The 251,231-nt window shown below is 34.3% G+C and overlaps 15 protein-coding genes and 3 non-coding genes across 29 annotated transcripts; 6 read left to right on the top strand and 12 right to left on the bottom strand.

Moving 5' to 3' along the window:
• The first annotated feature begins 10,568 nt into the window (after positions 1-10,568).
• LOC109810993 (E3 ubiquitin-protein ligase UPL6) lies at positions 10,569-44,540 on the top strand. 4 transcript variants are annotated; one of them, XM_083075826.1, is made up of 26 exons: positions 10,570-11,126; positions 12,732-12,818; positions 12,980-13,107; positions 14,717-14,828; positions 15,886-16,066; positions 16,799-16,981; positions 22,988-23,170; positions 23,493-23,568; positions 24,551-24,669; positions 24,780-25,063; positions 25,235-25,331; positions 25,584-25,727; positions 34,780-34,863; positions 34,942-35,028; positions 35,196-35,336; positions 35,454-35,579; positions 35,817-35,915; positions 36,006-36,073; positions 41,056-41,122; positions 41,573-41,743; positions 41,830-41,919; positions 42,292-42,372; positions 42,631-42,704; positions 42,788-42,859; positions 43,007-43,096; positions 44,189-44,540. In XM_083075826.1, exons 1-26 carry the CDS (start codon positions 10,933-10,935, stop codon positions 44,253-44,255), a joined length of 3,105 nt encoding a protein of 1,034 aa, XP_082931952.1. In that variant the 5' UTR covers positions 10,570-10,932; the 3' UTR covers positions 44,256-44,540. The 4 variants fall into 4 exon arrangements, 3 of the variants coding, with proteins under 3 accessions (XP_082931954.1, XP_082931952.1, XP_082931953.1); XM_083075827.1 differs by having other exon boundaries at positions 12,721-12,818; XM_083075828.1 differs by lacking the exon at positions 34,942-35,028 and having other exon boundaries at positions 10,569-11,126.
• On the top strand, positions 17,579-22,917 carry LOC109810994 (retrovirus-related Pol polyprotein from transposon RE1). The gene has a single exon (XM_020374618.3). The coding sequence runs from the start codon at positions 18,092-18,094 to the stop codon at positions 22,223-22,225; it is 4,134 nt and encodes a 1,377-aa protein (XP_020230207.2). The 5' UTR covers positions 17,579-18,091; the 3' UTR covers positions 22,226-22,917.
• A 928-nt stretch (positions 44,541-45,468) lies between the features above and the next one.
• On the bottom strand, positions 45,469-49,082 carry RPS1 (ribosomal protein S1). Its single transcript, XM_020374623.3, has 7 exons — positions 48,752-49,082; positions 47,746-48,021; positions 47,567-47,647; positions 46,746-47,027; positions 46,563-46,673; positions 46,225-46,311; positions 45,469-45,724 (listed from the first exon to the last, which is right to left on the bottom strand). Exons 1-7 carry the CDS (start codon positions 49,043-49,045, stop codon positions 45,623-45,625), a joined length of 1,233 nt encoding a protein of 410 aa, XP_020230212.1. The 5' UTR covers positions 49,046-49,082; the 3' UTR covers positions 45,469-45,622.
• A 431-nt stretch (positions 49,083-49,513) lies between these two features.
• LOC109811012 (craniofacial development-like protein) lies at positions 49,514-51,974 on the top strand. 2 transcript variants are annotated; one of them, XM_020374639.3, is made up of 5 exons: positions 49,514-49,646; positions 50,145-50,225; positions 50,355-50,479; positions 50,588-50,773; positions 51,196-51,974. In XM_020374639.3, the coding sequence occupies exons 1-5, from the start codon at positions 49,634-49,636 to the stop codon at positions 51,562-51,564; spliced, it is 774 nt and encodes a 257-aa protein (XP_020230228.1). In that variant the 5' UTR covers positions 49,514-49,633; the 3' UTR covers positions 51,565-51,974. The 2 variants fall into 2 exon arrangements, with proteins under 2 accessions (XP_020230228.1, XP_020230227.1); XM_020374638.3 differs by lacking the exon at positions 49,514-49,646 and adding an exon at positions 49,654-49,934.
• A 1,029-nt stretch (positions 51,975-53,003) lies between these two features.
• LOC109811008 (leghemoglobin reductase) lies at positions 53,004-55,380 on the bottom strand. Its single transcript, XM_020374634.3, has 2 exons — positions 55,062-55,380; positions 53,004-54,547 (listed from the first exon to the last, which is right to left on the bottom strand). Exons 1-2 carry the CDS (start codon positions 55,311-55,313, stop codon positions 53,297-53,299), a joined length of 1,503 nt encoding a protein of 500 aa, XP_020230223.2. The 5' UTR covers positions 55,314-55,380; the 3' UTR covers positions 53,004-53,296.
• A 1,604-nt stretch (positions 55,381-56,984) lies between these two features.
• LOC109811020 (putative protein phosphatase 2C 13) lies at positions 56,985-59,415 on the bottom strand. The gene is made up of 2 exons (XM_020374649.3): positions 59,061-59,415; positions 56,985-58,305 (listed from the first exon to the last, which is right to left on the bottom strand). Exons 1-2 carry the CDS (start codon positions 59,220-59,222, stop codon positions 57,307-57,309), a joined length of 1,161 nt encoding a protein of 386 aa, XP_020230238.1. The 5' UTR covers positions 59,223-59,415; the 3' UTR covers positions 56,985-57,306.
• Positions 59,416-63,188: 3,773 nt separating this feature from the next.
• On the bottom strand, positions 63,189-70,159 carry LOC109810987 (Galactosyltransferase family protein). The gene is made up of 8 exons (XM_020374602.3): positions 69,847-70,159; positions 67,781-68,594; positions 67,339-67,574; positions 66,969-67,247; positions 65,706-65,834; positions 64,163-64,339; positions 63,969-64,076; positions 63,189-63,541 (listed from the first exon to the last, which is right to left on the bottom strand). The coding sequence occupies exons 1-8, from the start codon at positions 69,862-69,864 to the stop codon at positions 63,335-63,337; spliced, it is 1,968 nt and encodes a 655-aa protein (XP_020230191.1). The 5' UTR covers positions 69,865-70,159; the 3' UTR covers positions 63,189-63,334.
• Positions 70,160-74,192: 4,033 nt separating this feature from the next.
• On the top strand, positions 74,193-74,915 carry LOC109811040 (uncharacterized). The gene has a single exon (XM_083074187.1). The coding sequence runs from the start codon at positions 74,280-74,282 to the stop codon at positions 74,613-74,615; it is 336 nt and encodes a 111-aa protein (XP_082930313.1). The 5' UTR covers positions 74,193-74,279; the 3' UTR covers positions 74,616-74,915.
• Positions 74,916-80,826: 5,911 nt separating this feature from the next.
• On the bottom strand, positions 80,827-158,779 carry LOC109811015 (calcium-dependent lipid-binding family protein). The gene is made up of 63 exons (XM_020374645.3): positions 158,591-158,779; positions 158,024-158,105; positions 157,094-157,197; positions 156,620-156,715; positions 156,216-156,263; positions 154,159-154,209; positions 153,240-153,343; positions 152,981-153,098; positions 151,960-152,061; positions 151,624-151,824; positions 148,357-148,514; positions 146,792-146,950; positions 146,036-146,128; positions 145,536-145,866; positions 145,198-145,311; positions 144,555-144,650; positions 142,597-142,664; positions 142,110-142,230; positions 141,806-142,027; positions 141,472-141,699; positions 141,260-141,369; positions 132,132-132,228; positions 131,147-131,245; positions 130,927-131,058; positions 130,247-130,315; positions 119,876-120,316; positions 119,458-119,775; positions 119,238-119,369; positions 118,510-118,623; positions 118,116-118,300; positions 117,179-117,287; positions 116,965-117,108; positions 113,967-114,242; positions 113,102-113,773; positions 112,613-112,816; positions 104,103-104,206; positions 103,468-103,763; positions 103,239-103,323; positions 101,838-102,533; positions 101,403-101,721; positions 100,457-100,615; positions 100,162-100,325; positions 99,836-100,016; positions 99,488-99,757; positions 99,197-99,403; positions 98,775-98,829; positions 98,410-98,540; positions 97,801-98,304; positions 96,902-97,705; positions 96,705-96,781; positions 90,027-90,477; positions 89,834-89,920; positions 89,292-89,447; positions 89,020-89,204; positions 87,304-87,816; positions 86,901-87,078; positions 86,661-86,806; positions 86,453-86,579; positions 84,696-84,917; positions 82,782-83,138; positions 81,852-82,010; positions 81,482-81,769; positions 80,827-81,297 (listed from the first exon to the last, which is right to left on the bottom strand). Exons 1-63 carry the CDS (start codon positions 158,603-158,605, stop codon positions 81,166-81,168), a joined length of 12,666 nt encoding a protein of 4,221 aa, XP_020230234.2. The 5' UTR covers positions 158,606-158,779; the 3' UTR covers positions 80,827-81,165.
• A 7,907-nt stretch (positions 158,780-166,686) lies between these two features.
• DRM3 (S-adenosyl-L-methionine-dependent methyltransferases superfamily protein) lies at positions 166,687-182,998 on the bottom strand. Of its 3 annotated transcripts, none has more exons than XM_020374619.3 (12): positions 182,840-182,972; positions 182,161-182,174; positions 181,919-182,031; positions 179,618-179,714; positions 179,434-179,480; positions 177,991-178,095; positions 173,517-173,615; positions 172,254-172,353; positions 171,558-171,667; positions 169,813-169,912; positions 169,497-169,576; positions 166,687-168,194 (listed from the first exon to the last, which is right to left on the bottom strand). In XM_020374619.3, exons 3-12 carry the CDS (start codon positions 182,024-182,026, stop codon positions 166,860-166,862), a joined length of 2,181 nt encoding a protein of 726 aa, XP_020230208.1. In that variant the 5' UTR covers positions 182,027-182,031; positions 182,161-182,174; positions 182,840-182,972; the 3' UTR covers positions 166,687-166,859. The 3 variants fall into 3 exon arrangements, with proteins under 3 accessions (XP_020230208.1, XP_029129729.1, XP_029129730.1); XM_029273897.2 differs by lacking the exon at positions 182,161-182,174 and having other exon boundaries at positions 167,480-167,655; positions 167,744-168,194; positions 182,840-182,998; XM_029273896.2 differs by lacking the exon at positions 182,161-182,174 and having other exon boundaries at positions 182,840-182,996.
• Positions 182,999-185,015: 2,017 nt separating this feature from the next.
• On the bottom strand, positions 185,016-190,034 carry LOC109810991 (YTH domain-containing protein ECT4). Of its 4 annotated transcripts, none has more exons than XM_020374610.3 (9): positions 189,742-190,034; positions 189,012-189,113; positions 188,696-188,759; positions 188,443-188,587; positions 188,276-188,349; positions 187,732-188,202; positions 186,638-187,186; positions 186,293-186,505; positions 185,016-185,823 (listed from the first exon to the last, which is right to left on the bottom strand). In XM_020374610.3, exons 3-9 carry the CDS (start codon positions 188,741-188,743, stop codon positions 185,239-185,241), a joined length of 2,085 nt encoding a protein of 694 aa, XP_020230199.1. In that variant the 5' UTR covers positions 188,744-188,759; positions 189,012-189,113; positions 189,742-190,034; the 3' UTR covers positions 185,016-185,238. The 4 variants fall into 4 exon arrangements, with proteins under 4 accessions (XP_020230199.1, XP_082931949.1, XP_020230198.1 ...); XM_083075823.1 differs by lacking the exon at positions 189,742-190,034 and adding an exon at positions 189,203-189,289; XM_020374609.3 differs by lacking the exon at positions 189,012-189,113.
• Positions 190,035-206,294: 16,260 nt separating this feature from the next.
• TRNAA-UGC (transfer RNA alanine (anticodon UGC)) lies at positions 206,295-206,367 on the bottom strand. Its single transcript has one exon. It is a non-coding gene; the product is annotated as a tRNA-Ala (tRNA).
• A 1,690-nt stretch (positions 206,368-208,057) lies between these two features.
• On the top strand, positions 208,058-209,758 carry LOC109809296 (wall-associated receptor kinase carboxy-terminal protein). Its single transcript, XM_020372557.3, has 2 exons — positions 208,058-209,062; positions 209,454-209,758. Exons 1-2 carry the CDS (start codon positions 208,309-208,311, stop codon positions 209,558-209,560), a joined length of 861 nt encoding a protein of 286 aa, XP_020228146.1. The 5' UTR covers positions 208,058-208,308; the 3' UTR covers positions 209,561-209,758.
• A 1,022-nt stretch (positions 209,759-210,780) lies between these two features.
• LOC109808337 (ARM repeat superfamily protein) lies at positions 210,781-220,335 on the bottom strand. The gene is made up of 21 exons (XM_020371291.3): positions 220,094-220,335; positions 219,833-220,011; positions 219,555-219,722; positions 218,873-218,983; positions 218,719-218,796; positions 217,777-217,973; positions 217,629-217,689; positions 217,247-217,321; positions 217,021-217,098; positions 216,835-216,897; positions 216,678-216,761; positions 216,424-216,602; positions 215,366-215,405; positions 215,131-215,274; positions 214,867-214,986; positions 214,555-214,782; positions 213,791-213,967; positions 212,552-213,233; positions 211,887-212,104; positions 211,587-211,725; positions 210,781-211,247 (listed from the first exon to the last, which is right to left on the bottom strand). The coding sequence occupies exons 1-21, from the start codon at positions 220,236-220,238 to the stop codon at positions 211,090-211,092; spliced, it is 3,324 nt and encodes a 1,107-aa protein (XP_020226880.1). The 5' UTR covers positions 220,239-220,335; the 3' UTR covers positions 210,781-211,089.
• An 80-nt stretch (positions 220,336-220,415) lies between these two features.
• Positions 220,416-220,488, bottom strand: TRNAA-UGC (transfer RNA alanine (anticodon UGC)). Its single transcript has one exon. It is a non-coding gene; the product is annotated as a tRNA-Ala (tRNA).
• Positions 220,489-220,671: 183 nt separating this feature from the next.
• On the bottom strand, positions 220,672-220,744 carry TRNAA-UGC (transfer RNA alanine (anticodon UGC)). The gene has a single exon. It is a non-coding gene; the product is annotated as a tRNA-Ala (tRNA).
• Positions 220,745-226,339: 5,595 nt separating this feature from the next.
• On the top strand, positions 226,340-239,294 carry POK1 (phragmoplast orienting kinesin 1). Of its 2 annotated transcripts, none has more exons than XM_020370790.3 (33): positions 226,340-226,843; positions 226,934-227,089; positions 227,802-227,885; positions 227,990-228,109; positions 228,233-228,346; positions 228,450-228,542; positions 228,623-228,783; positions 228,867-228,941; positions 229,066-229,153; positions 229,266-229,324; positions 229,428-229,491; positions 229,598-229,663; positions 229,761-229,922; positions 230,113-230,348; positions 230,433-230,502; positions 230,606-230,659; positions 230,745-230,803; positions 231,256-231,307; positions 231,412-231,471; positions 232,154-233,942; positions 234,070-234,143; positions 234,293-235,594; positions 235,690-235,797; positions 235,977-236,137; positions 236,436-236,520; positions 236,638-236,712; positions 236,878-237,117; positions 237,514-237,612; positions 237,698-237,772; positions 237,848-237,906; positions 238,414-238,525; positions 238,612-238,722; positions 238,817-239,294. In XM_020370790.3, exons 1-33 carry the CDS (start codon positions 226,451-226,453, stop codon positions 238,952-238,954), a joined length of 6,594 nt encoding a protein of 2,197 aa, XP_020226379.1. In that variant the 5' UTR covers positions 226,340-226,450; the 3' UTR covers positions 238,955-239,294. The 2 variants fall into 2 exon arrangements, with proteins under 2 accessions (XP_020226379.1, XP_020226378.1); XM_020370789.3 differs by having other exon boundaries at positions 231,256-231,322.
• Positions 239,295-240,392: 1,098 nt separating this feature from the next.
• LOC109807816 (calmodulin-binding transcription activator 2) lies at positions 240,393-249,061 on the bottom strand. Of its 2 annotated transcripts, XM_020370461.3 has the most exons (12): positions 248,845-249,061; positions 248,223-248,342; positions 247,635-247,750; positions 246,437-246,525; positions 245,755-245,800; positions 245,182-245,431; positions 244,313-244,614; positions 243,602-244,006; positions 242,809-243,497; positions 241,852-242,422; positions 240,961-241,269; positions 240,393-240,768 (listed from the first exon to the last, which is right to left on the bottom strand). In XM_020370461.3, the coding sequence occupies exons 1-12, from the start codon at positions 248,882-248,884 to the stop codon at positions 240,721-240,723; spliced, it is 2,985 nt and encodes a 994-aa protein (XP_020226050.1). In that variant the 5' UTR covers positions 248,885-249,061; the 3' UTR covers positions 240,393-240,720. The 2 variants fall into 2 exon arrangements, with proteins under 2 accessions (XP_020226050.1, XP_020226052.1); XM_020370463.3 differs by lacking the exon at positions 248,845-249,061 and having other exon boundaries at positions 247,612-247,750; positions 248,223-248,250.
• Between the last annotated feature and the right edge of the window lie 2,170 nt (positions 249,062-251,231).

Here is a 251,231-nt window from a genome sequence, read left to right as displayed (position 1 = left end):
AATGGAAAGGATGAAGATAGATGATAAAGATAAAGAGGAAAAAGATTAAGATTATGACGAGGTGGCTATGGAACAACACAAGTTGTGACAAGAGAAAGCTTGAGAAAGTGATGTATGAAGAGTCTTTAAATTTGTGGAAAAATATAAGCATAAGATTTGGAGAAAGATATATAGCTAGTCCAGATTCAATGACACTTGATAATTAAGTCCATGGTGTAAAAACGACATTTCTTCTGGAGCACAGAATTTTTCTACTTCTGCATATGCTTTACTTTCTTATAATGCTAATTATTCCACCATTGTAACTGTAAGCCATCATTGCTCTCCTTTCTAGTTTTTCTCTTTTCATGGCTCTAGCTAGGCACAAACTTATTCTTTTTTCACTTTTTTAATTTCATAATCATCTATTCCCATTTAAATGAAAGTTTTTTGGCTGCATGTGTTTTTATTTTGTCATTTTGTATGATGTGTTACTTTTCTCACTGCTATTTCTTCTTGGTCCATCTCTTGTTATTGCTTGTTTGAGAAATAGTACTATATAGTGACTTATCAAGGATTTTGTTAACAAGTGTGTTAACGTCGCATTCTTCAACATTTTTTTATCACCTCTTATCTATTAAATATAAATTTATATCTTATATAAAAAAAGTTTTTAGAGACTTTTCTTTAACGATAAAATTTTTATAAATTTTTTTATCTAATTCGAGAAAAAAAAAATAAATTCTAAAATAAGTATCATTTTAATTTTTTAAATATAAAATCAATTATTTTAATTTATACCTTTAATAATATTTTTAAAAATATATTATTGTATTACTATCAGGATAAGATCAGTTTGTTTAGAGTTTGTTATATCAGGATAAGATCAGTTTGTTACTTTTATATTCAAATTTGTTGCTGTTTTGCGTTTCAGTTGTAACAATGACTAATATATATATGACCCTTAATTCATCAATAAAACAAGATGCTGATTGAAAGCATTTTCTCACATGGTATCAGAAGAGTAACGATTCCAAACCTTCTTTTTTTTCACCATGTCTTCCGCACCAACATCAGTCAAAGTCACTGATCCTAAATCACCATTTTATCTCCATCCTTTAGATAATCCTGGAGTCATTCTCACTACGGTCCCCCTTCGTGGCCAATCTAACTATGATAATTGGGCAAAGCTTATGAAAAATGCCTTAAGAGCCAAAAATAAACTTGGTTTCATCAATGGATCAATTGTGATTCCTGATGATAATGCTTCTGACGAAGCTTACGCTTGGATTCTATGCAATTCCATGATTAACAGTTGGATCCATAACACCATCGATCCACAATTACAACCTCTCATCAACTGTTTTGAAACAGCCAAAAGTCTTTGGGATGATCTCCGAGAACGATTTTCCGTGCTCAACATTCCTCGTATATTTCATCTCAAGGCCAATCTTTCCACTATGAAGCAACAGGGCTCATCTGTTATGGACTATTACACCAAGCTTCGTTCAATATGGGATGAACTTGAGTCCACTCGTCCTTTAGATGCTTGCACTGCTGGAGACACTTGTGCTTTCACCAAATCCATCCGTCTTGAAGCAGAAAACGATCGCGTCTACCAATTTCTCATGGGCCTTGATCACACCATTTACGGTAGTCTTATTACTCAGATTCTCAACACTACACCTTTGCCCACTATCAACCGTGTTTTCTCTATGGTTACTCAAGAAGAGACACACAAAGCCATTGCTCGTTCTCATGATGCTCCTATTGACGCGTTGGGCTGTGCAGTTTCGAGTGCTACTTCCAAGGATCATGGTGATACTTCTAAGCCTAAGGTTACATGTACATATTGTCACAAACCCTACCATGATGTGTCCAAGTGCTATCAGCTAATTGGCTATCCCGAACGTCCCAACACTGGACGTGGCCGAGGACGTGGACGCTCTTCAAACAGTCGTACACAATCTGCACATGCTCGTGCTGCCCACACTACCAATACACATGCCACTCCATCTTCCACTGCATCACCTTTGGAATCCCTTACTATTGCATATTTTACTCCTGAAATCCTTCAACACCTCATGTCGTTGGTTGTCCCCTCTACACCTTCAGTTGAAAAACTTACGGGTAAGATCTGTAATCCATCTTGGATCATCGATAGCGGTGCGTCCCAACACATGACAAGCACTCTCTCATATCTCTCCAATGTGCAAACCATTCCTCCTTGTTCCGTTGGCCTACCAAATGGCACTGGCACTTTTGCTACACAGTGTGGCACTGTTACTTTGGGCTCATTTCTTCATCTCTCTAACGTTCTTTATGTTCCATCTTTAACATGCAACTTGATCTCTGTCTCTCAATTGCTCCAACAATCTTGCATGGCTTTATTTGTCAACTCTATTTGTATATTGCAGGACCTAAAGAGGAAGAGGACGATTGGAATGGGTGTTGAACGTGAAGGGGTGTACATCTTATGCTCATCATCTGCATCTGTCCAAACCACTAGTTCATCGGCATCTCCTACCATATGGCATCGTCGTTTGGGACACCCATCTCCTCGTTATTTGTCCTTGTTACCTTTTATTTCTCATGCAAATAAATTACCTCCTTGTGATGTATGCTGTCAAGCCAAACAATCAAGAAGTCCTTTTACCATTAATAATAAAAGATGTTTGCATCCTTTTGAGTTAATTCATTGTGATTTATGGGGCCCATATCGCACGGCTTCCACTACTGGTGCTCGGTATTTCTTAACAATTGTCGATGACTTTAGTAGACATATATGGGTTTTTCTGTTACGCGATAAACATGAAACCTCTACTTCTTTACTTTGGTTTCTCAATATGGTACGTACTCAATATAATGCATCAGTTAAACGAATTCAGACTGACAATGGGACTGAATTTAAGTCATCTTTGGTCCAAGAGGCTATCTCCTCCCAGGGAATTCTTCATCAATTGTCTTGCACATACACCCCACAGCAAAACGGTCGTGTAGAACATCGTCATCGCCATATTCTCAACGTTGCTAGGGCCTTACGTTTTGATGGTCATCTACCCTTTGCTCTTTGGGGAGAATGTATTTTATCTGCTGCTCACCTTATTAACAGGATGCCTACACCACTGCTTGGTGGTAAATCTCCTTATGAGGTTTTACATGGCACCTCACCTTCCTATGACCACTTAAAGATCTTGGGTTGTTTATGTTATTCTACTATTGTACCTAAACCAAGTGACAAATTTGAATCTCGCTCCCGCCGATGTGTCTTTATTGGTTATCCTTTCAACAAAAAAGGATGGAAAGTAATGGACATTGTTACTAAGGAAATCTTTGTCTCTCGCGATGTACTGTTTCATGAGAATATTTTTCCTTTTACAGAGTCACCACCTACTTCACCAACTCGTAGTCTCCCAACCCAAGCCGCCATATTTGACTATGATGAATTGCCTATATTAGAACCTACTGTCCTCACACCAGTGCTTGACGAAAGAGGGAGTATTTCTCCACCACATGAACCTTGTCCTATGCCTATGACAGTTACTCGTGAGCCTCGCATACGACGTCCACCTGCTTATCTACAGGACTTCGTCTGCAATACAACTTTCACACCCCTTCCACGCGTTCTCACTCCTCCGATTGCGTCTGGTACTCCGTATCCTCTACACCACTTTATTACTAATGCCATTTTTTCTTCAAAACATCAGTTATTTCTTGCAGCTGTTGATAGTCATTTGGAACCTAAATCCTTTAAGGAAGCTATGAAATCCTCTCAATGGCAGAAAGCTATGCAACTCGAAATCACTGCACTTGAAGAAAATCACACTTGGCACGTTACACCACTTCCTCCTGGAAAGAAGGCCATACCCTGCAAATGGGTATATCGAATCAAATACAATGCTGATGGGTCTATTGAGAGATATAAAGCGCGTTTAGTGGTTGCTGGAAATAATCAAATTGAAGGAGATGATTACACTGAAACTTTCGCTCCTGTAGCAAAAATGGTTAGTGTCCGTATTTTTCTGTCTGTTGCTGTGGCTAAGCAGTGGCACATCTTTCAATTAGACGTTCAAAATGCTTTTCTTCACGGTGATTTGGATGAAGAAGTCTATATGAGGTTCCCTCCTGGTTTCTCAAATAATAAACCTGGGCATGCATGCAAACTTCAACGGTCCCTTTACGGTCTTAAACAATCTTCAAGAAATTGGTTTGCCAAACTACGCACGTCTCTCCTTACTTTCGGCTTTACCCAGTCTCGGGCAGATTATACCTTATTTACTTACTCTCACGGCTCACGCTCAGTTGCTATTCTTATCTATGTTGACGATATCTTGTTGGCAGGAAATGATTTACCTCTTTGTGATCAAGTCAAGGCTCATCTACATACCTGGTTCAAAATTAAAGACCTCGGTAATCTCAAATATTTTCTCGGTATTGAGTTCGCCAGGAGCAAGTCTGGTTTGTTTCTTACCCAAAGAAAATTTGCCTTGGATATTCTCCAAGAATGTGGCCTTCACGGATGTAAACCAGCTGCTTATCCTATGGACCCCAATCATAAACTAGCTCTTGCGGAGGGTCCCCCATTTGACGATCCTACACGATATCGTCGCATTGTTGGACGATTGGTATATCTTACCATTACTCGTCCAGAATTAAGTTATGCTGTTCACACGTTATCCTAATTTCTGCAGAAACCCATGCAAATTCACTTTGATGCCGCAATTCGAGTGCTTCGATATATCAAGGCCAATCCTGGTCAAGGTCTTCTTCTTCGTTCTGACTCTGACCTTCTTATTCGAGCTTATTGTGATTCGGATTGGGCTAGTTGTCCCATTACACGAAAATCCATCACTGGGTACTTCGTTACTCTAGGACATTCTCCCATCTCTTGGAAAACAAAGAAGCAGAACACCATCTCTCGCTCCTCAGCTGAAGCAGAATATCGAGCCATGGCAGCAGCTACTTCTGAACTTATTTGGATCAAATCACTCCTTAGCTCCCTTGGTCTCCCTCACACAATCCCCATGCAACTCTTCTGCGATAGCCAATCAGCCATCCATATTGCCACTAACCCAGTTTTTCATGAGCGTACAAAACATATCGAATTGGATTGTCATTTTGTTCGTGACCATATTCTAGATAAAACAATCTCCACACAACATATTCGGACAAATTCCCAACCTGCTGACATCATGACAAAGGCTCTGCCTTCCAAACAGTTTGATTTTCTAATCACCAAGTTAGGCATCTCCTCCCTCCATGCTCCAACTTGAGGGGGAGTATCAAGATAAGATCAGTTTGTTTAGAGTTTGTTATATCAGGATAAGATCAGTTTGTTACTTTTATATTCAAATTTGTTGCTGTTTTGCGTTTCAGTTGTAACAATAACTAATATATATATGACCCTTAATTCATCAATAAAACAAGATGCTGATTGAAAGCATTTTCTCACAATTACATTGTTTTTAATTAAAAATAATAATAAAATTAATTTTATAAAATTATTAATCCGCTAAAATCATATAAATAAATGAATTAAAATTGAATAACTTTTTTTTTGAAAGGTCAAGCTTAACTTAAAGTGCCTTGGAGTTTGAACGCAACAATAATAGAAGTGATGCTGATTAAATTTGGAGAAGGAAAGAAAACATTGATCAAATTAATTATATTAAATTAAATTTGTAAAGTAGTTAGTTCAATTAATCTTACTCGCGCGAGTAATTCTATAGTGAAAAGTTTGTGTTGGACCATGTCACGTCACGTTATCATATTTGTATGCATTTTATTTCTAAAAAAATACAAATTGGTTGTATATTAAAAGAAAGTATGTTTTCCATTGCTTATATTTATCCCTTTTAATGATAAAACCGTAAATATATTAACTAAAATATATAATATCTCAAATTTAGTAGGTACATTAATATGATCGAAATAAATTTGTTAAAATTTAAGGATGTATTATTATTATTATTATATATTATTTATACTAATATATAAAGAAAATATTTCTTTTAAAATCATATTTTGCAAATTATTATATTATTTTATTATTAAAAAATAATAAATTAATTTTTTTAGTAATTACCATTCTCTTTTAATAATTATTCACTTTATTATTTTTATTATTTAATTACTTTTATTACTCAATAATCTTAATTTTTTATTTTATTTTCATTTTTTAAATAAAATATATAGCTATGGACGACTCCATTAGTGTTACTGATTGGGTTACACTGTTTTTTTAAATCGAATTTAACTATTCCAACTTAATTAGTTGAAATTTTATTTATCAATCCGCGTGGTGGAATTGGCAAGTTAATGAATTGAATCCATGATGCTTAGTACAATAAACTCCCCCAAAAGTGGAAAAAATATAAGTTGCAGGGTTTATATATATATATATATATATATATATATATATATATTTTTTTTTTTTTTTTTTCCTTCTTTTTTTTAAGAAACCCCTAGACGTACTTGTAGACATGTGGTTTGGTAAAGCTCAATAACATGAATATTCAACAAATAGAGTCAAAGTTGCTTATTATATGGCCAGCATTTCCCTATTAATTATAGCAACAAAAAAAAAAAAAAACCCTTGCAAGTTGCAACTATTTTTTTCTTTAAAAAATTAAATTCAATTGTCGTAGTTAATGAAAAGCCTTAAGAATTGAATGCATATCGTGGAGTTAAAGTGACATACGAAGCTTTTTTTAATAGTTTGTGTTTTGGATAGAAGTGCTGCATGTATATATGAAGTTTTAAAGTCTTGAAATAAGTATGTTTTTTATCATTAAAACATTAACAAATGATAATGGTCGTCTTAAGTGTTGTTTATTTTAACACCAAGGGGGCAAATACATTAACGAAACTATATTGGAGTTTCTAAAAGGCATCTAGCAAAGTCCATCAAGCCAATGCACACCATTGTATTTATGGCGTTTGATCACTCTCAACAAATAGAAGGTTCTCACATTAAAATATAATGTCCAAATGATGATTTCAGTCAAATTAAGAATATGCATGTTTCGTTGTGGTGATATTACTAACAGAGTTATTTTTAAGATGGAACTTTCATTTGGATCATTATGTGGGAGTAATATGCAATTTTTTTTCTTCATTAATGGCCAGGTATATGCAAGGTATCTTAATCAAATTTGTATATTTTCACATTCAACTTGCCAAAGCTCCTTTCTGAGCAACTCGACAATGTTTGATAAGTCAAAAGTGGAATTCTTTTGGTCGTGTGTGTTGCTCGTTGAATTGGAATGAAGCACTCAAACTAAATTAATTTCCACATGTTTTTTCAATAACATACCCTTTGAAATTAAATAGTTTACCTAGCTAATTTATTCGATGCCAATTATTTTTCTATCAACTTATTGGAAGTCTGATCAATTTATTGGTCAACTAATTTGAATCCCTCTCGACCATTCCTAGATAAATAAAGCCCAAAAACACATGAAAAGGGGAAAAAAATTCCACAAATTACTACATTAATTCTCTCATAAATGTATGCTAAATACTTATTCTCGCATTCGAGTGTTACAAATATTTCTCCACTTATTTGGGAGATCTTGAAGACCCAAAGCTATAAGGAAAATGAGAAAGATAGCTCAATCTCATTACAAACATGCTATTTATTCTTAATTAAAATTTACGCGGAATTTAATAAAAAAATTATGATCATTATTCTTTATTTAATTAATTTCGTTTATGATTACTAGTAGAAGGAAAAGACACTATAAAAATTGATACCAAATAGAGACATATACATTTCATATCTCTAATAGTTATACAAATAAAATATTAAATAATTGTGAATGATTACTTAAAAAGATATACTTTTTTTTAACATCTAAAAAATATAATAATCTACTAAAAATAGAGATAAAATAATTATATATCCTAATATCTCTTTATAATAGGTATAATTATTAATTATTTCAATAATTTTTGAGTGTGTAGTATGCCGAAAACAATTTCAACTGAATTGGGCTTTTGGGCCCATTAGTTCTTATTTTGTTTTTTTAGCCCGTGCTCTTATCCGAAAACTAATAGTGTCATAAACTTATTTTTGGACTCATGATATATACACCTCATTTTTTTTATAAGTACACCTCCTTTTTAAAATTTTTTTATAAAATATTATATTTAAAAAAAAAAAAATTAATTTTACACTTTCAACTTTTAATTTGTTATTTTCTTCTTCTTATTCACATACTTTTTTTCTCTTTCAATTTTCACATGTTACCAAAATAGGTGGGGTGAAGGAAAAATAAGGGAGTGCATGTAAAAATTGAAAAAGGAGGAAAGATGTGTGAAAAAAGTATTAAATTAAATGTTGTGAATGTAAAATTAAAAAATTTAAAACAAAATTAAGAATATTTTAAAATTTTAATTATTTTTTTTAAAATAAGGTGTACTTGTAGATAAAAGGAGGTGTATATATCATGAACCTATTTTTTGTTTGTATCTCTGTGCAGCCCATCTTCTTTTTTGGTATTTTTTTCCATAAATATTATTTCTAGAAATTATTTTTCGGGATATACTTTTTTAATAACATGTAAATATTATGGAAATTATTTTATTGAAATATATCAAATAAATTTTCAAAATAAAATCAGAATGCATTATAAGTTTGACACATTTAAAAAATTAGTTTTTTTTTTAAGAATATTAAAACTTTAACACTTTCAACAACTAATTTCTGAAAAAAAAAACAACACGTCATCGGTACGCTTCTTCAGAACACATTATCAGTACATTGTTGTGGACATCACTTTTAAAACGTGCTATGACAATATGTTTTATAGGAAGATTGAAAAAAAATGATTTTCAAAAAATTTCTGCAAGATATCATTTTCATGTAATTTCATTTTTTAAAATAATAAAATCAAAACAGAAAAGTATTATCAAAATTTAAAGTTAATTTTTTTTTTAAAGAGAACTGAGGAAACTTCTTAAAAGATAGAGAGATGAAGAAGCAGGTAGAGTGCTAAGAAAACCCCGAAAGATTAATTAGAATATCTCGAGTCGTGACTGAGCGTTTTTGGGTCTTGTGTTGTTTTTTCTCTGATCTTTTGGACCAAAAACTAAACCAAGATACATAACTCTATAAATGAAAAAAGCATAATGCAATTTCTGTTAGTGTTTTTTTTAATTGATTTAAATATTTTTGAATATTTTAAATTTTAGGAATATATTTCATTTTTTTAAATTAAAAATTATTATTTTTAATCTTTATAATTTTTAAAACTCTTATTTTAATTTTATAGATTACTAATAATATATTTAAAAATAACGGATTGAGACAATTACGTAGTATCATCTCACAAAGATAAGATAAAGGTTGTTCCTTCACTTATATATTATTTAATTATTTTATCTCTAATTGATGTAAAACTTGAATTTTTTCTTTCAATATATCTTCTCATGTCCAATATTATTAGACTTGGTATATGGATAAATGGTGAATAACCCTTTTTTATGATATATGATAGGTATGATTCAAGTTTTGTTTTTTTTTTCCTAATACACTCCTTCATATTCAACATTATTAAATTTGGTGTGTATATCAAATGGTAGATAACATTTTTTATAGTGGATCTAGATATCTTCTTAAACTGTGAGTTATGAACTTAACTAAATTTTATAAAATTGACTTGTAAAATTAAAATTATCTCTTACTTATATAATTTTAATTATTTTATTTTTAATTAACGTGAAACTTAAATTTTTTATAATACATATCCAAATTCTCTTATTTAAAATGTTATACCACTTTGAATCAACAATAGAATGATAGTAGATTAAAGAAAACAGAGTTTAAGGAAAAATTATAAAGACAAAAAAAAAATCAAAGGTAATTTTAAAAAATTATAGTGAGGAATAATCAAGTAATATAGTGCTATTTGACCATCTGTCATTTTCATTCGAAACTGAAATATGAATTTTTATTATTCTAATGTAAACCAAATTTAAAATATTAAAAATATATTTAATTATATAAATACATTGCAAGTTTTGTTAATAAATATATACTCTTTAAATTGTCGATGAGTATATTAAAAAAACATTATATCAATGTGTGATTTGAGTGAGAGAGGAGTTTAATATATGAAATCATAAGTTGAATATATGCTAAATGATAGCGATACACACAAAATCCTAAATCTAATTCAGATATTATTATTGTTATAATTTTTATAGATAAAAAAGTTAAATAATAATATTTAAGTTAACCTTAACACTATTTTAAGAAAAAATCTAAAACTAACTTATTGAATTCAGTTTTTAATTAAAGTTTAATTTGCAACAATATATTACTTAATTTAGGAATTTCTCATGGAGTTTTTTATTTTTAAATCATATATATCATTTATACTAATAAATGACAAAGAAAATAGAAAGAAGAGAAATTTTGTACAAGTAAACGAGAGAAGAAAAAGAATGTCGAGACTAGTATATATATATTTTTTAACTTTAACAGTTTTCACTTTTCAGTTGAATAATAATAATAAAAAAATAGGTATGTTAGTGAGGTATGTTGTTAACTGAAGTGTATTTCCTACTTTAATAATTGTGACTGGCCAGTGGCCACTGCTTTCAATTTCATTCGGAAAAACTTGCTTAGACTTTTCTCCTACACAGTACACAGTGTTCACAGCAAAAGCACGAGAAAGCTTGCGAAATTTTCAACTCCTTCTTCTATTCGCAAACACTGAATTCCCATTTCCATTTCCATTCAATTACTACCATTATTTTCCTCTCATCAAATTGCTTTATCGTTTCACAATTCTCCCTATCACTGTTAACACTTTCCTCTCGTTTCGCACCAAACAACACGCTTCCCAGTTTCCTCCAATTCTAGGGCAACTTTTTCGGAAGCCAACTCCCATTGCAGATTAAACGCGCTTCGCGTGCTGCGATCCTCCCTGTGATGGGACCCAGGGCATGAATTGGCCGCCGGGAAGAAGCTACCATTCAAAATGTTCTTCTCCGGCGATCCTTCTACGCGGAAGCGCGTCGATTTGGGAGGTCGCAGTTCGAAGGAAAGGGACCGGAAGAACCTTCTGGAACAGACGCGAGTTGAACGCAACCGCCGATTGTGGCTGCGCCAGCAGAACTCTGCTGCACTCAAAATTCAGGTTTAAGTGCATTTCGTTGCCTTTTCAATCTCGCAGTTAATCTGGTTGTGCATCATTGTTTCTTTATTATAGAATGTCGGCTTCGGTTGTGAGTGAAAATGCTTTATGGTGTGAAATGCTTTGTTGTTGTGTTAGCTGGCTCCGGCAATTTAACTTGCTTTTGCCAAGTATTGCTCTGCTGTTTCAAATCCCATCATGTTGGAAAATACAACTTTAGAAGCTCAAACGTGTGTTTACGACCAAGTGTTGCAGCAATATGAAATGCCTCCTTTTATTAGGAATGAATATGACACGAGAAGTGGTGATGGGTGTTCCGGCACAGAGTCTTTTACTTTGTCCTTCCACGAGTATCTCAGCCCATTTGGCTAGAGACTAATTTATCTTGTGGTACTGTGGCTGTTGCTGGCCTGACAAGTTTTCGCACATAGCGGAGATTGAACATAAGTTCTCTGCTTAATAGATTGTCCCTGAAAAGTAGGGCGCGTAACGTAACCACTACGCCAACCTATTTCTGGCTCAGAGTCTAGATATACAATTTAGGAACATGCATATTATTAAGGAAGTAAATAAATAAGGATTCAAGCTTCTTTGATATTGTTATTAATTATTATTATTCTTGATCTTGATAAAAGACGAAGAATATTACCAGGGAATAAAAGGAGATATTATATCTGAGAGCAGGGGGTAAAACCTTCTGGAAAGGAAAGCAAGCTAAAATGAATATGAAATCAGTGAAGTGAAGTTGTCGAATATATTTGCATAAATATGTATTCCTTCCCTCGAAACAACTATGAGTGGAGCACCAGAGAAAATCCACAAAACATGATCCTGTCCCATAATAGATGTATGGACAAAAAAAGGGACAACCTTGAATGTCTGGGCATTCATTTCCAACTTGTTGCACACAAAGAACTGCAAAAACAGCATACTGCTATACAATCAATGTCTTCTTATTCCTGCCAAAACATTAAAAATGTATAAGTAAAAGAAAAAAGGACCTTGCTTCTCTAGTTTTAGAGGAAGAGAAAGTTCCATGAGAAATCAGGACACCAATATATATATATATATATATATATATATATATATATATATATTATGGGGAAATTATGGTTGAATTATTTGATGTTTCGTGGTTACAATTTAATGAGTCACAGAAAATTATCTGAATCCACGATATACTGTTTGTTTGCTTGAGATTTCAATATTAAAAGTTTTGATTCCACTAATTTATTAACACATTACTTTCATTTTTTTGTTGTATTATGCCATACATCACAGTAGTGTATTAAATCTTAATGAAAGTGCGTTGCTAGCTTTAAATGGTTGGTGCTCCTCAATTTGTATGGGTTCATGATATTTTTATTTTAAATTTATGAAATATTTTGAATACTCATTGTTACATGATAATTGAAAGCAAGATTGCAGAGTTGTGCAATTCCTTAATTTTAGCTGCCTAGGCTGTAGTTTGATGTGTCCTGTTTGCTGTGTGATAATTTAATGCAATGCATGCCTACTGCCGAGAAGGCACACTGATGTTGGTGGGAATCAACATCTTTCATTTGTCATGCAAATTGTTGACTGATTCTAGCTACAGAAATGCTTCAGAGGGCGAAAAGCTGTCAGAACTGAACAGTCTTTGTTGCGAGAGCAGTTCTATAAAGCCTATGGGAAGTATTGCCAGAATGTGGACAGGTGAAAGTTGATCATTGTAAATTATAATTGTTGAATACTGTTCATTTTATTTTATTATATAAGCTTTAGTAGCAATTAATGATACAGCCTATTTTGATATTATCTTACTTGAAAATTGCACCATTACTAATCAAAATTAATGTCATCTCGTGTGCATTCAGGAATTCTTTTGGTCCAGATTCTGATTTCCTCTGTCAGTTCCTCTATTTCTTTAAGGCAGACAATATTGATGACTTTTTAATTCTTGTTCAAATATGCCGGTTGCTTTGGTGGTTTGTTCAGGATAATGGTAATTCTTTATAAGCCTTCTATTTCCTATGGATTTTACAGTTCTTTTTAGGAGTGTAAGTGGGTTAGGTTGGGTCGGATTTGGATGAATCCATTACCCGACCTAATCAAAATTTAACAGGTTGGGTTGGGTCAAGTTTATGATTTTTTTTTTTAAACCCAACCCAACTCAACCCGACCACGAACGGGTTGGATTGAGTTGGGTTAATATAATTAAATTTATTTATTTTTTGTGAAAATTTGAGTATTTTAAAATATACGTAAATCATTGGATATATTGCTGCAAATACAATGTTATCAACCTATAGAGCAAACAATGATACAAATTAAATTCTAAAATAAATTTATTAATTTGTTACATTATTATCAACTCAAAAAATCAACATTAATTAATACAAAATAAAATTTAAAATAAATATATTATGTTGTTACAATACTATCAACCTAAAACACAAAACTCGTTACTAATTAAGAGTGATAGTGAGTATTGTACTGAACAAATGATCATTCAAACACTATAATTATTATTATTATAAATATTATTATTATTATTATTATATATGGCTGGATTGGGTCGGGTAACGAGTTGAAAACACAACCTGTTACCTGACCCGTATAGTGCCAGATTTTGATCGGGTTGAGTTGGGTTTGACTCGAACACTGAAAAAATCCGATCCAAACTTATTGGGTCAGTTCGGGTCGGTTCGAGTTCGCGGGTTATCCGTATCTGCTTACACTCCTAGTTCTTTTTCAGTTTTTATACTTGGATTTTAAAGCATTTAGGGGAAAAATGTGAACTGGAACCTATATTTTTATTTTACATTTAATCTTTTCACCTACCAGGAAAGAGATTTCTAGTGCAACACTGCAACCAACTGATTTTATGGTGCTTGTTTTGCCTCTAGTTAGTTTGCATATTTTCTTTCCAAGTGACAATGTGGATGTGGATGATCATTAGGTTATCGTTTTCCTTATTAGTGATTACATTTCACCATAAAAGAAAAATGAAGGCTATGGATTTCACCGAATTATTTGTTACTGGCCCCATGAATTGTACTTTTTGCTATTGAAAAATATTGAGATAGTCACAAGCTTTTTATTTTTGCTACTATTAGTGACCTCTGCTGAAGATGTTAAAGAATTTACTTTTCTCTGCATCTTTTATATTTTTTGTGTTTACCTTCCTTCTCTTAATAAGTTTTTCTTTTATGGGGAAACCACCAGTTAATATAGTGAGCTGACTATGATTGAGGTTTTGGTCCCCAAACTTCTTTATAAATTTTATTTTTAATTTTATTAGTGTTGTTTGCAATCCACATGATAAATTTTATTTTGAATTTTATGTGTTTTTTGCCATCCTTATGGTTGTGTTATTTGACAAAGATTGTATTCTTGTTGCTAGATATCTCTATATGATCTCTTAAAGACGCATGTATTGAAGGGTTTAGAATCTTAGCTTTACTACATGCCACTGATGCTAGTATTGTTATCTCTGGTGCTTGTTAGAAGAAAAGCAATTTGAAATATTGTAGATTCTTGCCTTCCTTTTTTGTCTATTTTCCCCCTAAGTGTTTGCCACTAAACTTGTAGAGCTAAAATATTTGCGACAGGGGATGTTGTGAAACTTTTTGCAGGGGTGGATTACTCTTCTACATGTGCTTTGGCGAACTACCGAGTGAAACAATTTACACATGCTTGTATTCATGCACTGCATCAAAATAGGTTGGTTTCTTGGCTGTATTTTAATTCCATTACGAGCCTGGGTCTCGTTAAAATTTCTCTAGTTTGCTTTTACTGCTCTCTTTCTTGTTTGACTCTAAAATTGATGTCCTCTTAAGACATTGATTATGCTGCTGAGAGTTTTCTCCTGTATATGTTGCATTGGTTTTGATTTGTATTTTGAATCTAATTTATTCATTTTGTTAGCGTTGTGAGTTGTGACTTAAAGCATCAACTACAACTTGATTAATATTAACAAAAGCAGCAGTTTTATCTCTTAAAACATTATTGTTTGGCTACTTTGAGCTTATTTTCATGTTATAGAGGCTCTAATATTATGTTATGAGTCATCTCTTAAAAACTTATGATGTTAAATGAAAGTCAGAAATAGTTTTATATTACATTTCTTTTACTAATAATTGCAAATGTTTCAAAATATGATGTTTGCATCTACTGTTGAGTTATAGGGGAACATTAGACTTCAAATTCAAAATGGGCTTACCAAAGAGTATAATATCTAAAGATTACGTTACTAAGTTAGAAAAAAGAAAAAGAGAAAATGAATTTTAAAAAAAACTATGGCTGAAGAATTCAAAATTCAAATGCTAATATTTGGGTTGGAGGAGAGACTTTGATACCATATTAGAAATGAGCTTAAGCCTAAAATAGCCCCAGTTGGGGGGGGGGGGGGGGGGGTGGGGGGTGGGGTTGTATTTCTCAAGGCTGATATGGATAATTTGGCCATGTTCCTAGCCAATGTTATGTGGGACATCTTAACATTCCATTTCTATTTGTCTTTAATGATGAGAAATACAAGTCACCAAAAATGGTATATATGATTGTCACTAGATAAATAGTGCCATGGTCCTCCTGTTCATATATGTTGCCTATTTGATATGCAAGTATTTCATAACTTAACCTAGAAAGTTGTAATCTCCATGGACTGTATTCTGCATTTGATTTTGATGTTGCTCTACTATATATTTTTAATTACCCAAAACTGTCCTTGTATTTTTGGGTTTATTTTGCTAGCTTGCTTATTTAATTTTTAACTTGACAGATATCAGTTAAAAGATCAGCTTCTATTGACTCCTGAGGAATTGAATGTGTCAGCTATTCCTTTATTGGAGGTTTTAGTATTGTTAATTAATCGCAAATTGCCATGGAGCTGTAGGATAGTAGAATATCTTTTTCAAAACAATGCAGTCGGCCTACTCAGAGAGATCATTCTCACAGGAAAGGTAATATCTTTCAGAATCATGTTATTTCATAATTTTATAGATTATCAGGTGAACAATGGAAAATAATTAGTGTAGTTTAATTCTTGCTTCCTCCTTTTTTGTGTGGGTGAAAAAGAATCCTTGTTTTGTAAATGCATGATGTGACAAATATATATTTATCTTGAGATAAATTTCTTCAGAATGTCTGCTTCAGTGAGTTTTTTGCATTTACAGATACATGTTTTATAGAAGAAAGTAGTATTAGAAAGCAAATAAAGCTGGGGTTGCCTGAGATAGTCTCATAGAAGAAACAAAACCAAGGAAATTACTCAGCCAAATTGCTACAATATGCAGCAAAGCTGTCCATATTTCTTTGCATATATCACCATCAGTTACAGTTTCTTGCTTCCTTTATTTCTCTTGTGTCTTTTTGTAGTATTCTTAACATCTACTCAACTAACATTTATTAATTATTACCAAAAGCCATTTTTGAGTTTGAAGAAAGTCTCATTCAAACTATGCCAAAAGTCATTATTTAACTTTTGAATCTATATTATTCTTTTAACTGCTCACAACCAATTTCCCTATTCCCCGCCTAGATGCCTATTAAACATGCTATTTAAGTTGTTTACTCCATTCATGTCCTATGATTTATATTATACTTTCTAGTTTGGTTATTTCAGATCATGTTCGTTTCATGTATTATATCATTCACCAGCCAAATTCTTAAACTACCAAAGTGATCCCCTGTAGGATAATGCAGAAAATTATTTTTCCATCGGCAAGGGATCATCATTAGAGCGTGTGCTTACAGCTGTAATATGTCATGTTGGTCAAAGGCCATGTATCTGTTCAAATATTAATCCAAGAAATAGCCTTGCATCACAGATCATCACAATTCCTTTCTTGTGGCATCTTTTCCCAAATTTACAACAGGTATGTTTTGCACTTATTCTATTTGATGGGGTTTCTTTTCTTTGTGATAAGTGGAAGCTTAAATGATGTATTAGTCATCGACGATGTCTATTCTTTTCATAAATGTAAATGGAAAACTAAAAGTGGGAGAACTCTCTTTGTATATACTCTATGTATAAATTAGAATAACATCTTGAACAAGAACTTTTTTAGGAGTTATTTTTTGACGAGAACGTTTTTAGGAGTTTTTCTTTAATGAAAATGCTTTTAGGGATTTTTTTAAACCTTTTATCTCTTCCAATATATCATTTTCATCTTTATTTCTAAATTTTATTGCAATATTTTTTAAATAATATATCAATATATCATAATATAAATTATTAATCATAAATCTAAAATATAATTTACATGTTCAAAAATATTTATTTAATTATAACAATTTATATTTCAAAAATATTTATTTATTATATAAATTATGGTTATATAAAATAAACAGTTATCCTATGCACTGTGTTAGATATAATTTAGTCTTATGGGCCTAGGCCCACTACTTTGTATTTAAACACATCTCTAGAGCACAATATACACAAGGGAATATGTTCTCTTCATTCACCATCACTCTCAATATGGTATCAGAGCCTAATCCTTGACCTCCCGGTGGTCCCACTGTTCTTCGGTGCCCGGAAAACGTGTCTCATTCCGTTTTCCGGCAACCACCTCGCCGTGACTCTTTCCGGCCGTTTTTCCCTCTATTTTCCGGCGTTTTTCTTCGCTGCCGCCGCCGTCCACCGCCACCACCGTCATCTTTCCGGCCGGCGACCCACCCACCCGGCTCGCCTTCCTCCGGCGAACCCAACGCCACCGGTCGCGCGGCGAACGGAGATCGCACGCGCCCTCACGCGCCGATCTCCTCCTCGCGCGTTTTCTCTCTCCTCCACGCCGGCCGTCGCGCGTGGCGGCGCGTCCGGCCACCTTTCCGGCAGCGACCACCGGCGCCGGACTCGCCCAGACCCCCTCTACCCCGATCTGTGATTTGTTTTGTGATCGGTCATCGTTTGTCACGGGTCTCTTCCTTCTCGGGCCGCTTCTTTCTCTCTCCTGTTGCTGTTTCTCTCTCCTATTACAGCATCTATGGCTTCCTCTTCCGCTGCTCGGCCTGACTCTGCTATTTTCACTAATTATGTCAATGTCCCTCTTTCCATTGACAAGTTAGATGGCACCAATTATGATACTTGGGCTTCGGATATCAAGCTCTGGCTTAAGGGACAGGATTATGTTACTCACCTTACCCAGACAGCTGCTTCTATTGATGAGAAGGATCGTCCTCGTTGGTTGAAAATTGACGCTCAAATTTGTAGTGTCCTTAAGTCGACCATTCATCCCTCCTTAAAGCAAATTTTTCGTGCCCATGAGACATGTGTTGATTTATGGGAACAAGCCCGAGTGTTATACACCAATGATACTCAACGGCTCTATGGTGTGTGTCAACATCTCCAGAATATCATCTCTCCCCGACGCCTTGATGGTTCCATGGCTGAGTATTTGGGCAAAGTTCATGGCCTCCTACATGACTTCAATGAACTTTTGCCTCCTGCTGACACTCCTGCCAAGGAACTAGAGCAACGCCAAACATTCTTTATGTTGATGGCACTGTATGGGCTTCCTGATGAGTACTCTTCCATTCGTGATCAGATTTTGGGATCTCCGACCGTGCCTACCTTGAACTCGGCTTGGTCCACTCTGTTGCGTGTGCCCTGCAAGTCTTCCCCTGACATCTCTTCTTCCGCTACCACTGGCGACTCCTCTGCTTTGGTGTCTCAACGTGATGATCGTCAGCGTTCTCGCAAACCGGGCAAAGGTCGTCCTAAGTGTGATCACTGTCACAAACTGGGTCACACAATTGACCGTTGCTATGTCTTACATGGTCGTCCCCCTCGCCCTGCTAGTGCCGTTGCCCACACTGCGTCTCCTGTCTCGACTACATCTGGTGCTACCCTCTCTGCCGGTTCTGGCTCTGGGCCCCCAGCTCTCTTCAATGACTTCCTTACATGGTATGAAGAACGTCAAGCTTCCAATTCCACTGCTTCTGTTGCGCACACAGGTCCTTCCTTTGTTGGTCTCACTCACTCCACCTCTCTTGGCCCTTGGGTCCTAGATTCTGGTGCTACCGATCATATTTCTGGTAATCGGTCTCTTTTCTCATCTCTTTCTACCTCTGCTTATTTACCCTCTATCACTATGGCTAATGGTTCTCGCGCCACATCTCATGGTGTTGGTACTGTCCATCTTTCTCCTTCTCTCTCCATTGACAATGTCCTTTATGTCCCAGAGTCTCCCTTTAATTTATTATCCCTTAGTCGTCTTACTCGTTCTCTTGATTGCCTTATTTCTTTTACTAAAGATTCTGTTTTCTTACAGGACCGGAGTTCGGGACGGATGATTGGCACCGGATGTGAGTCTCATGGCCTTTATCACCTACGCACCTCTGCTCCTGTTGGTTTGGTGGCGGATTCCCCTACCCTCATCCATGCTCAATTAGGTCATCCTAGCCTTGCCAAGCTTCAACACCTTGTACCACGTCTGTCTAAGTTGTCTCAGTTGTCGTGTGAGTCGTGTCAGTTAGGCAAACATAGTCGTAGTTCTTTTTCTCCGAGTGTCCACAAACAAGCATCGTCTCCTTTTGCTTTAGTTCATTCTGATATTTGGGGGCCGAGTCGGGTCCCGTCCACTTTAGGATTTCAGTATTTTGTCACTTTTATTGATGATTACTCTCGATGTACTTGGTTATTTTTAATGAAATCTCGTTCTGAATTATTTTCCATATTTCAATCCTTTTATAATGAAATTCAAACTCAATTTGGTGTTTCTATTCGTACTTTTCGTAGTGATAATGCTCGTGAATACCTTTCTCACTCCTTTAAAGCCTTCATGGCTTCCCATGGCATTCTTCATCAGACTTCTTGTGCATATACCCCTCAACAAAATGGGGTGGCTGAGCGCAAAAATAGACACCTTATTGAGACCACTCGCACCCTTTTACTTCATGGTCACGTTCCTCAAACATTTTGGGGTGATGCTCTTCTCACTGCTTGTTATCTCATCAATCGAATGCCATCTTCTGTCCTTAACAACCAAATACCTCACTCTATTTTATTTCCCTCTCAACCTCTCCACCCCCTACCTCCTCGCGTCTTTGGATCTACGTGTTTTGTCCATAATCACAGTCCTGGCCTTGACAAACTCTCCGCTCGGTCTCATAAATGTATCTTTTTAGGGTATCCTAGGTCTCAAAAAGGGTATAAATGTTTCTCACCCTCACTTCGTCGCTACTTAATCTCAGCCGATGTCACCTTTCTTGAGTCTTCTCTCTACTTTTCATCTACTTCCTCTTCTCCTACACCTGTCCTTGCCCCTTCACCCTCACCTCTTGTCTTTGATACTCCTCCTGTGTCTGCTGTGTCACCCGATCCACCACCTCCGCCTCCACTTCAAGTTTATCATCGTCGGCAACGCTCCAACCTTCCCATTGGACCCTCACCCGACTCTACTTCGGTGCCACCTCCTCCGTCTCCTCCGGCCCAACCACTTGAGTCTGACCTCCCTATTGCCCTTCGGAAAGGTAATCGTTCTACTCGTAATCCTTCCCCTCATTATATTACTCTGAGTTATCACCGGTTATCCCCATCCCAATATACTTGTCTTTCTTCTCTTTCTTCTGTGTCTATTCCTAAAAATGTAGGTGATGCCTTGGCCCACCCTGGTTGGAAACAAGCCTTACTTGATGAACTGTGTGCTCTTCAGAACAATGGTACTTGGGATCTTGTTTCTCTGCCTCCTGGGAAGTCTGTGGTTGGATGTCGATGGATCTTCACAATCAAGGTTGGTCCTGATGGCACCATTGATCGACTCAAAGCTCGTTTGGTCGCCAAAGGTTATACTCAAATTTTTGGATTAGACTATAGTGACACTTTCTCTCCTGTTGCCAAGATGGCCTCTGTCAGATTATTCTTAGCCATGGCTGCTCTTCGTCGTTGGCCTCTCTATCAACTGGATGTTAAAAATGCCTTTCTTCATGGGGATTTGCTTGAGGAAATTTATATGGAGCAACCTCCTGGGTTTGTTGCTCAGGGGGAGTCTTCCGGTTTTGTATGTCGTCTCCGCAAATCACTTTATGGTCTTAAACAGTCTCCAAGGGCATGGTTTGGTAGATTCAGTACTGTAGTCCAACAGTTTGGTATGACTCGAAGCGAAACTGATCATTCGGTCTTTTATCGACATTCCACTGCTGGGTGCATCTACTTGATAGTGTATGTTGATGATATTGTTCTCACTGGTAGTGATCATCATGGCATTTCTCAGATAAAACAACATCTTTGCCATCACTTTCAGACAAAAGACCTTGGTAAACTTAGGTATTTCTTGGGGATTGAGGTAGCGCAGTCTACAAATGGAATTGTAATATCTCAAAGAAAGTATGCATTGGATATTTTAGAGGAAACTGGGCTAATGAATTCCAAGCCCGTTGATACACCTATGGATCCTAATGCTAAACTTCTACCAAGTCAGGGGGAGCCTTTCTCAGATCCTGAGAGATATAGAAGACTGGTTGGGAAATTGAATTATCTCACGGTAACTCGTCCCGACATCTCTTTTGCAGTTAGTGTGGTGAGTCAATTTCTCAATTCTCCATGTGCAGGACATTGGAATGCAGTCATCCGCATTCTGAAGTATATCAAAGGTGCTCCAGGAAAAGGTTTATTATATGGCTACAACAATCATACCCAGGTTGTGGGATACTCAGATGCAGATTGGGCAGGCTCTCCCTCTGACAGGAGATCCACCTCAGGCTATTGTGTCTTTATTGGCAATAACTTGATTTCGTGGAAAAGTAAGAAGCAGAATGTAGTGGCAAGATCTAGTGCAGAAGCAGAATACCGTGCCATGGCCTCTGCTACGTGTGAGCTTATTTGGCTCAAACAGTTGCTTAAAGAGCTGAGATTTGGCGAAGTTTCACAGATGACTCTCATATGTGATAACCAAGCTGCCCTGCATATTGCCTCAAATCCAGTATTTCACGAGAGGACCAAACACATTGAAATAGATTGTCACTTCATTCGTGAGAAGATTTTATCTGGGGACATTACTACTCAGTTTGTTAACTCTACTGATCAGTTGGCAGATGTCTTCACCAAATCATTACGGGGTCCTAGGATTGATTATATTTGTAACAAGCTTGGTGCATATGATCTATATACACCAGCTTGAGGGGGAGTGTTAGATATAATTTAGTCTTATGGGCCTAGGCCCACTACTTTGTATTTAAACACATCTCTAGAGCACAATATACACAAGGGAATATGTTCTCTTCATTCACCATCACTCTCAATACACTGCATAGACTAAAATACTAGTTTAGAGAATTTTGAAAATTATAAAAGACACCTTGGTTTATAAAATACATGACAAACTATTGAAAGGAAAGTCTTCATGTATCAGTACTGCATCTGCAATTTACTTTGTGAATTAAGTTTGCTTGAATTTCCTTGTGTGCTTTTGTTGAAATAGACAAATTGAATAATCTGGCACATAAATCAAGTCTTCTAATCTCTGTTTGCTCAATTGCATAGCACTTCTATGGCAATCAACTGTTATCACCCAGACTTGGTAAATCCCAACTGAATGAAGACAGAAAACCAACATGCAAAGCATTACTCATAAGAAACTGGACTGGACAATGTGAACTAGATTATTTACTCCATCATTCAATGTGATAAGGGTCCTATTCTGGACTTGATAATTTTACTTTTAGTTACAGTTTAATTGGAATTTACATGGGGGAGGGGCTTGAGCTGATTAAGAGGATAGATTATTTTACTCCTTTTATTGCTTTTTATAATAGTAATTTCTTTATATCTTCAGCCTTAATGCTGGAGGATCCTTTGTATGTTTGCCAGCATTCCAGATCTTATATATATAACTGTTGATGAGTCTTCTAAATTTTTTGAACATCATTGCTTTGGTACACAGATTTTTGCAGCAGAGGACCTGAGCCAATGTTACATTCATCAAATGGCAAAATTTGGGCAAAACCTGATCAATTTGCTACCTAAGGATATATCAAATGAATTTCCTAGCTATGCGTGTATGCTTGGAAATATATTAGAAATTGCTGGAATTGCTTTGTCTCATCCTCACTGTTCATTTGATATGGTAAGGAGCTTATTCGCTGCAGTATGCCATCTGCTATAACTTGCCTCATTCATCTCACTTGCTGACTTATCTAGGTGAAGAGATTGATCTATGATGGATATACAGTTGATGCGGTAGAATTTTTGATTTTTTACTTCTATTAAAACAGATTTGATGATGCCCTAGAGTTTTCTTTAGGTTCTTTACATAAAATTGATCTTATTACGGAGGAGAAGAGAGTTTCATGAAGCCATGAAGTAAAACTTAATAAAAGCATAAAATAAAACTTGTGTTCAACAACTCAACTCAATTTTGAAGTTGATTAATGCTTGTTCCCTTACAGGCCATAGACCTTGCAGCTGTCACTACATTTTTGCTGGAGGCACTCCCATCTGTAAAAACTTCTCATAGTAGAGAAAGTATGTTTTCCTATCATATGCTCAATTTTTGGAATTGAAGATTTTTCTTCTTTTATCAAAGAATAGCATTGTGTTTTTTTTGTTGATAAAATAATATATTATTTAAAAGAAAATCAGGGAAATCCATCTATGGGAGGATGAGTAATCCTACTAGCAACATTTTCATTTTCAAAGAAAACAGCAAGCCTATGTGGGCCAGAAATGCAACAAAGAGTCCAGTCTCTTTTCGTATCAGCTGTAAAAGCCCCATTGAGACAACCATGGGTAGAGCACCGAATAGGAAACCAAAAACCTAATATTGTCTGAGAATGAATTTCACGGGACTCTTTGTACTTGCAGGCACCCTTCTCCAAAATACATTAGAAAACTGTTAACATTGTGCAGTGCCATAATAGTCTCCTGATTCATGACAATTTTTAAGTGAATGATGAGAATCTGCTTCGATGATCAATGTGGAAGAACAGACCCATTTTTCACTGTGAACCTTAAACAAATATTTCTAGAAGTATCCACCTTACGTTGGAAAACTAGGCTAGCTATTATTACTGAATTATACCTGCACACAACACATTAGCCTGCGTAGTTACTTCATCAAATCAAATTTTGAAATATATTTCAGTGGTTTAAAGTTCATCTTTTTTATTTTTCAAGTAAAAGTGACCACATTAGCTAGGTAATAGTCAAAGTATTCCTTATAAGGACATGGACAATCCTCTCCCTTGAGCTAGCTTTTTTGGTTAAGTCAGCTTCATTATCAAATTTAGTATTAGAATCTTCTTGTTGGGCTACTCTATATGTTCAGTCTGACAAACTTGTGCCTAGTCTTGGGTGAGGGGCTGAGGGGTGTGTTGAGATCCACATTGGCTAGGTATATGGGTGAAGTACTCCTTATAATAAATTTGCACATCTTGAGTATGCTTTTGGGAACGAGATAGGTCCAATCCGTTCTCAATTATATTAAGTTCTTGAATGGATATGTCAGGTTCTATGATTGCTGAGGATGATATGACTGGAGATGATGAAGTCATGGAAATAGCTTTGGATAGGAAATTGGAGCAGCAAATTTATTATGCCATAAATCCTCGCATCCTTCTGCAACTGGTATGCCACCTTTCAAATGACATTTGTATCTAAAATTTCATTTTGTTGGAAATTTTCATTGTCATTTATTTCGAAATTTGATTGAGATTTTTACTTTTTGAAATGTGCAGACAAATATATTATTTAAAGGGATTTCATCTGTCAATGGTTCAGATTATGGACCCAATGATAGAGATGCTACAGCTCTTGATGCGATTTGTGGGTTTTTGTATGTTACCTTCAACAAGCTGCCACTTGAACGGATCATGACTGTACTTGCTTACAGAACTGAACTTGTTCCATCGCTTTGGAATTTTATGAAGCAGTGTCATGAGAACCAAAAATGGTCATCATACCTCTCAAATGATGCACCTGGTTGGCTGTTACCTCTGGCTGTATTTTGTCCTGTCTACAAGTAAGACTTTTTTGTACCATTGTCTTTTTTAATAAATGCTTGTATGGGGGCATGAAATGTTTCTCCCTGGTCACCATAGCCTTTTTTTTTTTAATTTAATTTTTCATTCGGAATAAATTCTATGTGATCTAGAGGACTTAAGTATACCATAATCTATTTTTCTTTTATCAGGCACATGCTTATGATTGTTGATAATGAAGAATTTTATGAGCAGGAGAAACCGCTATCACTGAAGGATATTAGAAGCCTCATCATTATATTGAGACAGGTAAAGGTTTTTATATATATTTTTTTTGCTGGAAAAATTCTTGGATGTTTTGTGGTTGAACTCTTTAGGGCAAAATGATTTCATTAATGGATCAAGTAGTTGAGTAAAACCTATATTAAATCTTTGCAAGGTTGTATGCATGAGTCCAAAGAACTAGAGTATGTTACATTTTTTGTAACATTGGTGGCGTTGACCAAGAATATATTGCAAACATAGTTTTTGTGAAAGCTCTGAATACAAATGTTTCCGCAGGTTCTGTGGCAGCTACTGTGGGTGAATCATACCACATCTGCTAATTCGGTAAAATCTGTTCCAGTTAGTTCAGCTAGTAAGGGGCAGTCTGTTCAGGCCATACAAGACAGAGTTAGCATTGTAGTCTATGAGCTTCTCTCCCAGGTAGAAACACTTTATATAGTGTATCTTATTTCATATTTCCTGTTACATTCCTCATTGGAAACTTAATGATATTCTAATTGTATCCCTAATCATGGTCAGTTTTATCCAGGGCCTGTTTGGTTTCACCATTTTTTATTATCATTTTTGAAGAAAGTAGAAAATAAGCACGAAAATGTGTTTACTTTTACTTTTAGAAAATGTTTTTCTTTGAAAATATTTCCAAAAGAAGCCCAAAATTGAAAATGAAAAAATGTCATTTTCACTATTTTTTGCACTTTCGAAAATGTGGCGGCATGTGATGATAATTATTAAATAATTTTACGAACTTGCTTCTAAGCTTGCAGCTTTGCACACATAATTCAATAGACTTAATTTTTTTATACATATAATTCATTCGACCTGTGTCGTATAAGTAGTAAATTTAAGTTGTATCCACATGGACTAGTTAGGTAAAATAAGCATTTAATGACTATTCGTGACTAAAGAATAATTCCAATTTTTCTTATAGGTTGTCATGCAATTAAAACAAAGATTATGATTCATTGGAATTTTAAATCTATAAAACTATTTGTGTGTGTGGAAGGGATAGAAATGATATTGTGAATTTGTGAGATTGTGGGATCAGATATCACCGAACTTCACTTTGATGAATCATTGTTCTCTTATTGCATTCATTGCCTAGTCAACCCATAAGTCTACTCAAACCTAATCCCTTAGAGCAAGAGCCTAGGTGCATATATTGAGTATCAATTCCTTGAATATCCAATATATGTACCTGCATTACGGGTTAGGGTTTAAGACTACTAATGGGCCAAGTTCCATTCCTAGATACATTTCTCACTAGGTATTTTGTTTCAGAGCTAGTTTCAAAGGCTATTTTCCAATACCCAATGGACTTTTGTTTCAGAGCTAATTTCAAAGGCTATTTTTCAATACCCAATGGGCTCTATGTCAAGCAAAGGAGAATCGATCCAAAGCAAGCATTAATAATAGAAACATAACACAACAATGAATGAAACGAACATATATTATTGATAAGGTGAAGATTACACAAGAGTTAAGTTGGTTACATCTAACCCCACAAAATAATGGGTAGAACCGCTCAAAACAATGAGGGTAAAACAAAAATAGAGATAGAAGAACCGAAGGAAAGACCCACACACAGCACGGTTCCAAGCACCGGGAATCCCTTCCACATCTCCTAGAAGTCGCCCTACGTGTGAATGAGGAAGGAAACCTCGAAGATTTGATCAAATATGAGTTGGGTGAGTCAGGATAGGGTTTACATGCCCGACGCGTTATACTTCGTGCCCGACGCAGAGTCTTCTAGAAAAGAAATTACTCTCTGTCTCAAGTCACACCTGGCACGGACACTCTTGCGCCCGACGCGATGTCTTCCAGAGAGTTTAAATGCTCTCTGTCTCGAGGCACACTCGGCACGGAGACTCTAACACCCGGCACAATGCTGAGTGCAGAGTGTGTTGCTCTCTGTCTTGAGCAAGCCTGGCGCGGGTAGTCTTGCGCCCGACGTGATATTACTCTCCTGCTCCTTAGCTCTTTTAAATTCCAATCCAATAGGTCTTCAACCTCAACTCAATACCTGCACAAAAAATAAGGTGTATCAGGGTATTGTCAGATGATTTTTGGGTTAGCTATATCTGCACAAATTTGAATCAAAAGAGAACAATTATATTGCAAGAGTGCATGGGGTGAGTGGAATTGTTTAATAATTCCTATCCAAAAACAAGTATAAATGAGACTTAACAACTCCCCCAAACTTAGAACCTTGCTTGCCCTCAAGCAACAGATAATTGATCTTACAGACACCAAGCAATGCATGTAGGTCAAATTCATAAATTCTAGCCTACTTGAATTTTCTTTTCAAAAGCACGAACCTTGGATGAACTTTCAATCACAATTATTGCAATGAAACATGACAAGGTGCAAACAAAAGTTTCAAAAGAGATCAAAGAACTGAGGAGAGTTGATGATCATCTATGAATGCATCCTTACTAGGAAGGTGTTTCTCTTTGTGCACACTAGTGTATCAAGGTGAGTGTTTCTCTCAAATCTACTACCCAAGCCACACAATTCAACTTTGCTCTCCGTTTTCAAATTGAGCCAATAGTCAAATAGATGCATGCACTCATCACAAGGTCTTTATTAGGGCAATTTGGGTCAAGCAATAACAATCTTATGGTTTTCCAGGGATTAAAAGTGGTATAGCTTAAGAGAGCAATTGAGATTTTTACAATGATATCCCTCTCCATAACCCTATACAATATTTTAGAACATGCCCTTAACCAGACCCAAGTCACTAGCCTTTATGCGATGCATATTCACATTTTTGCATCGTTATGTTTTTGTTTTGTTTTGCTTTGTTCTCTTCTCTTTTTTTTTTTTTAATGAAATAAATGACCATACACTTTCCTTTTCACAGAAGCCTTCATTTTTCAACTCCCCCAAACTTGTTTCATGTTATCAATTACTCTCTTAACCAAAAGCAAGGGTTGTGGTTAATTTTTCACAGTTTGAAATAAGTAAAAGATATGATGTTTATGCTTACGAAGTTATGGGTCAAGTGAGATGTGGGGATGACTTTTTGGCTCAGACGATTAGCAAAACAAAGAAATATGAATGCCTTGATCATATGAATGCACAACATTAGCAAACCACCAGTGAAACTCAAGCAAAGTCTATCATGTAACTTAAGCGTAATTTACTCATCAACATTCAGGGGCTCCAACCTCACCTGGCTATACATCCAAAGTTTATCAAACTTGGCTCAACACTATGATCAACATTGAAACCCGTATGCAACTAGTCATGAACTAAAGTTTTAACGTGAATTAAAAATATCTAAAGTACATACACAACAAGTATCAAACAAACCACAATTCAGAAATGACCACAAACACACCAAGTATCAACAAGATCAATAACCGTGCTATCAGCAGAGTAGTCACAAAAAGTAAACCAACCAAAATAATCACAAAAATACCAAACCTAACCAGAGTTTTGAAACATGAACAGATAAATCAAAGCTAAATCAATGAAAATAAAAGACATGAAAATAAAATGCGATGAACAAAAAAGGTAAACTAAGGTAAACTCCATCTGCAGCGGTCTATGGAGCCTGGTCATCAACTGCTCCACCATCGTCAGCTCCATCAGCATCATCAACTCCACCTCCCCAAAAGAAAGTGGCCTGGTCCCCGGGCCAACCAGTGTATGCATGGAAGTCCGTAGCAGAGGGGAACTGGTAGCCGGGAGTGGTCGTGAAGTGTAAGGTGAAACTCCGAAAGTTATCAAGAATGAAGAGCTGGCCACGGTGAAGAGACTACTGGCGCTGCATGAAAGTATCCATCCGACCCTTAAGAGCGCCAAAACGCTGATGAAAAGTGAGTGGAGGGTCTTGTGGCAGAGCATCATCCATAGGAATGTCTTCCTGGGGTCCAGCAACATGAATAAGCTCCGGCATAGCAACAGGCGGCTGACGATCCTGGTAGTAGGCAGAGATGTAGCGGCTATCGATCGCACGGCCAGGACCCTTGAAGGGTGGTGAGTGGACATCCACACCAGCAAGCTGACATAATTGTGTGATCAAAGAGGGATGTCCAAGAGCTGAGGAGGGTGGTGCATTGGTGCAGTCAGAAATCTCCACACAGATGATGGAGCCAATGTCCACAGTCTGCCCTGTCATGATGCAATACATGAGCATGGCACGGCTCTAGTGCAGGTCAGAAACATGAGAGCATGGGAGGATGTTGGCATGAATCAAGGTTGACCAAATCCTAGCCACCTGTGACGCTTCACATGAAGTGGTTGTTGAGCCCGGTTCCTGTAAAAGCTGGCCCCAGACATACACATCACAGCCTCAACCTCCTTAGTTGCTATCGTCCCACCTTCAAAATCCCTGTACTCACACTACTCAGGGAGTTGTAACGCAGTCCCCAAGAACTCATTAATAGTGTGGGCATCAAAGGGAACTCGAACACCCCTCACATAGTTGCTGTAGGGTACGATGCCCTCCTCTGGACGTAAAGCATTTGCATAGAACTCCTTCACCACAACAATGTTGGCTGGAAGAGGGTACGATCCTAGCTTGTCCCATTGCCGCCTGGTGAGCTCATTCTAGAATTCAGGAGCCTCGTCGTCCTCTAACTCCACTCGCCTCTCCAGTATAAATTTTTTGCCGCTCATAGTAGTAAAATGAGTCTCGTTGCGCTTGGTGAGGAACTGGCGAGAGTAGGGTCGGCTGGGTTTTCGTGTAGGTGGAGGAGATTGGCCGGAACGGGGTCGCTTGCTCGAAAATGCCATCTGTACAAAACAACGCAAGAGACCCATGAAAGAAATGGTGAGCACAAAAATATACACAGTGATGACTAAGGGCCATATTTTAATTAGTCATCACTGTGTATATTTTTGTGCTCACCATTTCTTTCATGGGTCTCTTGCGTTGTTTTGTACAGATGACATCTTCCAGTAAGCGATCCCGTTACGGACAATCAACTCCACCTACCCGAAAACCCAGCCGACCCTACTCCCGCCAGTTCCTCACCAAGCGCAACGAGACTCATTTTGCTACTATGAGTGGCAGAAAATTTATACTAGAGAAGCGAGTGGAGTTAGAGGACGACGAGGCCCCTGAATTCTAGAAAGAGCTCACTAGGCGGCGATGGGACAAGCTAGGATCGTACCCTCTTCCAGCCAATATTGTTGTGGTGAAGGAGTTCTATGCAAATGCTTTACGTCCAGAGGAGGGCATCGTACACAACAACTATGTGAGGCGTGTTCAAGTTCCCTTTGATGCCCACACTATTAATGAGTTCTTGGGGACTGCGTTACAACCCCCTGAGCAGTATAAGTACGGGGATTTTGAAGGTGGGACGATAGCTGCTGAGGAGGTTGAGGCTGTGATGTGTATGCCTGGGGCCAGCTTTCACAGGAACCGGGCTCAACAACCACTTCATGTGAAGCGTCGTGACTTGCTACCGGTGGCTAGGATTTGGTCAGCCTTGATTCATGCCAACATCCTCCCATGCTCTCATGTTTTTGACCTGCACTAGAGTCGTGCCATGCTTATGTACTGCATCATGACAGGGCGGACTGTGGACATTGGCTCCATCATCTATATGGAGATTTCTGACTGCGCCAATGCACCACCCTCCTTAGCTCTTGGACATCCCTCTTTGATCACACAATTATGTCAGCTTGCTGGTGTGGATGTCCACTCACCACCCTTCGAGCGTCCTAGCCGTGCGATTGATAGCTGCTACATCTCTGCCTACTGCCAGGATCGTCAGTCGCCTGCTGCTACGCGGAGTCTATTCATGTTGCTGGGCCCCAGGAAGACATTCCTATGGATGATGCTCCTCCACAGGACCCTCGACTCACTTTTCATCAGCGTTTTGATGCTCTTGAGGGTCTGATGGATACTTGCATGCAGCACCAGGAGTCTCTTCACCGTGGCCAACTCTTCATTCTTGATGCCTTCCGAAGTTTCACCTTACACTCCGCGACCACTCCTGACTACCAGTTCCCCTTTGTTGCGAACTTTCATGCATACACTGGTTGGCCCGGGGACCAGGCCCCTTTCTTTGGGGGGGGTGGAGCTGACGATGGTGGAGCAGTTGATGACGAGGCTCCATAGACCGCTGCAGATGGAGTTTACCTTTTATGTTCATCGGATTTTATTTTCAGTGATTTAGCTGTTCATGTTTCAAAACACTGTGGTTAGGTTTGGTATTTTTGTGATTACTTTGGTTGGTTTACTTTTTGTGACTACTCTGTTGATAGCACGATTATTGATCTTGTTGATACTTGGTGTGTTTGTAGTCATTTTTGAATTGTGGTTTGCTTGATACTTGTTGTGTACGTACTTTAGATATTTTTAATTCACTTTAGAACTTTAGTTCATGACTAGTTGCATACGGGTTTCAATGTTGATCATAGTGCTGAGCCAAGTTTGATAAACTTTGGATGTATAGCCAGGTGAGGTTGGAGCTCCTAAATGTTGATGAGTGAATTACGCTTAAGTTGCATGATAGACTTTGCTTGAGTTTCACTGGTGGTTTGCTAATGTTGTGCATTCATATGATCAAGGCATTCATATTTCTTTGTTTTGCTAACCGTCTGAGCCAAAAAGCCATACATCTCACTTGACCCATAACTTCGTAAGCATAAACATCATATCTTTACTTATTCCAAACTGTGAAAAATTAACCACAACCCTTGCTTTTGGTTAAGAGAGTAATTGATAACATGAAACAAGTTTGGGAGAGTTGAAGAATGAAGGCTTCTGTGAAAAGGAAAGTGTATGGCCATTTATTTCATTCAAAAAAAAAAAGAGAGAAGAGAACAAAGCAAAACAAAAACATAACGATGCAAAAATGTGAATATGCATTGCGTAAAGGCTAGTGACTTGGTTCCGGTTAAGGGCATGTTCTAAAATGTTGTATTGGGTTATGGAGAGGGATATCATTGTAAAAATCTTAATTGCTCTCTTAAGCCATAGTACTTTTAATCCCTGAAAAACCATAAGATTGTTATTGCTTGACCCAAATTGCCCTAATAAAGACCTTGTGATGAGTGCCTGCATCTATTTGAATATTGGTTCAATTTGAAAATGGAGAGCAAAGTTGAATTGTGTGGCTTGGGTAGTAGATTTGAGAGAAACACTCACCTTGATACACTAGTGTGCACAAAAAGAAACACCTTCCTAGTAAGGATGCATTCATAGATGATCATGAACTCTCCTCAGTTCTTTGATCTCTTTTGAAACTTTTGTTTGCACCTTGTCATGTTCCATTGCAATAATTGTGATTGAAAGTTCATCCAAGGTTCGTGTTTTTGAAAAGAAAATTCAAGTAGGCTAGAATTTATGAATTTGACCTACATGCATTGCTTGGTGTCTGTAAGATCAATTACCTGTTGCTTTAGGGCAAGCAAGGTTCTAAGTTTGGGGGAGTTGTTAAGTCTCATTTATACTTGTTTTTGGATAGGAATTATTGAACAATTCCACTCACCCCATGCACTCTTGCAATATAATTGTTCTCTTTTGATTCAAATTTGTGCAGATATAGCTAACCCAAAAATCATTTGACAATACCCTGATACACCTTATTTTTTGTGCAGGTATTGAGTTGAGGTTGAAGACCCATTGGATTGTAATATCACGCCGGGCGCAAGATTACCCGCGCCAGGCTTGCTCAAGACAGAGAGCAACACACTCTGCACTCAGCACTGCGCCAGGCGCAAGAGTCTTTGTGTCAGGCGTGCCTCGAGACAGAGAGCATTTAAACTCTCTGGAAGACTTCGCGCCGAGCGCAAGAGTGTCCGCGCCGAGCGTGACTTGAGACGGAGAGTAATTTCTTTTCTGGAAGACTCTGCGTCGGGTGCGAAGTATAATGCGTGTAAACCCTATCATGACTCACCCAGCTCGTATTCGATCAAATCTTCGAGGTTTCCTTCCTCATTCACACATAGGACGACTTCTAGGAGCTGTGGAAGGGATTTTCGGTGCTTGGGACCGTGCTGTGTGTGGGTTTTTCCTTTGGTTCTTCCATCTCTATTTTTGTTTTACCCTCATTGTTTTGAGCGGTTCTACCCATTATTTTGTGGGGTTAGATGTAATCAACTTAACTCTTGTGTAATCTTCACCTTATCAATGATATATGTTCGTTTCATTCATTATTGTGTTATGTTTCTATTATAAATACTTGCTTTAGATTGATTCTCCTTTGCTTGACATAGAGTCCATTGGGTATTGGAAAATAGTCTTTGAAACTAGCTCTGAAACAAAATATCTAGTGAGAAATGTATCTAGGAATGAAGCTTGGCCCATTAGTAGTCTTAAACCCTAACCCGTAATGCAGGTACATATATTGGATATTTAAGGAATTGATATTGAATATATGCACCTAGGCTCTTGCTCTAAGGGATTAAGTTTGAGTAGACATATGGGTTGACTAGGCAATGAATGCAATAAGAGAACAATGATTCATCAAAGTGAAGTTTGGTGATATCTGACCCCACAATTTCACAAATTCACAATATCATTTCTATCCCTTCCATTCACACACAAATAGTTTTATAGATTTAAAATTCCAATGAATCTTAATCTTTGTTTTAATTGCATGACAACCTATAAGAAAAATTGGAATTGTTCTTTAGTCACGAATAGTCATTAAATGCTTATTTTACCTAACTAGTCCCTGTGGATACGATTTAAATTTACTACTCGTACGACCGGTACACTTGCCGTGTTTGAGTCCGTTCTTAGAATTAAAATGATTTATAACAAAATCAAAAGTTAATTTCAACGAAATTCTCAACAAGTTTTTGTTCATTTGAGACAAAAACAAGAGTGCATGGGGTGAGTGGAATTGTTCAATAATTCCTATCAAAAAATAAGTATAAATGAGACTTAACAATAATAAATTGTTCATTTGATACAAAAAATATAAGGGACATTTACACGTTTTTAGAGTAAAATTCACCTATTATGAAATGAGAGTATTCAAATGAGAATAAATATAAGATAGAATAGAAAGAATGAAATATTCACAAAATAAAATATTATTCTAATTCATATATAGAGAGTAATTTTGATTGTAAATTTTATACCAAAAACATTTTATGAACTTTTATTGAAAATAGTCAAACCAAACATGTTGTCTAAATTTTAAAATTAGAAAATGAAAATTATTTTCTGAAAAGGAAAATAGAAAATGTTTTCTGAAACCAAACACCCTTATTTTCTTTCTGTTTTCCCTATTTCTTAAATAAAATCTTTGGAAGTCAGAAATAAAGCAAAAACAAGGTGACATTTTTATGAAAATAAGAGATGGAAATACAATGTTTTCTTAAACTAAACAAGGCAGCCATTATACCAAAAAAAAAAGCCATTTCTGTTCTACTGTGTGTTGAAAATCCTTCTTATCTGTTCTTTGAAGTGGCATGCCACATGCATATGATTTCCACCAGTAGCTAAATGATATGAATTGTCTTTGCTATATCTCTAACTTGCATTCTAAATTTCTGCCCATAGCTGCAAGATTGGAACAATAGGCGGCAGTTTACATCCCCTAGTAACTTCCATGCCGATGGAGTGAATGACCTATTTATCTCTCAGGTATTATTGCTTTCATTTGTTTTTAAAGTTATATGGATGGAAACTTGATTAGCTATTTGTATAATCCTTTTTAATCAGGCTGTAATAGAAAATGCACGAGCAAATGAAATTTTGAAACAGGCCCCATTCTTGATACCATTTACAAGCAGGGTTAAAATATTATCTGTAAGAATCTATCTTTTTTGACTTTGATTTTTTTGCTAAATATCTTTGTATTATGTATTTACAATAGATAGCTGGAACTGAAAGTAAGGTTTTGGACTTTCTGCACATCATATTTCAGTGGTCCATTAATATGTCTACAGTGACTATTTTATTTATTGTTTCATCAGTCTCAACTAGCTGCTGTTAGGCAAAGGCATGGATCTGAGGCTGTATTTACTAGAAACCAGTTCAGAATAAAACGAGAACGTATTTTGGAAGACGCTTATGATCAAATGAGCCAGTTGTCAGAATTAAACCTTCAGGGATTGGTAAAATCCTTTTCTAGGGAAAATTTCCATATTTATTATTCATTCCCCATTTTCTGGTCTTTAAGGGAACTAGTAAGTTCTTTTACATGAGAGTGATTACCTTTTGCTGCATTGCAGATTCGTGTGACTTTTGTCAATGAATTTGGAGTTGAAGAGCCTGGAATTGATGGAGGTGGAATATTCAAAGATTTCATGGAGAACATCACACGTGCTGCCTTTGATGTGCAGTATGGATTATTTAAGGTCTTAGTAATATTTTGCTGTTGTTTATATTTCACATGAAGGTTATTTTCAACAATATATAATTTTACCACATTCAAGAATGAAGGTTATTTAAGTATTAGTGAGTGTGAATATGGATGCAATTGGATTGGTGGAGTGATCGGAAGTTACTTCCTTTTATAATGCTTCCCTTGTTATCCTTAAATTTGTTCCTTGCGATTTGCTGATTCTCGCCATATTGAATGTCAATGCATCTAGGAGACAGCAGATCACCTGCTTTATCCTAATCCTGGATCTGGAATGATACATGAACAACATTTCCAATTTTTCCACTTCCTTGGCACTCTTCTTGCAAAGGTATTCCCTCTCCTTCCCCATTCCCTTTTTAATTTGTCTTCTAATAAAGTGGGCCTTTGCTTTGTATTCTTATACTGCTTGCATTTGCAGGCCATGTTTGAAGGGATTCTGGTTGATATACCATTTGCTACATTCTTCTTGAGCAAATTGAAACAAAAGTAAGACACATGGAGTTTCTTGCTCTGCTTTAGGTAGTTTGTTCATTTAAATTGAATTAGTTCAATTCTCAAATCTTGAATTTTCATGCATTATTTTTCTTGCTTACAACTGCTTTTTTTACTAATGAGATTCACAAATGACTTCATAACATTTATAGTTGGAGGTGGATAAATTGTATCACTGTATCTTACATCTCAAAAATTGAAACAAACTTGCAAAAAGTTATAAATTTTAATTCAGATTATAGCATTTAAATTATTTGTATGATATAGACTCTAGTAAGCAAGGTATTCTTCCTTTTCCACTTTATTGAAAAAAAATTCTGATGGAATAAATAGATATTGTTGTAATTAGAGGAAAAATCTTCCTAATTAGAGAAAATATCTATAGAATCTTCTAGGATATTTTTCAGAATATTTTTCCTTATTTCCTTATTTTAGAAGATTAGATTGTTACAAATAGGTATAAGGAAAATGTAATATGTATGAATAATAATAATAAAATTATTCTCCTTTTCAAGTTGGTATCAGAGCTCCCGATCTTGGGAGCTCCGTTTCCGCTACAAACAGTAGCCACCGCTGCCGCTGTCCGGCCACTGCGGCTGCCGCCGTAGCCATTGGGGTCGTTGATAGGGCAGAAAGGTGCGCCCAACTCCGGCGAACACAACGCCGGAATTCGCTCCGGGAAATACGCCGCCACGCGCCGCCACCGTCACCGGCGCGTGTAGCCCACACGCCTAGCTCCGGCGAGACCCACTCGCCGCCGCCGCCACAGAAAGAGTCGCCAGAGCCTCCTGAGTCCATTCCACGGGTTGGTGACGTCCCATTTGGCGCATATTTGAGTAGATCTGAGTTTTTGAGTTTTGTTCCTTTTCCGGTGACGTCCCACGCGCCTAGCTCCGACGAGACCCACTCGCCGCTGCTGTCACAGAACTGGTTGCCGGAGTCTCCTAAGTCCGTTCCACGGCCCACTCATCGTTGTTGCCATAGACAAAGTCGCCGAATCAATCCATTAAGTTACTACCATCAGATTTTTTGAGATGGAAGCTTTTAAAGAGGAACTAGATCGTTTGAAAGGAATGATTGAATCAATAAGTAAGCCCTCTGGACCATGTACTTTGTCCATGAAAGGTAAGAGTTCTCTCCATACTGTGGGTCCTCTGTCTCAAGGTATTTGGATTCTTGATTCAGGAGCAACTGATCATATGACACCTTTTCGTATGATCTTCAAATCATATATTCAAAGGAATAGAGAACAACTTATTACAGTTGCGAATGGTCAAGGTGTACCCATATGCAGCTCTGGGAATATAATTTTGGAATCATCTATTGTATTAAAGGATATTTTACATGTTCCACAATTAGCCAATAATCTTATCTCTGTGCAAAAGCTCACAAAAGATTTAAATTGTTCAGTAACATTTTTTTCAACTCATTGTGTTTTTCAAGACCTTGCTACGGGGAAGACAATTTTAACTGCTAAAGAGCAGAGTGGGTTGTATTTGTTGGAATCTGATGATCAAAACAAAACAAAAATCATGAGTCAACAAGCTACATCTAAAACGTGGGCAAATTCCCAAATATGGCTACATCATAAAAGGCTTGGGCATCCTTCATTCAACCTTCTTAAATCCTTATTTCCTTATTTGTTTACTAAGGAGTCTATTGAGTCTTTTAATTGTGATATTTGTCAATTGTCAAAACACCATCGTGCATCCTATCCTATTAGTAATAAAAAGAGTACTTCTCCATTTGATTTAATTCACTCTGATGTTTGGGGACCTGTCGTAGAATCTATTTCCGGAGCTAGATGGTTTGTTACCTTTATTGACGATTGTACCCGTGTCACATGGACATACCTTATGAAAAATAAATCAGAAGTTTTCCAAATCTTTGTTAATTTTTTCCGTCTGGTCCAAAATCAATTTGGAAAAAATATCAAAAGAATCAGGTCTGATAATGGTACTGAATATGTGAATCATGAATTTCTTAATTTTTTGTCTCATAATGGTATTGTTCATGAACTAACATGTGTAAACACCCCTCAACAAAACGGGGTTGCAGAAAGAAAGAATCGTCATCTTCTAGAAGTAACTAGAGCTCTTCTTTTTCAAATGTCTGTTCCAAAAAATTACTGGGGAGAAGCTGTGTTAACCGCCACATATCTCATCAATAGGTTACCCACCCGTATCTTAAATGGCATTAGTCCTATAGAGTCTCTATTGTCTTTTGTTCCCTCTTGCCCTCTAATATCGAGTCTACCTAGTCGAGTCTTTGGATGTACTGTTTTTGTTCACTCTCATCATCCTAATCGTAGTAAATTAGATCCCAAAGCTCTTAAATGTGTCTTTATTGGGTATCCTTCTAATAAAAAAGGGTACAAATGTTATCATCCTCAGAGTCGTCGCGTCTTTATCACCATGGATGTCACCTTTCAGGAAACACAATCCTTTTATGCCAGTCCACCACTTCAGGGGGAGAAAGCACTTGAAGTGGAGGAGCTCTCCTTCTTGTCATTACCATATTTGTCTTTGCAAGATGCCCAAGATCTAAGCAATGAAGCTACCATGGTTCACAATGAGGAAGAAGCGGAAGAAGAGGAAGACAATTTTTTTGGCAAAAAATATGAAAGAAGAAAACAACCCACTTCGACTCTCGAGCAAGAAAAATTGTCTAATCCGGAGGTGAGGATCCCTGAAGATAACAGTGAGGAGGTAAGTATTACTGAGGACTTACCCATTGCATTGAGAAAGGAAAGAAGATCATGTGCTAAATATCCTATTTCTCAGAATGTTTGCACTAACAATTCTCTGATAAGCACAGAAGCTTTATTGCTGCCATTGATGCCACAAAAATTCCTACCTCAATCCAGGAGGCCATGAAACTTGAACATTGGACTCAAGCCATGAAAGAAGAGATGAATGCATTAGAAAGAAATTCAACTTGGGAGATTGTTGATAAGCCAAGAGACAAGAAGGCAGTAGGGTGTAGATGGATATTCACAGTGAAACATAAGGCAGATGGGACAATAGAAAGATATAAAGCTAGATTGGTGGCAAAAGGCTATACCCAAACTTATGGGATTGACTATGAGGAGACGTTTGCCCCAGTGGCAAAGATGAATACAGTTCGAGTTGTTCTCGCTTTGGCTGCTCATTTTGGTTGGGACTTACACCAGTTGGATGTGAAGAATGCCTTTCTTCATGGAAATCTAGAAGAGGAAGTGTACATGGAGATTCCCCCAGGTTTTGAAGTGAAAAATGAAAGAAACAAGGTATGCCTCCTAAAGAAAGCATTGTATGGTCTTAAGCAATCCCCTAGAGCATGGTTTGGAAGATTTACAAAAGTAATGGTTTCCTTGGGATACAGACAATGCCAAGGAGATCATACTCTATTCATAAAACACTCTTCTACAGGTAAACTCACTCTATTGCTTGTCTATGTGGATGATATGATTATTGCAGGAGATGATGAAACAGAGAAATTGGCATTAAAAGAAAAATTGGCAGCCCAATTTGAAATGAAAGACCTAGGAAAACTCAAGTATTTTCTTGGAATAGAGGTTGCTTATTCCAAAAATGGAATTTTCGTCTCCCAAAGGAAATATGTACTTGATCTCCTCAAAGAAACAGGGAAGCTGGGATGTAGAACCTCAACAGTTCCTATAGAACAAAATCACAGAATTGGAAGTGAAGAAAGTGCTCCTGTAGAGAAGGCCCAATTTCAGAGATTGGTAGGGAAATTGATTTATCTATCTCACACAAGACCAGACATTGCTTATGCAGTTAGTGTTGTGAGCCAATTTATGCATGATCCAAGAGAGAGACACATGCAAGCAGTTGACAAAATTCTCCAGTACTTGAAGTCAAGTCCAGGAAAGGGGTTATTGTTCAAAAGGGAAGATACATTGACTATGAAAATATATACTGATGCTGACTATGCAGGTTCTATTACTGACAGAAAATCTACTTCTGGGTATTGTATGTTTCTTGGAGATAGTCTCGTAACGTGGAGGAGCAAAAAGCAAGATAGAGTATCTCGTTTTAGTGCAGAAGCTGAATTCCGAGCCCTTGCTCAAGGAATGTGTGAAGGACTCTGGATGAAAATCATTTTGGATGACCTTAAAAATCAAGGTGGACAACCCCGTGCAACTATACTGTGACAATAAGTCTGCCATGAGCATTGCCCATAATCCAGTACAACATGATAGGACCAAACATATTGAGATTGACAGACATTTCATCAAAGATAATCTAGACAAAGGCTTTGTGATTACAACTCATGTTCCTACAGAACTTCAGATAGCAGATATTTTTACAAAAGGGCTCCCTCCGGGTAGATTTCAAGATCTTGTAGGCAAGTTGGGAATGATTGATATTCATTTACCAACTTGAGGGGGAGTGTTGTAATTAGAGGAAAAATCTTCCTAATTAGAGAAAATATCTATAGAATCTTCTAGGATATTTTTCAGAATATTTTTCCTTATTTCCTTATTTTAGAAGATTAGATTGTTACAAATAGGTATAAGGAAAATGTAATATGTATGAATAATAATAATAAAATTATTCTCCTTTTCAAGTGATATTTTAGGTCAAAATATTTATATATAAAATTGCCAAGGTGTGGTGTTAGTAGCAAATGAGTTGTTTCTGAAAATTTACTGAAGTCCTTTTACTAATTCTAATTATTTTATGCATTTATCATTAATACTAATTATTATTTTGTTAATTATACACTTACTTTCACCTAACTACTAATTATTTTATGCATTTCTCATGAAATTAAAGAGAATAAACAACAGAGGAAAAACATAGATGGGTATGATAGGAAATCAGATAATTTTAATAAAAATGAGAACATTATTATACTTATTAATTCACGTGCCACAACCTTAAAAGAAACTTGACTTTGAACGGACTGGCTTGCTATAATAGGTTTCTCTATTTCTTGCTTTCTTACTCCTTTAGTTTCTCTTATACCAGGCACAACTATTTGAATGACTTACCTTCCTTGGACCCAGAATTATATCGTCATCTCATGTTTCTCAAGGTAATGTTGCGTCTGTCTTTGTGGCTTCCATCTATTTGCATCTGCCTCAGTCTTAAAGCAACTCTTTAATTTCAATATAATATTGACAAACAATAAATTTGCAACTTAAATGTCTCCTTAAATATTCTGACTTTATTTACTCATAATTCCTTCTGAATATTGATTTCTTGATTCTGTAATCTTTCCTTGAAAAATCTATTATGAGCTCGTAGTTTTTTTTTTTCCCTCTTGTTTTGTTTTTTTCCTAGTTACCATTTTTTGTCTGTACTGCATTTAAATGCTGTGGTAGTCATGTGAAATATATCCCGTGCTTTTGCATTACAGTTAATAGTATTCATGCATGGCTGGGGTTGATGTGTAGTTTGTAAAGATGGTATATTTCTTTGTGGTACATCTGCTTTTTTCCTTATTGGCTCAATTTTTGCCCCTCCAATCTGTTTTGACTTACAGCATTATAAAGGTGACATTTCGGAGTTGGAACTATACTTTGTTATAGTAAATAATGAATATGGAGAACAAACAGAGGAGGAATTGCTTCCTGGAGGAAGGAACCTACGTGTCACTAATGAGAATGTCATTACTTTTATTCATCTTGTAGCTAATCACCGCCTGAATTTTCAGGTGAAGTTTTTTTTTTTAATGGACTGCATCTTGTACTACAAATCAATCCATGTTTCAATTACATAATAAAATAATTATGCTTTCAGATACGCCAACAAAGTTCACATTTCTTGAGGGGATTTCAGCAACTTATTCAGCAGGATTGGATAGATATGTTTAATGAACATGAACTTCAGGTTTGTTTTTCCTCTAATAATCTTATCCACTTTTGGGTCTTGAAAGCTATGCTGTCCTCTTTTTTCCATTGTATATGGTTTTGATATCTGCTCGTGTGGTGGTGTATTTAACAACAGGACAAAATCTAATCTAGCCTTGCAAAAGATAGAAAGGCACATAAATGAATTTTATCTTCGGTTGTAACTTTTGTTCCTAATGATCCTTATTTATTACAACTTCAACCAAATCTTATCCTACACTTTTGTATTTATTGTTGTCAATTTGTTTTAGGGTGTGATCTTCAAATATTTTCCCCAAAAAAGAGAATGTTTACACCTGCAATTGTGTCTATACGTGATTCTGAACTTGCTTGACGTAATTGTTTTCCACAGCTTCTGATATCAGGTTCACTTGACAGCCTAGATATTGATGATCTGCGGCTGCACACCAACTATGCAGGAGGCTATCAGAGTGTAAGCCCTCTGGCATTTATGTGTATTGAGTCAGTGAGGAGCAAATAGCGTGTTTGCTGCTTCATGTTCTATCCACATGAGAATTTGGGGATCATGTAGCATCCATTTTTGCCTTTTTCCATTCACTTTAAATACGTTCCTGAGTCTTACCTCTCAATCAATAATTTTCTGATGACAGGGTCCCACACCCCATTGGGCTTAAAAAAGCTTTATTCTTGTTGTCACTATTGAATTCTAACATGTTATTTCTTCTGATAGGAGCATCATGTTATTGAGACGTTTTGGGAAGTTCTCAAAGGCTTTTCATTGGAAAACAGGAAGAAATTTTTGAAGTAAGATATACATAACTACATGAATCCAGAGCCCTTTTATTTGACAGATCTTAATATGGATAATAAATTTATCATCTCTACAGGTTTGTGACAGGTTGCTCTCGTGGGCCATTGCTTGGTTTCCGATATCTTGAACCTTTGTTTTGCATACAAAGGTGAATGCTGCCACAGCAGTTTTCTGATATTTAATTCCAGCATTAATTTTACACTATTACTCAAGTGGTTTTCTTTTCCTTCTATTACAATTTATATCTAAAAGACAAGAATGACACATTGGAATTGTCTGATGTCTCTTCTTGTAGGGCTTCTAGTAATGCATCTGATGAATCACTTGACCGATTGCCAACATCGGCTACTTGTATGAATCTACTAAAGCTTCCGCCTTATACAAGGTTTGTCCTAGGCTAGGTTACCTTTGCAGTTTGACATAGAATTCTTTTTCTAGTTTTTGTTATTAGAACTTGAGAATGGCCATAATTAGAGATATCTGAACTGATAGTGCTGACATGAAAATTGAGAAATTCTGTTTAGTCAGTGAAGACTAAATGAAATAACGAGCATTAATTGGTTGGATTCTGTTTGAAACCAAAATTATTCTGAGAAAGACCAGTGCATAGGTCGAGACTTTTTAAATGTGCCATTAGTGCTAGAGCCTAGAGGCAGTATGCTTTATATACTTGGTAGATCAATGCGTTTAAAAAGATAAAAATAAAAAAACTGCATTTGAGGTGTTGGCTCACGAAAAAATGTTTAGAAGTTGGTTTTGCTCAAATTGTCTTCTCAACGTAAAAAAAAAAAAAAAAAAAAAAAAAAAAAAAAAAACAGTATTTTCTTACATAATGTTTCTTGGGCAGTAAAAAAAATGAAATATTAATTTTTTTAATAAATTTAAAACAAATGATGGTGCTTATACACTCATGCTGGAGATATTGGATTATCGTAACAAAATTTTCTTACTTTTAATCGAAGCAATCTTAATAGGGCATCTTGGGTGATCATTTGTGAGTATATACTAGTATTTGTTAAATGTGCTTAATGATTATTGTGTTTAAGAAATTGACTAGGAAAATATTATTACTGTGAGTGAGCTATGGCTCGTTAGCTACATTTCTTTATATTTTATGTCAATTTTAGTTCATACATCGTCCATTTCACGTTTTTCTGCTTTTTTTTTTCTAGAAAAAGGAACAAGTCTTTGCTTTATAATTTCAGTATTACTATTTCGCCTTGAATGATCTGGATCTCAAGTCTTTGATTATGATCGTGAAAACTGACAGTTTTTTAACTGTCTTTCTTTTACTTGGTCTTATGTATGCATCTTAAATTATTGATTTGGATTTGAAACTATCAGGTTCGGATGTTATTTTAACTTATATTATCATCTCGTCTCTTTTGATGGTCGTCTTTCTTCGTTTTATTTATTGTTGAATTAGTTATTGCTCATTCTTTTGAACTATTTTCCCTGACAAACGTGTTGCTTGCAGTAAGGAGCAATTGGAAACCAAATTACTGTATGCCATAAATGCCGATGCTGGCTTTGATTTAAGTTAAAACGAGGCAGTGGAATTTACGATGCCTTTAGGTTTCAAGCTGGTAGAGAATGACGATCGCCAGTGGATTCGGAAACGACAAATAATCGGATGGATACAACTGAATAAAATTATCTCATGTGCGAGTTTTTGTATATATATATTCTTATTCAATCTTTATTGTCAATTTGTGTCTTTATCTAAATTTACATATCTAAAATATCAATTATTTTGTAAAGTTCACTCTGGCAGGGTTTTTTTCCATGATCATTGAAACAAAAATCCACAGGGTTGTTGTTATTTTGCATCTGATGGTGAGTTTGGAAATTGGGTTTTGAAAACCTTTTTCATTTCTGACCAATATTCTTTAATTTGATATGTATATTTTTTAAAATGGAAGAAATAAAATGATGAATGACACTGTTATAATCTCTTGTTTATATTTGTGTGAGCCATACACGATTCTCTTAATTTAAAAAATAATAAAATTTCCCTTTTCTTTATCTTTAAAATCTTACTATGTTATGCCAATTTCATCAATCTGACTTGACCGAAGAAAAAAAGACTAGGTTTGGATTTACGAATTTCATTGGTATAAATTTGTTTGTTTCGAGTCGGGATTTAGTTTTAACAATTTCACACTCGACTGTCTTGGCCTGATTATATATATGTAAAAAAATTAATGTAGTATCTAATAAAATAAAATATCAATGTGATCGAGGGATGTGATCGAATTGATTTGATTGGGATTGATATTTTAAATTGAAAAATAACTAATATTTACCCAATCGAAATTTTTTTACTGGTTTGGATTCAAAATTTTCCGAACCTGACTCGATTTAAACCGTGTTCACCACCTTCTAATCCTGACTTACGGATTTTGTTCAGGAATAATGGATAAGTATTTAACAAAATGAAATTAAAATTAAGATATATATTCAAATATTGCTTGAAAGATTTAAGTTTATCAATTCAAACATTTAGATGCTTCGACTTGCAAAATATCCAAGTTCACATGGATGTCCTGAAGATTTTTGAAAATGCTAATAGTTGTATTGCTTTAACATTGTTACATTGCTCACCGTAAAGTTTATTTGATGGAGACAAATTTATAATGAATGCTCACTGTATACATCCACATGAACACTGGCTTCAACTGCAGTAGTGGAACTATATAAACATGTTACGATGCATAGCAATAAATATAGTCTTCCAAGTTTATTGGACGATGAATATATTCCAGCCAAATATTGATAGTTTTACTTTTATCTATTAACTCGAGCAAAAAAATGTAAGCAACTTAGATAAATATTTGATGGTTACAAGCAATATTATATAAAAAAAAATAAAAAAAAGTAAGGAAAAAAAAGACCTCGAAATTGTGAATCATCATTCTTCAGCTGGTGGCACCTCACTCAGATCCAGTCCCTCTTCAGGCAAGTCTGAAGTAAATGGTCCCAGGATCCCATCACTGCTGAGAGTCAATCCACTCTGCCAACATAAAATTATTTGGGTGACAATGGTCGCAAATATCATACCTCTAGAATCTATATATTGATGTTATAGGTGATCCAAGTAAAATATCAAACCCTAAGATAAATTGCTAATCAATGTAAGCATAAATGTATTCTTATCTTAAGTCATGTAATTAAATGAGTCAGATGTCTAAAATACCAAGTGCAACTTTCATTCAAATGTATGTCCATTTAAGTCATTTTATTCTTTTTCATTTCAGAAGCTCCAATACTCTGCTGCGGCAGTGTTACCCTATTGCAAGATATGAGACTTCAGTCTCCCATTGGATTTATAAGGTCTTGGACTCTCGAACTAAAATGGCTAGCTTTTGCTGCATTGTTCTTCCTAGATTCTTATCGAGCAGCAACAACCTGACTTTCTGATAGTCTTTGTATCTTAGTCTTACTTCAATCCCTTGCTGTTTCTCCATTTTTATTGGATTCGGAATTTTGAACAAATAATAAACCAATAGATACCTCAGGCTGGAACCTAAGCATGTCTGCACGAGCCATAGCTTCTGCTTGGGCTATTCTCTGTCTGAATGTCTGAGCCATCTCCTCCGCCTATAAGGAAAAAAAAAACCCAGAAATATGGGAGTGAATTCTCCTTCAGAAATGCCAAAGCTAATGAAAAGGGTTGAGTAAAAATTTAAAACAACTAAAAGGGAATAGAACAAAAAAAGGAGACATCGTTTTTATGATGTCAAACTGTGGCATTAGATAGCTAAAAAAGCAGGAAGTGGAAATAAATTTTGTCTAATGAAGCCATTGACATGTAACAAGTAAAAGGTTCAAGAAGCTTGCATGTAAAATACCTTCTCAAAGACAAGCTTTGGATTGCGGATCATGTCTCCAGGTGTGGGCTCTAACTTCTTAGTGGAGAGACTTACTCGACCTCTCTCTCGATCATGACTTAAGATCATCACCTAAACAAATAAAAAACTTGACATTTTTATGTCCTATAAAAACATCCACATGAATTCTTGATATATGTTTACCTTTAGTATGTCACCAGGCTGAAGTACAGTTGAAATATCCGTTACACGGTCATGACTTATCTGACTAACATGAAGGAGACCATTAATTCCACCAATGTCAATGAAGGCACCATATGGCTTCAGGCTTTGAACAGAGCCAGTAACTACTGATCCAATTCCTAGCTGTGCCTGGTTGCCAGCTATGGCCTTGCGGTTACTCAGAACAAGTCTAGATTGTTCCTCATCTACCTCCACAAACTTAAGAGGAAGCTCCTTTTCAAGAAGCTCTTCTACATTTGTGTTCTGAGATGATAATAACCAAAATGAGAAGAATTTGAGCTATTTGTTAAAAGTATAAAAAATTGTAAACCCGGTATATTAGGATGCTACATGAAAGACATAAATGACCGACCATGAGAAGTTTTTGTTATTGTTTTCTGCAAAATGATCTAATTTATAACTCGTAGAAGCATAAAAGTTATGTTAAGAAAATTGCATGACTCAATTTCAACTTAAATGAGAATATAAGAAGATATTTTTTAACACTTTACATGATATGTTAGTAAATGTTATACTAATAATTTGCAGTTATTGATTAATACAACACCCAACGTGATCTAATTTATAACTTGTAGAAGCATACAAGAACTGTTAAGAAAATTGTATGATTCAATTTCATCTCCAGTTAGAATATTATATATATTTTTGAACTGTTACATGGTATGTTAGTAAATGTCACACTAACAGTAATTTGCAGTTTTTTGATTGGTAAAACACAACTAGTTTCCTACCCCATAATTTCAAACTCTTGACATGAATTTCAATATGGCTCAAGAGCTAACCGTTGATATTTGTGACAATGGAACAAACCCTCTAAGCCCTTCCACCTCAGCCACCACTCCACCTTTGTTTGCCCCCACAATCTGTTAACACAATAACGTAAGATCAAATTAACCTTATTGAAGGGCTAATAACAGAAATAAGTGAATTAAACACAGTTCCATAGTACGACAAAACCCACCTTACCCTTGACAATAACATCTTCTGCCTGAAGCTGTCGACAACGTTCCCATGCAAGATCAAACTGGATAGACCTCAAACTCAAGATCAAGCTATCATCTGCTTCATTCTCACCAATGATCAAAAACTCCTCTCTCAACCCAGCAACTATGCCAGCTTCTTCCACGTGCTTAACCCTACGGATGCTCGCCTCTTGAAGTGGCAAATATGCTGAAGACTTTGCAGTGATATCAACAACTGCTCCATTGGCATCTGTGTAGAACACAGTGCCTTTAACCTGAGTGAAACATGCACCCATAATTAATTAGACCGTGTTTAAATAAATATATCATATTATGGACCTACACGAGAAGAGAATAAAAAGATAAAAATGAATTGAAGTTTTTAAAATCAAATTTAATGTACTTAGCTTTTGAATAATTATATTCATTTATCCCAACTTCTTTTTCTCATCTTACTTTCACTCAATTTTAGTTTCTGTCTTCCTTTCCAATCACCTTATTTGTTGCATTTTTCTTTTCTCTATTTATCTCTTCCTTTCACCTATACTCTTTAAAAATGGGGTGTACACCGAACATTTTCCTTAACTTTTAGACTAACTTCTATAGAAGTTGAGATGCATGAGTTGATTTTAACTTTCTTTCCGATCACATTTATCCATTTTTCTGTCTTCCACCAGTACACCTCAAACATGGTGTGTACATTGAACATTTTTCTTAACTTGTATAGGATCACTCTCTTTTAAATTCTTCAAAATGCACAAGTAGATTTTATCTTACGAAGTTCTTATCTTCTTTTTTTTTTCCCTATAAGTACTCACGAAGAAGTTTATAGGAATTAGTTTTATGATAACACGATGTTAAGAAAGTGATACATGAACCTAATTAAACTTTATAAAACTGGTTCTTAAGTTGAAGATTATATTTTACTTATATACATCGTATTAGTCATCTGAGATCTCTAACACGCAATTAGCAATTGAATGGAAGAGTGAGTGAGGGAGTGACCTTGGTGCCAACTTCAGAATCGAAGTCGTACTTGTCGAGAGCGGCAGTGAAGTCTTCGATGGTGAAGGAAACTCCCTCCATGGGAGCAGTGCGGCATCTCTCGTAGGCTTCATGGAAGAGTTGTTTGAGTTTGACTCTCTCTTTGTTCTGAGCATTGGATATTGCTATGGAGTTGAGTATGGGAATTGAAAGGCGCTTATGGGATTGTTGAGTGAAAAGAGAGGGTTTGGAGAAGATGGAAGAGGAGAGTGGAGAACACCTGAGGCCGCTGAATTGCAGAGACAGAGACGCCATGTCATGTCATGTGATGTGTGGTGCCATTGCCACAGATAAGGTGCACTCTTATTATTAGTCACTCCTTTCACTTTCACTTTGGATGGATAACGTATTTTTAACCGTTTTCTTTTTCTTTTTCGCAATTCAGTTCTTTTTTTTTTTTTTTACTTTATTTATGTATTTGATATTTGATTTAGGAAAGGAAGGGAAAAAATTATAAAAAACATTTTTATTTCTTAAATATTTTTAAATAAATTATATGAAAACATTAATAAATACTTTACAAAATAATTCTTAAATATTTTTAAATAAATATGGAGACATGAAGTAACTCAGTCGCATTAATTTTAAGTAAGAAATTTTTAAATTTTTTTTTAACTTTTTATTTCTTTCTGTATATCATTTTTATTTCTAAATTAAAATTTAATATTTAAAGAAATTAACAATCATCGAAAATTTAAACATCTTAATATTATTTATTATACACTTACTGTTAATTAAATAAGAAATTGTAAGAAGGAAAAAGACGAGTTAAGCTTTGGAAAAGAAAGGAGAGAGGGCAAAGGCGAAGGGAGTTAGGTTGTGTTGTGTTCCTCCGCCGTACAGATGAGTTCCGCCGGTAACAAACCATTTCGATTTCAATCAATCTTGACTCCTACAATTCCATTTCTCTCAAATACATATATCTATTCCTCGTTTACGCACTTCATTATGCATATTTTTAATAAAAAAATCAGTATTTGTCTTTTCACTATGCCACTGATTACTGTCAAAACCCTAATTCACTACATTCTCCTCTTCCTTTATTTGTTTTAACGTTTGATTCATTCCATTGCCTCTTGTTGGAGATCACCCTTCACATTTAGGTCCAATCTAGTTTGCGCGTTAGGCATGGGGAAAGTTAATGGTAAATAAAGTTTCATTTTTTCTTCATGGGTCTTGATGGTTCAATACACTTATTTCTTCAATCATATACATGGTGTCCAGCAAGTGTTGCCGGTGAAACTCTGGTCATTTTTTGTTTTAAGTGGTTTTATTACCATAGTTTGTCCAATTCTTTATTTTGTGGATATAAGATGGGGTTGCTTTGACTCACAATTTAGGTTTTATGTTTCAGATACTGTCAATGCGAATTCTACCGACTCTGTCAAAGAACCTGTCCCAGGGTCAAGCCTGGAAGCAAAACAGGAGGATACTGGTGAGGTTTTGGTTTCAATATGCATGTCAAAACTTTTGTTTTTCTTCTGTAATCATTGGTGTATTGTGGAGATTAATGTTTTTTGTTGGGAATAAATTTGCTCACGTCACATGCTCCTTCTCTTGGTAGAAATCAAAGCTCAAGTTGATGCCATGTGGGAACAAATGAATAAAGGAGTATCTAATAAAATCCTCAACAGATTTACAAGCAAGCCTATTTCCGCTCCGAAAAAAGCTGCAAAGAAGTCATCTTCTGTAAGGCCTTGCTGTTGCTCTCTTCTTAAAGTCATTTGTTTAAAGTAAAATAACACTCTTTCCACAGTTAGAGTTTAATTTCCTTCAACCCAAAAACTTTGAACATAGAACTGGATGTCTTATTTGGGCTTGGAACCAAAGACAACAGAATCACTTGGGCAAGGTGCTTCCAAGAATGGACCTGGCATGCTTCAAAGCAGTACCAGTGATGAAGCCAAGAAGATTGCTGCTGCTGCTCTTGCAGCAGCGAAAGATGATGCTGCCATGGCTGCCTCAAGCAGGGGGAAACTTGTGGTAAGCATATTGCTATCCATTGCACCTATTTTTGGTCATATGCTAATCTGGCTGTAGTGGGAAGGTTTTATGCAATTAGCCAAATGGAAAAGGAAAATATATATAAAGGCTTAAAAGAGTAGAGAATTTGTGCTTTGGAATTTTATTTTATTTTCAAATTCAATATATAGACATGGCTGAATTATATCAAAGAAAGCTTAGACATAAGACTGGCTTTAGCTTGTGTCTCGCTGTGTCAATATTTAATGTACTAGGGGTGCCTATTTTTAAGCCCATCACAATTTGAGAATACCATACACAGAGAATTTTCCAGTTGAAAATATGAAATGCTCTGGATTCCAACTTGGTTTATGACCTATCATTCCCAGCACCCATGTGGGGCATTTGAGTGTCAATGTTTGTTCATTTGCTTTCTTTTTCAGATTACTGAGGTTCGGGATTTTGCTGGTCAAGACATTGAAGTTAAAAAGCTTGTAGATTCTGACTCGAAGGAGGCAATGGAAAGATCCAAAGCTCCTGCACCTTCTGCGGTGGATGCTGTCCTCGAGCAGATCAAGAAGAAACAGAGGCTTAGTGTACTTGATAAGACGAAAAAGGACTGGGGAGAATTTAAGGAAGAAAACAAGGGACTGGAAGTAGAGCTTGATGCTTACAAGAAGAGTTCTAATCAGTATTTGGACAAGGTTTCTTTCTTGCAGCGAGCAGATTACCGTGAGTTTGAGCGGGAGAGAGATGCACGATTGGCTTTGCAAGCCAGGAAGCGACCAGATAATATGCAAGAGGATGACTGAAGGTAGTTGAAAACTGGCGTTATTGGAGCATTATGTATGGTTTTGTAGTGAATTGATGGTCCAGGTGCTATAGTTCCTGTGTAGGTCTTGGTCTCTCAAGAGGTAAAACTTAGAAGACCTTTGATCACATTAATGAGGTTAGGGTATGTTGCATTTAGAGGATCGAGATTTGAGATTTGAAATGCTTCTCAATGATGTAGTACTCCATGTGGGAGGGGAAAATTGGGGGCTAGGGAGCGACAGTTGTAAATTTTAGACTGACAATTGTTCATTACATTCCTTGAGAGCCTCAAAGAAGACATTTACTAATCGCGAAAGGTAGTTTCAAAGAACTCATTTTGTGTCCTGATCATTATTTGGTTGTTTGAATTCCTCTAAAGTAATTCAATCTTCTTAGTTTCAAGACAGAAGAGATCGTGTGCATATACGAATCCTAAAAGAAGTATGATGTTATTTACAAGTTTTTTATGATATTTCTTTCTCCGTCACTAAATAGTTTATTTTATTGTCTTAAAAAATCATCTTCCGCATAGCTTAAACTTTGATCTTTTTGTATTGTGATGTGGCTTGTTCAATTGGTTATGTAATTCATTAAAAGAACATAGAATATATATATATATTAATAAAGCTTACCTTGACGATCTGTAGACCATTATGTATTTTGTGAAATAAGCTTAAAAATGTTATATTTTGGGTCTATTTGAGATCTGAACTTAAAGGAAAAACATCGTTAATCATTACTTACAATGATCATGCCTAAAGGTTCACGACTAAACACTAAACTCTGAAACAACTCGTAATTGTGGCATAATATAATTAACGTATATGAAATTTATGAAGGGAAATTTATTTCTTCAGTGACATTCCACTTGTGTTCCTCTATTTTTGTTTAACAAATTACAATGGTCTACCTAACTAGGTCTAATGACACGACTAAACTTAAAATATCATTGAGTTGTAACAACACCATGCACAATAGCACCGATGAGAAGCCTATGAATCCACGTCACGTGAACAATGGAATGGATAAGGAAGCATAATTTATGGCAGCCGTTCGTCTGGGTTTGGGTCGCTGCCTCTCCTGTCCTTAAATCACTAACTTTTGTGCATTGTTCAATCGCTCCAATTTTTGTGCCCGTGCTACCTCTAGGGAGAATTCTCTGTTAGGTAGGTTGTAGTGTGTCTCCACGGAGTTTCAAACCAGAAGATATTGTAATAACATACCAGTCCTCAACTTAGCACAACTCAATTTTGCTATTGCAGATTCCTTAAAGCAATTCTATCACTCTTGTCCAATGTTGATGGCTTCCTCCTTTGCACTGAAGTTTACCCAGTGACACATTCCATGTATAACTTGGAGACTTGGCAATCCTTGTGCAGTACAAATTACTTAAAGTGAGCAGCTCGTGCAAGTATTACAGCTAATGAGAAGAAATGGGTAGATAAAAAATAATTTATAATACACAACAATGTGTTGATTAGAACCGTACCACACTCCCATTGTCTTCACCCCGTCAGAATTACAATGTTGTTCCAGAGAGAAGGGGAGATATATATTATTTAACAAAGGATAAAAACAACAGTCATTCCTCTTATTATGCAAACAAGTAAACAAGCGGCTAATTTGCATTTAAAAACCTGAATCTAAATTTAACAGAGGTGGTATCAACTCCAAGTCATTGTAAAATTCTTGGACAAAAATGAAGACAATAATAAAGAAGCAACTGGCTCCTCATATGTGAATGGGCTTGTCATAAGTGGCCATTGCGGCTTCTTTCACGGCCTCACTCATTGTTGGATGTGCATGGCAAACACGTGCTATGTCCTCACTGGATGCATCATACTGCAATGCTATTGCTGCTTCATGAATGAGCTCTCCTGCATTGGGTGCCATAATATGCACTCCCAATATCTTGTCTGTCTCCTTTTCAGCCAAAATCTTCACCAGACCTTCAGCATTATCAATTGCCTTGGCTCTGCTATTAGCCAGGAACGGGAACTTGCCAACACGGTATTCAACTCCGAGCGCCTTCACCTGCTCCTCTGTCTTTCCAACAGATGCAACCTCGGGGGTTGTATAGACAACACCAGGGACTTTGTCATAGTCCACATGACCAACCTTACCAGCTATGTACTCCACGCAAGCGACACCATCTTCCTCTGCCTTGTGTGCCAACATTGGGCCTGGAATTACATCTCCAATCGCATAAACACCAGAGACATTTGTGGCAAATCTTTCATTCACCAAAATCCGTCCTACCTTGTCAGTTTCAACTCCTATCTTGTCTAACCCAAGTCCAGCAGTGAAAGGAGTCCTACCAGCAGATACAAGGACAACATCTGCTTCTAATGTAGTCTGATCACCACCAGCTGAAGGTTCAACAGTCAGCTTCACACCATCCCCGGAAGTATCAACTCCAACCACCTTCGTCTTCAGCTTGAATTTCATGCCTTGCTTCTCAAGAGAACGCTGAAACTGCTTACGGACCTCCGAATCCATGGTTGGAACAATATCCGGTGCAAACTCAACAACTGTTATCTCGGAGCCAAGTCTGCCCCATACTGACCCCATTTCTAGCCCAATGTAGCCTGCCCCGATGACTATGAGTCTCTTAGGGATTTCAGTCAAAGCAAGAGCCCCTGTTGATGATACAATTTTCTTTTCATCAATGGTGACGCCAGGTAGAGATTTCACATCCGAACCAGTGGCAATTATAATATGCTTGCCTTTGACAACAGTATTTCCACCATCAATGGTGTCCACAGAGACTTCAGATGGCGAAGCAAATTTGCCGTATCCTTTGACATAGTTTACCTTGTTTTTCTTGAATAGACCTTCAATACCCTTGGTAAGATTAGAAACAGCTTTATCTTTTTGGGCCATCATAGCCGGCAAATCAACCTCAACAGATGAAAGCTTGACCCCATGGTTGGCAAATGAATGTTTAGCCTCATGGTACATGTGGGAAGAATGCAAAAGCGCCTGAACCAAAAATATGGAGTACCATAAAATGAGTACATGGATCACTATCCATTATTCCTTTCAAACTATTTACATGGAAACACAACAACAACAACATCAACAACAACAAAAATATAGCCTTTTCCCACTAAATAAATAGGTGGATCAAATGACGCCATTGAATAAAAAATACACAACGAAGGAGATCATATCGGTGATTAATACAGTAAATTTACAGACAAGATAGAAGTACAATCTGAAGCAGAATATGAAATGACTTCATCTTAACAAAACAACCTCTTATCACAGTTCAGAGACATCGGAAACATCAAAAACACACATCCCTTAGGAAAATTAAGCATATCACTTGGAAAATTTAAAATTCCACTGTCTTTCTTTTTTAATCCTTTTCCAAAAAAAGACAGCCACCAAAAACGACATAATTTAAACCAACCAGAGAACAAATTCCCTATCTCACAAAAAAAACGATTTTTTTTTTTAAAAAAGGGAAAAATAAAAGTGCGAAGGAGTGAACCTTGGAAGGGATGCATCCGACGTTGAGACAGGTGCCGCCGAGAGTTCCACGCTTTTCGATGCAAGTCGTTTTGAGACCTAACTGCGCCGCTTTAATGGCGGCGACGTAGCCGCCGGGACCGCCGCCGATGACGACAACGTCGTTTTCGTCAGATCCGGACGCGAATCCCCTCCACCTCGTGAGGCAAAACGACGACCTCGATGACAAAACGACAGCGTAACCCTTCCGTCGAGCCAAATTTGCCATCGCCATCTTTATTCCTTCGATTGGAGTTCTTCTTCTTCTTCTTCTTCACCTAAACGCACTCTTTTCTCACGACCTAGTGCAACGCATGCTCTTTTCTTTAATATATATAAATAAATAACAGTTATGTGGTAATAATAATAATATTAAAAATAATTACAGAAAAATAGTGTTTCCTCTTGCTCTTACGTCTCGATCCCGTCTCAGCCCTTGGATAATCTTTGATTCATTTTTAGCCCTTCATTATTGTTTATTGCAGGTTTTTTTTTATTATTCTCTTTGGTTTTTGGTTTTCACACCTGCAATGCAAATTCAATCTTTACTTTGGACCGTTGATCTTGTTTGTGATAACGTTTGCTTTTATTTATTTATTGCTGGCATGGCTGTGCTTTTTGGACGAACAAGTTGGATTCAAATCAAGCACGCACATTTATTTAATAAGAGAAAAACAAGTGAGACATCATTATTCTGTAAATTTATATTTCTTCGCTTTAATTAACACAAAATTTCTATAATTTAATTAATACTCGATTGGATTTATTAAAGTGAAGAAATATAGATTAAAAATTATATTTTAAAGATATTTACTATAATTTTTTTTAATATGTTTACCTCTCATTTTCCCATTTGCTATTCAAAATATGAAAAATTAAGATAAAAATATCATGGAAAGTTGGATGTGAAGATTGACAAATTAAACTTGTTATCTTACTAAATATCAATCACTTGAGTTTATCATCTAAACAAATAATCTATTAGTCCTCAGACAATATTTTATACGCATACAAACAAGACCGAACAGTAAAAACATGTTTAAGGTGTTACTTGTAGATGTAACGTTGTATCTTTAGTTTTTGAAGACGAATTCATTGGAGGGCCATATACTTGATCGAATAAATAGATGTAGAAAGAGTAAAACCATTTGCGAAACATGCTCAAGTCTAAATTCATTAAACGCTGCGGTGAAAGCTCAATTAAAAGTTAAGAAATGTTAACTGAATGGCTTTTTGTTTCGGATATACTATTGTTTATTCTAAGTAAAAATTCATTGCCAATAGAAAACTATACATTCTACCGCGTTAAACTAGATGTTTTATAAGGACACTTTATACAACTGTGTTATGAAATACATGTTTAGTGGTTACAATCAGTAGGGAATAAATAGTTACAGACAGTGGAAATTTTTACAAATCATGTTCGAATAGAAACAGGTGGCACTTATTTAGGATCTGAAAAACAAGGCACCTCAGAGCATGGATGCCACGCAGGAAAATTTCCTAGTCATACGTTTGCGAGTTTTAGATAACGAAATAACGGCCTTACACACCTTACCAAAGCCCGAGTATTTGGTTGGACAAGGGGAACTCGGGCTCCATTCCCCTCCTTCCAAAAAGACAATTAATAACTCTCATTGAAAATAATATTTCTTTAGACTCGTTTTTATTGAAGGATAAAATAAATGACCAAGAAAATATCATCACATACGATAAGAGATTAGTTTATATGATGCCAAACGATGATATTGCTCCATGACATAGGCCCTACAGTTTGATAAGATAAGCCAAGCATATCCATCCATAAAACTGGAGGATCCAAGAACCATAAACAAGGCTCAACCATGCATTTGGCTATCCAATGTCATTCAAGTAAATATGCAAAACAATTTGAATTGTCTAGCCATGGTGGTAATGGTATGCTCCATAAAATTGATGATAAAGCCTAAACCAATTCTATTTACAGAAGCAGCAACAATGTAAAATGGGACTGAATCTACTCCGCCAAAATTAACTACGTTTGTCTCTACATATAACGACATAAAATCCAGAAAAAACACCTCCCAATTAAATAGGTCTAAACCCCTCTCTACCTCTCTCATCGAATACAAATATCCCTTCTAACCCTACAAAACTGCGGGCTGCTTTTGAGCTCTCTGAAACAGCCTAAAAAACAGATTTTTTTTTAAGTAAGGAACATTTGTGAATATAAAAAATGGCATTTACAGTCAATTTCCCTCTATCAAACTCTTCAATCTATTACGGGCCTCCTCAGACAGACTACAAGCTTTGAATCTCCGCCTTTGGGGCGGACATGATTCCACAATGCTTTCAACGGGTGACAAACATATAATAATCACAGTGAGATTATCTGATGTATTTAGGCGCAATGCTTCCTTGACTAGTTCTCTGGCACATTGCTGTGGGTCATCATGCCTTCTTAATCCCCGGCGAACAAGACTTACTGCAACCTGGCTAGACATTACATCCCAAATCCCATCACAACCAACGATCAAAAACTCATCAGCCTCAGTCAATGTAACCAGTCGGACATCCGGCTCAGCAATAAGAGGAGATGCAGCACCAAGTGGAAATTTCAAGTCCCAATCTCCAAGGGCACGGGTCACTGAAAGATAACCATTGAGGTATCCATCATCAATGAATCCACCTAACTCCTCCACCCTCTTTCGCTCTGGTAAATAAGTTGGCCTGTGATCATTGGACATCTCAACAGCCACACCTCTCCGGCAAAGAACTGCTCGACAGTCCCCAGCATTAGCAACAAGCAAATGCCTCCCAAGCACAAGGGCAGTCAATGCAGTAGTCCCACATGAACTGCTGACAGTTTGTTCATCAGCCAAGGCAAGATCTGCCCGTATAAAAGCTCTCCGATGGGAATCCTCCAACTTCTTTAGAAAAAGTGCATCAGTATCATATGCCTGCAGCATGTTCACATCTTCAAAAAATAATCTCATAGCATTCCTCTTAACAAAAGCAGCTGCATCAGGTCCTCCATGACCATCAAAAATTGCATAAAATGCACTCGGTATGGGGCACTTGAACACAAATCCAAGATGCTCCCCTAGATCATCAATACAAATGTGTTCATCATCCATAGAAACCCGCGGTCCAATCTCAGCATAGCTCCCAGAACGCACAATTGGGATAAAATTCATTGCAGGAGTCTCCAGAATGGAATCTTTAATGATCTCAGTGCAACTCACTGCCTAAAACACATGTAACACAAAAGTCAGCACATCAAGACTAAAAGTGATCAGCTCAAAAGTGTTAAAGAGAAAACTAACAGAAAAAACATGATGCCGACTATCAAACTCACAAGGCCTAAGAGCACGAAATTACTAAAGGCAATAGATAAATTTTTACTAATTCGATCTACATAATAAAATAAGGATAAAACTTGCATGTAGCACTATGGTATTGTTCTTCAATCAAAATTAGTTTTATTATGATAATATGCTTAATAAAAGATTCCATTAAATGTGCATATTGTCGGGATAAAACTCTAATTCTAATTAGAAATCAACACCAACAATAACTATGCTATTATATCAGGTACCGTATCTATGTGTTGTCCATAAAATAAAATTCCACCCCCTTTCTCTTTCATGGTGTTGTGCTTTAGGAGAGGTGATAATACAGTACAGAGTAAGTAACCTAGGTTAAAGACAACGAATAAATAAAACACCCAATCCCAAATTCCACTTCCAAAATTCAGATTCATAAACTCAGCAAACACTTAAGGATTATCGGATCTTCCCCACACTTATCAATGAAAGAAAAAAATAAAATTCACAAGCCCGATTCAGATTTGACAATTAACTAACATAAAAGGACGCATGAAAAACCAATTCTTCCAACAAAATAAAACCAGTAACAATAACCTGATGAAAGCAAACCCAAAAGGGGACAAAAAAAATACAAAGCGAGATGTTACAGTAAAGAGGAAAACGAAAAACCATACTTGGCCAAAGATCGGAGCAGAAGGTGAAGGTGAGGTGGGAGAAACCTCAACCTTCACGTTGTGTTCTTGGGCCACGCAAATATGATACTTGACATCCAACATCGGAATACTCTGCTGACAGATAATTTCCGCTTCCGCTACCATGTTCTGGCTCACGATCATCTTCAATTAATGGGTAGGGTTTCAAATTGCTGAATTGAATTGAATTGAATTTGGGGGTTTTCTTTTCAGAAGAAGAGTGACAAAATTAGGGTTTCTCTTATTCTATTTGTTTCTGTATGCTGTGAATTCTGAGCGCATACTTAAAGGGTGCTTAATTACGACGCGCTTGTAAGCACGTGGTGGATGCGCGTGGAGTTGAAATCTCAATAATGCCCCTCATACGTGGTTTCGTATCGCATCATACATTTTCTTTCGAGACGCTTCGAACAAAAGGGTATATATGTGACGCGAGAAAAAGAGCGTGTGGAATCGTCACGTCTCTTCCTGAATGTTCTAAATGACGGAAGTGCCCCTGCGTTAATTCATACAATTTTTTAAGCTAAACTTTGCGGCTAAGCTCGTGCTAATCCATGGTATTGGGTTGAGGTTGCGTCTAAGTAATTACTCCCTCAAATCTACCTTTGCGTTGACTAATCAGAATTCATAAGTAAATAACTAACACCCACGTCAAAAGAAAAAAAAAAAAAAAAAAAAAAAACCAAAAGTAGTAGTGGCTACGGTTATCAATGCTTATAAAATATTCCAATCATTATTATATTGTATGATACTTAATTTTATGTGGTGTGCTTTAAATGGAAAATAAGACCCATTGAATAAGTATCATTTAATCATTTCATATGAACTTCATCTAATATTGACATTTCTTAAATTTATAATGCTTTTCTCACTCAAATTCATACCAAGTATTAGTTGTTTCCTGTTTACTTATTGATTAAATTTAATTCAGAAAAAGGTTCTTTTAAAATAAGTGAAAGGAAATTTATTAATACGTCATCGCTTAATAAAAAAAATCTTTGTATAAAATACTTAAATAGTTTTTATGACACGTCAGAAGAATAAATCGAAATTAGTGTGCGCAAAAAACTCGATTAAAAGTGTCCAATAAAACATGTAGGGACGGTTTAAAGAAATTTTATACTTTTATTTAATTATAAATCGTATAATTTTGTTTATTTTTTTTATAATAATTATCTTTAAAATATATAAAATAAACATAATTTTAATTGATTCAGGATATAAAAAATATTATAGAAATAAATTTCTCCATGATTTAAAAATTAAATTATACATGTATAAAAATAAATTTTAACAAATTAGTATAAAATCATTTTTAAAATTTTTTTCTTATAAAATCTATATAAGAAATAACTTTTATTTGAGACAATATTTTTTGAACATAACAAAATTATTATACTAACAAATCATTTGTCATTCAAGTCTCCATAAATAAGATTTTAGGATTGAGTCATTGAAAAAGTCAGTAAATACTTCGATTAAAAAGATAATAAAACGAATATTGATAACAAAATTTTTACTCTGATAATTAGTGTATAAGTTAATTGTAAATTAATTTTATCTTTTTTCTATCTTCTTATTCAATGAGTTTTTGGAGTTTATCCAAAAGCCCTTGCACCCACAGAATTGTGGAAAGAAGCGCAAATATGTTGGACTTATCATAAACGAATTCCAAATTCTATTCTATACGTATTGAATTGACTAATCCAAGGACAAGGAATTGCTTCCCGTTTTCCAACACCGTTCAAATTCAATGCATGGTAATGGTTGCTCAAAAAGTCCAGCCTTTAGAAAAGTGCTACACTTAGTCATTATCTGGTTCCATTTCATTAATCCTTCTCTAATTCTATATTATTATTATCCATAAAATATCTTTCCTTCAGTGCTACGCTTAGTCATTATCTGGTTGCGTACCATTTTGCTACTCACTCTACCCACTAATTACCAACTGTTAAAAGCCTAAACATGTCCCTCAACTTTTCTTTTCTTTTTTTATAAATAAACATCTACACTTTCTTTAATTCGAGGCCACACGATTTGGCCACAGGCAGCTTGGAGTTACCTTCTAAGCACCCTCTTCTGTTCTTTTGAGATCCCATTAAAATAAATAATATATATATACACACAGAAATTTAAGGTGAAGGAATACATGATCTTCTGGTCCAGAGTAAAAACAATAACCCCGGTGAATGCTACCCTTTATAAATTCTTGGTACATGTTAAACAACAAATTAATAAGGAGTTGTTTTAACTCTTACATGCATGTTTGGGAAAAGCGTGAAATCCCATTTGCATTGGCACAAATAAGCTCCCAAACATACACTATATTGCCCATAATTTGCTTACATAGCTTGATTTGCTAACTAAGCCTCACCTTGTAAAACTCAATTTGATACAATCTAAAGGGTGCAAAATATATAATTAACCTTTATTTTGCGGCAAAGTGCATTTTAACATACATTAATAATCAGTTTAAATGCAAATTAAAAATGTTTTCGAGAATTTTTCTTTATTTTCAATAAAATAACCTTTATAAGTTTTTCTAAATTTATATTCAAACAAACTCTACATATCTTTGATGAATAATATAGTAGCATTTGAACATGCTACAGAAGCATTATAATCCATAATGTAGTACAATTATATATATTGTCCAAATAGCTAACTGGAAAAACCAGTCATTTAAAACCCAGATCGAACCGTTCTGTCGAACCGGGAACCGGTGGTCCAGCCGGTCTGAATCTTAAGTTAGATCGGTTATGCAGTCGACCCGTTTCAAACCGGATTGAACTGGTCAATTTTCCGGTTCAACCACTTTTTTTTCTTATTTTTTTTAAAAAAAAATTTAAGGGACCATAAACCACAAAAACAATAATGAAAATTGAATCTCTTAATGAAAGAGCAAAGAGTTTTATTAAATATAATAATGACTACTTGTTCTAATGTATTTGTTTGTAATATATACAACTTAAATAACTTTTATAGTATATTATTAATTTTAAATTATATATTTAATAATATAATATCTATGTAGATATTACATATATTATTTTGTGATATCAATTGCAATCATATTATATATGTACATATTATTTATATTTTTAATTTGTATTAGTATATAGTTTAACATGTATTTTTTTATGTATTTTTTTACAAAATAAAAATAAAAATAATTTTAAATAAGATAGAAAAATTAAAATTTAAAATAAGATATGAATTTATTAAAATTTATAAGTATAAAATATATTTAATATGAATATCTTTTAATAAAAATAAATAAAAATCGAGTCATGCGGTTCAACTAGTGTCCCACCAGTTCAATCTTTGACTCATTGACCAAGTACCTTAACCAATTCGATGACCGGTCCGGTTTTTAAAACTATGGAAAAAAAACAACCTCATTGATGGTAGAAGCATAAATATATGTGAACTGGGATTGAAACATCAAATAGACTGTCTCATTGAAATTCAGCAACTCCACTTCTGCATTTGGCTATTGTTTTAAGTATACAACAAACGAAAAATGTGTTTCTGCTGGCATATTTCTGCCTAGGATGGATTAGTATTTTGTGTTATAAAAGTTAGGCTAAATTATGTTTTAAGTTCCTTAAAATATTAAAATTTTCTTATTTGGTCCTCCAGCAATTTTACTTGGTCCTATTTTTTCCCCCGTTCCTATATATGTATTCCCTCTGTTAGGCTTCCATTTGTTTCATCCGTCATGTACTTATGCACCGAATGATAAACTTGTGTCATTTAGAAGGACCAAGTAGAAAAGTAGCGGTATTTAGAGAGGGACCAGAAAGTAAACAAAAAACAACACTTGTAGGACAAACAAAGGGGCTGCATGGGATATGGGAAAAAAATCACAAGACTAAATTACAACTTCATAAAAATGGGAGACTGAGGAAAATTCGTAACACTTTTGAGGGACCTAAAACATCAATTACCCTACAATTTAGAAAAACACAGTTTTTATCTTATTTTTTGAGTGATCAAGAATTTCAATGTTCATTGTTCAGCAACAGAAGGGCACCAAAAGCTAGCAGAAAATATATTATAGGTATTTTCAAGCAAAACAATTTTAAGCATTAAACTATTTCATTCTACTGAAAAGATAATAATGAATGAATAAATCAATGAACAATATGATACAAAATACGTGTAAGATGATTAGTGATAACTAACATAGAACCTAAACATTTAAAAGTTCTCAAACCTCGTAATCATCAGTGTTACAACTAAAACATGGATATCTACTCACAGCATACTGGCTGATGTTCTTTCTGCAATTTCTCCCAAAGGCATAGCACCATCCTTGGGCTTTGATAATGGGCAAGTACATAATTTGATTCACATCCAGCATTGTAAAACCTCTCATCATTCACATAATGCACTTCTTTACCACCATTCTTGAACTGTTCAATCCATATGCCCATGGCAACATCTTCTAATTTAAAGAGCTAAGCAATTAAAAAAAGGCAGTCAAATAAAGCTGATCTTACACTAAAAGAAATTGAAAAAAATAATATAAAAAAAACAGTTCTATTTTGTATTCAATGAAGACATACATAGCAGGGTGAACATAGGAATAATGCAATGGCCTTTTTACAAATACATCTGCCTCTAGTTTATGATAATAGTACTAGTTTATTATGCCTATTTAATTTCCAATTGATTTTACAGAAGTCCCATTGAAATTGTTGATACAAGCGTGGGGTTCTATTACCGACCCCAATAATCCAGTATAGGATGTACAACCACTTAACACCTTTGATACACACAAGAAAAAAAATAAACTTAAGAAGCATATCCTTGAATTATCCAAAAGATTCTAAAATAAGCAAAGTTTTTTTATCCCCGATCCCATAATGGTAAATAAATTCTTACCTTGAGTTTTCTTTCTTGGTGGCCATGAACAACGAATTTTGCTATGTCTCGAGAAATAATATAGCCAGGACCATGTGCCCATGGTGGGTATGTATCATATGGCCATTCCTAAAATAATAATAATAATTAATAACAAAATAAATTTTGAAGGGGGGATGCTAATGTAATAGCAATATACAGGTATCAATTAATACCTCCTCACTGATGTACCACTTGCTGTCTTCGTCTCTCTGAGGAGATGATTTAGAAGATATGAGACCGTACAAGAGGCCTTCAGATGGCTTTCCTTTAAGACCAGAAAGTACCTCATCAATCCTAACAAAGGCATCATCATCTGTTTTCATGATGTATTTAGAAGGAATGATTTTTGTCTGCAATTTTAATAAATAATAGCTTATTAAGTAACTCGTAGAGAGTAAAGGCCAAATGAAGAGAGAGAACCCAGTACCACCACCATTTTAAATGCTATATTTGAATAGATAAATACATAAACATTTTTGTATATTTTGGTCTTGAAAAATTAAACTAGTTACAACCAACTTACTGATTAAATAAATATTAAGAAAAACTCAAGTCTCACTTTGACTAGAAGTAGTTCCTGGAAAGTGTACACGAGTGAGGGACAAACTTCACCCTTTGAGCTAACTTTAAGGATAGAGTTAGACTCAAATCCAATTTTTAAAACGACATCAAATCTATCATAGTATTCCTATTCCTCCTTCATACCTAAGCCCTATAACTTTAACATAGTACATAAGAGCAATACCGTAGTACCATCCTTAGGAGTGGTTTCAGTGTTTCATTACATTTTGTGATTATTTTCCTGGTTGAAATAGGGCTACAAGTTTACTATTGATATAAATAGGAAAAGTGCTCTGTATTTTGTATCACATTCTTCACAAGAATATCAATATGATTTTATTGTGAGCACTCCTTTTCTTCCTTCTACGGTCTATGCCAAAACCTTGTAATTTCAACAACAATAATAAAGGCAACATAGCATTTTTGAGACCAAATCAGTGTCCATACTGTTCCATATATAGATTAGGTCGCAACGTATATTTCTTCTAAAGCACATATGTAAGGCACAGCTGTGAAATTCATGCAAAAGTATGCATCTATAGTGGCATCATATGAGATGCAACTGCTTCAACACGACTGAAATGAGAAGTTGATCATTGGTCCCAACTATGTGTATCTAATAAGACCGCACAGTATTGATATTAAGTTATTAATGTGGTATTAATTACAATCAACATTACTGGAATAATTAAATCTAAAAAAGCTCTTAAGTTAGAGCTTCAACTGAATGTACATATATGATGTGTACACATGTCTAAGATATTTTCTAACAGCAACCATAAAAAAAGTGCTACCGGATTTTCTTTCTCCTCATTAATATTATCCAGAATTGAAAGTAAAATTTCTCTTTTACTGAAATCAAGTCACAATAAGGGAATAGAACAGTAAGACCAACGTAGAACCACAACTTATGCAGATCAAAATTTTCAATCATATTATGATATGAAAACTATTTCCATGTTTTGCTACTTTTTTTATTATTATTTTTTTTATTTCTTTATAGTGATATATTTTAAAATATTGGTTGCTACAAAAGACTAATAGAACTTTATGCCATTATATCCTAGACTGTAAGCAGTTGACCCAAAAATTTGACTAGCAAATAAACAATAGCAATCCCAGTATATTCTTAGCATAACATCTTAGTCGACTTACCCCCATAATGCAAATCGCAATTGTCTTCAAAGAAATCAAACTATAATAATCTACGAAAGGCATTAATTGAATATCTCCATATGCTTGAGCTTCAGTCCATAACTCAAAATTAACCCTACTGTTCTTGTGCTGCAATCAAATAAAATAAAATGTCACCCATCAATTTTTGATAAAAGAGGAAATTTAAAAAAATAATAATAATAAAAAAAAAAAGAAACTGCTATGGTGCAGAATGTTTGGTGGAGTTCACAATACAGAAATTGGTGAAATAAATTATATGACTCATTTTAATAATGAATCCAACTTCAGCTCAAGTATTGCAATTAAAATCCCAACCACTTCATATCTCATTCCACATAATGTAACTTCTTGAGCATATTTCTTAATTAATATGGCACTAGCACTCTAGTCCCTTGTTAGGATACAGACAAAATCCTACATCGATAGAACAAGAGGGGAAACAATAGTTTATAAAGCATATACATACTCCATTGGTTGGGATTATGATCAAAAGCAAAACTGTGAGGATTTAACCCCAAAATAGACAATTTCTAAACCAAGTAGAGATGTGTGTGAAATAATCCGACAAAAACAACAAAGATATATCCCTCTCTTCTTGATAAATATTTCTTCTCAAACAAGTTCAAAAAACACCCATAACATCCCCCCACCAATCCACCTACCTTAGAGGGAGAAGAAAAGTTGAAGAAAGATGCCTTTTAAGTGAGATCAAAAGCAAAACTATGAGGGTTTAACCCCAAAACAGACAATTTCTAAACCAATGTAGAGATGTGTGTGAAATAACCCGATAAAAACAACAAAGATATATCCCTCTCTTCTTGATGAATATGTCTTCTCAAACAAGTTCAAAAAACACCTATAACATCCCCTCCACCAATCCACCTACCTTAGAGGGAGAAGAAAAGTTGAAGAAAGATGTCCTCCGTTGTACTAGACTATTTTAAAAATCGATTTAACTAGACCTATAAAATGATGCCAAGAGCTTGACTTAGAGAACAATTGACTGATTATACATATAACCATGATGGACTGTAAATTCAGAAATTAAACTTCATCAAATTCATTTATATACCAGCCAACTTCATCTATATTTCTTTCAAGCAAAGAGATGCGAATAAATAACCAGGAAAGCAGAATTAAAGCTATAATAAAATTCTTTGAGGCAGAAATTGTGCATAAACTAGAACAAGAATTATACTAATGCATAGTTTCACTTAATCAAGTCGGAAATGCATCACTTACAAGCCCAATGAAAAATCGGACAGCAACTTCTCCAGAACGTACAGCCTCATATTGCATCCAAGACCTCCTCAAAGCCATGCGACGCTCAAAGTTGTTTCCGGTAGAGAATACTCCAATCAACAAAACAAGCCTTTTTCTGGAGATAGAAGGAGCCTTCAGATTCTCAACATCGACAACTATATCATTATCTTCAGTAACAGGTAAACCTTTAGCTAGGATTGATAAGAGACTTAAACTGCCTGCTACCTTAATACTGCTGACTAACCATGGTTCAAGCTTCTGCATCCACAAAAACTGTACAAGGTTAAAATGACTATTCCTATTTTAAAAAAGTTTTGTTTTTAGCAGTATTTCTCTTCCCATACCATACCTCCCTGTATGCAAAAGATGTTTCATGCCTTCCATTGACAGTCATATGAAAGCCCTCTAAACCAACCCACAATGTGGAAGTGAAAGGATTACCCTCAGCAAAGGGGAAATTCGCAGTTCTATGTGCACTTTCTGAGGAAATATTAGAAGGTATATCACTAGCAGGTTGACTGACATTTACATTCCCTTCGTTGTTACTTCTGACAGCTTGTACATTGCAGGGAACAAGTCCATCAACTACAACAAACAGTTAGATAATTTAGAAGTTGCAGCAAGCCACACTCTAACAACTGCACTCGAGAATAATAAAGAGAGCATAATAACACAAAATAAGAGTTTTTCTGTCATTATTATATGATTACAGTCTCACAAATGTCTATAACTGATCATCAATTTAAACAATGAAAACCTCTTGATATAAATGAAATTTTTACTAAATATACCTTTCTGAATATTGGCAGAAGCACGAGCAGGACACGTTTCCTCTTTTCCCCACCCTAAATCACTAGTCCATGTATTTTGAACAATATACGGCTCCTCTGTTATGTTTTCTCCAGGAAGACTCACATTATAATGCAAAATAATTGGAGGATTTGGCTCCCCTTCTAGCTCCTGCCCGGCAAGGTCAATCTGGAAGCTTCTGTTTTGTCCATTAGGGATTCCAATCAGTGTAATAGAAGAATCTACAACCAGACCACAAGGGAGATCAAGAGAGATTCCTCTATCTGGTACAGCCTTACCAGTTGTGGTCACAGAGAATGGGCAGTTTTGATTTTCTGGGCCATCCATCTTAGATGTTTGGTGCTGTTCAACAGTGGATAGCAATTCTTTCCATGCCACAGAAGCCTCTTTAACTCCTTGAGCTGTTTCAGCCAAAGCATCTGACCTTGACAACAGGGAACGCAAGGAATCCCAAATAAGGACAGCATTCATCTCTCCTTTAGATAATTTTTTCATGTCATACAGATCATCAAGCCCTGCAACATGTACCAAAAATGGCCTTTTTGTTGGTGTTAGTACCCTTTTTATTTCCACCTTGGAAGAGTTTACTGGAGGATTGCTGTTTCCGTTAATATAATCATCCAGTAGTGTATGGTTATTGAAGAAACTGTATGCTGACTGTTTTGCTGACTGCTTCTCTGGCTGAATTCCTTTGAGGTTGTAGAGGAAAAACAACATCATACCCAGAGCCATTATCAACAGGCCTCCATACCACTTCTTCATTTTCAGTAAACCTTGAGTTAAATGTAGCCGTTTCTGCAAGCACATAAGTCAAATAAATTTCAATACAAAATGAATAACAACAATTGCACCACCAATTGAATAAACAAAGAATGGTAGTTAATTGAAAGAGTACAACTGACATGATCTAGTCTGTTGAGAAGATCCAATTATTGTGCTGAACTATCATTAGCACTTGTTTTAAGCCTTTTTGCAACAGATAATGGGGGAAGGAGCATATCTAGGTTTTTAACACCAGACATAGGGGACTCCCATAGTCCCATACCATAATAAGACATAGTATATGAGCTGATGAACAATAGAGTAACCAGTTGAAATACTAAAAATGAATTACGAGCATGAGTACTTGACTTTGCAACGTAGTTTTCACTTTACAAAATAGAAAAAAAATCAAAGTGAATAGAGTTCAAATTATTGAATCTTAATTGAAATGCTTTGAGCCTTTGACAACCAACTTCCATTTTTTCCAACAAAAATTAACTTTAGCAAGTATTATATAATTATTCCTTGAAATTATAACTCGAGTCAATTTAGTCAATCAAAATTTAGCTCCTAAAATTGGTTCCACCAGTCCATTTGGTCCCTAACATTACATAATCAATTTAGTTCATGTATGTGATAACCATTGTCAATTTGGTCCCTGACATTACGAACTAAATTAATTGATGCACAACAAAGTTAAGGATTAAATTAACTGACGTGAACCAAAGTCAAGCACCAAAATGATTATAGTTGTCAAAATATGAGATCAAATTAACAGATCCTCAACATTAGGAACTAAAATGACTAACAGTTGCTAGTTTCAATGACTAAAATTCTTTTTCATAATTTCAAGGACTAAAATGACTAGTGACTATAATTTCAACACCAATTCGACGGTTTTATCAATCTGTAACCGTAGAGCTATTTAGTTGAGTAAACTTAATTGTTTCAAAAAGGTTAAAGTCAAGTCAAGTCAAGTAAAGGCTACCAGCATTTGAGTTACAGTTATTACTTCTTAACTCTTTAAGTTCAGCATAGCAAAAATCAAACAACACTCGAGAATAACATAATTTTCTGCTCAGCGTGTTACCATACAATAAATAATAGACCTAATTCAAATATAAAGCCCCCATTTTGTTCCATTAACTTCTTTCCCACAAGAGTCTAGAAAAATGCAGGATCCGCATCTATGATTATATACAATACGACACAGAAATGATCTTTTTTTTTTATATTCTAAAAACAGTTGACAAAATGGAAGGTAAAAGAGGTAAGACTCACTCACCATTGAAGGCTGCGACATGGTTCAGAGAGTTTAAGTCACACTGGTATTCCTCCATAGGCATACAAAAGCGTACTCATTTTCTCACTGCTACTATACTACTGTAGTACAATATTATATTATTATTTAATAAAGAAATGTAGGTTTCGTTGGTTGAGATTTGGGAAGCTGAGCTAACAGCAACATCGTAACCAGAGACGACGTCGTTTGGTGTTTGGGACAGTGCACCGATGTTACAGCGATCCGTGTGTCGGATCTACCCTTTCGTTATGTCAACTCAACCTGCACTTCTCACTTCTCAGTCTCACAACAAATTTTATAAAGAAATGTTCCAATTTAATATATAATTAGTATTTTTAACTGTTTTTCAAACAAAATTTGTCTTATAAAAAACATGTAGAGGCAACCTGTTTTCACTCTTAAGTCCTAACTCGGCATTAATGTGTTTGTCGGTTTATGAAAGAAAAGAAAGTGATAAAAAGAATAAATTAAGTAGAAAATGAATTAATTGTTTAAATATTTAGTAGAAGAGAAAAAAAATGAAATAATGAAAAAAAGATAAAAGCATATTTTTTAAAAGACAAATAATTATAATAAAACACAAGATATAGTAAATTTGTTTGTAGGTAGGGATCACAAAATATACTCAAATTTTATAAAGGTATGGATGGATGTATATCTATAAAATTGTGTAGGTATGGATTTGGGTTTGGATACTATAGTACCCACCTCTTCTTGCACCTATTATATATTAATATAATTAAATAAATTATATATATTACTTATATTATATATGTGTGTATATATATATATATATATGAAAATTAATTATAATTTTTTTAAAATTTTAAAATTAATACTACAAGTCTCTAATAGTATAGAAAATTTTTAATTCTAATCTTATTTTCTTCATGAGTCGTGATTATGTAATAATTATATATAAATAAAGTGCGGGTCGTGAAATTGGATATAGATATCTAATAATTATAAATTGAAATTATTGTTCATGTAAATGTAAGAACGAGTCTAAATATTATTTTTAAATATAGATAAAAGGATGAGTTCTAAATATTTCAAATCTTATCATTCTCGTTTCTATTCTTATTTTTAAATGATATAATAGTAATTTTAGATGGGCGAAAGTTTTTTCTCTTTCCTTTCTCATTTTTATGTGTTAATGGAAGGGATTTTATTTATTTATTTTTTTGAAAAATATGTTTTTGTTTCTTCTATTCATTCTTTCGTCCCTCCCTCATTTCCAAGCAATCATTTCTCTTTATGAAATAGCAAAAGGTTGTTGTTTATTTTTTTAAAATGATTACAGAATTGAAATTTCTTATTTTAAAATAATTTATATTAAGAAAATTAATATGATAAAATATTTAGATTTTAACCTAATTTAATTTTATGTTTAGAATAAAATAATTTATATAATTTACCTTTTAGCACGTTAGCACCCAAATAAACAAAATATCTCTATTTTTTATGCTTATTCATCTAAATAATATTTTATTTTATATTTCTCCTGTTTATTTTTATCTTTTTAATTTCACTCTTCGTCTATATATATTATAAACTAAATAAGTAACGTAATACGAGTTTAATTCATGATTCATTATATTATTAATTAATTAAAAATATATAAATATGACTTATGATGTTTTATTCATGAATCATTTATTTATTAATATTTATTTGTAAATGTATTGAATGTTTATTTTAATATTGTGAGTGAATTTGTTTTACAATTGTTGATGGACTTATTTAGTATAAGTCTTTATTAAACATTTGAATCTTTACTAGTTTTATAGTAATTTCTTTTATTATACTTGATCATAAAATTTGAAGGAAATTTTAAAGATATCAAATAAAAAATAATTTATAATTTTTTTAATGAATTGATAGACTGACTCAACCTAATCCCTCAACTCATCATGAGTTGGAAACAATTTGCTCTTACTCCCATCTTTTTCTCACATGCATCCAACCCCAATATTTTATTAAAATGTCTAAATTATAAGAAATTTGTTGAATACAACAATTTAGGAAAGTTTAAAAAATGATTTATATTTTAGTATATTTGAAATGATAACATTTCTGTATGATTTTTTAGATATGATTGATGTTATTTTTCAATTAAAATTAAAATTTTATCTTAATAATATACATAAATGTGTATTAATAAAATTTATATTAAATACAAATATATAATACAAAGATAAATTTTCAATTTTAATTGAAAAATAACATCAACGGTATCATAACCATAAAAGTGTTATTAAATTTTTTACTATTTGTAAATATTGGACCACTTTACACACCAATTGGATACAACCATTTGAAAATTTAGGATTGCAAGCAACTAAGCATATATATACATACTCAATCTTCTTTTTATATAATCAAACTTTTAATTTAAATATATGAGACATATTTATAACACTTGACAAATTTAAATGGTTACAATGACAATGATGTTTAAGTGTGTGTTTGGAAAAACGTTAGGTTGAATGTAACTCACATTTTTTCTAATCTATAGGTATAATTGTATTGTCATTTAGACCATCAGAATGTGTGAAAGTCTATTTTGAAATATCTTAACGTAAAATCAATCATGCTCTACATCACTTAACAAAGTATCGTGCCATATCCAACCCACATAGACATAGTGAACATGCCATTTTTAAATTTTTGACACGATTTTCAAAGTCACATTCATCTGACAATTCACTACATGACTTCATGCATCCATCACTTGGTCCTATGCAGGCTTCAGATGGATTCTAACATGAAGTAGTACAAAATATGTCTCATGGATGAGGCACTAAAATGATAGGGAATAAGAGGTTTTTAATCGAAAAAATATAAATAAAAAAAATCACAAAAATATTTGAGAGGCACGATGATGCTACGGGTGCGGTGCGGCGACGTCAGTGATAGGGATGGCAAAACGGGCCAGCCCGGCCTGTTTTGGCCCGGCCCGCCATTGGCCCGCCAAAAACGGGGCGGGCCGGCCCGGCCCGCCAATGTAAAACGGGCTGGAGATGCTGGCCCGCCCCGCCTAAGGGTGGGCTGGCGGGCTGGCGGGCCAGCCCGCTTACAAAAATAAAAAATAAAAAAAAATGGAAAAAAAAATTTATTTTATGGTTAAATAAATTTTTTTTTGCTACAAATAAATAAATATAATCATATGAAATTAAAAATGCATACATATTGTACTTAATATATGTTCAACAAAAACAAATTACAAACTTAAAACAAAATCAAATAGAAATTAGTCCATTTACACCAAAATCAAAACTAAATTATAAACTTACAAATTATTTATACACTAAATTTTTTGATAGTCCACAAACAAGTTTAAATACAATTAATTAACTTTAAATTTTTATTCTAAGAATATTAGAAGCTCTCTTGAAAGAAGATGTCTCTACTTTTTTTCTTAATCATCTTCATCCTCATCTTCTACATCGAAATAAAATAAACATAAAAATAATTAAATTAAAAAATATATATATGCGGGCCGGCGGGTTGTGGCGGGCCGGCCCGCTATTTGGCCCGGCGGGTTGGCGGGCTTGGCGGGTTGGCGGGTTGAAATGCTTGGCCCGGCCCGCCAATTTTTGGTGGGCCAACGGGCCGGCCCGCGGGCCATGGCCCACTTTGCCATCTCTAGTCAGTGACGCTATGGGTGACGCTAAGGGTGCAGTGCGGCGACGATGACGAGACGGGTGCAGTCGTGCGACCATGGTGACACTACGAGTGCAGCGACGGTACGGTGCAGTGCGACAACGATGACACTACGATGACGCTATGGGTAATGCTACGGGTGCGGTCGTGCGACCATGGTGACGCCAGCCACAGTGACGTCGCTGCGTGTTCAACGGGGATGAGTTTACTAGTTATGTGGGTTGCCTTCCTTCAATTTCCTTCAATCCCGTACATTTATTTTTTTATTAATATATCAAATGGCTAAAACTAATGATTCATCCATGAGGCATATTTTGTACTATTTCATATTAGAATCCATCGGTGCAATATATCTAACCTCTCGCTTTTACATTTTTATTCTAGGCGTTGTCTACGGACAAATAATATGGTTCTTTGGATGCTTTCTACCGTGCACCCCCATTTAAGTGCTTCATGCGTGAACTACTTTATTTTTGTTTTTTAGCATGTGGTTCATGTGAAACTCGAACACCATTTAGCATGATTAATTATTAAGATTATTGCTGCTTTTTTGACAAAAATTCTAACATGAAGTACCAAAGAATGTGGTACATGGATGAAACACTGTTTTTAACAATTAGATATAATATTATAATAATCAATGGTTTAGATTTGTTACCTGTAACTTGGAAAAAAATAATTTTTGTATTTTACAAATTAGTCCCTATGTTTAGTACCCCACGTAGGAACTCACCCACGAGTCGTTACCCATGGCGGTGCCCAACACATCGCCCGTGACTGTGATAGAACTCATGACAGAGAAAGAGATAGAGAACAAAGACGAGACAAGGATAACTGTGACCGAGACCGTGACCATGATCGAGCGCATAACAAGAGATCCTGTTCGCGTTCGCCTAACCGTAGCCGCTCCCGCCACGCACGCTCTCCCTCGCCCACCGACCGCTCCCACTGCCACGCCACAACTGGACTCCCTCCCTGACCCACCGCAGAAGCGCCACCGGAGAGACTCAGCGGATGAGGAGCACAAGGAGATGAAGAAGGTAGTGTCAGATTTCGTGGACAACATCGTGAAGAAGCAGCAGTAGAAGCAGAAGGAGAACGGAGGCGCAAAAGAAGACAAGGGGAACAAGGACGAGGTGGAGATGATGAAGATACTCGGAATTCCCATTGGATTTGACTCCACCAAGAGGAAACCGATCGTCGGTGCTGATGTCAGCAACGTCAGAGCTGTCACCAAGCGCCAACCGTGCCAGTACAACGCGACAGATTTAACGTCCATTGCCTGCTAAGAGAAATCACTAGATTTTTTTAGTCGCCACCCAGGCAGCGCCCAGCACCACCATCGCCACCGTCGCCACCATCACTTCCACCACTCGGTTCCCACCCCCTGCCCCCGTATCGCCTCCCTCATCCACTACCACTTTACAGTCCTCCACGACATAAAATTATTTAACATAAGAACTATTTTGCAATTATAAACAAGTTGAAAAACTTGCAATTATGAATGAGACATTGGTTTGATTGCTTCATGTTAAAAGCACTCCTTTTTCGATAAAACAGAAGGTTGAACATCTCAACCAATTAGTGTTGGTAAAGAATGTTGGGAAAAATTAGGAAGTTTTGAATGAGCAAAAAGGGGGAAAATTGATACATTGCGGAAAAAGTGAAATTTTCTTTCCAATGGGATTTCTGAGGAGTGTGTTTAGAAAGAGAAGAGGAGTAGGGACTATGACACGCAATAGTTCAACAAAACGACATTAGCGTTTCGCTCCTCTTTAACGATGAATCTCCGGCTGATTGACCATTGTGGTGTTGTTTTAAAAACATTTTATGCAAATGGGGCTGTTTTGTAACTAATTACACCTTTGGAGCTGTTTACAACGGTGTCGCTATGGGCCATAGCGACACCCGTGACACGTGGATTTTTTTAACTCCAGGGAAGCCATGAAAGCCATATTGATAATGTCGCTACAGCCTATGACGACACAAAACAGTTTCAATGAAGTCGCTATAGTCTACAGCGCCACATTTTTAATATAATTTTTTAAAAAAAAAATATAAGTAAATAGTTTAAAAAAAAAACAAATTTGTAAAAGTGACGTTATGGCCTATAGCGACATATAGGCCATAGTGCCACTTTTATAAATATTTAAATACATAAAAAGGAAAAAAAATATAAAATAAAAAAAGTGAAGAAAAGATAAATATATAAATATAGATTTATATTAAATTCATAATATAAATTAAAATGTGGTAAAAAGAAATAAAGTAAATAATTAAAAAAAGTGTAAAAAATAGTGGCGCTATAGCCTATAGCGATACAAAGTCGCTATAGGCCATAGTGCCACTTTCATAAATACTTAAATATATAAAAAGGAAAAAAAAAATATACAAAATAAAAAAATTACAAAAAAGATAAATATATAAATATAGATTTATATTAAATCTATAATATCAATTAAAATGTAGAAAAAAGAAATAAAGTAAATAATTAAAAAAAAACGTAAAAAATAGTGGTACTATGACCTATAGCGATACAAAGTCGCTATAGGCCATAGCGTCACTTTCATAAATATTTAAATAAAATATTTACTTAAAATGTTTTCAATTGGGGAATTAGGGTTTTTGGTGAGGTGGAGAGGAAGAGGAGTGGGTATTTATTTATTTGGAGCGGGAAGAGTTATGAGTGGCCGTTGGAGGGGATGGGAATCGACGGCTTTCGTTTGCGATCCGTGGCGAGGTGTGTGGGGCATTCTTGAGCGTTGATTGTGATTTTTTGGACGGTTAGACTGAATTGTGGGAAGAAGCCACGGATCGCGGTTTCTTTTGTTTGCTTTTTGTGTCTCGTGAGGGGTAGGGATGGCAACGGGGCGGGGCGGGTACGAGTTTCATGATACCCGTCCCCGTCCCCGCGAGCCAAACTCATCCCCGTCCCCGTCCCCGTCCCCGTCGGGTATCGAATATACCCATACCCGTACCCTTACCCGTCAAATTTTTTATTTTTTATTTTTTTTAAATATAATATTTTTAAATTATTTTTAAATTATATTATAATTATAAATCAGGTTATTTCTTTATCTCATATTATAATAAATAATCACACATAAAATATTAAAATTCTTTAATAAAATTAAATTGAAAGTGGGTATTAAATTAAAAATGGGAACGGGACGGGTACGGGTACGGGTACGGGGCAGGTAAGTACATACCCGTACCCGTACCCGTACCCGATTTAATATATCAGGTTTTACCGTACCCGTACCCGTACCCGGTCAAACGGGGTATTTCCCGTCAAAGTCGGGACGGGTTCGGGTATTACCTGCGGATACGAGTATATTTGCCATCCCTAGTGAGGGGCACATGCTTGCTTTATCGTTTTTGTTTCGTAGTAGACTTTCCAAAAATAAAGACTAGAATAATAATGTACTTTCACACTTTTTTTTAAATTATTTTATTTTTAAGTAAACATTTTTTAAAATAAACTTAATTAAAAATATAAAAAACAAGTTTTTAAAATAAAATGTTAATATTTACAAAATAAATAATATACGAGAATGGTGTCGCTGCCCATAGCAACACCTAATTTTTAAATTTTTTCTTTTTTATTTTATTTACCTATTTTTTCCCAAATTCTTTTAAATTAATATATAATAATATAAATTTAATTAAATTCTTTAATTTGTATAATTTTAATTAAAAACATAAAAACCAAAATTTTAAAATAAAACGTCAATATTTGCAAAAAAAAATAAAATACAAAAATCTTGGCGCTATGGCCCATAGCGACACCAAGTCGTTATGGCCCATAGCACCTCTTTTAAAAAAATTATATAATTTAATTTAAAAAATTATATAATTTAATTTTAAAATACATTTTTAAAAAACATAATTTTTTTTACAAATATAAAATTAATATTTCAGCTTTTTATTTTTATTTTATATTTCTTTTATTTTCTTTTTTTCTTAATTTTTTTCTTACACAGTGTCGCTATGGGCCACATTACTTTTAGTAATCCATCAAATATGGTGACCGAGCCTATACAACTTTAGTGTGGCTCATTCTAGCCCAACCCAATAACTAAAAAAAACTCCACGTGTCATAAGTATTGCTATAACTCATAACGACATCGTTGTAAACAGACCCAAAAATATAATTAGTTATAAAACAATTCCATTTACGTAAAATATTTTTAAAACAACTGAATCAGCCTGAATCTCCTTTGCGCAATAGTTGAGATAACCTTGAACAATTTTCTGCACACGATGTCACGGGCAGCAGTAGAGGAGGATGTCACTTCAGGGTTTAGACCCACCGAAGAAAAAGATTGCTTAAAAGTCTCGAGGACTTAATTGTAATTTACTATTTCAAAATAAATTATTAAATAAATAATTTTATTACTGTAACACATATTCTAATGGTCAACTGATGAACCATATATTAAATATCCTTTTTGCCGCTAAATTCTCAATTTGTTGCTTTTGCACTGTTCCTCTTCACATGTTCACATGACCATATCACATGATCTTCTTCTTTGATTGTTTTTTTTTATGTACAGTATCACACCATTTGTCTTCGGAGTAGTCACGACAGCACATATTTAGCAACATCAAGTTATCGTTTTACGACATCAACTCGGACGATGACATATTTTCCATTCATCCTTTATAAATGTTACTGCCGCCGATGACGAGTAATCTGAAAGCGGTGCAGGAATTCGTTCGCGTAGTGTGGGACTGGGATTTCAAGGCTCCTTCCCACCAAATAAGATGTTTCGGGTTTTCGATTTCGCACCAAACCCTAAACATCCTTATGAAAACCTCAAGAACTTCGAAAACCTTCTGCTATGGCAGAACAACTTGGTTGGCATCATCCCACCAAAGATTGGTAACTGCCAACAGGATCACTGTTTCGGTCATTTGACAGAACGATTGAAAAATTATAATAAAAAAAATTACATTTTTATAATAAAAGATTATTTAAAACAAATTGAGTACTATAGCTAGTTTTTAGATGGACAAAATTAAAACTACCGATTTTTTAAGGTATTAATTTGAATTTGAACAAAATAATCTTAGCTCAATAATTTAAATATTTAAAATTTTAAATTATCTTTAATTAGGTCAATTTTTAGAATATTTTATTAAATTTTTTTATTAAATATTTGACTAATTTTTTTATTTATTTAATATCTAACGTTAGTCCTCTCTTTTAAGTAATGACGTGGTTAACAAACTGTTATATTATTATCTAATAGTGTTTGTTACATCATTTAAATATTTGTTATCATCTACTTGTATCTGCCACGTCATACAAGATACATGAAGTTCTTTAGCCAGCTCACGAGTAAAGGTTATTCGAGCTCAAATCAAGAAAATGAAATCTCTTGCAGCTACTAATCTAATTAGGAAAATCTCCATTGAAATCATTCTAAGCCAAATTGAGCATCTCCAAGTTATCACACGTCCCCCAACTGCTCATTAAACTACCTTCTATATTTGCCCTGCTCATCCAACACCTCAAGCTTCCTAAGCTTCCCAAGCTCACCCGAAATAACATCTTCCAACACATTGAAATACAACAAAATCGTCCTCAACTCACTATAATCTCCCAAACTCTCGGAATCTCCCCAATAAGAAAATTATCAAAGAAATCAAAATACTCCAACCTTCCACCACAATGTTCTCCAATGAATAACTCTACCCAACAAGTTAAAAGATAAATACACCACTTTTAACCTTCTCACAAAACCTATAATAGACTTGTTAATTCCATTCCCAACCAAATTCAAAACCTCCAAACTCTTAACACTAGACCATGAACTCGAAACTCGCTAATAACCCCCCTAAATTAAAGGTTTTTCAACTTCACATGGAGAACCCCACTTATCAAATTCCCCTCGAGATCAGGCACCTCCAACTTCTCCATGGCCCAAATTTCCTTCGAAACCTCGCCCTTGAGGTCATTGAAGGGAAGGTACAAAACTCCTAAGCTCTGTGAGTGAGTTTACGAAAAGAGGTTCCTTCCTGAACAATGCGCCACCCAAACCCTTGCAACTCCTCCTGATTTTGAACAATGAAGTTTCTCTCTTTATCCACGCGACAAACACTATTAAATGATGATGTGACAGTCCATCAGTCATGTCAAGGAGAACTAATGTTAAGTACTAAATTAAAAAAAATCAAGTATCTAAAACAAATTTTTTTAATAAATAATCTAAAAACTAACCAAATTGAAGATAGTTTGAACATATTTAAACTTAATTTAAATAATAATTTAAAAATTTAGGATCATAATGCTTTTGATTTTTTTATTATGGTCTTCACATTGTACATTTTAGAATAATTTTAAAAAATAAAAAAGAATAAAAACAAATAAAAAATAATGAAAAAGAAAGAGTAATTTAAAAAGTAATTATAGGAAGTTTTGTCCAAAAAAATATATACAAACAAAAGGACAATTCCTTAAGTATTTTAATTTTAATTTTTCAATCAACACTTACACTAAACCTTAAATCTTAAATTCCTTAACACTAGATCGATGGATTTGATCAGTCAAATCGGGAATCAGGATCTGAAAAAACATAAGAATGATATATAAAAGAATTCATTAAAACTAGATGAACTAGCTTAAAGCTAGTAAAAATCAATCCTAAAGACCAGATTGAATCGTTCTTTTTAATATTTTTTTTTATAATTTTTTAAAATACTTTTATGATAAAAATATAATTTAGTCATTTATATTAATAATGTTTATATCATAATGTTTTATATTATTAATTTAAGATTTTTTACCCTTATATTATTATATTTCATTAAAAATTAAACTTGAATATTATATTTACTTTTTACATACACTATAAAAAATAGAAAATTTATTATATAAAATTATAATATTATGTTTTTATAATATTATTTTATGTATTATTTAAATATTACACGATTAAATCTTGAACCACTGCTCGACTAGTTCGTTCCAATTTTAAATTAAAAACATTGGTATTTACCTTTGTTATTAACTGTAGTTAATAATTTAAATACATTAAAATATTTTTAAATACACGATATTATTGAATCAATAATTATTTAAAACTAAATATAATGAATATTAGTGGAATCGTGTTAATGAATACTAATATTCAGTCTTATACTATGTATGCAATATGCATTATGAATATGAGCATCTTATTTTCTTGCTTAGTCGAACATGGGAATAAATCATGAAGGTTTTCAAGGTCAATCACTGTGAGAAGCATTCCACTTTATAAAAAAATGCTTCCTCAAGTGGAGGACCAAACATTGAGATCGTAAGCCGTTGGCTTTTTCATTATGAAACTTGAAAAGGGCAAGAGGGTCCTATCCGAGCTGGGTGATTTTATATATGTACAAGTACAACAAACACTATTTCAATCAAACAAATATTATACAAAAACTATTGAATATGATATTCTAAGAAAAAATGGGAGTTATGAGCCTTCTCCAAGATTCATAGATTTTGAACCAATTCCCTCCAACTAACCGTTATCATTGGGTAAATATACGGTTCCAGAAACCAACATTACCATCTCAATCCCCGAGAAGAAAATGCTAACAATGCTACCTTTCAAATTGAATGTGAAGAACAATGAATGTATAGTCCTAGCGACTCGCATTGCTTCCAAAAGTTGAGGAGAGAGGGGCCGATCCAGGCATCTGTTGGGGGGATAGGTCAACACTAGTGGCATCAACATGGGGTGAATATGGCTTTGTTACTTTATTTTTCAGAAGTCCCTGAATAACAATGCAAAATAGTTTCACCCAGAAGTCAGAACTCTGCGTTAAAATTGGGATCAAATATATGGATGCGTAAAAGCATGTTTTGTTTAGACATGGCCAATAGTTAATCGATTGTTGGAATGACTAAAAAATATAGAAATGAGTGTTAATGGAAACACATGAAGAAACAAAAACATACCTTCGATACTCCCGGGCCATAAGTGTGCAATGCATGGTCAATTGAAGAGTAAACTTGAAGAGCTTGACGGGTGTCAGAGATGCATTTTATAATGCGAAAATTTTCTTTGGTATCCAATGACTTAGACTGCAAATATAAAATGAGCCGGGAAGGGGGACCCTTTGGGTTGTCTTTTTTGCCGTGAGTCAGTTCCATCGTCCCAAGGTCATCCCACAGAATATCCCAAATTATTGAACATGGATCCCTTGCAGGGCTGAACTTCCTCTGAGCAATAATATTGGATGGTTGCTGACAGTGACAAATGAGCGATAAGTAACAATTGATTCAAGAAAATAGGTTTTATTCATTGTTCTCAATCATGAATACGTACTTGCAATAGTATGACTCTTCTATGTGTCACCGTGAGGATTTTCCCTTTTGGAAGCATGAAGTGATCTTCATAAGCATCTGATAAGGCAAACTTTCCACGAACTTTGAACAGATCAACCTGACCAAAAAATGAACCTGATTCTGCCAACTGCAGTATGACCTTCATGACAGAAGTATGGCAATTGTTTAGAATTTGATCCCCAAAAGAAAGAAATTCAGAATACTACACAATAACCGAAAGTAAGAAAGGAAATTAGGCAAATTCCATTGATCAGACAATTTGGTAATGCAGTATATCCAGTAAATTACACAGAAAAATAATTTCATAACAATGGCCATCCACATAATTTAAGTTCACTCTCATTAGCTACACAAGATTTCCTGGAAATACAGATTGACAATTCAAGGATATCCACCAGGCAATGAAACTCAAAATTGGAAATATTAAAATTGTTTTAGATGTCGTTACTAGGTTTATATGAATTAATAGAATTTAGTTGAATGAAGAGCAAACATTATGTTAGTGAAGGTGATTGTTTAGCAAGAAATATTATCATCAGAAATGATCGGTAAAATAAAAAGTAAGATAGATGAATTGAACCTTAAAACTATTTAGTAAACAAAAGTCCTACACTAAAGCAGGATCCTCAATGACATTAATTGAATTCTAATTTTCAACTTTAAGCCTATAATCACAATATCTGTCAAATTAAATAGTACATCTTAAAATTAAACAGTATATAATTCAAACAATTGAAAGGGAACTGAAGGTATTATCTACTCTTCAATCTTCCCAAACATGGGTCTAAATCAACAACACTGCCCAGAACTCAAAAATAATTAGCTTAGTTTCAAAATATCATTTCTAATTTAAAGCTCAAATGATTAAATAACAAATGAACTTTAAGTCAGCAAGTTGAACCCATGGTACCTGTCCTTGAGCTTTGTACTCATCATATAGTTGAAGCAAATTATCACCACTTATAACACGAGGCAGCCTCCTCCGGAGAAGCTGTTCATCAGATGTTATAGCAGATGCAATTTTCATTCTCATAGCATTAGCACCTTCAGTTGTTTTTGACAGAAGATCCAAAACTCCACTCACTGGTTGTGCAGCTGCACCAATAATTCCCTTCCCAACACCCTGAACAAAACCTTCAACACCAGAAGATTTTGCTCCTTCAAGAGGCTTTGTTAAAATACCAGTCACCCCTCTGAATAAACCTTTAGCAAATGCTCCACCTCCCTCTCTTATAACATCACCAAAATCCTCCACACCTTTGTTTTCCTGTCACACAAAGTTAAATTAAACACATGTATTAGCATCCTATCAAACCACTGCAAATGATCCAAATTTTCTCAAAATTGAAATATTAAGAATGACATAAAAATTAAAGAGGGGAAAGTGCTAGCTTAGAGAAGCAAGACCATATTCCTTGGCTGTTGTTCAATTGCATAAACTTTTTGGTTGTGGTTGGAGCTCATACTTATATATATATATATATATATATATATATATATAGATAGATAGATAGATAGATAGGTTCAAACGACACTGGTATAACTTTTACCGACTATTACACCGCTCAATAACTTTCAATGAATTTTTCAAAAGTTTCTTACTCCTAAATCATATATAAATTTTTTTATATTAATCTAAGATGATTTGCTATATCATTCTTATAGAACAAAATTGACATTACACATACATTCAAAATATACTAAAATATGAAAACTTTTAATGTTAATCATTCAAATATAATCCAATGGTTTATAATATTGTTTGGATTTCTCAAAATAACTAAGAATTCTTCCTGGTGTGCTTTGTGTGTGGTTTGTGGTGTATATATATATATATATATATATATATATATATATATATATATATATATATATATATATATATATATATATTGGAGATCTCACAATAGTCGGATAAGACCAACAAAGTGTATATAAATGGGAAGCAATCCTCACATCACAAGTCAATTTTGTAAGGTTGAGTTAGGCTCAATCCCACTTGCTTAAAATGGTAGCAAAGCGTATCCTAAAGATTTTTGTTGTTGAGTTCATCAAGCCACTCGCTAACGAACCGTTATTGAACCACTCACAAATGTCCAGTCTTGCAAATTTCACGCTCAAGATGTCCAGTTCCCAGTGTAAGGGGAGTGTGTTCGAGACCAAATTGATTAGTTATAAGATCAACAAAGTGTATATAATGGAGAATAATTCTCACCTTATAAAACAGTTTTGTAAGGTTAAATTAAACCTAATATCACTTTTTTTAAAATATATATATATATATATATATATATATCTAAAATTCCGCATACAAGATCAGCATGATAGTCCCAGATTAAAGTGATAAATTTCTTTTAAGTATGTCAATCCAGCCCACTATCGATGCCTGAGATAGTGGAAGGATTTGGCTTCTACTTTTATATTTTGGGCAGATTCAATGAGCATTCATTACTGTTAACTGCTATTTTCTACAAGAAACTAATAGATACTGCAAGTGTTTCATATCTCATGTTGGATGGTATCAATGAATTCTATACCTGCATAAAAACTCCTGCAGTCTAGTTATTTTGCTTTTCAAGGGGTTTGACAATACTGGATTATAAACAAATCATAAATGATATGCATGGACAGTTAAGTTCATTTCAGTATAAGGTAAACAATCATGTAGAACAGGGCATCTATGTAAAATTGCATGTTAAAAGAATAGTAGCCAGATCGCAGTTAACATGCTTATATTTAAAGCTTAATATTCTAAGGATAATGTCTATCAGATTAAAAGCATGAGAATGAAGGAAAATATTGCAGAAGAATATACAATACAAACCTGTCTCTGTCGACTTTGAATGAATTTTTTATCCATAGACAATGCAGCTACACCTTTACTCATGTGTCCAAGTGCACTACTTGCATTGCCCAATATATCAACACCTGAGAGCAGCTGAAGTGGTTGGCCTAGAAGATCCTTTCGGATATTAGAGATAGCCATGCTAATCATAGAACTCTGTCTCATGCATACGTTTTCATTAAACCTCTGGTTTATCCTGACCTGGTTAATGAGTACACATTTATTGTTAGGCATTAATTCACAACACTCCCCAAATTGCAGAGAAGATACCATCAGGGGTAGGAACTTGAGATTATAGCACACAATTAGTTGAACCTTGTTGGAAAGAATCTCAACATCTATGGGATATAAACATGTCTCATAATTTATGATATTATGGTCAACAATTTCTTTTTATTACGGTTACTGATTGTGAGGATGACAGAATCATCGTGCAGAAGAGTAGAATTAGTAGGGGTGGCAATTTTTACGTCTCCCATATTTTAGGGCCTCCGTTCATTTTTTATTTATTTATTTTTAACTTTTTTGTACAGCATTACTTTTTTCAGCAATTTTGATTTGGGCCAATTATTATCAGGTCTTTTTTATGTTTTGGACTTAATAGTAATATAGCCCATACCCAAACTAAATCTATTCAGTATTGACTAATCCTAATTCCCAATCATTAATGTAGAATCTTGTTTTTAATTTGCAATCAAATTTGATGAAGAAATCGAAAACTGATGCATATGAGATGATAAAAGGGACTTACAAATTGGTGAAAAAAGGAAGAATAATGAAGCTGAAACTGGTAGCTCTCAACACATTTTTACGAAAAAGGGGAAGAAGCACACAAGCCAAATATGTAAAGATATTGCAAGATTTTTCTACATTGATGCCATACGGTTCAATGCGGAAAGGAGTGAAGCATTTGCTATTAAAGCACTCTCCAAAAGAAGGGGCATCTGGATAGTGAAAATCAGATTCCTTTCAAATTCAAAGGTATTCCTTGAAAGGATTACTGATAAAAAAAGTGAACACAAAAGTGTAATGTGTTCTGCTGAGGCTGAATGGGCAAGTTCAGTTGAAGATTCAAAGTTCAACACAAGTAGAAGTATGGAGAAACTTGGTGGTATGGAGAAATAAAAAATAGTTAGTTGTTGCTAGAAGCAATGTAAAGTTACAAAATAGGGAAATTTCTCAAGAAGCTTGTGAATCAATCTAGATAAAAAAAATGGTTACTTCATGACTTATTTATTCACTTTCAAGAACCTGTGAAACTTTAGGATGAAGCATCTAAGAATTGGCAAAAAATCTTTCAGAAATGAAACTACGTATTCAAGTCAGATTTTGACCTTTTAACAAAGGCTCTATAAATATCTGATTTTGAGTCTAATGTTAACAAGATAAGAATTATTAGTATCTATTCAACAGCTTGAGGGGGAGTGATGGATGGAAATCCCAAAATCCATGTTACTGATTATCATTTATGGGAGGCAACCATTTCTTTTCATTGGTGTTACTGATTTTTAGAGATTCCTAGTTAATTATAGAAATTGCTTATTATTTATTTCCTTTTTTACCTGCCTGTTTTACCTATTTATGTACTGGTTCAATCATTTGAAAAATATGAAAATAAGAATACATCTAAGCTTCATCTTTACATGTATAAAGAAGATAGTATTTTATGAGCCTACTTGTATTCAGCAACAAACTATAAGGGATTAGTAATTTACAAAAGAAATTAAAATACTTACAGGCATATTTTCTGTGTTACCCAATGCAGTCATTAAGGATGCCCAGAACCCAAGTACACCCCTTGGTCTTTGACTTGGTGACATAGCCATTGACACTCTGAATCGAACTTCCGAAATATTAAGGACTCTGTAATTCAAATGTAATGTCATAAGAAGTTTCAAGCAAACCCTAAAAAGATAATCGTGCATTTCCAAGAATCTTACATACCCAATTTGAATGATTGGATCAACTGATGCAGCAGTTGTTTGAGAATCGTATAGTCTACTGAGCTTCACCTGCTGGATCATCTCATGAAGGCGCCAAATAATAGGTTCATGAATGTTTATCAGAAAGGCAGCAGAGCTTTCTGGCCCCTGCTTGCAAGAAATCACTCATAAAACAGTCTAATAATTTATGAACAAGGGACAATTTCCTTCTGAATAGTAATGATAACATAGTGATACTCACATGAAAACCAATATATGGATAGACACACAGATCCAATGATCCATTTGATTGCATTGTAATGGAGCATTTCAGGATATAGTCGGTTTCGGATACAGCTCTCTGTGGCCTGAAGAGAACTGGCATTGGAGTTAATGGCAGTTGGTTGTCCACTTGTAGTCCACACATTCTGACTTTGAACCTGGAAATTGTATTTTCAAAATCAATTGATGGAACATAATGGGATAACTAAACAGAAATAAATCTTGTACAGTTAATTTAAATCTTTTGGCAAGTGATCCAATTATATTATAGTGAGATCCGAGCAATATTTTGCCAGAAAATTTTAGAAAATAACTAATGGAAGATAAATAATCACCTTCCAAGTTCTAGCCAATTTCAAAGATACAGCATTTGCAAATCTTACCGACTAATTCCAGAGCCCAAACCAGTTGAATATGCCAGAACAAGATTCTGAACAGAGAGATACAAAATTTCCTCAGGTGTATGATCAACAATAGACATCCCAAGCTCAGCAAGATCGAAATTGATGTGGAATTCACAATCTGTAATTGACATTAATTGTTGCTTTTGAGAATCATTCATTGATGATAAATGTCTTCTAGTAGGTTCATTTTCAGGCATCCAATCACTGATCTTAACAACATTGATTTTTTCTTCCTTTACAATAGTAACACGCAAGGCTCTGGTTGGTCCATCTTTTACATGGATGGGTTGGTGATCAGAAATTTCATCAATATCATACTTGAGTGATTTCATTGGGTCAGTTCCATCAACCAAGAGTTCCAATAAACGTCTTCTACCAAGATCTTCCCACAGAAATGAAGCAGCAGAATTTGGAACAAGCAGCCGCCAGGAATCACTGATACCATCGACTTGACGAAAGTGAATGGGCAAGAACATGGAGCGATTTTCAATCCTGTAAACAACAATGTACTTAAAGAACAGGAGAAAGTAGAATTACAAACACAATATAGATGAAGTGTAAAATAACACGTCAAAGAAAATTTGTCTCGACTCTTGACCACATCAAGATCATGACAAAATAAGTAGATGAAGTAATGGGGAATGCTGTAGGCTTCAAATGTTGCTCGAGTAATGTGTTAGATTTCATCTTAAAACTAATTGGCATCTATTGTAGTTTCCCAACAGGATTATAACAGTAGTTTACATGTGCAATAGCTACTAGTTAGTTGTTAGTCTCTGTCAAGCTGATATGGCATGTCAGTTAGTGATCTGTTATGTTAGCTAGGCTTCTAAGTAACTGGTCTAGATTATATATGGGGTTCTCTGTATCTGTATCAATTGAGATTTTTCATTCAAATAAAATTTTCAGATTCATCATAAGATTCTCTCTCTCTCTCTCTCTCTCTCTCGATTTTCTACATGATATCAAAGCTTCAATAACCTGAAACCACAGATATGGGTCCAATGCAGCCACCTCGGAATGCATCTTTGCCAGAGGATGGGTGGGAAGAAATTTGGGTTGGATCATTTGCTGGGGGTAAGTTTTTGCTGGAAGCCATGGAGGATCAAAATGCCATGTGAATTAGAAGCTACAAATAGAAGTAAGAATTCTTAGACCCTACAACTTTCCAGTGAAGTGCTACAAAGCTCCATGCGAGTTGTCAAGCCTTCACATTGTTGTCAGAGTGAAAATACATATGTATTTTCTCCCAATACACCACTATGATTTGCATCCAATAACACGAGCAAGCATTTCTTATGAAATCGAAGATTGGAGCCATGGTAGGAAAAGTTGATCATGGTATTCCCAAGCAAGATACGAAGGACACAACCTGCTTCACGATCTTCTAGGTTTCATATTTCATTGGAATTAGGGCCAGAGGATGACTGAAGATAGGCTCTAGCCAATGAAAATAATAATTACAACATAATTTCTCTAATAATTACATTAATTGTGGAGGGTGATATGGGACTTTCCAACATAATAATTACACTTGTGCATAAATTGACTCTAGCCAATGAAAATAATTTCTTTAAATGGTTCATATCACACAGGGATGCAAGTGAATTCCTATGTTTCCCTTCCTCAATGTTTAAAAAAGAAAACTCAGATTATAATGGTTCAGATTATGAGAGAAACTAAGAGAACAAAAACCTGTAAGGACTTGACAGTGAATCTGGACGAAAAACAACTTCAAAACGAGATCTCTTGGCCCCACTTCTTACTGTTACCCTTATTTGCATTGTTTCATCTCCAGTATCTTTTTTCAAGCTAATGCGCATCACACCTTCATAACTTACACTAAATGGTGTACTCCATTTGTAGCCATCAATACGCAACTGAATGAATATAAGATACTTTATAAGATATAGAACAAATCCAAATATGTAAGTTGGATAAATATTTTGAAAATTAATAAAACACACCTTCAGAAGTTCAACTCTGGCTGCTAACTGCCAACCCAAAGGCTTTGGAGGATCAGTGGGATGGATCCATACAGCTGACTGAGTATCACATTGCTGCAGGCAGAGACTACATCCAAACCTATTAATGAACAATGTGTGTGGCTGGAAATGAACAACCTGCACATTAAATACCTTAATAGTTAATTTCATCAAGGGTATGGTATGGGATTGGTCTTCAACCACATGATAAGCAATAGCCATCAATAATAGGTGTTACATGTTGTAATTCAGGAATTGTGTGTATTGCTGTACACATACCAATCTTATTTATAGGGAGAATACAATAAATGATAAAGATACTAATCTCTAATATTATGGAAACTAATCTAATCATATCCCTAATTGATAGCTAGGATAATAACCATAATATCTGTATCAACAATATCTATAACATATCAACAATATCTGTAACATATCCACAATATCTGTAACATTACAAGAAGAACAAAAGATAAGCAAATCATTTGGCTTATAATAGTAAAAGTATAGACAATAGACACAACCTTTGTTCTGTCTGAAGTCATATTCAACAATGCCGAAAGCTTGTAGTAAGATCCATCAGAATTGAAAGCCTTGACATCAATTCGTTCCTGCAAGAGTTTCAATGAACATTATATACCATGGTACAAGCCTGAGGAGATACTTATGCATTGCCAAAAAGATAGAGCAGTAGGTTCGTCCACTTATCAACAACACCTTTTTTTCCAGTTCAAGCAGAGAAATCCCAGAGCTGTGAACTTCAGAAGATTGCATAGAAACAGAAATGCCCAGCCTAGGTGATAAATATGAATCTTTAGGAGATTGAAACATCGTTGAACTACGAACAGCATAATCTTGTGGAGAAAGCATGCTTGGAAATGGGCTGTTGTCTTCAATTACTTCAAGTACTTGCAAACTACTCCTAGAATTAGAATGCCTCCTATCCAGTGAGCTTATGGGATTTTTCAAGGCAGTCTTGGCAGACTTAACTGCCCTAGAGAGTAGGACAGAATCCATTTCTGCATTTTCCAAAGGTTCCACTTCCACCACACGGTATGCCAAAGATAAAGAAGAATCATTGACAATCCAATAAGGGACAAAAAGTCTTAATGTTTTTGGGGCAACACTTGTCCCGCCCATATCATGCTCAATGCTCAGACGTAATTTCCTGCAAAATGATAATGAGGATCATCAATGCTAAAATAAAAATTATGAAAATAAAATAAAAGCATAATTGTGTTATGGAGCAGATAATCTATGTTAAAAATAAAAGAGCTTACAGTTTTGCACCATTACATAACCTAATGGGCAGGAATTTGCATGAAGAACAACAGATAATTAGACTTTAAATTAGCACAAGTGAAAGCATATGCTTCCCACATACATCTTCCTGCCTAACAAACAAAAAACATGTATCATCCTGCTAAATTAGGATTTAATAATAATAATAATATGTTTATGTTAATAAAATAAGATGGGTTTAGATAATTATTTGGAGTTAGTGGACTTCCTAAAAATAAAATGGATGTCTAGGGCCCAATAAAGGGTAATAATGTTTATAAACCATACTTCACGTACTAGTCGCACATTCCCACCTAACCTACATAGACAGAATCAGAAGGAGAAGAGAATGTAAAAGAAGGGGGACCAGGAACCTCTTCGCGTTTTGGGCCGGGCAATTGTCTCCATGTGAGTGTAGCCCCTTGAAAGTTTTCCCCCCATACTTAACTGTTGATGTGTTGGTATCAACACACCCCATGTATGAATTCCCTTTTCCCTGATTGCATGATTGAATGTGTAATTATGTTCTTTATAATTATATTGTTGAGTAAATGTTGATCTAGTTATATTGGGAGTTAATGAATATGTTTTGTTATGTTGAGAGAATTCTCTGTGTTGAAATGTTTGAGGGGTTTGAACTTGAATATGAATAATTTCTTATTATTGAATCTGAATAGGTACAATAAAATAAATAGGCATAAAACATAATCAATCCCTAAAGTTTAGGGATTTAGATAAAACTGACTAAGAAAACTAAACTAGAAAATAGGAGAAGATAAACTAGTATATCTAAACTATATCTTATAGAATTATCTTAACACTCCCCCTCAAGCTGGAGCATATATATCATATGCATCTAGCTTGTTACATATATATGTTATCCTAGGACCTCGTAAAGATTTAGTAAAGATATCTGCAAGTTGATCCTTGGAGCAAATTGAGGAAGTCTCGATGATACCGGAGAGGATCTTTTCTCTAATGAAACGGCAGTCAACCTCTATATGCTTTGTTCTCTCATGAAAAACTGGATTAGAGGAGAGGTATAAAGCTGACTGGTTATCACAAACTAGTTCCATATGACCAACCTTGCAAAACTGCAACTCTTGAATTAAGAATTTTAGCCACAAGAGCTCACATGTGGTGTGAGCCATAGCACGATATTCTGCTTCTGTACTTGATCGTGCAACAACACTTTGCTTTTTACTCTTCCATGAGACAAGATTACCACCCATGAAGACACAATAGCCTGATGTTGACCGCCTATCACTTGCATCACCTGCCCAATCTGCATCTGAATATCCAACAATGTTTGTATGTCCTCTATCATTGTAAACAAGTCCTTTTCCTGGTGATCTTTTGATGTATCTAAGGATTCGAACAACTGCAAGCCAATGACTCTCACAGGGAGAGTTAAGAAACTGACTTACAACACTGACAGGAAATGATATACCAGGTCTGGTCATGGTGAGATAATTCAATTTTCCCACTAATCTCCGATATCTCCCTGGGTCAGGATAAGGCTCCCCCTGATTAGGCATAAGCTTTACATTAGGATCCATGGGAGTGTCAACTGGCTTACAATCTGTAAGTCCGGTCTCTTCTAGAATATCAAGGGCATATTTTCTCTGAGAAATAGCAATTCCAGACTTTGACTAAGCGACCTCAATCCCAAGGAAATAACGTAGGGGACCTAAATCCTTAGTTTGAAAGTGTTTAAATAAGTGTTGCTTCAGAGCCTTGATGCCCTCCTGATCATCACCTGTAATCACAATATCATCTACATAAATAACAAGATAGATAAATCTGTGTCAATGAGCGTCTAAAGAAGACAGAGTGGTCTGTCTCGCAGCGATCATTCCAAATTCCTGTATAACTTTGCTAAACCGACCAAACCAAGCACGAGGTGATTGTTTGAGGCCATACAAGGACTTTTGTAATTTACATACAAGACCAGACCCCCCTTGAGCAACAAACCCAGGAGGTTGATCCATATAAATCTCCTCCTCCAAATCACCATGTAAGAAGGCATTTTTGATGTCTAATTGAAACAAAGGCCAATGCCTCATAGCAGCCATAGCTAAGAAGAGAAGAACTGAGGCCATCTTCGCAACTGGAGAGAAGGTGTCGCTGTAATCCAAACCATATACTTGCGTGTATCCCTTAGCCACAAGACGAGCTTTCAATCTATCCACCTGTCCATCATGGCCCACTTTCACATTAAATACCCATCAACAACCAACAACAGATTTTCCAGGCGGAGGTGGGACAAGTACCCAAGTGTGGTTGGAGTCTAAAGCTGCCATCTCATCAATCATTGTTTGTCGCCATCCTGGATGGGTTAAGGCCTCCTGTACTGTCTTGGGAATGGTAATAGAGGAAATAGCAGAGACAAAAGCATAATAGGTAGGAGACAAACGATGATATGAAAGAAAGTTATAAATAGGATGAAGATTACAAGTAGAACGACTACCTTTACGAAGAGCAATGTACAAGTCAACTGAGGTAGGTGGGGCCGGAGTACGTAAGGAGACTGGAGCAGGGGCAGAATCACATGACTCAGTTGTAGAAATACTGGGAGGAACAATAGTATGTGACTGACACTCATAGGTTATCCCAAATCGGTGTAGAGGACGATCAAACCCTGGTGGTGTGCTAGGAATCTCTGGTGCCTCTAAAGTAGTAGGTGTAGAAGGCACACCGGGATCAAAATGAGGAATAGGCAATACCTGAGAAAGGAGATCTGAGTCAACCGAAGAGACATCTGTAGCAACGAAATATGGTGTATTTTCAAAGAAAGTGACATCTGCACTAGTGTAAAACCGATGTGTAGCAGGAGAGTAACAGCGGTACCCCTTTTGAACATGGGAGTATCCTAAGAACACACATTTGATAGCCCTAGCAGACAACTTAGCACGTCCTGAGAAAAGATCATGGACAAAACAAGTACAACCAAAGACACGAGGATGAACAGAGTAAATGGGATCCAATGGGTATAATAGGGAATGAGGTACTTGATCATTTAAGACAGAGGATGACATTCGATTTATTAAATACCCTGCAATAAGTATAGCATCACCCCACAACTTTGGGGGTGCATTGGCATTCAATAAAAGAGTACAAGCAGTGTCCACAATATGTCTATACAAGCAGTGTCCACAATATGTCTATATTTTCGCTCAGCTACACCATTTTGTTGAAGTGTATAAGGGCAATTAGATTGATGTAGAATGCCATGGGAAGTCATAAATGATTTGAAGCAATCTGAAAAATACTCTTTAGCATTGTCACTTCGTAAAATCCGAATTACTTTGCCAAATTGAGTTTTGATCTCTGAATAGAAACTTTGAAAAATATTGAATAACTCAGAGCAATTTTTCATTAAAAATATCCAAGTACATCTAGAAAAATCATCAATAAAGGTGACGTAATACCTATGCCCTAAAAGAGAAGGAACTCGACTAGGGCCCCAAACATCAGAATGAATGACATCAAAGGGAGACACAACTCGACTATTAATACTCTTAGGAAAAGAAGTTCTAACATGCTTCCCTAATTGACATGACTCACACTCTAAGGATTCCAAGCGTGAGAGAAGAGGTACCATTTTCTTTAATTTATTCAAACTTGGATGACCCAGGCGACGATGAATTAAACTAGGAGACTCAACAGATGCACATATGGTAGAGGTAGAAGACTGAAAGTAGTAGAGACCATGTGATTCATATCCGACTCACTGTCCCGTATTCCGGTCCTGTATCAAGAAAGAATCAGAAGTGAAGGTTATGCCACAATTTAGTGACCGAGTCAACTTACTTATAGAAATCAAATTAAAAGGACATCCAGGAACTAGTAAAACAGATTTTTATGGTAGTGAAGGGGTAGGTGATATTTGGCCAATACCAGTGGCTTGGACTTTTGACCCATTTGCAAGAGTGATATGATGTGGAGTTTTTGGTGATGATAGGCTATGGAAAAGGGAGACATTACCAGTTAGGTGATCAGAAGCACCAGAGTCCAAAACCCAAGGTCCAATAGACGTAGAGTGAGAGAGATAGACGGTAGAATTACCAGTGTGAGCAATAGTGATAGAGGAAGAGGCTTGTTGTGCTGCCTTCAGTTGAAGATACTCTTTGTAATCATCAATAGATAATGAGAGTGGATGATTGCTCTCATATTCAATCTTGAGCTCTAGAGCTGAAGTTGGAGATTGAGCCATGAAGAGAAAAAAGGAGAAAAACAACAAAAGAAAAACTCAATCAAAAAACCACAGAAACAGCAAACAATCAACCATGGAACACCGAGGTAGCAACCAATCAACCACGGAACTCCGAGTCAGCAACCAAATGACCACGAAACTCCGAGACAACAACCAAACAACCATGGAACTCCGAAACAGCAACCAAACGACCACGAAGCTCCGAGACAGCCACCAAACGACTACGGAATTCGAGACAGCAACCAAACAACCACGAACAGACCACCTAGAGTGTGACCCACAACCTGAAAAGGGTCAAAACGAGAAGAGGGAGGGCCAACGAGTACAACGGAGTGAACCGCATCGCAAATGGAGGCCATAAGGGTGGCGCGTGATCCCCACGTGCCGGCGAGCTTCCTCAACAAGAATCGCGCGTGAGGGCGCGTGAGACGACGACTGGTGGTGGCTCGCACGGAGAGGCCGATCGGCGACCTTTGAATGTATAGGCGGTGTCAACTCCGGCAATCGCCCACAAAAGTCAAAAACCCTAAGGATTAGGGTTCCTGGACCAGAGTGCTCTGGTACCAACTTGAATATGAATAATTTCTTATTATTGAATCTGAATAGGTACAATAAAATAAATAGGCATAAAACATAATCAATCCTTAAAGTTTAGGGATTTAGATAAAACTGACTAAGGAAACTAAACTAGAAAATAGGAGAAGATAAACTAGTATATCTAAACTATATCTTATAGAATTATCTTAACAGAAATAAAGAAATTGATGTCAGATATGAATGTTAAGAAAGCAAAATGATGATCCCCAAAGGATGCTTGAATCTGCAAAGGATGATGAGAGATAAAACCTAATACACCTTTGAACAACAAAGAATATTCGACTCCTTTAAACACCCAAAGAGTAGCATATGACATTCCTTGGATAAAGAAGAGTGGTAAACACTTTGAATCCCCAATGGATGTACCGAAAAACAAAAAGTGCGGTCCTTCATATTATGAGCTCAAATTTGTTTTAAGGATGAAAAAGGCTAAAGGTTTATAGTTAATAATGTTAAATGAATCTAATGTTATTTTATGTTCTGTGTTGCTCAATTGAAAAGTTAAGAACCTTGTATAAATGTGATTGTTATGTTATTTATATGTAGTGTGTCGTTATGGCTCCCACTGATCATTAATTTAATTTAAAGAGCAAACATAATAGGAAGACAAGTATAAGATATTTATTATAAGGACCAACTTTCAAGTTTTAAATGTTTTAAGATATTTATTAGTTTCTTATGTCTAGTATTAATAACCTCTTCTTGCATGAAGACTTATGTTTTGTTATTTTTAAGGATTTGCAAGGTACTTTGATCATCCCTTTTAACTTTTTCTTTTCCACTTCAATTTTATCATAATAAAGACAAAGTTTCATTTTAGCTTTTATGTTTTCCACAATGCGACATATGAATGCTAGTAATGCTCTGCTAGGGTATTACAAAGCACATAATATAACTAGAACATTCATTTCAGGATGACATTACATTTGAAAGCTTCTTGAGGTCTGATCACCAAGTACCAGAAACTAGTTCTAACAGAAAATATAAGGACAAAAATAAAAAATGATAAGAAATACATGACATTGACATGAGGGGGACAAACGAATATAATTTTTTTTTTATATTTTTATTGCAAAAGAATGCAACATATGTAACAATACTAGATGACACGATAAAAATATAAATTGAAGTCTCAAAGGAAATACACCTTAAACCAGACAAAATACTTCACCTCTAAGAACAATATTGGAAAAATATTAGTGTAACAGTATTCAATTCAATACAACAAAAATGAAACAAATCAATTAAAGAAAATTTAATTGAGATTCGAGAAAAAAGAAAAAGGAAAACATATTACAAACCTTCTACTTCGCTTGTGAATCATCCAAAAAGATGAGACATGGTTTGAGAAAGAAGGATCCAGTGCAAGAATTGGGTCCTAAATAAGATAAATCAAGTAAAGAAGATGAACGCATCAACTAAATTGCATAAGACACAAAATTTAAAACAATTTCTCAAATATAAAATAAAATATGTGCAGAGCTAGATTAGTTATCACCTTTTCCATGACCCAGCCACCCTGCACAGACAAAGTAAGATACAAGGGTTTCTGAATATCAACTGAATAGATATGTACACTCTGACGAGAAGAAACGGCACCATGATGCCGCTCAATACAACTTCCTTCCTTTATTTTCTCTGAGATTGAAAATTCAGCAGGACAAGGAAGCCGGTTCTCCAATTTCAAAGGAGAGTTAATAGATATTCTCCAATCATATACAGGTATATTTAATTCAGTATTGAGAACCGAGGCATCTGTACCCACACTAAACCACAATTGTTTACTTCCGCTACTAGGATTACAGCACAGAAGTATATCTTTTTTCTCAAGCTCATTAAGCTTCAATGAGCAATTGGGTGTCACAGAACTTGGTCTAGAAACCGGATCTAATAGTTGGTCTTTGCTATAAATATAACTTGCCCCAACAGCAATAGCACAACCCCATGAGTATGAAGGCTGAGAATTATCAAATTTAGGTCGAACTTGCAAACAATGGTCAGAGTTCTTAGATGTACTTCTCCATGATAAAACAGCTGAAGCTCCAGGGTGCACAGTACTTGCTCCGCTCTGCAAGCATTCTGTACCTTGCTGAGAAAAAGATTGTCTAGTACGAATCCAACGCCTTCGACGCACAACATCATTGGCTGATTTGGTAGAAAACTGTGAAGAAGTAGGAGGCCATCTTAAGTTTTTAATGTCAGGCCCATATGCCCAGCCTTCCTTGTCAACATTTTGAGACTTATCTATGGACCAACCCGAAGCCCATTTCCACCCAGGAGGAAGCGGGGGTTCAAAGAAATCCTTCAAAATGGTGCAAGTGAATGAGGAAAATAATCATAATGATGGAATCTTAAGAGAGTTAACAACTGATAACAGAATATATAACATATACCAACCTTAGATGAGTATGAGAAGTCCCTTGTGCTCCAATGTCCAGGATTGTCATTGTGCACACCAGGCCAATTGTTACCCCAACCAGATGTTGGCTGATAATACTGATTTTGAAAGACTTCTTCAGTTACGTCATTAGAACTGTTAACTCCAAGTGAAGGATCACAACCAATGGATGCATGACTTGTCAAAATATTCAAAATAACATCTGAATCATTCACTACTGTAACAAGACCCCTGAAAATTACATGCTTCTTTCCATTTTTCATCACAACTTCCATACCAATATATTCATTCTGTAATGATATTGGAGCCACCGAAAGTGGAAGCAATGATCGAATACTCTCCCATTCCCTCTCTGTGCCAAGCCCCACCCAAAAACCTATGTCTCTATCTCCAATGTTCTCACTTTCCATATCATTTTGAAGGTTAGCAATTCTGTTTCTTTCAAAATAAGAGGTTGACGCAAAGAGGCAACCATTATGCATGGCTTCAACATTTTGCTGAACCTGCAAAAGTGAAAGAGAAAAATAAGTAGACAAATTTCTAGACATTTAATAATAATTCATCAAACAGACACATCCTGTTAAAATGATTAAAATATAGAAACTGACCGATGTACTAAGTGGATACGATTTAATATTCTGAGCATCATTTGGAGTGGGAAACATTCTCACGGAAGCAACCTTCTTTAAAATACTTGCACCATGTCCGACAGAAAAAGAAAGTGCGCCCACAACTTCCCCTGCATGATGATACATAAGTTCTGAGGAAAAAGCAGCTGAGTTGAAAGAAAATAAAAAACCTACATAATAAATGACAATTCATGGTTGAAAGAAAAATATTACATTGGAAAGTTTGATTTAACTGATTAAACTACTAAGATGGACTGAATCAATAGCATTAGACTTTGTATAAACAAAATCTCACTCAACTGGACATTCATAAAGTCTCACTGAACAAGTCATCAAAGAATTACCTTTCCCAGCTTTTGCGGCAAGATTTGTAACCTCTATTTCCAACTTAGCAGGGGCCTGTAATCAATTTCTCAGAGTAACAGTAAATGTGGTAAACTCCTAGGTATCTTAAATTGATGAATGCAGAAACCGTATGTGTTGGGGAGTGGGGAGGAAACTGCTGATTGAGCAAAAGTTTAAAAAACTCCAAAAAAAAGGGAAGGCTGTACCAGAGCTCGTGTTAAAACTAAAGCAGTTCTAAAATATCGACACAATCTAGCAAGCAAGAGTAAATCAAATAGAGAAACCCAAAACTAGATGTAATATGACAATGAAGATATATGAAATGACAACATTTTCTAAAGTATAAAAATTTCAGTTAATGAGCATACAGGAATAGAAAATGAAGAAAAAGTATAAAACTAATCAAAGAACACCGCAATACCTTTCGGGGAACTTCAAATATGAAAAGTTCATTCCACTTTACTCTGCCTTCTACTTGATCTTTAATTCTTGATACAACAGGCTTCACACACTTTGTTCTTGCACTTTGGGGAAAAAGCTTTTGCTGTTCTGATGCTTGGCTATCAACAACAAGACGCAAAGCACAGAAGAAGTTATGGCAGTTACCATCATCAATAATAGGTAAGCCCTACAAAATTTGAAATGAATCAGTTTCAATGTACTGGGTCGGTAGAAAATCAATGATAGGTAAACCACTTCAACATATTATAACCTTGGCTTCAAGTATCTGCACAGCAACATAATAACGTGCTTCCCTAGATTCATCTGCAACATTTAACCTATTTGAAAACCTTGGAGGTGGAATCCACACAGAAGCACAATCACCTTGCTGTATTTTGTCAACTGTATCCACATCATGCTCAACTTTTTTGACAAAAATATCACAACCAAGTTTATTTTCAACTATCACAGTCTGCAAGTCATCCTCATCTAGTGCAGAAAAAGTCGTATTTTCTCCTTCACCATGTTGACCACCAACCTCCTGCAAACCCAAACAGTAAGGCTTTTAAAAAAGTTGCTAGTTTTAAAGGATAAATGGATAAAGGATTCAGAATCTGACCTCATTTAGTTTCGATACTTTCTGGTCAAGCTCTAACTGTCGCCTCCATGAAAGAATGCTTCCCACAAAGCATTCAAGATTTGCTGCACTGACATTTACATTCAAGATACTGGTAGCAGAAATTCGAATTCTCTTTCCAAGTCCTGATGGTGATTGTACATTGGTGTCAAAAGTTTCAAACCTAAACAAGTTAGGAAGTAAACATCTAATTAATGGGATATTTTCAACAGGACTGGCTCATGACTAAAATCACAAGAAGATACTAGACCATCAGTATCAATTTAATTAAAATATTGGGCCAAAATAGTAAATAGCTAATCAATTACTTGAATATTCCATCAAATGGTTCCACAAGGGGCTCCCATGCCTCTAAATGTGCATTGAAGGTTGATGCAACAATTGAAGCAATCAGTACTGCATTCATCGCATTTAGTCCCCCATGGGTTGCGAGCTTAATATTAGTAATTGTGGCATCAAATAGGGGTCTCATCTGAAAGGGTAGTTGTTGAATTCAACATTGAAATTAGACAATGAGTATTCCTATATTTAAAAATTTGATGGTGAAAAGTTTAGAGAAGAATGACAACTATTTTCATATTTCATAATAGTAAAAAAAAATACCATTCCACATAAGCTGTCCAAAATCGTCAGGGAAAAATATCGCAGCTTTAGCTCAGCATTTATGTTTTCTCGAGTCTTGGGCTTTACAGAATCACCAATTATGTATGCTAATCGGCTTGATGGCTTTTTAAGGTCAGAACGTGCCAGAAATGTGCAAGCCTGCACATATATGTAGAATTTTTTTTTTTTGATCAGCAAAAGAAGTAATATCCATTAATGATAGGCGCAAGGATACGTAAACCCATACACATAAAAAGAAAACCAAATTCATAAAACCCAACATCCAAAGCTTAATTGCTTATACCATCAACATAAGATAAAAAGGAACAACCCCATGAATACCTAAGGGATATACCGCCTAAAAACCTGCATAACCACCTATAGAAAGAAAATAATCCACTAACAGAGAGAGGATTAAACTCTGATCTGTCCAGCCGCAACATAATGAAAACCAAAAAAGATTTCAATATCTTCTATAATATGCACATAGTTTACCCACCATGCAGCTCCAAAAAGATTACAGTGACCAAAAAAGAAACCCAACCACCGTATGTGCAAAAAGTACAAACATTGAAGATCAGACCATAACACACCAAAAAACCGTTTAAGAATACAGTTATGCAAATATATGTATGATGATAAGTAGCAATAGCTCAACGACCAAATAGTCTGCTCACTTTAAGCAAATATTTTCTGTTTTCAATTTTAATTTCAAAAATGCCAGTTTCCATTATGTTTTATATTTTCAAAGATTTGTGTATAGAACAGAAAACATTTTCTTCAATCACAGGCAATTGCCCTAAGCTTTTTTCCCAGGATGTGGATCAAATTAAAATTCTCCTAGCTATAAGCATAAAAAAATAAATTTATTACACATAATTAGAAGACAATAATACAAAATATATTTTTTCAGAGTGAGACAATTGAATGGGAAGTTATGTTTGACCTGATTTTCTACTTTCCATATGCTCCAACATTGAGGAGACTTTGAACTCGACGATCTTGAAAGAGGTGCCTCATGAATGTTTGCTTGGCTAACAAGATCCATCCTTGGGCAGCAAAACAGATCCACACGTGGAGCTTCATCTGTTCTGGAGACAACACATCCTAAAGAAACATAACCAGGAGGAGCTATAGGATACCAGAAGAAAACTTCATCAATCCCTTTCCCTACAATATGGGAAACTTTGGTAAATTGAACAGGTTTTGAAGAGATATCAGGACTGTCATTCTTGAAGATTATGCCTAGTGCAGGAGGTTCTAGGCTGAAGACAGGAAAAGAAAAGAAAATATTAGTCCCCCAAAGAACATTGAAGTAGGTTAAGTAAAAGATGGATTATAGCAAATTTGAAAAAAAGCCCAAAAAATCAACAGGTCTAACCCTTCAGTGATGCAATCACCCAAGACAGCATAACCATGACGTGCGATTGGTCGCCAAATAGAGACTGGACGACGGAGGTCACTGCCTTTGTCCCACCATATCCTTTCAAAGTTTGGTGTAGACATATAGCAGTTAGTTGCTTTTGAGATAGACTTTAGAATTTCCCATCCAGATGTATTCACACTTTTGCTTGTCTGCTGATTATTATTTTCTTGATCAGAATAATCTGATACTGGACCTATCAGGGGAGCTCGATTTGAATTCCAGACAAGCAGATGATTTAAGTCATAACATCTGTCTTTGAGAGGACAACCAGTTGAAGAATGAGCAAAAAATGAGCCAATGGAATTATCAAGGCGCCATATGCTAAAGCCAGAGGTAAAGTGATTATTTGATGGGATATTAAATATGCAGTCTGTATACTTTGCTGATGTTACCAGATCAGAACGTAAGCAATAAACAACATGATTTGGGGGTGGCTGGTTCCCAACATTTACAACACAGCCTAGTGCTGTGTACCCTGGAGGTGCAATGGGCATCCAAAGAGAACAATCATTGTCATCAATAGAATGATCTTCACTTCCATCATGCTCTCGAATATTGGGGAATGACCCTATAAGATGGAAATCAACTGGCTTCCTTACACGGCCATATGTGTTACTTACTGCCATTACTGCCTGTGAAGGAGGAATTGGCCTGGAAAGACATGAAAATATAAAATTAACAAAGGAAGGAATCTATTTAATACAGATGCATTATACTGGAAACAGAAAAAAAAAAATCACAAGCATTTCCATTTGAAACACCATATCATATTTAATGTATAATGCAGATGGAACAGCTATATAACCTAAATTGTTTGTGGAAATTCAAATTCAAATTAAACTAATTATGAGCCAACTTGCAACAGATACAGAAGTTCAGAATCTCTCTCTCATCTCCCTTACTCTCCCTTGCAACAAATTCAAATTCGTACCAAGTTTTCCTTCATGATCAAGTGTTGGAAAACTGACTTAACAGCAGCCTCAAAGGTTATAAAGCTCTGAGATATGGCTTAAACAGAGCTTACAAAGCTTGGACAATTCACCTTACAAGCTGGTATTGTGGGGTTTGAATTAGGCCTTAAGCCCAAATTAAAGTAGCAAGTTGACTTGAAGATTTATCTACTTGTAAACACCAGATGACTTAAAGATATTTGGTGTTACTAACAAAAGAGTACAACAATACAAAGCAAAGGATGACTCATTGCCTTAAATGAATCTCATGGCATTTTCCAGATCTGATTTTGATGTTTGATCAAGATGAATACTCTTAAAGATTTTATTGTGAATGATCAAGATAGTGAATCCCAGAAGATTAGAATGAAAAATCAAGGCATATATGGGAGAAAAGAAAATATACCTTGATGTCACACAATCTCCCAATATAACATAATTTGCAGGAGCTCGAGGTCTCCAAAAGGTAACATTATTGTTGTGACCAGTCTCTGCAAAAATAGTTCATTATAAGAATCTGATCTCTCAGTTATAAATGGCACACAATTTATGTCAGTAAAGTTGATAAATTGATTACATAAAAAAAATAAAATAAAATAAAATGTAATCAGGCAACTTCACAATTAGGAATAAACCTTTTTCAGACACCCAAATTCGGTCATAGTTGGTACATTGAACTAGAGGAGTTGCATTTCCAAAACTTAATGCAGCAGATGCCTGACTTTGCAGGTTCAGTATAAGAGAAAGAGCACTAAGTGAAAGATGTATACAGATGTCAGTTGATAGCAAAGATATATTTGTTTTGTCTTTCACAGAAGTATAGCCCCCTGATATATCCACTGGATCTAGAATGACGAGACCAGAATCAGTCTCTGCAGTAAAATCCTTCAACAGGGCTCTAATCCAAGTGTCTTTTTCCTTGGACGCATACCTGCACAAATATATTGAAAAAAGTTAGAGGTCAAATACTAGTTTGAGAAAAAAACATTCAATTATTTTTAGAAAATGTATCAATGAAAAAGGAGAGACATTGAATATGTTTCACAAAATTGGGAGAATTATTATTTGGGAATTCTTGCCAAAAATAATTCCAATTGAGGAACAATTGAAAAGTGCTTCAAAATTTCTAGAAGATGCTTATTAGTAAATGGACAAACCCTGAAATGGCATAGTTAGTCATTTTGTTCCTAAACTGAAAATCTTTCTACCAAAAATTCTAAAACCATAATTCTCCCAAGAAAATTTAATGCTGTCTCCAAAGATATCTCACATGAAACTCAGATCCAACTTCGCACGAACAAGCTTCTCGCCATAAAATGAATCATCAAGAAATGACTTAGTGCCATCATAGAAGGTGAATTCAGAAGAAACAACCTAACATCAAAATACAATAGCCATCAGTAGAAGAAAATGAAAGATGTCACCTCTTTAGGGGGTGGGTAGTTTAGTAAAATACATAGAAGAATGTACACCATCTACACTATATCAATAAACCATCTATGGAGCTTATTATTGTGGCTTGGTTTATACTGAAACTAAGCATGGATATTTGTTGATCCAGTTTGTTAAGATAATTCTATAAGATATAGTTTAGATATACTAGTTTATCTTCTTCTATTTTCTAGTTTAGTTTCCTTAGTCAGTTTTATCTAAATCCCTAAACTTTAGGGATTGATTATGTTTTATGCCTATTTATTTTATTGTACCCATTCAGATTCAATAATAAGAAATTATTCATATTCAAGTTGGTATCAGAGCGCTTTGGTCCAGGAACCCTAATCCAGTCGCCAACATCTAGGGTTTTCGACTTTTGTCGGCGGTTGCCGGAGTTGACACCGCCTGTACATTCAGAGGTTGTCGGTCAGCCTCTCCGTCGCGAGCCACCACTAGCCGCTATCTCACGCGCCCTCACACGTGGTTTTTGTTGAGGAAGCTCACTGGCGCGTGGGGTTCACGCGCCGCCCTCCAGGCCTCCGTTTGCGACGTGGTTCACTCCGTTGGACTCGTCGGCCCTCCCTCTTCTCGTTTTGACCCTTTTCAGGTTGTGGGTCACACTCTAGGTGGTTTGTTGGTGGTCGTTTGGTTGCTGCCTCGGAGTTCTGTGGTTGTTTGGCTGCTGCCTCGAAATTCTGTGGTCGTTTGGTTGTTGTCTCGGAGTTTCGTGGTCGTTTGGTTGCTGTCTCGGAATTCCGTGGTTGATTGGTTGCTACCTCGGTGTTCCATGGTTGATTTTTTGCTGTTTCTGTGGTTTTTTGATTGAGTTTTTCTTTTGTTGTTTTTCTCCTTTTTTTCTCTTCATGGCTCAATCTCCAACTTCGGCTCTAGAGCTCAAGATTGAATCTGAGGGCAATCATCCAATCTCATTATCTACTGATGATTACAAAGAGTTTCTTCAACTGAAGGCAGCGCAACAAGTCTCTTCCTCTGTTACTGATGCTCACACTAGTAATTCTACCATCTGTCTCTCTCACTCTACGTCTATTGGACCTTGGGTTTTGGACTCTGGTGCTTCTGATCACCTAACTGGTAATGTCTCCCTTTTCCCTAGCCTATCATCACCTAAAACTCCACATCATATCACTCTTGCAGATGAGTCAAAAGTCCAAGCCACTGGTATTGGCCAAATATCACCTACCCTTCACCACCATTAAAATATGTTTTACTAGTTTCTGGATGTCCTTTTAATTTGATTTCTATAAGTAAGTTGACTCGGTCACTAAATTGTGCCATAACCTTCACTTCTGATTCTTTTTTGATACAAGACTGGAGTACGGGACAGACGATTGGAGTTGGATCTGAATCACATGGTCTCTACTACCTTCAGCCTTATACCTCTACCATATGTGCATTTGTTGAGTCTCCTAGTTTAATTCATCATCCCCTGGATCATCCAAGCTTGAATAAATTAAAGAAAATGGTACCTCATCTCTCATGCTTGAAATCCTTAGAGTGAGTCGTGTCAATTAGGGAAGCAAGTTAGAACTTCTTTTCCTAATAATGTTAATAGTCGAGTTGTGTCTCCCCTTGATGTCATTCATTCTGATGTTTGGGGCCCTAGTCGGGTTCCTTCTCTTTTAGGGCATAAGTATTACGTCACCTTTATTGATGATTTTTCTAGATGTACTTGGATATTTTTAATGAAAAATCCTTCTGAGTTTTTTCAAAGTTTCTATTCGGAGATTAAAACTCAATTTGGCAAAGTAATTCGGATTTTACGAAGTGACAATGCTAAAGAATATTTTTCAGATTGTTTCAAATCATTTATGACTTCCCATGGCATTCTACATCAATCTAGTTGCCCTCATACACCTCAACAAAATGGTGTAGCTGAGCGAAAACATAGACATATTGTGGACACTGCTCGTACTCTTTTATTGAATGCCAATGCACCCGCTAAAAAATGTGGGGAGATGTTGCACTTACTGCAAGGTCTTTAATAAATCGAATGCCATCCTCTATCTTGAATAATCAAGTACCTCATTCCTTATTATACCCATTGATCCCACTTACTCTGTTCATCCTCGTGTCTTTGGTTGTACTTTTTTTGTCTATGATCTTTTCTCAGGACGTGCTAAGTTGTCTGCTAGGGCTATCAAATGTGTGTTCTTAAGGTACTCCTGTGTTCAAAAAGGGTACCGCTATTACTCTCTTGCTACACATCGATTTTACACTAGTGCAAATGTCACTTTCTTTGAAAATACACCATATTTCGTTGCTACAGATGTCTCTTCAGTTGACTCAGATCTCTTTTCTCAGGTATTGCCTATTCCTCATTTTGATCCCAGTGTGCCTTCTACACCTACTACTTTAGAGGCACCAGAGATCACCAGAGATTCCTAGCACACCACCGGGATTTGATCGTCCTTTACACCGATTTGGGATAACCTATGAGCGTCGGTCTGCTCCTCCCAGTACTTTTACAATTGAGCCATGTGATTCTGCCCCTGCTCCGGTCTCCTTACCTACTCCAGCCTCACCTACCTCAGTTGACTTGCCTATTGCTCTTCGTAAAGGTAGTCGTTCTACTTGTAATCCTCATCCTATTTATAACTTTCTTTCATATCATCATTTGTCTCCTACCTATTATGCTTGTCTTGCTATTTCCTCTATTACCATTCCCAAGATAGTAGAGGAGGCCTTAACCCATTTAGGATGGTGACAAGCAATGATTGATGAGATGACAGCTTTAAACTCCAACCACACTTGGGCACTTGTCCCACCTCCGCCTGGAAAATCTGTTGTTGGTTGTCATGGGTATTTAATGTGAAAGTGGGCCATGATGGACAGGTAGATAGATTTGTGGCTAAGGGATACACGCAAGTATATGGTTTGAATTACAGCGACACCTTCTCTCCAATTGCGAAGATGGCCTCAGTTTGTCTCTTCTTAGCTATGGCTGCTATGAGGCATTGGCCTTTGTTTCAAATAGACATCAAAAATGCCTTCTTACATGGTGATTTGGAGGAGGAGATTTATATGGATCAACCTCCTGGGTTTGTTGCTCAAGGGGGGTCTGGTCTTGTATGTAAATTACAAAAGTCCTTGTATGGCCTCAAACAATCACCTCGTGCTTGGTTTGGTCAGTTTAGCAAAGTTATATAGGAATTTGGAATGATCCGCTGCGAGACAAACCACTCTGTCTTCTTTAGACGCTCATCGACACATAAATTTATCTATCTTGTTGTTTATGTAGATGATATTGTGATTACAGGTGATGATCAGGAGGGCATCAAGGCTTTGAAGCAACACTTATTTAATCACTTTCAAACTAAGGATTTAGGTCCCCTACGTTATTTCCTTGGGATTGAGGTCGCTCAGTCAAAGTCTGGTATTGCTATTTCTCAGAGGAAATATGCTCATTCTAGAAGAGACCGGACTTACAGTTGTTCGAATCCCTAGATACATCAAAAGATCACCAGGAAAAGGACTTGTTTACAATGATAGAGGACATACAAACATTGTTGGATATTCAGATGCAGAGTAGGTGATGCAAGTGATAGGCGGTCAACATCAAGCTATTGTGTCTTCATGGGTGGTAATCTTGTCTCATGAAGAGCAAAAAGCAAAGTGTTGTTGCACGATCAAGTACAGAAGCAGAATATTGTGCTATGGCTCACACCACATGTGAGCTCTTGTGGCTAAAATTCTTAATTCAAGAGTTGCAGTTTTGCAAGGTTGGTCATATGGAACTAGTTTGTGATAACTAGTTAGCTTTATACCTCTCCTCTAATCCAGTTTTTCATGAGAGAACAAAGCATATAGAGGTTGACTGCCATTTCATCAGAGAAAAGATCCTCTCCGTATCATCAAGACCTCCTCTATTTGCTCTAAGGATCAACTTGCAGATATCTTTACTAAATCTTTACAAGGTCCTAGGATAACATATATATGTAACAAGCTAGATACATATGATATATAAGCTTTAGCTTGAGGGGGAGTGTTAAGATAATTCTATAAGATATAGTTTAGATATACTAGTTTATCTTCTCCTATTTTCTAGTTTAGTTTTCTTAGTCAGTTTTATCTAAATCCCTAAACTTTAGGGATTGATTATGTTTTATGCCTATTTATTTTATTGTACCCATTCAGATTCAATAATAAGAAATTATTCATATTCAAGTCAGTTCAATGCAAATTGATGGGTTAGACATGATAAATCAAAAAACAAAAACCAGGTAACTTTAAATTTAAAATAATGCTTGGAATTTCATATACTTTGTAGTTTCCACTGTTTCTGAACTTCTTCAACACAGGATTTTTTTTTCCATTTATAATGTATTAGTCAAGCAACAGAAGCAAAATTGCAGCAATCAAAGATGCAGTTGCAAAGGTTATTTATAACAATTTAGAATATGATTTGGGCTAGTATTAAACAATTTCCTTGCTAAAAATAGATGTATACCATTGCCAACTATTTCAATATAAGTGACAAAACAATAGTTATGTATTTTTCTTCAGAAAGTACCCTGGTTTTTCAATGTTCATTGTAAGGATGGCAAAGTCATCTGTTTCTCATAATGCAAGAAATTCATTATCGAGCAAGAGGCAACATGATCACTTTGTTTTTCCTGTGTTGTAAATAACAGAAATATCTCGGGGAATCCTAAATTTCCTTATTTGATATTTTATCATTGTTTTCCTTTTTCATTATTTTTTTTCATTTTCTGTACTGATGTATTATGTTTTTCTTGTAACTGTTTCTGTTATAACTGAAAGTACTGTGACTTTTAGTTAGTTTGTTTGGTTATTAGTTAGTTAGCTTATCATGTAAGCTGGTAGTTGGGTACCTTGTCTCGCACACTTCTGCAACTATATATAGTTGCTCTATTTGTATTTCATAACAACTGATTACAATCAATAATATTTTTCACACCGTGAAATCTCTCTGAAATTTCCTCCTCCATCCCCTCCACCTTTATCGTCAATGTCTACAGTGACCTTTTCTCACTCTGCTTTTGAGAAACTTGATTTGAAAAATCACCAGCTATAGTGCCAGCAAGTTGTACCTGTAATCAAGGGACATCATATTTATCATTACCTTGTCAATCCTCAAATTCCTCCAAAATAACTCTCTTGAAGATCAAGTCTCTAAAACGTATCTTGCTTGGTCACAACAAGATCAACTTCTGTTATTGTGGCTGCAGAATGACATGAGAAATGCTCACACATGTCATTGGATGTAAATCTTCATGACAGCTTTGGGACAAAATTCCTGCATTCTTTCATTCTCACACCAACGTGAAAGTGTGGTAGTTGCTTACGGAACTCCGCAACTCGTCATTTGAAAATTGGACTATCTCTAATTATCTTCTTCATATTCAAGTGCTCATTAATGCTCTTACTGCAATTGGAGTAATGGTTACTGTTTGTGAACATCTTGATGTTATTATCATAGGCCTTCCGGAAGAATATGAATCTTTTATCACTCTCATCAGCAGCAAACTCCAACCTCTCTCCATTGATGAAGTTGAAACTCTTCCTCCTCTTGCATGAATCTGTATTGAGAAATTCAAGAAGACTAATGGTTCTTGTAAATGTTGCCTAAGCATCTCGAACTTTGTCTTCTTAACCTAATTTTGGTCAAGCGAATTTGGCTGAGGGGTCTACATCACATCAAGAAGATTACTTTGGTTCAAATCATGCTTTTACCCTGCAGTGGCAGATTCGGCTGTGACCCCGTGGTGTTCGTGGAAGATATTTTGGCATTCATTGTCTAGTCTGCCATAAGTATGGCCACAAAGCTTCACTTTGTCACCATCGCTTTAAGCAAAGATATGTACCACCTTAGGTTCCTTTTGATTTTTCTTAGCAGCAACCTATGGTTTCATATTGGTTCCCTCAGCCATGAAATACCTATCACAATCAACCACAAAGACCTCCTATATCACATAATCAGTATAGCTAATTCTTCTCAACCACCTCAAGCTACGGTTACTACAACAAATCCTCTGGGAGTTGGTATCCTAACTCTTGATAACAGAGACGATGAGAGCTAAAAGCTAAGAATGACATCAATGTTTTCTTGTAGCGACACAGAATCTCCAATAGATGCAAGAACATCAACTAGGTCTTTAATTTGAGGAGGAACCTCTGCCATAGGTTTATCATTGAGCATCGTGATCGTAATTTAGTTTGCAGTAGATGAACTCTAGCACAAGTTTGTTAGTGAAAAATAGTCATGGATCTTATCCCAAACTTCATACACATGAATCCTTTCAAGAACATGAGAGAGAGAATGTAGGTTGAAAGTGATGACAGAAGCCATGACACGAGAATCTGACCCTGTCACTCCCAAACAATGTAGTCAGCATTCACAATTCCTACATCACAATCTGATTCACTCAAAAATCAAATTGCACTCTTAGGACAAACCTCAAAGTGTGAAGACAATGCTCCTTGATGACAGGTTCAACCTGTTGACATCAAAGAAGAAAATTCATCTCATCTAGCTTTGTTTAGATCGTTTGTGCAAAGGTAATTGGCATGGAGGAATGAGTAGGAAGAGGGTATGTTTCGACAATTGTAGATCTTCTAGCTCTTCATACCATATCAAAGTATCAGAGAGATAGATAGAGAGATACATTATTATTCTTGAGACAGTAGGTTCTACACGGAGAGATGCATGTTGCTACTTATAAGACATCTAAGTACAGCCATCATACTGACAGATGTGAAACTAGCTAACCACCTTAAAACAGCTCTTAAGTTCGTTAGAGGAACACTCCTATACAATACTCAAGGGATCTGAAATTATCTCATTTAATTTTTATCATCTTTTTCTTCTTTTTTTGTTTTTATCTTTAAGTCATAGTTTCCTTATTTTAGGGATAGTTGTTCCCCTATAAAATCATATCACAGTTTCTCTTGCCTCTCAAACAGACACATCGTTCAAAACTACAAATTATGGTATCAAAAACACGTTCTGTGACAGACTTGCATAGAAAAAGGAGGTGATATACAACAGGAACAGGACCAAGGAAATATACACAATGCCCTATAGGACATAGGGGGTCAACTTGTTCCTAAGTTCAATTCTCGTATATGCTAAAATAATGTTTGAACAGTGGAAGTCATCCCGTGAGTGCAAAATAGTTCTTAGTTATCAACTTTGGGATACTACGTGAACCATGTCCATGGACCAAAACAAGGGAATATGCCCAAAATAACACATTCTAAAATTATTGAATTTAAATGTTTAGTATTGTAAATACACTGCTTTTATTCAGTTGTTATGGGTTAAAACTGTGTACCTCATATATATACCCAAAAAATAGCAATCTTTATCTAACTGAAGAAAGATAAAAAAAAAAAAAATTTCTCCTGACACAATATCAACTGATATTGCAACACTAAACATTTAAATTCAATAATGTGGCCTAATAATGTAGATTATCGTATAATGACTCGGTATGATAGTTTCTATTGTAAGCAACAGGAAAGAACTAAATATAAATATGTACTTTAGTTTGTGAAAGCTCAGCAATTAGTTGTGCCAGATGTACAATTTTGTTACAGGCAGTTACTGAAGTACGTACTAAAAATACCTGATCTCTCATTTTGAGATATCAGAGTAATAAATAGCAAAAGAAACAATTTACTTTTTCTCTCAAATTCTTGAGTTTCTCTATCTTGCACACGGGCCAAGTTCCCATAGAAAGATAGGAACTCAGACAATAACAATACCACTAAGACAAGCAATCCAATCTTAAGGTACAAAATTCCAGATCCAGAATCAAAATACATTTATGAGTTGATTAGGGATAAGATATCAAAAAAACAGTAAACCTCAAATTTCAAAAGAATACATAATAATGCTCCTTCTAATTACTCATCTTTATCCAAAATTAGTTATAATTACATCAACAATTAATCATCTTCTCATACAACGTTATTTGCATAAAGGCTTACTATTGTCATTAATGTACTTGTCATCTTTCTTGTCATTTTAAAAACATTTAGCAAAAAAAAAAAAAAGTATTATGCAATTTGGAAATGAAAAATTCTAGAATTCTGAACGAGATTGGTAGAATGTTGAAAATTAACATTCAGACCAATGTGTAGTTATGACCTGATACTGCAGCAAAATGGTTTTGGTGAGCAGGTGCTGTTATGATTTAACGTACAAGTTCTGATCAACCAACTACCAAGAGGCACAAATAAACACCGAAGGAGGTCCAATTAAGTTAACTGTAATAATTAGAAATGTAATTTCTTTTGCATGTTTAATGTGGCATTAAAGCTTTGTACATATTTTGCATGGAAACTTGAAAGATCATCTACCTGGGTTTCAAAGGAAAAACTTTGAGTTCCATTTGAACCACTTTGGGAATCTGTCGTGCCTGACATTTGATTCACATCGTCAAGGCTTTTCTCATCACTAGATGGCAATTCTCCTGGAACCACCATGTCAACACCATCTTCACTAGAGATTGAGTAGCTGCTATCATTATTAAGGTACGTATATTTCCTTAGAAGAGAACCATTCTGGTGAATAAATAACAAAGGTGTAAGCTTCTAATAAGCAAGTCATATGGAGATTGTGTATTGAAGTGGCTACTAGACAGTGTAAGAAAAAATAAATTTTGGTTTCCAAGCAAGAACAATAGGCTTGTATTCTTCTTAAGGTATACACTATAAAAATTACAATTTGCATTAATAACATTAAAGAAGTTTTGAATTCCTAAAGGTGCTTCAAGAAGAATTTATAATCCTCTCAAATATAAATGTTAAATCAAAAAATAACTTGCAGACTGACGGGAAGTATATTACCTCAATTTTTACATTAACAAATCGCAACCTTTTGCCATGTCCAATGACTATAATTGGTCTAAACCTAGTGTTGCGGACTTCCTTTGCATCTGTTTCAACAGATAAACAAATAACCTTTCCACAACCATCATATGTATATTCATCGATGCCTATCCAATCCGCAACTAATTGTTTCGATGGGGAGAGGTGAACCACATCTTCTTTTTGCTTGTAAATTGATTCCATCAGGACTATGCTACTGTTTCTGCTAATAGGATCATTCTTCGGGTCCATTTTTTCTTCTCTTCCAGTTAATGCTCCCAAAGCAGGCACAAAAAACTCGGCAACTGCAAGAAGAAAATCTGGCACAACAAGGACTCGAGGTTGCTGCACACGAATCACATATGATTGGGATGACATCCGCCACCTGTAGTCTATCAAGAACATTGTTGAAATGGGCATATCATCAACTCCAGCTTCATTGGTTGTCCTTCTAAAGCTACCTGGGTTAAACAAAAAGGGAACATTTCCGGTAGCTGCTTGTTTGGAAGCATCAGCAGATGATCCAAGCATCAAACGCATTTCTGGTTTTGTATCAGGGCGAACATCTAGTACAGAGAATTTTGGAATTGTCACAAAAAGGTCTGTCTCTGATAAAGAAGTCATACGATAAGAAACCCAAAGACCTTCCAGCTGCAAAAAAATAAGCAATAAAATAAAGCAGAATGAAAGATGAGCATGTTCCATATTCTGACATACCAAGCTGAAAGCAAAAAGCATAATGATTTAGTTAAAATAAAATCAAAGCACTGAAGAAATGTAATGGAAACAAATTCAACAGTATATATAGACATCTGATTCATCTGCTTAAAGTATGAACACTCACAGCAATATGAGCCAATGGAGACTCCCCACCAGTGCCATTACAAAGCTCCAGCAAAGCATGGTTCATTGTAACAGCTATGATTGTAACTGTTCGTGACAACAGAAGTTGACTGTTCAGGTTAACCTTATCAACCAGAAGCCTAATAGTATCCCTTGAACCAGATTTTCCACCACGAAAGCTAGCAGGAAGCCTTGGTTGTTCAGCTAAATTCATGTATGTGCAATCCAAAATCACCTTATATTCTTTATCAGACATTATACCGTGCAATAGATCCACCTGCTCATGAGCATAAAATTAACTGAATTTGTGGAGTGAAATACAAGAATATAAGCATATGCAATAACAACTACTCAGTATGATGAAACTACTCTGGATTTAAGAGAGACACAAGATTTTCATATTTTTTGATGATATGTTCTGTTTGCAGACTTACTTTGGGTCAAATCTTGAAGCCTACATATAATAAACTATTGCACCTTAGGCCAGACAAAACTAGGGAAAAGTGCTATAGCAGTGTCCTCTATATGTTGTTTTTAGGTGTCTTTGGCAAGAACTGAATGCTAACTTCATTGATGGAAAACCTATGTCACCAGACTTGCTTGAATACATTCTCTAGAAGCTAAAAAAGGGTATCCTGAACGACACACTCTCTAGATTGTGTGGTGCTGCTGTTCGAAACTGCATATTGAAATTATCTGCCCACTAACCAGGTGGCCTAGATAACTATCACTTTGCCTACTTTTTGATTCGTACTATATTACACAAAGCATAAACCTGGCAAATAAAATTCAAAACAGACACAAAAATATCAGCTTTGAGTTTATTCACCAATACACTCTTGATTGTGCGATGCTTCTGTTGAGAACTGCATATTTAAATGACTGTGCACAGTGTAACCTAGGAAATGTGATTAGCAATGTAATACGCAATACTAGGGTAAGTAAGTGTAATAAAAGGAAGGAAAATGAGACAAGACACAATACTGATATTTGAAATTTAAATTTACACTATTCATATTAACTGAGATTCTTATCCATTAGACCAATTAGGTTAGGATGCCTAACTGATTCAGACAAGACCAACTAACATAACTGACAGTTACATTACAGCACATCTGGCATTCCTGCACGCAGCACACTGTTACACAAACACATGGCTTAAAATAGTAGAGTATGTATTTATCACCCTTTATCTATGTAATCACTTTATAAATTTCATTCTGCTGAGTGCCAATGTAATCATTATCTACTGCTCCTTTTTTCTGCCTTGATCAATGCTGAAACACCATCCCCTCAATCCAGACCATCATCAGGTCCTCCAGTAAAGCTCACCCTTAAAACCCCAGCCAATCCACTTGCTGAAAAGTCCAACTATGCAATCATGCCTCAATTTCTGCTCACTGTTCTGCATGTGAAAGACACACAGCACCATCCAATCACTGGATTTTGTCACCGCTGTGCCATTCTCCATGTCAGCCCCTCCTAAATACAATTTAACAATCATTTGCCACACTTGCATTGGTTAGCTTTGAGGGTCTGAAAAATCCAATGGCTATCTAATCTTTTATTCTCACTGCTATTTCTGAAGTTATATTTCTTGTCTATTCAATCAGTCCTAATGGCACTTTGACAAGCATAAGAAGAGTAGTACTCCATCAATCACCTGTGTACAAATGACATTTAAACTGATGACCCACTGATGGAGTTTAGTTCCATGTACAAGGACTCTGGTCTCTGACCATTTGACAAAGGCTTAAAGAATGGCAGAAAACTGACTATCAACAGGTTACTACGGATATATATCAAGCCTTCTATCTTGGCTCCACTGCTGCTCCAACAAATCTTGCTATGAAATGTCACAAGGCTAAAGGCAACTACATTGAGCAAGTATGAATCAGTCCACTATCTAGCAACTCTTCAGAAGGAGGATCATTGTCTGATTTTTTATTTGAACAAAGATCAATCAACCATCCAGCTTCAAAAAGTATTGCGAAAATTAGAGTGAATGGACATGGGTCCTCCATGGCTTATATCAAGACTTTTGAAAATGTTTCAGAACCTGTTACTTTCAAATTGAAATATTCCCACCGGGGATGAACTCAGATCTGTTCCAAGTTCCAAATGAAGAAGCTTCCAAGACCAACTCTCAACAGCTAATCCTAGTAATTCTCTGTTAATCATGATGAATTATCTCTGTTTCAATTGTGGAAGTAAGCATTACGTCATATGTCAAACCATGTTAGATTGTGTTTCTACACCTCTCCCTGTTATCTGTTACCTCACCTGGTTACAACAGCATCTTACACTCAAATTAATAAAATTCCTTGTTCAATAACTCCCATTATCTTAAGAAAAGAACAACTCCTAATATAACTAGAACCCCTTACTTCCAATGTGGGACTCAAGTCCCATACCTTGTAATTGGATCCTAACATGTTCATTAATTCTTAACCACATGTGAGGCAAAGTTAATCCACATTAGACACTTCAATAACTTCAAGACACTATTAATCGCTTGTTTGAGATAAATTTATCCATTGTGCGACAACTGCAGATTGATGATTGCTAACCTCATGACTCTATTAACCACTTGTGAGACAATATTTAACCATTAGTATCAGAAGTATACGTTGATAATTGTATACAATCACATTCAATTACTTTTGAGCAATAGTGAGGTGAAATTAATTTTATTTTATACACGGTTAACTATGAATGACAGGTGAATGCTAGATGGAGAATTGCAGTAGTGCCATTACTGCTAGAAGAACACATTGATAATTGTATACAATCACATTCAATTACTCTTGAGAAATGGTGAGGTGAATTAATTTCATTTACACATGGTTAACTGTGAATGACAGGTGAATGCTAGATGGAGAATTGCAGTACTTCCATTGCTCAAATTCTTTTAAAATTCAACATGCTAATTATTGCATAGACTCCCAAAAAAAGTACAGTTTTATGTATTGGGAGGAAATAAAATAAATTGGAGTTACCTTCACTTCAAGTGAAAATGTTGGGACTTTCCGGAATACATCCCTCAAGCTTCGACGCACAAATATATCAAGTCCTTGACCCTCACGTATCATTGGTTTTCCAAGACAACCATCAATTCCAACAGACATGTTAATACCCAGAATCTGTAATTCATTTATAGTCAGGAAGATGTCAAGGGTTTTTATTCACTTTTAATACACAAGAAATGTGTACCTGAGCATGAAGAAGGTCAATATGCACAGCTGAAGGATCTTCTTCCTGAGATCCATGCCAACTGAATTCATTTTTAATCTGTAGCTTTCCCAGATCAAGTTGTATAAAACTGGAAGTCAATAAAGAAATTTTTTAAGCTTGTAAGATACCAAAACTATTTATTTTCTTTTACCTAATATCTTCCCACTCACAAGACAAAATTCATCACAAGGTACCACATACCTCAAATCCAAAGGACTATAGCATGAGAAAGCATCTTAGAATTTGGAAATAAAAGGTTTGAACATATTCATTATCCTTTAATCTTTTAAATTATTGGTCCTTAACATATGATAAAACAAGAAAAATGATCAAGGATAAGGGAGAAGAATGGAACTGGAAAACAGATCCTGAACATTTTTTTTTTCTTTCAAATTCTGTTGGTTTGTATTGGGTATATTTTCCCCCCTTCTAATGTGTAATTACAGGACATTGTTATAGATAAATTCTTAGAAACCTCCCTATTATTAACAAATGAAAAGTAACTTCCACCAATTGATATTGATTTTCAGTTCTGCTAATACCCCTAATTTTGATCTGTTATTAAAGAAACTTCTCCCTATTCACATATCCTTTCAAAATTTCATTTGCCATCCATCATCAAAACTAAAAGAGATAAATATAAGTGATTTTCTAATAAGTAATAACACATACTACCATCTGAAAATCCAGGTTTATAACAACTAAATGAGTCCATGACACATAATCAAGAACCCACTATCATGCTTATTGTAATTCAATCTGACAATCAATTATGTTAATATCCATACAATGCAATTTTTGCCCCTATTATATCTGGACTTTTACACTAAGCCCCCACACCCTCATAAAAAATCGCCAAGCAAATTAAATAAAAAATGCTGTTGGACTACACAAAACAGATTTAAATATCACATACTCTTTGCTCATTGAATTCCTTGGAACAATGATAATTGGGGTGTCAAGTGCAAGATCCAGCTTGAGTGCAGTAGCTCCATCTATTTCATATTTCTGAATCAACCACTCAAATCCTCCAACTTTATCAACAAGTTTGATTGCTTCTTCAGTATGAGGGGAGGCAAGTTCCATAAAGTACATCATTATCTGGAACCACCAAAAAATTTAGAAATATTTTTCTATTTTAGATAGACAAAGAAATATGTCAAATGCTATATGAACGCAGAGCCAATGTGTATTTAAAATTTTCAACAAAACAGTGCAAGAAACTGTATCTCAGAGGCTAAATTGCTTTAACACAAGAAACAAAAAAATACAGCTTTTAATGAGTCCAAATTTATTGAATTTGAGTTTACCTCTTGCACAAATCTATAAAGGAAAACAATGCGAACCGCTGAAAGATGGCCTTGCAAGCTATAAGCATATCCTTCATAGTCTTCATCCTCAGCACTATAAGAATTAAATTTGAACTGAAAAGAAAAATCAACATGTGATTTTGTTAGGAAACAAAGAGAAATGAAAGACATGAAAGATATTTTTATTACACTAAATAAAGGAATACAAGGGCGCCAAATATATAGAAGAGGGGTACAGCTGTCCACTATAGCTGTACCCATGTAACAAACCTAAAACAAAAGGAATATTCTAACAGACTAATAATGAGAAAAAAATAACAATATCTTTACAAATGAAAAAATAGCAGCAGAAAATATAAACATTAACAGTTTTTAAAGTTGCCAAAATCAGAAGAGCAGACAAAAAATACAATTAAACAAAGAAAAATGAATTAATTTAATAATCAAATTTTGAACGAGTTCTGTTATTACTCCTTATTTTCATAAAAGATTTTATAGATTATATTCAATATGTAAACTTCTCCAAAATCAAAATAAGCTAATTTTAACTGGCACGTTATGTACTGTATGTTTGTTAATCAAATAAAATTTTTAAAAATGACTTGTGAAACCTAAACAATAGGTGCAATGCTGTTTAATAGTAAAATATTTGTAAAAAACTGAAATTAATAAAATAAAAAGTGCACAAGGAGTCTCTAAAAGGATGGTTTATGACAAAGAAAACATACCTTAATAAGGGATTCAACACCAGGATTGCGAATGTCACAAAGCCAATCCCAACACTGGTCTGTTCCAAGGGATGTATCGCAGAGTCTAAAATTGCCTAATGTTCCATCAATGGAAAGAGAACTTGGGTGAACCTTGATAAGAAAAAAAAAAAATGAGACAGCAAATAACAGAAAGGAATGCTCTAGAGTCCAGACCAGCTAAAAGAATGTATGTCATTACCTTGAGGTCCAGAAGAAAACTTTCTTGTACTAATGTAGCAAGTTGAGAACCATCCTCCTTGTTAAGAAAAATAGTTACACTGTCCACATTCATGTTCAAATAATATACTACACGTTCTTTACCAAAACCCAGCAATCCTCTAACAGGCCCCTTCTCATCAGTTCTCTCCTTTACCAACAGTTTCTCTGGAGAAGTTGCAGAAGTGTCTGTGGGGCTTGTCACTTTATTTCCAGAACTTATATCAAAGCCAAAACTCATCAAAGCAACAATAGTAGGTCGGTTGCAGAAAAATTCCAGTTTAGACATTTGAACACACATCTGAAGATAAACAATCAGAAAGATAAATACTGCTATTTATCATAACATATAAGTGAAGACAAAATCTTCAATTCACTATCTACAAGGCCCAATTAAGTACCTGTGTGTCTATACCATCATAAAAAGGTGAGCTGGAACTCCTTGTTGTGAAGGACACAGATACAAAATTTGAAGTACCCTCTGCCTCATAATAAACCTCATGAGGAGTGCCCTTTTCATGCATTATGCTTTCTAGAGACTCAAAATCAGAAGCAATCCCCATCAATCCCTGCTGATCCAAATCCATATTATGTAAACAATATCCTCCATCTGTGTGAGAAATGAATTCAGATAGTGCATCTGTAAAGCTATCATCATCATCATGAAATACTTCCTTCCCACGTGAATCAAACGACTCAGCATATAAAGTTTCACTCTTCAAGACTGAAACTGCAAGATAACAAGGAGCTACAGATAGACGACCCTGAAGTTCATCCTTAATTTTTAAAGAATGCAATTTCATTTTCACTGTCAGATCACCATCTGCGAGAAGGACATGGACCTGCCACACAAAACAGCATCCACAATATCATTCATAATTGAACCAAAGATGCAAAATAAGAAAAAAGTACCAAATTTACTTCCAAATTGGAATAATTTTATTGGTACAAGAGTTCACCATGTTTCATGTTTTAACTTAGGGTGCTTTTGGTAGACGGAAAACTTTGTCATACCCAAGAATCATGATTCCTAGAAGAGAAAAATCTTGAAAATCATGACTCTTGTGAATGAATTAAAAAAATGGTAAGGAGAATATGTGTTTAGGAATCAAAACTTTCTGTTTAGTTTCAATAGAACTTTTCCATAAACTTCAATTTTTACCACATTAAATGAGTTATGAATGTAAATAAAACTTTGTTGTAGGTAGTTGCATGTTGTTATTTGTGTTGGAAATGAGTTGTTGGTGTTGAGTTCTTGTTGAATATTGCTTGCCATGTGAATTTTCTGAATTTCTAATCTACGCAGGGCATGGGTCGAATGACGTCAAACATGGACAAGGAAGAAAGTCCCTGCCTTATATGGCACCCTAGGTTGAACAGCGTTGAACACAGGTTCTATTATTTTAACGTTATTTTATGATGAATTGGTGGACCTATATAGAATAGTTGGCCTTATTATATGTTATATATTGATAAATGATGTTGAATCTTTATACTTGGTCTGGTTATATGAGTTGGCTTGTATGTTGTTGAGTAGTTGTGTTGAGCATGCTTTGGGCATGAAAGTTGTATAGTGCTGATTAACTTAGAACAAGAGAAGTTGTTTTAAAGTTGCATATTCCATTGGGAGGATACTGTATTGTGGTTAGGGGTGTGCAAAAAATCCAAATTGATCCGAACCGATCCATAACCGATCCGATCCATATTGAAAAATCCGATCCATTTTGAAAAAAAATCCGAACCGAACCACTTTATAAAACCGGTTCAGTTATCCGATCCATTTTTACAAAGTGGATCGGTTTGGTTCGGTTTGGTTTTCTAAAAAAAACCGATCCATATATGAGTAAAAAAGTGGATAACTGCACCGCACCAAACCGATCCAATTTCAAAAAAACCGATCCATATTTTAAAAAAACCAAACCGATCCACTTTATAAAAAATGGATCGGTTAACCGATCCACTTTTATAAAACGGTTCGGTTCGGTTTGGATTGGTTTTTTGAAAAAACCGATCCATGAACACCCCTAATTGTGGTACTTACTCAGAGTCCAAATTTGTTGAAAAACCCTTCTTGAAAAGTTGACCCTTAAAGAGGATGAATCTCTTCTAGAACCTTAGTTGGTGCAATATATGGGCCAAGTCCAGGCATACTAACTATAAGCGATCAACTGTTGATCCATATGTGGGCAAAGTCAACATGCATGTATAAAACGATCAAATTAGAGTAAGGTACAAGGTCGGGGAATAAAATTCCTAAGTACTTGAAAGGCGTAGTATTTGGAGGGTAGTCAACTGGCTAATCCCATAGACGGCTTACTGATGCTAGCTAATGCCATGGTAGGCTCACGTCCAAGTTATTCTACCTAGCAAGAATACTAGACTTCCTAATTTAAGTGAAAACATCCAAGAAATTATGTTGGTAGGGATTGGTATCCCATTTGGTTGTTGATCTAATTGGATTGAAAAGATCGAATTGTTGGTTTGGTAGTGTCAAGCCACTTAGGCTACCCACCTGTGTTGTAAAAGATCTTCTAGTTGAAATGTGTGACAAGACATATTTGTTGTGTTGTGCATATGATGTTTGATTGAGTTATATTTATATGCAATGTTAACTCGTGATGAAATATGTTGTGTTGCAAATTGAGTTAGATGTTGTGTTGTTCACGTTGATAGTATGTTGTATTGTATTGAAAGGTGGTAAATTGATAGTGTCATAGAAAGTTGAGTTATTTATGTTGATTCTTTGAACTTTAGCTTTCCCTTACATGTTTCCATGTGATTCGATGGCAATAATCATACTTAGTATGGGAGTAGAGCAGGGATAAGTTATGGTTGGAGACTTCTGGAGTCCATGTCTATTGGCAAACTATTGATTTTGGAGTTACCTCATTTTTGGTTGTATTTAGTAATTGGACCAGCTACTAGGATTATTACTATCTGGATTACTATACGTATTTATATAGTTGTATAGAATTCTATTTCCTTAATAGTTAAAAAATCTTACAAGTACATATTATAGTATGTATTTTCCAAATTTAGTTGATATTTTCGTTGCTAGTTGTGAATCGGTAAGTATAGGGACCATGGCGGATCATTACAATAAGTAACATTGTTTCATGAGAATATCTTTAAAATAATATACTAATATAAAGAAACTAAAATTCCCAACCAGATTATTAGAAAACTAAAAACATAATTGTGTACCAAATGCCTTATCACTGCATCTATTACTATCTTTCTTTGGGGCCTTAAGCATTGTAATGTAATACTTTTACCACAATAAAACTTCTTTATAACTTGAGAAAGCTAGATTCCCACCTAGAGAACAATTTCTGTGGGAAATCAAATAGTATTTTAGGAAATAATAAATTAGGAAATTTGTATATTTCCTTGTAATCTGTACAGATTTGAATAATTAGGTACAATCCCATAAATCAAGGGATTCTAGAATAAAATAGAGTTATTATATTTCCTAAAATAGCATAGGTCTCCTGTATATATCTTGTATGATCTCTTTGTATTATGAAATAGAAAATTAGTTTTCATTTAACCTAATTTTCCAGATGGTATCAGAGCTTCCAACCTAGGAAGCTTTGTCTGTGCACTGTAAACCCTAAATTGGCAGCCTGCATTGCTGCTGCATCTTTCCCTATACATCCGTTGCACCTTTTTTTTCCCTGCTGTTTTCTCTGTGCCTTAATCGCACAACCTTTCCTTTTATTCTTCACCACTTAGCCACCTTGCTACAATGTCAGGGGAAAAGGAGGTTGTGAACCCAACCCCAGAAACAGGGAATACCCAATCCCAACAACCAGGAGAACTGCAGAATATTCATTCTGCATATAGACTAAATGAAAGAAATTATTTGAAGTGGGCCCAACTTGTTCGTACAGTGTTGAAGGGAAAAGGGAAGTTGAGTCACGGAGTATGGACCTAAACAGGAGGATCCCAAGTTTACTACATGGGATGAGGAAGATTCAATGATCATGGCGTGGCTGTGGAATTCAATGATTCCAGAAATTAGTGACACCTGCATGTTCCTTAACTCAGCAAAAGAGATTTGGGATGCAGTAGAACAAACCTACTCTAAAGCCAAAGATGCTGCTCAAGTATATGAAGTAAAGGTGAAAACTTTGGCAGCAAAACAAGGGAACAAGACTGTTACAGAATATGCCAATCAGCTGAAATCATTATGGATGGAGCTAGACCATTATAGCGTCATAAAAGCCAAATGTACTGAAGATTCAGCACTTCTCAAGGACTATATCGAGCAAGACAGAGTTTATGATTTCCTTGTTGGTTTGAATCCTGAATTTGATCAAGTAAAGATTCAAATATTGGGGAAGCAAAAGGTACCATGCTTCAATGAAGTGGTGGCTATTGTGAGAAGTGAAGAAAGCAGAAGGAGTCTCATGTTAGAGAGTCCAGCAGTAGAGAACTCAGCAATGGTGGCTGACCATAAAGGAGATCAGACTTTGGCCATGATAGCCGAACAGAAGAAAGGAAGATCAACAAATGTGGACAAGAAAGGTGATGGTCTATGGTGTACCTACTGCAATAAGCCCTGTCATACTCGAGAGAAGTGCTGGAAGTTGCACGGGAAGCCTTTAAATCGAGACCGAGAAGGGGGATATAGATGAGGCTCCTCAAGGAAAGGAGGACAAGTTTATGTTGCTGCTGGAACAAATGAAGAAAAAAAACTAGAAGCTACTGCCCATCTTAACCAAGAGGAGATAGAGAGGATGAGAGCCCTCCTTAGTAATCTGGAAAAACAAACAGGTGTGTGTTCTTTGGCATACTCAGGTAAGTTTCCACTTTCTTTTGGTTAAATGTCTCAGATACACCCTTTAACCACTATTGGATATTGGACTCTGGAGCCACAAACCACATGACACCATTAGCCAAACACTTCTCCACATATTCACCATGTCCTAGCAACAAGAAAACTGCCACAGCAGATGGAACCCTTATAACTACAGCTGGTCAAGGAAATATACAAATCAATCCTTTAATAATCTTAAAAGATGTTCTCCATGTCCCAAAGCTTTCCACCAACCTAGTCTCTATACAAAAACTTATAAAGGATTTGTCATGTAATGTTGTTTTTTACAACGATCATTGTGTATTTCAGGACAAGGATTCGGGAGGACGATTGGACATGCTAGAGAATGGAATGGCCTTTACTATCTTGAAGATCCAAGTCTGTCCAGTAAGAACAGAATCTCGCACTCCTTCATATCTGAATCTATGATGACCAACAAAGAAAAAATCATGCTTTATCATTGTCGGCTGGGACATCCTTCTTTTGGAGTTATCAAAATTATGTTTCCTTCTCTGTTTACCAAGTTAGATGTTGAGAGTCTACATTGTGAGGTGTGTGAACTTGCTAAGCACAAGCGTGTTTCTTTTCCAATAAGTAATAAAATTAGCAATTTTCCCTTTTATCTTGTTCACACTGATGTATGGGGGCCTTCTAATATTCCAAATGTGTCTAGTGCTCGATGGTTCGTCACCTTTATAGATGATTGTACAAGGGTCACTTGGGTCTTCCTACTTAAACAAAAATCTGAAGTCAGTTCTGTCTTCCTAAACTTCCATTCCATGATAAAAAATCAATTTGGTGTTAATATTAAGAGACTTAGGTCAGATAATGCTAAAGATTACTTCAATCATGTCCTTAATTCTTTTTGTCAAAAAGAAGGTATAATTCATGAGTCTTCTTGTGTCAAAACACCACAACAGAATGGGGTCGCAGAGAGGAAAAATGGGCATTTATTAAATCAGACCCAAGCATTGTTGTTCCAAAATAGTGTTCCAAAAAATTTCTGGGGGGAAGCTATTCTTACAGCAACACACCTTATCAACAGACTACCCTCTAGAGTCTTAGGATCAAAAAGCCCTATGGAAGTTTTGTCATCTTTCTATCCAAACCTGTCCACTACAAGTAATCTTAAACCAAGAGTTTTTGGGTGCACCTCATATGTCCATATTCATAGTACAGACAGAGGGAAACTTGATCCTAGAGCCTTAAAGTGTGTCTTTGTTGGTTACTCATCCACTCAGAAAGGGTACAAATGTTATCACCTTCCATCCAAAAAATTCTTTGTGTCTAGGGATGTTTCCTTCAATGAACAAGAGGGCTATTTCAATCAACCTTATCTTCAGGGGGAGAGTTTCCGGGAAGACAAGGAAAGTAATTCTGGTTTTCCCACTCTTCCAGACTTGACAGACTTGACAATTGAACCTAAACCAAATCAAATTGAAGCTGTACCAAGTGAAGCTGGTCAAGGAATTGGCCAAGAAAAGGAAGCTGGTCAAGAAAGTGAAATTAATTATGAAGATGATCAAGGAGATGTTGAAGATAAGAGATTTGGTAAGAAGCTAGTGTACTCAAGGAAGACTAAGGCCATTCCAGGATCAAGCCATGTTCAAGAATCCAACTCGACTCCACAAAAAGAGGTAATAGTTTTTTCTCCAGCTGTGCAGGTTGAAATTGAAACCCAAAATGATCTTGACCTCCGAATTGCCATTAGAAAAGGGACAAGAAAATGCACCAAAGAGCCACTTTACCCTCTCTCAAATTACTTGTCTTTTAAAAATTTCTCTCCTGCCCATAAAACCTTCCTAGTAAACCTAAATAGTACACTTGTACCTAATACCCTATCTGAGGCATTGTCTGATAGAAAATGGAGGCAAGCCATGGATGTAGAGATGGAAGCATTGGAGAAGAACAACACCTGGGAGTTAGTCACCTTACCAATAGGAAAGAAACCGGTTGGATGTAAGTGGGTCTATATAGTGAAATACAAGGCTGATGGATCAATTGAGAGATATAAGGCAAGATTGGTTGCCAAAGGGTTCACCCAAACCTATGGAGTTGATTATTTGGAGACCTTTGCTCCGGTTGCCAAAATGAACACAGTTAGGGTGATATTGTCTCTTGCTGCTAATTATGGTTGGAACTTGGAACAATTTGATGTTAAGAATGCTTTCCTACATGGAGACCTTGAAGAAGAAATTTATATGGAGATACCTTCGGGATATGGTAGAGATGTTGCTGCCAACACTGTTTGCAAGTTGAAAAAGGCATTATATGGGCTAAAGCAGTTCCCCCGTGCATGGTTTGGTAGGTTTACTAAAGTTATGACAGGCCTAGGTTACAAACAAAGCCAAGGGGACCACACTTTGTTCTTTAAACATTCCAAGTCAGGGGGAGTAACAATGTTATTGGTGTATGTGGATGACATAATATTAACTGGAGATGATAAAGAAGAGCAGCAATTGTTGAGCCAATGCTTGGGCAAGGAATTTTAGATCAAGACCTTGGGAAAACAAATATTTTTTGGGAATTGAAGTTGCCCACTCCAAGAAAGGGATATTTATATCCCAACAGAAATATATCACTGATTTGCTCAAGGAAACTGGCAAGGCAGCTTGCAAACCTGCTAGTACCCCATTAGAACCAAACCTAAAGCTTGGAAATGCAGAAGATGTTGCTGTTGACAAAGAGATGTACCAACGATTAGTGGGCAGACTTATATATTTGTCTCATACCAAGCCAGATATTGCCTATGCAGTGAGTTTAATTAGCCAATTTATGCACAGTCCAAAGGAGACCCATTTACAAGTTGCCCACAGAATTTTACAGTACCTTAAAGGAACTCCAGGAAGAGGAATCCTATTCAAAAGAAATGGTAATGTGAAGCTTGAAGCCTATACAGATGCTGATTATGCAGTGTCAATCGTGGATAGGAGGTCAACTACAGGATATTGCACCTTTCTTGGAGGAAATCTTGTAACTTGGAGAAGCAAAAAACAGGGTGTAGTGGCTCGGTCCAGTGCTGAAGCGGAATTCAGAGCCATGGCACAAGGTATATGTGAGTTGCTATGGCTTAAAATCATCTTAGAAGACTTGAGGATAAAATCGGAAGGACCTATGAAGCTCTATTGTGATAATAAGTCAGCAATAAGCATAGCCCACAACCCACCCCCTCACACCTATGAGGCATGCATCAATGGTGGGTGGCCCATTTTTAAAGTGGATCTAAATGGCTCTGATACCATGTTAGAATAGTGGATTTAAGCCTAACTCAACCCTACAAAACCGGCTTGTAAGGTGAGGGTTGCTTTCCACTTATATACTATTCAATTGCCTAATCTCTAGTCGATGTGGGACTTGGGTTTTTCCCAATAATTTCGTGGGAAATAGGTTAAAAGGATTCCAAAGAAACATGGTTTCTAGAGAAATTTTATTAAAATAATAAACTAAAGCAAGAAAACTAACATTCTCAATTTTAGATTCTCAAGAAACTAAACACTTTTCATATACCAAATGTCACCTTATAATATTTACTATCAATTTCCTTTTGGACCTTAGGCTTTCACTCGTAATCATCAGGAAAAATGTTCCCTACACCCATCCTTTTAAGCTATACACCCTTCTTTTTATGAGGTTCCAATAATAACCCTACTTTGACGAGTCCCTTCTGGAGCACTCATTTTGGAGGTTACAATCCGGAACAACAAATACGGTTGAATGCTTATCCAGAGCACCCAATCCGAATGAATGGGTTTTTGGAACCACCCATTCCAGATAAACATTGTCCGAATAAGCATTAATCTTCATTGGGTGTTTTGGATAAGCGTTTGACAATTCTGGTTACACAAAACCCATCTGGAATGCTTGTTTTGGATAGATAAAAAAACACATGGATTAGATGTTCCAAAGACTATAAAAAGAAATGCCAAAAATGAAAATCCAACCACTTTGGTGAAGGCAACCACCACGAAGTAGAAGCCGACGATAGAAAAGTTACAAAACCAGGAGATGAAAGAAAAAAGGTGTGGAATAGGAAATGAAGGGCGAGGGAGAAGGGTTTCAAAAATAGGGGAGAATAAGAGAAGGGTGAAGTGAGAGGGAAGGGTAGTTTAGGAATTTTGAGAAAATCAAAGATGTATGGAATAAGGTGAAGGGTGCAGGAAGAAAATGCAATTCGCCAACTATAAATAGTTGACTCACTCTCACTGTAAGTGAGTTTTAATTGTATGTAAGTGTGTTTTAATTGTAACAAATCAGTTAGATTTTAATGTTGAGATTCACTTTCTCTCTTCTACTCTAAAATTCAACATGGTTTCACAACGCAGGGTACAAACCCATCCCATCAACGCTTCTTTCATGCAATCATATCCTTCTGCCATCAATTCACCAATAGTGTTTTCGTCTTTGACACCTATTACATTTTTGCACACAATTTCAGAGGAGCTCGGCACCAAAAACTATCTCCTATGATGTCAAAAAAGTCAAATCAATAATTAAAGGCGAACACATAAGTGTTCCTGACCACCTCCGTTTAAAACAGATCACCCAAGCTCCTACTCCTGAGAAAAGAAATCTGTAGAAAAACAAACTACTTCCCTAGGGCATTACCATTTGCTGGCAACCTAGCACTAGAAGTTTTCTCAGACAAATGCATATAAAGCAAATGAAGGGAGGCAAAAACTATGTATAATCAAGCGCACTACAATGGCAGGAACAGCAGTTTGTTAGGAATTAGATAGAACGGAAAGGGAAATTAGTTATAGACTGTTAGAGTAGTTAATTAGTAATAGGAATTAATAGATTTAAGAGGAAAGGATTTATTCTATTCGGCTATTATTTGTAGATTGAACTTTTGCTTATTGTGAAACCCAAGGGTTTCCCCTTCACCGAGGAGGTTTTCTTCCATAAAGAGCAAAAGCTCAATCTACAAATGGTAACCTAACAGATTATTATGATTAAGTAAGTTAGTTAAGTCAGTTGGAATATTAATTAGTTAGGGGTTAGTGAGTTAAATAAATGAGGTTGTGAGGAGAAAGGATTCATCCAGACTTGTATCATTTGAGAATTGAGCTTTGCTCCTTGTGAAAGGAGAAATCCTTTTTTAAAGAGCAAAGTCTTGGAGGAGAGATCTCTCTTCTCTTTTTGTTCTTTCTATTCAATTCAATTAAATCTTTCTTTTCTTTCTCATTTATATTCTTAAGTTCCTAACCACCCAGATAAAAAAAAAATTGGTATCTGATAACCATAAATATGAATTGTTATTAATATATAACATGACTTATTATGCTATATTCTGCACTATTGAATATTGATGGCACAATTACAAAATAATGTTAAATGAAGCCTGTCAATAAAAAGTAAAAAGTTCCGTTTAAGATTCTGATATCCTACCAAAATATTCAAGAACTATAACTTACTCTTAAATAATAGTTGCCTTTTTACTCCCAATACTATGTGTAATTTATTCAATAGAGCTTAAAGCAGATTAAAACAACACATAAGTTCCTACTTTTGAACATTTAGCATGAAATATCACAGTATTAGAGTGTAGTATTTTACTTTATTATCGTCAATTGTAAATTTCTTTTGGTTATTATTTGACAGTGACTAATGATGTGACTTTCAGTTTGTTATGGGTCACTATCTGTTTTTTTACGTAATTTCCTTTGTACTCTTGAAGAGTAGCTTTCCTTGTACTCTTTATTTTCATATCATGTACGCTTATGCTTCTATATAAATATAGTTTCTCTTTTCATTGTAATCTGCCTAAATCATTCTATCAATAACACGAGAGGTTTCTCTCTTCCTGATATCACTTCAATACACTGAACCCAGGGACAACTCTGCATTCCAACACATGACAAAAGTGCATAACATGACTATTAATCTAGGGCTATTCCAATTCAAAAGTATATCTACCAAAACACAATGTAGAAAGAATATATGCACAAACCTTTCCACCATCCGCAACAATTTCAAGAATGAGAGACTCATCAAGTTTTCCATTTATGGTGTCCCCAACCTGCACAAATATTAAAAAAAAATGTCTAAATGGATTTCGCACAAACACGTCAACTTTAAACAATGGAGCCTTAACAAATAAATGTGAGGAAGAATAGGCCAAAATATCCAAAAGTAACAGCAAAAAACATGAGTTCAACCATAAAAACTAAACCACCAGATAGTGGAAATAGGAATCGAGACAAAAACAATGATTTTTCAGGATGAGAATGTGTATGAACAGAATATATGCATGCATTACATACTGCACATTGCTCGTGCTATTGCCAAAGAAAGTGATAGGAATTCTGAGGCATCTGATCCAATAATTCCTGAGCAGCCCACTAAGGCCCTTAAGGTCTATAAGCAAAGCCCAGGTGCCCAAAAGTCTGGATGAGAAGTATTAGTGGGAAACCATAGTGAGGAGTTAGTTATGGAGAGAGGTAATTAGAAAAGTTCATTATAAGGAATAGGGGGAGGAAGGGAAAACGGTTCTGGGTGCAAATTGCTCGGTTGGGGGAAATTATCCCTTTTTCCTTTTTTCTTTTCACTACAGATATTAATAATACAAACAGAGAATTCAGATAGGTCCACTCTAACCAAAAAGCCTTAAAAGGAATGCATCTGACTAACCTTTCCATATATAAACAGCTTCAATTCCACCAGTGCCCCATTTATAACAATGTCAGCTGTTTTGGTATTTGTATTGTACGAAGTAGCATCACCCTCTAAATCACCTAGCACATCATCAACTGACACAGGAATCTGCATGCAGCAAGTATGCTTTAATGAGATCGACAATAATTTATCAAAACAAAATACATGAGAAGAAAGCAGATTAAGGATGCCATACAGAAGCTTGATATGTGGCTTGTACAAGTCCTTTAAACCAGCTAGCCTTCTCCTCCTCTTCTCGAAAATCTAAGATCCATGTGCTAGAAGATTCAAGAGCCTGTAAGGTGATTCATAATTTAAGAGAGAAAACGTGAGCATGACAAACAAAAACACAGGCATTCTCAGCAGACTTTTTTTTGTTTATGACTCAACTTATAATTCAGCATACAAAAACAGAAAGAAGCAACCCAAGCATAAAACATCCACAAGGTCACCTGTTCTTGTGTATCCCTTATCCTCATCTTGAACTAAACATTTTTTTTTATTTGAAAAACAAATTCAAGAGAAACAAACAACAAGAACAAGGGTGAGGATGAGATATCCTCCAAAATATGAATTATCTACATTTTAAATCCTTGGAAAGAAAGTATAAACATTAATCTGGGTAGATTTGCTAGTTTAAGGTAGAGAGGAGATAGAGGCAAGGTTATAAGTTTCATCTTTTCCCATCATTTCTTCCAATCATTTTTTTAGTTTAAGGTAGAGAGGAGATGAGACTACAATTTTGGATTTGAACGGTAGGGAAGCTAGCTAGCAAAATCTTTCTAGTTTTACTTCATCAATCATTTTTTTTACCAAATCAGACAGCTGGCGTGAATGTTCAGAGTTTCATTCTTAATAAACCAATTTGGAAATCAAAAACACCCGGTTAAGCCTGTGACACTCTACAGACAATTTGTTGCAAGTTAGGTCCCACGCTACTCTTTCCCATGATATGTGTGGTTCACAAACAATTGGCATATTTTCTTCATTATAAGACAGCTACCATGCTATGCTATGGAATAACTTGTTTGACGTATTCCATGTTTAGTGAGACAAGAACACACCAAGTCATGAAAAACATATAATTGACAACTTGATTCCATAAAGAACAATAGCAGACTAGAATGGATTATTTAAGGAATAACACTGTTTCAAGAGATTACAGAAATTATTTGGCTCACCTTCTGAATGTCCATTCCCCTGGTGCTTACAGCAATACAAAATGGGGAACCACCAATATATGTTGGGGGGACATCAAGGACTTGCCTGCCAGCCATGCTGCAGAGTTGAAACACAAAATTACATAAATATCAAAGAGATTTTTGTTTGTAAAAAATAGATTATTCCCAAATCGCTACAATAAAAGACTTAATTGTACTTTTGATCCTTTAGTTTATAATTTAGACTGTGCAGTTTTAGTCCCGCAAGTTTTTTTTAGCCAATTAAGTTCATCAATTTTTATGTTAGGCAAATTTGGTGCCTCTGTTGGTCTTCTTCTACCTGAACACCTCAAATTCTCATTTCTATCCAAATATTTGGGCCTTGTGATGGAATTGGGAGATTAAATAGTTGTAAACATTTATAAGTTAAAAGTAGTGACAATTTAATACAATTTCAAGGATTTCATATGACATAAGATTAGGGTTTGAAAAGAGAAAAACTTTAGTTTTTTTTTTTTTGTAAAATTAAAAGTTTTATTTGTTGAGTTTTGGGCATAAGAAAGTTGAAACCACTTTAATTGTTTTGATTTGTGAAGATTTAGTTCAAAGTGTGAGAATTTGGGGGTTTTAGGTAGAATAAAATTGTTAAAATTGATTGTGGGACCAAATTTGCTTAAATTTAAATTGGCTCCACAAAAAAACTTTGTGATCCAACATCAAACATAATCCAAAGCACTAAAAGGATTAACCAAGCAATTAAGCCAACAGCAAAATCATACTAAAAATTGAAGTGAATAAAATAAGGGGATTTGCAATCAGCCAAGAAGGGGGGTGAACTTTGGTCTATACAAGAAAGAATATTGCCTGAATGACCAAGTCATTATATTGGTGAAAACTAAAATATGATTTACTTTGGCGAAGTATAATCAAGAGCTCATTAGAGTTCATTAGGATCCCCTTATGTTACAGATATGAGATAGACATATTATAAGAGAAAAGGAAAAAAATAGTAAAATTATTAGACCCTACATAAAAAACAGTTGGTCCTTCAATGAATATTGTCTTCATCTGTCATAATATGATCCTCTCCTCAATGTAAGTAACATTAGGGGATCTAGATCTGCCAAGCATGTTCGTGGAGTGGATATACAAAATGCACTCAAGGATAGCAACAAATCTACTTGTTTTATACTTGTTAATGTTAATTCATTTTTCACATATTGCAATTGAGTATAAATTCAAAATTGATACAATTAAGGAAGTTAATTAACACAAGATAAAGTTGAGAAGAAATTTCAGAGAGACGAACAGAGTTAAATGAGTTTGTTTAATAAAGAATTCTAATTGGTTACAATTACAGAGTGTAACTAGCTCCAAGTTAGATCTACAACCATTTCAACTGTCACTAACTGAACCAACTGACAATGTAGAGATAGATCATAAATCTAATCTGACTTATACTCCAATAGATTATGGCTAGGTTGTACATTTTTCTGAGGTCTTCCCCAAAACTACTCTTGCCTTTCATTTTATTTCATTTTACTATTGTAGGCAATCAGGAATGCCCTTGTAACATAGGATTGTTACATTACATGCATACAAATGACAGTTCTTTAGGTCTTCCCTATATTGTGATTTAGCATCTGAAAACTTAGTTTTGGGAATGTAATTTTCTAGGAAATTAATCACATATTTTTCACTCATAGGAAGCTATCAAAGATTCAAAATAAAGGCAATTGCTTCTCAAAATAAGTTGAATTTGACACACCCTACCATTAATAAGTTGAATTAGTTTTGGTAGCCCGAGCAGACAACTTAGCACGTCTTGAGAAAAGATCATGGACAAAACAAATACAATAAAGACACAAGAATGAACAGACTAAAACAGATCTAATGGGTATAATAGGGAATGAGGTACTTGATCATTCAAGACAGAGGATGGCATTTGATTTATTAAATACTCTATAATAAGTATAGCATCGCCCCACAACTTTAGGGGTGCATTGGCATTCAATAAAAGAGTACGAGCAGTATCCACAATATATCTATGTTTTCGTTCAGCTACACCATTTTGTTTAAGTGTATGAGGGCAACTAGATTGATGTGGAATGCCATGGGAAGTCATAAATGATTTGAAGAATCTGAAAAATATTCTTTAGCATTGTCACTTCGTAAAATCCAAATTACTTTGCCAAATTGAGTTTTAATCTCCGAATAGAAACTTTAAAAATATTGAATAACTCAGAACAATTTTTCATTAAAAATATCCAAGTACATCTAGAAAAATCATCAATAAAGGTGACATAATACCTATGCCCTAAAAGAGAAGGAACACGATTAGGACCCCAAACATCAGAATGAATGACATCAAAAGGAGCACAACTCGACTATTAACAGTATTGGAAAAGAAGTTCTAGCATGCTTCGCTAATTGACACGACTCACATTCTACGGACTCCAACCGTGAGAGATGAGGTACCATTTTCCTTAATTTATTCAAGCTTGGATGACCCAAGCAACTATGGATTAAACTAGAAAACTCAACAAATGCACATATGGTAGAGGTAGAAGGCTAAAGGTAGTAGAGACCATGTGATTCAAATCCGACTCCAATCATTTGTATCAAGAAAGAATCAGAAGTGAAGGTTATGACACAATCTAGTGACCGAGTCAATTTACTTATAGAAATCAAATTAAAGAAATCAAATTAAAGGGACATCCAAGAACTAGTAAAACAGATTTTAATGGTAGTGAAGGGACATCCAGCAACCAAACGATCACGAAACTTCGAGGCAGCAACAAAATGACCACGAAACTTCAAGGCAGCAACCAAACAACCACCAACAGACCACCTAAAGTGTGACCCACGACTTGAAAAGGGTCAAAACAAGAAGAGGGAGGGCTGACGAGTCCAAGGAATGAACAGCTTCGCAAATGAGGCCTGCAGGGCGGCACGTGAACCCCACGCTGACAAGCTTCCTCAACAAAAAACGCGCATGAGGGCGCGTGAGTTACCAGCTAGAAGTGGCTCGCGACGTAGAGGTCGATGGCACCCTCTAAATATAAAGGCAACGTCAACTCCGACAATCACTGACAAAAGTCAAAAACCCTAGATGTTGACAGCTGGATTAGGGTTGCTGGATCAGAATTCTCTATTACCAACTTAAATATGAATAATTTCTTATTAATCAAAATTGATGGGTACAATCAAATAAATATACATGTAACAATAACAAAAATAATCCCTAAAGATTTGGGATTAAGATAAACTATAAATCACTATAAATCAGGAAGATAAACTTAAACTATATCTTAAATATCATAGAATATCTTAACAACAACAATGTGCAGTTTATTGGTGCATCTACAAGGAGAAAAATGCTCATAACAATAAGGGTGCCCCTACATTTTCCCAAAACTTCCTACGTCGAATTTCTATTTCGAAGACAGCTCATTCTTTTTATTATGAAAAATGATAAGTGTCCTCGCATGAAATTTCCACCCAGCATTCAACCAACAACTAACACTTTTATGGCACAATTAACCACCATTCAAGATTCCTAACCTCATGACGTGATTAATCACTTTTGAATCATTTTAAGCATTAGTGCCACAAGTACAGATCAATAATTGCATACAATCAAATTCACTTATTCTTAACTATTAAGAGTATCACAAAGAGAGAGAGAGAGAGAGAGAGAGAGAGAGAGAGAGAGAACAAACAATAAAGTTTTTGTATATTGATTTTTTCTTGAATAGAAATGCAACATACAACAACTATATATACACTAGTAAGTGTAACTGACTACTGGCTACATAGGTTATAACAAACCTAGTTATAACAAACTAACAATATCCTAATTAACTGTTTTCTAACTACCTAAGAGACAACTACAATAAACTGCTCTGTTGCAATATTCAGACCCCCACACAAACTCAAGTTGGGTGAGCTGAGGAAGGAAGATCAAGCACCTTGAGTTTAGTTCTATGTAACAAAATCGAGTAGAGGAGAGAGGGGCTTAGTAAAAGTCTCAGCCCATTGATCTTGAACAGGAATATGTTGAACAGAAATATGTTTTGCAAGAACCTTCTCTCGGACCAAAAAATTAATTTGATCTCCATATGTTTGGTATGAGCATGCAAGACAGGGTTGTGAGCAAGAGAAACAACACTCAGATAATCACATAGATGACAAAAGTGAAAAGGGGAACTTTGAGTTCAAGCAATAATTTTTCAACCCACAAGACTTCTTTAGTATCTTGAGCTAAACTCTATTACTCAGATTCAGTACTGGATCTTGCAAGATCAGGTTGTTTGTGAGACCACCAGGAAATTAAATTTGGGCTAATAAAGACAGCAGCTTCAGAGGTGGATCTGCGATCACCGGGATCAGCAGCCCAATCAACATCATATAATGCTTGGAGAGTGAATGGTTGGTGAGATTTGGTAGGCTGAATGTGAAGAATGTAACATGAGGTACCCTTGAGGTAGCAAAGAATCCTTTTAATAGCAGCTCAATGAGACTCGAGAGGTTTAGCCATGAATTGACAAACTTTGTTGACAGCAAAGCTGATTTCAGGTCTGGTAAGTATGGCATGTTGGAGTGCTCCAACCATAGATCTATAAAGAGTCGCTTCTTGCAAGACATCATAACCATGCTTGGAGAGTTTGCAGTTGGAGACCATAGGAGAGGATATAGCTTTGGCTCCAAACATATTGGTCTTATGAAGGAGATCCCGCATGTACTTGCTTTGTGTAAGCAAGACTGAATAATTTGGAAGATATCTGACTTCATTGCCCAGAAAATAATCAAGCTTGCCAAGTTGCTTGAGGGAGAAAATTTGACTGAGTTGAGTGATGAGCCTTTGGGTGAGAAGAGAAGAGCTTTCTGTAATAATAATATCATCTACATAAACTAGAAGATAAACAATATTAGTATTTTATAAAAAGGGAAGGGTCACACTTGTTGGCTGTAAAACCAAACTACAACAATATGTTCTGGAATCTGTCAAACTATTGCCTTAGAGCGTCTGAAGGCATATAGGGCCTTGTTCAGCTTACAAACCAGTGAAGAATCAGGGCTCTCAAAGCCAGGTGGTTGTTGCAAGTAAAGAGTTTCATCAAGGAGGCCATTTAAAAAGGCACCGTTAAAATCAAGTTGGAGAATGCTCTAATGATTAATGACAGCGAGAGTGATAACAAGACGAACAGTGACAAGTTTGATGACAGGAAAATATCCCATTAAAATCAGCTCCAAGTAATTGATGAAAATCCTTAGCCACTAATCTTTCTTTATATTTATTTATCGTACCATCAACATTTTCTTTTATACAAAAGACCCATTTGCAGCCAACAACTTGTCTATTAGGTGGCAAGGAAACAAGAGTCCAAGTGTTGTTTTTAATTAGAGCAGCATACTCTTTCCGCATAGCTTCAAGCCAATTGGGATCTTCTAGAGCTTGTTTAACAGTTTTAGGCTCAAAATGAACTAAAAAGAAAAATAGTTGTAATTGTTTCTAAAGAATTCCAGACTTAGATCTAGTTTGCATAGGGGATTTTCGGTTGGAGCAAATGAAGAATGAGTTGATAACTCAGTGGTTGGATTATAAGCAAAAGGTGGATTTTTGGTTTAAGGGTTGGGATAGTAGGAGGAGATAGAGGGGATTGAGTGGCTAAAGATTGACTGAATGTTAAGGAGTTTGTAGTTTGATGGGAGGATAATGGAGTGGTTAAACAAGGAAGTTAAGTATTTGAGATTTGTTGAGCAGTAGGCACAATAGGAATAGATACAAATGGCAACAAAAAGTAGCAGAGTAGGAGCAGAGGTGGGTTAGAAAAGAGATCAGGATAGGGAAAAAGACAACATCTTTAGAGATAAAGAGTTTTCCATTAGAAGAGAGGCATATGTACCCTTTGTGTGGAGTGGAATAACAAAGGAACAAACATTCATGGGATCAGAAAGAAAGTTAATGGGCATTATATGGACAAAGAAAAGGAAAGAAGGCACAACCAAAGGTTTTTAGAAAAGTGTAGTCTAGTTCTTTCTTAAAGAGAACAATGTCGGGAATAGAAAAGTTGACGGAAGCAGTAGGGAGTTTATTAATAAGATAAATAGTAGTAGTAAAGGCATAATCCCAAGACTTTAGAGGTAAAGAGGCATGGCATAGCAAAGCGAGACCAAGATCAACTACATGTCTATGTTTTCTCTTAATAACCCCATTTTGATGATGAGTTATGAGTATGGGGACAAATGGGGACAAATAAGACAATGATTAACTCCTAATTCTTTAAAGTATGGGGGACAAATAAGATAATGATTAACTCCTAATTCTTTAAAGTATGGGGACAAATAAGACAATGATTAACTCCTAATTCTTTAACATAAGAGGTCTAAACTCTCCCCCCCGCCCCCAAAAAAAAATCTGTTTGGATATTTTTGAGAGATGTGTTAACATGTAGTTCAGCCATAGCCTTAAATTGTTTAAAAATTAGAAAGGTATCATATTTATTTTTGAGGAGATATATCCTGATAGCTAGGTACAGTGTGAATAAGCATTAAAAAATTCAGATAATATTTGTGGTCGCCACAGGAAGGTATAGGGTCAGGACCCCATAAATCACTGTACACCATCTCTAAAGCAGAACTGTAAACAGTTTCAGACAAGTTAGAAGGTAAACGATGTGCTTTTCCAACACAACATGCAACACACAAAGAGGGGACATTACAAAGTTGCAAGACCAATTTCAGTACATGATTATTAGGAAATTAATAGAAAAAACAGATGCAGCTCTGTCTGGGAAACTTTGCAGCTAAAGATTAGAGAAGGAGTATAAGCCATTAGGTCCACCTCATTGTTGACCTGAGATTTGACAATACAGTTAATGAGATGAAATTCAAAGAAAATAAAATTATCTTTAGCAAACTTACCAACACTAATTAGATTCTTGGTAATAGATGGGACATGTAAAAGTTGATGAAGAGCTAAAGAAATATTGGGATTTTTAGGTGAAGAAAAGAAAGAAGAACCAAAGGAATGATTTGGCAAGCCTTGACCATTGCCAATAAGGATCTGGCCAGGTCCTTCAAAGGGCCCAGTTCGTTGAATATTTTGTGATTCCTCTGTGACATGATATGACGCACCAGCATCAAGGAACCAATTCGTTGATGGAGCAGCATGTGTGTAAGTCATCATAGCGCTAGGGAAATTCTAATGCTGATGACACATGCCTAGGCAATCCAGTATTTGATCCCCAAGAATAAGGACCAAAAGATGAAGACGATTGATTTTGAGGAGGAATGCTCGGAGGGACAGCGGGGTTATTGTAGGCACCAAAATAGTTTTAGGTATACGAATATGATCCATCAGGAGTGTAAGAATTCGAAGGCTGAAAAGATTGGTCAAAATGATGATAACAATGTGAAGCACTATGATCAAACCTAAAACAGACCTAGCACGGGATATTAGAGTAATGACTGCCAGAACCACGGCCTCTACAGCCACCATGGCCACAATATGAACCCTGACCACCATTATGCAGTGTTAATCAGAACTGGAAGGAACAGTGACATCATTTTTCTATGAATTGGGTGGATTCTGCAGAGGCGCCTGTGTAAGGTTGATAGAGATGGAGTCAGACATAGCTTTCTTGCAATATTTTTGCAATCACATTTCATGAGCAAGAAGAACTTCTTCAACAGGAAAGGGCTCAAATTTGCACTCAATAACAGAGATTACACAACTGTAGTCCTATGGAAAACCTTCAAGAATCACATCAATGTGTTCTTGAAGGGAAACCTCATCACCAACAGTTGCAAGGGCATCAATTAGAGATTTAACATGAAGCAAGAATTCAGCCATGGGTTTTTCATCAAGAACAGTTGCACAAAGTTCAGTTCGGACTCTTGCACGCGTCTATTTGTGAAAGAAGTCTTTGATCTTGTCCCAAACTTGATAGGCATGCACACTTCCAAGAACACGAGAAAGAATGGAGGTTGAAAGGGAGGATTGAATCCAGGACATCAGCATTTGGTCCCGTTGCTCCCAAATAGGATATTCAGGATTGATAATCCCCTTATCATGATCAGTTTCGCTCAAAAACCACTATGGAATCTTGCAACAGATGATGAAAGATTGAAGACAACGGGCTCTGTTGACAGTTTCAACCTTCTGAACCCACAAAAGAAAAGTGGTTTCATCTAACTTGACAGAAATTGCATGCTAGAAATATACAGTTGCAGAAGAGGACTGAATAATGGAGCTGGCCTTTTTTGGATATTCAACCTCTTGATAAAAGTTTTTTGGATGATTAGAGTATCACACACACACACACACACACAGAGAACAAACAATAAAAGTTTCTGTATATTGATTTTTTCCTGAATAGAAATGCAACATATGACATCTATATATACGCTAACAAGTGTAACTGAATACCTGGCTACACAGGTTACAACAATCCTAATTATAACATACTAACACTATTCTAATTAACGGTTTTCTAACTACCTAAGAGACAGTTGTAATAAATTTCCCTATTACAATATTCACACATTAACCATGTTCAGACAGAGTGAATCATCATTAGACATTTTAATAATCTCATTCATTCATGTATTATTAATCACTTTTGAGACAAAATTAACCATTATTAGAAATTATTAAAAATATGAATAACCTTGTTACAGATATTGTATAGATATTGTTAGATACATATATTATCCTCACTATCAATTAGGGATATGATTAGATTAGTTTCCATAATATAAGAGATTAGTATCTCTATCATTTATTGTATTCACTCTATAAATAAGATTGGTGTGTGTACAACTTTACACACAATTCCTGAATCACAACAAACCTCAACACACTATCAATCATTTTTAAGGCATATTCAACCATTCGCATCAGAAGTACAGGTCAAATGTTAATGCCTTGTGAGATAATGTTATCCATATTTATAAATGTGAATAACCATGTGTGATGCGTAGAAGTTGAGTGGACAACATGTGTGTGTGTCTTTTCCTCTTGCAGGGTATAGCTTACCCTGCATGTAAATGTTCTTTTCTTCTCTTCAATAATTTTTTCCTTTCATAAAATATATTGGAATTGATATATATCCAAGAGACAAATAGAAATAGGTGTATAAAACCTTAGGTATCGCTGGTAACTCTGAGACTTTGCAGATTCAAATACATAAAGATACGATCCTGAAAGCACCAGGAAACAAGGATTCCAAGTAGCAACAGAATTGCCAAGTCCCTGTAAAATAAAATATTTTTTTCAAAACTTATTGAATAGAATTATTCATTACCATTAACGTAAATGTTCAATGTGTAAATTTAACAAGAATTGTGGATTTACCTTCCAAACTAGGATTCTACCATCAGTGGCAAGATCATCAGGACTCCAAGGAGCAAGTTTCAATTGAAAACTATCAGTCGTAGGCTGACTACAAGTTTCTATTGTCTTATACAATAAGCTCAGCAGTTCCATGATTCTGAAATATCTCTCTGATGAAAAGTGAATGCCAAGGTTTGGCACTTGAATCGAAACAAGAGTGGATGGGTAACTTGGATGAGGCACTTTTATCTTCAGTTACCAGAGACAAACAGAACATGAACAAGTTATGCACATCAAAATGCATTCCAGAAAATTACTGCATAACAGTTTGGCTATAAGTTTATAAAAAACAAACCTTATTCACAAGTACTGCCATTCCACACCTATCAATGAGATAATATACATTTTCATATTTTTCAGAAATAGGTGAATTCATTATTTGACTGTCATAACTTGGTTTCACCAAACTACAACTCCTGAAATCAGAGCCACAATCAGTAAAAAAAGCAGCAATATCTCGTCCAGATATGTAAAACCGAGAATAAAGATTCTGCCTCTTCTCATCAGACTGGCTTTCCTGTGAAAACATTGAATCAATAAATAAAATGCCCAGCCATGTCATAAGCACAACTCATAATCTTGAATTTCAAGTAGCTTACCGCAGTGTGCAGAGTAAAATGACCAAAATCCAGAAGAAAATGACTATCACATCTGTCTGAACCACTAGTTCTGAGAGGAACTCTAACTTTTGGGGCATCAAGATCAATATCGAATGCAAATCTGATACATCAGTCAGAAAAAGAATCTGTAAAAGCCTTTTCAATTTAAAACAAAAAATAAAAAAACTGGAAAAAAAAAATGATCTAAGTATCAAATATTTCAAATTAGGCATGCGAACAATGCCTAAAAAAAAGAATGGAGAGATTAACAACTGCTTTGGCAATATCATATTTGAAAGAAAAAGCTTTGCTGCTTACATCTCACTAAAAAATATTTAAAAACAATACTAGCTTGATGAACACTGCAAAAAAAAGTTTTCCATAGGTATGAATATGGAAAGCAGAGAAAAACAAAGCAACAGAATGTGTTGAAGACAGAGAAACCAAACACATCACCCAAAAAAAGAGAATAACAATTGATGATAACCTGCTCTGTTCTTCTAAAGCCATTTGAAATTGTTCTTGTGCTCTACGGGTCACTTCCTCAAATTTCATCTGCACTCGAAATTGTCAGATGAAAAAGTCAGCCCAGAAAGTATATAAATTTACTTTTTTACTCGGAATTTTTTACTTTTTACGTCAAAAGTCGATTTGGCTGTTTGCACTTTGCATGTAAAAACAGTAAAAGCACTTTTTTTCATAAGAAATTACAAAAAAAGAACATCAAGAGTATTTCTCAAAATAAGTTAAAATAAAACATGTTTTTTATAGTATGTTAAAAATTTAAAAATGCCAGAAAATGTTTTTCTGATTATTTGATTAAAAGAGCAATTGCTCCTAAATAAAACAAAATAGTTATAATAAAAGAAATTTCTAAACTAGTCTGAATACTGCTAATTCCTAAAATTAAGGGTAATGATTACTGTACAAAAAATAAAAAATCGGACAGCTATCATAATCTCCTAATTATAGTACTAAATACCATCTATACAAGTAAATATTCTAATCAATCAAGGATTGTGATAAAAAAAAAAAAAAACATAATTCGTAATTATTTATTCATAATTATTTTAATGTAAAACAGTTTAATAAAACTTTCTGTAATAAAAAAAAAATACTTCAAATTGATACAATCCAGAGAAGAACAAAATACCGAGAAACTGAACTATGTTAGTATTATAAAGCAAAATTATACAGAGAGTAAACATTACACAGAAGAGTCCAATGACTCACTTCTGAGTCAGCAACTAACTAAACAGAAGAACTAACTGACTATCTAACAGAATAGATGAAACAGAAATCAACCCTTCAACCATTATATATTAACACAGACTCCTCTCTTGCACAAAAGAGTTTTTAGGGACTTACTTGATGAGAGAATTTTTGAAAAAAAAAATTTAACTTCTTATCTAATTTGAATTTTATTTATTATAATTATTTATGAATTAAATTTAATATTTTAAAAGTAAATTATCAATAAATAAAAATAATATTGTGGTACAATATAAATTCTTCATCATAAATCTAAAATATAATTTATATGTTTAAAAGAATATATATACAAATTTTAAATACATTTTATGTATTCAAACATAATATTTATTTGTATATATAATTTATTATAAATTTTAGTTACACTAGTGTCAGAAAGGCACTTTGTGTCTCGATGCATGTATTTTTAAAATATAAAATAGAAGCGAGTCATTAGCAATTTAAAAAATAAAAATAAAATAAAAGTAAGTTGTTAATAATATAGATAATTTTTAAGTAGTTGTAGTTGTATGAGTAGCTTGGAAAAGTAGAAAAAATAGAAAATAGTGGGAAAAAAAGAGTGGTAAGTAGTTACAGGGACAAAGTTGTCCCAATAATGTGGAATTTATAAAAACAAATATTAGCTAATTTCTAAATAATTAATAGTTTTAAAAATTAATATTAGATAATATTTAATAATTTAAAATATTTTTGAATATTCAATAATTAAGAGCATTTCATCCCAAGGCATTTGAAATTCTTAAAAAAAATGAATTACTTCATTTAAATTTTTCATCCAAACACAGTCTAAGGATGTTTATTTTTAAAGAATTGCTTCCTATCTTGCTCACAACTTTCTCTTTCATCTATCACAAGTCATTATTTTTAAAAGCTATTCCTATCAGCTAGTAGGGAAAAAAAAAACAAAAAATATTTTTTATAGATTCTGATTTTTTTTAGTCTTATACAAACTAATCAGAAATATCTCAGAATTTTAAAAAAAAAATAATGTATTTAAATAAAATAACTTGAAAAAAAAATCTTATATCAAGTACAATTGAGCTATAAAAAAAATTTAAATTAAAACAAATAGGAAAATGGAAAGTAAGGCATTAAAGCAGTGGCTTTTTTATCAATCATATTTATTCAATCCAAAAATATTTCAATCAAAGTCAAGCACCAGGATACAATCACCTGCAAAGCTGTTGCTGTCTCCAATGCAACAGTAGGACTGACAGCCTTACTTCGTTTTAGAAACTCCAAGACACGATCAATACTTTCCACCAAAACCTGTAAGTAAAGAGTAAGAAATATTCCAAAGGTAAAAAAAGATGGAAAAAACAAGAACCTGCAAAATTGAATAGTTTGATTTCTGCCATTGAGCAGTAAAAGTTTATCTATTTGTTTAGCATTAGTTCACAACCTTTCACTTTACAATAATTTAGTTCTTAGAATATTTGATGAATAACCATTCCAACAATTGCCTTTTGAAAAATTTGCTTACTCAGTTTAAACTTTAAAAGCTTTGAATAGATGCACTCAGAAGTGTCAAGGTGTTCTGTTTAGTGGTATACTTAGCAAAAATACATTGTCAAACCCTTCACAGAGTTATCAGATTACTTCCTCTGCAATTCTTATAGGAGCCGATATTTTAGTTTCGTACAGTCTTAGCTCAGTTATTTCAGGAGAATGGGAGTGTCTCAATATTCGGCCAGAGAGAGATCTTTCCAAAGAAAAGAAGAAAAGGGAGAGGAAAATGTAAGATAAGGGGTCTACCTTTCAGGGAATGTGAAAATAAAACACTCCTTTTCAACTCTCCCAAAGACAGAGAAATTACCGTAACATGGCAAGGAGCAATTGTAGCTGATAATCTCCAGTCAATATTCTCCCCAATTGGTAAGTGCACAAAACTAGCCACTACTGCATTCACCTTCTGCTCACTATAGACACTCTGCACATTAAGTTCCCAAGAAATATGAACTAACAGACAAAAGAGTCTAAATAGGAAAACTGTTAGGACTTCAATTATATTAGCAATTAACACATACTATGGGACTTTAAGGAACCTAAAAGGGCAGGCAACACAGTAGAGCAGGAAAAGGGAGAACCCATATGTAAGTAAAACAGATAAAAAAAAAATATGGTTAATTCAGCATATACTGCATAGAAGCAAACCTGCGTAAGTGGACCTTCAGGAGCAGATAAACCATAATATTTTAGTAACAAATCACAGTAAACACTACGATGCTTGAACTTGGTCGACACATGAAGTTGCTCAAATCGACCACAGACAATTTCCTCCTGATTCACGCTGATAATCCTGGCAGCAGCCTGACCAATAGATATAGTTACCATATACTGGACCATATTCTGCATATCTTTTGCAGATCGTGACATCAATTCCTCCTCAGGCTGGTGACTTAGTAACTTATTGATAGCCTGCCATTCTTCTTTAAGTTGTTGCTCTTCGGAAGCATCATCCAAAGAGGATTCTTCTGTGTCACGCCTACATAAAGATAGAACTATAGTAAATGTTCATGTATACACACAAAACCTATGAAAAACAGATTCAGCGAGACCAAGAAATGTTGCTGAGATTTAATCCACAAAAACATAAACATTAAAAACAATACCAACTGATAAATATGAGTAGAAGTAATGAAGTTGCCATGTACCAATAAAATGAAAACCAGCCCTTTTTCTTGGTCTTCCTTTCTTCAGCTGCTACCTTTGATTTCACAGATTCAACCTTGGCATGAGCTTGTAGCCTATAGATACCAAACAAAGATCACACACAGATACAACCTCTTTTCATTTATTGCATGAAACCACCATCCACCCACCACCCACCACCCACCCCCCCCCCCCCCACCAAAAAGAAAAAAAAAGGATACCACATTTCCTAATAGTGGGTGAATAAAAGAAAACAGAGAAAAATTAATCTAGAAAGCATCCAACTAATATGAATTAGTCTACTGACTTCTTGGAAGGGCTGTTAAGGGTACATTTTTATTCAATAACAGAGGTCTTTGTGGCTCCCGCAATCAAGGCCATTTGGAAATTTTTAACAGAAGAAATAGTTCAAAAGGAGATCGGACTTAACATATAAATGCTAAAAAATCACCAGATTCAAAACCCAATACCTCTATTTTCTCTCTTCATTTCATTTTCCTAAGCATTTTCTTTATCAAGAGCTATTGACCATCATTAAATTCTTAAAGAAAATCTTTAAAAATAGATCACTACACAACTAATTGTTACAAGCTTCTCCATCCCATTAAAATCAAGCATGCACAAGAATCAAAGCATCTATCTTATTCTTATAATGCAAAAACAATAGTTACAAGGTATAGCATAAAGCATGATACTTTTCAGAAAAATACCACCACATTCAATAAACATCGGTGCAATAGCATAAAAATGATACAGACCTCCATAGAAGAATAACTTTCGAATCTAGATCTTTCTCTATTTCTCTGATTTCTGTGTGATTGACATGTGGTGAATTTTGAAGAGAAGCCACATACAACTGAATATATCGCCGTCGACGCTGACAAAGATGCCGAATTTGGTCCCATGACAAGCGGTAACTGATTCAATATAGAATCATAAAGTTAGGCTCGGATCCAGGAACGAATGGGAATACATATCTCATGAAAGTGTTAATGTTGTACAGATAGTGGTCTTTTAACACTCTCTCAGGTAGTTAGGTTATAACTGAGTTAGCTACATGGTTGTCATAGTGACAACTGTGTCTAGATGCCTTTGTTAATATCTAAACTATCTATCAACAGCTCAATAAATTAGTGATTGTATCTCTCTCATTTTGTATTAACTACAGAAAGTACAACAATAACAATAGCTTTCTCCACAATCTTTTATCTCCCAAAATTCTCATTGTACCATTCATTAACATCCCCATTGCTCAACTAAATACTGTTTTTGCTATAAAACAACTTGGCAAGTTTGACTACTCGTTGGGCATTGAAGTCAGACATCTCTCTAATGGTTCTGTTCTTCTAACTCAAAGAAAACACATCAGAGACCTTCTGCGTAAAACCAACATGACTGAGGACGAGAATATCTCCTCTCCTGTGCCATCTAACTGAAAGATCTCAAAAATGGCACTGACCTTCAGGCTGATCCTACACTCTAGCGGTCTGGGGTGGGGGCTCTCCAATATGTTACCATTATACAGCTATCCAGTGAATGAAGTTTGTCAATTCATGGCTCCACCTCTTGAGTCTCACTAACAGCTGCCAAACATATCCTTAGGTACCTCAATGGCACTTTATTCTCTGGCCTTAAGATCCTTACTGCAGCTGCTCATCAGCTTCTTACTTAAAAGCATTATACTATGCTAATTGACCTGCAGACCCTGATAATAACAGATCAACTTCTGGTGCTACCGTATAGTTAGGTCCAAACCTAGTCTCTCGGTGGTCCCACAAGATACTAGTTGTTGCCTGGTCTAGCACAGAAGCTGAATACCACAAGCTTAGCTCAAGTAACTGGAGAGGTTTTATGGATTGAAACCCGGCTCACTGAACTTGGGGTCTCATTGTCCACTCCTACCATCTATCGTGACAACCAAAGTACCATTTGTGTAGCTCACAACCATGTCACCCATGCAAGGACTAAGGTCATCAGAAAAATTCTAACTCTACTGCATGTTCCTGCCCAAGATCAATTAGCCAACTTCCTTACAAAGCCCCTCTCTCCCACCAGATTTCTAATAAGAGCCAAACTCTAGGTGTTTCAGCTCCCTTCTCAATCTCACAGAGGGTTGTAATTGTGAAAGCCATGTCTAGAGGCTTCGCTTAATATCTAAGCCAACTGTCAACAGCTCTATAAATGACCAGGTGTATCTCTCTCATATTTACAGAAAATACATCAATAACAATAGATTCCTCTGCAACCTTCTCTCTCAAAATTCTCTCTGTACCATTAACAAAAAGGTATAACTCATTGAAACAAAACAAAAAATTCAAGTTACCACTTCTGTTGCTGCTGGAGTGCAGCCTGTGCAGCATACTGCCACCACAAATAAGGAGCCTTAGAGATGGGAACTGCAGGTCGTAAATGAGTAACTTCCATATATGTCTTGTATCTTGAAACAGCTTCAAGAAGTTTGATCCAATCATAATATTGAGCCTGTATTTCACAGAGGAACAAGTAAACAACAATATTTTCAAAGATACACAGGAAAAGGGTGAGTTAAAGAAAGTGAAGTTAGAAAGTAAATAGTTAGAACAAACTGAGTACTTGAAAATAAGGATATGACTTAATCATGATGCTTGAGGAAGACAGTCCCCACCAGCTTTATTTATATTCAAAGAAATGCATTACATAATTCCTTAATTGTAGGGATGAAAATGAAATTGATACAAGTCAGAAATATAATAACGGAAATAAAAAACATAAATAATGAAAATCTAATCAAATCCCAACATGATTATTATTGGTATAGCTTATACAAATCATACCACACTCATACTTGATGTATTTCTTTAATATAAATACATACTCCGCATATCTAACAAATGTAAGTTAGAGATCATTCATGATCCTTCTTAAGTGTCTCCAGTTCATATCTTCAACAGTAATAATTTTTCATTTTAATAATTTTTCATCTTTTATCAAAATGAAAAATATAATAGGAAGAAAGTGATAACAAAGAAAAAAAAGGAAATAAAGTGATAACAAACAATATAAAATCTTATAAAGATAGTCAAAAGCAAATAAAGAATATTAGAGTAAAGACTTTTACGCTGTATTTCTTTCTTCTTTCTCCGTATATATGTAACTATTGCTACTGTTATATTTAGTTGGTTTCTTAGAGTTGTTACTCAGTCATTGTTATGTAAGTGACAGGTGTTTTGTTCTGTTAGTTAGGTTTGTTTTTGATTGACAGGTGTCAAGATTGTGTAGAGTAGCTTCTATCGTACTCTTAGCAACTATATAAATAGTTGCATCTCCTTGTACTAAATATTCAAAAAACAATATACTTCAATTTTCTAAAATGGCATCCAAAGCAAGGTTTGATCCACAAACTCTCTCTCCTTTTCTTTCTCCTCCTTCCCCCTCCTCCACACCCTGCTACAATGTACTCTTCTTCGGTGATATTTTCAAATTCCATTCCAGAGAAATTGAACTCCAAGATCTACTTGTGGTGATGTCAGCAAGTAGAACCGGTGATCAAAGGCCATCAGTTGCAACGCTTTCTCATCGATCCACAAATTGCACAAAAATATCAATCGAAATGAAGATTGTGCCGGGAAGCATACCTTGCATGGGAGCAACAAGATCAACTTCTCTTATTCTGGCTCCAGTCATCTATGTCAAGGAGATGCTTACCAGAGTAATTGGATGTAATTCATCCTATGGGACAAAATTCACACTTATTTTCACTCGCAAACCAATGCAAAAAGCATGATAGCTTAGATCGAAGCTTCAGAATGCATCACTTGAAAATCGCACTATCTTCAATTATCTTCTTCAAATTCAAGCATTGATAAATGCACTAATTGTGATTGGCGACACTATTTCCGTTCATGAACATCTTGATGTTATCATCAAAGGTCTTCCAAAGGAATGCAAATCCTCTGTTTCCCTCATTAGCAGCAAGATTGAACCATTGTCGATTGACAAAGCTAAAACTATTCTTCTCACTCATGAAGCATGTCTTGAAAAGTTCAAGAAGCCCATAGCCCCGATGAATCACATTTAAGGCTCTGCACCTAATACTAGATCGCAACCACAAGCAAATCTAGCTCAGAATACTATCTCAGATGTGCCTAATTCTTATCAATCATAAAATCCTAACAATAACGAGTTCTTTGGTTATCGCAGTGGTCGATGAGTCATGATAGTCGTGGTCGTGGTCGTGAAGATCATGGTGGTTGAGGTCGTTACTCTGCAGTTCAATGTCAAGTATGTCATAAATAAGGACATGAAGCCTCAGTATGCTATCATCGATTTGAAGGCAATTTTGTTCCTCAAGTTCTTATGGACTTTACATACCAACAATATCCACCACAGCCATGGTCCTATCCTTCCAAGAACACTTACCACTACCAGAGGCCAAACCCAACCTCCTTCCAATTTATACGTCCACCTCCAACCACTATAAATCCCTCACCATCACCTCAGTCAGTACACTATCTCCTCAAGCTATGCTCACAAACACTCAACCTTGCAGTAATGGAAACTAGTACCTTGACTCTAGAGCCACTCATCAATGGAAACCTTCTTTCGATACTTTTGGAGACAAAGTTCTTGATCAAACCTTTAACCTCTTCAATGAATATATGTTCTAGACAACTTTCAACCAATGCAATAACTAAGTCAAATTCTTGAGGCAAACCTTCAAGAATTGCATCCAAATGCTCATGCGACGATGCAGATTGCCGATCGAAGAGAGCTCATTAATCAAGGCTTTGATTCGTAGAAGATACTCAGCAACTAGACAATCTTCCAAAGCAGAATGACAAAGCTCATATAGCAGTTGTCTAGCACAAGTGCAAGTTTAATGATGAAAGAATGAATAAATCTTCTCCCAAAAAATATTTTTGCAAAAACGTAACCAGAACTTTCGTCAAAGTCGAAGATGATGAATCACCATTATGCTGGAAGTGCAATTGCAATGGCAGCACATGTATCGGTTCTTGGTTGTGCGCAGAAGCCATGAGCGAGGATTGAGAGGCTTTACATACCATATTTGAATTATAGTATATTTGACTGACTAAGAACGAGTGATACATTGACATGAGTCTCTATTTACAGCCTTGTATATACTATAGAAGGAAAAATACTAGAATTGTCTAACTAAGACAATTACAACAAACAAACTTAATAACAGAATCATACAGTGACTCAACAGCTAACTAACTCTAGTTACAAAGCTAACATAAATTAGAAGAAAAAAAACTTGAAACATAACTTGACTAAGGACGAAAACTGAAAAAAAAAAAAAAAAAAAAAAAATATTCAGCTATAGTCAACTAATAGTCATAAATGGACACAACTGACAACCATCATTTGCCAGATTCTAATGCTATTCATTCCCACCTATAAAAATTCAAATAAAAATTATATGATATCCAGAATATATTCAATACAGGCAAGTAACTAAATACAAGCAAGGAAGATGCTTTAATTTCTAAGTATCCGAGCTTCTAGAGTTCTCTTCTTAATTAGGTTCTTGTTTAGCACCAAAACAAGAATTGATTCTAGAGAAAAATCAAATAAATAAAAGAAATACCTCTGTAAGAGTAAGAGAGATATCTGTGAGGACAAGCGAAACTTTCTCATATGGAATTTCTGGATTAACTCTTTCTTGGTTTCCAAGACGATGATACTGCATGACTGCATTGATAGGATAAACCAAGTACGCGCGATTCCTAGCCCACTTACTTACCAACTTATGATCATCAGTAGGCACATGTATGCCATCTTCAAATATCTAGTACAAAACAAAAAATGAAAAAACTCATGAAACAAAAGGCAAAAGACACATACCAATCAGAGTAAGCAGTCAACAGTTATATATATGTAGCTTATAGAATGGGAAGATGGAAGTCATAAAAGAAGAATAAACCTCAATCCATTCTTGTGGACTGATATCCTCCCATCTCTTGTCAATCTCCCAAGGAAGCTGGTCAGAATCATGATAAAGAGCTAGTCGCTCAAGTTGCACTGACTACAGTGAGAACAAAATATTTGTCAGACTAAAATAATGAGTTGCACTCAGTGAAAAGATACATAAGTCTGCTTGAACTCTAAGCTAGATGTTTAATTAAATTAAAAATTGGGGTAAACAGGATCAAACTACATCAAATAGACACAAACATTTTAGGAACCAAGCACTGGCTCTGTTAATATCCCTACTGCAACTCTGCTTGACTCCATGCATGGGCCACAGTGGGAAAAAGATCAAGTGACAGAAATTTTCTACTGAAATCATGTTATAAAAACCACAATAAACCAGCCAGAAATATCCCAGGAAGCTACCAAACTCCCAACTCAAACCATCTAGCTATTGGAAAATATAGCAAAATATGATCCATTTTTTTTCTGGAATTATGAATACCACCTGCCTTGGGATCATTACCATGTAAAGGACTTAGACAAGGGCTGAACTGAAAATGTTTATTGATTTTTTACAGTGAGAAAATGTTACAGACCTTTATACACAGATAGGCTAGGCTACAATTACTAGAAGCTAATGACACTTAATATTTTTGTAACTAACTCCAGCAGTCATAACTGAATGTTAGCTAGCACAACTATCTAGAAGCTAGTAGATGAGTAAGAGCTGAATCATCTACTAACACAAAAACGGATAACAAAACCACACACATATTCTATCACCACATGTAGGTGTGCCACTAAATTCCAAATTATTTTTTGGTACAATGTTCCGAAATATTGCAAGACAATTCTATGCAACCAACGAATAGGAAAAATAAAAAAGGACAAGTATACAAACCACAATATTTTAACGTATAAAAAGATGGTGCTTTACTGCATTAAAAACAATATTGGTAAGTCTTGGTTTGTCAAGTTAGAATTAACGTTTAATGTTGTTCATAAAATTATCATAGCAACGGACTCCTCACCTTCCTCAACCTATCCAAAGCACCACTTGTATCAAAAGTTTCATTCCCTTGTTCATCCATTGTAACAGCAGCAACCTTAGCCAAAGTCACACCTGAAGCAAATGGATGGCCCGGATTGCTGCAAACAACACTTGAAGCATAAGCAAATAGAAATAAAGTAAAATGAAAATATCATTGATTAAAAAAAAAAAAAATTAAATGTCAACTTTCATGTACACTTACCCTGCAAAGGAAATTAAAATGGTACTAATTAACCAACCTGACTGAATCTTCATATCTGATATGCACATTGCTGATAGATATCTTGAGATTTCCAATAATTGTAGAAATTAGAGAACTCAACCATGAATTTCCAGAAGACGGCTGTAAGATAAGATAACAGTCATGTTATTTCAACTGTGTATGAGTGCATTTGTGATTGTATGTGTAGAGAAAGAGATACAAATATGCTCTCCCTTAATCAAAATATCAGATAAAATATCACCCCAAAATGGTATCTCTCCTGTCTTTTCTAATTTTTCTCTATCCAATCAAATGCAATTTTACATTGTACATCTAAATTTTGACCCATATACTATCCAATCAATAAACAACAAGACTGGATTTATCATTATTCAATTCTGCTATCATTAACTAACTCCAAGAAGAGCTCTAATATTTTGCTTACAACTCACATCTAAACAAATCTTACCTGTTGACATAAAGAAGCGCAAATATAGGAACTTTCAAAATCCTCAATGTAGAATAATTAATTATACGTAAGAAACCAAAAAATGAATCACATTTTAGCCATGCGTCTATTTACAGATTCTTCCAATTTTAATGGGAAACCTACTCTTCTATATATATCCTCTCACAGATGACTAAATTAATAGCCTTTTCATCTCCAGCATGATTGAATATCAGATTTCAAATATAGCCTCACATGAAAGCAAAGCATGAAACATAATCAATTTAACAATAACTAATTATAAAATGCAAGTCAAAACCCAACACATTCATCCAGATTTATTTCAATATAAAAGATAACTGCCACCAATCATATACAAATACATGGACATATATGACCTTAAGCGTTACATGAGCACTCAAAGGTTTAAACAACTTGGTAACAAAATGAGTAATTAAACATAGAACCAAATGAATCCAAAACGAATAGCCAGATTACAACATCATACACTTCCCAACTTAGACTTGGATATTGCATCAAGTGTGGCCGACTCTGCTTCCTGCATGAAGGTTAATTAAAGAAAAAAGGGACTATAAGTCAAAAACAATATTACGAAAGACAATTTAAGAAATAAGGTAAATGAACAGACTCCAGAGCTGTAAAAACAAATCTGGTATACAAAAACAAATTGGCTTATAGCTGAGCTGATTCTAACTTTTATCATTTTTAATATTTAAAAATATAACATGATGAAATGAACGCTTAATTTAAGAGAAGAAAAGACACCATAGTTGAATTAAAAAGAAAAAGACTCAAACATGGAGAAATGTTAGAAGAGGAACAGCAGATTCTATAAGATACCAGACAATCCTTAATATCAAATGCCAGCCTAAGGCCAAGAAAAAACAACAGAACAAATCAAAGTTCTACATATCTTCATCCACTGTGAATTACACTATGCTCAAGTTTACCAACCATAAGCAAATACCCTCTCCAACACCTCCATTTTCTTTTCTTAATAATAGAAAAATAGGGTAAATCACACTCCCCCCCCCTCTCCTGATAGATATGTTTAAATCACACCTTGCACCCCCACTATTTTAAAAAGCTGTAGCCCCTACCCCAAGAGATTTACGTGTTAATTTAGTTTGTTTTAACATGAACAAAACTCTTAGAGACAGTTTTTATCTCTGTGACTCATAAGCCTTGTCAGCAAAGAGTTTTAAACTTCTATTATTGACTTTTGAAGTTCACAAGATCAAATGAAGATTTTTGCTTAAGTTCCAAAGCCAAAAGTAATATTGTTTAAAACATTACTTTGTCTGAGAAAGTCCTAAATCAAAAATATGGCATTCAAAGCTAAGGAAACTAAAAGTTGCAGAGGAAACATGCCCCTAAGGCTCAATTATAGTTGCTCGCTACCACTAAGAGTTCCATATATATTACGATGGACTAAAGTGTAACACATTTCATTTCTTAGGGGAAGGATGTAAAGTGGTACATTCTTTTTAAAAAAAAATAGAGGGATGGATGGAGTAGTTAAAGCACCTCTCTAGGGGGAGAGAAGCAATTTACTCAAGAAAATATAATTAGAAAAAAGAAGGCATATTAGAGATCTGAAAAAGCATGAATCCAGCTGTTTAGGGCAAAAGAGAAGTACACAAAAATTGTTAGGAAGCAGACCAATGTTTGCATATCAACAATCAAAGTTCCTTTGCAACCTCAAGTACAAAATCAAGAGAAACCAAAAACATTTTCTTAAGGTCAAAGTGATACCCTGCAAAATATAGGCATTCTTCTTCAATAAAGTACAATGCAGAACTGCATAGCCAGTAAAATGCCATAAAATCATAATCTGGAAAATGCTTCAAGCCCTCCAGTATCTTATTAGACAACAATCTCACATTCAGTCGATATTTTTCAAAGGCTAAATGTATCTCAAAAGAAATTCAAAAAAAGGTACATAAGTTCAAGAAGGGGGGGATCCCAAAATAAGCCAGTTATTTGTTCAAGAAAATTTACAATAACCCAGGACTACAGCACACTTCTATTTATATTACTTGGTACATGTTACTTATAAATATGCTCATCTCCATGACATTTGCAAAACATTACCATATCACCATTGTAATTTCAAATATTAAAAGGGTGTTTTGTTTCCAGATATTTCATTAACTCCAAAAAGGTCACTATAATTCACTCAACAATATATAATTATGAAAAGAAGAGTGCTAGGAATGTGCACTGTAACACACTCTTCTATCTTTGATTAAAATTTATTGAAAACTACAAAATCATGTGAGAGATTCATTAGTGTGTGAAACCAACCAAATTTTTTGATTTTCAATAAATTTCAACTAATAAGAGAGAGTGTTCAAAACAATGTATAAGAGAAAACATTGTTTACATACCAAAAATAGACATGTAAGAGAAAAATGCATGACAATAATAGAAGGGGTAAAATAATTATAAATAGCACAATCAATTGAGAAATAACAAACATCCATAGACCCTAAAATAAAGAAATAAATAAGATATTTTCACAAAAGCTGCATAGAATCTGACCTCAATCTGCTGGAGCTTGGCTTGGAAAAGTTTTTCCCTGTCCTCCTCCTGTAACAAAACAAGCTCAATTTAGCAAAAGACAAAGATATGTATTAAGGGCATGTTTTGGTAAACAGTTTATTAGTGTTTATTGAATAAGTACTTACCATATAAGGACTTATGTATAAGTTGATTTTACAATGAAATAGAAAATAAGGTTAAACTGTTTTTATACAAGTTATAAGTTGTTTTCATACGCTATACTAGAATGGATTTTAAAAGCTTATATGGACATATCACATGCTATTTTTAAAAGCTTCCCCCAAATACTTACATGAGCGCTCATGTGACATAAGTGCAAATAAATTCTAAATCACCTCTTCCAAACACACCCTAATTAGACCAAATACAAAATACTGCTGTACCTTCATAGTCCGACTATCAGGAACAGGATGAGCTAGAACAAACACACGATCGACCATAACAATCACAGGTTCTTTCCCCAAACTTTTCCATGGAACCTATATTACATTTGCAACAGAAAAGTAAATCATATAAACAGTCCATTCAAAAGGACATGGATGAATTCAAGCAGGGGTGAAAAGGTAAAAAAAAATGGGTATTGTAAACCAGAAAGCATTGACAAAAATAATATAACAAAATGCATTGCAATTATGAAACCTTACATGCACATCTGTATGTCATATGTTTACATTTTTATACACACCTAAACATGCATGTATGTATGTACATATGTATCTATACATATCATATAATTTTAGACGTATAAAACACACAACGGTGTATATGTGTATGACTAACAAACCCAATGCAATGAATGGTAAATGTGGGACCCAAAACTTGGTAGCAGACAACCGCTAATGGTGACAAAATGCTACCTTCAATGTAATGGTGCCAACAAACCCAGCTTTGACAATAACCGGTAGTTTTAGTGCATTTAGTGCCTCTGCCTTCAGTTTCAAATCTTTGAGGACAACATCACCTGCAGTAATCAAGTCTTGGTTGGAATAGCACTAAACATAACATCTCAATGGAATACACAAAACCATTTTGTAGTAACGTCAAATTTCACAAGCATCATCCACAAGAGAAAGTTTCAATCCAACAATGCATTTTCTGAAAAATCATCCAACAAAAGATATTCACAGGCTGAAGTTTTGATTAGGTTTCACACAAAAGCACATAAGTAAACAAGTGTATAGTAATGAAAATATAAACGAACATAAGAAACTACATCTAGAATATACTTGGTGCATGCTTTCACCACGAATAAAATAAACCAAAGAATAAAGCTTAATGAAACTGACGACCTCAAAAATCTAAAAAATAAAAAATGCGCAAAATATCTATCTGAGGACTCTAAAGTTACACTCAGCCAAATGTACCACAAGCAGACCGGTTAAAAGAGCATATTTCCAGCATAGTTGACTCTGCATTTTGTACTCACAAAACCTCTAATGTGGAATATAAAATTAAGAGGAAAAATAGAGAATACCAAACTAGGGCAAATCCAATGTCATCCAAACAACGTGCTCCACAATTATCAATCTACCTCACAATGCAAACACATAAGTTTACCAGGTTTTGAGGACTTTAAAAAAGGAAGAAAAAAAACACTTGCTAGTTACTAGAAATTAAAAAAGAAAAAGGAGAAGAAAAAACCTCATCCACACAAAGTGTAGAATTTAAACATGTGAAGCAAATAGTACCACAGAAAAATCGATACCAAGCTTATTAAATGTATTCTTCAATTCAGCGCATGCAGTCAAAGAACCAAGTAAAATGTAAGGAAATGGCAGAATACAAACCCTTCCAGACACTTATTCTCAACGCCTCCGAAGAGAGTCCGTGTACATATTCACCCAAATATCTTCGAAGCAAATGCAGAACCTATCAACAAAGCAACGTTACATAAAATTTTAAATCCAACTTCAACAGTCTTGCTAAAAGAACGATGAATAATAGAAAGTAACATTGCAAAAGCACGCACACACAAAGCAAATTTAAATTCAACTCTGAAATTCTTGCACAAAAGAAAGACACGCGGAGAATATAAATTAAAGTTCAAAATTCTTGGACAAAAGAAACATCAGACTCACGCACGCACCGCAAATTCAAATTGATGTTAAGGATTCACCGGAGCACATAAAATTTTAAATGCAAGTCCAACGTTCATGCTAAAAGAACGACGATAATAGAAACAACATTGCAAAAACACACAGAAAACACATTTAAATTAAACTCTGAAATTCTTGCACAAAAGAAAGACAAGCAGAGAATATAAATAGATTCTTGAACGAAAGAAACATCACACAAGCAAATTCAAATTGATGCTCGAGATTGTGGCTGAAGAGAGTGATGAAGGAAAATCTTACGTGAGCTTCGAACATGGTGAAGGAATCGGAGTGTGATCAATCGTGAAAATGGAAAAGATGCATGATGAAGGAATTAGCGATAAGAGAAAAAAATAGATTAGGGCTTGATCTTGAGATGCGGACGGTTACAGAGAAGAAATGGAGAAATGAAATGAAATGAAATGCTTGTGCTAAAGCAACTATATAGGTCGCGGTCACTCGCAAGTTTATATTAGTGGGACATGTAATGTAATGCCAGAACCTGGTATACTGACACCGACCTTGCGGTCCACTAATTTCACTAATATTCTTCTCTTTTTTTTAATTTCCTTTTCATTTATTAATTTTTAATTTAATTATCATTTTAATATCTTTTATCTAATATTTAATATTAAAAATATCTTTAACAGGACTACAATAGTAACTAAATTTATTTTTTAGTTTACTCCTTTTGTAAACATAACTTGTATATATTTTTGCTGTCAAGTAAAAAACTAGCATTACTTTTTTTTGAAGAAGAAGACAACTAGTATTGTTACCTGCATAATTAATATTGTAAAAAAAAAATAGTCATCAAGTTTATTATTACCCGTATGATTAGATTTTGTTGTTAACTTGTTTGCTTTATTTTTAACAGAGTTTTAACATAGTTTATTTGATATATATAGATACGCAATTTCTTCTCTTGTATTATATTCTAATTTGTTCAGACAAGTTTCGTAAGATGAAATAAAAAAATATATATTGAAAAAATAACTGCCCAACTTATTAAAAGTAATTACCTTTTTTCCGTTTATTTTGTTTTATTCATGGAGGCATCAAGTAACACTTTTGCTGCTGTCTGTTAGTACTATTTTAAACAGAATAACAACTAACAAGACAATGGAAGTCATCATTTTAATTTCTTTTAAAAAGAACATACTTCCATATTTTTCTGCTTGCATTCCCGAACCATAATTTTGTTTTGATAGAAAATACAAAAAACACAAAATTTAACGTTCATATCATCGTGCGTTAGCACAAACAAGGATAAAAGAAAATCGTATTTTTGAATGTTTATGGATAAAATTTGTCATTAATTATAAATGAGTAGTCATGGATATTTGTGAGAAATTGATATAGAATATTTTTGTATTTGTTTATAATCAGGATAAGAGTAGGTATGATAATAATCATACTTATTAAGTAAAATCGTTAAAAATATCCATATATTTATTTTGTATTTTTTATATTATTTTTAATATTTTAATAAAATTAATATTAAATATAAGTTCAAATAATAATATCCATTATTTATTTTTTATATTTTAATATAATTAATATCAAATACAAACTTAAATTTTTTTTATAATATTTTTTAATTTAAAAAAATATAAATATCCATGAATATATGTAAATACTTATAAAATTTAACATATTTATTTATGGAATATTTACGTGAGTATGAGAAGAGTGTGGAGCGTTTTTTATTTGACAGAGATGGGTACCCTATCACTCACCCCCATAAATCTCTTTATCATCTTTACACAAAAATGATATACTATTTGGTTCAAGCTTACATTTTCTTATCAAATAAGTTTGACAATTATTGCAACTATTAAAATCTTATTTTAGTGAACATATTTATTTAAAAGCTCTTTTAATATTAAAAATGAATTCTTTTTATGGGTATTTATGAACCTTATAAATAAAATTTTGACTTAAAATAAGGGGGGTGTATTGGTTTAGGATTTTGTAGGATTTTAAAAGACTTTTTTTGAGTAAAAAAATCCATTGGTATTCAATTAGGATTTTATGTCACTTAAAAACAATCCAGTGGTATTCAATCTGGATTTTCAAGATTTTTTAAAGAGTCCATTAAAATCCACTAGTATTCATTTGAGATTTTTTACAACTTAAAAACAATCCATTGGTATTCAAAAATATAAGGATTTTAAAGGATTGTTGTGTGAGAGGGATTTTAAAGGACTTTCTAGTGTTATCTATAAATATCAGATTCATAAAACAATCCCATCCAAACCCAACGGATTTTGAAGGATTGTTTGAAGTGATTTTTCTATTGTTCATTGCTCATACATAATATTGTAGTACTGTTCTCATCCCATTCTCCTATTTTGTGAAACTCTGATATGTAAATGATAGTGTCATTGACTTGCTCTATTTTTCTGTTCGTTCTCTTTAATTGACTTGCTTTATTTTATTCTATGTAGTTGAATTTGTTTCTTTATATAACAAAAAAAAATGCTTGAAATTTCAAGTTTTAAGTGGTAATTTTTTTATAAAACACGTCAAGAAAAGAAAAAGGTGAAAGATGAAATTGATATCATATTCTCTAAATATATATATATATATATATATATATATATATATATATATAAGATGAATTTGTTAGGATTTCTGTGAGTATAATGAGATGAAAATAGATCTTAGTTGGGGGAAGAACCCTCTCAGCATAAAAACTGCGAACTCTCTCATTCCCTTGAATTTGTTACACTTATCCCTCCTTTTATGACTCAAAAATTATTTTATTTTTTTTACTATGAATTTTTCTTTTTATTTTTAAATTGTGAAATTAATATTTTTTTATATTTTTAAAAAAGAAAATTAACATAAGACATTGCAGTATCTAATTTTTTAGGGTTTAGGATTTATGCCTTCATTAGCTTATTTTTTAAAAAATGAAATATTGTTAAAATATTTGTTAGAATAATTTACATTTATAAATATCGTTAAAAATTATCATATAATATATAACTAAAATTAAAAAAATATATATATATATATATTCTCTATATCTAAATACTTCCGTTTATATAAAAAGATTATAATCTAAATATTTTCTCAGTATCGAATATATTAATTTTTTTATATAAAAAATTATCTTTTGTTTCTATATTTTCGTTTTTACATTTTTTTTATAATGATTGAGATATTTGATCCATTTGGATAGCCAAGATATATTCGATCTTGTATAATTGGTGTGCTTCTAAAAATAATAATATAATTTTATTGATTTTGTCTCTTATCCATAATTATTTATATAACTAGTTTTCAACATATATTGTTTTAGTAATTCAAATGGGAGATTCACATAGAAATAATAAAGAAAAAGGAAAAGAGAAAGAAAACTATGAAGCTTAGACCAAGGAGGATTCCAATGAATTGTTACAATTGATAGTGGATGCTATAAAAAGTTGATAGAATATTATGGAGAATTATTATTATTATTTATCTAGACATTATTGTTTTTTTAATTATTTTTATCTTTGACTCTTTTTAAATTTGAATGTATGAATTTTTTTTAAATCTTATCAAATGTCAAAACTCCATAAAATCTCACAAAATCCATTAAAATCTTGATTTAAAAGTCTTATAGAATCCATTAAAATCCTGATTTTAAATCTTGTAGAATCCTGCAAAATCTTAAAAGTCTTGAAAATCCTGCAAAGTCTTTTAAAATCTGCAGGATTTTTTTTTACTAAAAAAGTCCTTTAAAATCCTAATCCAATACACCCCCCTAAATATCATTAGCTCCTTACATGATAACATTGAGGTTTTATTCTCTTAAAGTATCAATAAAAAAGTATCATGTTAAACTAAAAGGTTATATGACTCAGCCAATGAACTTAATTTTTCTTTTTTAGAGAACAAGGAACAAAGATATCAATGTAAATAGATATGAACAAATAGCATGAATATATTATACGTTTTTAATAGATATTATATGGATTTAATAGTTATATATTATTAATAAAAAAAATTACATTATCAGTTTATAAAATTCATAATTAGTATGATTTTTATGATGTATTTTAAAAATCAGTAAACTAATCATACATCATTGAGATGGCAGTTGCATAGTTTTGTTCTTTTTTTTTGTTTTATAGACAGTTGCATAGTTTTGTTCATTTTTCTTATACATAGGAACATGTATCTTATAACCAACTCTTTTTTTTCTCATTTAATAACCTTATATTCACATTTGTTATGATTTTAAGACATGTTTATTTTCTCGTTCAATTAGAAAAGTCATGTGATATTATTTTTTTGTTGAAAGAATATTGGAATGTGTGATTTGCTCAAAATAAACACATTCTTAGGAGGTGTTTAGATGTGTTATGACTTTTCTCTGAAGCACATTTCTAAAAATATTATTATTGGAATGTTATTTTCGAGAATATTTAAAAATATGTTTGGTGAAATTTTAACATTTTTAAGAATATTTAAAAAATTAAAATTAATTAAAATAAAAAAATTAGTTAAAATATAACTTTTCACATTAAATACAATTTTGCATCTTCTATCATGGAAATTAAAATAAAGTGAATCATGTTATGAGTATTTCCTTGGAAATAAATTATACCTTGAAAATATTTTTATGAAATTCTAAACAAACATGGGAATATGACATCCCTAACTCAATATTATCGAGAATAAATTTTTAATTTGTAAAACAAACATACTTTTAAGAATTTGAAGAATTTCAATTATTTCTTTCATATATAACTCTCAAATATCTTTTTTCTTTTAGAAAATTAATAAGATACTTGTGAATTTGCACATGTCATTTTCATTTTCACACATAATTTTTATTTATATATTTGAATTTGAATCTAAATGTGTTTCAAACACAAATTTTCAAATGGTGCATTATTCACTCATTCTCGTGGAGTATATAATATGTCCCTTACATCATAATTGTAAACTAATAATTGCAACTACAATATAATAACATGTATTATTTATACATTTGCTAATAGATTATATTCCAACAAATCATTAGTTTATGTAAAAAAAAAAATCATTAGTTAATAATAAACATGAACATGGTCTTTTGAAAACAATGATATTGATATCTAATAACAATGTTAAATGTAAACTTAAACCTAAATTTCATGAATTTATATAAAATTTTGCAATTTCGTATCATTCTTAATCATTATAAATTTTATTTTATTCCCCTAAAATATTCATATAAACTTCAAAACAATCGGCTCTAAACATTTCAAAAATGATTAGTATATTTATGATTAATAAGTATTGCTCATATACATTACTCAAATTATTTTGGTATCATTGTTTTGACAATATCTAATAAAGAAGAATGAATTTATGTTTCTAAATTTTGTTAAAGAAGTTGACTTGTATATGAAGTGTGAACAACAAATGAATTTGAATTCGTGTAAGGAAGCATATATAAATATCAAAAGATCTATTTTAAACACTTTCAAAATCTCAGTCAATTTTCTTTATAAAAAAAAAGTCTTAGTTTTTTTTTGTTATATTTTAAACAAAAGTTTTTTGCATAAAGTAATGATCGATTTATATATCCTATATATTGAACATCTATATTTGAAATTATAATTTATTGGTTAAAACCCTATTTTGGTCCCTTATAATCTTTTTTTGTTTCAATTTAGTCCCTCATTAATTTTTGGTCTCAATTTGGTCCCAAATTAATTAATTAGTTTCAATTTAGTCATAAATTAATTAATTGGTTTCAATGTGGGACTTTCCGTCCAAATTGCTTTAACGGTGTTAACTTTTGGCCACATGGACGCCACGTAGATGCATACGTGGCATCCACGTGGATGAGAATTTTTTTGAAAACACCTGGACCCAGAACGGCCCGTTCTGAAACCGGAACGGGCCGTTCTGGGTGCACTTTTGGTGTGTTAATTTTGCATTCGGAACGGCCCGTTCCAAGTGCAAAATTAACACACCCAAAATGCACCAGAACGGCCCGTTCCAGTTTCAGAACGGGCCGTTCCGGTTTTATTTTATTTTTTTATATATAAAATATTAATAATTTTATAAAATATATATTATTAATTATATTTTAATTATGTTATTATATCCAATAAAATAAATATATTAATATTTTTTTATATTTTATTTTATTATGTTTATCTTATTAATTTTTATTATTTTATTCCTTTAATCTTAAATAAGTTGCAAAAAATTATAAAGTGATATTCCTTTTATCTTATTAATTATTATATTTTTTAATAAAATTAATTAAGAATATTGGTTTAATTGCATTTTTTATCCCTCAAGTATTACAATTGTGCAGTTTTGTGATCTCCAAGATTTTAATTGCACAATTTTAGTCCTTAAAGAATTGCAATTGCGCGATTTTGGTCCTTCAATTTTTAATTGAACAATTTTAGTCCCTCAAATATCATAATAGTATGATTTTTGTTTCTCCCATTAAAAATTAATAATTTTAATATATATATATATATATATATATATATAATGTTTTAAAATTAAATAATTATTTATTTATTCAAATTAACGTATATTATAATTTTCGATATTATATCAATAATATTATTAATATATTTATAGATAAACTAATAATTTGATAAATATAACTTGTTATATATTAATATACTTTTACAAAAATATAAGTATATTAATTAGAAATATATATCTGATCTTATATATTTATATTTTTGTAAAAGTATATTAATATATATTAAGTTATATTTATCAAATTATTAGTTTATTTATAAAAAGGGTAAAAATATTATTGATATTAATTTATCAGTAATATTAAAATACTAATAATATATAAATTTTATTTATTTAGTAATAGTAAATATATATCATTTGATACATTAAAAAAAATACATACGTTAATTTAAATAAACAAACAATTATATAGTTTTAAAACATTATATATATATATATATTAAAATTTTAAAATTATTAAATTTTTAATGAGAAAGACTAAAATTCCACAATTATGATATTTGAGAGATTAAATTTGTTCAATTAAAAATTGTGAGACTAAAATTACACAATTATAATCTTTTAAGGACTGAAATTACTCAATTAAAACCTTAGAGATCAAAATTGCATAATTATAATATCAAAAACACAATTAAGTAAAAAATATTTTATTCACAGCTCTGGAACGGGCCGTTCTGGTTCAGAACGGCCCGTTCTGATTTCAGAACGGCCCGTTTTGAAAGCAGAACGGCCCGTTCTGATTTCAGAACGTCCCATTCTGCTTCACTGGTGGTGTTTTAATTTTGCAACTAGAACGGTCCGTTCCGGTTTCAGAACGGGCCGTTCTGGGTCCAGGTGTTTTCAAAAAAATTCTCATCCACGTAGATGCCACGTATGCATCTACGTGGCGTCCACGTGGCCAAAAGTTAACACCGTTAAAGCAATTTGGACGGAAAGTCCCACATTGAAACCAATTAATTAATTTAGGACTAAATTAAAACCAATTAATTAATTTGGGACCAAATTGAGACAAAAAATTAATGAGGGACTAAATTAAAACCAAAAAGATTATAAGGGACCAAAATAGGATTTTAACCTAATTTATTTATATACCAATATAATATGTATGTATTATGTAACCCGAGTATAATTTTGTCATTTGAATGTAAAATCTGACGGACACTTTACATTTAATTGTCTCTCAGCAAGGTATTACAATTTTATAATCTTAGTCCGACTAAATTGGACTATGTGGTGAGATTTTGTCCATCGCACTGTGGAACAGTCCAATAGTTATTTGGAAACAGTCCAATAGTTACTTGTTTTGATGCCGGCCATCTCATTCATTTGAACACCCACGAATCACATAAATGTGTTAATATCGAAAACAAAAAAATAAATAATCTGTCTAGGGATGTTATGCAATGCAAGAACCTATAATCAATGGATTCCAAACTCTCATTTTATAAAATAATATTTCTTTAGACATTTGTTTATGAAGAATTGCTGACATTTTTTATTTCTGGGTCAGCATTGACAACTAAGAATAATACATTTAATTAATTTCTAAAATCATAAGCATCCATCAATTTAATTCTTAAAATTATAAAAGAAAACATAAAAATCCTTTTTGTTTCCTAAAATCAGTAAAAGATAATTTCAGTTTTTAAAATTGCTCAAGACATAATTTCCTAAATGACAAAAATAAAGACCAAAATCATCTATGTTTACCAATTTCAAAGACAAAAACATTCTTAATTTTATAAATTAAATGGGCCAATATTCATAATTTCATGGAATAGTTCGGTGTATAATTCGAGAAATAATAATCCGGAATGCCTACCAATGCATTTTTGAATAACCCTACCAATGCATTTACATGTATGAACAGTTTTTATTGACTGCAATGAAAATTAAAAAAGAAAGTTAATTCTACTGCACTGAAAATTTCACACAGCCAGCTAAGTAAAATGTTCAGATAAGAACAGAGCAAGTCACCAAAGACATCGAATGACACAATTTTTTACAAGAACATTCGAGCAAGTCACTTCACTCACTTCCTTTGACACATAGCTCTTACACGTTGCAAGACCCGTACACATTCACAAAACACCGAAAAATCAAGAGCTGAGAGACCTCCACCGGCTTGAAGCTTGGAACCTGAGTAAGAGCATGGGTTCTGATAAATGACCAGGTCAAAACCACCAAATTTACTGATAAGACTCTCAAGTTTTTTACTAGTCAGCTTTTGAGCATCTTCGATTTGAACCAAAGTCCCACTTTGTCCAGAATGACGCCACCACCTATCAAGAATCTTCCTTTTTGCATCAGAAGTTTCAATTGAGACAACAGCTTTTATTTTAATATCAAGGCGATGTAGGGCAATTTCTGCCCCACCAAGACCACTAAAAAGTGATAACATTGTCAATCCATGAGGGAAGATGGGCTTTAACACAGAAAGATGATACCCCAATGTGTCTGTCTGAAAGCTGTATTTTAGGGATTTAAGTCTTTCAGTCAAATTGCCCTCGGCAGCACGAGTGTGATTCACAGGGTAGCCTAAAATGAGCTCCAACTGTTCAGGCTCTACAGGTCCCAGTTTGTATTTACCAATCCACAGAAGATTTAATCCACGGCAATAACGATGAATGTCCTTCTGAAGTCCAGATGTGAGCACTCCACCAGAATCAGCAAGAATATTTCCTAGTCTATCGCAAGTTTGGGCTATTCCACTAGTTTCACAATATATGTTGCTTAATTGCTTCCTTGAATCCCAAGGTGGCCACCATTTCTTTGTCCGCGGTATTGCATCTTCGATAGTCATAGGTGGTTTTGGAAGGATGTGGAACCTGTTTTCAACCGGAAGATTGTGTATATAACCTTCTATTCTATCTAAAGCAGAAAATAACTGAGCATTCACAAATTCAGGTTCAATACCATATAAAAACTGAGACATCTTTGACCATGAATCATAGGATATGTTTGAAACATTCCCAAATAAGAAAAATGGTGGCTTTGCTGCTACACTGCTAAGACACCTGGATGGATTTGGTTTAGGACGTTTTGATATTTCTGCAACAACAGCATCTACCCTTTCTTCCACCCAACAAGGATCAAGACAAGAGATTGAATCATCATGTTCATACTTAGGCCTTTTACCTCTATCATTCTCCACAAAATCCATATATTGGTCAGAAACAGTGCTGGGAAACTCATCAATACACTCTTCTTCCTTCACCCTATTATCATTGTAAGTTTCTTCTAAGTTGACCTGATATGATTGTGAAGGTTCATGGCTAAAATTCTCAGGTTTCACTTCTGCTGTACCATATAAATCCATTTCTGGTTCATCTTTGATCCCCACAGAATAAGCAGAAGTGGTGGGAAACTACACGAGAAAAATATCACTAAGTAAACACCTGACTAATTACAACTTACTAGTAGTCAAGAATGACTTGCACAATACAATTTTATCTGGAACAAACCACACGTGACCCTAACTTTATTTAATAGGTTTCTTAGATTATTGTTGATTTTATACATGTCATACTAGATTTAAATAACATAAAATACATTGAAAAGCAGATTCAATTATTCAAAAATTTGAAATATTTTCTGTATTTTTTTTTATACTATTCTTATAGTCAGCACCCGATAATATTTTTCATGAATTTTGGATATTAGCTACATATTCACATAAATATTTATAAATAGTATGTTAAATTAGTTTAGTAACTAGTAACTTAATATTTTTTACTATCAGATTACATATTAATATTAAGTCCAAATTCCAAACAACAATGTCAAATAAACATAAATACTAATGTTCATTATGAAAAATAACATTTTTTGGGAATGATTAATTAACCATAATACACTTTTCCGTGTCATGAATGATCAACAATGATAATTGAAGATTTAACGTTTAACAAAGATTATATAATATGTACCAAATATTAAGGACATTAACAAGATTAAAACTTAGGTATTTTCCTGTTACTGTCATTTGGGTTAAATTCATAATTAGATATTAGATATTTATTAAAAAAAAATGGAATAGATAAAAACAGCTTTTAATTGAATTTGATATGGGAAAATAATGGTGGATGCTACCAGTTATTTGATGTAGGATTTCTAAGAGCAGCTAACGATTTACCAATCAATTCCTTCGTTAACCTATTTCTAAGCTGTTGTAGGGTTTGTTATCCAAGTAATTAAGGTACTGAGACCCTGAAGAAGGCACCAGCGATGTGAAGTAGCTCAGAACATTACTCCTGTTCCATGTGGTTCCATGTCATTGACTAGTTGTAAAAGTGCAGGACTATGGAAAATGTAAGTGAAGCTTCTCAATAGTTATCCTTTTCAGTTATTTCCTTCAAGTTTCACTGCATCTGTTGCTTTACCAGTTAGTTAACTTTTCACTATTTTGTTTCAGTTTTACAAGCTCCTAAACTCCCATAGGAGCTCATTTCAACACACAGACAGTGCATATACTTGTCACTTGCCACTTGCCACAGCTTCATTTACACAGATAAAGTGTAAATTAAAAATAAAATGAAAATATGACCTTATGAAGCAATGTTCATTATTGTGAATGTGAAATCTAGTTTATTATTATATATAAACACAAGCTAAATTACAAAAGAAAAGATAGAACATATAATCTGAAATATAAAGTAAAAAGTCTAACCTTGTATTCCATCACATAATCGATCCCATTTTGTTCTGCAAAAATAAAGTTTGCAAGCTCTGAAATTGGAGCCTCTGGACCTGAAAACAACCAATTGATAAGCTAAAGATGTAGAGACTAACTAGCAAACCCAAGTCCTTATATAGGACATGAATGGAAAGGAATATATATCATTTTCCAGAATTATAAAAGGCAATGATATGAATTATGTTCTATTGATAAATACTCTAAAAAGATAAATACTCTCAAAGGCAAGACTGCAAACCTAAGCTCACGCTCCATTGTTCAAAAAATATCAGCTTTCACAAAGACTCACCTAATTTATCAATTGCTGATGATACTTCATTCTCAGAGAAGCCCATTTCAAACAATTGAAGTGTTTTTGCCATAATTCCAAATAGTTTTTCATTGCTGACCTGTGATCCCACAAGTAACAAAATTAGATGCATAATATAGACATAATAAAATTCATAAATTTACATAATAAGAAGGAATATTTCCAGATGGGAGATAGAATACAAAGAAAGAGTATAAAACTAAGTTCATCTAAATTAAACCTAAGAAAAAAGGGGAATAACTCATTAATACAAAATGTATAATAAATCTTTCTGAATTTTCCTCATATCTGCTAAGGAAACACCTGATAGAAATCCTGAGCTGAATCTTCTAAAAATCTCATCAATAAATAAGTATAATAAAACTATCTGAGTAGGTTCTCATTTGATCTTGCATTGCCCATCAGCTTTTTATCTCTGGAATAACGTGTTTCATGTTTTACACTGGATTTGTCCCAAGGACCTTCAGAAGTTCTTACATGTTAATTTAAGATGATTTGGTAATAGCAAAGATGCCCAAAAAGCTTTGTTGTTGTTTTCAGGCTGCAGTTATTCGGTGTATTTGGTTGGAAAGAAGTGCTAGAATCTTCTTGCGACAGCAGTTTTCTATTGAGTTCATTTGGGATTGAAGAGTTTTTCTAGCTTCTTTATGATGTTCTGCTCATAGTCTTTTCAGGGGATGTCTTTGTTATATCTTCAGAGATCGGCATGCTGTGTTGCATGCATCTTGATTTTTTTTCCCATTTATTTTTGTAGTATCATCTTTAGTTTTTGAGAAAAAATATTATCCACTTTTTGTACCTTCCTATCCTTTCTAAATATAAAAACATCAATAGCTAAACATAAGACAATCTATGAGTACAACCTGCCCCACAATAAACCTATGTTAAAAACTTCTCCTTTATTTCCCAAGACAATCTATGAATACAACATGCAGGGCACAATACTCCAAAACTTTGCACTCCTTACTCCGGTCAAACCCCTCTAAAACTACTCAAATTGTGGCCAGCCAAAATTCTCTGGAAATCCCAAATAATCTATATTCCAAATGGATCAAGCTCCTACTCATTTCAAACTATAGCAATGGCTAGTTCACATGACATGAAAAGGCACGTGCAAAAGAAATTAATCACCAATATAGAGAGTATTCACAAAAGAAAATGTATTTTCCACTACAGGGGAACTATATGACATTAGAATCACATCCAGTCTTCAGAAAAGCAAGTAGAGTCAATAGCCATGTTCCCTTGATAATGTCTTGCTCATTTATTTGCATTGTCTTTTTTCTCTCACGAATTTAGTTGATAGGCAACAACCCCCTATTAAGAAGGTCTATGTTAGGAGAAATAAGCATGTCAAGAGGACCCCAGCCCAAAGTGGCTGAATGTTTGACAGCTGTAGTCAGGAAGTTAGGAGAAGATGTAAAGGGAAGTTTAGCAGTTGTTTGGGGTATCTTGTACATTGATCATTCTTGGAGTGGGAGAGTCAGGTACTCTCAAATAAACCTCTGTATTCTTTCAATTCTTCAATAAAACTAGTTCCTGATTCAGCTCTTTTCTTCTTTCTTGAAACCAGTTCTATCACAAGTTCACAACATGTAGCAACATGGCCAATATTATTTTGTCTAATGGATAATCAAGTTGAGGGTTAACTTAAAAAAAATTACTAGAAGAACCACTGTATTTATCTCCTAAAAAAATCTCATTAAATGGGTTGAAGATCAAACCTCATTTCCTTTGGCATAATAGGTGATATCATCTGGTTCCTTTTTCAATTTTTTTGCAATCTGCACAGCAAAGATGAAGTCCACTAGCTCAGGAATTGATGCTTCATTACCTGTAATTAAACAATATGAATCAAGAAATCATTATTGTTGCCAGTAATTGACAAACGTAGATATGAACATATATCTGTATAAGTATACATATTATGCCAAGAAGTTAATTAGATCTCAGATAATAACTGAAAGCACTCATATGAAAAAACTCTACAACCAGACATATTCAAAAACTTGCTCAAATTATTCATAGTTAGTATTGTTTTCATATCTATCAAGAGACCAATGTTTGTTGGGTTTGGGCCAACCTAAAAAGTTAATTATCAAACAGAGGACAAATTATGTAGAATATTCCCCCACAAGTCTAGACACAACAATTCAATACATGCTTAACAAGAGCCTTTTGTTCATGTAATTTGTCCGGGTTTTGCTAGCACATCCAACTATGCAGGCATGAATTAATAATTCAAGCACATGCCTATTGAAGTCCTGCCCTACTTCTCTGGCTACTCAAGAAGACCTATAAACATATGTTTGGCGGTCAATCATGACAAGAACTGGTGCGAAAATAATTATGGCCCAAATACAACCAGAAACAGAAAGTATACAGAAAGCAACAGTACAGATAAATGTGCATTATCATACCAAGCTTGTGAATTGCGAAATCAACTTCCTCTGCAGAGAAATTCATCATCAGTAAGGAACCTCTTCTATCATCAATGACTCCACTAAGTTCATCAGGCTCCTGCAAGAGAGATTTTGTCAAACAAGAATCAAATTGAATTGGACAAAACATATGCTATATTAAGGAAAATGTTGAAACTAGAAAGAAAACCCTACTACCAAGAACAAGAAAGAGACTAAATTGTCAAGGTCAACAACGGAAAGCTGAAATACATCATCACGCATATTCAATTGTCACCCTAGGCAGAAAAAGCAAATGTATGAAATGCCAGTAATACATGTGAAAAACCAGTGACCACATCTTCAGATGATGCATATCGTATATACAACAAACAGGTGCCAAACCAATCTTATCAGAATCCTGTGGATTGCAATTCGATCTGATTCAAGTTCCAGCAATACAGCTCAACAGTGAATCTCTTTGGTGCTGCATCGCACTATAAATCATCTATATTTCTCAGAATCGGTTGAATTGCATGATTCTCTCCACAACTGGGGCAAAATGTAACTAAATCAGGTTGTGTGTGACCTGGTTCAGAAAAGGTTGTGTGTGACCTGGTTCAGAAAAACCCTAAAACAAATAGCTTTTTAATTTTATCTTTGAAATATTGTGCAAAGGGAGAGGGAAACAATCCATCTTCCCCCTCCAATATAACACAATTTTTAAAAGGAAAGCCTTTGTTTGATCCATTCTCTGCCTCTCCCCATACGCTACACATGCTTCATTTATTCATCATCCCCTACTGCTTTGTTGCTGGGTGCATTCATTGTTGGTATGGTGTATGCAACAAATGGGTGACCACAACTTTAAATGATGCACAAACAGGCCACACCTTTTTAAAAATTATGCAATCAGTTTTAAAGGTTGAGAATAAGATGCAAGAAAATCTGAAAAGCAATTATTTGAAAGAAAATATCAATTTGGAAATAGGGATAACATATGAATATATGAACATTAAAAAGATTAAACCAACATACAGTTGCAGATTACAACTAGCACAAATAAGTGACAAGCCAAGGATTAATAATGTGCAATAAAGCAATAGCAACAACAACAACAAAAGCCTTATCGGACTAGGTGAGGTTGGCCACAAGAATCAGATGATGCCATTTGGCTCAATTCAAATATTCAAGATCAAACACTCAAACCATCCCTACCACAATATGCTCTGACTAAATTTTGTAATAAACCGTTATGTTTTCTGAGGAATAAGAAGCAAGTACCTCTTTCGCTTGATTGACATTGGAAATCTCTGGAGGATCCTTATCATCAAATAAACTATCCAGAGAATCAGACGACAGTGAATTTGAATTTTGAAGAGCCTATATAATTACAAAGAAAAATGAAAAGGCAGTTAAAAGTTTTACATAAACCATTTTAAAGAGTTAACCCTTTAAAAAGTGAACATACTTTGAAAGTTAACTGGACTCTTCAAATAATAAAACAATAAATAATGTGGATAAATAGAAACAGCAAGATAATTATCCTATTCTTGCTCCTGGCTCATTAAAGCACCTTGACATTTACAGTCAAGTTCAATTGAATGTTGGTGAACACCTTAAAATGAATTTAAACTAAAAATCTAAAATAAATTCCCACACACAAACATCTGCAGAAGTCAAATATGGCTTGGGAGCAGCAGTATCTAAAGAAGCAAATGACACAATTTGGAATGAGCATGCACAATTCTGAGGATCCTTTGTTTGGCAACAATTTGCAGATTCATATATTAGCAATCAGTGCTATTGAATTGCTGCGGTGATTGATTATGGTGGAGGGATTGGGGGAAAACAACTTACAAAAGCATTATTAGTGTCACAGTTTTATAATTGTGGCTACCATACCAATGGCATTGTAGCATTCTAGTGACAGCAAGAATGAAATCTCAGATGAACTTCAGAAATTCTCGCATCTTTGGTCTGACCTATCTTTTTGTTGCCCTTCTCCAATGAGTTTGATAGGCCCATTGTGAACGTTTATATAAGGAGGGACAGAAAGGGAGTTTATGATAGGAGGGGGAAATGTGAACATTGGGCCTAAGGAACACAGCCTGTGGGTATATGTGAGGAAAAACAGACAGGTGGCAAAACATTTGGAAGAAAGAAAAATGGGAAAGGATGAAGTAACAGAAATGACAGCTGGCAATAGGGAAGTGGAGGAGGGAGATGTGGGAATCATAGAAGGAGAGAGATAAAAGATGTATTTAGAGGACAGATTCTTGAGCAGCAAATCTCATCTCAGTAGGGGGTATTCTCATTAGTGAGAGTATGATTGAAACTGTATCAGGACTACAGAACGAAAACTACTTAACTTGCAGAACTTTCAGGGTTTGCATCACCCAATGCTCATAGACCCCAATTTCTCACAAATAGACCAGAGAAAATCCCTCCTAGCCCTTCTTTATATACAAATTCTAATCTGCTAAAATAAACCCACCCTCAATGGGCCTAATCAATTGCAGTCCATTCCCCTTATTATTTCTAACATAACCCCTTGTATTTGTTTGACTAATGAATTACTAACATGACTACTAATTGACCCATCAATACTATCCCCCTTGAACATTCACCCTGTCCTCAAGGTGAACAACTTATTGCTGCTGAAATTAATTCCCTTCGCTGTGCTAGTTCTTTGAAGTAGGATGTCCAAGCCAACCAGACCACTGCAGCCCAAAATGAACTTTGAATCCTCCTGAGTCAAACACAAACATGCAAACACCCCCATGCTATTTCAGTGCTCTGTTTTCTGCAGTACTTTTGGCCATGAAACAGCACATCGGAGCATTTAAAATTAAACTGAGAAGATCCCATGCCTCTATGGCAATCGGAACTACTGCACATGGTTGCAGCTGAGGATTATAAAGACCCTCCACCTCATTGTGCTTCTGTGGTAGGTTGATGGTACTACCCAAACGCATAACCTCCACTATTGACCCCAGTTCATTCCTTGGCTCTCCCTAGGGTCAAAGTCAAACATAGGGCTTCGGTCAAATTTTGCCTCCCCTTCACAACCCAAAAAATAGACTCATCTCTGTCAGCTCTGCTGCGGTAATTCTTGATCTCAAGAACTTTATTTTTGCTTTTTTTTTTTTTGATTCTGTGTCCAGAATGCGTTTTTGGGTTTCTACCAATTTTTGTAGCTTTCTAGTATTTGTTACTAGCCCTTGAACCACTGGTTCTGCTCTCTCCCATTGTTCATTTTTTATGTTTTCTTGATCCTTTCAATATCAGCTTCAGCCTTCTGCTCCACTGGTTCTTGGTCCCCAGTTTCTGAATCTTATAGAGACTCAAACTTAAGTTTGGAATGTCTAGAGCACTGCGTTCTGAAAAGTACACCAGGTTGCATGCCACTTGATCTCCTTGCAAGAAGAAACCCATGGCTGCCATTTGAGAGTCTCTCCTTCCAATGCCCCATAACCAACAATAGTTTCACATCTTTATGAAATAGATTGGCCACAAAATACTTCTCTACCTTGATCAGACACCAATAGGCCTCCCTTCTATCTAATATGGAAATCAGTCTTTGATGCACTTTCAAAACAACTTCCCCAAAGCTCCAAGACCATAGCACTGATACCAGTTGATAAAAATTGGGCCAGAATTATTAAAAAAAATGGAGAAATTTCCCTGATTACATATGATCACAGAGCTTCGAGGGTCTACACCTCCAGGTGCCCAAAGGCCCCAATTCTCTCATAAATAGACCAAAAGAAAAATCCCTTTCAACCCTTCTTCCTATTTACATCCAGCTACAGCTACTGGTCTGCTAACATAAACCCACCTTCAATTGGCCTCATCAATTCCAGGCCCCTTCTTCCGAACATAACCCCTTGTATTTGTTTGATTAACAAATTACTAACATAACTACTAACTGACCTATCAGAGTACCATTTCATTGTTCATTTCTGCAAGGAGACTCCCTTCAACCATTGTAGTCATTTTAATATTTCATTTGCCTTTGTACCAAGAATACTTCTTCAGAATTTTATCAAAAACACAAGTTCACTTCTATATGCTGGGTTAATTCTGTTTGTGTCTATTGATTAACAGCCTTCTCAATCTCCTATATCATGCTATTTGACCATATCACTAGACAATATGAAATATCCAACACACATCCCTCGGATTTGGAACTAATCATCTCGAACATAAAATTGGAAGACTAGACATCAATGAATGGTCTGATAACAAGAAAAAATAGTCCAATGAGCAAAACAACAGCCACTAAGATAGGCTTTGATACCAACATGAGATCAGAGAAAAAGATATGAAAAACTGTGTTCTCTGATTTATTCATGCTGTAAAAGGGGTACACAAATATATAGATCCAACTGCAACATAGTGCTAAAGATGAGGAAAAGATAAGCTAAAATTAAGATAAGATAAAATTAAAATAAGATAAAAAAAAAGATTAAGCTATTATCCTATACAGAAAAAATCCTAAAAATTAGGGTATTAAGATAAATACAAATTGTATTTCCAAAATCTGCAACATAGCAGAATTCAGACCACATTGCAACTCAACAATGGTTGGTCATTCCATTTGACTTAACCAATGCTCCTGCATCTTTTCAAGGGGCCATGAACAGCATTTTCAAAACTCATCTCAGAAGATTTGTGCTAGCCTTCTTTGATGATATTTCGATTTATAGTCCCTCCATTGAAAATTATTAGAGAAACATGTATAGGTTTATAGTTTTCTATTATATAGCTCTCTGTTTTTTTCTCTTTCTCTTGTTTATGGGCTTGGGCTCATTGTTCCTAGAGGTCTGTCTATATATAGTCTTCCCTTTGTAACAGACATAACAGAATCATGACAATTCAGTTATGTTTCAGTTATGATTTCTCTATCTTGCATTGAACTCTAATTGTGAAGCATTTGAAGGTAGTGTTGCTAATCTAGAGAAGAAATCATTATTCTGTAAAGAGAAGTGCACATCTGCGGCCAACAAGGTGGAGTACTTGAGGCACATTATTAATGCATTTTCAACCAATTTTATATTATATTATCAATGCATTTCAACTTTCTTATAAAACAATATATATCTATTTGTGTAGATGTAAACACAGGTCACGCTAAAAAAATTTAGAATTTTATTCTGTAGCAAATCTGAACTTGCTGCCACTGTTGTAGAGGGGAAGGGGATCTCTGCAAGACATTGAGGTGTAATTGATTACCCATCAATAGGGTTGGTGCACAAACAGTGCCTTTACCAGATGGAACAGAAAAAAGAAAGTATATCAAGAGATAGTAAATAAATTTAGAAGCAGCATGGAAAAAGGCCAGGTATAAGCTAAAACTTCAAGCCAATAAAGAATTTAGAACTTTATTGTTATCCCATCATTCAATCACTTGAAATATCTAATAGTTCTCTCTGACAAAATAATTCAGATAATGCAAACAGGAATATGTTGCATTGAGCACCTTACCATCCCAAATTCTAACTCCAGGAGAAAAAAAAGATCACTGCCATTACTTAAAATAAGTCATTTGGCAAGATATGTCCTTAATTTTCTAGCAGTAGGAAAGAGAAGGATAGTCAACACTTCAATAAATTAATCAACTAAAAAATATAAAATTCTCATTATACCTTTAAAGTTTGACCCATACAGTCAGTAAATAGAATTATATAATTAAAAATTTTAGCCTGAAAGGTTTAAAATTTGGGTGGAGGGGTGATAGAAGGCACCAAGTTACCTCTTTTGAGTGGCCACCAGGATAGAAATTTGGGGCACTTGTACCCCTGTTTGTATTGTGAGAACCACCCAAAGAATCAAATGAGTCACAGTTGGATTTATTAGCCTGATCAATAGGAAATAATAGTCACCGATAAGAATATTAAGTCCAAAGTTTAGAGAGCATATTGGCAACAGTATTAACATATGAAGGGAGTAAACACAGCTGTTGAGTATTTTTAGAAGTTTATAACCATTCAAAAAATCATATAATGAAGCAGAATTTATCCCTGTTCCAACTCCCCACAAAATATATTTATTCCTTATAAAGTGCTTACTATCTACTAATGCAAATTGACAAAAAAAAAACATGATCCGTCCTCTATTCACCGATATAAAATATAGTGAAGGGGGAATCAAGAACACATGATATATTAAAGTATATGTTCATTTTGGTCCTCTAAAGATTAATCAATATCACATTAGGGCTCCATTTATAAGTAGCATCAACTTGGTCCTTCAATGACAATTAATGTCATTGCTTTCATCTGTATAAGGACCAATACAATGGCATCTGATATTGAAGGATTACTTGATGCATTTACAAAATAGCACTAAGTTGACTATAGTACCTAGCTTGAAAGAAAACAATATACTTTTTTAACTGATATGAAAAAATAGAATACAATGTCCTCTCTTACATAAAGAGATAGGGCATGAATTAAGTAAGGAGTTAGTTATCTGCATCCCTAAAAATAGAAAGTAACATTTATCATTATTTACAAATATCTACATTTATCCTACCCAAACTCCTAATTCTATAGTGCAGAAATTCAAATTCTAATCCATTAATGTTCTTATTGGACAAATATCACAAATTAAGGTGTTCATACCCATTCAATATCACACAACTGGTGTAATAAAAACTTACATGGGAAAGCAAATGGATATTTTTTATTTAATTAAATTGCTAGTATAACATTGCACTAGAAGCCTAATAAATGACATAATTTAAGAATAATATTTATAAAAATAAAAATAAAAATAAAAATAAAAGTTGCTTGGTAAACAAGGTTCTGACTACTGTGGAGGTCCAGAGAGCCGCACTAGAATCCATGACTACCAAGTCACATATTTGTGTCTTCTGTAAGGAAATTTATACAGAGCAAAAAACATTGCAGGTAAAAAACAAATTAGCTTCTTATTTTTTTACATTTTTCTACTTTGTACAAGCAATATGCAATTCAAGGACTATGCTTATAAAATGATAATTTGAATCCTTCATGTATATAGGTATCTGTCTGTACAAATTAACATTTCTCATCTCAATGAACATACAGAACATCGTTCATCTTTTATCATTATTTATAAATTTTAAAAGTAAATAAATATAAACTTTCTGAATCCTAATCCCAAGGGTACCAACAATAAAAACAAACTATAACATATATTTTGGTCAACTTACAGAATATCTCAAGAGAGCTTCTAATAAAGTTTCAGAATTTTCTTCACCTGTAAATTTCAAAGAAAACCAAACAGAACCATAATACTTCAAATGGAAAAGTGAAATATCTCAGAAATTCATAAAAAGTGCCATGCATTTAGCACATGACAATGTGACATAAGCATCCAGCTCCCACAAAATGTACCATTCTCCTCTATCACTTTATCAACAAGGCATGGTAGGAATCCCATTCCAATAAAGAATGCTCGTAGTTTTCCTCCAGATGAACTTGCAACATTGAGCTGGTAATTATGAAGAGAAGAAGTTAAACAAAAGCAGACAAAGAAAAGAGAAACTTTAATGAAAACAATTATTTTTTATGTATGTTATGCTATTATAATTTATACATTGTGAACAAGTAGAAATAATGTATTGTCAAGTTACAATGCATTTACAGAATTGTAAACAGAAAGAATTCATAAATCTGGCACGATAGGGTTAAAGCAAACAAACACAATAAATAAAGACTTTCGAATCATTCATAATCTCACATACAAAAATTAAATTATCCCTCTCACACAGTACTAAGATGGATATACATTGTCATTGCATGGATATTTTTTAAAGATTTTATTTTAGACAAATATTTTTTAGTCCCTATAAAATTGATGATTTTGATTTTGGTCCCTCTAAAATTTTTTTATTTATTTTTCATCCTTCTAAAATTTATAAACATTGTTTTTGGTCCTCATAAAATGAGTAAATTTTAATTTTGATCCCTGTAAAATATTTTTCTTTGGTATTCATCCCTCTAAAATCTAAACTAAATATTTTTAGTCCCTAATAGTCATTTTAAAGCGGATAAATAACATTTATTTAAGAACCGATAATTTTTTTTAGAAGTGTTAAATATTGATATGATATCAGTAATGATTGTAGGTAATATTTAAGATAATTACTTAATTTTTTAATAAATAAAAAGTAGTTAAAAAATGACCACATAAAAATAAGGACTAAAAACAATAGTTTTAGTTTTATAAGGATGAAAAATAAAAGAAAAATTTTATAGGGACTAAAATCAAAACTTGCTAATTTTATGAGGACTAAAAACATATTTAAACCTTTATTTTAATTTAATTTAGTTTCATCATCAGATTACCTAAGAATAAGATTTCCTACAAGAAAATAGAAACTCAACGCATGCTCAGTAGCAGAGATTGGAAATCAGAGTGAAAAACGGATACAGCATTAGCTTTAGTCAACTCAATTAATTTACATTTTGCATGGAAGTAGATAACACTGGAATCTCTTGAAGCTATGAAACAAAATTATACATAGGTCAACCCCCTGAACATGGATTACGTGCCTGTCTAACCAGGATGGTCAATATTTTGAACTTACTTGCCCAATCTTATAAATTAAATAAAATTTAACACAAGGAAGTCATGGACCCACATGTCAAGCCAGAAGGACTAATCCATGAAACAATTTGTTGGAGATATTATTCAAAATTCATCTTAGCCTTGTACCAAATAGTTTAAGCTTTTGCAGTGAATAGTTTCTTGAAAGGAAAAAAATCAGTTCAAGAATTTATCATATAATATAGCCCAAAGTTCATATAATTGTTTAAATGTACCAAGCTTAACATCAGGAAGGTATAAGGTTAAGTAGGGTCTTAAATAGTGCACTATAGTGGCAAAGCAGGGTGGCCCCAGGCCACCGTAGCAAAGCGGTTTAGTGTAGCAGCTGTAGCAGACCAAATAGCAGGCTGAATAGCAACCAGAACAGACGGGGTAACTGCACTAGCAGTTAGGAATTATTAGAAGGGTGTTCTGGAGATTGCAATTTCCAAAAATGAAATCTACAGCTACTATTATAGTGAAAATGATAAGGAAGACTTGTGTAGTTGTGTTTGACTTTTGTTGGTATTTACTTGTATGTTTTGTTCAAGACATCTATGACTTTTTATTGTTAGTGAATTTTGAGTATTTTTTTTATAATTTTTTAATATATATATATATATAGACACACACACACACACACACAATTACACATATTCAGAATAGCAGCTATCCCACTATAGTTTTTTTGGGCCAGCCAATACATGCTACTATCTGGGATTTAAAACACCGAGGTTAACATCCAGAGAATGGTATAGAACTACGGGCATAATGAGATCTCATGCATCATCAGATATGATTGTTAGCATTTAAGACTCGGCATGTGTTTTGTGTATATTGAGATCTAAAATAGGAACAGACTGAGATACTGATACTTTTCCATTTTTGAAGTATCCGGGCCTCATAGATACACATATTCAGAATAGCAGCTATCTCACTATAGTGTTTCTGGACCAGCCACTACGTGCTGCTATCCAGGATTTAAAACAGAGGTTAACATCCGGACAATGGTAAAGAACTACAAGCATAATGAGAGTTCATGCATCACAAGATATGATGGTTAGCATTTAAGACTCAGCATTTGTTGTGTATATATTGAGACATACCCCAACATCCCCTGAAAAGGTAGTATAAGGTGGTAACTCATAATCCAAATCCTCAGTTTTTGGAACCATAACAGTTTTTCCTTCTCTTCTATTAGTATCCCCTGCCATTTTACCTGTATATATAAACAACAGTTTGTGATTGCATCAATACAATAGCTATTTCAACTTTCTAGTGGAATGACTTGCATAATTATAATGAAGTAGAACATTAATAGGAAATCTAGAAGACCAGTCCCACAAACCTTGCAATTTAAACCTGCAGAAAAATATAATATGAAATCAAACACTGAACGAAATCAAACATTTTCAACAAACACTAACGGCGTAGCCCTAGCATATAGATTTTATTAACCATGGTTTGAAATGCATCACACTCCAATTGCACTATTTTTGTAAATCACATGAAAATCCACAACACAGCGCTGCAGTGGCTGCAACACAATGAGTGAAACATTCACAATAGGCCGCAACATGCTTTATAGTCCTCACGCAATTATTTGTTCATTCTTCCTATTTATTTGTTTTTATAAATTTTTAATTAATTGTTTCGAGGTAACTAACGAAAAAATGGAGCACTATCAAGGTATTGTATGGAAAATTCGCATTTCTAACAGATAAATCCCAGTTAACTCGTTAAAACATACTTGGCCCTATTTTTAATCTCATTTTCTCTGGTTGTTTCTCTCAGTGAAATAATAATAAAAGAAGACAAGTCGAGAGAAAATGGTTCTGGAAATTCAGCCATTTCTCATAAGCAAAATGCGATCACAGGTCGAATATAAAAGCCCAACCCCAGGGGCAATCGCGGTTGATGAACCGGACCGGTTCAGTTTCATGCATGAACTAGCATTTTAGCGAAACCGATAAACGGAAAAGCTGTGAGTGTGGGAAACGCAAATGCAAGAGGCGAATGGAGAATACCTGATCGGAGTGAAGCTAGGTTGGGATTCTTCTTCTCCAGACAATAAGAGACACACGCACGGAGAAGAGTAACAATAAGTAGAGCGAACTGAAAGTGGGTCCCATCTCGTGCCATCTCAACTGACTCGGTCACACCCATTTCGTTTAGTCTTTTGTCTTTGCTCCAACAACGCTTGCAAATTTTAAGAAAACATTAACTAATACATTTTACATAGTACAAGTTTTGTCACTCCTTCATATTACACTGTTAATGACCATGGCCTTTTTTATTTAATTTTTAATTGTTTGAAATTAATAAAAATAAATTGTTTTTATATCTTCATATAGTGATTTAGCATCATCAGAATTTTATATACTTAAAATTAATACAATTAATATTTATATTCAAATACAATATCTAACCATTCTTATCCACTTAGTATTTACATGTCTAGATAGAGGTTTTCGATATTAGACTTCCAATTTTTTTCAAAAATTAAATGTGTAGGTTAAAAGTGTGATTTTTTTTTTATCTTAAAGTTAATTTAAAAGTCTTAAAATTCATTTATGTTGAATATAAAAATAATAAAAATAATACTAATGACAACCTTTATTAAAGTTTTAAAATTTAACTTGAATTGGCCAGTTTAACCAATCTCATCAATAACATTATTTATCTAGTCTAATGATATGTATATAACCTAGTAACAAAATAATCGAGATCATCTAATATCATTTCAAACTCCTTTGTCATAAGTTTATTCAAACTCCTTTCAGAGATTCTAGTCCCAAAAATTTTTTGTCTTGAATCACACATTTCAAAGATGTTTCTCTATGTACATTTAATTAAACTAATTCTTTTCAAAAAAAAAATTAGCCAAAAGATCTCTAGTCTAGCTCCTTCAATTTGAGTTATTAAATTTTTACCACAAGACTATAATATTTTATGACATAAATTACAAATATATTATACATATAATGTATTATTTATATTTTCAACTAACAACTCCATAAACTCATTTTTTTACCAAGTTAATCACTAGTTCTTTTAAAGCATTTTTTTATTATTGGACTAAATTATTTTTTAATCTCTCATTTATTTAATCAAATTGTTTTGGTTCTTCTACTCTATTATAAAAATTCAATTCAATTTTTAAAATTTTAAAAAGATGTAATATGGTCATTTACGTTCACTTGAGACTAACAACGTTAATATTTTGTACACATGACAATACATAATATATAGCTTTTTTTTTAGTGTCACTTGAAAAAAATGTCATCATTTAAAAAATAAATAACGATTTTTTTTTTCAATTTTGAACCTTATTTTGAAAACATTTTTTTAAAGTTGTTGCAATCATATTTTTAACACTTTTCATTTTTCATTGAAATGAAGACAAAAAATTTCAAATTAAATGAATCCTACGGACTTATTTGGTTTCACTATTTTCTATTTTCATTTTAAAAGAAAGTAAATATGTTTCCTTTTAATTTTGAAAAATATTTTCTTTAAAATGTTTCAACAAAGTCTAAAATTAAAAATAAAAAAATGACATCTTGACTATTTTCTACATTTTAAAAAACACGGTAACATATGATAGTAATTATTGGAGTTTTTTTACAATCGTACAAACTCTTTAACATTGCAATATTGCACACAATTCAATGGACTTAATTTTTTATATACATGTAATTCAACCCATCTATCTTATATTTTTTTTTTCGTGTACAAAGAAATTATGTTTGATGCTTGTATATATTTTATATATTAATATATTAATATTATAAAATTTATTAGATATAATTATTTTATAGAATTTTAATTGCATAAGTTGTTTTATTAATTATTTTATTAGATATTTTGATTTTTCACTCTGCAATTACCCGTAAACTTCAACAGATATTAACTGTGCATACTAAAGGAAAAGTAAGCAAAATTGACTTCTTCATTCTATTCCTACAAAATGAAACAAACCCGAGACAGACGATTTTTTTGCATATATATTCTTAAAGCGAAGCATGCGTTGACTCAGTCTCACATTCGTTCATTTAAATTAGATCAAACATAAACACATTCCAAAAAAAACTAAGGCAGAATGGTTGCAGATTCCAATAATCAACAACACTAACATAACAATTACAGAGAAAATCTGCAATGAAGAAACAAACATGTACTAATGATTGGTGACGGCCGAAATACAAAAGAGGTTAACACGCTTCATTAAAAGATTTTGAATCAACACCGCTTGAAAGATCCATGACATCAGTATTACTTTTGTATCAATCTGTAGCAAACAAAAAAAGCAGTAAAAAAAGATCAAAGAGAAACCCAACTTCCCAACAGTGGTACAATCGGGCAGAGATTAATCCATCCTTTCCAAAGATCCAAAACGTTCCTTTTTCATATTTATAAGCAAATTTTAAGATCCATTTTTAACACGAGTACCTCCGTCCAGCTGTAGCGTTCTCGGATCAAGTGGTATACTCCCAATCTTCAAAAAACCGGAAGACTCGGCAAATCCATTAACTTTGACTTGCATTGAGCCTACTGTGATAACATCAAGCGGTTCCTTATTATCAAAACTAATGCCAGATGGTTTAGACTCCACTTGTTTTGGGGTAATGGTGACTGAACCAATCTTTAAGACAGAAGCAATATCTTCTTTCTCAGCCTTTTCATCCTCGGATGCAGTGGTGGTGACCTCAGAACTACTAACAATATGTCCACCACTTAAAGTCTGTTTTAAGCTATCAAACTCATCACCCATCTTTGAATTCTTCTCATCACCGACTGGAGGGATGTCGATGACAAAATTCAACTTCCGAGGGGCTTCCAATGTGGGTAACGATAATGGATTTTCAAAACCTCTAATTAGCAACTTGGCCTTTTCTTCCTGCATAATCTTCTGACGGTCTTCATAATACAAAAAGTCATCAAGCAAAGATGTCTTCAAACTATGGTTTTTGAATATCTTCAGCATTTCCAAACCTTTAGTATACATTATCTGTGCAAGAATGGGGTTTGATAGTCAAAAATACTTCAAAAAATAGTCAGGGATAAAAAACACACACCCCGTTAAAAATTTACAGATGGTAACAAAACCAAAACAACAGAAATTAAACAACAGCTGCTTCCAAATTATTAAATAAAAAAAAAAAAACAAACAAACAAACAAACTTGAGATTACTTCAATCCAGTCACAGAAGTATGACAAATTGACAATCCGAATGCATCTACACATGAGCATGTGTATGGGTAGGGAATAGGGATCTACTTACTCAATAAGCCTTAATAAAGCCATACTATGTTCATTAATTTAAACAATGTTCTTACACAGAGCACAGAAGTTCAATGTACTTCAATAAGGTAAAAACTTACTCAAACATTAATATTAACAGCTTATAGGCAGTGGGGCAAACATGTCAATTCTAGATTGGTAAATGAATTGCTGAGCAAAAACACAATATGCATACCTCTTGTGTGTCTCGGCTATTAGTTACAGGTTTGTTCTCATTGTTCTCAAGTATAATGTGCCTAAAATTTGCATTTGGCACATCTTTTATGATGTGCCACCTTACAGGGAAGCTCCCATTCCATTTATCTTGCTGCCAAAAGTCCATGTCCTTATTGAAGTCAACAGGCCCAACCATCTCTGCAACCCCACAAAACTGACCACTTGCATTAACCTACATTGAGGAAAAAGAAGTCAGCATGGTCAATAGAAGGGAAATTTGGAGCTGCACAAAAAGTTTACAAAAGCAGATCAGAAAGAAAAAGAATCAAAACTCATCGAATGCATCATCATAATGAAAACTCACAGAAAAGAAAAGAAAGATAGGGCAGCCTCCAGATTTTACTGGAGCTAGCCTCCTAGCATCTTCATAAGCACTCTGCAGCTTCTTGTTTCCATGAGGTGTCGATGACCACACATTATATTTAATGCTTTTATGCACATCATCTTCACTGTATGATTTTATAACAAAAAATTTTGCATTTTCATTGTTGACAGAGAAATCCTCCCTGTTATATTGATCAGTATAAATTATGATGTTCTCTTGTGTATTGCCATCTCCTTTGTTTGAATAGGCTTTGCCAGCCAATTGATATTTCGACTTACTACTACTAATTCTAGGGCCCCGATTTTGCTCACCCAGAACATCAGAACTTCCACTCATGTCACTCGGTCCTTTACCAATGTGAACCTTTGGTCGAAGTTTAGCAACTGCAGACTGTCCATTAGCATTAGATCCGTAATCAGAAAATCCTCTACTCAGAGGGGAAGCCATTTTTAATTGATTATGATGGGACAAAACATTTGCGTTGGAAATAGTATCTACAGGATGGGCCGAGGCATCAATGGTTCTGGCCTACAAAACCAACAAAAAGAATAAGTTTAACAGAAAATCTACTTCCAATAATTGAAACAAGTCACCAAAACCAGTAATATAATGATCCAGTTTAAATTTGAGGTAAAATCTATCAAACATAGACCATATATCAAAATCCACTTATGTTAAAGTTAGAGGAATGAACCACTGAAAAAGTTGAGGCACATAAATTGATTTTTAACTTAGGAGAGGACTTTCTCCTTGGTTCATTTTTACCTCGAATTCATTGTATTTTCTTATTCTCCTAAAATTGCTTGTTGAAAAATTTAACCAAACTGACTTGATATCACAAAAAGATTCAAAATACACAAGAGTTCCAAATCCACAAACTTGATCCATATCTAGGCATCGCCACCAAGGGTGTCCTTTTCAGAAAAATAGTACCATCTAGGGAGTAGGGAATGAAAATTTTAACTCGTTATCAAATTATCAAGTATCAATATTTTTCTGGGTACATGTCATGTCAAAAGCAGAAGTGGGTTAAGCATACTCAAATTCAAGGTTTAAAAGAGTAATATTCATACCTGATGGACAGGTGATGAAGCCAAATTAAGAAAACCCCGACCAGAAACACTACCACTAGTCACATCTTTTTTCACCCCAGCATTATCTCTCGGCCTTTCTGATATCCTGGCCAAGGAACTTGTGGGATTTGATAATGATTTTGAAGAGTTCTTAGTAAAGGCACCAGAAGCTGAATTGAACTTATGTTTTAAACCTCTTCCATCAGGTCTACTGACAGAAGCACTGGTATCAAACAACGAGTCAACAGAACTATCAGGGAAATTGTCTGCTTGAGCAACAAGAGGAATATAAGGTGAAGAAATAGGGTTTTGATAATTGGGGAGGGAATAATATTGCTGTGCTCCTCCAAATGTACCATCAACTCCTATCATTGCACCAGGAATATAAGGATTATATGGGTTGTATGGAGACTGTGCAAATCCATAGCTAGGTGTATAATATACATATGGAAGACTTTCATTCTGTGCACCCTGGCAAAGAAACAAGCATTCATATCAGTTGCCAACCCAACATATGAAACAAACACTAGAGAACTAGACTCACTGTGAACTGAATATCAGGACCATCTGCACCAAAAATCCTATGGTGGTCCTCCCATTCTCCAGGTGATTCAAATCCTAACCATGATAAATAACAAGTCAGTATGACGCTTACACAGTATACCATAAACCCAAAAGCCAAGACATTAAATTCTGATATTCTGATTTTACCTGTACAGTAATACCCATAATTGGTGGCGGCAGGATAATACAAGTTCTGATCAACAACAAAGTCAGGGGCTCCTTCATTAAACATGACTTGAAATTGTTCAATATTCGGGCTCAGTAGATGTGAGTTTAAATCAGTGCCTTCAATCTGAAAATCCAAGAATTATTAACATAATTTACTGCCATACTAATGTGTGTGTGTGTGTGCATGTGGGTGGGTAGAATAGAGGTTTCAAAAATTCAATAAAATTATTACCAAATAAGCATCTGCATTTCTAGTTTCAGAAACATCATACATTTCCATACCAGAACTGCCACCACTGCAGACAACCACGATAAGAAATATAAGCAAACCAAACGATCCAAAAAATATTGAAGTGACAAATGGCCTAAGAAAGAAACCAGGTTTTCAATGGTCAACACTGAGCAGAATATTAAATCATCTAAAGTATGCAAAAACAACTGCGATGCACTTTTAACTCCAGGATTAATAGCATTAATCACAACAAACGGGAAACAGAGAACAAATGAACTACAAAAAAGTCATGGCAAAAGAACTCAAACAAACCCACCACGTCAAGAAAACAGTAACAGATACACACACATCCTTGTGAAAAAGGATTTCATTAGTTGCTGACTCCCTGTCAGTGTTACTATCCAAGCACTCCTTTAGCCTGATACAATTTACACAAACACCATCATAACCAATCATATCAAGCTGAGCTGCGAATAGAAAATCATACCAACTGTATCTATATTCTACCCTATGCAACACTTCGAAGTGCCAGTAGATGAAACTAAACTCCATTTCCCACACTAGAATAGCAGCAAGCTGAGCTAAAACACAATCAAATTTCCATATCTCATAATCGAATACTTCAACACAACACAAACAAATTGAAAAGAGCTACAGCTTACAGCTCACTGTTCACCTTCAAAAACTGCCGCAAACCTCGACGCTGTGTGACCTTCAAATCGCGAACGAACTCAATAACTTAACAATTAAGCAACCAATTTCCCTACAAAAACAAAGAAGCCCCATCCCTAAACCTAGAAAACGCGAAACCCCACTCCCGAACGCGAAATCGAGCACTCACGAAATAACCATAAAAAAAAACCGAAAACCCTCGTCCCTACAACTTGACAAAATCATTATCCTCCACTCGACCTCGCACGCGTTCGAGTAAGACGACTTCAATCAGCGAATAGAAGAGCTAACAAACCAATCAATATTCCATAATACATACACACAGAAGCAGAAAGAAAGAACGAAAGAAAGAAAGAAAAGAAGGGAGTATTCACCTGAAGGGAAAAAAAAAGAATAAAAAAAGAATTCAAGACATGGTTAAGACGAAACGCCGTGGTATAAGGGAATTGGCGAGGCCAGAGAGCGAAAGAGGGATGTTCTGGAACATTCCGATGAGGCCCCTACGAAACCCTAACCATTAGCAGTGAGAGAAGAGAAGAGCCTTTGGCCTTTGAAAAGGGCGGTTTCGGTGCGTGCAAGAAAAATAAAAATTAAGCAGAAAGAAAGAAAGTGTGTGCGTTTGCGAAATGAAAGAGACGTGGAAATAGAGGTTCCCACCTATTTAAGATACGAAAGTGTTTCGTCATTTCGTTTACTCTTTTTTATACCCCTTCTTTAATGGGGTTTTCTTCATTTACGGGAATGCCCCTGGTTGGACTCGAATACAACGAGAACGCCACTTACTTACGCGGAAGCAAGCTTGCTTGCACTAGAAGATGCCAAAACGTCGCCGTTTAAACTGCTTGCTCCGCACGCACGCTTACGGTGGCAGTCCGTGACCTGCTCAATTCAACAACCAAAACTCACACTCCATTTATCACATTTTTTATCTTCATAAATAAACACTGAGGTTTCCATTTTTTAATCTATACTATTAATTATCTGATTTGATATCTGTATTTTTTTTATAATTATTCTTTTATAAATTTCATATTTTTATTATTTTTTTAACTTCATTCTATAATTATCTATATTTTTAATAATTATTTATTATTATATTTTTTTTATTTATTATTTTTAAAATAATAGATGAAGACATCAAGTGTCTTTCATACACTAGTTTATAGATTTTCTCATGATATTTTTATTTTTTATACTTTTTCTTATATCACATAGAGAATTATAATGAATTAATTCTTTTTTTTAAGAATTTCAAATGTTTTATGTAAAATATTTTATTTGGATTGAAAAAATTTTAAAAAATAAAAATTTAAAATTATTTTTTTTATTTCTCATATTTTTCTCTTTTCTCTTTTAAAATCGACATAAAAATCGAAGAATATGTTAAAATATATATTATTCACCATTTTCTTTAATAATTGATGCGTTGCTTATAATGTATATTACTCCACCGACAATGACGTCACTGGAGATAAGGGAGAGGCAATGGATCATAATAGTATTGGTGTCTCCCTTATAGGGTTATTCATTGTATTTTATTATATTTTTTATTGTCATATTCGGGTAATTTTAGGTCAATGAACAAGTTCGTTAAGCTGCTTCGCATAGCGGTAGTCAAATTTGACACAATATAAAAAGTTTGTCTAGCAAAACGCAACTACCCATTTTGATTTGATGCATCAAAGATTTAAAATATGCAAATTCAACGAGCATTTAATAAGCCCCTGTTTACTTCTATAGATGAAAAGTGATGTATGAAACGTGTTTGTTTCGAGTGAAATATGAAAAAAGAAAAACAAAGAAAGCGGGAGAGCTGTATGGAGGGTTTTTGATAAATTATGGAGAAAAGCAAACAAAGCCACGTTGACAAGGATAGAAAGACGTGGTTGCCCTTCTGAAAATGTAGTTGTCCATCACGTGCATAATCGATTATGCGTGGCATATAATTGATTACGGGTCAGCATAATCAATTATGCTGGCCCATAATCGATTATGAGTCATACATAATCGATTATAGTGACACATAATCGATTATGGGCTAGTATAATCGATTATGTGCAATACATAATCGATTATGGTGACATATTTTTGTTTCAGTCGTGGCCCAGAACGGGCCGTTCCAAAACTAGAACGGATCGTTCTAAAGTACTAAAACAATGATAATTTAGTAGCTTAGAACGGACCGTTCCAAACTACTAAATTGGCTTAAAAATCCTAGTTGAAAACGGACCGTTCCAAATTGGGTGTAATGGGTAAAAATGCAAATTAGAAAATATAATTATCATAATATATTTTGTTATTATTATTTATTATTATAAATATTATTATTATTATCATTATTAATAATATTTAAATAAAAATTATCTTATATTATATATATATATAATATTTAAATCAGAAAAAATATTTTTTTCAATATTTTAAATATAGTCAAAATATCAATTAAATTATTAAAATAATAATATTATTTATTTGTATTATAAAATTGCTAATAATAAAATTAAAAAAGAATCTTAAATTAATTTTATTAAATTTAAAGCAAATATTTAAATTAAATTATTTTTAAATTAAGATTTTATATTTATTTTTTTAGTTAAATTTTTTATATTTATCTTTTAATTATAATAATTATAAACTTTTTTTTAACCTAAGGAAAAAATAGTAATCTTACAAAATTATCAATTAAAAAATTCATTTTTATTTATCACATCAATCAATTCACTCACAAACTTTCTCTATACTTTCCACTCACTTTCCCTTAATCCAAACAACCTCACTTTCCCTTCAAATCCCTCATTTTTCACTCTTCTTTTTTTATCTTCAAATCCAAACAAAGGCTAAAGAAAAAAATAATTGTTTCCCTAAATTTTCTTTCATTATAACTCGTTCCCTGTTAAGAACTTGTTCATTTACCTAAACCTAACCCCCGAATATATCACAATTAAAAATAATAAAATATACCCATTTTGATTTTATGCATTAAAATATGCAAATTCAACGAGCATTTATTAAAGAAAAAATAAATTGTTTAGGAAGGGAGTGTTCCATAAATTTTCTTTGATCTTTATACCGTTAAATTTTCTTTTATTATAACACGTTCCTTGTTATAATTTAATATTAGCCCTGCTTGTTAGACACTGTAGTAACCCAATTTCGTCCGGGAAATGTCAATTTTTGTTTAAAAAAAAAAATAGAAAAAAGGTATATTCAAAAAAGAATAAAAAAGACAAAAATACGTAAGTCAAATGTAACACCTCATTGTTTATACTTTTATGGAGGGTAATTTACTATTTTTTATAAAATTTCTAGCCCAGAACGGGCCGTTCCCAGTCTGGAACGGGCAGTTCTAACTTTTCAAAAAGCCTTAAAATTTATATCCCAGAACGGGCCGTTCCAAAAGCTGGAACGGGCCGTTCCAACCTTTCAAAAAGCCCTAAAATTTCTAGCCCGGAACGGGCCGTTCTGAATTCAGAACGGGCCGTTCCAACCTTCCAAAAACACCTATAAATTCTAGCCCGGAACGGGCCGTTCCAAAACTGGAACGGGCCGTTCTAGCCTTCCAAAAAGCCTAATATTTCTTGCCCAAAACGGGCTGTTCCCAAAAATTGGAACGGCCCGTTCCCAAACTGGAACGGGCCGTTCCAACCTTCAAAAAGACCTATATTTTTTAGTCCAGAACGGGCCGTTCTCAAACTACCAAAATACCTAAAAATTTTAGTCCAGAACGGGCCGTTCCGAAATTGGAACAGCCCGTTCCGAAGTTGGCCGTTGTGAGTAAAATTGCAGCCCCGGAACGGGCCGTTCCGGATTCAGAACGGGCCGTACCGGTCCCTCCAGAAAGTCTATAAATAGCGCCCTTCCCCTTCCCAAAGGCACCAACACACACATCTCTCCCCCCTTGGCCTTCCCAAAGGATACCCTTCCCACACACATCTCCACCTAGGACCAGAGGGAACCCAGAGAAGGAGACCCACTTCTGTAGCGAAGAATTGTGAGTATATTAAACTCATTTCTTTTTCTTTTTTTTATTTTATTATTTTTATATTAGTAATATCTTTAGTCCTTATTTAAATTCAAAATTTAATTAAATATCATAATATAGTTTTAAAATATTTAATATAAATATATGAAATTATTGTATTAAAAATTTTATTGGAGGAATGGTTAATTAGATGTGACATCTTTTTAACCTTTGAATTTAAAGTACAAGTTGTGACAGCTTATCTTTAAATTTTTCCTCCAAAAACAAAAATGCCCGACTAAGAATTTTTAACATCATAACATCGCTAGCAATAATTATAATTAAAATTTTATTGAATTGACTTTGGTGTACACCTTAGTTAATTTTATATTTTTAAGATGAATGAGCTGAGACAGTTCAAGAATCTTATATTTAACAAAAATAAAATTTAATTAAAAAATATCAACACACAAATATTTTTTACAAAGAACTACGTGACTCTGATTCTTCAGTACACATGAAGATACGTAGGAGCAAGAACTAAATCTTGTCGAGCCAAAAAAATAAAAAAATATATTATCCTCCTTTTTATATAACAATAATAATTTTAACCTTTTTTTTCAATGCATAATTTAAATTAGTTAAATAAAACATATTTGATAATTTTAGTGAGATAAATATTTTATAAATTATAAATAATTAGTTTAATTAATTAAAGGTAATCGTCTTAGGACGAACGTTGTGAGGTGCTAATACCTTCCTCATACGTAATCGACTCCCGAACTCAAAATTTGGTTTTCGCAGACTATTTTCTATTTTATGGTTTTTCCAATGTTTTTCCGTAAAAAATAACATTGGTGGCGACTCCCTCTTTTTCAATTTATTTTTCGCCGTCCCGTCGCGACCGAGGTTGCTACAGATGGCGACTCCACTGGGGACTATTTTTTAGAGTCAAGCCTATAATAATTAGTTAAACTAATTAATAATTTTTTTTAAATGTTTATCTCACTTTTTATTTTATTTTATTTTTTGTTTATGTTCCTTATTTGTTGTTTGTCTTATATGCATGAATTATATAAATATGTGTTGTGGAATTTGAACTTTAGGATAGAAGAATTTTATTTTCTATATCATATGTGATGTGTTTTGTAGATTGGATAGTATAGGATTGCTCCCTTCACACACTTCACTTGCACAATTTCACACACGTTTATGAGTGGGGTCCTATGCCCGGACTTGAGTGCAACTTAGGATAGTAAGAGGTTGAGTAGTAGTAACCTTCTTGATGAACATCTTGTTTGGTTATTATGAAGGCCTCACTTAGAGTTTGATCCTTTCAAGGGTATTATCACCTCTAATAGTTTACCTATTATTGTGACTAATATCCTAAGAAGGGTTATAAGCTCTAGGAACCTATTTTAGAACTATAGTCCCACCCTTTTGAGAGGAACACGTGTTAGTAGTCCATAGAGTTTTCAACTTAAGGATGTCCTTATTAAGTATCACAGGAGCAATATTCTACCTTTACGTTCGAATGACGCAAAAAAAAAGAGAATTTTATTCATTTCATAATACACATCATGCATTTTTTTGACTTTTATCATATCTCACGCATCTTCAATATAACATTCATCACCACAAAACTATTCATGCATGCATGCATTCATCTACATTTCATAATTCATTCATGATATACATTTTAGATCTTTGCATAATTTTTTTTTTTTTATTTTATGAAATCATGCATACAACTTTAAAAGATTGCAATTGTGATCATCATTGACACTTGTTTCTAAAAAATGAATACAGTTCTCTCTTGCATAATTCAAAGTAAGATCATTATTCCATTTGAGCATTTAGTCTAAAATGTATCTCATAACATTCAATATTTTCATAATCTCCCATGACATTCACGCATAAGCATTATTTATATTAAGTAATCATGTTAGGTATATTCATGAACATATTCATCGTCTTTTCTTATCATTCTCCATAATTGCATTCATTCTCATTTCATCATCCCGAATCAAATGCATTTGTTTCTCTAAAAAACAAAAAAAAAAGAAAAAGAAAAACAAAAAAACATTTTTTTCATTTCAAATTCTTCACTCCAACATTTTTCTTTTATACATGCATTTCATAGTAAAATAAAGGTCTAATTGATTGCTCATTCATGTCATTTTTTAAAAAAAAAATAACAACTATCTAATTTGATTATTTTCTTTTAAAGAGGATGTCAAGCAACAAATTTATGCAATGTCTCAAAAGAAAAAGAAAAAAGCAGGAAACAAAGAAAATAGGGAATAACATGAAATTATTGTTCTCACTTACATTTAATTCTCAATCGAGAAGATGAGCTTCTTTGACCATTTAATTTGTCAATTGACGTGGTTTTAAATCCATTTTTAACCTTTTGAAGTATTCATTTCATTAACTTGCATAACAAGTTGTGTTGTTATCTTCATTGTCATAAATTGTCTTTGTCCCATTACATCTCATAGTTTCCTCATTATTCTTTCAAAAATAAAGGATTTGTCCTCATAAAAAGTCAAGTCTATTAGATGATTCTCAATTAGCAAGTTTGGCAAAAATTTGAAGACTTCTTATCGGGACAAATTTATCATTTTTATGAGTATCTGGCCCACCAACTACCACATTTAATGGAGACAAGTCTTATGAGCAAAAAAAGAGTGAAAAATGTAAAGTCCGTTAGACTGAAAACCCAAAAGGGCGGTCTAAGCAAAAGTTAGGACAAACAAAAAAAGAAAAAAGAAAAAAGAAAAAGACTAACATGGAGTTCATTAAGTTTTGTCTTAGGATTAACCTTTAAAAAATAAGTAGTCAAGATTTGAAATGATGTATGACCATCACTTGTCACCCAAATTTGAGCCTAAAAATGAAAATTTTCCTCAAAAATTACCTCAAACAAGGCTCACCCTGAAAATAGGGGCAACATAATGTTCCCATTTCATTCAATTTGTTCATGATACCATCTAAACAATGGAAAAGGAAAAGAAGAGAAATGAACCAAAGGCATAAAGAAGGAATTGTTTTATCCTTGATGTTATTGGTTAAGATAGCTTTTTATGCTAGTGTGACAAGTAATGTGGTGGTTAAGTTCATCAAAATTCAACATCACAATCCTTCACCATATTGTCCTAAGATGAATGGGGCAATAGAAGCGGCAAATAAGAATATAAAGAAGATTATTCAGAAGATGGTGGTTGCCTACAGGATTTAGCATGAAATGCTCTTTTTTGCTCTGCACGGATATCACATTTTTGTTCGTACCTCTACTGGGGCAACTCCGTATTCTCTGGTTTATGGTATGGAAGCAGTCCTTTCTATTGAGGTCGAGATACCTTCTCTGAGAGTATTGGCCGAAAGCAAACTTGAGGAAGCATAATGAGTTTAGGCTCGCTATGATCAGTTGAACCTAATTGAAGAGAAGAGATTGAATGTCTTGTATCATGGTCAATGATATCAAAAAAGGATCAAGAGAGCTTTTGCCAAAAAGGTTTGCCTGCAAGAGTTTCAAGAAAGAGATTTGGTATTGAAGAATATCTTGCCACCTCAAAAAGATCATAGAGGGAAGTGGACGGGAAGATCTATTGAACCCAATAAACTCTAATGCAGCCAATAAATTCTATGCAAAATAATAACAAAAATAAAAAGCTCGCTATGCTGAAAACCTGAAAAGGCAGCTTAGGCAAAATTTAGAGCAACCTGCTAGGCTAAAAACTCGAAAAGAGCAGTCTAGGCAAAAGTTAAGGTCTAAAAAAAATGAAAATAAATAAAAGAAACAAGAGCTCGCTAGGCTGAAAACCTCAAAAAGGCGGCCTAGGCAAAAGTTAGAGCAACCTGGTAGGCTGCAAACTCCAAAAGAAAAACCTAGGCAAAAGCTGGGGTGAAAAAAAAGAGGGGCGAAGAAAAGAAACTGAAAAAGCATTGAAGCCAACACTATAGCAAAGATCCTTGTTTCGAATAACCTCCAAACACACATTTGGGCCTTTGTATATTTTCTTTCATATCCATCTCACCGACCAGTGTTACAATCTGATAAAGTTCATACAAATCAAAAATTGGTTGCTTCTTTTTTTAAGTTTAGTTTTAAGACAAAACAATTGAACTCATCTATCATCGTTAACACGATTGCTAAAAAAAAACAAAAAAATACAAATGCTCATAAGACTTGCACATCCATTACATCATGGAGAGAAACAAACATGTAGTGCAAAATCTTCTATTCATCAATGTTCATTGATTACTATGCTCAATAATTATGAGAATCATTCAAAAGATTAGATTGGGAACAAATCACAATTCATGCCTTCCTTTGATTCCCCCTACCCAATTAAATGAGACATTTGTTTCATGTCTGATTCCTCCATCAATTCATATATCAATGTCGTTTCCCTGAGTCAAAAAACAAAGCAATCACATTCATCATTGTCTCTTATTCTACCCCTTCCTTTCAAGACTAAATTGGGACAACCACTTCACACTGGGGCAAAGCATCTCATTGCCATCTCATCACCTTAACTTTCAATTGGAATAATTGTCTAATCCAACTTTGTTCCCTATTTCCTCATAAATTGGGGCAACTCAAAGTACTCCTTTTATACCGGGACAAGTTCTCAACTATCATCACATTTTCATTTCAACCATATAAATCATGTGTCTCAAGTTTAATCAAGTCAATGCCTGTATCATCCATATTCCGCCATTCTAAATACAGTTTATCCTTCCCATATGTGTCACTGTTTGATTCTATCCACTCGAGTCTAAGGTGATGTAAATCATTTGCCTCACTTGTTCAAGTCCAAGTTAGTCTACATTCTTCCACCTTTCACTCCATTAATTTGACATCAAACTGGGGCAATTGCTCAATCTCTTATTCCCACCAGGTTCTCAATTTTTGTCATATCTTGGGGTAGTTTGCTCTATTTTCTCTATATCAAAATAAAGTCACGTTCAAATATCCTTTTTGAAAAGTCTTCCAAAAAAATCATGTGTCATTGTTATGCATGTTGATTAAATGATGTTTCAAAGGGAATAACAAGATGGTGATAATCACTTAATTGATAAGTTAGGCCAAATGAGTCTCATTTGATTCTAGGTGAGATAAGCTGGAAAGGATAAATTGTGAGATCATTTTTCAAAGAATAAAAGAACAGGATTTCATGGATTTGAAAAGAGGATAAAAAAAAAGGGCGAATAATTGAGACACAAAAAGGGCTTTGCATGAATTTGCTTTCTCTAAAGAAAATAATCATTTTATGGTTTTCTTTGAAAAGAAAAAAAAACAAAATGAAATTTGTCTATGACACCTCATAAGCATCCTAATACCGAATCAAGCATTACATCATTTGTATTAATATGTTTGAAGTGTTCGTTCATGTCCAATCATCACTTGGCATCCACTTTGTTTGCATCAAAGTTTGGTACTTTCCTAATACATGCATTCAAATTCATCACTTGCATATAAAGTCTCGCACTTGTCTGACATCTATATCATCTACGTTTGAGTTTGGCACATGTTTGACATTCATTACATCATAGTTTGGTACACCCATTCAAATCCAATACTTGTCCAACATCCACATTGTTCACATTAATGTCTAATACTTTGTTTAACACATTCATTCAAGCCCAATGCATATTTGTCATTTGCATCACCAAAAGTTTGGTCCATCACTAACTCATGCATTCAAGTTCAATACATGCTTAGCATCCACAACATTTGTACCAAAGTTCGGTACTTATCATGCACATGTAATCAAGTAATGTACTTGCATAGCACATTCATTGAAGTTTATTAACTACTTGGCACCAACATTGTTTCCATCAAAATTCTCACTCTTTAATGTTTCGGGTCCCCGCGCCCATGTTTTTATGATTCGAGCCCCCGTGCTCACTCTTTAATGTTTCGGGTCCCCGCGCCCATGTTTTGAGCCCCCACGCTCACTCTTTTATGATTCGAGCCCCCGTGCTCACTCTTTCATGTTTCGGGTTCCTGCGCCCATGTTTTTAATCAATCTTTCGGGTCCCCGCGCCCATTTTTTTAATTTTCAAGCCTCTATCAATCTTTCGGGTCCCCGCGCCCACGTTTTAATTTTCAAGCCTCTAACAATCTTTCGGGTCCCCGCGTCCATGTTTTTAATTTTCAAGCCTCTATCAATCTTTCGGGTCCCCGCGCCCACGTTTTAATTTTCAAGCCTCTATCAATCTTTCGGGTCCCCGCGCCCACTCTTTTAATTTTCAAGCCTCTATCAATCTTTCGAGCCGCCGCGCTCACTCTTTTAATTTTCAAGCCTCTATCAATCTTTCGAGCCCCCGTGCTCACTCTTTTAATTTTCAAGCCTCTATAAATCTTTCAAGCCTCCATGTGCTCACTCTTTTAATGTTTCATGCCTTTATTAATTTTCAAGCCTCTATGTCCACTCTTTTAATTTTTTAAGCCTCAATGACCACTCTTTTACTTTTCAAGCCTCTATGTTCACTCTTTTAATTTTCAAGCCTCTATGTCCACTCTTTTAATTTTCAAGCCTCTATGTCCACTCTTTTAATTTTCGAGTCCATGTGCTCACTCTTTTAATTTTCAAGCCTCTATCAATCTTTCAAGCCTCCATGTGCTCACTCTTTTAATTTTCAAGCCTCTATCAATCTTTCGAGCCGCCGCGCTCACTCTTTTAATTTTCAAGCCTCTATCAATCTTTCGAGCCCCCGTGCTCACTCTTTTAATGTTTCATGCCTCTATTAATTTTCAAGCCTCTATGCTCACTCTTTTACTTTTCAAGCCTCTATGTCCACTCTTTTAATTTTCAAGCCTCTATGTTCACTCTTTTAATTTTGAGCCCCTGTGCTCACTCTTTTAATTTTCAAGCCTCTATCAATCTTTCGAGCCTCGTGCTCACTCTTTTAATCTTCAAGCCTCTATCAATCTTTCGAGCCCCCGCGCTCACTCTTTTAATTTTCAAGCCTCTATCAATCTTTCGAGTCCCCGTGCTCACTCTTTTAATGTTTCATGCCTCTATTAATTTTCAAGCTTCCATGCACACTCTTTTAATTTTCAAGCCTCTATGCTCACATATCAATCTTTCGAGCCCCCGTGCTCACTCTTTTAATTTTCAAACCTCTATGCTCACTCTATCAATCTTTTGAGTCTCGTGCTCATTCTTTTAATTTTCAAGCCTCTATGCTCACTCTATCAATCTTTCGAGCCCTCGCGCTCACTTTTTTAATGTTTTGAGCTCTCGCGCTCACCTTTTTAATGTTTTGAGCCCCCGCACCCATGTTGTTTAATGTTTCGCGCCTTCATGCTCACTCTATCAATCTTTCGAGCCCTCGCGCTCACTTTTTTCAATGTTTTGAGCTCTCGCGCTCACCTTTTTAATGTTTTGAGCCCCCGCACCCATGTCTTTTAATGTTTCGAGCTCTCGCGCTCATGTTTTTTAATGTTTCGTGTCCCTCGTGCTCATGTTCCTAAATGTTACAAGCTCAAGGACGAAATTTGTGTTTTCTTTACTTATATTTTACTATGATAATATGGAAACAAGAGTTGTTTATATTATCTAGTAAAATTAAGTAAAGAGGGGCAACTGTAGTAACCCAATTTCGTCCGGGAAATGTCAATTTTTGTTTAAAAAAAAAATAGAAAAAAGGTATATTCAAAAAAGAATAAAAAAGACAAAAATACGTAAGTCAAATGTAACACCTCATTGTTTATACTTTTATGGAGGGTAATTTACTATTTTTTATAAAATTTCTAGCCCAGAACGGGCCGTTCCCAATCTGGAACGGGCCGTTCTAACTTTCCAAAAAGCCTTAAAATTTATATCCCAGAACGGGCCGTTCCAAAAGCTGGAACGGGCCGTTCCAACCTTTCAAAAAGCCCTAAAATTTCTAGCCCGGAACGGGCCGTTCTGAATTCAGAACGGGCCGTTCCAACCTTCCAAAAACACCTATAAATTCTAGCCCGGAACGGGCCGTTCCAAAACTGGAACGGGCCGTTCTAGCCTTCCAAAAAGCCTAATATTTCTTGCCCAAAACGGGCTGTTCCCAAAAATTGGAACGGCCCGTTCCCAAACTGGAACGGGCCGTTCCAACCTTCAAAAAGACCTATATTTTTTAGTCCAGAACGGGCCGTTCTCAAACTACCAAAATACCTAAAAATTTTAGTCCAGAACGGGCCGTTCCGAAATTGGAACAGCCCGTTCCGAAGTTGGCCGTTGTGAGTAAAATTGCAGCCCCGGAACGGGCCGTTCCGGATTCAGAACGGGCCGTACCGATCCCTCCAGAAAGTCTATAAATAGCGCCCTTCCCCTTCCCAAAGGCACCAACACACACATCTCTCCCCCCTTGGCCTTCCCAAAGGATACCCTTCCCACACACATCTCCACCTTGGACCAGAGGGAACCCAGAGAAGGAGACCCACTTCTGTAGCGAAGAATTGTGAGTATATTAAACTCATTTCTTTTTCTTTTTTTTATTTTATTATTTTTATATTAGTAATATCTTTAGTCCTTATTTAAATTCAAAATTTGATTAAATATCATAATATAGTTTTAAAATATTTAATATAAATATATGAAATTATTGTATTAAAAATTTTATTGGAGGAATGGTTAATTAGATGTGACATCTTTTTAACCTTTGAATTTAAAGTACAAGTTGTGACAGCTTATCTTTAAATTTTTCCTCCAAAAACAAAAATGCCCGACTAAGAATTTTTAACATCATAACATCGCTAGCAATAATTATAATTAAAATTTTATTGAATTGACTTTGGTGTACACCTTAGTTAATTTTATATTTTTAAGATGAATGAGCTGAGACAGTTCAAGAATCTTATATTTAACAAAAATAAAATTTAATTAAAAAATATCAACACACAAATATTTTTTACAAAGAACTACGTGACTCTGATTCTTCAGTACACATGAAGATACGTAGGAGCAAGAACTAAATCTTGTCGAGCCAAAAAAATAAAAAAATATATTATCCTCCTTTTTATATAACAATAATAATTTTAACCTTTTTTTTCAATGCATAATTTAAATTAGTTAAATAAAACATATTTGATAATTTTAGTGAGATAAATATTTTATAAATTATAAATAATTAGTTTAATTAATTAAAGGTAATCGTCTTAGGACGAACGTTGTGAGGTGCTAATACCTTCCTCATACGTAATCGACTCCCGAACTCAAAATTTGGTTTTCGCAGACTATTTTCTATTTTATGGTTTTTCCAATGTTTTTCCGTAAAAAATAACATTGGTGGCGACTCCCTCTTTTTCAATTTATTTTTCGCCGTCCCGTCGCGACCGAGGTTGCTACAGACACGAATTAGAGAAAAGAAAAAAGCAAAAACATGGAATTATATGGAATGTTACCGTTTAATAGAGATGAATTAGAAGGAATGTGTATGGATTTTTAATGAAATCCATGGAAAAAAAAAACACACACAAAGAATATCATAGTTGTGTAGAATTTACTGTTTAAAAAGTTGTATTTATTAATTGGTGTGATATATTAATCATATTTGAATATATTTATATTTAATTATATATATAAGAAATAATTTTCTTAGTTTAATAGTAAATCTTGATAGATTTATTTTATCTAATAATATATATTTTACATCAAAGTTTAATAATTTAATTGGCACAAAGCATCCACCACGAAGTAATAACTAATTTATGTCGGGAATTATAAACGTACAAGGTAGATATTCTCCTCTTAACATAGTCTATTTTATATCTAAAATTATGATTAGAACCCTAAACCCTAAACACAAGCCACTACCACTTGTGAATATTGGTAACTTCTTTTAATTTTGATTTTTTTCATTTCCAACAAACCACTTATAAGTGTATTTGATATTAATAATTAATTACTCGCATTGAATGTTTTATCTCAGACTATAAACAAATCTCACTCAATGCAATGTATTGTTGTTGATTCAACTGATTTTCAAACACAATGAATATCAAACAATATTTTTCAATCACATAAATCATCTTTACAATATATGAGTGTAAAGTACTTAATTACTACACTAATTCATTGAGTACTCTCTCACTGATAGTGAGTGTTTAATTTATTTCTCATTTTAACCTTCAACTAAAAGAAAAACATGAAATAACATATTTCATTAAGTAGTTATAAGGGTTGTGTTTCAAAATTTTAGTTGTAAAAAAAATAGTTAAATTATTGTGAAGTTTAGTACACAAAAAAGTCAAAGAAAAATGGAAACGAAAGTAATTATTATTAGTTATAGATAACTATCACTTTATTTTGTAATAGTTTTTGTTTAAGATTATTAACTCACTTAATCTAAATATTATAACTTCTATTATTTATATATATATATATATATATTTTATTTTATATTGTTTTTAAATAAATTGTATTGAGATACGAATTGTCTCAATCACTAATATAACATAAATATTTGAATATGATTTTAATTTCTCAAATTTTGGATATATATAAAATTCACATTTAATATAAAGTTATTAAGCAGTGTAATACTTAATAAAAGTTACACCCGTGTTATTTGAACCCTCCTCTCCCTCCCTCCCTCTCTTTCTCTCTCTCTCTCTATATATATATATATATATTTAGTCTCTTAAATTAAAAAGTTATATGTTGTAATCATGTAATTTTAAAAATATATTGTTTTATTTTTTAAAATTAAAAGCTTTTATTTTTAGTATGTTATATTTTGTAATTATTAGTTATGATGTTAATGACTAAAATAATAATTTTTAAAATTAGAAATTTTAAAATAAATTTTAAATTTGAGAGAGCAAAATAATATTTTGTTTAATATTTTAAGGACTAAAAATATGTAAGTTTTAACTTTAGAAAAAAAAATACATATATATATCTTAAATTTAAAAACTAAAAACATAATTAAGATTTAGTCCATTTGTCAATTTTTCTTTAAAAATCTAATAGTTTTAATTAGCTTGACATCCACTCTTATGTCGACTTAACAATTTTAATCTCCTTCTCTATATTTATCAATGGCAAACCTTGACTATGACAAGAGGGAGCTCTCCTAAACTTTTCTAATTTTTTATATATATACTTATATATATATATATATTAATATTATATTTATATATTATTATATTATTAATTGTGATAAAATAAAAAAAAAGTTGAGTAAAAAAACTAGAAATTCTAATATTTTTTTAAATTAATAAAAAATTAATTTATATATAAAATATTAATTTAACACCTCAATTTTTTTTATCCAAATTCCATCGCTATGCTCACTAAATACCTATATACTTACTGTTTATATGTAAAGTCAATATGTCAATAAAAAAATTAATTAAAAAATCGTTGCAAAGAATTTACTTTTAAATTATCTAATCACAATATTAAAAAAAAATCTAGATATATAGTCTCACACTCACATCATTCATAGATAATTTATAATTAAAATTCAAACATTGAAAACATATCATTTTAAGTATGAGTTTTAATAATTTGACACATTCATTAAAAACTTGACATCATATATTTTTTTATTAGTAGAAAAATTCACATTCATTCAAAAGAACACAAATAAACAAATTAATTTACCTAGTCTTCAAAATTAAATTCTTTATATTTATGTAAATATTTATCTAGGTTTAGATATTATTTTAATCTAACACTTATAAAAAATGAAAATAACAAAAGTATTAAAGAATAAATTATCCAAAACAATTAAAAAATACGAATAAAAGATAAAAACAACTATAGTTAAATATATATAATAATAATATACTATAATTTTTTCCCTAAAAAAAAATAATATACTATAATTTTAACTTGTATAACATGTTTAATATATATAATTAAATTTTATAATAAATTATATATATATATATATATATATATATATATATATATTTTATGTTTGAATATACAAATTAAATTTAACGTTTGTATTTGAGGTATATACATGATTAACATACATAAAAGTAATAAAACTTACTTATTAGAGTTTTTTTTTTTTTTTTTTTTTTTTTTTTTTTTACACATTGGAATCAGAAGGTATGAAAATTTTTTATAAGAAAAATTTTACATCCTCCGATAAGATAATCCTAAACGTATTTTAAATGCTTAAAAATTATTTTAAATTATAAAATATTAAATTAAATAATTATTTAATAATAAATTTATTAAACAGTATTAATATTTTAAAACTTCGAACCAATAACTCTTTGGATATAACAATTTTCTTTGGATAAAAATGAAAGCACCAATAACTCTACTACAAAGCATGTTCATTGTTTCTTTTGTTCTTTTAACCTTTTTTACACTTGGATGAATTTGATAACATCTTGATCTACCTATTTCAACAAACCCATATCTGGAGATTGATCTCAATGAGATCATCTTCATTTATATTCAAGATGATAAACTTTTCTATAAATCTTGAACTTAAAAGACAAAGAAGTTTGTTGATTACATCCATAACGATCTTGATCTCAATAACATAGTAACCCGATGTGAATTTATAGAAGGAAACAATACAATTTCTATGACAAAAGTTACTACTCGATAAAAATAAGATATTAATCTATGGTCTAGTTATTGGTATGTTTCATTATGTCATTGATGTCTACTAGGTGATTAATGGTAGATGGAAACAAATATCGATTTTGATTGATCTACTGTTTTCTTGATCCGAAAACAGGTAAATCAATTGACGTTGTTGAACAAAAGATTTTGTGGTCGTTGTTAGAAAAGTACCACCACTTGGTCAAATGAGAAGTAGCAGTTATGAAGTGCATTTACAGTATTCCATTTCTCGTATGAATAGCAGATTGCAAAATTGCCACAAGCTCCGCCCACGCCTTCTGTTTAACAAAATCAGCAACAGCAAACACACAAATAATCACTCATCACTCAGATTCAGATACGTGTATATACGAAAAAATTAAAAATCGATTAAAATTGGAGATGCGGGGGATCGAACCCCGTGCCTCTCGCATGCAAAGCGAGCGCTCTACCATTTGAGCTACATCCCCACGATATTTATCTACTAAAATATATAATTTTGAAATTTAAATTTACCATTAATCCTCGTATATATTAGCCACGAAATTAGTGTAATGCAATTTTGGATAAAAAAAATATCCTGACATCTCTTAACTACATATCTTTGACTTTGTTACTGACATGAGTTGAAATTTGTTTGTCTTCTTTATGCTATACAACTATGTTAACAATTAAAAAGATAAGTTTAAAGGAATGTTTGATGGAAGAATAAATTTTTAATGTCTGAAAATCATGATTTTTTGTGAAAAAAATATGTTTACTGCAATGAAATATATATTTTTTAACTTAAAAATGTTAGATTTTTACATATCTCATAATATCAATTTAATGAAAAACTTGTATAATTTTTTATTATAGAAAATCATGTTTTCTTGGAATATTTTTTTTTCTTCTTATGATAAACTAAATGTAAAACATTAATATTTCTTGTACCGGAAGGGTCCTATCGGCCACGTGTATGGGTTACGTGGACCGACACGTCATGTCTTATCAAATATTGACACAGTTGACATGTATTCGGCTCGGCAGAAAGCCGAAAAGGATAGACAACCCAACTCTTTTCATATCGGCTCGGCTAGAGGCTCAACCTTTCCCTATCGGCTCGGCCAGAGGTAGAGAACGAGGGGTCGTCTCGACCTTTTCCTGTCGGCTCGGCCAAGGGCCGACAGAGTCAGAGCAGTTAGTACGATGATCATGATTAACAAGAGAAAACGCGCAATTAAGGCATAATTAGTCGATTAGCACCGTATTACCTAATTTGGTAAATGTCAGAAGAGGCCCACCACACTCAGGGCCCATGACAGGTAGTATAAATAAGTCACACGAAACGAGGTATGTCACTGTTCATTTATTACACTCGAGAATTGCGTTTGTCCTGATTTAAGCGTCGGAGTGCCTTTTGCAGGTACCTTCCCCCTTAAGCATCCACCTGAAGCTCTCGTTCGACCCTTCACTTACCAGAAGATTACGAGTGTACCCTCATACAGGTACATTTATAATTTTAAATTCCTGAGAAAGTAAAAGTACCCCCAAGATTTTTTCATTAAAATGGACATAGATTTTGAAGCGCCAATGCCGGGGGTGTTGGAGTCTCTGCAAATTGGAAGCATGGGACGGTTGAAATGTTATTATGATCTCTCCCACATTGTGCTAAAGATAAATAATTAGTATATGTCCTCCCAATATCTCAAGACAGCTCATTTCAAAGGAATACTCAACCTTTGTTGTGGTACTTCTCCCAATATCTATCACAAACCATAGTCTCATTTAGGCACGGCAATTTTCACTAGTGTGAAATCCATCATAGGGGTTTCTGAATGGTGGTCCCCTCTTAAATAAACTTTTTAGAATATTACATCATCCAATCCAATGGTTATGAATAGAATACAATTAATTGATCATGACAACCTTATACATGTTGGTTTCAACTTACAAACAATGTCTCACAAACAAACAAGTAACAACAGTGTCAAATTGAAGTCACTTTTTTGGTAAACACAAAACAGCATTTGGACCTTCTTTAACATTTACTCTAATAGTCAAAATAAGCAGAACAGCACTAAGGTCGATGTCCAGTGTAGTATCCCTGTCCGCGCCAATTTCAGCATCACAATGCCCATCAATTTTTCTGAACGGCACAAGCTTTGGCAGTGCATGCACATAATATAATAACTCAAACAGCCACGCATTCCGATGGAAAAATAACCAGTTCCCTTTTGTTCAATTTTTCAACATGTGTGGATCCCAGCACCAGCCTGTGTCCAACGTTCAAAAAGCCATTCAAACTTAGGCGAGTAAATTACGGACATTTCTACACCTTTTTGTAAAACCAGTACCCCGAAGCCACTATCTTTTTTTCCCTTCCCCCAAACGCGTTTAACTCGCTTGCTTCCAAGTTCTAAGTTCTAACCATGCAGATGCAGCTTCTCCTTATGCTAACATTATTTACATTGCAACTACAAGCCATTCCCACACCTTGCAAGACCTCATGTGGCAACATTCCCATAAACTACCCCTTTGGCCTAGAAGATGGTTGTGGTGCACCCCAGTTCAGACACATGCTAAACTGCAGCACCGACTTGTTCTTTCAAACACCTTCAGGTGCTTACAAAGTTGAATCCATCGACTACGGCAAAAAAACCATGACAATCTACGACCCCTCAATGTCCACTTGCTCCATTCTTCAGCCCCACCATGACTTCCAAATGACGGATATTCAATCCGCTATAATCCCCCCATCACAGGACACAGTTTTCGTGCTACTAAACTGCTCCATAGACTCTCCTGTTCTCAACCACTACAAGTACCTCTGCTTCAACTTCGCTGGTCACACGTGCGACGAGCTTTATGGGGCGTGCAATGCTTTCAGGGTCTTTCATTTGTTGACGAATAGTTCCCCACCGTGTTGTTTCACTAGTTATGGCACGGTGAAGTTCATGAGCATGAACATATTGGACTGCACGCACTATACAAGTGTGTTGAACACTGATAACTTGAAGGGTGTTGGCCCTTTGGACTGGGTTTATGGGATTAAGCTTTCTTTCAGTGTGCCTGATACTGGGTGTGAAAGTTGCAAACGATCTGGTGGGACATGTGGGTTTGATACTGACACAGAAGGTTTGCTATGTTTGTGCTCTAGTTTCGCTAATTCAACAAGGGCATGCGGTAAGCAACTTTGGAATTTAAATCACATGGTGTTATTTTAGGACAAACTTGGATACATTTTTTTTAGGTTCTTTTTATAATATTTTTTAACCAAAATTAAAATTTTATATCATGTCAACCAAAAATGAGAACATAACTAAAGACATAACGGTGTATATAATTGAGATTAATTCTCACTTTATAAATTAATCTTATAAAATTAAATCAAACTGTAAATTACTTTTTAAAAACATCCATAATCAACAAAATAAAGAGGTTAATATATGTCGAAATAAAACTACTATTATCATTAGAGAATAACATCCAAAAGAATGTAATTAAGTTTTTGTCTGTTATTGTAATCGGGGTTGTATGCTAACTATAATGTCTTTGTTTCTGTTTTGCTTCTTAGCTGCTGGAAATATGATATCGAAAGGACAGAAGAACGTTCCTTGGACACACTATCTACTGGTTTTGCTTGTTGTAGCTTATTTTCACACGAGGGTGAGGCTCCTTTGAGAGCTTTATGTTTTTTAGTTTTCATTCCATTCTTCTGGGCAGAGAGAGTTTGTGTAGTTTTATGTTTGTAATATGCTTCTTTGAGACTTCAAATTGGGAAAGTGTGGTTTGAAGTCGCAAGATTATTCTTAACTCTCCAATGATGCAAAATGGCTTGCCAAAATACAATAGTTGCGTCATCTTCCTTTTTGTTGTTCATGAGTGGGCATAATAGAAAAAGTGTAGCCATAATAGAAATTAAGATGCAAGCGAAAATGAGATGGGAAAAAAATGATAGTTGTTAATAGTTTTTGGATATTGAGGTGTCCAACTGTGACCAAAAAAATGAAAACAACTACTGCGTAAGAAATGCCAGATTTTTTTATTTTTTATTTTTTAAGGTGAATGAGAGGCAAAACAACCTCCAAAACTAGAAACTCCGCAGGAATGCGGTTCCGGTTACATCAGCCGTGAAAGCAAAAGAAGGAATAACATAAAAAAAAATCTAAACTGATAACCAATGGTATGGGCATGGACATAATCAGCAAAGTAATAATGTGGAATTGTCTAATACCATGTTTGGACACCGCTAAATCTTAGGGATTTTTTAAATAATAAATGGTTATTTCTTCAAAATAAATTAAATTAAACACATACATCCTACATTTAAGTGACATTAGTCTCAAGTTTGAATCTCATGATTAATAAGAAATTTTTTATTAAAAATCAATCAGATTTTTTCAACAAAAATTAATTATTGACAATTTTTTTAATTTCTTGAAATAACATTTGAGGGGGAAAAAATCATTCTACAAATCATTGTTTCTCTTGATTTCACATTAAATTCTATAAGAAAAATGTAAACACTTTTTATAGGTTAAAAAAAAATTTGCCCCCTATATTTTTAATAAAAAAATACATATCCCCCAACTTATATATATATATATATATATCACATTTAAAAGAGCACAAATAAACATTTCCTCATTTGCGTAAATGCTTCTCTAAGATTATATATTATTTCTGTCTAATAATACTAAGAAAATAAAAATGACAAAAAGACTAAAGAATAAATTATCTAGATAATTAAAATATCAATAAAAATGGAACAACCCTAATTAAATAAATACAATAATACAATAATACAATTTAAAATCTTAATTAAAATTTATATTATAATATAAGATATTTTATTTAATTATATATTATATATCTTTTGCGAATACTCGTAAAGTTCGGAGTATATTTTGCCACTGCGGCAACGCAGTTAATCCATCAACTACTCAAATCTGAAAAGTTGTTCAGTAGTACATTTTCGCAGCTCCATGTATGGTGCATCAACACTCATTTGAAATCTCGACACTGTAACCGTCGTCTTGCTGTACTCCCCAGTAAAAGAATAATTATACAAATCAACAAATAACAAGTAGATATTTTCAAAACAAATAATAATTTCTCTTTTGTACACACATTTCCAAGCCCCGACGGCTTGTCTTACACGAAAAATTTAATTTACACGACCTTGGCAACACCGCATAAACAAACGATGGTTATCTGTATTGCTGGAAATATGAATCGTACACAGGGAAGGCATTCAGGAAATTCATGACGAGCTCCGATGGCAAAACTAGTTCTCGTTTGAGCAATTGGTGGTACTTCTCTATCAACGACGTCAAGATCTTTTGTTCATCAACATCAATTAATTGACCTGTATTCGGATCAAGAAAAAAGCAGATGAATTAAAAACGACATTTTTTTTCCATCTACGATTGAATTGTGAATAAGCAACCCTGATCAACAACAGGGTGAAATGGATCGCAAGTATTGCTGCGTCTAAAAATCCAAGCACATTAAATCATTGTGATTTGTCAATTTCATTAATTTCTTAAAATGATATTCAAGCAACAACCTCCAAAATTCGGACTAATTATAGCGATTCAACGATCAACTCATTTTTCAAAGTTTGATTGGGTAGATGGATGATGCATGTACAAAATAAAAAGCAGATAAGCACGTATTCCCGTGCGCATATACGTTAAAGGCATACCTAATTCCAGCTCCAGTTCTTGATCTTCAACGTCCACCTCTTCAATATTATTTGAACCGTTTTCTAATGCCTCAGCAGCTTTAGCATACCTATTAAGAAATTCTTCTTCAGTTTCTTCATATTCCTCAGTCTCAGAGTCCTATTCAAACAAACAAACCAAAAAAAGGGAATTGAGTAACCAAGAGAACATGTTAATCACTGCACACTGTAGGCAAAAGAAGATATATCATATATGTTGATATGTTACGAAGTATGAACAGCACTAAATGAGATACTCTGGAAGATAATTAGAAGATCAACCTCATCATAATCATCATTGTCACTATCCTCCTCCTCCTCCTCCTCCTCGTCATCATCATTTTCAGCATCATCAGATCCTTGTTCATCTTCTTTCTCGTCATATGCTTCTTTCAATCGTACAGATACCTCCAACAGTGAAGCAAAGCAGTTTTGAATTCCACCACCACCAGACTTCCCTTGTTTGATAAGTTGCTCAATCAATCGGGCTAACGTCATCACTAAAATTCATCCATTAGGAAAGAACCAAAGTTTGTTAAAAAACAATTTCAACTGTTTGACTTTATTTATCTGTAATTGTTAGAACTTAAAACTTAGATGAATAGCAACCCTTCAAACAATTTGTGGTTAAAAATTCAATTATGAGCAAAGAACACAAGTTCAATGAAAAACCATGTAGGGTACATTTTTGAAGTGTTCCCAAACAAGTTTTTGTGATTAGATATAGGTTTTCCCTTTTCAACAATCAACATTTCATGTTTCAGCATAAAACAACAGAATAACATTGTGCTGAATGAAAACAATTTTAGAAAAGTATAATTGTGCAAGGTGAAGGAAAATATGAAAACATGTAATAAAGACAATGAATAGTTAAGATAGACCATTAATTAGAAAAAAGGAGAAACATATATTACTTAAATTTAAATTTAGTAATGGCTGAGATTTACCCATTAACTTCATCTCAGCCTCCACCATCAGACCAGGCTCAAAAGATCTATTGGATATATGACACAGAGCAGATGCCCATATTGTTATGCCTCCATGTGCACCCTTTTCCAGAATACCTTCTATAATATCAGGATAACACAAATAACATGAAGATATAGCAAGCAATAGAGGCTTCCAGAGTGAACCAGGCGTGCTTTGAACTTCAATGAAGTGAGAGAAGGCTGCCCTACTAAATGCAATAGCCAATGACTGCTTTACACCTTCAGTGTCATGTGAGTAGGTTGGACAATGTAGTAATATATGGACACATGAACAAGCTCTCAGTGTTGCAGAAGGATATTGCTTAATTGCCTCACTGATGAAAGCGCCAATGCCCTCTACAATTGAACGTTCAGGAACAGGTGGAGCTGGAGGGGGTGGCGTCTCTTTTACAATGAAGTTTTTCAGCCTATACTTACGATCTAAATTCACAGTTTCCTTAATCACCCCAAAAATTGATAAATCCTCTGATTCCTCCCATGCATGCCACTCTGCGATCATTTCAGCCCAAACTGACAGCAGCTCTGATACTTTAAGCTCACGAATCATGTGACTTCCATCAATAGATAGCAAGACAGACTGTAGCAATGTTGACAAATCTTCTATGCATGATGAGGGGGGACACTGCTGGTCTTCTTGATCCTTATCAAATTCAGGAAAAACATAATATAACTTTATCATGACTATGTACCTAAAGATAAACTTCTCCATAAATACTTTTAGCAGGAAATTTTTTTTTAGAAGAAGCTAATATAAAAGAGTTTCTCAAAATATGTTTAACTTTTCGAGAAACTTATTTTATTTTTTCTTCTCCAAGAAGTACTTATGGATACATTTATCCAAACAGAACCTTAATATTATGATATAAAAGAATTAAGGAAAGGCAGTTGTTGATTGATAGCCAAACCATAAAGCAAGGGAAGACTAATCAGCACAAATACTTTAATGTATAAGCAAATGCACTAAAAAGTACAATAGAAGTTAAACAAATTAGAAAAAGTGCTTGTCTTGAGATTATTATTGTGGTCACTGAAAACATTTGAGGAATTTAGAAGTGAAAAAATAAATAAAAATGTGGCAAGATAGATCATCACAAATCAGAGCCTCAACAAATCCATTCAAATTCTCTTTTTTGCTTTCCCTTGGGAACATGAAGTTAAGAAAATCAAAGTTCAATTTAGAAAGGCACTCAAACTAACCAGTGTGCATTGAGGGGTAAGCCAAGCCTGATGCAAGAGTGCAGCAAAAGCTCTACCAACTGCCACTTGACCTGCAGCCCATTTTTCACGAGACTCATCCAACTCAGACTCCTCAGGCCTAGAGCCTTCCCAAGTCTGACCCATAACTGCCAGAGCAGCAATTGCACGTTCAACCACCTATTGTACATACACATGTCAAAAGAAGTACCTGTGTAGTCGTGTTGCCTTAAAAGTGAAAATCAAAGCAACTGAATAAAAAACATGGCCACACATCACCATGGATACCAAAAACTTTGAACTTAATGTTATCATGGAAGAATTCACCCAAAAAAATGTTATAATGGAAGCAAGCATTATATTGGTTACGGATCAAGGCACAGGGATGTATAAAGAAATAAAGGGAAATACAATGCAATCAGCAAGCATAAGTCTTTTTTTTTTTGTGAAAATAAGCAAAGCATAAGTGACTATATACTTTGCTACAAGAAGACTCTGCAGCAGACAAATAGGAGGAACATATATAACCTATAAAACAAAGTGTTCAATTTAGCAAACTAGAGGGTGAATAAGTCTTCAATTTCAACCAACCTACAGATTGTTAAAACTTCCAATCTTGAAAACCATTTGAATTCATATCAAGAAATTTCAATAAAACCTTGCAATGAAGTTATATATATTTAGCATACACAGATTTAATGTTATTATGTGATTGGAAATAGAAATGATTTAATACCAATAAATAAACACAAGAAATATAAACATACTTGAGGCCAAGGCTCCATATTGGCAGTTAACCATTTTGATACTGTACCCACTATTGATGAGACAATATGTGGGATATGGACTGCAACTTTCTCATCTCCAGCTTCCATAATAGAACTGAGAAGCTGAAATAAGATGGAACTCTCGCTCTCGCTCTCGCCCTCATCATTTCCAATGTTGGCAACTATTACTTGGAGAAGGGGTAGAAAATCAGGGGGCATGCAGTCATTCTGAAAAAGAAACGAAAGCTTGGTAAAAGAGAAAAGGAATCAGAACATCCCAGTCCAAAACAAATCAGGGAGCTAAAAGCTCACATCAAGCAGTGTGGTAATTGCCCCAGCAGCAGAAACCCGCACTGGATAGCAAGAAGGCTCCTGCTTATCTGGCATGACCAATGCCATGAGCATCTGGGAATATACATCAGTACTCATCTCCTGAAAAGACACAGAAACTAACATGGGATCAACTAAAAATGTGATGAAGGTATTTCATCCCAACAGTACATGAAAGCATATTGAGAATCAATTTAAATTCGAATTTGCTAGAGTTATGATAACATTGTTGACATTCTGTCTTACTTCTGGTAGACAGGAGCCTAGTTCTCCAAGTACCCAGTTTGCACTAGCAACTAGGTATGGTAGGGACACAGCTACTGTATACAGTGGCAAGATCCGTGTACGAACTAGAGTTGTTACAGATTCAGGTTCTTGTTCCCTCAAAAACTGTATAAGAAATGGCAGAATTTAAAACTCCTTTTAGTAAATTAGCATTGAAACACTAATGCATTGTTAAACAAAAGTGAAATGTCCTCACATCTAGCAGGCCACCGTATGCCATCAGAACGCCAAAGTAACTGCCATAGTTCATAGTGTAACAAGAACATGCAGGAAAAGTCATTTAAAGAAGGGAACATAAAATTATTAATAAAAAATAAATATGTTCAGGAATGAGGCACTGCTTATGTAAAGGGAAGCAAAAAAAGGAAAGGAAATAAGCTAAATATAGAGTAAGAATGTCTACACAAAAAAAAAAAAAAAAAAAACCCTTGTCCCTTCAATCAGGAACAAGGTTCTTTCGGAGAAAAAAATTACGGAGGCATAATCAATACAAAATATGTACAAGGCATCAAATGGGTATAAATTCATCATAGCTATAATCACAACTGATTAGCTGCATGTTTGATTAAATTGGCTTGATTTGTGATAATAATTGACTTGTTTTGGCAACTTCTTAAGTGCCCTTTTGAAAGCTGTTAGAGCCCAAAACAAATTACAAAAGAGCAATTGGTCTAACGATTGTCACATGGACTCAGTCTGGAAGGTTTACACTAGGAGGCAAAAAGGAGAGTAACTGTTTTGGGGATTTTCTGTTATCAAATAGGAAGGTTTGTGTGTGACTGCTGTACGTGAAATCATTATGTTAGTTATGGATGGAGAGCAGTAGCTCTCTGTAGGAGCCTCCCTCTGTGGCAGTAGGAATATTTCTTTCAACTGTAATTTTCATTTTCATAAATAATACATACAACCTATCTCTCTTTGTTGCATTGTTTCCTGTTTAATTGTTAAGCAGTGACTCTGGTTTCTATTAAAAACAATTATTTCTTCCATAAAAAATGATGTCAAACATGAACCAAATTCAACTGAATACATCCCTCTGAATCTGATTCAAAAGAAAAGGAATACACACTGTTTAGTATTTCATATCTATCTTATTGCTTTGCCTTGCCAATAGGCTGCCAAAAACATATTAACAAATAAACAGAGTATTTTTCACCATAGATCAGGTAATTGACCTTAAAATAATAATATGCATTTATTTAAGGCATATACATGTTAAACATACCCTTAGAGAGTTAGAGTATTAAAACTCACTCATTTAAGATTTTCTTTTGAGACACATTGGAATCGGAAGGAATGGAAAACTTGGACAAAAATGGAAGCACCAATAACTCCCCCATAGAGCGGCGTTCGTTGCTTCTTTTGTTCTTTTGACCTTTTTTACGCTTGGATGAAGCTGATAAACTGTCGGAGGCAGTCTCCATTGGTGGACCCTGTAGACATTAATGACAAAATGAACCATGACAATAACCAGGGCATAGATTAATGAATTTTTATCAAGAAATAACCTTTGACATTGAAATAACACCAAGTAAGTTCACTGCACTTTTTCTGGCTGTGAACAAATCCTCTCTCCACCCACAAATTTCACCCTAAATATAAAACTCAGGTCAGATATATCTAAAAGTTAAGGTAAAACAAAAACAAAAAGATCAATTTTCATACTATATCTGAAGGAAGATTCTTCCGGATATACTCATCTGGGTCTTCTTCCCACTCTGACACATCCTATGCATAAACATTTCCATAAGAAATTAACAAGAAAAGTATATGTTAAGCAACTCCATTTCATTAATTTATTATTCTTAAGAAAAAGTTTATCCATGTTACGTTTCTTAAATAAATTCTGACCTTCTCATTCATTACTAATGCCGGGAAGATTGCAGATTCCAATAAAGTTGTAAAATGTGGAGAGACTAATCGCCATCCCTGTATAAATTGAAATTTAATTTAATTAATGATGAATGTTTTGAAGAATACACACAATAAAAAATTGCAACATTCAAACAATTGAAATTAAATTTTTAAAATAATTGAAATTAAAGAAAGAAAGAAAGCAAAAAATCAGAAAACCTACCGGCCCAGTCTCCAGTACATTTGAAATTACATCAAAACCTAGGGACAAAAGCCTCTCTGATAGGAAAGGAAGTTTCTGCAAAAGGAATGACAGTTCAAATTTTAGAATGCCCAAAATATGAGGATTGACAAACTACAACAACAAACATCAAGGTAATGTGCATCCAAAATCAAGTTATACAAAAATGAAGAACTGAAAGCAGTGTGTTAAATAAATATCGGTGGCCAATAAATAAAATGCTGGGCGAACAACAGTTTAACAAAGACTATTGATGAGTAGAATAGAATTTTGGAAGTCAGAAAACTAGAATAGCAAGCATAACCAATGTTCAGGCAAACTAATAACCAGTTATTAAATACAAGAATTAATGGCAATATCTTACACTGGTATTTTTGCTAAATTTGACTATGTTTAAAACACAACTTATAATTTCTGGCATCAACCTGAAAATTAAGGGCATAGTTTCAATATATAATACTGAAAATGTTTATACCAAACCAATAAAAAAAAACCATTAAACTCCATATTACTTATCAGAATGTTTCCTGTGCCGGGTTACAAGGGCAGAAAAAATAAGCAGACTTCTTTTTCCAGTCTTCAATCTTGTCAAATATTCATCTTCTTGATTGACCAAACAATCAAAGCACAGAGAACCCAAAATGCTCATTAGGTCCCGACAGAATGAAGGCAAAAGAGGAGCCAAAGTCAATGGCATGTAGGACCTCACCTACAAGTAAGTAGAAATGTCTAAATAAAAAGTGAACAGGACAATTTAAAAAGGATATCAAATAAATAGCAGTACAATATAAAGTCAATAGCACTTGAATACTATTCACCAGGGGAAAAAGTAACAGAAAAAGTAATAGGTCACATAACATTAGCTTAAAGTTTTCCTTTTCACAGGGAAGAATTTATTTATCTTCAACATGTTTAATAGTAACCTAAATAGGATAACAATAACAGGGTCATGTCTCCTACGCCTTATTTTTCAGTATAAATAAGAGACAGGTAGCACAAAGTAATTTTCATCCTTAATTTTCTCAAACGTCTCTATAATGTGGCTGCAGATCACAAATAAAAAGGTAGCACTTCTGTTTTTGTTATAAGAAATTCATCTGCTTTCAACAAACCACTCTGCAGACTAACAATAGTCTGCATGCATGCCACTGGGAAAAATTAGAATTGAGACTCCACAAATGTCAGTTGAAGCTGCCAAGCCAGAAACTAATAGCATCAAAGGCCAACTTATAGATGTACTGTAGACTTAAATACTTAATAGAATTTAATAACAGAAGTACAAAAAGAGTAGGCATTTGCATATTAGAAGATAACCCAAGAATGCCATTTAGATGGTAAGATCATTTAACTTCTAGGTTTAAGCTCCACCATGATTGATTATTATCTAATCAATGCAGACAATAACCAATATATAGATTTTGTGTCAATTATGCGTGTGTCAAACCAATACTTACTGCAAAATGAAGGCATTTGCATATAGTGAGGAGGGCTTTCTCAATTTCTTTTTCTGTCCTTCCATGGGTTGCTAAAGCCTGATCCAAGCATCATATACTCAGAAGCAAACCTCATAAGAAATAGTAAGCAAAGCAAATAAGAAAAACACAACACCTTTTCAACAAATTGATGGAAAACAGTAAGCAAAGGCACAAGAATTTCTTTGGATATAAGCTCCAACTGTGGTGGTACCGGCTCCTTTGCCACTTTAGGATTCAAAAAGTACTGCAAAATGAAGGAGCGAATTTGAACATAAGTCAAATCAACCAAAGCCCACCTTTTATCATCTCCATTAATGGTTTAACAATTTGAATTTTCCCAAGCCTTTCAGCATTCATCACATACAAAGTTTTAATAAAAAAATAAAGAGCTAAAATGTTACTGTTATAGAAACAGTTGCAATCCTAAAGTTCAGATAGCAGCAAACTGGGGACACAAATGCACGTGATAAAGAAAAAGATTCTCAATGAAAGATATGTTGAAAAGAATATGTTTCAGACTCCAGAGACCAAAACTGGCAAAGATTCTGAATGAAATTAAGACCGTATAATATAAACCAGGGGAAAAAAACATGAGAAAAAAGCACATGTAAAGATTGTACAATGCATGACACAAATCAATGATGACTGCTAAACTAAGGTTATATTACCTCTTTTATACATCAGCTCGATCATTAGATAAAAATTATAGACAAAGCAATGACCAGCATTCCTTTCTCACGAAAGCACATTATGACAAACTGCATGGAACAATAGAAATTTCTAAAACTCAACCACAGACTTCGAAATTCAAATACCTGGAATGGTCTGAGAAGAGCATGGAGAACAAGAAGTGCATTTACGGTATTCCATTTCCCGTTCACACCGCTGATCAGATGGCTATTCTGAATAGCAGATTGCAAATTAGGCACAAGCTCTGGCCACGCGTTCTGCTTAACAAAATCAGCAACAGCAATGGAGCGGAACTGCAGACACAGAAATAATCACTCATCACTCAGATTGACATATGTGTATATACGAAAATCAAAACGAAACACGTTCATAAGAAATTAGAATGCAAAAATCGCAAGCGTACCACTTCAACTAAAATCTTGAGAACGGACAACTCGACCTGGAGCAGAGCTTGCAATAGCTGCTCCTTGAACTCATTGCTGACGTTCGAAGGCGCGACGCCGGTGGTGCTATCGACGTTTCGACGAGTGAGGTTCTTCAGGTAGGTAGCAGCGGCGATTTTCTGACCTTGATTTCCTGCTCCTGTTCGCAAAACACGAAATCAGAACCGTCACGATTGTTTTGAGGTGAGGAAAGGAGTTGAATAGGAAAATTGAAGTTGTACCGGTGGAAATGGAGAGGAGATAGAATGGGAAGTGCGGAGTGAGGGAGAGGCGATCGAGCACATCGGTGGCGGAGCGGACGGCGGCAGCGTCGTGGTTGAGTGTTTGGTCCAGCAAGTGAGCGATCTGAGCAAGGTCCTCCGCCATGGTCAATGCTGGTGCGACCACTTCAGAACAAAAACCCTAGTTTCCGTCACCAGCTTTTACATATTGGCGGGAATGTGTCTGCTATTTATATAACATTTTCCGCTTTTTTGAGATAAGGGGAAATGGAAAAGAATGCTACATTTAAAAATCAAAAGTTAAATAAAAATTGTTTAAAAGTGGAGATGCGGGGGATCGAACCCCGTGCCTCTCGCATGCAAAGCGAGCGCTCTACCATTTGAGCTACATCCCCTTTTGCTTAAGCTTCAGATAAAGTTAAATAAAAACAATATAAAATAAAGAAGAATTAATTGGATTCTTTAAAAATGCCTTACCATTTGATCTACATCCCCATTTGTTGGAGTTCAGGGAAAGTCAAATGAACACAGTATAAAATGAAAAACAATTAATGGATTCTTAAAGAATCAAAACTAATTGGAGATGCGGGGGATCGAACCCCGTGCCTCTCGCATGCAAAGCGAGCGCTCTACCATTTGAGCTACATCCCCACATTACTTTTCATCTAAAAGACATTGTTTTTAATTAATTTACACTATAATGCAAAAATAAGATTTTTTTTTTATGAAAAAGTTGTTGATAAATGGATTAAATTATTTTTTACTTTCAATAAAATTGATGAATTAAATGAATTTTTTGATTTTAGTGAAATAGATGTATTAAATTTTTATACTATTTTTTTTTTATAAATCTAAATAAATTTTTTTATCTAATATATTAATATCTGTTTAAAAATTATTCAATCTATACATTTTTCACATTTATTTAACCTTTATTGCGGTACTTCTCTGAATATCCATCACAAACCATAGTCTCATTTAGGCTCCCCAATTCACCGATGTGAAATCTCAACCCCATTCATCATAGGGGTTTCTAATGGTGGTCCCCTCTTATATTGAAGACCCTTTAATAATTTTTTTAAATATTTTATCATCCAATCTAACGGTTATGAGTAGAATACCATCCATCATTAAAAAAGTCTTTTACATCTTTAATCACAAACAAAGTCTTGCATTAATTGAATAAGAAGATAAACATGTATATTTTTTTTTTTATCAATATGAGACGTGTTGAGTAATTATAAAAACTAAATCAATGAATATTTAAGATGAAAATTAACATTATTATACTGATGATTATTGCATTTTCTTTTTGTAACTCACTTTGTATAGCTTTTTTTTATACCAGTGAAAAATTATTTAGAATAAAGAAAATTAAAAAATAATAATAACAAAATTAAAATAATTAACACTAATCATGATTACCCATCAAATAAATCAAAGTAGTGGGTAATTAAAGTCAATGCTAATTATCATTCACTGGAGAAAAAAAAATCACCCAAAAGCCACCATTTTTATTATTATTATTATGTCTAATAACTACTATATTAAGGTATTTCATTGAATATATAGTCTAACAATCTTCCGTTTGAGTCATGTGATGTGATGATTTAAAGATTTAACATTACATATAATTATGCATCATTTATGTATAGAAATATTCAAGTATTCATCTTTAATTGAATTGAAAAGATTGATAGTAAAAAATTATCAAATAATTTAATTTTATTTGGGTGTCACAAAATCACTAGATCCAAACAACTTTAGTTTTGATTATAAATAATAGTGTTTTCTTTAATATTTGAAATTTAAATCACGATTTTTGTGATCGAGTTAATTATGTTTAGCTTTTAATCAAATAATATGTAATTAAATTAAGAACCTAATTCAATATTTTGATTAAGACCGTGATGTGAAAATAAATATAAAAAGTGTTTAATTAAAATATAATCAAATTTAATAAAAAAAATGTGATTTTGAATAAATATGATATGGATTTTGTGATAACCGCAAGTGGGGACAAAAATAACATATCTAACCCAAGGCGTAATAAGGGTGAGAGGTGTAAAATATGGAAGTTATTGATCAATGAAACAAAAAATAACAATGGTTAATGATTAGTAATTGTAATATGTATTTTATATATAATACATAGTAACTGTATTGTGGGGTGTGAAACTTGTATGTCTGTACTTTCTTTATGAATTATGTTTATTCTCTCTCTCTTGCCCAATGTCATGTTTGACTCGTATTCTCTATTTTCATAATTATATATTACTAGTTGTAAGCTTAAATTTCAATAATAAAAAATCATAGACCATTATTTCTATTAAGTGAATTTATTGAACACTGATTTTGGAGTATTGCAACATTTGTTGCTTTCATTGTCCTTCCAATGGCTGAAAATACTCGTTTGAAGGAAATAATTGCAGAATTAAAGCAACTCCAAGAGCATGTTACGATTCAACAAGCAAGTTCTTTATGTATTGATATGTTAGAACAAAAATTGAACTCCTTTATGGCTTCTCAGGAACTTTCATAAATAGATCATTTGAAATCATTAGTGGATACTATTACATGTTCCATACTTCTATTGACACAATTTCACTTAATTTAAAATGTGTGGGTCGTACTATTTACAAATCATTAATTTCAACCTTAAATCTAACTATAAATCGAATTCTAGTTCAATTTATCAAGATTGCAATTGTAACTGAAGTTTCAAAATAAGCTTTAATTTGTAGAATTTTATAGTAAAGAAAAAGGAGTGCAATTTAAAGTTCTATGAAATGTAAGAAGCCTGTAAACCTTAGACATGAAAAAATTCAAAAGTATTTTGCCCAAGTTAACTCCATACCATACTACACTACTTTACATGTGGACATATTTTAATCGAGATATAATAATCTAGTAATAGGTCCGAATCATATTGGTACTTAAGACACATAATAGAATGAGTAAAATAACATTATTATTTTTTGAATAGTAAAATGGTACGGCTAGCTTTTGTTACAACCATAATTATGGAAATTGCTCATTTTATTTTGTTTATACATTAAGATAATCTAGAGTGAAAACTGAAAAGAAATAATAGTGTACTGGAAAAATGAATGCGAAGGAACTAAAATGTATTAAAAATCAACAAAGAAAAAAGGTCATAATATTTATCTTTTGTTTTGCACTATTCACATTTATCTTTTTCATTTATTGATATTATAATGCTAAATGTTAATGGCAAAGCAATCCAAAGTAACCTACCTTTGCAAAAGGATGAATGGCTCCCTCGTCATGTCATAAGTTCTAATCTACGCCAATTACATAATTATATAATTGCTTTTGATTTTTGTAGGCCACTTCTTACACGGTGAAAATAATAATGATCCACACACGTTATCACAAAATTCAAATGTAAATCCCGCCCATATTACGTATATCAAATTATCAATATTATAATCATTATCAACAGAGTTTAGTTATATCTTTTTACAGGTAATTAGTGCATTTCTATTTTCTAAGTGTAATTCAACAATTTTTCCCCCATTATTAGCGATACTCTATATCTCCATGAATAAAATAAAATAAAATAATGTTTTCATGAAAAAGTGGATAGCTATTATTTTAAAGAAAAAAATATTTTTTTAAAGAGGATAATTATATATATATATATATATATATATATATATAATTTTATCCTTAAATACAAATTAGCGAAGAAAAAAAATTACAACACAAGAGTATAATATAATTATTTTGAAAAAAATGGATACCAAAAGGTTATATATATATATATATATATATATATATATATATATATATATATTATAGATTATAGATGTATAAGAAGCTTGATAACAACTACTGCTTATTAAAAACTATAACATTAATAGGTAAAAGATATTAATTTGTGATACAATTCATAATGACAGATATATATGATCTGTGCTAAAAAAATTTCAAATATTTGAATTATAGTTCAAACGAAACTTGACAATCTTGTTTCTAAAAGGCAAATAGACCAAACTTTAAACTTTTCCGATAATGATCATCGGTTTTTGAAGCAGGATATTTCATGAAGTTTACATCCTAGTTTAGATATGTTTTTGTCCTTTAAACTACTACTCAATCCGTTTGGACTTTGGGGCAAGGTGAAGAAAAAAAAAATTTCAGTTGAACTTGATAATCTAAAAAAAAAAATTTTTTTTGCACAATTAATCATAAACTGATATGTGATTGTTTACCGTGAAAAACGTTACAAGGTTTTTTTTACTCGAACTAGCACACGAACAATGTTTCAATTTAGGTATTTAATTTAAAAACAGAAAACGAAATAGATAATGGAGTAAGAAGATTTAGTGATTACTTGTTTCTAAAGATTCTTCAATAATTAACAAGTAATAATTTCCAGACATATAAATGCTAAGAAGAACAGAATGGATAATTGAGATATTTGCAATACAAATCATGGTTCAACTTACATAACGTTTCAGAATTACAATGCTGAAGTAATCTAACTACGTGGGTTTAAAAGAGATAAACTAAGAAAACTACGTTAATTCTACTCCTAAAAAACAAAGAAAAGTGGTCAAGAAATTGGTACCCAGCAGATGCGTGCACGGAAGCCATATGCGCAGGCAAAGAGTGCTTACAGAAATGTGAGTATGAAATTTCCGACCCCTTGAAAGTACATATTCCTTCGTATTTATAGAGTCAAATGAAGGTGGTTAATTTTAGTGCATGTGCGTAATGGGAAGGTAACCGCCATCCACTATGCCCAATAGGTGGTTTTAGAATGTAACCTCTCGTAACCGCTCGTTCCACTCTTTTTCTTTTCACTTCGATCCATTTTCCGTTAACCGTTCTGAGATAACTACTCACTACTTGGAAACCTTCAGTAATTTCCATCTTTCGAGCACTTCTCAGTTTGATTCGACTCATTTTTTCGACTATATTTTGAGTACGAACAACTTGAGCTTTTGATACTTCCTGAAACTCCTGAATATGCTTTTCGAGTTACCTGATTTTCGAGTGATCCTAACAGTGATAAACCACTTTTTTTCAGTCACAAAATTTTGAAACAAAACTGTTGACGAAGTTTACATATGTTTTTGTCCTTTTAACTACATCTGTTTCTATCTTGATATGGTTTGGCCATACCCCGTGCTCATTTTATGTTCCCACGGAAAGTTGTGGAGAGACATTCATCGAAATGTTGAAATTTCTTAATTTAAGTGTTCTGGATACAACACTTCAAAAGCGTATTTGAGTAAATAATTTAATTATATTTATTGATTATTTTTAATTTTAAATATCGGAACTTATTAAATATAAATGAATCAACAATGAAAGAGCTTAATTTACATACACTTGTAGTACACTCTTAGCTAATAAAAAAATATTGTTGATGTGATTTTTATTGTCTATTTTAAAATGCGAAAAATCTCATAATAGAGTATTAAGAATAAAAATATTGTAAAATCATCACATTTTTTCAATTTAGTTACTTAATAAACAAGGACAAAGAATTAATAAATTGGAGAGATTACATTGATCCAGTGAAAGAAAGATGTTCTTATACAATAAATGACCTTTATTTTTGTATACATATTTTTATTAAAATTATTTGTCCTTTTATATATAATTTCAACATTCTTTTATTTTAATTTCTCTTTTATTGAACAACAACCTCCAAAATTATATCACTTTATATTATTTTTATTTCATTGCTTTTTATTCCATGTCTTTTTCACTGATTATAATTCCTCATATCATTAAGATAGATATCATAAAAGGTTGAAAAAGTTTCCTTGCATAACAATTTTTATTTGTATATCTATATAATTAAAACCTCTTTACATTATGGCGATGCCTAAACTATTTATTCAATAAATGACCACCCAAAGTACTTTTTATTTTATTTTATTAAAAAATGCACGAGTAATTCCAAAAACAAAAAGAATAATAGGTTAGACACTTGAATATGATAATTAAAACTACCCTTATTCAGCAGCGACAGAATTAGAATTGTGTAACCTTAGACCCTGGGTTTGTTGTCTGATTGTCTCTTCAACAGTGGTAAATGGCAACTACTACCAAGTAGTAATAAGTAACAAAAATTGTAATAATAACTAATAAGCCAAGTCAATGGGTTCCACAAACCAACCAACGTACCACCAGCTTCCGTTTGAAATTTAAAATGTGTTGGGGGGTGACGTTAGCATAAACAAATGGTTGAGGGGCACGACTACAATTTACGGAACTTGAATTTGAAATGAGGCGGGTCCTGCTCTTATTCTTATTCCATTGTGAAGTAAACAAGTGAGCGAGAGCGAGAGCGAGCTTCTCCAAATTCAGATCAAAATGTCGAAGGAAACTCGAAGCTCGAGTCGAAGAAACCCTCAAAACGAAACGAACGAGAACGAATTGGAACCGTGGCTGAACCCTGTAAACTTTCCACCTCCTCGAACCCCTCTGAACTCCATACCAGATCCCTCTCAGTATCAGGAACCCGAACCTGCTCGACCCGCTCGGTTCGGGAATGCCACTCCCAGGATTTCCGGTAGGATCGGGAAGCCCTACTCTGAACCTAGCTCGGCGCAGAGCACGCCGTCAAGGAACACTCCCAGGGTTTCCCTCGGCGGAGGAAGAGGAGCGAGTTCGTGCGCGTTGCTCAAGGACACCGAATTCTGCGTCCAGGTTCCGCATTTCGAGCTCAAAGACGACCCGTCGTTCTGGACCGATCACAACGTGCAGGTGCGTTTTCACTTTCGGTTTCAGTTTCAGTTTCATACTTCTGGATTGGTTTTTCTGGCGTCGTTTATGTGATTGAGGTTACGTTTTCAGGTGCTAATTAGGACTCGGCCGTTGAGTAATAAGGAGAAGTTCTCGCAAGGGCACGGTAGGTGTTTGAAGCAGGAAAGTGCGCAAACTTTGGTCTGGCTTGGTCATCCTGAAACCAGATTCACCTTTGATCATATAGCCTGTGAGACCTTATCTCAGGTAAACCTTCACTTTGTCGCAATTACGATGCAATGTTTGTTAATCTCTCCTATTTGTACAAACTATATTTTGTTTCAAATTTAGAGTGAAGTGTTTTTACATAGCGAGAGTGCTGAATTGGAAATGGCTTACGCACATGCTTATTAGCTATGATGCACAGATACAATCCAATACCTACGATAATGCAATTATTCCAAAAACATATGATAAAATGCATGTAAGATATATGACTAGAAATTCATAAAATTAATAAATATATAATATATTATAATTATATATTATATAATAAATTTAGAACATAATTCTCGGACATTATTAAAAATAAAATAAAACAAAAATTATAAATCATTGTCATCATTAATCACTTCCTATTGTTTACAATTAACAATTAAAGATAGTATTAATCTCATTCTTTGCTTGAGACCATTAATACAAGGACAATTTCCATTTTTGGTACATTGATTTGAGAGATAATGATTCGATATTATACATGCTTCTATATATGTCTCAATGTCCATATGTAGCTTTATTAGATTTTCATAATTTCTTTTAAATATTTGGATACTTCATAGATATGTATGAGGGGAGTATCTAAGAGTATCGGCATTAGACAATTCACAATAGACACATCAGATATAGACATGTGAAGCAACTGAAAGTATTGGTGCTTCGTAGCTTGTTAGTTACTAATTATTGTGGTGAATTGGTGTAGGAAAACCTGTTCAGAGTTGTTGGAGTGCCCATGGTGGAGAATTGTTTGTCCGGTTACAATAGTTGTATGTTTGCTTATGGTCAGGTACGTGCGACTTGTGGGGATTTGTTGTCTTGTTCTTTGCTACTAGCTGTTACGTATTTCTGTGCTTCTTGCTGAATTTGTTTTTTGTGGTTGATTGTCTCCAGACAGGTAGTGGCAAAACATACACGATGATGGGTGAGATTAAGGAAACAGAAGGATACCTTACGGAAGATAGTGGGATAACACCAAGAGTTTTTAATTATTTGTTTACGAGGATTAAAGCGGTGTGATATTCAGAATGCTTGTGTTTTCACATGAATCGACTGCTGTTACCAGTTTAACTTGATTTCTCGTTACCCATATTTTTCTTCAAATGATGGATTTCTTAAGAAATATTTATAATGTAGGAAGAAGAGAGCAAGCAGGACTACAGGCTGAAATACAGTTGCAAGTGTTCCTTTTTGGAGATATACAATGAGCAAATAACTGATCTTCTTGAACCTTCATCAACTAATCTGCAAGTAATCTACAATTTCTAGTATCTAATCTGATTTAAATTGTAGTTAACTTGTTATTGTTAATGCTCTGTATAATGGAGTTTAAAATTCAATATTCTCTCTGTAGCTCAGAGAAGATCTGAAGAAGGGGGTATATGTTGAAAACCTCACTGAACATAGTGTGGTCACAGTTTATGATGTTCTCAGGCTTTTGTTACAGGTTGGGTTTTGTGCTCAAATATGTTCAGAATTAAAATTTACCTTCATATTTTATACTGTGCTTCCTACACAATTACACAGGGCACTGCAAATAGAAAGGTGGCAGCTACTCATATGAACTGTGAAAGCAGTCGGTCTCACAGTGTTTTCACTTGTATTATTGAAAGCCAATGGGAGAAAGATTCTATGACTCACTTTAGGTTTGCTAGGTTAAATTTAGTAGATTTGGCTGGTTCTGAAAGGTAACTGAAAGTTTATGATCAGAATCTTCTTTATATACCATTATTCTTTTTCTAAACCTGGGTTGACTTACACTTTTATCTAGGCAGAAAAGCTCTGGAGCAGATAGTGAACGTTTGAAAGAAGCAGCAAATATAAACAAATCCTTGTCAACGCTCGGGTAACTAACTATAAAGAACTTGTTTATCAATTTATTTCTTGTTCATATATTCTGGTTGAATGTTAATGAACACTGTTAGAACAAGTTGTTGAGTTCAAATGGCTGACCCTTGTTGTTTTGTTAGCTTGGTTATAATGACTTTGGTGGACTTAGCCCATGGGAAGCCTAGGCATGTTCCTTACAGAGATTCAAGACTTACATTTCTTCTTCAGGTTAGATACATGAAGTTCTTAAAATTCAGATGATTTTCTCAGTAATTTTACATACAATCTAGTACAATTTTCTGTAGTAATATGTTTGTACGCTCCAAAACATTACATGCAGGATTCTTTAGGTGGAAATTCAAAGACAATGATCATTGCAAATGTCAGCCCATCCATTTGGTTTGTGTGAACTTGTTGCTTGAAAAATTAAATAAAAACACAATGCTCCTTGCCATTTCTTTGTTTTCTTATGTCATTTATATTGATTTTTCTCCCCTTGCAGCTGCGCTAACGAAACGCTAAGCACTCTGAAGTTTGCTCAGCGAGCCAAGCTCATTCAAAACAATGTACTCACCTATTTAAATACGTGCTTTCCTTTCCTTTTTCTTTTTTTTTCCAAATTTTTTGGGCATGAGAGTGAATTAATTGATTTTTTTCCCCATACACCAAAAGGCAAAAGTGAATGAAGATGCTTCTGGTGATGTAAGTGCACTGCAGTGGCAGATTCAACAATTGAAGGTATTTGATTGCAAGTTTTCAAAATTTTGAGAATTATTCAACAAAACTATACATCATTGGGGCTGACTCAGCTGTGGCATGAACTGAACTTGAACAGGGTCAACTGTCCTTTCTGATGAACAATAAAAATTTTCCAACCTCTATATCAAATATACAGCAAAATTCTGAAAGTTGTATGTTGAGTGAAGTGTCAGAAGGATATGAGATTTTGGGGGAAAGAGTAATAACAGGTCACAATCTACTTATTCCAAGCAAAGAGGTATGTTTTATTGCAGTTATGGTGAGGGTCTTGTATTATGGTTGTGTGAGATTGTCAAGGATTATTAAATTGTAAATTTGTAATAATATTCACAGAAAGTTAGAGCTGTTATATTTTTGAGGGAATTACGTGAATAGGCAAAAATATTTTTTAATATCACAACCTTAAAGTAATATCACATTCTTTGCAGGTTAGACAAAGGGAAGAGGACATTCAACATACTTCAAGCATGCTGAGGCATTATAAGGAGAAAATTAAACAACTTGAGTTATTGGTAGATGGGAAACTGTCAGCTGAGACGTATCTCATGGAGGAAAACAGGGCTTTACAGGAGGAGATTCAATTGCTTAAAGTGATTATTGATAAAAATTCAGAATCATCCAGAGTATCTTTGGAGAATGATAGACTTTTGCAACAGCTCCTACAGTAAGTTGAGTGGATAGTTGCTATCCTTAAGTCCTAATCTCTTACTGGATGCCAGCGACTCATTATGTCATTGCTTACTGCCAGATACCAAAACTTCTATGAGCATGGAGAGCGGGAAAGATTGCTGACTGAAATATCTGAATTGCGTGATCAGGTTTGCTAGATCCATAATTTGTCCTTCGCTCTCTTGAAATATAAAGCTCAACTTTCATGTGGTCCATATTACGGATATTTACTATTTTGTTATTCACATGCAGCTTCTTGTCCATCTCCAAGGAAAATTTACACTCCCCATGAAAAATGAAAACCAGGTCAACTTATTTTATCACTTGTGCCAAATTAGTTGTGCTATCTGAGATTTCCTGTTTTCACTTGGTCTGCTCTTTGATATTCCAGGATATTGATACTGCACAAGACTTAGAAGAGTGCCAGAATATGAATTCTAAATTACTTAGGTAGACAGTTGCCTTAAATCATCATCGTCATCATCATTATTGTTCATGGGAAACCTGAAATTCTATTCTCTTTGGTTCTTCTATTCAGCAAATTTCTTAATAGTTTATTCATCATTTAATATTTAGAACGAAGTTTCTTAGCTAGGGCACCTGGGTATGCTCTGCTATTACTTTGATGCCAATTTATTAATGCTGTAGCCTGTATTTAATAAAAGGTTTTTTATTGTTCGATGTTTTGTGAGGAAGAATAAGCAATGCAATTATTGTGGAGAACACCACACATGACTGTCTTATAAAACATGATTTTGTTTCTTTGTTTTCTCTTTCCATATCATAATTACGGGTAGTCTGTGGTGGTGATGACTATCATTGTATTGCAATCTTAAAAACTATTTTGCAGTAGACCACTGACAAATTTCTTCCTTTTTTCTTCTTTATTGTGTGTGGTGCAGAGAAGTAGGTAAATTACAAGCAGAACTGGGAAAATATTTGAACTACAATCAAGTTAAGTCTAATGCTGTGAGGATTTCTAAAAAATACTGACAATGCTTGCGAACATGTTGCTGAACTTCTGTTCCGTCATGTTTAATCTCTTTGCATTCCTGCAGGTTCTGAATTCTTCTTCTGAGCATTCTGATGAAGTTCTAAAGACAGATAAATGTTCATTGGTGAGGAAAGAATAAGATACAAATGAATTTTTAGCTTGTAATCTATTTAGCCTGTTTTGCTTATGATAGTGATTTTTACAGATATGCATTTATTTGCAAATTGTGGTAGTTTTTATCTGTTATGGCATCTACTGGATTTTCAATATGACCAAAATCTATAGCAATTTCATCACTTGAAATGAAAGTTGAGAAGCATAGAAAACAAATTTCGTACAAGTGTATGGAAATATAATTTTTAGTTATATTCAACTCTCAAGCAATATATCACGTGATGAGCAAATATCATTGTTAGAAAAGTTTTTTTATTTTATTTTTATTTTTTTATATACATCTGTTGCACAGCTTCTATAAAGCTATTTTCTGATTGTATACAGGCTCTAGGACCCTCCCTATGTAAACCTGTTATGATTATTGTATATATATATATATCTATATATATTACTCGAGCATTTTTCGTCAAACTATTAATCTCAAGTATCCTAAAACATCATATCACGTGTTGAGTAAACCACTATTCATTAACCAAAATAACCGTGGCGGGGGAGATTTAAAAATCTGTATTTGAAAGTTATTTAATAGTTAATGCACGCGCATATGCTCATCTTATTTTGGGGAAACAAATTGCATGTGGGTGCCTCCTTGTTTTATAATCAATTTAATCATAATCAGTTAAATTTTACAGGTTGAGACAATATCTGTGAGAAGTGATTCGGGGGATGAAATTCGGTCGTCCACATGGGAAGCTAATGATGCTTTAGCAAGTATGATCGAAGGGAATGCATTGGGAGCCTCAGTAATGCTTGCTAAAGATAATGATTATAAAAACAATAAAGAGTTAGAGGCCAAATTGGAAAAAATGAGCAAGGATCTTGAAGAAGCGAGGTTACTTAATGACCAATATCAAGAGAAATGGGCATTACAGTTATCTCAGAAACTGCAGATTGAAACAGTCTGTCAAGAGGTTGAGATGGAGACAACCAGTACAATTCTTCATTTACAGGAAGAGGTTGCCCATCTTCAGTCAGAGTTTGAAGAGAGGCTGTGCACCATTACTCAAGAAAATGCAGAGCTAAGAAATATGATTGCAGAAAAAGAAGAGGAGATTAGGACACGGTGTTTGGACTGGGAAAAGGCAATCTTTGAACTGACAACCTTTCTTCTAGAGGGCTCCAGATCTCTCAAAGATGCCTGTGGTCAGGTAAAAAGTATTTCTTGTTCATTTCCCCAGGTCAATGCTTGGATTAGCGATCATGTTGACATGGCTGTCAAAAAGTATATTGAAAAGGAAGAAACAATTCAGCAGCTACAAAGTAGTTTGGAGGGTGCTCAGAAGATGGTATTGGACATGGAGCTGAAAATAAGTTCCTTAAAGGAAGCAACTGTAACCTTAAATGCATTTCAACAGGTAGACAACAATGAAAGCATTGAGGAGGCAGCTCAGTTGCGAGTGTTGTTAAATGAGAAGACCAATATGATAAGAATGCTGGAAAATGAAATAAATTGTAAAAGCAATAAACTTTGTAACGTAACTAAACAAGCCGATGCTGCATTCCTTGTAGCAAAATGGCTTTTGGAAAGTTATAATGTTGCTCACATGAATGGTGACGTTCAAGATATTTCCATTCCTAAGCTTGGTGTGCATGCCAGACTGGAAAGTCGTACTATTTCTGAGAATCAAGATGTTGAAAATAATTTGATACTGAATGATCTTATGGCTCAAATTGAATTAACTAAACTAGAGATACTGGAGATGGAAAATGCTGTAAAAGCTGGTTTTGTTGATACAGAAACACAGACAGAAGCTTTCCAAACTAGTGTTTCAGGTCTTTATTCTGCTTACAGGGACTTGATTCAGGGCATGGTCAAAGAAACTCAGGACACGAGGAAAGAAATAAGGGATTTAAAGACGTATCATAGATGTTCTGAGGTTTATACAGTAGACTCCTTAAAATCAAATGCAAATAAATCTCAGGAGTTTGCAAACCAGCGTCACACACTGCATCAGATAAAAGAACAACTTGTTGAAGTGAATAGAAGATTGAATATCATAGAGAATTTTATTAGCACAGAAGATGTGTCTAGCTTTCAACTGGTGGATGAAGCTGTCATAGATGCTGATGAGTTGAGCACTGATAGTTCTTCGGTCTCTGATTTATCATCTGAAACTGACAGCTTTGCTTCTGGAAGCAAGTCACAAGGATCCACACATACTTGCCCCTTTAATTTCCCTGGAAAAATAACTGAACCAATGGTACACCTAAAATCTGAAAGATGCACTGTAATTCAATCTGATGATGATTGTGGATCATCATATACAGAAAGGCCAGTGGAAAGGCCAATCCATAATGAAGCAGCAATGTCATGTCTGAGTAAAGAATTAAATGTCATATATGATGGTTTTAAAGGACTGTATCTTTGTTTTTCTGCACTTGTCAATGAAATGGATGATAGATCCTGTTCTTATGCAAAAGGTATCATTTCACAACTATTTCCATTTTTCTGTTCATAAATATACTTTTTTTGAATTGTTAAATCTATATGTATTTACTCATCTGAAAAGTACTGCAAAAATGTAAATCATGTAATGATATATGACAGAACTGAAAAATGAGGCTCCATCTTTCCAGTTGAAGATGCAGAAAGATGAAGAAGGTTGTGAGAACGACAACGAGGTATGTAGCTTTCCATTTAGTGGCCAAACTCTATGAAATAAATGCATCAATTATTAAAATTACTGCTTGCTTGACAATCGTCAAAGATTTTACTGTACAGGAATAAAGGCATGTCTTTTATATTCTTTAAATTTTGTACCTTTACTTAGGTATTGAGCTGTGGGGAGTTTATGCCTGATAGTGGCTTCTTAACCAAATTTATGGAAGCTCATGCAACAGTGAAGGAAGCTGATCTCACGCTACATGCCTTGACAAAAGCATTTGAAGAGTCAAAACAGTTGACTGCTATGTGGAAGCAGGCTGGTGAGAACTTGATGACTGAGAGAGAAAGCTTGGCAGAAGAGATTAAAAAACTCAAATCTTCAATTTGTGATAAAGAAAAAGAGAATCAATTACTAAAAGACCACATCCATTTCAGTTTGATTGAGATGACAAATTCAGTTTCTATGCTAGAAGGGCGTTTCTTGCAAATGCAAACTGACATGGAGAAGAAATTCATGGAAATGTATTCTGATGTTCTTCAGATGGGGCAGGAGATGCTACACTTTACAAACAGGCTGAGGTCATCGTTAGAAGATATTTGCTCTCAGATGGTGGATGAAGGGTTTGTATCATTTGTTCTGTACAATTGCTGTGTAACAAAGCTTGTCAGTAAGTTTGCCTGCATTACTGTGAACCATGATTTGCAATCAGCTAGGGAAGGGGAATTGCATAATTTGCTAAAGATTTGCTCTTGTGTTGCTGAACCTGTAATTAGTACAGGTAATGAGGGTATAATGAAAAGAGATGAATGCGTGTTAATCCAAAAGGTGCAAGAGGAGCCAGACTTGCCCAGTGTCCAAATGTTATATGAAAATATGGCTCTTACAAAAGAGTTAGAGAGGAAACAAGAGTTATTAGAGGGTTTACTTTTTGATTTTAGGCTGTTGCAGGAATCAGCTTCTAACAGCAAGGATATTAAGGATCACACTGAAAAGTTAATATTTTCTCTAAGCCAGGTTCGGTATGAGCTAGAGATTAAAGCAAGTCAGCTTGATGATTTACTGATTCAAAACAGAAAACTTGAAGGTTCTCTTGCTGACACTGAGAAGGCCTTAACTACATCAAATTATGAGCTTAAGGTTGCTAAAGAATCAATTGAGAAACTTTCGAATCAAAATGTGGAGTTAAGGGAGCTTCTGAAAGAATTATACACCAACAAAACTGAAGTTGAAGGACAATTGGATGAACATAAAGAGGTGATTAAAGGTTTGGAAAAAGAAATTGCTAATTTGACAGCTTCACTGGAAAACCAATCACTTTCCTTGTTTGAAAGCATTGAGGATGAACTAAAACATGTGATAATAGAGAGAGACCAACTCCATGAAGAAGTTTGTGTCCTGAATGATAAGCTTGAGATGGCTTATTCCTTGGTCGATGAAAAGGAAGCTATTGCCATGGAAGTGCGTCAGGTATCTATATGCTGATTTTTCTGGTTCCTTCTACTTTCAAATAATTATTGTCAGTGGAACCACATTCAGTGGAACTGAAATATCATTATTTGTAGGAGTCCGAGTCTAGTAAGCTCTTTGCTGAGCAAAAGGAAGAGGAAGTCAAGATTCTGGAACATTCTATTGAGGAGCTTGAGTCGACCATAAATGTTTTAGAGAAAAAGGTTATTTATTGTACGATTCACTTGTATATAGAAAAGATTTAGGGAAGTAATTCAAAGTGTGGTTAAGTTCAGTAATGTGATTAATATTCAATACCACATTACCACTACCATTCATAATTGTTGCTTAGAATGGCTCAGAACTTGTTAACTTCTTACTGACTAGACTGCGTTGCTCTTAGGTTCATGAAATGGATGAGGAGGTGGGAAGACATCGTTTAATTAGTGATTCACTTAGAATGGAACTCCAAGCTTTGAACGAGAGATTATTGTTAGTTGACAATATTCCATATAATGCTGATTCAGAAAGCATGAGTCTTCAAACTGATCAACAGATATCTAGGTTAGAGCTGCTATCCTTTCCTTGATTTGTATTATAGTTTAATCTTGAATTCTTGATCATCAACTGTAGGTGTACACATTTTTCATTCTATAATCTAATCACGTGTTCCTACATCTTTGAAAAAAAATTAATTCTCAATTTCTCATAACAACCTAATTAATCAACGATGTAGAGGTACAAGATTAGATTATAATGTAGAACTATTTTTACATGAAAAGTTGGTCAAGGGTATTTTCTTTGTAATATTGGTTTCTGATTTAATTTCTCCGCTGTGCATCATATAAAAACCCTGATGCAGGCAACCCTGTAAAACACTGGAACTTCACGAGGCATTAAATCGGATAAAGTTTCTTGAAAAGGAAAATGCAGAACAAGATAAAGAGGTATTTTCCTTGACGTCAAATGTATATATTTCATTACAAATTACAAATCAATTAAATTGCATGATACTTCATGCCATTTTTGTCCAAAAGTTTGACATTTTGTACATATTTTGAAAGATCAAAAAGTGCAAAGAGTACATCTCTGAAATTGTGTTGCATGCTGAAGCCCAAGCATTACAGTACCAGCAGAAGGTATATATCTAAATAAAAGTTTATTTTTTATCAGCTAATTTTCTGGGTCGTGTTGTGTTAAAAGCAAGTGTGATTAACAATATTTTTATTTGAAAACTAGAAACCTTATATCATTTGTTATTCTTACATCCCCGTCTCTTTTCTTCCCTTATCCTTCTTGGTTAGTACAAGTGCCTGGAGTCCATGTTCCGTGAAGTGAAAACAGAAATGTCAAATTCAATGTCAACGGTACCAGCATCAGAGAAAATCGAGAAAAGCTCAGTAAGGACAAGAGGTTCAAGCTCACCATTCAGATGCATTTCAAATCTTGTTCAGCAGATGAATCAGGAGAAAGATCAAGAACTATCAGTTGCAAGGCTCCGTGCGGAAGAACTAGAAACACTGGCAGCTAGCCGGCACAAGGAGGTCTTTAACCTTTTAGATGCTTGGAGAGTACACATCAATATCATTTTCATATTATAGTTATAAGGGTTTTAGATGAATCTATGTCTAGAATGTTGGTTTAGTTATTATTCATAATTGAACTAAACCTTAAATAATATCTCCAATTGTTTCATGTTGGATATCTTCTCAAATTTTCTTCAACGCCCAACAATGTTTATTATTTGGTTGACGAACTAGCATGTTTTTGTTTAAGCAAATTTTGAAATTAGTGGAGGGTCATCGTCGAAGACTTGGCTAATAATTAGGGTGTAGGCCAGGAATAGAATTTAAGGTGTATGAATAGCAGAGTCACTTCATATAAATTTTATAAATGTTAAGAATTAGCACAGTAATTACTCAATACATTTGTTGGATCAGGTATGCATGCTACAAACAAGGTTGGCTGCCGCTGAAAGCATGACACATGATGTCATTCGGGACCTTCTTGGTGTCAAATTGGACATTACCGACTATGCAGTAAGTTTTAGATTCATTTTTAATTGTGGGAATTCATGGTCGCAATTTCTCATTGCCCTGCGTTTTTGCTTCTGGTATGCTGTAGAATTTGATAGAAGAAAATCAAATTGTGAAATTAGTGGAAGAGGCTCACAATCAAAGAGAAGAGTTCTTTGCAAAGGTACTTGTTGCCAAATTATGGTGTACAGTATATTTTATAATGTGCTTATCTTAATTACCATTTCTTTCTCATTAGGAAAAAGAGAATCTCGATCTAAGACTGCAGATAAATGATCTCATAGAAGAAAGGGAGAGGTCAGCATACCTAAAACCATGTCTTACTAATCTGTTTTCCACTTGTGATTATACGTTCTAATTGTTTGTCTTCACTCTTCAATTTGGCATAGCTCGTGATTTAGGAGTTCTTTATCATATTTTAACTTCTCCCATTAACCATGTATCAGGGTAAGATATTTAAACAGGTGGAGTGATCAAATAGAAGGGGATAGTTAGATAACCTCCAGTGAACCCAAGAGAACAACTTGCACGTCAAATAAGAGATAAAATTGATTATAAATATAGCTTGGAGTTGGGAGTTATGAGTTATTAATCAAATAAGAAATGCTTCCGAATTTCTATAGCAGAGATATCTTATATATTAAATTACTTTATTAATTATTACACATGTCGTTCCAATATTCCTAATTCTCTCGTCCTTAATATTTGCAATCTGCGCCCAGGCTATTTCGAACTATATAATTGGCAATACGCGTTCAGAATTTTCATTTCCATTATTCTCACTACATATCATGTGTGATTCAGCTGCATATCGGAACTGAAAACCAAAGAGGCAGATATACTTGCCACTCAGATAGCAATGCAGCAATTGCAAGAGCGAGATCAATTGCTTTCTGCACAAAATGAAATGTTGAAGGTATGACAACACATAATTGTGACCCGAGTTTCCCCATAAGAATTAAAAATGTTTTTTTTCATGGTTTTTGTTGCCTTTTCTTGTAGATGGACAAGACCAATCTCTTGAGGAAGGTTGCAGAATTGGATGACACGGTGAAAACACTATTTGGGACGCGAAATACCCAACCTGCCCCACAGTCGTCATCTAAGACTAAGGCATCTGCTAACCTTTTTATTTTTGGTAGGGTTAAGTTACCATTTTATAATGAACCATTTTCCCTATTAATGCCATTCATTTTGTGGATTACAGGACAAAGGTGCATTAAATATGGGTAACGTTGGATTTAGTAAAAGGGTGTCTCAACCCGAACGACGTCTTTCTCGTTTTAATGACGAGCCTTCTCGTTACCGCAAATTTGCTGGTAATAGCAGTAATTCACAAGGTTAAACTGTACAGATACCCAATGCACGCACGAGAGAGAGAGAGAGAGAGAGATGAGCATAAATTTCACCAAAAGCAAATGCCTATTTGGGTTTTCCGTCACCTCGGGGAGCCAATTATGCTATTATTTGTTCAATTTTTTAGTTGACACGTTCAAGGCTGTCATCATAAATTTTGAACACTGCTTGAATAGGCTTGTAACAATGTTGTGCACTGAATTACTTTTTCGAGTGGAACTTTATCACATGCTGTAAAGTGAACAATCTAGTTTTCAAATTACCTATTTTAATTTTTCAAGAAGTAAATGACCTCTCAAGGATTAAAGTCTTGATACTCCATTCCAACATTCCACTGTCCTTTCCTCTAAGACATTAAGGAATTCATTTATTCGTAAAATTCAGTTAATGGTTAAAAATGAAATGTTTAACACATTTAGGGGGAAAAAAGCATTTTTTTTAAAAAATTACTTTTGTTATAAAGTAGGGATCTTTAGAAAATAAAAGAATTCCATTAAAATAACTCTTGTTAATCCTTAACAAGACAAATTATCATCATCTCCCGAGATTTAACAAAATTACACTGAATATTTTTTTATCATGTTACATCTTTAATTTAGATAATTTACATGATATTACCTTCACTTATATATATATATAATTAATCAAAACCAATAAAAATAATTAGAATAGTTAAATTTAATTAATAATGTCATAATTTGAAAGTTCTAAAATTGCCCATTGAATTAAATCGTCAGTGATAATTATATTTAATGACGATAATCATTGGTAAAAGAATTATATAAATATACTGATGTTAGAATTCCTTACGTAGATAACACCTTTTTAGTAGTAGTTCTACCGAAAAGTATGTCAGTTTGCAAATTAACGTTTCGAACATCCCTGCCCTTTCGTCCAAGACATTAAGGAATTCATTCATCCGTTAAATCATAGTCTGAGACCGCACATATTTCATGCATTACCACACATCCGTGAAAGATGAATCTGTGAATTTTAAATAGAGTTAATCACTAATACACTGCCAGTGTAAAAAAAATTTATACTAACAACCAATTACATCTTTTAATTGTGTCTTGTCACTGTTAAAAATAAATATATTTAAGATGACATGACACAATTAAAAGATATAATTAGTTACCAGTGTAAAAAAAATTTATACTGGCAGTATATAGGTTATTAACTCTTTTAAATATGGTAAATACTTTTCTTTTTCATTCACCACTTTGAACTTTTGTTTTCTCGATCAATAAACGCGCGTAAGCATTCTCTATTTATTTATTTATAGTTTTTACATGAGCAACTTATATAAGCTAGGAATAAAAAATCTTTCACTTTCAACTTTTGTTTTCAACATTTGTTTCGTTAACCAGTGTATCAAAGTATTGACAATACTTGTTAGTATTTGCCTGAAACAAAAAGGCCAGCGGTGAAAGTAAATTGCAGTTGCATACAACTTGCAAAATATAAATAAGTTATAACTATTGCGAAAATCCGCATATTTCAATAAGACTATACAATATGCATTATATCAACTAACCGACTTCTATTCACACTGATAGAGGAGAATTAAAAGGCATATACATTCCTCCCTTCCTTTTTTTTTCTTCTGAATTTTCTTCTACCCTTCAAATTAATAGAGCATCCATATAAACTAGAAACTACGTTAGATGTTATTTATTTATATAAAAATAACAAAAGGTATACCTGTAAGATTTTAGTATAAACATAGAGAGCCAGTTTTCCTCTTTTCTTCCTTTAGAGTCTAACCTCATTCTGCGATTGACAGCTTTCGCCATCATCAACCTGTTCAAGGGTGAGCCACAACAAGCAACAAAATAGAATTAGCCAATCAGGTTTGCTTTCAATCAACAAGAATTGATTATATCTTCTTTCTGAATCAATTCAACAAAACTGTATGAACCACACACTACTTCATGGGACTGTCAAAATTGCAAAACAAAACAAGGCCCAGCAAAAAGGAAAGACAGTGAGTACCTTAAACTTCTGATACTTCATGATGAGCCTCATATACTGATCCCTTGCTTCTGGGTTACGAACCATGGACTTGATTCTATCCAGAGCTTTCTTTACACCATCTGTTTTCTGTCTCCTTCCAATGCTAAGAAATTCATACTCGTCACTTTTCTCAGAATCTTTAGCTACAACACCAACTGGCTGCTCAGCCCGGAACCCTCGCAGACCAGCTCCTTTCCGTCTCCAACGCAATATCACCTTTTCCACAATGCTAACAGACCAAACAACTTTTTTGTACTGCTTACGAACTTGGTGTCCTCTGATATGAGCCTATATAGAGGAATAATGTTAATGTAATACTGTCTCCATCATAAATATGAAATAAATTGAGAAATAGAATGTCAAAATAAAATGAAGAATGGAAAATTGACATGAAGGACGAACACGCAGTAAAAATAGACACTGCAACGACCCAGTAAATGCAAAGAGCAAGCCTCCGTTTAGTCCTTGAAATCGTAGGCATCAATCTAGTCCCTAACTTTATAACATCCTCACTTTTTTCCTTTTTGGTACAAAACTGATAGTGGAAAAGCACTAAAATAAATTTTTGCAAAGTCAGGGATTAAAATGAGGATTTTGTCAAGGACTAAAGAGACAGACACTTCCACTCTCAGTGTCTAGAATGGGGGTTTTACTCAAATGGAAAAATGCCAAATGAAATCACAGTACGCTAAACCTAAAGAAAAGCTCCAGTCACCGTACAACCATTTTAAAGGTTGCAGCCTGAAAGAATGAAATCAAAATTATTTTTGGGTGAAAAAGGATATTGTAAAACTTGTCATGAAAAGCATCTAGAAGGCTGGGATGCTCACGATACGATGCTACTAGAATACACTGCAAGCAGACAAGTACCTGAATTTTTACAATGCGGTCACGTATTTTCAAAAAATCTTTTCTTCCTTTCCATCCACGATATCTCTTTTGAATCCTTAAAGCTGCCAAATGTAAATAATCCTCAAAGTGACCCATCTTCTGCACCTTGCTCAAAGAATCAGCAACTACGTCAAGTACTGCTTCAGAAATATCACTGCTACTTTTAGCTAATTGCCTCTGACAGAATGACCTAGCTCTAAAGGCAGCTAGGATTGAAGCAGCTGCATGGGCTGATTTTCTAAACACTGTAAGTGATTCTTTGAGATAACATTGCTCATCCATTGTCATATTAGATGGGTCATCTTCAGCAGACTGATAAACACTGTCAGCTGCCAAGGTTGTGGCAATGTTGCCAGTCTCAATATCCTTGACAGTCAACACAGATAATTGATTAGTCAGATCAGCCTCGGCCAAGTATGCAGCAATGCCTTTATGTCCTCTACTTGAAGCTAAATCTGCTGGCGTCTTTCCTTGAGGAAAAGCTGATGTTGGATCCTCAACAGCACCTGGGGCTGCACCTAATTTGACTAACACAATAACAGTTTCTTCTCTGGAGAGAAGGAAATGGAGAAGAGTGAGAATAGATAAATTTTGTTATATAAAATAACTATATACAGCCCATAAATTACTAAGTAATTAAATAGAGATAGAGAGAACATAAAACTTATGTCTAAGGTCTCGAAGACAATATGTAATGACAATCATCCCCAACAATGCATACAAATTTCCAGAATATAGAAGCAAAACAAAAATACAAAAATTGAAGTTTTGAAAAGCAAAATTCATACAATACATAGAGAATATAATTTTATTTCTAAAACAGGGAAATAAAGACAGAATAATCCAAGAATTACAAAATTAATTTTAAGTTGAAGAAAAACCCTGCTAATTTCTGATACAAGCACAGAAAGTCCTTAACATGAAAGAGTTTCTGACCTCCCAAAATATGATGCCCAGTGAAGTCCTGTTCTTCCCCGAGTGTCTCTGAAGTTAGGACTGATACCAACAGTAACTAATGGTGCCATAGCCCACACATAACCAAGTGCAGCTGCCAAATGTATTACTCCTTGGCCTTTATCATCCAACACATGTGGTCCTTTTCCTCCTTCATGAATCTTACATATTAACCACTCATAAAGCTTGTCTCTCATTAATCTCTGAAATAATACACCTCTAGGGTTCATATGACCATTCCCATCAATCTGGAAACTTTCTTCAAATACTCCACTATCATCTCTCATGGAATAAATTATTCCCCTGAGTTTACATTTTTCACATTCAGAAACAGAGCATTTCCACCACTTATGGTCAGGTCCCAAGTCTACTAGTTTAAGAAGTCGCATTTGAAGCCGTACCTCATCTTCTGGTGAGATTTTAATACCCACAGGACCTAAAAATTTGGCTGGATTTTCATCAAATTCAAATTCCCTGACCTCGCTGCAGGCTAACCTATTACTGCAGGTAACATAGAATGGTACTCGGCCAGGTGAATGCAGAGGAGTTTGACAACGTATAACATTATCAGCCAAAACTTCAGCAGAAACCTCAATTTTGCCAAACATACATCCCCATTTGGTCTCACTAGAGAGCTTTTTACTCCCCAGAAATGTGCCAACTATTAAAACCTTTTCACAGAAGGAAGAAATAAATTAAAACCAGATTTTATATTGTGAATTCACGAACATACAAATATAGAAAATTTCAAGCATGTGCATGAAAAGGCACACACCTTTGTTCTAACCCCAGTATATGCCCAATCTGGAGAAAAATCATGGATACTAAATAGTTGTTCTTGGGAAAGAGAAGGGCCTAATGAATCCATATCCAACTGCATGTGGTGTAAACTAGATACCTCCTTATCCTCATTTTGAGCATCAAGTGTACTCCAATAATTACCAGAATCTGAAGCCATCAAGGAATTGTCACAGTCTCCACCTATCTCCTTATTCATCCACCTTCCAAAACTATCAAGTTTCTTCATTTCCCCATATTCTATTTGTTCTGACTCGCCATTTTCTGAATCACCAACTTGAACCTTTTGTTCAGCCAGGATTGTAGTAGTTGCAGCAATTGGATGATTATTATGATCATGCAATTGAGAATGAAAAGAATCTTGTCCACTCTCGTTTTGCATCTGCCACAATATAATTTTAAAAAAATAAAAAATAGGTCACATTGGGTAAGCATGCCAGAAAACTACATAAAAAACACAGGAACAAGATTGCATTAGCATAAAAAACACATGAAACAACATAGACCACAAGATCATAAAGTACATTATTATTTTGTTAACATGCACTTCAGATGCAATGACAAAACTAATGATCACTCAGAAGCATAAATCTACCCAAACTTTGTATTAAAATAATGAGGAATCACAAAGGAAAGTGGAAATGTGTCGGTGAAGTTTAAAAATTATTGATAATTGCAAGTACCACACCTGATTAACAGTCAGCAAATCTTCTTTATCTGGCTGGATGAACATGTCAGCAATGAGCCTATCTCGGAAAATTACACCATCTTGCATTCTGCAGACAGGATCTAACCCAGCATTTCTTATCTTATGAACAGCGAAGTCAGCTTCAGAGCCTTCAACATGATGTTTTTTATCATGCATATTAATAGTGTTTCTGCTAGAGTTCTGAATCAAGGTACAGGGAGACAACCCAGTACCAGGAGAATAGCTAGGGGAAGAAGATGGCCATGATGAAATCAAGGGCTTCCTCAACAACTCAGAAAACCCTAAATAATAAAAATTTTAAAAATAAATAAATCACATGTTAAAAATTCAAAGAAAAGTGCCATTATAACAAAGTAGCCAAAGAGTACCATCTCATGGGCCAAATAAACAAACACAGTCTATGGCGTGAGGGTGAAGGAGGACCAAGGCAATAGGCATTATCTTTGTCACTAAAATCTCATTTGACAAATAACAAAATAAAATAGTGATTGTGTCTCGAGATGAATTAAAATAAATCAACATTTTAATAGGGGAAATTTACTTTAACAAGATAAAGTTAAGACATTTTAACATTGAAATATCAAAATGAAAATAATCCCACAAATATAGCAATGCTAGTAATCCTGTAAAGGAAAATTATGAAATATAGCATATAAAAATAAAACAATAAATTTTAAAATCAACATTATTGATGCTTTGTCATAAGAGTCAACAATAGTGGCACTAGGGATCTAATTGCAGCAAAATTAATCCACAAGGGAACTGACATAGCAAACTTATTCCTAATCCATTTTAAATCATTCCTCATAATTTGATGAATCCTACATCTACAATCTCATACAAGTTACCTATGGCTTCATGTGTAAGCCAAGGTACAGAATTGCTGATAGGCTGAGCATGAGAGGAGACTTGAGGACCATTCTGTGAATTGACATCCTCATACTCTGAAGCTTGTCTATTCTGATCAACTCTATTTGCATTCGATGTGAAAGATGTTTGAACTACAGATATTGATGAGTTTATTTTGGAAGAGGAAGGCACTGAATCAACCAGGGTTACTGGAACTACAGGCAAATGTGGGATGCCAGACTTGCAGCCCTGTAAAGTGTAAAGCATATGACATAATAGAACAAAACACTTAACATGCAAAAAGCATACCAATTTAGAGAATCACAATAAGATCAGAATATCCATTGACAAGCCAATCATTAATCAGTATTTCCAATTAGCCACAACCCAAAAATGCGGCTCATCATTATAAACAAACTTGGAAGATAGATAACAGAAATAAAATCAACATAGTTGAGCTTATCACTAATAAAAATAAACTAGATTCTGATTACAGTATAACAGCATCTTATCTAGATAGCATTATATGATATAAATAAAAAAGCAACAAAAAGAGAAAAACACATGCATACCTCTTTAATTTCTCGATAATGCACAAGCACAATGTGCTCTAACAGCCTGCAAACCAACAAAATGTTTTAAGTTGACAGAAATTTTTTATCAATGCTACAAGGCTACGACTGTAAAAAGGGCCAGAACTAGTGGAACAGCCCACAAGTTTATTCAGACCCAGAGCTTCAAAAAATTAAGTCCATCAAATAAGGGCTCACTTTAGCCAGAAATCTTATCAGTTTTCAATATTTATAATAATGTTGGATTTTCATCATCAACCTATGAAAGATAGCATTTTTTATTTAATTATTGAAATTTATAAATATTTATAAATCAGTAATTTAAAAAAATTATTTTTTTAATTAATAAAATAAACCAACCCTGCAGCTAGCCTGTTTAGATTGCTAGTCCATAAGGTTCAAGCTTGAATTTGTTAATCTTGGCAGCTTAAGAACCCAAAAAAAAAAATGCACAAGAAAAACATTATTTTCATGAATAAACCATCAGTTTGCAACATTGTTTTCAGTGTTTCATACATATGAAAACTTATATTTGATCTATTATTGCTCAAGATTTCAAATCAACTTACAAATTATTCAGATACATTAGCAATTAGCAACATAAGCACCATACTGAATATCCTCTTAAAAAATCAAAGATAGGGACTACAATCCTGAAGTTGATATGATGATGGAAACTCACTCATCAAGCATCCAATAACTTCTCCGTTGGAAGTTCTCATTATCCTCACCATGAGCATAGTAACAATGCAAGACATCCACACTACCAGCCTGCACTCAAAAATAGGGCCAATCAATGAGGCAGGCAGTTCATGGGATCAAAAGTAAAATAGAAAAAAGGGAGAAATGGCACTATACACACACAAGCGCACACATGTGTGAGTGTGTATATCAAAACAAGGAACCTAAAATACACAATTGCTTAGAGTTACATAAAGGTATTCATTTGATAAAACTTGGCTTCCAGATATGTTCATTTGATGCAATTGCCAAAATTTAAGCTATACAGGAAACAAAAACATTATCAAAGCTTATACAATCTTGATTTTACAAAACTTAGAACTGAGATAATTATCTATTGTGTAACTTATATTAACCACAATGGAATTTGAATGAAATATTACCCTGTCAAGGAAAAAGAACCAAGTGCCTATTGAGCATGAAATTGGAAGGAAAAAAACTAGGTAGCCTTGGTATAAATTTAGGATATTCCTCAACCACTAATAACACATGTCCAGTTAAAGAAAACCACAATAGAATGTAGCAATAAAGGATATAAAATGAACTTAAAAAGTGGGATGGTATGACATATTTATGTTATTCCATCAATTTTATCTTAATAGTAAATCGTATGAGCCTTGGCGCAACGGTAAGGTTGCTGCTTAGTGACCAAGAGGTCACGGGTTCGAGTCCTGGAAACAGCCTCTCCGCTTGCGGGGGTAAGGCTGCGTACATCTACCCTCCCCAGACCCCACTAGGTGGGAGCCTCGTGCACTGGGCCGCCCTTTTTTTTTTAGTAAATCGTATGAAATTATAAACCCGTGGATTCATATTAAGTTTTAACAATTGAAAACTTCAAGACAGACATCCTGCTTAGATATCAAGCATACTGCACTCTCATATGTTAATGACCACATTCCCAAAACAGTTAAACAAGTCATGATTTCAGGATCATCCACAAAGCTATATGCTTATGCAACCAAAGGTGTTTCCTAATGCATTACCATGGTCTTGTATGTTAAACAATAGGAATCTAAAGTGGGTTGATTTCATGAGGTTAATACAAAATTCCAACACAACCATTTGACCCATGCAAGAGGTTCAATTAAAATAACAATTCTAAAAAGTGAAACTTACAACTAATAAAATGAACAGCACACCTTCAACTTTTCATGAGCTTCTCTTACAGTCTTCCCATCTTTTTTCTTCCTCCACCGGTGACCATCCTTGCGAAAGTAACGAAGTGCTTTTCGATCAAACAAGAATAGTGACCCAGCTGGAAAAAAAAAGGAATAACAAAATGATGCCAAGATTAACACTCTATCCTCATACCGGCCATATGTACCATATTTAATACATAAAGATTGATGTCTTTCCTTTGGTGCGTTGGTGAAGCAAACATAACTGTTATCACCATTATGAGTTAGTTTCTCCATCTTATATGAAACTTAATGAAAAACAAAACAAGGAAATTCCAAATTATGAGGCATGAATGCATGACACGTGCTTAATGTTTTATATTAGCATGGCAATTGACAGCAACAATGAAGTGCCCTCTGATAAAGGAATCAAAGGACTGCATGGTATGAGCTTGTTACCCCATTGGTCACCCACCAAGCCTCTAAGGCATGGGAATTCCCAGGTCGATGATTCAAGCCCCGAATCTGGTGAAATGTATCCCCTTCCCTTTACTGTAGTAAAAAACAAAATCAAGATGCGCATGAAGTTCAGGGAAAAATAGGAAATACCTGGAGGCCTAACTGGAGGATCGGGTGTCAAATTGAACTTCTTATAATTGCGAAGTATCTCACATATTTCAGCAGGTCGAAGCCATCGATGTTCTGCTTCTTGCAGTATCTCTTCAAGCTCTATCACATTCCAGGAAACATTCAAAGGGTAGTATATTATGTAATAATAAGTCACGGGAAAAAAAAAAAAAAAAAAAAAACTCATATACATCACTCTATTTGAATGATAAATTCATACGTATAACCAGTGAAGGCAACGATGGTACAAAAGTTTAAATAAACATATGACACTGCACAAGCACAGAAAATGCATGAATTTGATCCAATCGACAGATTCATCACTGTGTCTTGGCTAATCATAGATCACACCAAAGTACAAATAAAAACATGAACGGGGTTTACTTCCCAATCCAGGTGAACAGAAGAGAAAAAAGAAAATGACATTCCATTGATCAGGAATAGTGAAACAAAAATGAAGCCAACAACAGAGAGTGACACGTGCATGAAAGCAGAGAGAGAATGAGAAAAAAGGCAATCAGGGGCATGCATGCAGAAGGAATGAAAAAAACCAATAGAAAACAGAAAGAAAATGTAAATTGAGAATCGAGAAGCAGAATGAAACCTAATTGGGGGTTGGGAATGTAGTTTGTGGTCTCAGCCATGGGAGAGCAATAACCCCTGGCACATGGAATTCAGAGAGGGAGTGCAGAAGGAAACGGAAAAGGAGAAACCCTAAGAAAAGAGGGAAATGAATGAAAGGGTGTTGGAGAAGGGGAGTAGAAAGGAAGGGAGAAGGAAGGAAAAGAGAGGGAAAAGGGTGGCGCGTGAAAGGCACTTAAAGAGAGATAGAGAGTTGAAGTCAAAGGCCCACAAGTAGCGTTCACACATGTCCGACGTGGCATTTGTTCCTTACGAAATAAGCCAAAGCTCCCTTATTCCTACTTATCTGTGACGCACCACGCCTCCTTTCCACTATTCTTAACCTTTATGCCATGCTTTCGGAGGGGATGAATTCAAGGAAAACATTCCAAATAACTCATAATTAATTTGATAACTAATAGGGTAAAAGAATTAAGTTAAATAGAGGATAATTTGTGGTTGATTGATAAAATAAAATTAGATGAAAAATTAATATTTTAAAAGAATAAAATTTAGATATAATTTTATATTATAATGAGGCATCGGATGTAATCTTAAAAAAATTGGGTACGAGTGTAATTTAATCTAATTTATATATGTTTGATATAACCTTATTTTTAATGAATAAAAAAAAATACAATTGCTTTGCTCCCGAGGACATAGGCACATTCTCAAACCTCTTTAAACCATTGATTGTGTGTGTGTTGGGGTGTTTTATTCTCTTGTTTTAGAATCTGATTGCTATTGCTAATAATTAGTATTAGATGACGTTTAACCTTGGTGCAAAATTTAAGGTTGGGAGGTTCAATCGAATTGGGAATTTTAGATTATGACAAAGGAAGATTAAGGATTTGTTGACACAAACAGACTTTCTAAAAGCATTAAACGAGAAAAAACTTGACAACATGGATCAATTGAATTGAGAGGAGTTATAGGAAAGGGCTAGAAGAACCACACAACTCTATTTGGCAAATAAGGTGTTATGTCTTGATATTGACCTACGTCTATAGGAGAGGTATGGATATGTAACTCAATTGATTTTGATAATTTGTGATTTTTTTGTGTCTTGTGTCTGTGGATATATCTAGTAATGATATATTTAAACTTGATTTAAAGAACAAAAAAAAGTGCATTTTCATAGGTTTTGCTAAGGGTGTGAAGGCTTCGAGTTTTGAAATTCAACTTTAAAGAAGATAGTAATCAGTAGAGATGCAGTCTTTAATAAACACTTCATATTAAAGTAGACAGTTGAAACTGATTTATTAGTTATTGTGATAGATGAAGTTGCTCTTAACCCTAAGGTAGTTTAAGTAAACATTGAGCAACTTCCTATTATTTTTGGGAGGGCAAAAAATTGTTGTCCAAAACCTAAACATACACCAGCAGTTGACCCAACTCCAACTTTGATTGAAGAATCACACAAACCGCATATACAAAATTGTACCTAAGTTTTATCTATTGTAAAATTTTATTTTACATAGGTATATTTTTATGTAAAAATAAATAATATATACAATTATAATTTCACCCTCTCCCATTATATTGAAGTGAGATTATACTTTATTTTTGTATAATATAATAGCATAATCAATTATATTAGTTAACACTTGGCAAAATCATTTATGTTAAAGATTTTGTCTTTGTTCTCATGCACAATGTATTACATTAATAATATATTTTAATATAGTCACTCATGATACCTTACTTCAGTTATGTTCTACTTAAATATTTCATCATCTTGGTAGCATATTGAAATATGGTGATTGTTGCCACAAGATTATATTTGTCATTTTATTCAACAAGTCTCAATTTCACAACAATCCTCCATTTAGAGGGTATTTTTGCGACCATGAAACCCACATAAACTTTCACATAATTCCTCATAAATCACTTATACCAAACAAAAATGGTATTTTTTTAATTAAATCCCTTATAATATACTCCTCTCTCCTCAAATTTCTATTAAATCAGATTGAACTTAAGTTATACCTAAAGTGGAAGCTTCTCAGTTGAACCGGATAACAAAAATACTATATTATTGTATAATATTAAACTTTATTTAACAATGACCAAGTAAATATAAGTTATATAAACGACTTAAAAATAATTTATATAATATGTTTTAATTTAAAATCATATATTAATTTATACGATTCAATTAATTTATAATTTAATTGGTCTATGAATATTGTATTTGTTCTATGAGTATTGTATTAACTACAAACATTTTAGAAAATTCTTTAAAATATGTATAAATTTTATTAAATATAAAATATATATGTATAAATTCTTTGATCAGTTTGATGATTAATTCCTTTTAAAAATTGGTGTTGAAAAACTTGGTCATGCGAGACACTTAAATGTTTCAAA

This window comes from Cajanus cajan, chromosome 5, assembly GCF_000230855.2.
Source record: "Cajanus cajan strain Asha chromosome 5, NIPB_CcT2T_4, whole genome shotgun sequence".
NCBI lineage: Eukaryota > Viridiplantae > Streptophyta > Magnoliopsida > Fabales > Fabaceae > Cajanus > Cajanus cajan.
This window is presented reverse-complemented; position numbering and strand designations above follow the sequence as displayed.

Bases quoted from the DNA above. Each gene is read 5' to 3' on its own strand.
- POK1 (XM_020370789.3), top strand. From the start codon at position 226,451: ATGTCGAAGGAAACTCGAAGCTCGAGTCGAAGAAACCCTCAAAACGAA. The intron at 229,325-229,427 runs GTTTGTGTGAAC...CTCCCCTTGCAG, and splicing joins AATGTCAGCCCATCCATTTG to CTGCGCTAACGAAACGCTAA. The intron at 230,804-231,255 runs GTAGACAGTTGC...TGTGTGGTGCAG, and splicing joins ATGAATTCTAAATTACTTAG to AGAAGTAGGTAAATTACAAG.
- LOC109811020 (XM_020374649.3), bottom strand. From the start codon at position 59,222: ATGATCGTGAGCCAGAACATGGTAGCGGAAGCGGAAATTATCTGTCAG. The intron at 58,306-59,060 runs GTATGGTTTTTC...CATGTGTTTTAG, and splicing joins CTGCTCCGATCTTTGGCCAA to GCAGTGAGTTGCACTGAGAT.
- LOC109811012 (XM_020374638.3), top strand. The intron at 50,226-50,354 runs GTGAGGTTTTGG...TTCTCTTGGTAG, and splicing joins AGCAAAACAGGAGGATACTG to AAATCAAAGCTCAAGTTGAT. The intron at 50,480-50,587 runs GTAAGGCCTTGC...CTTTGAACATAG, and splicing joins CTGCAAAGAAGTCATCTTCT to AACTGGATGTCTTATTTGGG.
- LOC109808337 (XM_020371291.3), bottom strand. From the start codon at position 220,238: ATGGCGGAGGACCTTGCTCAGATCGCTCACTTGCTGGACCAAACACTC. The intron at 217,974-218,718 runs GTAAGTATTGGT...ACTTACTTGTAG, and splicing joins GCAAATGCCTTCATTTTGCA to GTGAGGTCCTACATGCCATT. The intron at 212,105-212,551 runs GTAAATCTCAGC...GATGAATTTTAG, and splicing joins GGCTGAGATGAAGTTAATGG to TGATGACGTTAGCCCGATTG.
- DRM3 (XM_029273896.2), bottom strand. From the start codon at position 182,978: ATGGGTGTGACCGAGTCAGTTGAGATGGCACGAGATGGGACCCACTTT. The intron at 169,913-171,557 runs GTTTGATCTTCA...GTGGGATCACAG, and splicing joins ATTATGCCAAAGGAAATGAG to GTCAGCAATGAAAAACTATT. The intron at 168,195-169,496 runs GTTAGACTTTTT...TTTCTCGTGTAG, and splicing joins ATTATGTGATGGAATACAAG to TTTCCCACCACTTCTGCTTA.
- LOC109807816 (XM_020370461.3), bottom strand. From the start codon at position 248,884: ATGGCTGAGACCACAAACTACATTCCCAACCCCCAATTAG. The intron at 245,432-245,754 runs GTATGCATGTGT...TACACTTTACAG, and splicing joins ATTATCGAGAAATTAAAGAG to GGCTGCAAGTCTGGCATCCC. The intron at 241,270-241,851 runs GTACTTGTCTGC...TCCTCTATATAG, and splicing joins ACCGCATTGTAAAAATTCAG to GCTCATATCAGAGGACACCA.
- LOC109810993 (XM_083075826.1), top strand. From the start codon at position 10,933: ATGAATTGGCCGCCGGGAAGAAGCTACCATTCAAAATGTTCTTCTCCG. The intron at 16,982-22,987 runs GTATGTTTTGCA...TTTGGTACACAG, and splicing joins TTTTCCCAAATTTACAACAG to ATTTTTGCAGCAGAGGACCT. The intron at 23,569-24,550 runs GTATGTTTTCCT...TGGATATGTCAG, and splicing joins AACTTCTCATAGTAGAGAAA to GTTCTATGATTGCTGAGGAT.
- LOC109811008 (XM_020374634.3), bottom strand. From the start codon at position 55,313: ATGGCGATGGCAAATTTGGCTCGACGGAAGGGTTACGCTGTCGTTTTG. The intron at 54,548-55,061 runs GTTCACTCCTTC...TTTTTGGTTCAG, and splicing joins TCGGATGCATCCCTTCCAAG to GCGCTTTTGCATTCTTCCCA.
- LOC109810994 (XM_020374618.3), top strand. From the start codon at position 18,092: ATGGCTTCCTCTTCCGCTGCTCGGCCTGACTCTGCTATTTTCACTAAT.
- LOC109811015 (XM_020374645.3), bottom strand. The intron at 118,301-118,509 runs GTAAACTCAAAT...TGGTGGTTCCAG, and splicing joins TTTATAGATTTGTGCAAGAG to ATAATGATGTACTTTATGGA. The intron at 89,448-89,833 runs GTTGTGTCTATT...TTTAATGTGCAG, and splicing joins TGACTTCAGACAGAACAAAG to GTTGTTCATTTCCAGCCACA.
- RPS1 (XM_020374623.3), bottom strand. From the start codon at position 49,045: ATGGCGTCTCTGTCTCTGCAATTCAGCGGCCTCAGGTGTTCTCCACTC. The intron at 47,648-47,745 runs GTGGGTTTTGTC...TTGTGTTAACAG, and splicing joins ATGTTATTGTCAAGGGTAAG to ATTGTGGGGGCAAACAAAGG. The intron at 45,725-46,224 runs GTATCTATTGGT...TTATGTTGGCAG, and splicing joins TGCTTAGGTTCCAGCCTGAG to AGTGGATTGACTCTCAGCAG.
- LOC109810991 (XM_020374610.3), bottom strand. From the start codon at position 188,743: ATGGAAATGTATGATGTTTCTGAAACTAGAAATGCAGATGCTTATTTG. The intron at 187,187-187,731 runs GTATGAATATTA...TTGGTTTTGTAG, and splicing joins CTTCATCACCTGTCCATCAG to GCCAGAACCATTGATGCCTC. The intron at 186,506-186,637 runs GTGAGTTTTCAT...TCCTCAATGTAG, and splicing joins CTATCTTTCTTTTCTTTTCT to GTTAATGCAAGTGGTCAGTT.
- LOC109809296 (XM_020372557.3), top strand. From the start codon at position 208,309: ATGCAGATGCAGCTTCTCCTTATGCTAACATTATTTACATTGCAACTA. The intron at 209,063-209,453 runs GTAAGCAACTTT...TTTGCTTCTTAG, and splicing joins TAATTCAACAAGGGCATGCG to CTGCTGGAAATATGATATCG.
- LOC109811040 (XM_083074187.1), top strand. From the start codon at position 74,280: ATGGCGGTGCCCAACACATCGCCCGTGACTGTGATAGAACTCATGACA.
- LOC109810987 (XM_020374602.3), bottom strand. The intron at 67,248-67,338 runs GTATGGTATGGG...TTGTGGATGCAG, and splicing joins CATCTTTTGCATACAGGGAG to AAGCTTGAACCATGGTTAGT. The intron at 64,340-65,705 runs GTAAGTCGACTA...TTAAAATTGCAG, and splicing joins TTGCGATTTGCATTATGGGG to ACAAAAATCATTCCTTCTAA.